The sequence below is a fragment of the Echeneis naucrates genome, chromosome 16 (assembly GCF_900963305.1).
Source record: "Echeneis naucrates chromosome 16, fEcheNa1.1, whole genome shotgun sequence".
Classification (NCBI taxonomy): domain Eukaryota; kingdom Metazoa; phylum Chordata; class Actinopteri; order Carangiformes; family Echeneidae; genus Echeneis; species Echeneis naucrates.
The window spans coordinates 16,724,301-16,966,327 of record NC_042526.1 but is presented as its reverse complement, the minus strand read 5'-3'; the positions used below and the strand labels follow the sequence as shown (position 1 = coordinate 16,966,327).

Genomic DNA, 242,027 nt, shown 5'->3' with positions numbered 1-242,027 from the left:
TAACCATTAAGACGCTGAACGAAACAGAGAGGTGACGCAAAGCTCAATGAGAATCTCAAATGTAGTTCATTTGGTCTGACCTAATCCACAAAGAGAAATGATATCAATCTACTTTTCATCAGCTGGATACCTGATAGGGGTTAAAACTCCAACATCTGTTTCTGCCTTAAAAACCAGATATTGACAGAGCCTGGCCTTATCTGTAATGGAGGACAGATTGAAACACGATCTCCGATATATTAGCTACTGGCCACAATACAGAACAGCTTTCTTCTACAAACAAAGGGGGAGTAAAACCCCTTAAAGTAGGAACTTAGGGCAAATACTTACAATGGAAAGAAGTCATAAATCAGCAGTGATGCTCTAATCTTTCTTGTGTGATATGTCAGAGCTGAAATATTGTTGTGAACATTTCATCTCTAACCAGCCTGAGGTTCAAGTTATGTGAAAGATACTATAATCCCAAATGCACGAGTGGTTCTGATTTAAATCCACTTCAGGAGTGTCGGCACCTCTGAAAGCAGAGCAAAAAGCACCTTAGACCACCAGCTCCACCTCAGTGGAGGATCTGCCTGCATTTGATAACCCTGCTCTCAACTTTTCAGACATTTGCTGTGATCGCTGTTTTTGTCTGGAGGTTTTCAGATTGGACACATATTATCACTTATGGAGTTCTTTCATTCATGATTCAGTTAGCGCTGAACTCACACCTACTCACTGTGGGTTAAAACGTTAAACAAGGATTTTTGCTGATCCTCTGTTTCCAAACATTTGTCCTTTCCTGATGGCAAAGGACAATTATGTACGACAATGATTGTGTGTCACCAGAACCTTCAAAACAACCACTACCAGGCATTGTTGTGAGACAAGTTTCACTGCTTCTGTTTCCAAGCTCAAGAGTTAGCGATGAACTTCAGTTTTTAAAAACGTGGAAAAACAAGCTGCTGGAGAGAAAGGTATATTAACATTTCGTATTTTATGACTCTTCCTGCTGATGAGGAAAAATTTATATAACCAAAAGCTTCAAGCCAGCTACTAAATGGACCTTATGGTGAGGTTGTTTTCCCCTTATGTCAGGGACCAGATTGTCCAGATTCCACTGTCAGCAAAGCTTCATATCTTGGAAATAAAAATTATTCTTAACCATTGGGCAGAATAACATCTAGCCGATGTTTAAAAAACAAAAAAGAGACAGCTGTTGCTTGTAGCCATTCATAGTCTCATTGTCTGGAACAAAAAAAAATCTGTGCTTCAACATAGTCTGTTAGAGGTCGACTGTAGCAACGATCATTTAGTCAAGTACAATTTGAGGTACCACTATATGTTTATTTCAGTTTTACTTTGCTTTTGCTTTGTTTTGCTTTCCTGATACATTTCTGGGGAAAATGCCATACTTTTTCTGTCTAACACGTTTGTCTGACAGTTGAAGTTATTTTGTTTACATTCATTCATTCATCTTCTACCGCCTATCCGTTTCTGGGTCACGGGTTGTACTGGAGGTAATCACCACTTTTATGACTCAATTCGGTACCGATACTTTTGTGTTTGTTTGGTTTTTTTTTCAATCCAAATATTACCCTTAAGGACAAATCACATGGCAGTTCTTACCACACAAACTATATCATGCTATAGCTTTTTCCACAGGTGAAAAGTTTGCCCATATCACACTGTTACGTTACCTCGCGCCACTGTGGGAACGCCTCCCTGGAGGGCAAAAGACGCTACTTCCTACCTGTCCGGCAGCTACTCTTTTTTTGTTTCTAGTTTTGGCTTAACTTTTGCCAAAATGCCGGATAGACAAGCCTGGATTGTGCTTTGACAGAATCCCGTCTGAGGAAGAAACCCCAGAGAGGAGGAGATTGTGGATGTGACTTAAGACGTGCCTCCGTCCCCGGGAAGGGCAAAGAATGGCAACCATCGAAGTACGTACGTCTTCGCAGCGAACATTTCATCAAAGGTAAGGTTTGTTCACAGCTGCTAGCAAAGCGAAGAATATGGCACCTACATGTGAACACACTTCCCCCAAACCTGCCATACAGGTGCAGTGGCCAAATCGCACCAATCCTTCTTTCTCCACAGCGACCCAAGCCGTCAGCTGTGGGTCATTTAAACTGTAGGAACGGTTTACCTGTCATGTTGGAGGGAGAAAGTTTGGATTAGATTTATGTTATAAGGGACCGTGTGAACTTGACCAAAATATTCATGCTTTGTCACTACTGCCCGAGAAGTGAACTGATACTAACTCCCCATATCAGCATTAGCTAACGCTAGCAGTCATCTTTGCTTTGACAATGAAGAATTTCTTGTCCTTCACCTCCCAAACGGCAGCATTATTGACCCATCCAATACTCAAAACTGTCCGTACTTTTGTGTGCTGTCATCCTGGCAGCAGTGTAAGGAGAGGGATTCTCCACAAGATTCATGGAAACATCGCCGGCAGGCACTTCGCTGTTTTTAACATCTGAAGTATGGCGGCGGGTGCCGTGTATGGGTCGCAAGTGCCCCGAACCTGCAGCTGAACCTTATATCTTGTGTTTGCTTCTTTAAAGAGACGATCTAAACATTCGTGGCTTGAAACCATTTAGAAATTGACTGGTTTGCATTGTTGTTCTCTGGCGTCTCCTGTGTTATAGAGACCATCTTGGATCCGGTTTTTTGCCCTCCAGGGGTCAGCGTGAGTCAGGTGACTGAAAACAATGAATTGTATCCTGGGGGTATTTCTGCACAATCCCTGGAGCAAGGTACCCTAAAAGTTTGGGAAGTAACACATGAGCTTTTATTAATTAGTATTGATACTTTAATAGAGAAATCTGCACTCAAATGCGTTGCGTGCAAGTGCCGATATATCGATACCAAGAGCATGTGAACTCCACACAGAAAGGCTCCAGGCCAGGAAATCGAACCCTCTCGCTGTGAGGTAACAGCGCTAACCACTATTCCGCCATGACGCCCTGTTTTGTTTACTATTCTGATATTTTACACCCAAAATATTTAAGGAGCTCACAAGATGGAATTAGTTAGAGAGCCAACTTTCAAACAGTATTTAACAGTTGCCACTCCTCAAGCAGTGTAATTACTGCTTTCATTCCGTTATTCTGGTATTTCCCAACTCTTTTTATTTTTGTTGATGGATTATTCTTAAAACTATCCACAGTTAAAGTACCAAGAAATACATTTGTATGCTTCTGCTTTGCATAATGTGATGAAGAACTTATATTTTCATGCCATTGCTACACTAACTGAGGAATCTGAATACCAGTACGCAGTTCTCTCACGCTCATGCAGTAAGCTGCCCTCCCACACATGCATCCAGTAAACTCAGACTCAGCTTTTCCCAAAGTTGCTGCTAAACAGAGACAAAAACAGCAGTAATTTAATAGTTAACTACACTTTTATTGTTCCTTGACCAGCCAATGAGAGGTTCCAGTTTCAGCCCTGACATTTGCCCCTCCGGTCCAGCACAGCAGTGAAGTGAGCCAGACATATGCTGCCACTGCCAACCAGGGATGCCACCAAATCCCAGCCATCATGTGAATGAGACTGCAGGACCATTTCTGAACTTTAATGAGTGAGATTCCTCTAGTCAGTTTAAGGTTTTTGTTTTTTTTTCTTCTAAAAACTCTCCAACAATTTCATGAGATGACTGGCTTAATGACGCTTATGAACAGCTAATGCACATATTAAGCTTAGTTTCTGACATATAGGTATGGCACGCAGTAATGGAATGTATTTCATATGAAGCACGGAGGTCTGAGAAGTTGCGCTGAAGTAACGTATACTTTGCCTCCAATGTCATGCATGTTAGAATGTAGAGCCACTGCTTTCGGCCGAAATGTCAATGTTCATGGTGTTCATGCATTTGGCAACTCGTTTTATGATTCATCGCATGAAAAGCGAAAGCTGGCAATAGCACTTTGTGGTGGGTGTTGATATAGTCACATAGTAGAAGCATGGCCAGCATCAGTCACACTAGAAGTGAATCAGAGGAATTCAAAACGCAGCATTTGTGTTGAGGGAAATAAACCTTTAAACTGTCCAACCAGAGGTGGATTGAGACAAACAGATATAATAATCATGAACAAAAATGGAAACCGTTGATAATGTTTATATATCTCTGATAACATGTTAATAAAAATAAAATAATGCAGTGGAAACATCATGAACTTTGGATGGTCTCTTACCGCCGACATGGATGGCTTTGCTTATTTTTTGTTAATGGAAGATCATGAAAAATTAAATATACTGTTATGTTACTGTTATGGTTATAGGAGCTAGGCAAGTTGTCTTGTTAGAAAATATAAAGTAGTCACAGATGAATCAGACATTGCAGAGCATGAGTGTTGCCACTGTTCACCGTAACTGTCAAGAATAGTGACTCACACAAAGCCAAAAACAACAAAGATGAAAGAAATGAAAAATGTTTACATGAAATCAAATGCCGACATTCTTTACAAAGCACCGGCTGATACCACTGAGGTCCTAATGATACAGTCAAAACAAAAGTACTTCTCATTTAGGTTCAGGTCACAAGCATGGAGCAGTTTTCAACATTAGTTTCAGTGTTGGCTCAGATGTTGAGACGAAGGCCTGATCTCTGCACAGATGTCTGAACACAACCAGAGGTGTCAAGCAATCAAAACAACTGCAGTTAAATGTTTTGCTGCAGTTCTGCATTTGGAACTGCAGGCATGATATGTTCACATCCTTTTACTCTACATGGCTTTACATTCAGCTTTGCAAATATGGGCCCATGCGCCTTAACTCCCAAACACTTGAACCATTTCAAGCTCACCTATGTAACAATGTCAACATGCACACAATATTTAAGGTGGTTCTCTATAATTCGTAGAGGGCATGTTATGATCAGGGAATAAGCACTGATTGCAGGTGAAATCCGCATTATATTAGATAGCACAAGAGCATCAGTTATTGGTTATATTATTTCAGCATGACATAAATGGCTTTTTTCTCTATGATGCTCGTTATAAAATCAGATATGTAAGAGGTTGAGATTTGCTTTGACTGTATCTCTGTAACAGAGAATGTGCTTTGTTTAGAAAAGAAAACATAAGAAATTCCACTGAACAGCAAGTAAAGAAAGACAAAGACATTTTTATAAACTCATACACTTATCCTTTACAGCTGCTCGTTTACCTTTAACTATGGAATGCACTGTAGGTTAGAATTTTTATTCATTTTTTCATTTTTTCAAAATGTCACAGATAAAATGAAGCCTACATTTTATAAACGGGAAACAGCCAACCTGTGTGAAGCACAATGCTTACACTTTCAGTCATAATCCATTTTAAAACAAGTTACTGTGAAAGATAAGTGCAGTCATTTACATAAGGCATATTTAAAAAGTTGACAGAACTCCTTTGATACTCCTCCAAAGAGGCTTTTTGTGGATAAATAAGGGATGTCTTTGTCCATTTCCAATTGTTTTCCATTTCTGTCTTTTTCCACAGACATATTCCAGAGGGCAAGAGTTGGAATACGACGTCCCGGGTTACAGGGCGGAACCAAAAGATTGTGGTAAGTCCCAAAGTCCTTACAGGCATCAACCATAGGGAGTCTTCTTCACGGGAAGACAAAGATGGTGCTACATTCAGAGGTTCAAGCAGAGGAGAGCCACCAGGAGCAGGGAGAAGATGTTGAGAGACTGGGCAGCCATCAAGCCTCCACCTGACAGACAAACACATACAGATGTCATTTAAAACATTCACTGGAGTGACAGCAATTTTTTTCCCCTCCAATCAGCAGCAAATTTGGCTAAGTCCGATGAATTCCCTGCTCCCATCCATCAAACTAATCACCATATTTGGTGTGCGAAGTTTCATATTACACCCCATCTGTGTGGAAATCACCTTAAATGCTCCTCCATTTGTCAATGCCCAGTATCTGCAATCCTCCACAGTTTAAATTCCAAGGTCTGTGAAATCAAGCTGTCAGGTCTGGACTGAACGATAAGGGATATGGAAAACCACAAGAGAGGTTTCCTCTACTCATGAAGATCAATTACAGAGGCTTAAGGCCTCCTCTATCCATTCAGCCTACCTGTCAGTCCATCAGCCAATGAGAGGATCCAGTCACTGGGCTATCAAGGCTTTAGTCATGAACCGTTAAGTCCCCCATCTTTAGCACTCCAATGTAGGGTATGAAACCTGAACTGACAGCTCTACCCAAGCCCATGGGAACCCCCTAACTGTGACAACTGATTACCTCCTGCCAACTCTGAACCTGGTATAATCCCACTAGCAAAAGGCAGGCCAGGACCAGTCACAGCATGTCACCTGAGCAGTATGGATTTAAAATGTGATTCGATAACTGAAGACTTTCTTTCTATCACACTGATGTGAAACTTAACCCGGGTGAAGGTGGCGTAAGGTTTTTTTATTTTTCACTAGAGATTACGCTCTTTCAGTAAATCTAATTGATGTGCTCATCTAAAAAAATGCTACTTAATACGATTTTCAATACGATCTTTTCTCTGAGCAGCGCGGTGGTGTAGCGTTTAGCGCTGTCGCCCCCACAATAAGAAGGTTGTGAGTTCAGTTCCTGGCTTGGGGCCTTCCTGTGTGGAGTTTGCATGTGGTTGTTGGTGACCTGTCCAGGCTCACCCCACCCTCACCCAATGTGAGATGGGAACCCCGTGAAACAGATAAGCAGTTGAAGATGAATGAATGAAGAACCTTTTCCAACAGCTTTTCTGCCTCCAGCTTTCTTTTTTTTTTATTCAGAACAAGGATACAGTGTTTACTCAAGAGAAGCTAAACCTCTGGTGAAGAGAATTTCATTATTAAACTGTTTGATATATGTATGTAATAACTTTAAAATAGTGCTCAATCGGTAGTACAGAATAAATTCAAATGAAAAATGTATTCATTAAATACAAATAAGATTTAGATCATTCAGAGAGGTGAATGAAGGGGACAAGGTCACAGTGAGGCTTGTGTTTGTTACCCATGATGTGGATTTGTGCCACAGCCCCATCTCCTCCTTCTGAGTGTGCCCGGACCTCCACCACATAGCTCCCTTCAGCAGGCAGTGGAAGGTCTATGTACCGCCTACTTGTTGTGTATAGAGTTCCTGTGGAGTGGCCCTGCTGTCTGTACAGCACCTAGGGGGAAGTACATGTATCAATGTAAGGGCCCCAGCAGAGATTATTAGCTGTGCTAAATTAAAAAATATTGTTCCACTCACTTTGTAACCATCTATCGATGCCTCGTTGGCCAGCGGTTCCACGTGCTCCCAGGCAATATTTACTGACTGGCCCTTTAACTTTTGACCTAATATCCTGGGGGGTCGACTCGGAGCTGGCAAAACAGTAGAAAAAACAATTATTTATAAGTAGATTATAGTTTGGTTCTGTTTCCCGTGCAGATCGCACTGGTTAACACTGCACCGCTTTAAAGCACAACTTACGGGGCTTCTTGGTGTGGATCTGGAGGTGCTCGCTGGGTGGTCCATATCCTGCAGTGTTGCAGCCACGAACCTCAATAAGGTAATGGGAGTCAGGCTTCATCCCCTCCAGCCTGGTGTGGTTCTCCGTGCCAGGAACCACCACCCTCTGAGCCCCACCCTCACTGTCCTCTTGATTCCTCCAGTACTTCACCTGGGACACACAGGGACAGGAGAGATGGGTAGCATCAAAAAAACAGCAACATAAGAATAGTTTTTTTTAGCTTAAGCAAAGGAAACATGCACATACAAAAGTTCTACTAATGGGTGTTGCAGAAATGCTGTTTAATTTCATACGCCATATGATGTGACCCAAAGAGCACCACACACAGTGAGCATTTTTTCTCTCCGTCCCGGCGAGCCTCCATAAAATTTTCTACTGACCTGGTATCCATCAATATTGGTCTGTAGGAGGGGCAGCCACCACACAATGGCCTCTGTGGCAGAGAGAGCTCTGCCGTCGACACTTAGAGGAGCTTCAGACGGAGCTGAGGAGAGACGGAGTAGATTCACTGACAAATAGCTCATAACGCTGTAAGAGAACCATTTGGAGGACATGCCCTTCAGAGGTAATTTCTATATTGCACACACAAAACTCCAACACAGCATTTTTGATGCATGAATATGCATGTACCACACAAACTAATGGATCCATTACCCCAACCATAAACCACCTTGGCTTCTTGATTTGTGTCTATTGGCTTTACTAATGAGATTTTCCACTCAGTGGTGCTTATGCATAATTTTGGTAATGTGAATGAATCATTGTAAGCAACACACAAAGGAAATCCTTCTGTAGGCTGCCATACACTTTTCTGTGACTTATGGGCCAGTTATCTGCTGTTTGTAAACGGTCCCTGCCTGGAAACTACCCTTGAATGTTATATTGTCACACTGGGCCTTAAACCAACAACCCATCAGTTAATGTCACTGTGTGTAACACAGACAAATGCAGCAAAACAAAGCGGCACAATAAGCGAGCACGCAAATACAAATGTTCACACTCACACGCCCGAGGTACAGAGACAGAGTGTTTTGCGGGCTTGGCTAGAAAATCATACACTCATTTGCGAGAGTTTCCCAAAGTAAGTTGCCATGACAACTGTGGGATCTCTGTAACTCATCATGTCTGGGTTGCCAGTGGTTATCTCAACTGTCTGTCAGTGGAAGTTAATAACTAGGCTAAATGCTTTGCATCTTTGAGCGAATTATGAGCTTTATGGTTCATGCTACATAGATCCCGATAATCCCCCCGCAAGGAAGGAGAGAGAGGAGAAGATGGGTTCACTTTCAATGGGTATTAAAATTCCTCACAACTATACATGAGAAAACCTATTAAACGGGTCCTACTTCACTGAAAACATCGTTGGTGATAATTAGCTGACACTGACAGATTGAAATAGCTGGGTGTCTGCATATTGATGGATTCCTCATTCTTAGAGATAGAGAGGAAAAAAGACCTGGGTGATCTATGACACTGTCGTGAGATTTTTTTGGCACATTCACGTATCTGTAGTGCAGTGTTGAGTAATTTCTGTGAATCTCTTCGGTGCTCACCATCCTGAGCAGAGTAAATGGTGGCTGTTATGCTGTAGGGTCCCTCTCCTTCGCTGTTAAACGCTTTGACTTTGACCTGGAACTCCGTCGAGGGAGGGATGGAAGACTCTTTGTGGACATAGCGGTTGGCCTGGGGCTCAGCAACTATCACCCTCCTCCACTGGTTTTCGTCTTGAGGTTTGAACGCCACAATGTAGCCAAAATTTGGACCATAGTAATACTGAGGCTGGACAGGCTGATGACAAAAATGATGAAAAATAATTAATCTAAATAAATAAAAGTAATATTCACCCAACACACATCTGAAATCTGGAATTAAAGCATGCATCATCTATTTATTCTTGTGCTATATAGTGTAGTTAAAATCAATATTGAGAATGAGCTCACTTAGTAATCAGCTGAAATCTAAATACGGTTCAATGCAGCATTCTGTGATTTACACTCAAAGAGTTGGGCCAGTTTGATGGCTTGTCCCTCTTAATCTGTCTTCATGCCTCATTTCCACTGCTGGCACGCTCACTTTATCACCACACCATATGAGGCATGCCTGCATCACTAACCCTTAAACACCTCATCTTCCAGCTGCTCTGAAATTGAACATGGCCATGCACAAGCCAAACAAAAACCAATTTACCCATGAGATTTAATTTATTTAGCTGCAGCAAGGAAATGGTGGATAATAACTTAGTTCAGTCACTGATTTTTGATGATAGCGATTGTTTTGTTGCAAACAATGCTTATTCTTCAGCGCTTCAATACATTCCTTTTAATCTCTAAAAAGCTAGAAAGCGATTTTTTTCTAAAACATTCTGTGTCCTTTAATTAGTTGGACTTATTTGTCCTACTTTTTATTTGAATTGTCAGGATTACGGGAAGTGCAAAGGCTGTCTTAATGAAACATTTCTACAACTTCATAAGGTGAGTCAAGGGAGTGTAGCCATCTGCTCTTTTTTTGATGTCTGCCTCTAAAGCCAGCATCTCACTGGAACAGGTGTGTTTTTTCTCCAGTGTTCTATTGTCAAAATTATGCTTTTTGTTATTCTGGCATATTACTTCCTCTGTGAAGTTTTTTTTTTTATTTTTTTTTTTATATTGTTTCTACCTTAATACAAAGGTGATATTAATTACACAGTTTGAATAATTTTCCTCTTGTAACTTAATTTGGATTTAGCATGTGGAGGAGCCCAGTGCTTTAAAATGAATTTTTCCACCCCCGCACTCTGTGGAAAGTCCAGACCTACCGTCCATGTGATGGTCAGTTCCCTGCTAGTCCCCCCACCCCCACCGACATCCGAGGGCGCCACCACAGGAACTACAATGAGACAGCAAGAGCAAAATTCTGAACCCACATGCTAAAAAACCCACACAAACAATGCCAACCCACACAGGCTGTAACCTCTTCCTGGCAGCACTACTGAAACATCCAAATACAATATCAGTGTCTTCTCCAGAGCCAAATGCAACACCTTAATGTCCATGTGGGAATCTTGCCAATGACGGAGGAAAAGGGGCAAAACTCTGCTTGTTTGGTTTTTAATTTAATAGCTCATTCTCAAATGATGAGGGTTTTTTTTTTTTTTAGAGAGGTTACTGTAGGTCTGTGATTTCCATTTTATAATTGAATTTCAGTATAAAGTTTCAGCAAAGTGCTCATTTGTAGAGGTTTGTGTGGTGAGTTTGGCAGCATGCTTCTGCTGTAGGAAGCACTGCATGATGGGATTTCTGCTGACTCATTCCTACAGCAATACTTGACATAAGTAAATGGTGCTATAACAGAATTATGATGAAGTAATATCAAAATGGAAAGCTAGATTGTAGGACCACATTTCCATGACCTTTCCAGCCTCTCTGACTCTACCCAATAGATATTACTCAGCCCATGTTAGTTAGCCCTGCAGTAAGGACATAGTCTTACCTGCTTCCAGGGTTTTGTCTTTAGGTGAGGGGCTGCTTGGCTCCCCTGTGCCAAGAGTGTTGGTAGCAATCACCCGGAACTCATATTCTGTCCAGGGGAACAAATCCACCACTGTGGCTGTTTCAGCATTGCCCTCTACATCAGCAGGAGCTAGAGAGAAATGCACAGATTCCAACATTACCCAGCGCAGGTTGTGCTGTCCTGCAATTTACCAAAAATATCCTTAAAAAAATAGCAAAGTTCCATTTTGAGGACTTATTCCTATATTTAAGTCCTTGAGCCGTGACTGCATTACAATTTAGCCACTTTTATGAGACATTTAACTACCATGTTGGCCTAAATATCACTATGTGGCATGGCCCAAATTATCATATCTCCAGAGTCAGCACAGCATGAAGGTAACAATGTTTATTTGACCAACTAGTACGGAGTTCTCACACGTTGTGGCATTCTTCCAGACATCCTTTGAGAAGTTGTCCCTGTACTGGATAGTATATTTGGAGATGGGACTGTGGTTGTCTGTTCCACGGCTCCACTGCAACGTCACACTCTTGTCGGTTTTGTTTATCAGTCGCACCCCACCTGGGGCACCGGGGGGACCTGGATTAAAGACAAGAATAAAACAGTTTAAAGTTGTTTGACGGGTGATGAACACAAGTGTGCCTGCTGAGCCGTGTAGAGAGTTCAGTTCACAAGTTTGAATTCTCCACTTTGACTTGTCCCTCAGGCAGGAAGTGAACGGGATCTTTGCTCATGCAGAGGAAACGAATGAGGAAAAGACAGCGTGGCGTTATGGGAAGAGCTTCATCTTTATTCAGGCTCATGGGGAAATTCGCCTCAAAAGGCCTGAGTCAACTTAACTTTTTATGCATTTATTTGATGTATATTAAACAGAGCACATCAAAGGTCTTACGTCTCCTGTTTTTAATGTCTTAAGTAACATCAGGAAAGACTGATGGATTAAGGTATTAGCGCTTAGAGCCCATCGACACATATGAAGTGAAGCTTAAGCAAAATCTTTTGAATCCAGTGTTTCTCTTGGTCCTTTCGCTCGTCTTGATTCTTCCCTTGAAACATAAAAAAGTTCTAATAGAAAACCCAGACTGCGTCAGGGTTTGCCTCCCAACCCACAGCATCAGAAACCAGCCAGGATTTACTTTTTCCAAGTCATGAATATGAGTCGAGACAAGTAAGGCGATTAGGCAGCCGAAGCTGGACAGCCCTTAAGCTTCCTCAAAGAGAGGAAAAGACAAATTACGTTTTTTAAATTCAACGTAAAGGATGAAATATTGCACTTGTTTGTACAAGTTTATCTGTTAAGTTTTATGTCACATGAATAAACACTCACCACAGAGTGCATTTGAACTGATGAGCTTTCAGTGTTAGGTTTTTGCCAAGTGACATATTATATCCTAAGACCAAGTTTATTCCATTTTATGAGTAACTCTCCTAATTCACAGGCACTTAAGTTAACACAGCCGCATTTTAACACTGTTCCAGACTGTAACTTTTAACTACAAAAACACACACATCCATCATTTGAAAACAACTCTTTTCCCAATCTCAAATCCCCACTAATAATAAGCTACAGGTGCAAAGCTGTGTTTTTAGCTTGGACAATCTCCTGAAGCAGATCTGCATCCTCATCTGCTGTGATAAATAGCTGTCTTTCATCTCTCCCTCTGTGCGCCATGGACTGCTGGCATTTGGCACTCCATTAGGAGCGGCCCAGGGCCTCTGTTTTGGTTCCACTCTGGGTAACGTCACAGTCAGCTGCTGTACGTTAACCTGGCCATCTGTCAACACCTGCTCTGAAAGCAGCGGCGGTGGCAGCACGCCTAGAGGACAACAGGGATCACTGGCAGCCAGATCACTGCAAGCGTTCCTGGTTTCATATCTGAAGAGACCCTTTGTCCTCCAACGCTGTGCCTCTTTCAAGACCTGAGGGAGAGGCTGTAGGGCAAGCTCACACTCATCTGGAAGTGGAGGGTGAAAAAAAAGGATGAATCATCCAGGAGGTGAAATACAGTAAATGAAAGAGCACTGCGGAAGCGCGACTGTTTATTTTGGGGATGATTATATCTGTATATGGCTGAAGAACAAGTGCTGAAATCAGCAGCACACCGTATCAAAATACTGTGTTGAGAGAAATAATCTATGCTCTGCACATACCACAACATATTACACAGTTACAAAAACACTAGTTGCTGTGATGCTCTCGCCACTCTACAAAAAAAGTGCTACTTTATTCAGTCATAATGAAGGCAAGTGGGAGCTGACACGGTTCGTAACACTTCTTAATGGAACAGAAGTGTTGATTGTCTTTTCATTTTAATGAAGCTGACTGCTGTGTCGACGCAAGCAAACACAGCAACAGCTTGTTATTAGGAAAAGCCTTCATATAAATATGTGCAGTCAATCTCAAGTCTTTTTTGCCAGTTGCCCCACTAGATGTTTTGGGTAAATACGAGCTATTATAAATGTATGCAGCTATTGGTATCTAAATGCAACATCTTTTTAAAGAGACTGCCTAACGTGTTAGTCCGTCCTCTTCTAGATGGTGGTAAACAGTTTTCTCTGTACGTCTCCGTCTCCTGCATTAGGACATAATTCACTTCCTTCCATCGCCCTTTCACAAGCAGTCCTTGGGTCTGACAGATCATCTGGCAAAACAGGCCTCGGTCTGGTTATTCTGAAGTGATTTACTTCTCTTCAAACAAATTCGTACCATTTCTTCATGTCTGTTTCTCTTTTTTTTCTCTTTCACATAATTAGCCAGCTGTGTATTAATATTCTGAGAATTTAAGTTGAAGAAAATTTCAGTTCATGGATATTTGAAACCAAAAACTTCAAATAACCCAAACTCATAGAATTTTGTCAGAAATAAGTGTGCAGGCTTTTAAGACATTTACATTAATGGCTGCATGATATGTGTAACTCAACCAGTCATGACTCACCCCTGACGACTAGGTGGGCAGAGGCCGTGATGTTGTCAACAGGGGTCTGTGCAGTGCAGTTGTAGCGCCCGGCGTGCTTCAGCTGGACGTTTTTAATCAGCAGCTCACCATTTGAGCTCCCATTCTAAGTAAAACAACAAAGAAGACAGCAGCTCATTTAGGAGTGAACAAAACATGATTCATCATGAGGCAAAGAGCTCCTGGTGTGCGTTAGATATTCCCTCCCTCAGTCTAAAACTCATTGGGAAAGAAGTGAATCATAATTTCAATCACCTGCAAGATCAGAAGGATAGACATATGAACTGGCAATGAGCCTTAGCTGTTGGATTTTCACCTCTTGCCTCCACACAGTGCTTGTTTCAGAAAGCACTCTCACTGAATGAGTGGAAAAATACTACCGAAATGTACTTTCTTTTATATTTATTGCACAACAGCATTTAACTCAAACTGGTTTTATATCATTACCCACAAACATGGTTAAGTTAAACTGGAACCGGTTTTTAGAACGGGGAAAAAATGGGGAGTCATTAATCATAGTAATAATTTGGTGTGTGACCAATAAAAAATGCTAACCAACCAACCAAACTACCAACCAGGGTAGGTCAAAAATAATAGCTGTTTGCAGGAATTTGCATTTAGATGATGTACAATGCTCTATTCCACTCAGGGAATGAATCATATTAAGTTAAGTTAACTTTTCCATTTCAGAGATTCCAAGTGTAAATACTATAAGCACCAACCTGACCTCAAATATGATTTCATGTGGCTAAAGTCCAGACCACAGCTACGATGCGGTTACTGCATTAAACTTAGATTATTTGGGTTCATTTCTCTTCAAAAACACTGACTGACGTCTTACCGGGGTACGTTCATAATGCTGGCTATCCTTGTGTAGGTCAATGACTCTTCCATCCAGAGACCAGATGAAAGTGATGTCCAAAGAGGGGTCATGTGACGCACCACACTGCATCCAGGCATTCTCACCCACTTTAACGTCAGTGTTGGACGGCAACAATGTGATCTTTGTGGACTCTGTGGAAAAAAAAAACAGGAAGAGGTCAGGGTTGATGAGTGAAACGTCAGTGAAGCCTCTGACCAGTCTCATATTTTTGTCTTTCTAGGTTAGAGAAAAATAAAAGCCAAAAAACCTAATGAAACATTGTAGACAGATCTGAGTGTACTCTGTTACTGTATGTATGGGACAGTACACACAAATGTCCAGGAGAGGGCAGAAAAGAGCTGTACGTCCTCAAAAATTTTTTAGCTATGATTACATGTCTGAAAAGATGACCCACTGTTATTATCTGCTATTTAGTCAAACTATGTTGGCGTGTTCATAACCTAACTCCTCTCCTTTTTCATTGAACAGTGGTGAGGAATAACCTCACGTCTCATCACATCTTATCTGAAGCGGTCCCCTCCTGCCTTTGCCCTGAAGGAAAGAATATCTGCCAATAGCGTGTACGCTGTCACTCCACTCACAGGGACATAATTTAACAACCACAGACATTTGGAGGTCAGCAAGGTTCAGTGGGACTGAGTGACAGGAATGATTGCCGGTCAAGGTTGACATCAGTCAGAGCAAAACCAACTGTCCTGGGAGGACCAGGAAAAAAAAAAAGATAGTTGTTCATTAGCTGGAACTTGCCTGTTACTAACAGAGAGCCGGTGCTGTTGGCCTTGCCCCGGTCATTCTCAGCGAAGCAGGTATACCTCCCTTCATCTGCTCGTGTTACATTGAGGATCTCCAGGCTCCCGTCCTCCCAGATGAACACCCTGAGGAGACGCAGAATTAATTTCTTAAACACTGAGGAGACAGAACGACATGGTATAAAATATTCAGCACAATATGAAGGTCAAAAGTCCAGCAAACGTTATTCTGTGAATATGCAGATGATGTAAAGTTATGAAAGAGCTCTGAATGTCTGCCAGGTCCCTAATGGATATATGGTTTTAGGGGTGGGGGGATAAGTGAGCTTGGTATTACTCATTAACATTAACTTAAGCTGAAGGCGAAGGCAACAATGTTTGACAAATTTTTCACTGCATATTTCATATTCATGCATGATAAAAAAGTATCATGCCAAGCTGGCCAATCACTGCTCTTTCCTACACACAGACAGAAAGCAAAAGGAGGCATATGCTGAATAGTAATTTGACTACTGCTCAATCTCGCTGAAGGTCCCAAAGTGGTTAATGGGGGTGTGTGTGTGTGTGGGGGGGGGGAGTTTTGGTCTCTGAAAGCTTCAACATTAGCCTTTTTTTTTTCTCCAGTCAGGAGCACAAGGCAGGAGTTTACACATCCTATCTGGCAAGGATGATGTGCTTGAGAATGAGCTTAATATCAGTGACAAATGAAACCCTTAAGATTGGTATAGAAGATGCATAGCATATTTAGCTCCACTAAATAACTATACTGTATGTATCCCGCTAATTGAGACACATTTCAGCTCCATATATTTGTGTCTAATGTAATCCAGATTTAGCTCACGGTCACAGAAAACAGTTCGATATTAACGCTATTAACAACAACAACAAAAAAAAAAAAAGCATGATTTTCATGATGAAGTTAGCCAATATGTGAAGATCAGAGGACAAAGGGAAGTGTCCCGTCTTATCAAGAGACGGCTCACCTGGTAGAGTTGGAGAGCAGCTCAGTGTCTTTGCTCCAGGAGAAGGTAGGCTTCGGGGCTGCTTTGGGTCGACATTCAATTACCACACGGCCATTTTTAGCTGCCAGGACTCTCTTTACTGGGTTGTATGCAAACGTGGGAGCACAGGCTGAGGAGAGACGGCCCCTGATTATTTATCACAAACCTCGTAGAATGTGTATTAATTGTCGGCATGCATACATTTATGACACATTTAGAATTCATAAACGGGAGTACGTGCATGTGCACAATGTAATTTTTTTTTTTATTACCCCACAATTTAAAAGTTGTTTTTCTCAGCAAGCTCTGAAATAGCACTGCACACGTTCTAATGAGCTCCATCATGTGACCTTTACATCTTCTATAGAACTACTTGAGCTGTAGTTGCTGCCAAAGTTTGACTCACCAAAGACACGTAACTCTGCATTGGCATAGATGACTCCATGGTGATTCTCTGCTATGCACTGATACATCCCTGAATCATCAAATGTCAAGCTGCTGAACTTCATCTCCGTCCTGTCAAGCTGTGGGAAATGTAGCATTAACATATGATTATTCTGCATTTCACCCTTTTGAAAGAATTCACTTCTATTACTAATCACAGAATACAAATGAAGCTGTCCATTGTTGACATGTGCAGAGTCACAGATCAGCTCATTTGAATGAGAGCAGATTTCATGATTTCATTAATTCATAATGAGAACAACCTCCCCCACTCTCCTGTCAGGAGCTGCAACTCTCTTGGGTAATTTCTTTAGACCTGATGACAGTTGTTTCTATGGAGGGTTACACAACCCATGCTGACTGGCACACAGTCAACAACAACACATACTTTCTCCTGACATGGAGTGAACCTGCAGTGCCAGCTTCCTGTCACCACTTCGCTACTGTAACAACCCTGGGATGCACATTGAGCAGTTCTTGGAAACGTGATGGGGCTCTGAGTAATATACAGCTAAATTACTCACTTATAGGACAAAAAGAAAAAGAAAAAAAAATCAGGAATATTACCGGGTCTCCATTTTTCAGCCAGCGGATGCGTGGTTTAGGCTTGCCACTGGCTACGCAGGTCATTGTGTACTCGCTGCCGAGGTCTTTCTCTACACTGCTGATGTGCTGCACCCACTCAGGAAAAGCTGCAAATGAGAAAACTCAGAGTTACAGCGTTTACAGTAAAATGAAAAAATTACAAAGACTGACTGTGTGAATACCTCAAAAGCTCATATGGAGTGATACCACAGGTATTAAACCTAAGAAAGTGTGTTAAGGAATGATAAGAAAATAGGTGGTGACTGTATCCCCCAGAGTGCCTTGCAGAGACTTAATAAAGCTCATAAAGACTATTCAAAACTACAAGGAATGTTTGGAAAGTTTCTCACCCTCTACAGACACACGTGCAGTGTGGTAGTCCTTTCCTTTCGAGTTCACGGCCTCACACCGATAGGTGCCGCCATCTTCAAACTGCACATTGAACAGGTGCAGGTGAGACCCTGCCACCTCGTGATTAGGTGGCATCGGCCCGTCTAACTTCTTCCAGTGGATTTCAGGGACGGGGCTGAGAGGGAGACAAAAATAAGACAAAAGGGAGGCATTACTTGTAACACATACGTATGTGCCACAGCATTCAAGTCATTACCCCTGTGAGACAATCGTTCCAATTTTTTAGTGCTGTGACTTTGTGGTGATTCGAAGTTTAAACTAATGTAAAGGCAATTTTCACACCCATGGAGGGTAAATTAAGATAATTGAGTGATCCCTATTATTTTTAATAATAATAATAATAATATGTGCTGCATAGTTTAAATTGCCTTATTTCATGCCAAAAGAATAACACATTCAAGCTCCTGCTTGGACCTTCATAAAGGTTTGGTTTTACTTACTTCCCCAAAGCGAAACATTCCAAGGTGACATTCTGCCCCACCAGAGTAGTGGTGTCTGGGAACTTGACATTGAGGTCAGCTGGGTATTTTCTGATGGGACCTGAGGAAATAGCAACAGGAGAGAATTGTGATTCAGAGGATAAATTCCCTGCTAGTTGCCAATCCAGAAATAAACAGGGGTTTAAAGTAACACCAAGATTTTAATCTTAACAGGATCCAGGGATATGTTGGGTCTTTTTAACAACTCCATAAAGAGTTTGGTCTAGACCTGCTCTAGGTGTTAAGTGCCTTGATGTAACTTTGTTATGATTTGGCGCTTTATAAATAAACTTAATTTGATTCCATCCAAGTTTTCTATGGTGCCAGCCTTCGATTTGTTGGGCTGATATTAAGACAGGACGTAAAAGTGCATGTAGCAGCTTTGTGAACTTTTTCTATCACAGTCTCAGTGTGAAAGTTTGCTGATTTAACACTTGATTTTGTCTCTTGCCTATTAGACTCCAGAGTTCACATTAGTCTGTGCAGATCAAAGTGGATCTTTGATTTCTTCACGTCTCAGTCAGTCTGTCATGACTGTACCAACTAAGTTACCACAGCAGGTGAAGATGAACATGGTTCAGTTCATTTACCAGAGCGTTTAAATTTTTTTCATGGTTCCAGTTTAAGCAGCAGATGGGAGAAATAATGACATATATGCTTTGTGTTGTGTTGCCTACATGACAGTATTAGATAACTATACAGTATCAGCAGTATCAGTAAGGCTAATCCTGGTCTCTTCAACCAGCTAGTTTTCACATGCTGAAACACATGATCAGCATATCTCATATGTGGGGAATTTTAAAATTTTTGGCAGTATGCAAAGATATTCACTCCCACACACACACAAAAAAAAATAGTTGAATGCAGGCTACATCATACCCAGAAGCCATTTCATAATACAAATAGGCATGAGAAAGCCCAAACAGCTATTAAGCTTAGATCCTAACCTCTGTAGTAGAACGCTACATCCTAGTTGTGCTCTACTATTTAAGATGCATTTGCCACAGGTGAAGTGAGTGCAAAGTTAGATGACTATGAAAGTAAACATGTGATAGATTCCCGGTAGGTCCTGCAGGATATTGATGCAAAAAGCTGCCTAGATTTATCTTATTAACTATTGCATTAGGCTCCACAAATACATAGAACATTAACAGACGTAATCACATTGCTTAAGCTTATGGTCTTTGTCTCTGAGGCTGTTTGTGTTCTAGTTCATCTTTCATAATATGCTCTGTCTTAAAGCAAGTTCAGTTTCCCTGCTAATTTGTTAGTGTAAGTTTCATAGAAGAAACACCAAGCGGCACGATAATATCACATAATTATTATTACTTGATTTTGCAGTGGGTACAGGAGAAAAAAAAAAAAGAGTATTATTGAATGAAAGCAGACAACAACTCTTCCTGGCTACAACCTCCTTAATCTTTAAAACTCATCTCTTTAAGAAACTTCTGCTAGACTAACAATTACAATTACTGGACATCATTTTAGGGACATGTATTCCATCTCTCTATTGTATTTGATTGTTATCCTGAACATAAGACAAATACAGGCAAATCAATACATCATATCAGCTCACTAGTTGTAAGACGAAGAAACCCACAAACCTTAAACAAATGCATCAATAATGATTATCATTTATGCAAAGGTCAGAAAAAAACAACTGGGAATGGGTGATAGGAAACGAAGTACTAACGTTCAGCCTGAGGCATTAGTGGGATGTAGTTGGAGAAAACGCTCTTGGAAATGGACGCGCTGGATGCAATGCAGGAGTAGTTTCCGGTGTCTGAGGAGTCCACTTTGGAGATATAAAGGTTACCATTTGTCTGGGAGACAAAACGCCTCTTGTCCAGCGGGATAAAAGTGGGGAATTCATTGAGGATCCAACGGAATGACAGCTCAGCTGCACAGAAAGAGACGCGACAAAACACCACCCATCAATCAAGGCTCTGGACACATAGCTACAGTGTTGAAAAGAGTCGGGGGGGATTAGATGTGTGAGCTAGCTCACTTTGAATTCTGAATTTATGAAAAATAAAAATAGCACCATCCTTCAGCACTGAGGGAAATGTGTTATTCAAGCATCTGTTGACCTTTCCAATGAAATCTTAATTCTTTTAGCTGAGAGGCATAATAGGGAGCGACTGCAAGCACATTGGCTTGTTGAAGCAATTCTGATGCTGTGCAGGGAGCGTTAAGGATGCTTTTAGAGAAGGTTATTGATGGATTTGCATTTGCATGAACATTAAAAAATATCTGTACAATTTCCTGGGTTGACAGCTTTGGCCAAATAACAACAAAAAAAAGTTTTATTTAATTATCTTCCAAGCCTATGACATAAAAAATGAGATAAATGAAATGAGGCCATTTACAGGCCAGTGTGAGAAGAGAAAACAAAAAACAACCTTCATGAATTAAATTAATTTAATAAATATTATATATTGCATTCCAGTTTTTTTTTTTTTTTTTTTTTTTACATCCATGTGTAAGTACAAATCCGGCTCAGAAAAGGCGGGGGGAGGGTTAGGGTTAATAACGGATAGCGAATGAGACAGTCATTATTTTTGTACCTTGGAGGACATTAAGTAGGGCAATTCAATCTTAAGCTAACACAGGACAAAATGTCTTTGTTTCATTTCGCTATTTGACGAATTTGGTTGATTAGTCTGATAAAAATGTGCATGGAATACTGTTACGGTACAGAACGGTGCAACGGTGCAACAACAATTATTATACTATACAATTATTATACATATGTAGAATCAGAGTTACTTGTGACAGCAACTTGAAAGAAAACCCACATAATGAACCCACGATGATGCTGAATGATGACTGAATATAGGAATACTTCAGCAGATGGACACTCAGTGATCATTTGTTGTACCTGGATAATGTGGTGGCGGAGCGCAGAGCAGCACTGCCCCCTGTCCTTCTTTGACTTTCACCGTCTCCCTCTCCTCTAATGAGAAAAGATCAAGGTCTAAAACAGGCAGAGAACAAAATTAATTGTAAGGCGCTCTCAGACTGACTGAAATCTGCACAGAATCTGCTGTCATTATTCACATTTATGTGGTTAAATTCACCTAAACTTAAGTTTTAGAGAGTGCATAAAGTTTATCTTTTGAAATGAGCTGGGGTTTCTAATAGAAAAGTACATTAGCCACACTGGTATTAAGAAGTTAGACCATTCACAAATTGCACTTTCCACACCACTTATGATTTATCCCAGCTGCCCTTGCAATTTCAGTGCGCTTAATAGGCATGAAAGCACAGCTCTGGGCAGCTGTGTGCCAAGCCTGCACTGTACTGTACAGTAAATGAGTGTAGGCCGAACTGGAGTGCTCGTCTGACCACTTACATCCAAACTGGACCGAGCCCACTCGGCTGATGACTGTGCCGAACTTGTTGGAAGCCATGCAGGAGTAATTTCCTTCATGTGTGTTTTTGATGGGCTTGCTGATGACCAAGTTGCCTCCTACTAGACTGTAGTGGCTGCCCTCTTCCTCCAGATCTATAATAATGTTGTTCAGTTTCCATCTACACAGAAAGCAATGGATACAGTCGGTGTCAATGTATGATACATCACCGCGAGCTTGCTGACAAATAGTTTGTTCTACATGTAGAATCACAGCCAGGTAGAGTGAGTTATTTGATGCACGGACATGCAGTGTTTTGATCGCATGATGGTTTTATTCAACAGGTTAAACAGCTAACATTTGGCCCTAATATACTGCACAAAATACACAGTGTAGTTTAGGTTACAGTTTTGGCTCTGCCTCACTACACACCTCTGAGGCAACAGAAAGAATTTAACATGCTCCACAAACTGGAAACTGTTCTATGTAGAGGCAATAACAAATGTCATGTTTCGAAAGGCGTAACAGACTGGACTGTGGCTGAACCCTCTTTAATACTTAATACCAGCAATGGTCAAAGCTAATTCCTCTCCCTCTGATATCTAATTCTGGGCACTCTGACAGTAAAACTGATTTGGGGGATGCTGAGCAATATCATTTACATACATTTACATCTAAATTGAAATGGATGCAAACTGCTTAAAATTTTGCGCCGCGAAATGAGGTGAAGACATGACAGCAATGCTGTTTATGCTACGGCTGCAGGAGCATCCCATTTGCTATTAGGTTTTTCTGGCATGTCCCTTTCTGGACCTGGTGCAAGGAAAACAAACTTGTTAACCGGATGATGAAAAATTGTCCAGAGTTTTTTCGGTGCTGCTGGAAGGTCACGCACATACACATATATTAAACCTTGGAACTGATTCAAGGTTAAAGTAATCACCCTTGTGACCTTGCCAATGGAAGGCGGACCATAAAACTATGGGGAGTGCAGCTATGAAGGTAGCCTGAAACACACATGTGCACACAGAGCACCAGTGGGTAGTAATGAGACTGGGTTCATGGTGAACATATGTTACTTGTATTTGGCAGGTGGATTGGCTCGAGCCCGGCAGTTCAGACTGATTTTGGCCTCTAGCGACTCCTCGGGGTAGATGGTATCCACCGGCTGCTCTTCAAACACTGGCCCATAACCTGTGGCTTCGTCTGAAATCAAACAAGCAAGCAAACAAACAAACAAGACCATGGTTAGTAACAACAAGCTGGGTCAGACCTACAAAAAACGATTATCAAGGTGTTAGAGCTCAGCATCGGTCTGGCAGCCCTGGGCCAATTTCATCAAAAACATGACAGCTGGGATCAGATGTAACATTAGACAAATACATACGGACGAGAAGGATGCATTCCCCCTATGAGGACCTGTCTTAAAATTTCATTATGTCATGTGGTGTTCACTGACACACACCTCTAATGCTTCGTTGCTGGTTTATCATTAATCTAATCCTTTCATCCACACAAATTCTCTTTCAGGCATCCATGCAGAATAATAAGCCCCTGCTTTATTCCAAATCGAAACATCACAGTAATTATGACAGAGATATGCTCACTCAGGTGCTAAACTGACACATTCATCTGCTGTCAGCATATATAATATTATTACAAGCCAGAACTGGAAATGCTAACTTTGAGTGAGCATAATCCAGCAACCTTTCATCCTGCATTTGCTGTGAATTAGTAGCACAGGAAAATTCCGAGAGAAGAGAATTCTTGCTGAGAATGTCTTTCTCAGTTCAGTCTGCCTTTTACACCATCAACGCAAACGTACAATTAGGCCCAATTACTCATTAAAACAGACAGAGATTATAAGCTGTGGCATGAAAAAGACATGATGACACGATGAATAAGCAATGAGGCAAAAATGCTTCTGAACGCTGATTATTTTCTCCGATCAAGAGGGTGTGTAGGTGACTGCAGGATACAATTGTGAAGTGTGTGTGTGTGTGTGTGTGTGTGTGTGTGTGTGTGTGTGTGCATGTGTGTCATTCCCCTGTGTCTCTGAGTTCTAAGAGAGAGCAGCTGACACCTCAGTGGGGAAAAGCTCACTGTTTCAGACAGTAACATCCTGCTCTTACTGGATCCTTCTGATCAGGCCTGGATTTGGGAGGCTCAGACAAAGTGCAACCTTTAGAAACATCTGCAAAAAGACTTCTGTTGCCAACTGAAAATGCATATTTACTATTGCGACCACCAAGAAAGAAAATGAACCAAGAGTCATATTCCAGCAGTTTAATATGTGAGTGCTTGGCATCAATTACAGTAATCTCTGAAACTGAATACTAAGTTTATCATAGCTGCACCGGTTGCAGTCTCTGCTATCGGGAAGTAAAAGAATTAAGTTTTGTAATCCTTACCAATATGATAGCAGATTTATATTTACATGAACACGTTGGCTTTACCCTGTTTAGCCAACCACGAGGCAGCAGTTAAGATGTTAGGAGACAGGAGCCACACCCACTCACGCTCTCCAGCAGCCTACCGTGTGCCAGTGCTTGACATTGATGCAAATCCCAAGGACTGCTGGCTGAGAGAGAATTACCAAACTATAAAGTGTGGGACTGGTGAAGGGAAAATTAAGTGAGAGACGATGTTCTGGGAGCAAGGGAGAAAGAGAAAAAAAAGAGGAAATGGAAGTGAAAGAAACTGGATATATAGTGACTCCATTCTACTGTTGGACTGCAGTTGTTCTGCATGAGTGTTTAAAGATGCTTTACATGTAGGTATGAAATATGAATATGGGATGGGCTCTAGGAGAAGAGTCACAGAGGTTTTAGAGCGATGCAGGAACAGCGATTGGAGTGTAACTCAGATGAGTGCTGGTCCTGTTCCTACCGTTTCCCTGTACTGTGGGATGCGACAGATGGTGGAGGGGAGTGTTAAAGCAGGCCACATAAGGCCCACTGCCTGGAGACACACACAGGCCTCTTTCTCCTTTCACTTTCTGAGTCTATCTGCCTCTAGCCCTCTCTGGTTTTCCACTGTCCCCTCTACCTCCCTCCAACCTATACACTGCTCCACTTTCGCTAACTTTCCTTTTGCGGCTTCTTCTCCTCCAGTTCTCGTCACTCTATAGTCATGGGAGTGGCTCAGACAATGAAAGTCTGTTCCCCAACTGGATGGACTGCCATCAAATCGTGGATGATTCCCGGTCTTAGCTCTTGTGCTACCATGAGGTGAACATTTTTCATTTTTGGTGAAGCTTGTCAAGGATTGTGATAGTTTTCTTGAAGCGGTAACAGTTCTCAGCTCCTGATATGTACAGTTGGAATCATGCAGTGCTCTGTGATCCCTGAGATGCTGCCAAAATAAATCTGTCTGCATTGGCTGTACTTTGAGGGCTACCTCATGCAAGAGGTTAGCAAACAAGTTCAACATTACACGTGGTAACTCCAAAAACAGCCAGTCAGAGCTGCTAATGATGGCTACATTTCTCTAATATTTGAGCCTTCACTCTCTCACTCACAGCTTCCGACACAGTATATGCTCTGATGAACTTTCTCTCATGCCCACCCCCAACATTTGTGACACATTTGTCCAAAGCAGATAGCCTTTTTCTTCATCACTCTATTGACTCTACTTTACCTCGGATACGCTGAGATGTTCTGTTCAACAGCACAAGTAATTATTTACACCACAGTTAAGGTTAGGTTAACCCCTCCATGCATATTTACAACCAATGGCGAGAAAGAAGGAAAGTTACTCAGGGAGAGATGTTGACACAAAAGGGGGAAATTAATACACACATGTGAACAAAGCCACACACACTGTGGCCATCTGCCTCCAGAGCATGCTGGGAGTCATTTTGTTCAGGACAGACTTCATTACCAAACACTAACTCATCCCCTGTTGTTTGAACGTAACCCGTTATCTAGGGAGCGTGCTATCTCCCACATATTAAATTTCTGTGGCGACACCAGTGATTCACTGTGGTATTAAGTATACATTTGTGTGCATGACAAAACCTACGTTGAAACTGTATCATGACTTTAATATCTGTAATCTCTCACTGCTTGTCATATGCGCTCATATCTTTCCATCTGAAATGTCTTTCTTTTAAATTTCCACCCAGAGTGGTTTCATTTTTGCAAACAACTTTTTGTATGTGTTGTTGTTTCACGTCTAAATACTCACACTGTTAACAACAGTCCCAGAGGAACCAAATCCTCTCAGTGAAAGTCGTTTATCACACAGCTGTGTGTTGCAACTACATGTGCAGCACAGTTTGTTTGGATGATCAGGAGAACGTCCAAGTGGGACTGATAACATATTGTTCCCTTAAGGCGCTGAACACAGTGTCGCAAAAATTACCCACAACCCCCTGAGCCACACAATGAGGCATGATGACAAAGTCCTTGGAGTGAAAATTCTAATGGCGTTAATTTTATGTATTAATTATTCTATTTCACTGCAAGCCCAGTCATTTGCAGAGGTATGGTCTGTTTTAGTCAAGATATGATCCTTGTGCTGCCAGCTGTGCAATCACAAGAGCTAGGAAAGAGAATTACTCTACCAAATGTCAGTTGTAACGGGGCAAAATTATTGGAACAGGATATATGAGGCTTTCACAGTCCATAACATACATAACAAAACTGAGTACACCCCCATGCAGTATCACTAACAGAGGAAATCGATGCTTCAGTGACCACTAAGACAGCGTGAAGGGCATGGCACAGTCAACCTCTATGCACGACAAATCCAGAATTGCCAAAAGAGTAGAAAACTGGAAGATCCACCAAACAATGTGAAAGGGAGTTAAATGTTGACAGTGCATTCTTTGGTCAGATGGAACAAGATCGGGACCAACATATTTGGCCTTGACCTGGCCATGGCTACTGCAGAGACTGAAAAATGGAGGTGTGAGAGAGCCAATGTAGGACTGCATGAGAGCAAAAGGTGTAGGGGACAGGTTATAGGTAGTTGTGTGTACCCAAATACATAAGAGGCTCTGTGGAAGAAGCTGCAAAAATTTAAAGTGTTTAGAAGGAAGAAAAAAGTAGTGACCCAGTCGTGATACTGACCAGGGAGCACATATTGTATATTAATGTGAAGCTCAGCCTGCTATTGGAAGAGATTATGGCTATGGTTTTATTTAGTTTCACTTCAGTTTTCACACCAGTAGTATGGAAAAAGTAAAAATAAAAGTGTGTAGAGCTTTGAAATATCTCTTATTGGATTAAAAGGTGTCTGGTGATTACTGTAGACTCCAGCAGTGACCATGTCTGGGTGCTGAAGTAATGTAGTTCATTTACTGGGGATACTTTGTGGTCATGGAGCTCTCTGGTCACTCTGGAGTTAAAGGAACCTAAATGTGGAACATCTGCCTCTTCACCTGGACAGTGAGACGGTTTAATATGTTCTTCCTGGGGAATCTTGATATTTAGACATTTTTAATACAAATTATATGAGGCCGTTAAAGGCTAAAGGTTCTGACTGACACAAGAGAGTCAAATAGAGATACAGAGACAGGAAGGAGAATAGCTTTAAGAACAGAGTGATATTAACATTTCTATAGGCCGAATGATCCTAAGCTTGTTTCTAAGACAAGAGCGATTCTGCTCTGAGCCCCAGCTGGAAGGCAGCCTACACAACGTTCTGACCTTTGGGGAGTGTAGTTTGTCTTGGCCTTCAAAATTATTTTCTCACACATTTTAGTGTCGTCACCAAAAACCTGTGGAGATGACATCAGTTTGTCCAGGAACTGACAATTTAGACAGGCACCCAGAAACCACAAGTCAGAAAATGAGAAAGATTTGTTTTTGAATGCACACCCTGTAAAGGAATAAAGTCAGACCTGTCTTTGGATATGATGATTTTAATTTGGGAGCTTCTGATCTTCCTTTTCCCATCGCACTTGAACAGCAGGACATTTTGGGAAATACATTTTTTCACTTTTCTGCCAGCGGTGGGATGAAAAGATCAATACGGTCTATTTCTGCACGTTTACTTGGCCTAGCACAGAGACTTCCTTGAGTCTGCGCTGGTTGCCTGGCAACCCAACAGTGATGCCACGCCAAAAAAACATTGGCACATAACTGACTGTAAACCCCTAACTTTCTGTTTAAACACGAGTCTTTGTACAGATACAATTAAAAGAAACAGAGCGGAATTACTGAGCTTTAAAGGTGACGATAAGTGGATCATTTCATCAGTTGACAGAGTCACTGCTGTATCCCCATTTCAGGTCTACACCACTGGATCTATTTACTATACACACATGAGCGTGATCACAATTTTACAATTTTCTCATGAATGAAAAAATAATTTAATGACTACATGCACACACACGCACACACTCTCATCAGTGTATGAATCAATGATTCTCATCCATCACTGCACAATGAGTTATGGTAACCATAATGCAGTTTCTGGCTTTAATGACCATCCTGGATTCCTTTGTCCAGTGCTTTCTCTTGGATCCTTATTAATGCACATTTCCATGTAGGAGAAATCCAGAAATAGCAACAGTGGAAAGAAACATGACCTCCAGATAGAATTCCATTCCTCCTGTCCTATTGTAGACCATGGGAAAAAGAGCCATCACTGCATGTCCCTCGACAAAATCTGACAGGCGGATACTATTGTACTTTTACTACCTCAAGGGTTGGAATAAACAGAGATGGGAGACTGAAGACCAGCTGATATTCTTTTTAGCCTTGGTTTCCTTTGTTGTGCTGATTTTTCATAATTTCACTGGATTGTTCATTTGTTGAATCTGTGAGTAGGTTTTTTTTTTTTTTTTTTGTAAAGACAAATTAAAGGAATAACATGAGTGTAACAAATAGGAAAAGCACATACTCCTCCCCTCGACTGTAATGCTGGCAAAAGTTTCTTTCAGGAAAATCTAGAACCCTACGAGAAGTATATAATAAGTTGAATAATGGAGTGTTTTTTCATAGCAAATCAAATGAAATTCTAAACGACTTAAAGGTCACACGTGAGAAGTATGGCAACAGAATAACAAAAAGTCACTCCTCAAACAGATCTAGTGATGTAGTCTTGACAGTGAATCACAGTTTCCTTCTCTAAAGTCCAAGGCCATAACTTAATTTACCTGCCATTTATCATGTGGAGCATGCTTGTTGTTGGTTTGAACACTATAAATCAAATACAGTCTTGAAATGCTGCCCACCTATTTCTCGGTCTTGAATTGAATGGGAAGCTTGGAGTCCCATGAATTCCTCAAGCTTACATCCACAGAATAGAAAGAAATCACTTGCCAGCCTTGTGACCTTTCTAGGTATTAAACACTGTAACCTTCTGGTCCTTGACACTTTATCACCACTGCTGCAGGATTTTATGAAGGTTTTCTAAACATCAAAACTTTGGATACTCATGAATATAAAAAGGCCACGAACGTGCGGTTCTTACCTCTGTAAAAGTCGGGTGTCTCCCAATCAAATGATGCATCTGAAACAAAAGACATCACGTCAGCAATTTGAACCATAACGCTACAAAAAGATGACTTCAATTACTTTCTGCGTTCTTTGCTACAGGTGTAATTCTCTCATTCACAGAATACAAGGACATGGATCAAAACCCATTATAAAGGATGATGAAAGTTTTTTCAGCGAGGTGCAGGTGTTTGATAGAATCCCCTTTTCGCTGCCGAGCATGGGATGAATTGCTGAAAAATCACAGCTGTGGAATACTAGACTATCTTTGGCTGATGGCCATCTCTGTGAAATCAGCTACATGCTTCTTCACAATAAGAGACAACATTTTTTGTTTGGCCTTGAGGGTTTCACTGCTATTGTTGAATAGAATGGCTGAATCACAAAAAGCGCTAAAACTCCACAGTATGCTATAATAGCAGAGCAGAATGTTTTTGACTTTTCTTCTGCTGTCACAACATTAATGTCATATTAGCCATCAAACTTTATTCTTGTTGGAACTAAACAAAAATGCCAAGCCAATGTTCTCTCCGCACAATAACAACCTGAGTCTGCTGTCTGTTTAGATCCAGGGTCCAGCCCTGCATGACTGTCCAGAAAGCCACATGCAGTCATTGTCGTGGTGATGTATATTTATCTCTATTTACCATTCGTTCTTTTTTTTTTTTTTTTTTTTTTGTGGCTGTATGTGAGGGCAATTTCAACTGGCTAATGAAAGGTTTTGCTGCAGCGCTGCCAAAATGTGCACTCAGCTGCAATGCTACAAGCACCTTCCTTAACAAAAAAAAAAAGAAAAAAAAGAAAAGGGTAGATAAATCTCCTCCATCTAAACGTCCGTTGGAAAAAGAGTAGAGTTGGCAGCCTGAATTTCCAATCCTAGGTCCTGTTTCTTTTTGCCTCATATGAGTGTGAAACAAGTGGAAACAGAACACAGAGGAGGTCGTATCTTTTTTAGACAGGTCATTTTCAACATTGCTGCTTTCTGTCCGCTTTCCTTTGCTTCCAACACAGATGATTGCACAGTGGGATCACAAAAAAAGGAAACGAAAACCCGTGAACTGTTGGACCTCCAAGCGCAGCATTTCCCAGCGTTGATCGTTAGATGTAAGTAAATCTTGTCATCGTTTCCTACAATATGTGCTTCTTTCCATCTGGCCTTCATCGCTTTCCTCTGATTCTGATTTGGTTGTGTTTGCATTTACAGCTGACATTAAAACAGAAGATAGATTTTTACTGTCACTCTTGAAGCACACATCCACCATCATTATATTCGCTATGTTATTGATGGCTAGTTATTAGCAGCCTATTAATGATTTGTCTTTATTCCTGAGTTCATCAGCAACAAAATTTAGATAACCACCTTTTTCATCTTCATGAATTGTAGTTGGAGACACTAAGTGAAATTTTTCTAATTCAGTAGTTGCCTGTTTGTGCTTGAATAATTCTTTGAATGGGATTTTTTAATGTTTACACTTGGTGATGATAAAACAAGTCAAGCTTAGAAGCAAAGCCCCTAATGATGTCTTCATTGCAAATATTTGAAAAGGAAATTCACAGGGAGCAAACTACTACTACTACTGAGTTAATTACAATATTTTTAGTGACATTAATGGCAAATAAGTACAAATTTTTTGATTTACACATGTTTATTTTGAGGGTTGAGCCGAGAAATGTAATGACTTGTAGCATCATAAAAAATTGGACATTTATATTTAAGTGGCAAGAGTGGTTTTTAGAGACGTGATGCTTTTACCCAACTGGAGTGACACAATATCTGAAAATAGCTTTTCGCACATTCTGTGAATTCATTTGTCCATTCCCCTCAGCTGATGTGCTACTGACCTGCAGAGGAGAGTGAGAGGACCAGGAGATGGAGGAGCAGGATGAGGCGCAGCATGATGCTGAAGATAGAACCACCTGGTGGGGTGACAGCTACAAGCTCAGCTGATGGACATTAGCCTGGATTTCCTAAAAAAGACATAATGGAACAGGAAGACAGACACGTACCGTCAAATGAAGGAAAGCAAGTGATTTACATTACTATGACAAAATCCAAGTCAGAGAATTAGTGCAGAAAAAAAAAATCAGGCATGTGAAAACAGGTTGTTCACCAGTATTTTTAATCCAACAACCTGATATTTACTATACAAGACCAAAAAGATTTAATTGCATGTTAAGATCAGCATGGTGAAGCCTGAAATTCCCATTTCCAGAAGATCAGCAACTTGTGTATATGTGTGTCGGGCTGTAAATAATAATTATTCCAATAACTGATAAGTCTGTTGACATTTTTTTTTTTTCAATTAAATGCTAAATTAAGGTCAAAAAATATCAACTTTTTTTAAAAGAATATCTTTTACACTAAATTAATTTTGTACACTTTTGCTTTCTTTGCTTTCTAAGCATTCTTTGAGTGATGTACAATTTCTTGTTTACCAAATTACTTACAATTTATTAGCTTGTTGTGCATTGAGGGGGAACGTTGTTTCCCATTGCTTTGCTGTCTTGAAAGAGGATCAACTTGTTGTAACACATGACAAGCCACACCAAACAATCTCTTCCTCAACAAGCAGGACAAATGCACAGCACTGCAGCATCTTAACCATGTCTCTGCTTCCTGTCAGCCTCTGAGGACATTGATATTTGATTGGTTGTCACCTGATGATTGACATTTTGACAGCTGCCAGAGGGAATCCTGGGCAATGGTTTAGTTGAGCAAAGCAACTTGCCCCTCGTCCACTGTTCCCAAGATGTTAATGGCACACCAGGAATTACCAGCACAACACTGGCCATCAGCCTCACACCCACTAACACAATATGAAAAGCAACAGCTGTCTGAATCAGGACACACACTGCTCCCGACAGAGACGGGAGGAAAAATAGTTGCTCCATCATGGTGAAGAATATCCTCCATATAAATCATTACCTAAACTAAATCAGACTGAAACTGCTCCATGGGTTCAAAATAATCAGTTTTAAATAAACCATGACGCCCTCCCTCACTGAGGCAGAGATCCTCTGAGACATGGCTGGATATAACTAACTGCTGCACCATTTCAGCTTATGTATACTCCAACAATTTATATTTACAAGCTATTTTGCCCCCAAAATAGAAAAAGAATGACATAAAAAAGCCCATTTACTGAGTTGTGCTAAATGTGGCCATATTTAGGTCTCTTAGGTGGACCAAGGACTTCTGAGTGATGCTGAAAGGTAATTTAGACCCCACTTAATCGTTTAAGGAAGTATTATGCCAAACCAAAGAAGCTTAAGGGAAATTACCTGTGAAATATGTCACCTTGCAGCAAACAGAAGGTGATAACCACTGGCAGCACAATATTTTGCCCCTACGGGGGGACAATAAAGTAGAACTGATCTGACAGAACGGCAGCCCAAGTGTGAACATTCTTAACATCAGCATTATGCCTCTTAGTTTCAAAACAAAAAATTATTTATAAAAAAAAATCTTCCATTTGCACCTACGATTATTGTGATAAGTCAAATGTTTCCTTTTTTTTATCATGCTGACCAGCACATTTTCATTCGACAAATATAACACCTAATATCACGAAAGAAAACCTATTTATTCCTAAGTCGTGCTGGCAGGGTGTGTGCCGATTGGAGTGTAATTGAACATGAGGCAGATACTATTGATTCTTTGTGAACAGCCTGGGGTGTCAGCTGGCAGAGGCTCAGAGGTGTGACAGTGGGATTGAGATCTCATGGTCTCCAGACAAATGCAGTCTGAACAGATAAGAGAAGATTCGGTGCAATATTGCAGTTTTCCATGACGCAACCAAAATCGCGCTTATGACTAAACAAAAGTTCAAAAACTGCTCAAAATAAACGAACGAAGAAAAAAATGGTGCACACATGCTGTACAACTAAACCCCTCGCACAATAAGTTGGACATAATGTCCGAGCTGTACAGCTGCAGGGAAGCGGTGCAGAGGAGATTTCATTTTCACGCTGGCCTGTATCCTAGCAACACCTTTCAAAAGGAGCAGTTTGTGCTTCTGCAGGGGGCCTTTTGTGACCGCCAATGAAACTATGCAAACACTCATTTTAATCTGGAACAACACTACTGTTGTGGAACGAAGACTTTGGCTGCTGCGCTCCTCTATTAAAGACATTCATCATTCCTTGTCATCAGTAAAAAGATGAAAGAACAGGTTTATTGAAAATTTCTCTCTCCCTTTTTACTTCACTCCGCAAATATAATTATATTGTAAGTAAAATTTCAAACTCGCCTATGAATTATAAATGATCGTAATAGATGCAATTATGAGACTGAGGATGATGACAAGAATCCTCATTCCAGCATCACAATGCATTGAGCGGAAAAAAAAAAGCAATCCCTTCTATTCCATTAAGAAGTGTCATTGAATTGATATACTGTAAAAAAATGTAAAAAATAAAAAAAAAAACATCAGACCGGCACCACCCAGAAAGGCAGCATGCTCTTATAATCAGTATTAATGGGGCACCCTTCCCCTCATGTGCTGTCTTAGCAGCCTGAATGCACGTGATGAGAGTGCTCCAGTCATCACAGTAAATTACAAGGCCCAGACGTGACAGCCCTCAAACAGGGCCATTTCTTCTCCCCCATAAATCACACCCTGGACGGTGCCAGAGCTATTACTGCTTGTGGTTTGATTTGGGGGTTTTTTTCTTGTCAGGATTTTTTTTCCCCTCTCTTCCAGCTTTGCCTTGCTGACTGAATTTCAATGTCTCTCTCGTTCTCATTTGTCCCCTTAGAATTCTCAACCTCATTACTCTGAAATCAGAAATCATTTTTTCGCCTAGCAGAGGCTGCTAAGGGGCAGGTTTGGGGAATTTACTGCTGCACTCTGATGACCAATACTGTCATCTGTGTATTTATCATGACCCCCTGACCCCCTTAGGCCATGATGGGCTCAGTCAAAGTGAATGAAAAGCCCTTCCTTTCTTGCTTGACCTCCTGCAAGCTGCATAATCAAGTGGGGAACTTTGCAGAGATGTCTTCCCCAATCAACTGCGGCAGAGCCAACGATGTGGGGGAGGAGGTACCGAGGCAGAAGAGGACATGGTGGAGGAGGGGATGAAGAAAGGGCCAGAGCCGTGGTGGGCTTCAAAACAAGATGTTTCTCCACCAACCCCATCCCCCTTCCATCGACATCACCACCCATTGGCGCACACCATGACAAAAACCACCAACACCACAATCAGTGATTAACAACTGATTTGCTGTAATCCTGCGACGGGAAGCCAATGTGGGGTTAACACTGGATTGGTCTTAATCAGTTAGAGCTGGAAAAATCAACACTTCTTAGACGCAGCGCCAGCAGCCTCCACCTGCTGAACGGAATTCCAGCAGGATGCAAAGACATCCAGCGTGCAGACAGTGAGCTGGAATGATAAGTCAATTTTTTGATTAGTTGATTGAAAATGAATCTGCAGCTGTCTTGTATTGTTGCGTGATGTTTCATTTATCGAGTTTAAATCTAATTAATAATTACGTTTTGATTTACCACCTCACAGTTATTTGCCCCTGCAAATCAATAAAGATGTGGAAAAAATTCACCTTAATGAGTTCCATCATTTAACAACAACCAGTGTTTTGGCATCACTGTGACATAAAATGCCATCAATTCATAATTTTAGTCTATGAGACAGTTAAATTGGGCCACAATTAGCACATAATGACTGCATTATGGCTAAATCAGTCAGTCTTAAGTCTTGAAAACAAGTGGATTTTTTATATGGGATGTCATGAAATCTCCTATCATCAAAAAGTGAATTTATTTCAACAATTGAATTCAAAAAGTGAAGCTCATGTATTTAATAGATTCATCACATGCAGGCTGATATATTTAAATTTTTTATTTCTTTCAATTTTGATGATCATACCTTACGGCTAATGGAAACCCAGAATTCAGTATCTCAAATTTTAATATTGTGAAAAAGTTCAATATTAGACACCCGTGTTGTCACATTATATTCAGCAAATTAACTCAAAATATCTGCAAAGGTTTCCTGAGGCTTTGACAAATGTGTTTAAATGGTCAATTGACAATTATTGTCAACCTGCACAAGGAGTAGAAAAGGACTGGATTGCTGCCTGGTCCAAGTTGCTTGAGGACCACGGTAAGGTTTCTGACTGTGAAGGATGCTGACTGGCAGACCATGCCATCTGCTCGTGTTAGTCCTCTGTGTTTCAGCAGGACTGTTTAAGAGCACTTAAAGCTTCCCTCGTCTGACCAGCTTTATGGAGATGTGGATTTCATTTTTCTAGCAGGACTTTGCACCTGTCCACACTGCCAAAAGTACAAATACCTGGTTTAAGGACCACGGCATCTCTGTGCTTGATTAGCCAACATACTCACCTGACCTGAATTGTATTGTTAGGATAGGAGGAAGATGCGAGACACCAGACCAACAACGCAGAAGAGCTGAAGGCTGCTACCAGAGCAACCAGGGTGCCCATAACACCTCAGCAGTGCCACAGGCTGATTGCCTCTTTGTCATGCTGCATTGCTGCAGTAAATCATGCAAAAAGGAGCTCCAGCCGAGTACTGAGCTCTGTTCAGGTTCGTGCTTTTCAGTAGTCCAATATCTTTGTGTTAAAATAATCAAAATTAAAAGAAATAAAAATGTAAAACAAATCTAAGTGTGTGATGAATCTATGAGTTTTTGAATTGACTTTCTAAAACTAATAGATTTTTTGATGAAATTCTATCTTATTGTGATGAACTTTCAGCGTTCAAAAAATTGTCACGTCAATGTGACTTTGACCAACAAAATGTAATCAGTTCAGAGACCAAGTTTGTGTTTTTGCCAAACCTGGAGTCATTCCCTTAAGGACTAACGCTGCCCTTGAGCCTGAGTCCAAGTGAACTTTAAAGAAAAGAAAGCTGTCACTGAGATATTGCATTCATAGGATGGGAACGGAAAAGTCAACCCCAAAGCATAATGCCTCCAGCTATGGCTGCCGTCAACACAAAGTCATAAAAAAATAATCGATAATGACACAGAAAAATCAATAAAGAATATAAATGTCAGTGGCAACCTGGGTGGAATCTTTTAAGTTAAGAATTTAGCTCACAGGGTTAACAATGGGACAGGGCAATCTGTTACTATCAATTTGTGGTAATATCAAATTAATATTAGGAAATGCTTTGTTTTGCGGAATTAACATTAGAAAGAGAGTACATGTAATTTCTCAGGATTTGTGTTCAACTATGTAGTACAGATGCCTCTTAATTTTCTTAGCATCAGTTACTTGAGAAGAGATTGATATCTTTCTGATATCTATACATTACATATATGCAGGCTGAATTTCTTTCCTGTGGAGAACACCAGTCTCTTTATGTTTCCAAGTCTTTACTTCATCATAGCTTCATGTTTAAAAGAGCACAGGCGTGTAACAATTCATCAAATAAGGGAGGAAGTGTTATTTCGTTATTTTTTATTTCATTTATCTCCCCTCACATCTTCTGCCAGGATATGTCATCCAATTTTAATGAGGAATCTGATGACAAGACATAAAACATTTTGTGCCATAGCAGATGAGACTAATAATACTGATGGCTGAAAAACAAGCAGGCCACTGAGAGAAATATTGATCCAGATTAAATCAAGGCGAAAGAGAGAGACACTGGCTCTGACATCATCTAGCAGAGGCAGCACTGACTTTGTCTGGTTTAAGGGGCATCACTGCTCAATCTCTTTAACGTTATTTACCCAGAGCCTGAGGTGCGCTGTCCTTCTGATCCACATTCATGAGACCATAGACAAACACACCTCTCAGTTACCTGGTAAAAATCACTTCCACTGTTTGATCACTTTCTTTAACCCTAACGGGAATTCAGATAGTGAGCGCATTTAAAGCCAGTTTACAAGACATCAGCATATTTCGTGTTCTTTCATGCTACCAAAGTCTATTTTTGGGTGATATCAGCCTTGGTGTCACATATATTTTCACACACATCTTTCTTTATAAAAGATTACATTCAGTGGAAAAAGCCAAAGTGTACAAGGTTTGCTATCAAATACTGACTTCAGAAATGTAGTCTGGCATAGTTTTCTCTTAAATGGAAAGCAAGATATAGAAGCAGCACAAAACCACCTTCGCACCTGCTGAGATCAGACAGCTGATACGGCTGCATATTGTGTTTTTACATAAATCAAAATGACACAACAAGCTGCAAACCACTTCATTTTGGGCTGAATCACTGCTATGTTACCTCAAAGAAACAGTGATTATTCATCTAACTTGTGAATTATTTATGACAAAATCATTGATTATGATTACAAAATGAGCCCCAGACAGCCTGTGTGTGTCTTCAGCCTCAGCAATGGAAGAAACACACCTCGTGCTTTGTATCTGTGTGCAAAATAAGACTGTACAATCAGGTTTATATCTCCCAGAAGACCAACAGAATGATTCACTTTAACAAAGGGATGCAGACAGAGGCACTCCAAGTATATTCGCTCTACAGAGGGTTTCTTTGTGAGGTGTTGCTGTGTGCATCCTGGGGTGCAATTTCACCTGAGCCTTAGAAAGCCTTAGAATACCATTCAGGTGAAATTGGATAATCTTCCATGGCACACCTAATGATTTCTCATGGCACACCTATGTGCCACACTGCGGTTGGGAATCACTGCTCTACACGCTGCACAAGCCTCGCTGTCGTTAAGCAGGAACTGGTTTAGTTCTTGCTAGATTACTGATGAAGTGCGATTTATTCTGTACTGGCAATTCATTTCCCTTTTTGTTTTTCAATTTGGCAAAAAAAAAAAAAAAAAAATCAATAAGCCTGCATGATCTCATGGATTTGAGTCTGCAGACATTTTTCATTGTATCAGTTGTACGCAGCATAGATCGCTTTCAACCAGTTATTTTTATCCTTCTCCGGCAAAACCAGCTCTCCACCTCCTGTACCCAGACAGCAGGCAGACTCGGTATGAAGTGCTACTCATGATGTAATCCAGCAACAGAAGATCCAGTCATGGCTCGTTCACTGTGTCAATCCATCTCCCTCCCACCTCCTATCTGTCTATCGCTCCCTCTCCTTTTCTCTGTCTCTCATCCAATAGATGCCACCATGCTAATGTAAGCCATTTATCCCAACCCCTGCAGTCAACACAATGGCCCCTAGGGCAACACAGGCTCAGCGACCTCAGCTGACCTGCATATCAATGACACCAATCATTCAATCCATGAAAACTGAAGCTGTGCAGTATGAACTCCACTGACCTCGGCCTTTTGTATCTATAAACTATTGCCCAAGTCCACTGTCAAACTTTGTGTCTAATAGATGATTACAACTTGTCAGTTACGCCACACTTTGTCCACTGTCAAGCAGCAAGGATAATGCTCATCCTGGCCAGTGAGTGACAAACCGAGATCATGGATAATTTTGCCATCATGTTTAATTATACGTTTATGCTCTGCGGTGATGCTATATATCTGTGTTTTTCCCATTTCTGTATTGGTTTATTATCGGCAAATACATGCTAAGTAAAGCATAAAGCAATTCTTTTGGTAGAAACTGTGATATACCTGATATTAGATATTACGGACTGGAAGAAAATGACCTTACATGTTTCATATATTAAAGATGATTCAACAAAATTCACATCAAAAATACTTTTAAAGAGTATTTTATCTGTGAATAACAGAAGAGCGACAATGAAGACACATTCTACAGTTGTATAATAAAAAGTACAAGCCCACATGTTTAAGGGGACGTTTCCTCACAAGTATATAAAAAAAATCTGTCACATGATATTTGACAAATTGTGCCATACAGGAAAAGGTCAGAGGAGACTTGAACTTTATAAAGAAAGCACATTTGACTTAATTACTTTGTGCTACATTTCTCCGCTGTAGATACTGCTAATGGCGTCTTTGGCAGAGTAGCGATATGCCCCATTCACTGATGGGTATACCCTCCGCTGTAAATAACTGCAATTATTACATGACAGAGTGCTGCTTCGATACGCTGACAAAGCTCTTCAGATGAGAGATTACCATATTCAGACCTTCATATTGCACAAAGAAAGGACTTCTGGGAGAAAAGCAAATAAAGTGCATTTACTCCACAGTGGCTACCTACAATGCATGGACAACAATGGAAAGATTAATCTATTATTCATCCCATTTTGGATTAGGGGTTGTGAATACAACATTGGTGCACAGATTAACAAAGGGAGTGTTTAAACGTGATCATAAAATACACCACAAATATCCTTTTAATTGCATTGTGTTCGAGAAAAGGACAGAGGGTGGGGGTTTGGAGGGTACCTGGCCTGTCAGAAACAAAAGAAAATAAAAAGACAATCAGGGCATGGAGTGTGTGTGGTGTGACTGCTCATTGCTGACCTTGCAGTGAAGAGCTATCATGCTAGTGGCTATGTGACAAGATGAGCTACTTAGCAGCCCGTGTCCTCATCCTCTCTGACATGCACACACTGCCAAGTGTCCTAAATACTCTGATCCATTGTCTGCCTCAGCAACGAGCAGTGCTGCTGAATGCAAGCACTCTCCAAGGTGGGAAGGAGGAGAGAGGGTTGATGAGAAAAGAAAAGGCTAATTCCCAGAACAGAACAGGGAGCCGTGCAAATGGGACGCCACTTGAGAAGCTTCCCTGCAGAGAGAACGCTCCAATGAGGGGTCTTCTCTCGCCACTGTGGCCAGACTGGGATTTAAACCTTTAAGCGCCCCCTTGCTATTTCAACGCACACACAAATTGAACATACATACACAGACATATACAATCTTACCCCCACTTCCTCCTGCACCCCAACTTCAACACCGCCATCCATCCCCTTTGACTTCAGACTCATTAGCCTGGCAGAGGGCCAGACTTTTCATCAGCACTGTCACATCAGCACTGCCACACAACTGTCGCAGGGAAAGCAGTGAGAGGCGGCTCAATTGCTGAGTAGCAAGAGCAGAAATCACATCCTTTGCAAAAACATTGGGCAGCTCTCTAGCAGACCAAAGAAGTGAGGCTAAGACATGAAGGACTGTTGCCGCGATCTGGATTGCTCACTTAAATCATATAATTCTCCCAGGACTAATCACATCCTGCAGTTCATTGCCTTCATCTTCACATCTCCTTCACTACTTATCTTAAAAAGCTAGCAATGGTCGAGCTCTTCTTTGAAGTTCATTTATCGCCTCTCCTTTAATAGAAGTAGGATTAAGGCCACTTATACTTTTCAAAACTTTATATTAATGAATGTGCACACTACATATCTCCAAGCTCCTGGCTGTGTTCTACCGCTCCCAAACTGATCTTTCAACACACAAGCCAACAAAAACTAAGTTTAAATTCTGTTTTGAAACATTCTCAAAAGTTAGTTTACTGCAAAAACTGTTGCAGGCATAGATGATAAAAAAGGATACTGGGATATTTACATCTATTTAAGTCGTGTTCAGTTAGGAAAAACATTTGTTTTCCAATCTCAAAGACTCATATCACTATATTTCTGAAAATATCTGTAATCTAACCAATAATGCACACAGATTGTGCCCACAGATCAGCCTAAGAGAGCTTTAAGGTATCATATCTCCATTATTTGGCCACTTCCAGAGCATTGGCAACACTCTGGACGAATCTTCTCTCATCTCAATTTTAAATGCAAGTCAACTGTCTTACATTATAATGAAAATATTTGTTACTGACATCATAAGGATCATAAGTGCCACTTTCTGGAGAGGAAAGAAAAGTCAAGCACCAGTGGACAAAGCACTGACCAAACCTCTTCAGTGGAGCAACTCACAGTCAAACAGTAAAAGGAAGACATGTTTTCATGAGGTTTCATTGTCTCCTCGCTGTTCTAGGGAGAGGAGCCAAAACTTCCCATTGTACCTCCAGATTGCTGAGAAAATGCCGATCCAATGTTTGAGGGATTTGGTAAAGGAAAACAAGGAGAGTTTGTAAGGTTTGTAACTTCTTTCCAACAAATGTGTCTGAGTTTCTGGACTTGTGGTTTGTTTTCATCACGTAGCAGCATTTCTAGCATATTTGTGTCCTGCCAAGACTCTGCCCAAACAGATGTGACAAAATGATTAGTTGTTTGATCAGGCAAAAAAAGATAAAGGCTCTGTGCCAAGAATCCACAATATAGTGCAATCTATTGATTAAAATTTTTCTATTAATTCAAACTCCATAGTGTTAAATCATGCCAATGTCAGATATCCAACTACCAGCTATCTTAATGAGCAATTTATATCCAGCTGATGCTTTAACAAAAGGGGACCATGTCTGATATGATCCCGATTTACTCCTAAGGCTTTTATATTTATCAATGACTCAGAATAACACATCAAAGAAAAATTTGAAACTGAAGAGACAACTAGATCCATTGGTATTGTCTACAGATGGGAAAAAAGTAACATCAAGTTGGCTGCTCATTCAATTTGCACAAGTGATTACAGATAATGAAAGGTTGTATGAGGACTGTGGAGAGCGGTGCGGTTGAGTGTGATTGCATTCATACTGAAATGCACTCAGTCGCATCTGGAATTTACAAACATCCTCATTTAACCTTCAAATCATTGAAGCAAATGGTTCAGGCCAAGAGAGAGCAGATGCTTGAAACCAAATCCGATCCAGTGGATTTCACTTAGATCAAACAGACAAAACGTAAAGAGAACTGTGTAAAGAGCTGGAAGAACATTTGCTTCCTTTTAGCAGACACTCGCTTGCTATTCATAAACCATGAGCTCAGTAGCAATCAAAACCAGTACAAATCTCTCGGAGGAATACAGCATGTGGAGCAGGGCATGAGGAGCAGGAGGCTTGTGTCTGGCTGGATTCACTGCTCTGGTTTTCTTTCTTTCCTCCAGTGTGATTTACCCAATACTTCTGACTCAGCACAATCCCACCACAGACAGGAATAAAGAAGGATCATTTCCCTCCTCCTCCGGTCTGTGTTCCCGGAGCTGCAGGACACTGAGAATGGTTGAATTAAGACTTTGTGCTGTTCAGGACATCATTCACACGAACACAGATAAAAACAGCATGAGCGTTTACAGGAAACTTGCTGGTGTTTGTTTCAGTCTGATGCAATTCTTGGATATCAACCAGTATATGCTAGCACATGAGTAAGGTTTGTTTTTTGGTTGAAAATTGGATATTGTCAGTTGCGATACAAATAATTGATTTTATGAGTCCAAGAGTAAAATTACAGACTAAATAAATAATCCAATCAGAAAACATATATTTTAATAAAGCACAAGAGAGGCATAAACTGCTAAATTTTGATTGCACAAGATGCACATGAGAAGTTTTTCCTTGCCACCCCAGTATTTTGTTAAATATATTAAACTGACTAATTTGTAATCATAAGCAGCAAAATTAAAAATCAACCACCCCTCAACAATTATCTATTTAGAGGATCAGTCTGCAAATTATGAACAACAGCCAATCGGTCATGTACGTAATTGTGCAAATAAGGAAAGGAAGGAAAACCCAGATTTTTGCTCTAACTGATTAAAACATATATTAAAAATTAATTACACACACAGCTTTAATCAAATTCTGTGCTAACACAGACCAGAAACTATTTGACAATGATGGAAAGCATGTGAGTCACAATAGTGATAAGTCTTCTAGCTGTCTGAAATCTGTCCTGGTTTCTGCTCCCTATGATCACATTTGAAGCGGCGTTGCATATCAGTGATATAATGAGGAGACTAGATGCATGAAGGGAAGAACAGAAATGCATATTCAGTGACACTGTTTATAGCTCTTATGAATCATTTCATGTTCTCAAGTATACCATCGACAGAGAATTTGGGATCTACCTCGTCATTGACTTCATACATCAGTTGTTCTTTCCTTTGAACGTTGAATTGTTGCGCCTACGTGGCATTTATGTTTTTCATTGAGGCATCCAAGTCCTTTGACAGACTTAAGAAGAAACATGGGTGTTTTCCATTGCATGTTTTAAGATTACAGATTACATTAGGAGTCTTCTTTAATGGGGTAATGTTATGTGTGCACAATTTAGTATAAATTATACCGTACAAAGTGGATTCAGTGTCCTATTTTGTTCAATGGATATAATTTATCAAAATAACTGAGTTGTGATAAGGTTTTGTTGTTGTTGTTTTTTTTGTTGGAAACTGTTATCCATCATCATGTATGCTGATGATCTGATCATCTTTAATCCATTTATTTCTGGGCTAATAGTGTGTTTTCACTACCTACAAGACTATGACATGAAATTAAATGCTAAAAAGTTTTGACACTGTGTTAGAAAGAGAAGTGACACAAAGTTAGTTTTCCTCTCATGTACAAGCAATTTAAACATATCGTTCATTTTCTCACTGCTGAGTTGAACAATAACACATTTGTTGCCAGTAATACAAACTCTCTGATCAGACCAATATGTTGTCTTCTAGGTTGCTTTCAGTGTTAAATATTTATTACTCAGAACTTTTTGTATGCAGCTTATTTTACAAGGATTCAATGAGGATCCTGCCTCAGGTTCCCAGATGGCATAGTCCCAGTCAATTACTTGTGTTTCAAAATGTGAGACACAAATACACGTGATGCAGCATATTATGTGTCAGTTGGATGAGCCAGAGAAAAGCATCACAGCTTTGGTTCCCTGGCCTGGGGCCTTTCTGTGCTGAGTTTACATGTTCACCCCGTGTCTGTGTGGGTTTCTTCCCACCATCCAAAGACATCATGTTTGGGTTAACTGGTGACTCTAAATTGTCTGTAGGTCTGAGTGTGAGTGTGAGTGGTTGTTGGTCTCTGTCTGTCTCTGTGTGTTGGCCCTGGGATGGACTGGTGACCTGTCCAGGGTGTACCCCGCCCTCACCCACTGTGAGCTGGGATTGGCTCCAGCATCCCCTGTGACCCAGAAGTGGATAAGTGGTAGAAGATAAATGAAGGAATGAATTAATTTTATATATAGATATATACAGATATATATATATATAGAGAGAGACTTTATGTCACCACTATGTACATATATATATATATATATACATATATTTATTGTCCTGTTTAATATATAGTGAACTGTCAAGCGCTACGTTCACACACAGGTTCGTAACTCTAAATATATTCATGTGCAAAATGTGAATAATTTAACTAGCATGACGCTAACGAGACCTTATTGCTGCTCTTATGGTTGGTTGATACAAGGACAGGCAGTTACCATCTTTCAAAAACTTGAATTTAACCAAAAATAAATTGCCCCACATTGCTTAGATCTAATCCATTCTCCAAAGTGTTTTATTCCTGCTCAGTGAGTCTGTCAAAGAGAATAGAAACAGGACGAGCCGACTAACTTGTGATGGATGAATAAATTCTATTTTGCGCAAGCAGTGGCGACTTTCACATGGCAGAACACAGAGAGAGGGAGAGTTAACATGTCACACCGCTGCTGATCATAAAAACACTGTGAACATTATGCAAAGAAAGTCATTATATAAAGGTCATAGGGACTTGCATCATACACTGCTACAATTGTGAAGCAGCTTCTCAGCTGGAAAAAAACTCACCACAAGCTAGATTTCTCGCACTGTTTCAGTACTTAAGGCCTACAAACGCAACATAGATGGATGACCAATGCACATATAGGACACAACTTTATCACTGACAATGTGATGATATAAGATTATTTGCCCTAATAGGCTGCACTGGGCATATCGGACAAATACCTCACAGTGGAGGCTCAATATGAATAAATCATCCAGTGGCATGCAAACATAAAAAATAATTTAAATAAGCTATGGTTATTTAATGATGCTGGTTCAAACATACACAAGCAATGCCTCAAGTAAGAAAAAGTGTACAATAAACATGGTGAGATAAACACTTGCATGACAAACTCACACAAAGTGGGTGAGCTACAGAAAGAAAGAGGAATGCTGTAATCCCCAACACTACTTTATTTTACTTTTTGAAGCAAACCATAACAGACTTGTGGAATAATCACATACACACACGCACATTCATGTCGTCGATGTGCAGAACTGCAGCGTCGGGGTAGCATGCTTCATTCTGAGATGTGGATAATGAGCTATTTCCCGTGCAGAGGACAGAATCCTACAGCCAGCAGAGTTGAGCTGTGCTCAAAAACACACACAAACACACATGCACACGTGCTTGCAATAACCCAAGAGAAGAAAACAAAAACTCCCAGCTCACCACTCTGCTCTGGTTTGTGTACTTGTTCAGTGTAGAGGTGCCAAACAGCAAGCCCACTCTGCCTACCTCTGTTCCCAGGCACACACCCTGAGGAGCACTCAGACTCACCCGTGCTCGCCTGAAGCGAAAGTCCTATCAGCATTGGCTGAGCATCAGTCGAGCCCACTGTATATCTCTCTTTAACAGTCTGCCTCGGGATAAACTGTTAGTCTGCAGTTGCTGGCTAGTAACCACTGCCATGGCATCCTGTCCCCCTACTGTCACAGCCACTCCCTCCATCACAAACACACACAAACATTTAGTTGTCAAATCATACGGCTTTCCAGCTGTGACCTCACCTCAGAGTGGAGGAGGAGAGAGAGAGTGAGATGGAGGGAGGGAAGTTGGAAGGAAAGAGGAGGGAGAGAGGGTTTCCTGTGTCTTTTATGGGGAGGTAGAGCCAAGAAGCGAGTCACCCACAGTGGGGACAAGAAAAAGAAATAATGCTGCTGCATGTTGCATGGGTGACAACAAACTGTGGGAGGAAGACAATTTCGTTTTCGGAACTGTGCAGGCGTGTTCCCTCAGCTGGAAATAAACATTAGAACCACACTGGGGGCAATCCGAGGAACCAGCTGAGCTAAAACAACAATAACAACAACAAAAAATAGAGAACATCTGCAGTCTCATTATCCTTCTGCAATCTTCAGCTCCAGTTCCTCATCCTCCTCCTCTCAACCACTCATCTCCTCTGAATCAGTTCCTCCACCCATCCCTTACTTCGTCTTCATCTCATCTCTCCTTCCTGTGATTCCTTCCTCTTATCTTCTCTGTCTCCCTTTCTTTGTCTTTCTCTTATCTGTCCTTTCACTCCTCTCATCCATAATGGATGGTTTGGAGATATCCACTTCCTGTAGTGGGCCCTCTGCCCTTGGAGCCAATCAGACTGTATTGATTCCTCCACCAGAAGAGTCTTCAGGCATAGATAATAAGCTGTGAAGTCATACTGAATTTTCTGGAAACGTCCCTTTAAGCAGAGTGTGTCTTCTCCCGTCCTCGACTGTCTGTCCTGTCCATCATATCAGGTGCACAAATTTAATTAGCCAACAGATTTGTCGCTTGAGAATTGGGAATTACCCAACCTGGAGGTGCATTTGCAAGTATCTGCGTGTGAAAGAATAGAAATTAAGACCAAGACTGAGCAAGGCAAAGTGGGAGAGAGAAAAAGACATATTCCCTGTGGTGTCAGGGAGGATCAAGAGTGTCCATTAAATGTGTGCATGCATGTGTGAAGGGTTTTATGCCTGATGTTTTCATCCAAAAGACATTGAGAAGAAAGTGGTCTGCATTTAACAACAAAAAACACAGCAAAAACACAATCGTTTCAGTTCCAGGAATTCACCAAACTACCACACAAATCCTGTCTTGCTTTTGGCCATATCAGAGAGTGCCATAGTCTACGCATGTTGCCTCACTGGGTGCCACATTAAGACTCATTAGACTCGATATTTGCCCTATGTTTTGGCTAGCCTGCCCCTCCCTTTGACCCAAGCCTCCACATATAGGTCAGTATTGGTATTTGAAGGACTGATAAAGGTCTCATGCACAATGTTGCTCTTTTTAGGGCCAGAGAAACAATCACTCTTGCCCTGCAGGTCTAGCCCAAAACAATGTCCACAGTAGGGACGAACCAGAAATCTCAAGTGAGATCTGTTGTTCACTTAAAGCAGCACCTTCTATAGATTTTCAGTGGATTAAGGGTCAATGAGTTTTTCCTGAGTTCTTCATCCTGAGAAGCATGAAAGTACGCCATTAAATAGGTCAATTTTCATGCTTGCTGAACAAAACACATACAATGCAAAGGGAGCAGCTGAATGCAAAGAGACAAGAGGAAATATGTCAAGAAAACAACTTTACAGGCTGATGTGATCAGCTTTGAATTTGATTTTAAAGTAAAAACAAGAAATAACACAGCTGATTTATTTTATGTTTCTCCAACAGTTAGACAGTTGAGTGGCAAAGAAAGGTAGATGGAAATAGGAAGGGAAAATAGATGAAGAACGTATTTGGTGAATAGAGGAATGATGTTTCATGCTCAAACTTCACAATTTCATGTCACGCCATTAAATCATGCAAAATAACTAAATATTAATGTCATCAGATTTGATGATGGTAATATTGAATCTTATAGCACATTATTTTATTCACATAAGTGAATATATTGCCTGTCTCTATTGTGCGATCAATGGAGCCAAAACTTTTGACAGTGTGATTTTTGCAGTATTATACTGCGTTGTTACATCTATGTTCACAGCTTTATGCAGTATTCATAAGAATGGGATACCCATGCGCTAACATCTCATGATAGTCCTGTCTTTTATTCACACACACCCACACACAAAGACAGCCCTTAGGAGCCAGAGGAGTGGTAGCAAACTGAGTGTTCCCATTGCCTTCTGGCAATCTAAGCCCTAAAATAAAGAGCTTCTTTTTTTTTTTCTGGAGTGGAAAAATAGGTCTGACACATAATTAGCAGACAGGGTCACAGTACAGAACTTGGGTCCAATGTTTGTGTCTCCCACTGTTCTTGACATTTGGCACACTCTTTGATTCTCTATTGCAAAAATAAATAAATAAATAATTACTAAGGCAGACTCGCACAAACAGCAACATGATCTCTTTCCTATAGCGACGGAATGGGGAGCTCAACACAAAATAGCCATCTGTCTGTAAATCAATATTTTTAAAGTATTAATCATAGAAAACAGCCCATCACCAGCAAGCTACTCCCTCTTTCTCTTTCCTCACCACAAGCACTGGATTATTCTGTCATCACAGAAAACTGAACAAACTGCAGGTGAAGAGACTTGAGCGGAGGAGCCTGGGAACTAACAGACATAGATCTGTCTAATGGCTGTAATTTTTACCTGCCCCCACAAACGTTTGATATACAATCAAACCCCAAAAGCCTCTCTTCCACACACTGCTTCATAACAAACAAACCAGGCAATTCGAGTGTGTAAGTGCGTAGGTGGATGAGGGCTAATAGGTAGTACGTGTGCACTACACTGTAAGTGCACGTCAGCTGGAGAGCCCAGAGTTCCCTGGTCTCAACACTTAAGTGGTCTTTTTCTCCAGCAGCTGCAGTGATTACGAAATGGCAGGGGGGGAAAAAAAAGGAAGAACTCTCCAAGCGCACGAAGATGTAATGGCCACTGAAGCACAATGTAAGTCAGTGACAGTCACAGGTCGAACATGGTGCTTTTCACTGCAAGAGATACAGCAACATCTTTGTGGGTGTGGGTGAGATGCCAGTCAGTCTTTGACATTTGTCAATCAATTCGCTCTTGTCTTTGCACATAGAGCGTTGGGATTCACCAGCAGATTAATCGAAGTTTGTTATTATAGCTCAGGCAAACCTGGGCCTGACAGCATGGCTCACTTGCAGAGTACGGATTCATTAATGCATACTGATACCTCGGTATCACAGCAGCAAACAATCGACAGCATAAAATGATAACAGACTTTGCTTTGTTTCCAGAGCTCCAGTTAGTGCTCATGTTTCCCACTGTTTCTTATTAAGACCTCTCCCACAAAAAAAAGAAGTCCTGTGTTCATTTGTATTTTTCCTTTCCTTCCTGGCATCAAAGACCAAAACCAATGTTTTGATGATCTGCGTTTTCTGTTTGTGGCTCTCAAAAGCCAAGTAGCTGGTCCCAAATACATATGTACTTAAAATTAAAATTAGTCAATGTGTCAATGACCCTACCTCTCGCTTCATTTATTTACTCACTCAGCGTTTTCATGATGAGTTCCTCATCCTTCCCTCAAGTTTCAAGTCTTCTTCAAATGAACATGCAGTTAATTTTTTAAAATGACAGTGACTTAAGGGAAAAATAGATGATTAACAAGAACACAGCACCTGTGTGATTGATTAGACTGTACTAGAAACAGTGACGAGCCCAGAGGAGTGAAGAGGATTCACTTCCATTTCTCCTCAGATCTTCTTCTGCTCCAAATATGGTCACAGCTGTTTTTTGTTTTTTATTTACTAAGTTGAGCCTCAAGAAACTAAATTATAAACTCTCTCCCTCAAAACGTCAGTTCACACACCATTGAGTAAGCCCATGACTGGTTGCCGCTTGGTTTCTTGGAAAAATTTATAGCTGGCTTTCTTATAGTATTTACGGATTTGTCTATAATAATACACACATAGTACATCATCACTCATCTTTCCATCTTTTCAGCTTCTATAACAGTGAATTTTTCTATTTTAACTTTCTCTCCTGCCATTGTGCTTTTCTTCCCCCATTTTCCACATCACTGAAAAAGAAATCACCCAGGATGTTTACCATCAGTGCTTTCCTCACCTCATCATTATGAGAAGATCTGTTTGCCGCTTTCATTCGTCTTGTTCGTGCACAGTAATTACACTAAGGTCTCCAAAACACATCAAAGAAACTCCATATGTTTTTGAGAATTCAGGCGAAACAGTTTATACTCTTGTGTCCTGTGTTTCCTCCCCGTCAGCAGTGGGTTGCAGTTTGTTTGTCCTGTTTGTGAATCAAGAGCAATGTGTCTGCTTCAGTCCACGACTGTTTGTTCACATGCTATAAATCCACAGACCTACAACAGAAGAATGGATGAAAACAGGAGCAGAAAGGGGCTGTATAGTCATGCAGGGCTGGGATGCGCTGAAGCCATGAGATTGGTAATTTGATTTGGTGGCTGGCTGTTAGTCGCCCCATGCTGCTGCAGCTTGGATGCAACAGCAGCTCTACCACCAAGGTCAGCATTGTTGCACGATTTGTAGTTTTAACAATTTGACAGCAGACCCTGCATACATTTGCTTACGTCTGATATTTCAAAATTTCTCTCAAAAGCAGATGTGAACGGATGCCGGATAATTCTCAGAAATGAGAGGGAGAGAAACAATTCCCCTGGCACTCATCAGTGGTGAGTAACTAAAATGGTCTGGACCACAAATAGGCTTGAGATAACAGACTAACAAGCCTTTTTTTACTGATCTCTAGTGCACTCCACACGTGCTGAGCTGTTTATATTGGAAATTTATCACTTAATGGTTCAACAGATCAATTCATACCTAATGAATCCCATATTAAATTTAATTCCAAGTTGGGCACGAATTTAAACACCCGGCAACATATCTGACTGATAAGTAATTAAGTCATTAAGTCATTAAGTCATGATGAGAAAATACAATGGACATAAACGTAGACTTCTCATATGATACTACTTTTATACAATTTATAGATCACCCGAGGCAAGACAAGAGATTTCGCCTTCTGACAGTTTGCACTGGCACTTCAGGGTTGAGCAGATGAGCCACAAGGCTAGACACCTCCTCCAAAGTTGAAAGTAGACTGGAGAAATCCTGCTCTGTGAATCCATTGACTGCAATACTGTATTAGCTTGTGCCAGTGCTTTTAAGCAGTGCCATGCATATTCATGCTGTTTGTTTGTGCTAGTGCAAGCTCCACAGACTTTCTCAATGGCCACAATTATGTATAAAGCAATTTTGCCATGTTTTTTGGCATTCAAATACTCCTTCCTTAAAGAGCATTTACTGTTTAAAACACTTGGCATGAGCTTATTACTGATATTGCCTGAAATCTGTATGTATGTATGACAGCCATGATTTGCTGAAATTTGCTGACGTTATCCAATTTACTATTCCTGAGTTATTTGTTCACTTACTAATGATGAAATGATTTTGGATTGGATATTTGCAAATAGAAAAAACACTTGATATGGAGGAGAGCTTCCACCATAATATACAGTCACGTCCGGAACAGGGTGTTCATGTTAGCAGACCCAGTCACCTGTGTTTACAGCCGAGCACATGGCCACAGTCAGATGGCCTGTCAGAAAGCAGTGTGTGTGCCGACTGACAATGAGAACAGCCTGGGCAAAGACCTGAGTCATCTGGTGCCGTTTGGCCAAGTCACACCATGTGATCATGGCTCATAACACAGAACAGGTGCCCACTTAAACAACAGACAATAACAGAGGGAAATGAATTGAAAAGGGTTGCTTAGATTACCATGCCAAGCCATGATCAACTTACTATGTGGATAAATGTGGTAGCCTCATGTTCTGTACTTTCAAAAAACAACATTTCCAATGCAAAGTAGCCTTACAGCTGACTATATATGTATACAGTATATGTGTTAGAAAGAGTCACTTGCTAAATGTTTTCTGATATTGATATTTTGTTAAGATAGCTTTTCTCCCCTCACATAAATGCTTTCCACTTCAAGCCATCATGTCTGTTTTAGACCATGGATGTCAAAACACACTACACTTGGTCATAAGTCTATTTTATTGTATCAGGAGGGCCCGATCAAGGAAAATATTCACATTGCCATTTATTGTTAAGATGATGTTGTAAACGACCTAGTTATATCTTCAGCAATTAAAGTGCTTGTTATTCGACTTAAATCTTGTTAAATATCATCAGGGTGTGCTCCGAGCTTGATAAAACTGCTTTCTCCTTAATGCAACCTGGGTATAATGGTACCTTAGAAGTACTTCCTTCTTTTGATACTTAAATACCTTTTACTAACTTCCCCAAAGGAAACAGGTTGGTTACATAATCCTTAAATGTTGCGGCATCTATGCCGCTCTTCTTTTACTATTTTGTTTATGTTCCGCCATATGCTTTAATGGGAATTTTATTTTTCACATGGAACTGGTTGTGCTGCCATCATGATAACGACTCCCTGGATGATGAGATCTTGTATTTCAAAGGGAACTCCCTGGGTAGGGTTAGGGTTAGGGTTAGGGTTATGTATTTAACCACAGGTTAAATAAATAAATTCAGGTCACATTAAAAGTTTTGGGAAATCACCTCTTCACTGATTTGAGGTTGTTTGCGCACAGCCCAACTGCTGTTCAAGACAGCGGTTACAAAGGTAACATCATTTACAATTAGGCTCACCTTCTCTTCAGCAGCAGCAAGAAAGCCAAACTAGGTTAAGCAGCTTTTTGTTGTTTCAAATGGATGCTTTTGCTCTACTTTCCAAACACCTTCACCGACGTTGTGGTGGGTTTATTCATCTGAAACTTGCAATTGGTCACAAGCAATATACATACCAATGATCTAATGAGCAGATGTAGAGAAAAGGACATAAATAAGACTTCTTTTTTTTTTTGGGTGGTGGTACTTTTTTTGTTAAAAAAAAAAAAAAAAAAAAAGACTGAATCCAATTAATTTTAGTGAGTTTTGTGACACACTTAGAAGATAGAACAGTAAAATCTTTAAAGTCAGGCGTAGAAAATTACTTCCTATATTTCTTAAACCCAAAAAGGTGAAGTCCAAGAATTTCCAAAAGAAACTGGCCTAATACACTAGAAAAAGGAACAACCTTCTCTTTCTCAAAATAAAAACAGAGGTTGTTTGTCAGCATTCTAATAACTCCAAGGAAGACACTGGACCAGGAAGTGAAAGACATCAAACCACATTTGTTTTTTCTAAATTGCATATTTACCAAATTCATTAACATGACAGACATATAGTGCCAATCAAAACATATTGCTGGCTGCAGTGTCATATTTTTTATGACTTTTCTTTCTTTCTTGTAAAAAATGGGATTCATCAATTATTTAGTCTGGTACATAATATACACACTTGTTGCAGCCATGCTTCTTTGCAACCTTTTCACTGAACATGAGTCCGAACCTAATCTGGTAGGTCACGGGTCAATGTGAATAACATTATATACTCCAGCAGTCTCTATAAACACAGAGTAGTCTCCATCCCCCTTCAGTCATATAGAAGAGCAGTGTTTTGCTTTGTGTTGTTGTCCTGTGTTGAAGGGGAATAAAGACAAGTACACACACACCCCTTTTTTTCTATCCATTGTGGATATGAGTGTGGGTTTATGAGTGTGCTTAGGGGGTGGTATGTGTACTTGCCTGACTGTAATGCTGTGCCCTTCACTCCATCTGCCCTGCACACACTATGGCCCTGTGTGTGCAGCATGAGTGGAACTGTGTGTTGCAGATAAGAGTCGGGGTATTGCAAAAAGGGGAGGGGGTGAAAAGAGCACGGGAGGGGGATTCAATGCTCTTTCTCAGTCAGATTCACCTCTGGATGCCCTTTCCTCCAACTTTCTGCCATTACACCTTCCTCATGAATAATCCAACCAGGGACACTGGCTGCTATGCTACTGACACATTTCCCGCCAAGGCCCACACATACGTATGGAAGCTGTCCACCACCATGGCTGACTGAACTGTGAAGAAATATTCTATTAATATGCATGCATGACTTGTTTTTCTCCATGACAGGCTCTAGACAGCCAGTAAAGAGAGTTTTTAGGTTGGTCTCTTTGCTTCCATCTTCATTATCTGCCTGTTTACTCTTTATATGAATTCCTCTATGCTTAGGCGGAAATGTTCAATGATAGAAGAAATATTTCTTTCCCTCTCTCCCCTCAGCATCAAGATTGCTCAAGCGGTACGATGACTCATGATAATTACAACAGCGATGGAGAGCATCAAGCTCATGTGTTATTTTTTATGGGGTAATATTAGTAACTTCTTCTTGGGGGCAATTTGCTGTTGCTAAGTAAAACTGTGAGAGTAATGTCGGCAGCATGAATTAGCAGATTGCAACAGAAGCTCCTGCAGCAACACAATAACCCAAGGAAAGGAATCTGGAGCATAATTAGCGAACAAGTCTCATGAATAAGTCAGCCAGATCCCCCCGAATGCTGGATTCAGATCTTAATAATGATATGCCAACCCGAAAAGAACAACTTTTGTTAAGGGACATTTTAGGTTAGTTTGTCGGAAGCTATTAGTACTGGTTTATTGTCCCACAAGCACTTTCAGAGATCGTGACGCAGGCGGTTACATCACCCTGTGAGTTTGTGGGCCAGATGTGACAGTGTCACACCAGCTAAAAAGTGCTGGCCTGACATGTCAGTTGGCAGGGCGAAGCTTTATGCAAGGAGTAGACTGCTTAGACTGAATAAGGCTACATAAGCATTCTCTGACCTCTTTTATCCACATTCATTAGCTATGCAACAGGAGGGTTGATTTGAGACCCTTTGAGAGAATCCAGAAAGAACAGGTTTGTTGGTGTGAAACAGAAAGCTAACCTGTTTGTCGTGCTCGCCTATATCGAATGCTAATGATGCCCGCATCAATGGGCTCTTCATGTGGAGATACAGCTGAGGGCGCAGGAGCTCAGAGACTGACCGGCAAACAGTAATACACAGGCAGCACAGCAAGCGAGCCAGGAGAGGACAGTGGCGGCCTACAGCCCAGAGCCTGCACCAGCCACAGCTTTTATTTCTGGTTACACTGATCTGAGGAATGAAGGGAGGGCTCCAAATGTTTTGTTCTTCCCTGTTTCTCTTCATACTCCCAAACCGCCTTCATTCTCTTTCTACCTCCTTTCTCTCTCTGCCCTTTACGTAGCCAAAGAGCTGGAATGAATAACACTATGCATTCTCAATAAGTAGTGAATAGATGCAGACAGGCTGCAGGCAGTCCATGTTCATAATAATGTATATGAACTGCATGATTAATATACAATGAGCTGGTCTGTAGGGGAGCACAACACAGCTTTAAATCCTTCAATCAATCCTTTTTGTGAGCATCTCTCAGGGAAAAGGAATGCTTTGGAAATGACAACATCAAATGAGTGGCTTATAGTTAGGTTCCTACAGCATTAAATGGGAACCATTAGATATGCATGCATGCAAAAAAAAAAAAAGGACGAAAATCAAAAATTATTTGATAACGTAAGTGTAATATCACTATAGGTCCTCTGAATGGAAGCATCACAGGTAAACAGGCAGGTTGAATAATGGGCATGGCAACAGCACTTGCTGAGGCCCCAAGTGCTATGCTTCCGATCTCTGCCAAGCATAATGGGATTTCTTGGTCTTAAATGCACTTCACTCACTCTGTGGAGCCAGTAGGAAGCTAAACTATTGATCCACAAACAATTTAGCTGTCCAGCTGTCCTGTGAAAGGGAAAACAGGACGCCCCTAAATGTATAATGAGGCTTCCCAAGGGCTTGGATTGCTCAGTATTCACTCCATGTGCCAGGGGCCCTTCGCTTTTAGGCTCTCTTCGTGATTAGCCCTCAATCCACTATCTACACTTTTCATATATACATCCCCTCCTACAAAAGACTAGGGGTCAGTCAGCTAAAGAACTCGTTCTTCTCACCAAGGACGTCTTTGATTAGTGTAAGAATTCCCCTTTGATCCCGCGCTTGAGTCATCACTAAGAGGCAGCAGGGTGGGTTATCATGAAAAACAAAATATGGCATACAAGAAAGGGAGCATATAAGCAGGGGTCTGCAGACAGGCATGCTGAACTAACATGTAGATAAAGTTGTGCTCTTTTCCTCCAGCACATACTCTCAGCACCATAGCAACAGGCCTTGCTCAAAGGCCCCGAGAGTGGCTCAGTCCCACTGAAGTCACTTTAATACCTAATTGGGTAGTTCCCTGCGCCATTGGGCTTGTTCTTTATTCCCAGCACTGTACGAATACAGCTCCAGCATCTGAAACGACAGTGATCTTTCACACCTCCACAATGAGCACAGATTAAATAGGATTAAATCCAAAACAATGTAGCCCATTGGTGAGAAAGTCGTTGATGAAGAATGCAGAAGTAATACCATCTTCAAAATGTTGCTAAATGCTAGTTTTCATTTGTAAGTATTGTGAAATAAATGACTACGTCAGAGGCCACATGGCTGTATAGGTAAGGTTTTTCTAGCAGCAAAGGGGATTATTTCTGGACCAACCTTTTGATCATCCCAAATATTACTGATATTCAAATTGCACAAAACTGAGAGTGAGGTCTAACTGAACCAAAATAGTGTATAATGCTGTGTGGCCGCGTTTCAGAAGCTCTGTAAATAACGTATCTGACTGCACCACCAAAAGGTGCAAAAACAGATGGCTCAAGACTCCCATGCGAGAAATCAGCTCACTGGGTGCAGCACAATATTTTTGCTCAACAGAATGCAAAACAAATTTGCAAGAGGTAATCTTACACTTTGAGAAGTACTTTAATTAAGGCCCATTCACATTAAGAAATTCAAAAATGACTACTTCATTAGAGAAAATGCCATCTGAACTTGTTAACCTTGCAGTCCTGTCATTTTTACTTCTATATTCGTTAAATACAAGCCTCTTTGGTACTGGCAAACAACAACCAAAATGCAATTAGCTATTTGATGAGCAAATAGCTCTCAATATTATTGCATTCAATGAATGTATCCCTGTCAAGCTTGATAAGGTTTGCCCTTCTAATAAGCAAATAAACTATTTTCTGCGCTGACAATGTAATGAGTGAAGTCAAATATTATCATGAAAAATGTAAATGGCTGATTATGTTGCTAAGTGAAATTAGTAGGCGAAGGGCACACATTTGTATTCTCTTTCTAATTGAGTCCATAAATCCCAAAAGGTTTCCCTAGATTAAGTCTAAAATTATCTCGAAAAACGAATCAGAGGGTAGAGATGAAATCTTGTCAGATGTAACCCAGTTACAGATTTCAAATGTTCCTAAATATAGCCAAAATCATCAACTGGTCTCAAACCAAATTGCTTAAAATTTTGAATCCAAATTAGGATATTGTTTCAAAATATGAGTTGGTGCAGCAATAGTTTGCCTGTGCTGTTCATCAGTGATCTGTCTTGCTTACTCTTCCTTAAAATCATCTCGTGAGGTTTTGAGGGAACTGATCATCAATTGTTCTTATACATATGATACATTCTTGTCACCTCAACCCTCAGCATCCACCAACTGCATGATACAGTAACACTGATCAGAGGCTTTCTTCCTCCCAGGGAGGAAATGACACGGGGAGATACCAGGCAATTTCCCAACACCACTTACTTGTCCAGTCCACATTACCTTAATGGAAATGGGGTCATCAGATTTTGAATGAGACATCACTTGGGCAGATGCTCAACACACCAACAAAATCACACTGATGCAGGAAAGGAAACAGACTAAATGTTCTATCATAAAAGAAGCTTTTAAGCTTTATCTCATGCCAAGCCGTTTCTTCCAATTTTTTTTTTTTGCCTTGTCAGTAAATGAATATCTCTCTTCACAAGCTTTAATGCTATAAATAGAAAAAGGCCAGCAGTAGATATCAAATCTAGTTTTTATCTTCAGCTAACCTATGTGCTGTATTTGTTGAGATCAACAAAAAGACCATATATGCAATGAGACAAACTCATATACTTACATTTGTGTAAAAACACACACAAATACATTCCAGCATGTTTGAATGATGATTCATATGCCATCTGGAATTAAAAGAAACCAACCCACTAAAGTGGTGGGAACAAGTATTCATCATCATGTTCAAATGGAATCCAAACCTATATCTATGTAAAATATACTAAGGTGCAACTAGCTGCTAATATGTGAGCCTTTATTAAGACCACAATTAAAGATTATTTAAAATCATAAATGATTTCCTACATTAATCATCAGGTCTATACATTACTAAACACTATGACTGTTTCCTAATGCGCTGATTAACGTCTCCTCTGTCAAATACCTGACAGACTGGCCTGCATCCCTCTCTCTTCTACCTTTTGGCTTTGCAATGCTAAAATATCTGCGATCTTAGCTTTAATTTTAAGTGTAGCACTGAATAAATCAGTTACATGCTCAACAAGTAATGCGAGCGTGTATCTGAACAAATATGCACTGTTCTTGAAAGTTTTTCCCACTTAGCGCTGTCTCTCCTCATAAGAGCTTTTGGTCATGTGCGTGCAGAGAGCGGGGAGCTCTCCACAGCAGGAGAATCAATGGCAGGGCTGGTGCAAACTGTATTCAGATAGCCAGGGATGGCAGATGGGGACTGAGGCCCTTTCTCCTCCTAAGGCATGAACAGAGGAGTGGTCTGTCTGCAGGCAAACACAGAAAACGTCATGTCTGCCTTGCCGCCGTACCATTAGTGGATCTCGCTATTGATCAACGGTGCACAAATTGCTGAGCAATCTAAAGCAAGGGCATCACATGTTTTGCCAACCAGACAGCTTGTAAGCACAGTAAAGAAAACTGCAGCAATAAACCCTGGTGGTTGTTTGTGTGTGTGTGTGTGTGTGTGTGTGTGTGTCTGTACAGGTTGTATATCCTCTCCTAGTGCATTCACATTACCAACGAAACAGGTCTAGAGGACGTATTCCCTCCGGCTTGATACAGCATTGAGTGACAGAACAGACAGCGTCTAACAAATGAGAACTGTTGACGCCAAATGCCAACACTGTCAATCAGTTTAGAGACTTTTACATTCACACTCAAAATCTGTTTTTTTCTGTTCATCTATTACTTTCTGACTGTTTGTTACAGAATCTGTCACTCAGAGCCTGCAAGGACATCTGGAGCAAATCTATTTTCCTAAAAGAAAGACTTTGGTCGAGACGTACTCTATATGTAAAGTGTCTTGATGTAACTTTTTTATGATTTGGCGCTATATAAATAAATCAGATTTGATTTGATAACAACTCAAAAATGATCTTCATTTGGCAAACAACCAAGATTCTACTTTGAGCAGAACGGTGAAAAAACATGGTGTTTGAATTAAGGCAGTAGCATTTCAAAGAGGAGAAACTGAATGTTCATCGTCTTGCTGAATTTCAAAGAACAATGCTCAGGCTGGACAGATTTGGAGGAAAATCTCATAAATATGTGAAGGATTTATCTCCCTCACCCTTGCACTCATGGCCATAAGTTACAACATCCTCAGACTGAAGTGGGGATGAGGAAGCCAAAGCCTCAGGTGTGGATACTCTCTCCATCCCAGAGCCTTATCATCTGAGCCACTGAAGCTCCAGACCCAGTGAATGGTTATGTTGATTCATGTGAGTGTGACACTGATGAAGGCTGAAGCCGCGGATTGGATCATGGCAAAACTGTGAATGTAAATGGTTCAGCAGATGTGCTGGCAGTGGACTCCTTATTACGAAATTCTGAATTCGATATGCGGCCACATTTCGTTTTCGGAGCAAGTGGATAAAATGCAAGATGCTGATCTGCATGCAGGCAGGTTAGCCTACTTCTAAATTCATTCACCTAGCATGAAGGAGAAGGTCTGTCCTCAGGGCGTACACAGGCCAGCACAGGATGCACTAACAGCAGTGGAGCTTACAAGATTCATAAAGTGCTCCACCCGACAGCCAGCAAAGGAATCCCAATGACAGTTTGTGCCACATCTATGGCTCTGATTCATTCAGGATTAACACAGAAGCATCCCCCTACATAGCACTGAACAGCAAAAGCTATAAAGTGAAAGGTGTAGTCAGAGTGCACTGGGTCCAGGGGCATAATATTTCATGCATGTAGTGACTCATTGCCTTAAAATGCTGATATTTTACAGAGGACGAAAAATAATTGCATGTAAGTAACAGGTGTGGGGGCGCAAGTCCTCGAGTAAGTCCTGAAAAGAACCAAAATCAGTTGATACACCTAAATTATGTGCTAATGTGAGACCAATCATCCAAAACGGTCCCACTGTTCACAAAAGACTTAACTGCAGACAGCAAACAAAGAAGCTCATGAGGTGTAATTTCCTGTCTAGTTGGGCAGCGCAGATAATATCATAAATCACTACATCGAGCTCATCAGGCCAAGTTTTGGTGGCTTCGCTGATACTCTGCTGTCTGTTGCAGGGACCTGTGCTAAGAGTGACAAACTGAGACCACCACCATGATGGAAACTGTTTTCAAAGTGTTCACGTCCACTCTAGCACAGAATAAGTTTAGAGGAGCAAAAAACATAAACAATACTCACTCTTTTACAGTAACCTTAATCTGTGTCTGCATGCAACCCCATGTCCTAATGGGAGTGAACTAATATTCTTCATCATTTCCACACACAATCACGCAGACCCCTGGAGGAGCCCTGAAAGTAACAGTTTCTCCTTCGCTGACGCCTGGTCTGGGTGTCAGGACGCGCCCATGACACCTTCCCCAGCACCTGACACATCCAGAGAGGCTGAGCCATCGCTGAGAGCTGCAGGGAGACAGACAGAGCCGACACACGCCACAAGCAGCCACCGGGACCCGTTTCAGTCGTCGGTCAGACCTCAGTGTTTTCCTGATCACGGCTTCAGGGCAGGCGGCAGTTTGAATGGCCGGGGCGTGCGGCGCTACAAGGCTCTGGCCTCTGGCGTGGTCCGGTTTAACACACGCACACTGGATGATGTTTAGATGTGCGAGGTGCAGCCGAAACACAACACAATCACTGCATTCTTTCTGCGCATCAGTATTTCCCGTTATATTTTATTTTTACTTTGGAGGGGGACGCGAGAGGATGTGAGTGCATGCCAGGGTGTACTATTGCAGATCATGTAACAGCTTCATCCCCAGCACGGCCACGATAAGTCCTGTGCTGCACAACACAGCAGGCGACCCCCCCCCCCCCCTCACCGTGCATCTGTCACTACGACACAAACGTCCAAAAAGATTGTAAAAATAATAATAATAATAATAATACAAAAGGAAATGCATCGGATCCTTCGTATCAAACCGTCAACTATCCTGCAATGCGGAGGGCTGAAGGAGCTGCTCTCCATCCCACTCAGCCTGCCTGTCAGAGCGCAGCGCCCGGCTCCTCTGCAAATTATGTTGGTGGGTTTTTCCTTCTTTTCTTTTTTTAAGGTGACTTTTCGCGGTGTGCGTGCAATGCTTCCCGTGCTCTTACCTTCCGTGTGGAGGGAGGGGCGAGAGGAGGGGGGCAAATCTCGTCCGTCCGTGTGTCCTTCACGATGCTCGCCTCTGCTCAGCACCGCATTGCCGGGCGCTCCGGAGCGGGGGAAGGAACTGACGGAGCCGCGGTCCCGTCCCCGCACACTGGAGCAGGGAGGAAGGGAGGAAGGGAGGAAGGGAGGAAGGGTGAGGGCTGGCGGCTTAGGGGGCGCTAGACCTGCCTGTTCCAGGGAGCAGGGAGCAGTGGGGTTCCCACTGAGGGGTCCGGGTTCCCCCCCGAGCTTCATCACACGTTCCCCTGTGCGTATATCCATCAAACCTGGCAACACAAAGAGGTTCAGGCTTATAAACCTGTAATACAGCTGACTTCATGCTGAATTTCTAACCCCCATATGAGAGTCCAGCTTACACCACTTTACACTAAGTGTTAAAAAAAAAGATATTCTATCATCTAATGAATAATCGGATGAATATAAATAGAAATAAAAATAAACAAAATAAAAATAAAATCTGAATAAGCCTGCTCATTATCATTGTGGGGATATCTGACAGTGTTTTCCTGTATTACCGTCATCACTCCAAAGAAGTTGCCTCTGGCAAAACAAATTGTAAAGTGATGGGGGGGGGGGGGGGCATCTTCTGTTTTGTATTTAGCTTCCCTTTCTCTTTATTCTTTCACTGACCAGATCTAATTTGATGTCTGTCTGTATGCCTATAGGGGCATATGAGTATTCAAACATATATCTCAACATGACCGAAGAACAGCAACATCTCCTGCCTTGTTTTTGATGTTGGAGCAGTGCACCATAATGTGGATTAATCATCTCTGAATTACCCCCCACTGTTCCTAATGGGCTGATTATGTCAGAGGGCGGTTATTTCCATCTTCTTGTGAAAAAGAGAATCCCTCTGTTGTTTCCACGTCTATTTAAAGACTACATGGAAGTGAACGGGAAGTCGCTGCCACTCCCCATCAGCTAATATCAATGATATTACTGGAGCTCACTCACTAATCTCTGCACAGTATTCGAGAAGTCCTATGTAAAAGATTACCCCTATAATGAGTTCAGGGATAAGATGGGGGGGGGCAGTTCAAGTAAAATACATAGAGGTATAGCCTGCTTGCTGACAACTGACGACTACTTTTTTTGATGGTTGGGGGGATCAAGTTACCATCTGGGCAGAGACTACCCCCATTAAAGATGTACATGGTCAACATCACCAGCCTCCTCCAGACAGCAGCATGCACATTAAAACTGCTGAAAGGTTGTCAGCCCAAATGAGGATCAAGCCATCAAACTCATAGAGCCTATCTCTCAGAAGAGGAGTCAGAAATGACAGCACCATCTTTGTCGTTGGGAGAAAATCACACTCTTCTTTGAGCAACCCATCAAAAGCCTGGGGAGGCAGTACACAGCAGAGCTTATGGACAAACAGATGGGGAGAACCGTGATGAAACAGCTCTCAGAAGGCCTGGCAAGGATCGACCGAAGCCAACTCCCTGGGAAGCACAAGGTCTGGTGTTACCGATTTACGCTCTATAGGAGGGTGATGTGGCCGCTGAAAATGGATGAGATCCCCTCAAACCAGCGCAAGCAAAATGGATGGAAAAGCCAACTCATTCATCAAAAAGTGGTCAGGGCTGACATGGTGCCTCTCTGAAAACGGGCCTCTTCGAAAGGACCACCCTCCAGCTGCAATTTCAGACAATCATTTTGGGCTACAAGCAGGAAACCAGGAGACCAGGCTCGTTCCCGAGTTGAGAGAGTCCGCTGACCAGACTGTAAGGAAAGCGAACGCCAAGGTTTTGACAGGCCGAAGTGGAACACCCAAACTGAGGTCAGCCAAGCCATCAGTCGGCTGCAACGTCAAGAGATTGTCAGCAGAGTCCAGGCAGGAAGAGCAGAGCTAGGGTGGGGAGAAGCAGTTCTGGTCCAAGACCAACTGCAAAGAGAGGAAGGAGATGGTGGTGGCAGAGGTGACAAGAATGGAGATAGAGTGGAACAAGCTCAAGGCTGTGTCGCAGGGCTGACAGGGAAGAAGGACAACCTGGGGGAGAGTTGCCAATCAAACATCAGCTGGTCAGACCTGTGGAAGATCCCGAAGGAAGACTCAGCTTCCTCATCCACTCAACATACGACAGGTTTCCCTGTCCTCGGAACCTTCACTAGTGGTTCGGGAGTGAGGAATGCTGCACACTCTGAAATATCCCTAACGCAAGCCTCCAGCACATTTTGTCAAGTTGTAAGATCACGTTCTCCCAGGGACACTACAGATGGCGCTACGACCAGGTCCTGAGAAAGCTAGCTGGGGTGCTAAAGGGGCGTCGACGGGGCTGCAAAGGCTTACCAGCTGCAGAGAAACACAACCAAACCAGCTTTGTTACTGAAGGTGGGGAGAGAAGAAACATCAAGCTACACGTATCAGCTGCAGGGGTGTGGAGTAAGATAGCGATAAAAAAAAATGTGTGCATGATTCTAACCAGTCGTATTCGTAATGTTAAACATTTGAATGTCAATAAAATTGTACGCCAAATTCTGCTGTCATATATGTGAGTCTGAGAAACTGCTTGGGCTAGGATTGTTTTTATGCGAGTATGAAGTTTGTGGGTACATAGAATCATGCACACATCTTTTTGATAGCTATCTTACTCCATACAGGGGGTGGCAGGGAGACGTTCCAGGAGAAAAGGGGCGAAAAGTTAGTGAATGGTGGTTCCTGGCTGACGACCCTGCAGCTGACCTCTGGCCACCAGAGGAGGTGCAAGAGGCAGCAATGCCCAGCAGGTGTTCTGTCTTCCTGTACATTAACTGAAGCATTGTGGCACACAAAGAGTATAATCATATTCACTACATTAAATATATATCGATGTATATGTTAATTTTTTTACTGTATATTCAAATATATCTTAGATACAAACAACTTCAAGCTATGGGCTCAGCAGTAGCATGTATCCATTCGGGTTGCTAGGTAACTACAGTTAGCTGGCATTATTAGTAGTTTTTCATTTTTTAACAATCTTTTGTGTGATTCACACTTGACATTTTGAAATATTTTTAAGCTTCAGAGCAATTTCGTAATAAAAGCTGCGCCGGAATCTCACAACACTGACAAAGGAAATAACACCAGAACAGCTATGTTTCCTTACCAGCAGACCTCTCTCTGGCCCGTCGATGGATTTCAGTCCATCAGAGGGTCTCCTGACTTTGTCTGCTGCTTGTTGTTGTGCAGGGAGTACACACTCACTGAAAATAAAATCATTGATAATTGGTGTAGGATTAACAGAATATAAAATATTTTTTTCCCAATAAATCTCTGTTTTCAGTCATTCCTCACCTGCCCTGCAGTCCTCTGGTGTCTTTGCCCTGGCCCCCTGCTTCCACACCTGCCTCACATTAGTCACCAGCTCCCCACACTGATTACCTTCTCACCAGATTTGAACTTCCTGCCTTCCACTAGCTTACCTGTTAACGCCATGTAAACGCAAGCAGCATTAACTGAAAAGGGACAATGTGCTCTGTGCAGCAAAGCAATAAAAGTTTCTGTCCACTGAAACATGAGCAGGCTTTTAATGTGAAACAATTACCGGAAGATTTGAGTTTGTATTACCATTAGATGTGCCACCTTTAGCATGACAGGGAGCAACACAAACTCAGGCTTCACATATGGACAAAAAACAAAAGGGAAATAGAAACTAAGACATGCGTACCGTAAAGACCTGTTGAATCTTTGTGGCGGTTAAGGAGGACAAGGCTAAATAAAAGCTCTCATCAAAATAACTTTTTGTTGTTGTTCTGTGCACTGAGTTATGCACAAGCGAATGATATTCAGTCGCTTGAAACTTCCCTTCTGAGTGATCATTTTGCATAAAAATGTAGCCAATAAGGTATTTTTTCAGATGACAGTGGTTATACAAACAGGATCTTAGTAGCAGCTTGGAAATGACTTGTCCCATAAACATATAAATGACAACAGTTTTATTGCGGATTCAAGTGAGGCACAGTGTATGGTTATAACACTTTATGCTTCACTGCCTGTAACCTACTGAATTTTTGAGCTACAGCTCTCATACTTTTATACAAAATACCCACATTTGTTTACTACAAATGGCACATATTCAAAACCCCGAAAGAATATCACACCCCTCATGTGTTAATGTCAAAAAGATGGGGTTCTCCTCAGCACCCCAGTAGTGCTGAAGAACGTTGTGTCACATAGACAAGAGAAGCAAAAACACCATACCATGGAATATGCTTCAAAACAGCAGTGAGAAACAGAATAATGTATGTCTCTCTATACCATCACTCAAGCACACTCTCTGTTAGGAGAGTGTATTTGTGTGTGTGTGTATAAATGAGTCTACGAGAACAAAACCTTCATAACAGTTTGAATGCTTAATGAATATTACATTGTAGCTGTATGAAAAGCACCCGTCCTCTGGCTTTGAGCAGTGTGTGCTCAGTGTTACATGGTAGATCTCAAGTTCCTTCTCCACTGATCTGACTGACTTGCCCTTCTTTCAGGTGAGCATGGGTTGGATGAAAGGGGAGTTATCTGTGGGAAGGTGTCCAACCCAGAGCCAGAGTATCACCAAGTCCGAACTGGCACAGGTTCCTCTGCTCCAGGGTTCTACTTCTTCTCTTGGGGCTCCTGGTTTCGCACACTTCCCTTTCAGATTCCTTGGTTAAAGTTAACTTTGATTCCCTTTGTTTTCTGTTTTTTTTTTTTGTTTTGTTTTGTTTTCCTTTTTCCTAATTTCTCAATTCTCACTTCTCTTGTCTGGTGTCCTCCTTCCAGTCTCTTTGTTTGATTTCATTTCCCAGGTGTGCCACATTTATGGTTTCCCTTCCCCCTCTTTATCAGTGAGGTAATTTCCCAAACCTTGCTACAGTTCACGTAGATCTTTGTTTATTTTACACAACATAATCAATGTTATCCATGCACTAAGCAGGCAAAGTTAGAAATTACTTTTTAAATTGCTTAACAATAGCTTTTAGAGTTGTTTTTTTTTTTTTTGAGAATTAAAATTTTCTTCCTTTTTTGGCAACAGATCCCAAACATGAGCAAATAAATGATTCTGTCTGACTAGACGTCACAAGGAGGAAATTAGAAATGAGTATAACTGCATCCTAAATGTTAACTGTTTACAATTTTCCTTCAGTCAGATTTCAGAAGGGCGACTGATTACAACATTGTGACCATGTGTCAGTCCAAACATGAGACCATCTCAATCCCTCGAGATTAGATTTAAATCTTGGATGTAAACACCACACAGCAAATAATAATCTTCTGTGGCAGTGCCCCATAAATAATGCAGGAATCTTCGAGAGAGAGCAGGGAATTAATTGAAGGACTTAGGCCCCTTGGATGAATTTGAGGCAGCATATCAAAGAAATTTTATGTGATCAGAAACTGATTTCACATAAAGGTTATAGCTTTATATCACATTGAGTGTTGCTGCTTTGTTCTCTTACATCAATATTATTATGACTTTTCATCAGAAAAATATTGTTTCCTCTAAAATGGGACATTATCTCCGCCTAAGGGGCATGAATTTTAAAAATATGTCACTCCACAGACACCGGCAAGGCCAAAGGAATTCATAACAGTGGGTCGATTCACGGCACCCTAATGAAGCAGCATGATACAGGACCCTAAAAGAGTATAATTTTGTGCACGGGTTATCTGAGATCTAGCTGTATTCAATCTTCAGACAAACACTGTTGTTCCTCTAAAAAACATGGAAGTGCAAATAGAGATAGATCCCCCTGGTGAATAACATTGTTACAAGGCCAGTCTCTGGGGTGGATAAGAGGAACAGCAAACACCCTGCTGTCTGGAGGGAAGAATAGGTGGCTGTCATCTATCTGCCTAGCAGAGGATGAGGGAGAAGGAGGAGGAGGGGGAGGAGGAGGAGAAGAAGGAGAAGGGTAAATGAGATTTAGCCCCAGTGATCTCTATGGGGTCTCATGCAAACGTAACCCCCCACCCCACACACCACCCATCCAGTTCAAATAGAAATGGGACATCAATGGGAAGGCGTTGATGTGGGTCCGGGGGGACTATATGGGGAATAGGAATTGAGATGTGGAGAGGGTTATAATCATGGTGGTATCATTATAAAAAAAAAAGGGGGCGGAGGTGCTTTGAAAGAGCATCAGATTGATAGAACAAAGCTGCCTCACTTTATGTTGCATCCATCCAACTGGAGAGCAATGATATTGCTCACATCAACTTATAACCCCCCCTCGATAAAAACAGTGGTAAGAAAATGATAGCCTTCTACAGGAAGAGGTGATATTCCAACTAATTGTGAGTTTTTCAATTAAACACAACACCCCATTCAGGCTCAAAACGGCTTGGTATTGACATAAGTATATGTGTGTGTGTGTGTGTGTGTTGCCAAACCATTCGTCAGCCATATGGAAATGTCACAGAATAATCATACACAATTATCCTCCCCAGCTTTCTGAGCACCAGAAAAGGGCAAATTTACATAAAAGCACAAAGGCTCTGCCTCTTAGATCCAAGGAAGCGACACCCTGAAGCTCAGCACACACTTAAGAAATACCAGAAAGTAAATGATGGTGTTTTTATAATATCTGCCTTTGATATTCTTCATTTTGATAAATGTCTCATTGTAAAGCTTTTCGACATCACATCCTTCTCTTGAGCACGCCGGATACGAATGATGTGCTTGAAAGCTACTAGGTTGTTTGGAAACAGCACATCACACCGAGACCACGTAATGATCTTTTTCCCCTCATTGAAGGCAGGCTGGAGGTAGGCATAAAACCAGCCGTAGATCAATTCAAACCAGGCTTCCTGCCCGGCAGTAAATCAAGGAGCTGGTGACAGACGAGCTGGGGATGGATAATAGATGCTACTGCAGACATGAAGCTGACACAGAATGACTCCGCTGGGGATTGGATGAGGAATTAGGGGACGGTGGGAGGGGTCAGAGCCGAGGGACTGAAAAGTGGGTGGGTGGGTGTCACAAGGGTAATGGGGCAGCTGGTTGTTTGGTGGCAATGATCACCAATCAGTGGACAAAAAATGTGATTCTGTTGCCATGAAACTGAATAGCTAAGCCTCTTACAGAGAGCCTTTGTATTCAAGGGCAGGGGATGTCAACAGACAGCCAAATTCATTGGCTCATAAACCATCAAGCTAAAATGTAAAGACATTCAGCATGTTGTCATTTCAATAAAGTATTGTATTGCAACCATTGCAACCATTCCGTTTTCCGTGTTTTGTTTTGTTTTTTTAATATAACATTCAGATTTTATGTCTTTAAGAGCCTGTTGCTGATTTTAACTTAGGTGTAATTGCCTCTTATCACTAGGTGGCAGTAAAGTCAAGAGGTAAATCTATCAAAAACAAATTGATGAATCATCAGTCAGTAGCTGAAAGTCATCAGGTCTTTCAGATCATTGCTGCTGTCATTTGTTTTGTATGATGTAGATATTATTCCACCTGGCTGCAAAACACTCCTCCTTCATAAAACTCTCTTGCTGTCATCATGGGGGGAAAAAAAGGGAAAAATCATAGACCAAAATTCATTAATATGTGAGGAAGCGATCCAGTTTTATAGTTGCTGATGTTGAAGCAAACAATTCTGTGAATTATCCCCAAACAACTTAACGCAGGGAAAAGGAGTGAGTGTACCTGAGGGAGCGGGAGGAAGAGTCCACGCCAGGGGGAGAGACAGCATTTCCAAGACACCAGACAGCAGACCTCCTCACTTCCTGACACCATTGCTGTGTGATATTGCACCAGATGGCGGCACGCTCTGTCGCTATTACGCCGACAATATGACTGTAATGGAAGTGGAAGTGCCACAAGTGTGTGCCAAAAAAAATATGGAGCCCAACTGTTGTGTTCAGTAAGGTCTTTCTATAGCTGCTCAGACTAAGCAGACGAAGGCAGGTGAAGGCGGCTTCTGCTTACTGTATATAGTGGAGATGTGTGTTTGTTGTGCGTGTTTTTGCTCATTTCTCTGTTTGTGTTAGGCTGCCTGTGTAGTTTTCACATGCTGAAATTGTTCCATTCTTCAGGTCCATATAGCCCTGAATATAACTCTGGCCTCAGCAGCAAGCGATTGTCCAGTGCCAACACAAATGCATACACAGAGATGAGGTGGAAAGTGACTTTCTGAATAATAATAATAATAATAATAATAATATTGAATATTTTCAATATATTATATCAAACATTGCTCTGCTTAGCCCAGAACAATTGAGCACATTCATCAACATTAGACCAGTGATTCCCAACCCCTTTGGCTTGTGACCGCTTAGGAAATGGGAGCATCTGCTTTCTGACTGTTTAACAGCTGCACCAAATCTGTTTCACAAAAAAATCTGAAAAGAAATTGTAGCACCGATAATACAAGAGAATTGTATTCTTGCTCCTTTCCCCATTAATCATCTTTAACTCAGCGGTGACAGAATTAGACAGGGTAAAGTGTAGCAAACTGAGACGACCCGTATCTTTATTGCGTTGTGTAATTTCACTTTAATGAATAATTTGCAGCAGTGAGCATATCTGATTGACAGGTTTATGAGTCAATGAACATGACTCCGCCCACAGCCTCACTCACATGTACAGAAAGACGCCGAAAGCTGAAATGAAAGGAGATAATTATTTATTCATTTATTATATTTCCAGTAGCACTAAAAGGATAAACTTAAATAGAGGCAAAGAAAGTATCGGTTAGTAGAAATCTGCTTCATAAATACAAAACCCTTTGCAGGACTGTCTGAAAGAGCATTGTTTTGGCAGTACACTGGGACTGTGTATGACTGATACAAATCAGAACATCATTCTGTGCATCAATTAATATCGTCCCTACACCCTTACAATTGATGTACATTATCAAAGTTATAGATCTCGCTGACAAGCAAATCAGAAAAACAATCAGAACTCAAATCCATATGCATTTTTATGTGCAGTTAGTTACAGTACAATGTACAAGTGCACAGCAAGAAAAAAAAGAAAAAAAGAATATATTTTCTACCAGTGGTCTATATGTAATACAATCCTATCAACAGGTTAAACCATATCATGCAAAACATTGCCTCTCTAGGCTGCCATGTAAGCTGCTTGTCTCTGTACAATCAATTAAGGTATTTACAAATTCAACAAATACTCTACAGGTCTTTAAAAAAAAAAACTTGATGCAAGTTAAGAGAAAAAAAAATCTTGATTCGATCCAAAGGCCCTCAAGTGTAATTAGTACAAGTGACAGTTTTTGTCTAATGGATATTGAACAATGCTGCATCTGTGCGCATGTGCACACACGCTCACAGACTCACACACAGATATCCATACATTACAGAAATACAATCAGTTACTGTACAGAGTGCCTTCAGAGTTTATTGACTAGAAACTGTTTTAATGTTTTAGCCCGATGCAACACGGCAACCATTTAGCTTCTTGGAGAAATCAAAGTGAACCCAATGTATCAAGGCATTGGGAGGATTACAAAAAAAAAAAAGATGACAGGAGTGCATGAATTATTCCTTCTTCCACAGTCTTTTTCTCAAGCTTAACTTATCCATCCATGAATATGACTTCTGCAGTCCTACTACTGTCTCTGTTCCAGTCACTGAGCGCTGGAAAGAGACCTCAGAGTCGTCTTTTTTGAATAAAAGGCACTACCTGCTGAAGGAGCACTGCAGGGACTGAGCCGAGATGCTGTCCCTAAAATGTTTCCCACTGGCCCTCAGATAAAGCTCAATAACAAAAGGTCACATGCAGGCCGAAGGTCATTTGACATGCCATGCAGCATTTCAGCTTCCTCCTTCACAGGTGGTTCATCAACGGAGCGAAGACAGACGAAGATGTGTCAAGGCAGCAATATCACGCATGCTGTGTGCACTGCTCCCAATTTTCAGTTTACAGATAGTTCACGTTATATCTATATTTATGTATATTTATATACACGCTGTACATGATCTGCCCTGTGCACTGTCAATGCATGATGGAATTATATGAATTAATTACATTATTTAATACAGATTCCTGTACAATTTCCTGTATTGGAAAAACTACATGGGGTAGTAGTCATTTACTGTATTACATACACCGATTACTATTTGAACATAGTAGATAATATAACTGATAAAAACAGATGGAGTTCAGACGAGCACTGCATAGTCCATGGGAGATTTCAGGTACACTAGTAATGCAACACTGGTTAATTTAAGTGTTAATTTCTATATGGATGTAGGTGATAACAGGTATACCATGCACTGTTGAAATCATGATTGACTAAGCTAAGTCATATATAATGAACTACGGGTTCCAAAGCCTCTCTGTAAAGATTTCCAGGTGTAAACGTAAATGAGTTGTGTGTATTTACTGCATCATGTGGGACCCTGGGGATGGATGAGTGATCGTAAAGTCATGCAGTGCCGGGGCAGCCCTCTGAAGAGAGATGTGGGGATCAAGCAGTCAGTGCGGCACCTCATTCCGGTCTGTAAGGACTGAGCCCCTACACAAAAGAGTTCAAGGAGTTCATTGCATTAATAGGAGAAGGGGCCTCTGAGCTCTCATGGCCCTCAGCATTGTCCCTGCTGGAACTCTTTCCACTATACTGGCCGATAAACGAGCCATCCTCGTTGAACTGTCCGTCTCCTCCTTCCCCGTAGTCAACTAAACTGTCGTCACTGTCGTCTCTCTTTACCGTCCCATTAGACGGTGTGCGGCTCCCTTTTAACGGTTTATGGTCTTCATTGTCACTGAAGGAGAAAATAACATGCAGGTGTTACAGGTGAGATGATGTGACAGGTGCAACAAGGAGATTAGTGATGACTTTTTTAGATGGAGCATTGGAGAGCCATTGATTATTTTACCACCACCCACTGAGTGTTTGGTAGGTCATGGTAAAGTGTTTTTTCTTGTTGAGAACAAGCTGACGTGTTCTTTTTTTTTTTTTTTTTTTTTAATTAAGCTCAGCAGCTTTCATTAATATAGAACAGTGAACAATTTTGCACACAGCACAAGCTGTGTCTGGCTCCATGACTAAAAAAATGGCAGCTATGGATGATTAGTTGGTTTCCATCAGGCAACAGGGGAATATAGCTCAAGCAATCATACCCTGTTTAAATTCCCCTTGAAACCAAAAATGAAGTGGTAAATGTGTTGTTCGACAAAAGTATTACCGCCCCCCCCCATTCGTGGACAGAGGTTGTGATGGAAAACAGAAAACTCCAAGGCAATGGCATGAGTAAAACTTGGAAAGCAAAGTTTCAGCCAAACACCCTTCAAAGCAAGCATGATAAAAATCACAGAGTGGCAAAATGCATGAAAAATCTGCAAAGAAAGTTTTCTTTGGATATCAGATAGTTGAATACATTCCACATCCATGAGTTGAATATCAATGGGCTAAGATCACAAAGCCATCATAATGCTGGTATTTGTCATCTTACATATTGTGACAATAGATAACAATCTATATGCAAAAGTTTCTTGAGTAAAAAAAGCAGAGTATATTCACAGATGGCCAAAAAGATTTCTTCATTGACGGGACATGATGAAGGCTTTATGACCAAATATTAAACTTGATGACAGCCGTGAAAACCTGAAATGAGAATACGGCGAACATTTTCTCCACAGTGACTCATCTATCCACTTCACCCTCCCTCTCATGCTAGACTTACAGAGCGATGACCCTGAAAGGTCCTCTGACCCCCGCACACTATCATCACCCTTACCTTTCCTGAGACCTACCCCCTTGGGTCAGAATGAGGAGATCCAGCTGAGATCCCGCAACAACACAACCGTCATTCCTAGACACGATTGCACTAGGCTCACACTTTAAAAAAAAAAAAAAAAAAAAAAAAAAAAAAAAGCGTATGCGTGAGTGTGGCACTTGGACAGGCATGTATGCCGTGCACATGTACAGCCTGCACTGACAGTAGGCTCTCCTGCAGTCAAACAAGAACAGCTCGAGTTGAGTTTAGTTATGCCTTTATTGACATAATGTAGGTGCCAGCTGAACCGAATGAAACAGCTTGGATATAAATTATACTCTCACAAAGGCACTATAATATTTGTACACTTTGCCTTGTGATTTATTGTCTACTGTGTTTTCTGATGTGTATTGAATAAGTCTAACAGGTCCCTCATCATATATATATATATATATATATATATATATATATATATATATATATATACATAGGGGAATTATAGGGGATTTGGTCTTTGTATTTAATTGTTTTTTTCTTTGACAATAACAAAAAGTAGAATATCACTTTAAAAATGAGTATTAATAAAGACTGGCTTGTGGCCTGATTTAAGCATTAATTAGCTCTTGTACACTCAATGATGACTGCTTCCCTCAAACATGCTGATAATTTCAAAGTAGATTCATATGCATCTATATACCAAATATCTATATATATGACCACTAATTCCATTCAATACATTATTGCCCAGAGCAGAGAGTCATATATCAGATCTTCATACCATGCATATCACATATTATATAGATTGTATATATTGATATGTATTTATCACAGGAAAAAATCCATAGAATAGATTTATGTATACATAATACAAAAAGGAATATAAAATATAAAAGCAAGACATTGTAGAAATCGACTTATAAAAACAATATTCAAAAATGCTCACTATACAGAAGTAAAGTGCTTGATTTTTCTTTATTCTGCGTGCAATCGGAGAAGCAGCCTAGAAGGAGGGTGCTAACAAGCATAGCTGAATAACTGCTGTCGATTAGCAGGAATGATAGTTTCAGTGATTTTCAATCCTCACGGTTGTGCATGTCAGCAGCAACACACTAGGCAAAGTGTCAATACTATATATACACTACACAGAATGTATGATGAGGAGCTTATCTGTTGGAATGGGATTTGATGATTAGGGTCACTTTAAGATGTTTTCTAAATGAATATAGCTTATTTTTGTCTTTCCTGACTGTTTTATTTGACAGTTTAAAAACACCCAAACCCCTTAATCCCTTGAACCTGAAGAAATCTGCTTCTCAAATGACACCACAATGTCATATTAAGCACATACAATACACAGTCCAAACAAGTAGCATCCAGGATGTCCCAAGCCCAGGTGGAAAAAAAAAGAATCTTGTGCTTTACAGTGGTAGAAGTTCAAATAAATGGTGGGCACTTCTTCTTGTTTAGACTTTTTGTTAGTGGTGATCCTGGGTCATTTTATTGGTCAGCTGTAAGGGTTGGGGGGGCGGGGTGCAGAGCTCCAGCCCCCTGAGAGAGCAGATCTGGGCACAAAGCAGGGATGGGGCAGGGGTTGATGGGTAAAATTGGCTCTGAGGACTCCAGAGGCCAGAGCATTTTCTCTCACCTGTATTCCCCAAAAGTGCAGTCGTCTTCTTTCATCGGCTGGAACTCCGGGTCTGTGTGAGCATCCTCCTTCTCTTTGACTGTGAAATGGAGGAGTAAATTAAATTTCTAAAAACTGCTTACAATGCAGACTAACTAGCCTGTGATGACTATGTGGAGCATTGTATATTATATGGAATAAAGTATGAAGTTGTTAACTCTTCAGATTGAATATTGCTGAAAGACGATGACAAACGAATATTGTTGTTGTTGTTGATTCTGTTCTTAATGCTTTCTGTCCAAAAACAAAACTAAAACTAATCGGAAAATCCTATCAAAAGATAATTAAATGCTAGAAAAGAATGAAGAAGAGAAGCGTGGGTTTTTCTATGACAGGTCTACAATGGTTTTTCAGCAACAACTCACCAGGGTATTTGCCTCCTTTATTCCTCTGGATGAAGCAGATAATCAGGAGGATCAGGATGAGGAGAGCTATTGCACACATGAGGCCAATGAACCATCCCTGAGTGGCGATGTCCACCTGTCTGCTTGCCACAGCTGGCCCAAGAGGATGAAGAACAGTTAGAATTTATGGCTTTCACCAATCGGAGGGAAAATACAGAATCAATAATCCACACTGACGTGTTAAAACAAATATGTGATAAGTATAATAAATCGGTGTTAAACGTCTTTTAGCATTCCTATAGTACTAGTTAGAGATTTAGTTTGTTGAACCACGATTGCTTATTGTTATAAAAAAAAAAAAAAAAGGCCACTTGGATGTTAGAGGAGTTAGAAACCTCCATATTAGGCTAACGGCAATTTAAAGTCATCGAAACCACATTAGTAGTAATTATAGGAAATCAATCTTTGTCTGACTAAGATGCACAAAGACGCCATGGATACACACAGACAGACACACAAACACATAAAGAGGTAGGCTCACTGGGTGAAAAAAAAACAAAACAAAACACAAAACATATATTGAATTTCTATATTAGAATGATATCAACTAATTACCAAGTCTACAGGGCTGACTCTGCTATACTGAACCGAACAATCATGCACACTGATATATACTGTCTATATCACTACAGCACAGAGTTACCACAACACTGTTAACCCATACTTGACTGGGTAATAATTAATCATCAGCACTACTACAACAACTGCTACACAATTTAAACAAAACACAGTGCAAGGCCGGGCCGGGCCAAGGTGGAGGCAACCGCCCAGGAACTGCCTCACCTGGTACTGTGACCAATAGCTCTTCAGAGTGGTGGAGCAGCTGGTCATGGTGACCTTTGGCCACCAAACGCACCTTATAGGCGAGGCCCCCCTTTAAGCTCTTTAGCATAAAGTTCTGAGAGCCATTCACAAGCTCTTTCTGCCATTCCTCTTCCCCTTCACCTGCAGAAGGACGTTCATAAAGAGAGGTGCGTTTGATGGAGCGAACACGTCTACTGCGCCACAAAGGTCATGACATAGTCGGTTGTTGGCTGGTTGAAAAAACACTGGCATCTACTGGCATGGAGTTACGCTACAGACAGTTATATTAAGCTATATTAGATCTATACGGTCCCACTGTTATTTTAGTCCATTTAGTAATTTTTCACAGATGCCCTGAAAGCTCAAACTAATTTCGATCTCACCAACTCGACAGCACATTTGCAGTACACAGAAACAAACACTGAGAACATGGGACAAATTACAAGAACCCAGCCAAATAAAGAAGGGCTCTGTGGAAAACAGTTCAAATCTTTTTATTGACCATCTATGGTCACTGAACAACAGAGGATAGTGACGACCATGTTGCTCAACATCTTGCAATATCTTGATCTTTACTATATGGACAGCCATAGCATATTGCGTTCATGGTCACCAGAGGATGATCCTAGTCTTTTTGGTGATCACCTGATGTTTCCTCTACTGAGGCACCCATGGGGATTTTTAGTGAGGTGTTTTGATTACTGGAGAATGGTGTTTGTTGTGTTTTATTAAATGTTAGCATGCTAACATGCTAAACTAAAATGCTAGCATTTCTGCTTGCACAGTGTCAATAGTTCCTCCTCACAGGGTGCCGCAGATATGCTGTCTAACTGGCGATATAGTTTTCTTCATTCGCTTTAATTTTGTCCGTTTATGTGCATTTTATGCAGCAGCAGCGAGTTGAGCTCTCAGGGCTCCTGTACCTGTGATGTGATGAAGAGCCAAATATGAAATGGGTCTGACTGATACTGACATAGAAGATAATGTTTCTGATTATGGCATTTTCTAAAGGACTAGGATCTATTATGATGAGATTTACCAAATTCAAGCCATTAAGAAGTAGGTGTGAGAGAGCCATACAACAATAAAATGGTGCTTGTCATCCTCACTGCAGGTGGATAAAAACAATGGAGAGCACTACAGTCATACTCATATGGCATAACAAGAATGTTTTTGTTGGTTTTTATGAAATTTGTCTACATGAGCTCCGGTGAGATTATCATGGGAAATGCTCACAACTCCGGTCAATAACAGCAAAGAATAATTAGCAATCCAATCAAAGGCAGCCTGGTTTATCACATCTGGGTCCATGTTGGCAGGAACCAACAGCAACGTGACTGCCAATATTTCTATTCACCTGCTCAAGCCTGTAATGAAGTAGGGATCTCTTGCCACCTATGTGTAGGACTGACACAAATAAAGATGCCATGCTTACGGTTCTGCACTATGTATTCTACATAAACTTTTTTCTCTGGGCCCAAGTACTCCCAACTGATCAGGGCCCCATCCTCTCCAACCGTGTAGCTAACGTTCCCAAAAGGACTCGCAGGCCGCACTAAGCACACAAGGAAAAGAAACAAAACAAAAACAACCATCAAGATTGGTCTGCCGGTCAGAGGATAATTCGATAACTGGCAATTACATGCTTTAATTCTCTCATTGCATGCTATTATCATTACTCAATCCACAATCACATAACCTCGCACAGCACCGTATTCAAATTAGATCACAAACCAAAAGAATACACAAAGCTTATCACAAATCAGACGTGGACTGTACGACAATCACAGCACTACAGTATCTGTGCTCTCATGGGGCCAATGACATGCTATGGGATGCAAGGTCTGTTTCCTATAAAGTACAGTAAAGTGTAAAGACAAGACAAGAGACACACAGGTGGACAAACACTTTCCACAGACGCTGATTATACACATTATACACACAGAACAGGATTCTCTGGCATGCCAAGCAAAGCCTTGCCATAAGGCAGAAAGGATCACCACCAGCCAGCAAGGGAAGGGGGAGGGTCAGTGGAGCCAAAGACGTTGCCAGGCACTTTGTAAGGACTTGTATAGTTCTATCACATGACATTAAAAAGGCAAATGTTACAGAGCACGTTTATCCTTGTGGCTCTCCCAGTTTTGAACTCAGTGGAGAATTTTGATGGTCAGCGGAATTTAAAAGAAAAGGAAGTTTCTCAAATCGTAAAAAAAAAAAAACAACAAAACAAAACAAAACAAATGCATGCTTGTGACGGGTTGTTCAGTTTGGGGTTTCAACATGACAGAGAGACATTCGGGTGTTCATGCTGCGTAATGCCAGATTGAATTAAAGGTAGCTTGCTTGATGTCAAAGCATCACAGGGTTACCTTTATAGCAATTCACTGGCTCACCCAAATATGACACTTGGGTGGACATGGATATTGATGAAGACACTTTGTAGAACATGCTGTGTCAAATACTAAAAATTGCTCAGGAATAATGTGCATTACAATGTACAATGCTCATTTCACATGCACGCAACATAACAATTTTAGAATTATTTTCAACATCAATTAAGTTCAAAATAATTATTCCATTATTCATTTATTTGACATCAGAAAATAGCAAGGGAGTTGAGCAATCCCCAACTTCATTTTGGCCCAGCTTGTTAAATTGCTAGCTCCGTCTAAATGGCAGTTCAACGAAATATGATGAAATAAGACAAATACCACAGCTGTTTATGAAGAAGTTTAGCATTTTTGCTTTAAAACATTTAAATAAATATTTTTCTAAATAATAAGACATGCCATACCAAATGTTTCATTTATGTTTTTGCTTATCTGGCCTACATCAGGTTTTACCATGATCCTTCAAAAGAACAGTAAAAATACAAGAAAAAATATTTTTAATAGAACTATAAATAGCTCATGAAAATCTTTTATTCCAACTCATTTAAAAACTCCTTGATGGTGGTCAGATAGTCAAAAATATTAAAGTATGGTGCACTGAAGAGTTCTGTGATGCGCTTTAATTTTGCTTGAATTCTGTGTAATTAAAACACATGATCTGTGACATTGAGCGTCATAAATATTGTCTAGCTTTCCAGTTGCAGAAATACAATATTATTTATGTCACTGTCTTTGAGTCTTCTAATTTACCTTTATTACCTTACCTTTATCCATGATGGTGGATGCTTCCTGAGAAATGGCTGGGCCTGCTCCCCTGACTGTTTTCGCATTCAAATAAAACTTGTAGCGCGTGCTGTACTTGAGGTTGGGCAAAGTGACTGAGGTCTCATTGGCGAGCAAGGCCAGCTCCTCCACTGGGCCCAGCTCATTGGAGCTATTGACTACAGGGGTGGAGGCAAGGTGCCAAGAATAATGGGATGGAAATTGGGAAGTAGTGAAGGTGAGTTGGATGGAAGAATGAGGAGGATGGGGTCGTAGATGGGGTTGGAGTGTCAATAGTGAAAATAAAAGTGGAAATGCAAGCATTTGGAGCAGAGGTGTAGGGTTCAGGAATAGAAGATGGGAGTGACAAAAGTTGGCTTGTTAATTTGTGCTGTTTAATTGAAGTAATAATAACTTGAAGTAAAACTATTCTAACCCTTTATCTTTACTCCTTTCTGTTTCATAATCTGAATTTTAATGGCAGCTCAAGACATGAAAAAGAATGGCAAAACTACAAACTACATGACAGAAGGTGATATTAAACACGAGGCTCACTGAGGCCCAGAGTTGCAATTCATTACTTTAGAAGCCTCACCTGGTTGATATTTGAGGGTGTAGCCAGTGATGTGTCCATTACGGTCATGAGGGGGGCTCCATTCAAGGGTTAAAGAGTCCGAGTTCGAGTTGGTGACTACTAGGGAGGTTGGAATCCCTGGAACTGTGCAAAAAACATCAACCTTAAAACCTTGCACAAGCTCATCAAAGTCAAGTGAATGAGGGTTACACCCTGATAAACATTTGAATGATTAAGGAGACATAGGTTCTGATACAAGGATGTTATGGTTTTGTGTTGCAAATTGTAAATAGCAGTCCCTCTCTGCCCACAATGTATTTTGTTCCTTCAGTTGGCTGTTTGACCTTCACATATTAGCACATAAACCTGCACACATGAACACTGAACATGGACTATTCAGTGAAGTAGGCGACATCTTGCTTCAAGCAATTAAACTTTTGAAATGAAAATTATTTTTACCTTCATGGAGTCCGGATTTTTAAATCAAGGAGAAAAAGTAGATGTAATGTTTAGAATTCATAACAGATTTTACTGATGATTTTGTGTCAAAATTATGTGAGATACAAATTATTATTCAAAGCAGGGTCTTTTTATACAGCTTCAATCATTTCCACAGGGGGTGTTATTCATAAATTACCATCAGAAGCATTTTAAAACTGAATTTACTTGTTATTAGTTCTCATGATGGTTTTTGAGTTCTAACTCAATTTAACGGTTAAATGTTAAGATTCAATCTAATTCTTGAATTTGTTTTGTCAAACTGCCAGTTTTCTGACTTTCACGCTGTGATTGTCAGTTCTTTCTTTTTTGTTTGTTAACAATTCATAATATGACATTTAGACCAGATGTCTGTTCCAATATTCAGTCATCCATAATCATAAAACAGCCAGTAATGTACAGGATGTTTTCCTTTGGATCACCGGTTGCAGCTTTTATACTAAACGCTGCTGTTGGATCCAGAAAAAATAAACTCTGTTTGAAATGAATAAAAATATGGAAGATTTTAGTAGTTGTTCATAAAGAGAGTGCGTGTCTTCTCTTACCTCCCTCCGGTGTCTCAAACTGCTGAGTGGGGCTCGGAGGGCCTTCGCCTTTCCCGTTATAAACTCTCACATTGAAGGAGTAGAGACTGAAGGAGTGCAGACCAGGCAGCAGGCCATGGCTGCGGTTCCCACTGAAGGTCAGGATCAGCTTCTCCATATGATGGGGGTTGTGTTTGTGGAGGCTGCGCTCTCTCCAGTAGTACACCTATGAGTCAAAGGTGGTATGCGATGGGCATTGAAAGTTTCTGTGTGTGTTGGGGTTGGTGGGATTGGTGTACATGTTACACTGCATGTAAACAGACTTCTCTGCACCTTGTATCCTTTGAGATGTCCCCGTATTAATCTATGAGACACAGGGTCCCAGTGCACCTCTGCCAGAGTGCTGTTCAGCACCACAGCCTGAACGTTTTCCGGAGCTGCTGCTGGCACTGTAAGCACACACAAGGAAGATGAAAACAGCTAAATGCGAAAGTAAACACACAGAGAGGAGTCCAAAGCATCAACTCGGGCTCTTGGGCACTGTATTTTTTTAAGAGTCGGTCTAACTCACAGTCCTCTCCCGAGAAGCCGTGGGCAATAGCAGGCTCAGGTCCATCTCCATGGTCGTTCACAGCCTGAACTTTTAGCTCATATGGAACAAATGTGGGCGTTCCAGAAACAACAAACTTGGTGGTGTTGGCCACGGTCACTTTGGTCCACTGATTCTCTACTGCCTTCTGCCTCCACATTACTCTATATTGAAGCCCTGGACCATTAGACTGGAGGCTTGTCAGTGGCTGCAGAACAGAAAGTTTTAGAAGTGACTTATTTTTCAAAATAATACTTTTTCAGAAAAACGTATGGCTTCATACAATGCAATATATGACTTTTTGTATGATAGTAAAGAAAAGCATTTGAGGAAATCTCATATGTCTCTTGGTGGTCTCTGGGCACCAGTAAGTGCCACAGGACTAGAATGAAAAGTCTTTTACAACATTATTACCTTCCATGAGATTACAAGATTGTCATGTTCTGTTCCAAATCCCTTAACACCTGCTGGGTTCTCGTCTGGAGCTGAAAAAAAAAAATATTAAAGACAAACTGAAACATTATCCAATGGGAATCCTTTCCCCTGAGGCTCACATCAACACAATCCACCTGCTTCTGCAACAAGGAATTCATCTTACTATGTTAATATGTTTGCTCACAAAACAGCAGAAAATAACTGAATATCAAGGTAAAATGTTGTCTATTTAGATAGGGCACAGTGGGTCAGCTGAATTTCTACCTGCAGGTTCTGTTTTGTACATCCTTGAGGGGGCGCTGGGGCGGCTGAATCCAACATCATTGTAGGCCAAAACTCTGAAGGTGTAGTGGACGTAGGGGGACAGTTTGAGGTAGGTTGTTGTCGTGGTTCCAGGGACCTCGGTAAGATTGTGCCAGTGACCTCGGTGGTGCAGTGAGTCTTCATACTGGATCAGAAATTCTGTGCAAAATTACAAAAAGCACAGTTCATAACTGAACACCTTATACATGGTGTAACAGCACGTTTATGAAACGGAAATGTGTGCCCCAAATTCGGATGCTGTTTCTAAAAAAGCTTTTACTAAAACATGCTCAAGTTCAACATGCTGACAACGCTAATACACAATGGAAAAATAACACTTGATATCCTGTGAAATCACAATGAAAAGCACTGAATCACAATTATACTGTATATGGGCTATATTCAATCCCACAGCAGTGACAGCTTTCTCTAGGAGATATAATGGCTTTTTAATGGCTTTGATGACATAAGACAGGAAATCTGTTGCCACATACTGTATTAATTCTACATGTGAAAATCAGTGCAGTGGCCCTTTAAAACTGCTTCACCTAGAAAAGCTTTCAATTTCCACACACAAAGAAAGGCCATACTCTGAATAGGACTGTTATGCTCATCTCCAGGGATCCAAGTGAGCTGAACACTCTTCTTTTTCTTGTCCGTCAGTTCCAGGTCAGTTGGGGGGTCTGGTTTCTCTGGGGGGAGGTTGAAGTAACATGAACACCTCGAACTGGGACAGCATTAAAGTTACAGTATGACGAGTTCATGCAACAACATGATGAAACAAAAAAAGGCTACATTTGTCTTTTTTCCATACTACAATAAAAATGAAAAATTCCCAGTATGTTGATAAAAACAAAGGCGCTTTTCAGTTACTCCTCTTTTTCTTTATTTGCCCCATGATGCACATGCAGACACCACATCACGCATATGAAACGACTGATGCTCAATCTGAGCTTCTTCCATAATCACTCTGCATGAAATCGAGCCTCAGGCTCACTGGAGAGGCTAAATTGATGCTCGTGTTTTGAAATTGCAGTGATAAAGTGAACTACATGCTTTGAGTAAATGAGTGACAAGTAAATGGTGCATTTCAAAAATCTCCCAAGCGGCGAAATGGAGAGATATTTGCTTTGTGAATCATCTTTGCATTGATATGTGAGAGGAAATTGCTCCACCTTTGCATCAGTGGTTTAAAGCATTCAAACTTAGAAATATGAAAAAATGTAAAATGATACAATTACAAAATAGTGGGAAACGGACATTTAGCATGGTCGGTCAAAATTTAAAGCAAAGTTTGAAACATTGTCTTCAGGCCACAACATGCTGCAGTACACAGAACATCCAATAAACAACACAAGGCCACATCAGCAGAGCACGTCTGGGTGCTCATGTGTGTTGCAGGTTTACCGTAGACAACAGCTGGTTTTGGTGTGGCCTCTGCTGGTTAGGAGGGCAGGAGTGAAATAGGGAGTTTAGTGGTCAGTAAACCATAATAAAAGAAAAAAAAAAGAAAAGCAAAGATTATCTGGCTCGCTAAGAAGGCAACAGTTAAATATTCATGCTGATGACTGAATTGCTCCAACTCTCTTCAGTAAACTTTCAGGCAATTAACCTTGAAGGGCTGAATGGAAATCTGTTATGCAAGTTTTTGAAGGGACTGACTTTACCCGGAAGACCTGAGATGGAGAGAGGGTTACACTTTAATCAGTTTGTGTTTATTTTACTAATACAAAGCAGGACATACCAACAACAGTGAGCTCAGCGCTGGCTGAGTCATGGTCCAGACTGGTGTTGGTGATGCAGGTGTACATGCCGGCGTCACTCTCTGTCACATCAGTGATGGTGAGGCTGTCATAGCCTACAATGAATCTGTCAAGAAAGCAGTTCATATAGTGTGATGAGTGCCTGCCAGCAAGGAAGAGGAAAGTTCTCTTTAAAAAGCAAAAACCTGGGGCAGAACCAGCTCAGGATTTGAACTTCATATAAGGTAGCTGGGCTAAACAAGTAATGACTAGTTCCATCACTGCTGACACAGAATGAGTCAAACACAAGGTTAACAGCTTTGCAATTGAAACATCCCTAGTCCTGAAAACTAGCTCTGACCTGTCATCATCAGGCAGCTCTTCATCATCTTTCAGCCACATCGTATTGAGGATGAGCGAGGGGTCGTGTTTCACCTTGCACTGAAACACTACAGACCTGCCCCTCTGGACCATTTTGTACTCGGGCTGCTTAACAATTCGGGTGGGCTCTGATGGGGAGAGAGGAAGGTGGTCAGGCACATTCAAACATGAATGCAACATTTCTGTGTAAAGCATTTTGTTGTGATTATGATATCGTGAAAGAGAAATTTGATGTGTTCTCTCCTTAAGATGACTCCCAACTGAATCTGAAAGAGCTGAAATCCATTTTCATGGATATGCAGTTCAGCCAGTCATTCGAAGTTTTCTCATAGACGCTTTTTGTCTTTACATTTATGTGGGTGTGCTCAGGTCAAACTATACAAGTGCAATGCTTTAAATGATGCTGCTGCAAGCAGTTGCAGGATCAACATAATCTCCTTTCCTATTGTAATAGAAGGTCTAGTTCATCCTATATTATAGGAGATACTATATAAAGCATTGGAGTTCCTTTACTCAGTATTCAGAGAGAAATAGACCAGCTGCCACTTTGATACTTCCAGGTCATTTATCTCAGTTAGGAAGCTTCCTAAGCAAAAAAAAAAACTTTCTGACTGCAGCAAATATACAAAAATGCAGACAGCATCTTGTTGGCTTAGCATAAAGACTGGAAACAGAAGGAATCAGCTTATGTGATAAGGACAGTGATAGTGACAGGGAACTTGGGGGAGAGAAGGAAGATGAAGCCTGATCCAGCTGAATTAGTAGCCAGGCGTTTGTGGTACAGAAAAGGTGGTACGGTCTCTCTAATGGTGTCAAAAAAAAAAAGATTCTCACCTTTGACCTCCAGGTAGACGTGATTCTCATAGATACCAAGGGTGTTTCTGGCCACGCAGGTGTATTTGCCACCGTTTCGGGCCTGAACTATAGGAATCTCTAAAGTCCCATTGTCGTGGAAAATGTACGGCTCTCCATCCAGGGTGCTGGATCGGCTGTCTTTGAACCTGGGGGAAAGAGAGACAGAGTGTGGTCCTTTGAAGAAATACAATACCCTTATTGACGTGCCTCAGTGAAAAGTTCATTAACTCACCATGTAATTTTAGGGATGGGTGACCCAAAGGAGGCGCAGTCTATCAGCGCCCGGCTATTTCTGATGAACTGGTAGACTTTGTTGGCTGGTGTCAGCACTCTTGCAGGCTCAGCTGCAGCACGGCAGTGGCAATTATTGACATGTTATTGCACTCCAGAAATCAATGCAAATGGAAAACAGCATTGAAATACAAATGGATCTGGTGTAATGAACTTACAGAGGACATTGACAAAGGCGTTGGCCAAGAGGTAACCGTACTCATTGGAGACATTACACTGATAGACAGCGCTGGAACCCGTCTGTACATCAGTGAAGATGATGGTGTCGTCCTCCACCTTTCTGCTGACATCTTTAGGGGAATCTGTTTGTGGAAAACACAAGATGCCTGAATGTCTTCAAGGTTAACAAAAATTTCCTTCTAGCAACAACAACAAAAAAAAAAAATTTACTAAAAAAAAAAAAAAAAAAAAAAAAGGGAAAAGTGTCAAAAATGCACTATCCTTCCAGGTGCTGCTAAAGTAACAAATGATTAAGTATAATCCTGTTTCAGATAATTGAATCTAACAATATTCAGATTATAACAAGCAGGAAGAGCTTTGGTCAAAAGGAGCAGGTGGCACTGACTCTCTATGGGGATGCCATTCATTGCCCACATGACCAAGGGCTTGGGCGTGCCACTGGCCCTGCAGGTCAGCACGCCATTCTCTCCTGGAGCTAGGACAAGGTTCCTCGGAGCACCGCTGATCCAATATGGCGCAGCTGAAAATAGAACAGAAGGCTGGAGAATTAATCACTGAACTCACTGCCCGGCTGGCATGTGTGCAGAAATCAATTACGAAACAGAGGGAGAGGGAGAATAAAGTGACGTAAAGAGAAGGAGCGAGTGCGGCCTGCTTGGATAGCGGTGTGTTTCAGCACCTTTGACTGTGACATGGATGGTGTGGTGCACTGTGCCGTGCCGGTTCCTGGCTGTGCAGCGGTAATCTCCTGCGTCTGATTCCGACACATTCACGATACGCAACCACTTCTGGTAGTGCAGGAAGGATGTGCGCTTGGCAGGAAGATCTCCGCTCACTTTGGTCCAGGAAAGTTCAGGGGTGGGCCTGGATTCAAAGGGTGAAGTGAGAGGGTGATGACACTTGAGCAGGTGGGCACTTGAGGCTTTTGGGACTGAAGTAATGGCAGACTCTTTCACTTACAGTCCCTCTGCAATACATTCCATCTCCAGCACCTGTCCTCTCAACACCATCTTGGAGCTGGAGGGGCCAGATGGAATGAGGAAGGTTGGCTTCCTCTCGTCCACTGGGTCTTCTACAGTCACACACAACAGAGACGTACAAAGGAAACTGTCATCATCTCTTCTGTATGAGACAGTGAATCAACCTCACTTTCTTGGCTGTCCTTCGTGATTCCAATATTTCATTGTTAGATACATTTAATTTTATTGTTTGTTTGTTTTTTTTTTGCTATTGCTTCTTGTGGGTTTTTATTACCAGTGAACTGTTCTCTGGGGTAAAAAAAAAAAAAAAAACTAACCTGAGATAAACTTAGTACAAAACTGAAAATGAATAAATAACTGCTACTGCTACTGATTTAGCTAGATCTGCTTCAATGAAAAATACAAAATTCCAGTAAATGTTTATGATAATGTTAGAGTTTGAGAAAATTTAAGGATTTTAAGTGCGATTTATAGTGCGTAAAATACGGTACACACTTTCTTGTATAACCATGCAGCACTTTGTGTGACTTATCTGCTTCCATAAATTTAGGTTCACACATCCCAAGTGCGTACATATGCATTCCTGGTGCGACCTAAAGACCTAACTTTCAACACGTGTATTACATGACAAAAATCCAGTGTTATTATAAAGTTTGGCCTTCTGAAAGTGCATCTCAAGTTGACACGGGGTGCTTTGAGTGGAGTTTAAATTTTTGACAAACACAAAACTCCTGGTGAAAACAACAAAATAAGAAAATAGATAAATAAAAAGTACATATAAAGATTGATGGAAAATGTAAAAGCAGGCCTACTGGGTGTGTGTGGTGGAAGGGTGGGCGTGGTTTTGAACGATACTAAGGACCTCATTTACAGAACAACGGTGAAAAGTTGGGCTGTTCACACTTGAGTTAGGATATTAGTTCCAGACTAATCCAGCCATGTAGCTGCCCTTTGGGCTTTGTGGGTAGAAAAGCCAAATGGCTGGGCTGTGGTAGTTCTAGTTAGCCAAAGTGAGCAAAAACAAAATGAAATGAGATGAAAACAGTTGGTGACAGGTAAATTAACAAGTCACTGCAGAGCAGCAGGGAAAGAGAAATGAAGTCTGCAGCTGTTCTGACAAGCATGATAAAAAAAGGAAAAACTTCAGCACATCTTTAAGGAATTGAGTTAAGACCAATTGCATTGTTTATCACTTCTAACCCTTTGCAAATTATCACCCAACTACTTTAGTTGTAGTTGCTATGTAATCTGGTTTCTCAAAGTGCCGCACAGACTGTACAGATGCTGTCCAAAGTTATTCAATCAGCTCAGGTGGTGCTGGAACCATCATGCAGTGCTTGTTTCAGCAGCTGACAGGAGGAGGTGAAGAGTTATCAGAGGGGTTTTGATTGGATAGAGGGGGAGTGAAGGAAGGATACTGAATTAACCTGGATTCTTGTGTTTTAAGGTTAGTACCGGCAGGCAAATGCTACAGTTTAGAGCTCTACATTGGGGGGTAAACACTAGGAGGTGCCAAATCCCACCAGAAATAAATCAACGTGATGGAACAAAGCTTTGGGGTTGGCATGAGGAAAGGTTAGTATTAGTGGGTAAAAGCCAGAGTTTGGAGCACTAGATTGGGGGAAAAACACTAGGGGGTGCCAAAACTCACCACTAAATAATTCAGTGTCATTGTAAAAAGCTGCCATTGTGTCATTGATTGCATCCACTGTAACACAACAAGTTGAAATGGTCAGAACAAAATAACTGACAGAACAAAACTTGAAATTATCTAAAAATCTGAAATTAGGGACAATCGTCATAAAACTCTGGTGGGAACAGTCAGCCGTCAGGCCAACAAAAAAATGCTACACTGAATGAGAGAGGTCTTTGTTGTTGGTTCAGATGTCTCACAGAACAAATAAAATGAACGACTGCTTGGCACAGTGCGCAGGACGCCATGAGAGCATTGACAATATGTCTTTTCAGTGGGACAACAACCACTGGCGTCTCTTAGGATGGGATTAAAGATAGGAAATGCTGTTTCCCTCCTACACAGTCAGGCTTGCGCAGACTACTGGAATTGAACTGCCTTTCAACGCACAGTCACATATACACACACACACACACACACACACACACACACACACACACACACACCATTAGTCTCAGTCATGGTAGCTCATTACGCGTTCAGTGGATTTAAGCCCTTTCTTCTCCTCACATGGAGTCAGACTTACGGTTAAGGACCCTGACGGTGATGGGTTGTTTCTGCTGGATGGTTTGTGTGTGTGGGAAGCGGGCATAGCAGATGTAGTCATTCCTGGAATCCTCTTGGAGCACATTAGAGAAGTAAAGGTCTCCGTTCAGGGACTGGGACACCCTGCTGCTCTGAGGAAGCCTCTGAAAGTCTGAAACGTGGAGCAAATTAAAATATTCCCAAGTGTGGAGCAGTTTAAATGTGTATTTGGTAAAGCTGTATGGACCAGTTAATCTAAATTATAAAAAGAAAACACCACAGTTTATGTTTTCATGAAAAAAACATTTCCTCAGAAGCCATTTTCCTTGGAGGCAATAGCATTGTGGAAGTGGAAGAAATGCTGTTGACCACACAGTCTGAATAATTTCTATTTCTAATGAAGAGGGAGCTGAAATTTTACAGGTAGAAGAGTGAAAACTTCAAGAAATTAAACCAAACTGACACAAACAATCTCATCAGGTCCGCTCAGTAGCTGCTCCTCAGTCATTCAGTTAAGATGAAAACTGAAGTTTGTGGTGTGACTGTTGTGTGAGAAAAAAGTTTTAATCTCATGAAGACAACTTGGAAAAAGGAAAAGTGAAGATCTGGAGTTTCAAGACAAGTGGGAATCTCCCTCTGCCTAGGTTAGGATCAAAAGCCGTGGTGCAGCTGCTGTGGCAGTTGTGGTGAGATTGTTTTGTCAACTGAAGTCTGACAGACAGTCAGTCTGAATGGCTACATTTAGAAACAAAGTGATTATTGACACAAACAGCATTTTAAAAAATGAATATAAATTGTCATGTGCCAGCTAGAAAAACAAATAATCCATGACTGAAGTGCTCACTGTTGTCCATCCAGAATATTATGGGAGGGGGGAGGCCAGCGGGCGGTCGGCATGGCAGCACCAAGGACACGCCCTCTTGAACAATAATTGGCTTGATTTTCTCCTTCGACCACAAGGGGGACCCTGGATTGTTTGGGAAAAGGAAACACACGTCAGTCATCGGTGGATTGGAGGAGGAACTGTAATATGATGGTTGCTAATGGGCTGTCGCTGACATGATAGAGGTGACGATGTGAGGTAAGAAAAATGGTGGCTGACTGAATAATAATATGCTGGGGGATAATACAAAGGGATGTTCTGTTCTATCTGCAAAATCAGGCATACTGATGTCTGCATGCTCCATTACCTTCCAGGAGTGCTCTTAAGATGGAAAACGCAACTTTATTGTTAAAAAAAGAAAAGAAAAGGAATAGTTTTTACGCGATGTGAGATATACATGATGGTCGGACAATGGAGGTAAAGAAGAATATTATGCTTGGCTGTGCGGCACTCACTGGATTGTCGTACGACTATGTTGTGGGAAATGGCAGTTCCATGCTTGTTCCTTGCTGTGCACTGGTACTCCCCCTCATAATGATCGGCCTTCTCTCTGCTGATGTCCACCACCAGGGTCCCAGAGTGGGGCCTCATGACCACATTAGGGTAGCTGTCGATGTCAAAGTGGATCCCATTTCTTGTCCAAGAGAAACTAAATGAAAACAAAGGAGGGTTGCAAGATTATCTCTTCATAACTAATTGTAAATCACATTGTCACAATTTGCATCCTCCGAGTCCCGATGAAACAGATTAGCTTTCACTGCTTGACAAATGAAACCTGATGAAGCTTTGTCTTCCCTTTCCTTTGTGTAAGAGTGCAAGATTTCAGGGACTTCATATTAGCATTTTAAAGTGTGAAAATTGTTATATATCGATTGGTTTTAGTGAAAATTAATGTTAAAGGCCAAGAAATTTAAGCATTTTTCTGAGAGAATATAAATCAGTTGGTGTGAGCAAATAAATCAGGGTTAGGGTTAGATATCTAAAGGAGTGACTTGGGGTAAAAGATTCGAAAGCATAATCTCATTTCAGCCTCAGCAGTATGCACTGTAGATAAAAATAGGCTTTATCATGACATTTGTATAAATCAGACCTTCACCCATCACACGTTAAATCTGCTGTCAGCTGAGGCCTTTTGCTTAAAATTTGATGGTGGGTGCTGACTCCAGACCTGCAGTATTTTTTTATCTTCTTCTAAGAGCATCATGAATGTGAAATCACACTCCAGCTTCCTACCTGGGATGAGGCTTCCCTTTTGCTTCGCAGTGGATTATGATGTTCTCCCGTGGGTCTACAATGTAATCCTTTGGGGATTGGTGAGTTATGGTCGGTGGCTGCGGCACTGGAGGCGATCAGAAAGAGGGTGATATTAAATCACGACCTTTACTGCTTTGCTAAGCTTTTTTCTGTTGGTGGTAGGCGATGCTGGAATCATCATGCATCATGCTGTATTGACAGCACAAGCAGCCATCACAAATAACATGCAGACTTACCACACGGACTGATACACAGCTGTTTGCTGACAGACAACCTCTGAGAACGCACATGCAGACCGATCAGGTACATTTCACTTCATTGCAATGATCAGATGCTTAATGCATTCCTACTAATGCTGTGGAGAAAACTAATGGACTATGACAACAAATGGCATAAGGCCTCATGCTGTTTGCAATATCACTCTATGAGAAACATTATATTCCTGCAAGAACACAGAACAAAAGCAGCAAACAGAAAAACAAAGGGATCACAGCGTGCAATATACCACCACTATCAGTCCACTGCAAATCACACTGTGCAACTCGTAATTTTCAACATAAACAAGAATTTAACAAAAAAAAAAAAAAAAAAAGCCATGCAGAAGTCAAATATAACCTTTGATGCACAACAAAATAAACTGCAAACACACTGTCCTGTTCACACTGGACACTTACATCCTTCCAGGACTTTAGTGTTTTCGCCAAGAATCAGCAAACAAGAGAGAAAGATCATGACAGTAAAGAGAACCAGGCATTAGTGTGGAAAAATCTCTTCATGCATTATTACTTTGGAATGGGCCAGTCTCCAGATGAGGAATGCCAGCCTCTAGTAGTAAACAGCTCTCACCAGCCATATATATATATATATATATATATATATATGGCATATATATTGGATATGTAAGAGCAGCTGGAGGTCACCCTGGAAAACCTTTTATATATGCATATATAATAATGTAACGTGAAAAAGCATTGGTTAATTGACAAAAAATGAACCTGTTATGACCTTGATTTGCATCAAATTCAACTATAATAAAATACATTTGTCGATTAGTCATACATGAGTACACCGAATGTGTTCAGGTTTTAGATGGAAAAATCATCTTGAGCTATGGAAACTTTTGATTTGATTTTGATTTACAAATGTGTAGGGCACGCTGGTTGTTTGCAACCAAAAATGCTGCGTGAGGCATAAATAAAAATAAGGAAAAACTCAATGTTAGAGCCAAAAAACAAAACAAAACAGAAAAGTCATGATAATGAAATAGGACTGCTAATCTCCTGAGACTTAATTCCTTGGCAATTAACAAATCAATAATCTGCTTAAAGATAAAACCGACAGATAACATCAGTCCATTTACACTCGTTTTGATTTGATCGAGTTATTTGGTGTGTGTTGTGATGCCTTACGGTCTAGTGGGACCTCCAGCGCAGTGACGAGGTGTCCCACTATCAGCGCCAGCAGTGCTGCCTCCATCCTCCTCTCCATCATTGATGTCTGACGTGAAGTTCTGTCCCAAATGCTGTGACGTCCCACCTCTCTGCTCTGCCACACCGTCTGACGACACGTGCACACTCTACTACAAAAGAAATAGAGAGAGAGAGTCAGAGATGGGGGGATAGAAACAGGAGCAGAAAATATCGGCTTGGGTAGCACATCCAGTTACAGCGACTATCAATCATAATACTGAGTTTGTTCCATTTTGTGTCCATCAGCTGCCAAGAGAGAGAGAGGGGGACAAAGGGAGAATGAGCGAGACAGACACATACAGCTTCGGCCACAGATCAATGTTAGTTGCCATGCAGCGCAGTTTGCTGGGAGCTATCTTTTTGATCTAGTGCACTGCAACTGGGACCGACGCGGCCCACATGGGCTCATTTTGCTCGGCTAATCACTGCCGTGGCCATGATGCCATTAGGCTTCTCTGCCAGATCGATCACATCAGCCGGCGGATGACAAGCTGAGGGACAGAGACAGAGGAGGACCACACTTTCCATTCCTCTCTCAGGTTTATCTGATCGACTGACTGCGCTATGGGCAAACTGATCGGCGAAGAGGTCCAATTACAGAAACTCAGCCACCGTGTTTTCAGTAGATGTAACATTGTAGTGAGATACATCCATACAGACACAGAACTCACATCTTTGGCATCTTGGTAGACACTGTTCAGGTGGGAGCAGACAGAAGCTCAACTTGGTTCAAGCCGGTTGTTTAAAGATTTAAACAAACTTATGAAAGGCTAAGTGGCCATTGATTAACTTCTAGTTAAGTCATCATTTTCTTTTGTTACACATTGTCATCTAATTATGCCTCCATCACAAGTCTAGTGCTGCATGATGAATGCATGGGGAAGAGACGAGAAACCAAAACAGGAATGTGCATATAAAACATGCAGCGTTACAATTTTCCCTCTTGTTGCCAGGCAGCTTGGGGTATCAGACCTTCATCCAATCTGAGGCAATTAAACCAATTGTTTAAAATAATAACTGTCATGGTCATCAAAACCAGATTTTCATTCAAGCATCAGAGAATAATATTCACGATTGAGTTTGCTCAATTTAATTGTATTCATCTGCATAATTCAGTTTAATTCATTATTTTTGTACGCTTGTGAGCTCAGCTTCTAAGTGACGGATAACAAGAAAGAGGAAACAGGATTTAAGAGGAGCCATTTTCTGTCTTTAAACAATGGCAGCCTGGCCTGTTTTTATCTCCTTCTCCTGGCTGTCCAACCAAAGGCATCGGCTGGCTCAGTACTAAAATGTCACAGCTTAATTTGGAGCTCAGACAGACTAATTTACAGCGTTATCACTAAACCACACTATCAAGTTTGGGATATTAACGTCGGTTCTTGTATGAGGAAATCAAATTAAGCCCGTTTTGAAAAGGAGGAGCTGGTTGTACCGCTCTCCTGCCTTTAGGTATAGGGTGTGTTAAATGAGGTTGTGGCTGCGTCTGGCACTACAGGCCAGACTGCAGGGCAGACAGACCCTGACCTGGGCCTCCCTGGGGAAGTGATGTATTTGTTAGTGCTGCCCTCTACTCACGATTTACTACCAGCCCCCAAGCTGGTGTCTATTAGCATCGGACCAGACCAAGGCTAATGTCTGCTGCTCCTAGCTTCCATGACACCTCTCAAGGGAAAACCTGTATTATTTGCTTTGGGTGACCAATCACACTGCTGTGTACACCATTGAGCGGCACCATCTTGGATCAGACATCGAGAGATCCAAGAATGGGAGCGGGAGTGCATCTCTTTATTTACATCTTGTTTGGGCTTTTGTGACCAGGTGTCATTCATTCCAATGATTTAAGTATTATGCTGTCCATAAAAATATCTGAGCTTCAAGTACAACCTGAACTTGGCAGTGCACAGTCTCAGGCTTGTGACAGCCAGAGAATAAATATGTTAATTAGAAATTTTATGGTGAATCCCCAAAAGCCTGATGATTCTTATCTGGAAAGGAGCCAGGGCTTCATTCAGGATTCATTTCCCAATTTAATGATGTGCAGCAGCTCAGCTCCAGTCGGTCAGTCCGTGTGTGCATGTGTGTCTTTGTGTGTGCATTTTATGTGTATGACAGGATTTGTTTGTTTGTTTGTGTGTGTGTGCAGTAATTATCCCTGTGATGAGTGGTGACACAGGCAAGCCCCTCACATCCTTCTCAAGTGGAGCTCTGAAGACAATGAGCCAGCCACTGGGGTTTGAAACTACTAACATTCTTACTGAATGGTGAATTTAAAAATGATTGAAAGTAGTCAGACTTCAGCCTATTCGTGTTAAATAGCTGAGCATTCATGATTCAAACGTTCACTTAAGCAATGAGATATAAGGCAAAAGATTGTATAATGAACACAGTCCTGCATCCTAAAGATGAAACTGCAGTGCAAAGCCCTCAACCTATTTAAATATACAATTCTTAGAGGAGACATATAATCAGGAGATATCTATCACTATTGCTGAATCTTCCTATGCATCATGTGCTGAGAGAACGGAAAATGCCAAAGTCAATAAAGCTCATTTCAGTGCAGACTGTTGAGGCTGAGATAACACCACAGTATTGTTTGGATTTCTGTGCCAGCAGCAGTCAGACAGGGAGTTAAAATGGAACAGTCTCTAAGAGAGAAACATGAAAGCCTGGGATGGATGTTTCCAGTGAAATTTTTTAAAAAATTTGGAATTTTTCAAAACAGATTTGCCCAAGACGATAATAAACTGTGCTGTGGTCTCACATTAGAAACTCAATACAATGGTCACTCAAGCCACCTACTCATGAAGACAATCAGCTAACATTTAAATGAACTGAACCAGAGATCTGGTGAGTTTAAGCACTTTAAAGAACCATTAATAGTTGTTTTTTTTTTTTGTTTGTTGGTTTTTTTTACTATATACGGCAGCAGATTCAACCTGTAAAAACTGATACATCAGCACATAAATAAGAGTTGGAGTCATTTCTGATTGTGTAATATGATCAGGAGTCACTCACCTTTACGCTTTGTGTTTGGTCTCTACCATCTGTCTTTTTGTCAGTGTTGAGAACAACCAGAAAGGGTAACACTCGCTTTTGAAGAAAAATAAATAAACAAACAAACAAACAATGAAATAAAAATGCTCCTGCAGCTGGACCCGCAAAGTCTTATGAATTTTCTCATCTCTCTCATCCTTTTTTTAACCCCAAAGATTTCAAGATGTATTGCTCTCGAGTCTGATATTTTTCTTCTCAAATTTTCCAGACAGCCATCAGTTACCATGTATTCCCTTGACATGTGACAGATTCTTTATAACCCTAATTGGACTCTACTGCAGTGAACATAAGTCTGCAAGTTTAAACTGATTTGGTTACTTGGAGAAATTAATGGAAGTCAAAGGGTGCATGAAAGGATTGGAAAAACACAAAAGTATGGTTAGCTATAATGCAAAGTACATGAGTGGTATTATACGAGGATTAAATGTGCAAAATCACTGTGAAGGACCTTTAATGCCAGTACACAACCAAACTAGTTGTATTTTTACCGAGGAAAATAATGTCAGGATAGTCAATGGCTCTAACGTTAATTACAGTCCACAGTTACACGGGACCACCTTCACCCAGGACTCGCTGCTTTTCTTTCTGTTCATTTTGTCCGTGTAGAAAACGTGTAAATGCTGCATTGAGCTGTCAGGCCACTCATTCAGCCAGCCTCTTCAATTACTCCATTGTCATTTTGCCATGGCCAGCTACTTCACCGTCGCAAAACTAATTGGTTTTGTGCACATGTCAGAGACGAAGCACATGGGCAAAGAGACATTCATGTACACTGGCCACAGAATGTGCAAGCCAGGACATGTCTGAGCACACAGACGGAGCTGACAGGGGCACGAGCACTGAGAATTCAAACGCGCCAGCAGCAGCCAGAGTGGAAAGAAGCCCAGCTGAATTTCCCTTTCAGCACTGGATAATACTACATCCATATGCTTTATGCTAGCCACTGAAAAAAAAAGTTGTCTCTGGCAAACGATAGTGATGCAACACTGCGCAGGAACACAATCACTGCTATTGCATCAGTAGTATACAGTCTTAAAATATATGATGAAAGACAAGTCTTCCTCTCATGCCAGGCACCCCAATTAACTCACATAATCAGTGCTATTGATGGCTCAGGCAATCAGGGGTTTGTGAGCCACAGTATGGCGTTAATGGAGCAGCAGGGATCCCCTACAGACAGCTGAAAGTGGGGGCATAATGATCAGAATGGCTCAGCTCTCAGGAAGGAGGTGATGAGAAAACGGATACGGTTGGAAGAGTTTATTCCTTCCACTGCGGCTCAGGATGTCTTCGCCTGCTATTCACATCCAGGGCTGTATACCCATTCCTCTGTGCCACTAAACATCTTTGGGGGAGGAAAAGGATCATTCAAATGCCCTTGACGTTCCTTGAAGCAATGTTTAGAAAGTCAGAATCATGCCGGATATGAATGTAAAACAAAGTTATCACTCTAATGGTCCTCTGCTTAAAACAAAAGCTGAGAGAATCATTCAGCAGCAGACGTTGATTGTTTTACGGATTCACAGCTAATGTAGTGGACAGGCATTAGCGGTGAACTAAAGCTATTATGGATGAGGCTGAATGTTCACTGGCTTTGACTAATACCTCTTAGAGACCTTTTATCTGCAGCTACAGGATCACAATGGAAATTCTGTGCCCCGGAATCAGCGTGTTTCCCATGATCTTCTCATTAGCTTTTATAATTGGGGGATCGTATGCAAATAATTGGTGTGGTTAACATATGAATTGGGGTCCTGTTGTTCTGGCAGACCCTGCAGTTCAAAAACACACCGTGCCCTTTTCATTTGCACTGTACAATACCAGACAACAAAGTAGGGCTCTTCAATTCATCTCCTCCAATCTAAATATGTTGTTGTTTATATCAAACTCTTAATACAGCCCACTCACAATATACTCATTATATGATACACATCATTGAAGAATCTAGTATTGGCCTTTTCAAACTTACTATTCGTAACCATCAGCTTTGATGTAAACATCGTAAACCTAAACTCTAGTTTGGGCTTTGAACTTTTTAGCAGCAAGCTTAATTTACTCACTAGCAGTGTGAACACTTTCTAAGAGCTTAAGGTCAAACAAACAAATCTTATCCAGTTGCTCTCTGGGAAATGTCTCAGTTAAGTCTGCATACTTTACACACTCTATATGAAATCCCTAGCCCCCTCCCCACCAAGCAATCACTCTACCACAACTCGAAAAGCAAATACGCATCAGCTGCTAATGCAACGTGTCCGGCAATTTGTTTGTTCGTCCTCCTTTCAAAGAGCACTGCACATTAACATTCACTAAGCTTCCACCCCATGTGCACCAAAAACACTCTGTGATTTCACTTTCTGTCCCTGCTGCCCAAATGCTAATCACTGCCGGCGCCGGCATTTCTGAGAGGGGGCTCCTTTTTAGCATGCAGATGCAAGCAGCACCTCTAGATGGGACAGCAGTGTTAAGGAGGAAATCGCAGCCTGTTCAACCTGAATGGAACTGAAAGGCGCTTTGCTTTCATCTTATCGCTGCAGACCAGCTAAATATAACGTATTGTCGGTGAGTCACGTCCTCACATTATGCCTACACACCCTCTGAGAGGCTTCTCACGATTGGAAAGGGTGCATGAATTACTCTCCTTTTCTTTAGGATAATTGTTGGCGGCAAACTGGAGATTTTCAATCTTTACACTGCATCACAACGTAACAAAAGCGTTGATTGATTAGTTAATAAAGTAATAATGACAGCAAGGTTTCGGGAAGTTACGTCTCTGATGTGCATTCTTCTGACACCTGACTTGTATAGTAGCTCATTACTGAAGAATTAAGGCAGCAGCTGGGAGGGACACTTTTAAAAAGCATTCATTAAAATTAGATCAGTAGGGGAAGGACAAGGCTGAATGAGCAACTGTAGCTCTGAACTTGACCTTTATTTGATAGCTGATCCCTATACTGTAATTACTGCTTAAGAGAGCTTCAATATCCCCTAGTACACATGGTCATGTGTGTGTGAGTGAATTCATACTACATTAGATCAATTTGCATATACATCTTCCTTGTTTATGGACTTTCACAGTATATGGGTAAGTGTAAGATGTTAGACATTGAGGATGGAGCTTGAGTGCATTTGCCCTGCCACATGAGAGTGCGATGGGTGAAGCCATTCATATGCTGAGCAGAGGTTCATTATCATGAGCAAATGCAGGGGAGTGGGAGGAACGCACGCAGGCTGTCTTTCTGAATAGCGTAAAGGACTCTCAAAACCTTTGGCACACAACATCACAAGACACGTTTTAGTTACAGAAACATAACAGCTTTGAGAAAGTAATCAACATAAAACCAATCTGCTGTGGGAGGACAAGTAAATCCTTTGAGACAGGAGACAGAAGCATCCATGCATAGGTGGAAAAGGAGACAAATGATGTTATTATAGGTCCGATATGACCCACCAGCCTCGCAATTCAGGAAATGAAAAAAATGTTTTATAGTTAAATATAGTCACTCTCCATACACCTTTAAGCAGAGCAGAACCACTCCAAATTTCACTCCAAAAAGGCACTCTGTATCCATGGCAATACCCCCGGTGCTTTCAGATCGCCATGCTCACAAAGAGATGTCAACCCTCTCATCAAACACAGACATATGGAAAAAAAAAGGGACAAAGAGGTCCAAACCCATTTGTCATTTCATAAGTAACCTTGGAGGGAAACTGTACGCTTGACATCTGCTCAGGCCTAAGAAACATCTCAGCCTCCTGCAAGCTGAACAAAAGAGGTACGATTACAATCTCAGTTTGCCACCATGTCTGAACCGGATGGCTTACTTCACACGCCAAGGGTCTCTCAAGATGGGGCCAATATGTGGAGTTTACTTTAAGCTTAGGGGGTGCAGACAGGCCATGCAGGCAATGTTCACCTTAAGTACACAAAAACCAGCAGTCATGACATTTTGTACCAAATGAATCCCAGAGGGCCGTGTATGCCACAGAAACACAGAGAAACAGTGTTTATATGTGACTCCTTCCTGTCAACAGTTAATGAAACCAGGCCCTTCTGGAAAAAGTGCTGCTACATAATAAACACTCTACTGGTGGAATTTGAATAGTGCTGATAGAGTTCAGGCAGGCAGGACATTTAGAGCAGTGTGCTCTTTGTATGGTTACACTCTCGGTCTAGCAAAATCTGCCGACAACATCAGATAACAACCACGTGAACACTGACTGTGCAGTGGAACAATCTGTTACCAGAACATGTTTGCAAGTGAGAACGTAGCAGGTGGATAGGGGAGCTAAACTTTATGGAGGATAAGCTCTGTTCTGAGGCCATGTTTGTACCCCTATTTATGGCATTCACTCAGAGACATTTCATGCAACACATTTAAAAGGCGGGACAGTAGAGACGTAAAAGAAAGGATAAAAGACTCTCTAGGCCAGTGTGAGCTGTTGAGCTAACGGGCTCTGTTAGCATGTCTGAAACTGGAAAAAAAAAAAAAACTTTATTGTCCATTAGATAAGTGGAAATTTGTCTTTGACCAAACAAAATATATTATATAATACAGAAAATACTCAGATGACAATACCATCAAGCTGATGTTTGGCAGGTACAATGATGGTCATTCATTTTGCAGTTATTTGGCCACAAATCAGAGCATTGGTACATTGGACTTGGATTTCTCTTCAACACAACTGTTTGCTGTTCAGATATTTCTGTCTGGACTAACTGCCTGGAATCCACAGACCGATATTTCCAGCCCTAAAGCTAAGCCACTGGCATGGTGCAAAAGGAGCAAACTCCTCCAACAACATCAGACAGGAAGGCATGAAGACTAAGTGTGCACTGGGATAATGTGGAATATGTCATTTATCAGTGAGAAAGCAACAGTGAGAAAATCCCCGGCAGGTGTACCGAGGCAGCAAGATCTAGTGTTATTGAGAGCCACCTCCACATTCACAGAGCATCACAATGGGCCTCTCCTGTTGCGTCGCTCCTCCTTCCCCACAAGCAGCCCCTTCCACTCCACCCCACCTGTGTCTGTGAAAGGTCAGCGCAGAGGAGGGTCCTCACCCCCTCCCTGAACCCACAGCTCCTACTCCACAATCACCCCCAACACTGAAGCCCAGAGCCAGGAAACTCAATCAAAGAGGGGCTTCAGAGGGCTCTAGACCTCTCAAAACCCTCCATTGTCTCCAGGAGGCTTCCCCACACCGTGGCCGGTCTATATGTAACACTGTAAGAGGAGTTGCTCATTACTGCCTGTCCTCGGTCCTACTTTGTCTCTTTTGTGCAGCTGACAGAAGAATCCAGTTGCCAAGCCAGGCCTATAAAAGAGAGTGCGGTTACGTAAATAATAATAATAATAATAATAATTTAAAAGAAGTATGTTCATTCACAGGAGGGAATGGTGTGAAAACACATATGTTACATGTGTTAGTGAAGTCGGTAGTTTGACTTAAAGAGACGAGTAATGCGTTACTGTCACCTGTTGTGTCACTGCGAGATGGTTCTTTAATAGCGCCTGTTTAAAAGTTGTCATTCATCCCACGAGTTGGTGAGTATGGACTGATCGACACACCACAGCACAATTTGTGTGAATGTCAGAGCAATCCATTATCACATAAAGGAAGCACTATGTAGTTGCTTTCTCTCTCTCACTCTCTCTGACAGCCCCTCCTCAGCTCTATTCAGATACGGCAGGTGAATACAAATCATTTCCCCTCCGCTGCTCTCCTAAAGGACTCACCATCCAATTTCAGACATGGAGGACACAAACAATAGTCCTTTCAAAGTGTGAGAAAATGAAATCAAGGCCTGTTTTTAATGGAAGACACAATCGGGAGTTAACCCTTCAAAAATGCTAAACTTGGAAAAATAGACAGTGTTTTTATTTCCTCTCACAAACACGCCAATCGTCTGTTTTTCACTTAAGCGAAAAACACTGGAAGGTCAATTTATTTGAAGGTTGCTTCTGATGATTAATTTCCTTCTTGATTAACAAGTTTTTTCTCGATGTAGTGGAAGATGACATTATATTCTGTGTTATCAGTGCAACAGGTGAAAGTTGAGAAGCTTTTAAAGAGGAATATGTTTCACTATTATAATAATTTGTTGAGGAAAATGTCATACGTCTTGTTTACTTTGATTCAGTAGCTGACTTGTTTGATAGTCTTGTTGACTAATCGTCAAAATTGAAATGACATTTTTTAGGACATTTCCATCACATTATTTTCCTACAAACAGACAGAAGTACTTGAGGAGGCTGTTACAGTGGACAGACACTGCCATCTGGTTTTACTCCTCGTCATGGTTTTAGTTTTCAAAAATGACATTTTGTTTTCGACAATCATCATCTGTGAATGTTGTGTTTTTATCATGGTTTTTGTTGACATATTAAAGAGAGAAAAACCAACACATCTTTAAAAAGCTGGAGCCAGAATAGGATAGCTCATAGGAAACTAGTCATTTGTTTATCAAAATGGTTTTGATTTATGATGTATAATCATTTGTTGATCCACATATTAATGACTTTGAATTTCATTTCTCAATTTTGTCTTTTGAGTACGTCAGGAGCTTTCTTCACTTCTACATTCACTTTATAACCTAAATGTATAGTCAAGGGCAATGTTTCCGTTCTTTAGGAGCAGGAATCTTGATAATGATTATAAAACAATTAATCAGTTATCCAGCTAATATAAATTAATATTCAGAAAATGGACATTGTTTCTGACTCACTTCCATCACTGCCTTTATATATGCCTTGCACCAACAGGGACACAGGTTCCTGAAAAAAAATTACCCAGCCAACCTGATATATATGTATATGCTCAATCCTACGAAATGTAATTAACACACACGAGAAATAGAAATATACAACAACACATTCAGAAAAATGCATAATGTGAAAATAATGTATGTGCCACCCTGACCGATCAAAGACTCTTTTACAGCCAAGTCTGAATGAGCTTTGATTACACTGGCTTGAGCTACGGCCACTCCGTTCCTCGACTCAGGTTTTCATATGCTAAACTCAACAAACAGCTCATGGTGAAGTGAACAATTCATCAAAGTTAGCTCTGAGCAAACTCTGCTGACTGCATTCGAATCGAAGAATAGCACTCAGAATTTTCATTTTGAATCTACCCCATCCCAAGACTTCTGGTGGAATTGGATCTAATTAAGTTCTGACTCTAAAAAACTTGTGATACTTTCCAAAAGAAAAAAAACCCATGTCGGTTAAGTCAGTGGAAATATTCTTTGTAAGGACGTAATTGGATGACCCCTTTTCATTCGAAGCTGCAGAATTTCCAAGATTAAACAGTATAATGAAAAGTCCCTGATGGTGACTGAAGATGTGTTGACACTTCATCTAGTCTTGGTGTGAACATGTTTCTATATGTCTCCTGGGTGCAGATGACTGAAATGCTAGCTAATGATTATTAATGACAAAAACGGAGGACTTAGCTTTCTCATAAATGGCAACCCCTTATGAGCTGTAAAACTCTCTGAATAAGACATGATGTGAAAACACACCAAAGACTGAACATGGGAAAATCAGTTTCCAAGTTCTATAGTTAAAAGATTTTCCATATTTCATCGATAATTTGGAGAGTTTGAGAGTGTTTGGAAAGGTTTTGGTGTTTTTTTTCCCCAAAGGGTTGCTGCAGTCCTCCAGCCACAACAGAAAAAATGTTTGGGACATGAACCGGTCCATCAGCCATCATTTGTCAAACGGTAAGTCCACGGGAAACGTCGCTCCCATTTAACACTAACAGTCTGTATGACTTCCGCTAACACGCTCTGTCCTGTGTCTGTGTTTGACGGGAGGAGACTGGTCACCAATGCAGGAGAAGTGTAGGCTGAGTGCTGGATAATGCCTGGGTGAGGCTGGAGTGGGATATGGTGTTTTCTTCTCCTCGCTGTGTCAGTCTCTCAGTGCAGGTGCAGAAACGGTTGGCACTGCTAGGTTATCAGATGGATGAGGTGTGTGTGTGTGTTTGCGTGTGTCAGACATGCCTCTGGGGAAGCAGGCCAAGGGTGTTTCAGTTTGTTTGTGTCCCCCAGGGCTCAAACAGGACAGAGGAGTGAAACACTGCTTTGACTGATAATGGAACAGTACCTATACAAGCTCCAGCTCCCCCTCCCTTCTGCTGTCCATGAACATTAAACGGTGTGTGCGCTCTGGGTAAAATCTGAACTTCCCTTACATGTACACTAGTATTGATATCTTGCTTTCTGTACAATGTCCTCAGTGTTAAATGTCTTGTTAAATTTGCTTTCTTCTTGAGCTCAATTGAGATTTACCTGATAGATGCTATAAACAACATTAAAAACAAAATAACACTAACCCTAACCCTCTTTCTGTGAGACAACAGTGTTGACCACCTCTTCAAGTTGAGAATTGTAGTAACTTCATTATCTCTGCCTAACATACAAAGATTCAGGTTGAAGATTCATTTACTATATCTACAAAGAGAATCTGATGGTAAGATTTATATGTTTATAGCAGAAGCTTGTATGAATAAGGTTTTGATTCTGTATTGATAATATTTGATAAGTCTAAGTGGTTGTTTCGGTTGTCTGGCACCAGTGTTGGTTAACACTTTCATTCAACTCTAAGTCAGATGTATTGTTTTATATAAAAGGTAAAAGCTTGCACTTAATAGCTGAACCTCGCATTTGGTTGTTTGTGTGCCCTGCATTTACAAGTTGGCGCTCACAACTTAATACATCTTTATAATGCAATTATTTAGGGCTCATTTCTATTTAAACATCCTAACATGCCAATGACAAGGTTCAGGAGTCAACACAGCTAATGGGAGATAAACTATTATTTGTGATATTGGATTCTCCAGCTTACAAGTACAACAGTAGCAAGAGTGATTGAAGATGCCAATAAAGCAGTCAGTACATGCCCACACATTCCTGAGTAAGAGGAAAATTAGCACCTGTGGAGGTGTAACAATGAAGCAGGGCCTTCCAATTACCCAGAGCTTTAAAACGACTAATAGGCAAATCTCTCTTGCATTCGATATGGAAATGGAAAGTATTTAGATTCATGAGGTGTCATCAGGTCTGGATTCTGATTCCTTAAAATACAATCAGATACCAACTATAATCATTATTTCAAAGATGCATTATTGTTGTCATTTGATATAATAACAGTATTGAGTGGTGCAGAAATGAAATCTACATACAGATCAGACATGTTGGATAGAGGGGTGACGAAATTACCAAGCAGTAAATCCACACGCAGAGGCCCGTACACAGCCACTGTGGTATGCTCTCACTTTCAATATTTGGTCATCTCTTTCCTCTCGCTCCCTCTCTTTCTCAGAGGCTACAGAGAGAGAGATTTCTCATTAGAATTGCCTGAGAGGCAGGTGAGCGAGGGGTTACATCTAAATTCAGCCATTTGTATTCCACCATACCACCCAGGGGGCACGCTGTTTATATTGATGAGCAGATAGACTTGGCCTTGGACCAGAACCCACACCTAACAGCCACATAAATCATTTGGTTCCTTAAAAGCCTTTCCAAACAGACAGATCCCACCATCTCATGACAATGCGAGGACAATTTCCTATGTGTCCATCCTCTGAATCAGACTACAGAGACCTTCGGAAACGGTCCACACTGTGAAGGTGATTTTAAGTTTTGTTTTTTTTGTTTGTTTTTTTTTTTTTTATGAAAAGGGCAGCGAGAGAATAATTCAGTACTGAGATCGTATGGAAGGACTGCTGGTTAAAAAAGAAAAAAAAAAAGAAAAAAAGAACACGCGCTTCAAGGTGGTTACATGGTTGGGATATCAACACGTCTGGCCACCATGGACATATCTCCTTAACGTACCTCCTTCCTCACTGTCTAAACAGCCTAAAGTAAAACACCAGTGAGAATGAGCAGACTACATACTATTTTCTTCTCATTTTCTCCTTATATTCTTAAAACAGGAAAGTATTCTGTATCATTTTCCCTCTTTGGTTCAAGTGAGAAACGTAGTTACTTTTCCCGTTTTTTTCTTTCTTCTTCTTTTTTTTTTTTTTTAAGAAAAATGAAGTGACCGATCCATAAAATGAGTAATTTGATATTTTTACAAAAACACTTGTTCTTGTTTGCCTTTTATTGTTAGATCTGAAGATGATTCTACCACCTAACTCTCAGAGAATTCACAGCTGTTTAAACATAATATGAAAAAGTTATGTACTGTAATTATTTATTATAGAACAAGCTCAGCCCTTCCTCCCTGTTTCCACCATTTAGCTTTACTAAGCTAAGATTGTTTAATATTTACTTTGCAGTTCCAGACATGAGATACGGGACTGAATAATCATATCAAAGAACACACACGCGCACACGTGCACACACACACACACACAAAAAAAAAAAAAACAGTCAGATTATTCTCCAGAAAAAAAACCCCACAGAAATGATGAAGAAATTACCATTATTTTTGAATGGTTCATGAATTTCAAGGAATTTAAATTTAAATTTTCTTTACCTTAAGTTTTAACTGCAACTAATAGTATCTTTTATCAAATAAAACTAAAATATCAGCTTCTGGTCTTATCTAAAGAATGTAGTTATAATGATTTGACTCAGTGGGCCAGGACTGAAACGAGCTGAATGCATTATAAACAACAAAATGCATTTTTTATGATAACAAAAATAAACAAACAATAACAATTACTTTTTATATACAGAACTGCATTCAGCAGAGTAAATAAAACTCTAGTCAGGGTCACACAGTGGCACAGACAGAATGAGTGGTGGAGGAAGAATAATGCCTTGAGGAAGGTTGTCCAGGTGAAGGAAAGAGGAAGAAGCTGGGGAAAGATGTAAAGTCTCCTCAGACTCTTCAGGCCGTCTGCTCAGCAGTTAGTGAGTCAGATTTGCATTAAGCCGATTTTTTTCACAACCCTGGGAGATGGAGAAGGAGAGCTGAGAGCCTCAGGAGAAGCCTGCTTTCACATCACTCAGGCTGCGTCTCTCACCCTCATCTATTTGTCTGTTTGTTTGTTCACGTCCTTCCCTCTGACACTTCAGCTGTGTCTCACAGCACCTCGCTGTCTCTGCTTGCCATGAAACCACCAAGAGAGCGAAAAACACACACACACACACACACACAGTCAGTCCCATCCAAACACACATGAAGTCTTTCTCATACATAGCAGCTCTTAAACATAAGGCGCACAGACAGGCTAGTGTTGACACAGAGAACTGTTGGAGGATTGTCAGGCACGTATTAAAGAGAAACCCTTAGAAATATCTTGACACATTCTTCCGAGACCACCTGTACAGCCCAGGGCCACTCTGTGTGAGAATGAATCCTTCTTCTGTCAGATCTCAGAAGTGCTGCTGTGTAATATAACTGCTTTGTAACCACATGCGAGGAAGCCCTGCTCCACTGATGATAGATGATGACACCATTTATGTACACTCCCATTAATAGGAAGAGGCAAGTCACCCGCTAACAGGGCCAGCATTTGGTGTATATTTATATGGAAAGGACTTTGATTAGACACACTAATAATGGAGAAATAATGCTTTCAAAGAACATGCTCACAATTGACGGAATATGGTGATAATGCTATCGAAAGGTCAGGCAGGGCGAGGAACATGAGGAATAGATAATCATCCAGGTTTAAATGAACCACCAGGTTAGCAAAAGGAACAACATAAGAAAAACTGATTGACACAAGTACAATTACAAACACAACATCTATTTTGAGGTATTTTATTTGTTCTTTTTTTTTTTTTTTTTTTTTTTTTTTTTTTTAAATGGTATTGTATGCACATTTCCCTTTTTTCATTGTCTTCTTTAATTCAAAATATTTCATCCTACTAAATATTTGGTAGTATATCATGTTCACTGAGTTGCTGGCTAAAGTAGACAGTTGGCAACTCCCCTGGTCTTGTTCTGCCATGGCTGTGCTTCAACCATCTGCACTTGCGAGTGTTGGGGGTTTTTGCCTTTAGTCAAGTCTTTAGCAAGCGAGACACGTGATTAACTGGTCTGAGGTCAGGTGACTGAACTGGAAGAGTTTGGTCATAAAACATCTTGTTTGGCTCGTCTGGATTGAGGATTGTTTGCACTTTATTGAAAGTGGGTTGTAAAAGGAATCGATTTCTCCCAATAATGTGAGTCAGCACTGAAACCTCATAGCTTTTGGGTATCAGAATAAAGCAATACTTTATTTCACTAATATTTGTGAGTGCAATGTATATGAAAAGATCAGGGTATGTAAATCTCTCAAAGGTTTACAGTCAAATGTCAAACTCAAATACAGATAGAGAGGCAAAGCTCTGATTGGGTGATACTTGATATATTTTCCCACCCTCCCCCACTTGGCATCAAAACACACAAACAATAACACCACACTCCCTAGCAGCCACGTAGGAGAAATCAGTGAAAGACAGCAGTATGGAGGTAAACAGAAACCTCTGTAGAGCCTCTATTGAAGGGCCTAGGACCTGAATGCTGTTGCTCACAATGGGCGCTTCACGCCTCAGTGTGTTTCAAACCGCAAATTCAGTCTGCTGCTCCTAAGTATGGCCCTCTATGACTCGACCATTGAAAACTGTGGACTCAGCCTCTCTGGCAGAGAGCACACATTCACAATAACAACCGACTGTCACGGCGCAATGACAAGAGAGAAACGTAAAGAATGAGAGAAATAGACTGACAGATGGGCAGAGGCCAAGCGAAAGATTGAAACAGGCGCACAAATGTGAGACAGAGAGTGACATAGAGAGGGAGAGAAATCCCCCCTATCGCTAAAAATAAAACAAGCATAGCACCAACAGCAGAGGTAGATGAGCTCAGAGCCATCAGAGTCTCTTAACTCGCCTCTCTGCTGTGAGAGCAGCCTCCTCTGTCTGGCCTGGCACGCAGTAAAGCCGACGTGGGATCCTTTCTTCACACTCCACTGGGCGGTGGACACACATCACACCGTGTCACCTCCACTCACAGAGCATTAGATCAACTCCCCGCTGAATCACAGACGCACTTTGAAGACCACAGAATGAGAGGATGAGCCAAAGGTTACAGAGGGTCGGTTTGAAAAACCCTGTGTGAGCTGTGAGTCAATTCTCTGGTCTCCAATGGCCACAGAGGCCTCGAGCTTCATTGAGACATTCAGCTTGTAATTGTTCAACTGCCATTTGGAAACTTTTCTATCTCTGCGGGCTCCATTACGACACATTACGTGTCAATAAGAGAGTCACAATTTAGGCGCTAAGTGTTATTCTGTGATTTTTGAGTATTGACGCCCACTGTCACAGCGAGAAGAGGGTGTGTTACCTTGACAACCATATGCATCAAACAGACAGTTGGACACCGGAGTACAGCGTTTTGTTTTTATTCCCTGCCAAACCTCACTGCCAAAATGGATGGCAACACAAAAACACACTTTGCCAGTGGGACAAGTGCCAGTCAAGCAAGTGGCGACCTTTGCCTCACAGAAAGAACAAAAGCAGAGACATCACAACGGAGACCGACAGAGAAAAGAGTCGCAGCAGTGAAAAGGTTGGATAGTTGTTTAGGGACTTAGGAGGTCGACAGAGAGTGTTCAGATTAATACATTCACACTCTGGCAGTGTCATAGATGAAGATATTCTGACTGGAGACACTTGCCAGGCATGGCAAACAGACGGACATTTGTGTGTGTTCACATCCTACCGGAAGGGAAAGGCCTTTCGGGACATGTTTGGTTCTAAAAGGCCCGGAAGTTCATATCATTTGAGAAAATGATGTTGCTGGTGGAAATGATTTGATGAGGGGGAAAAAATGGATAGCGACAGAAATCTTTCCAACTTACCAGAGAAACTCTTCTCCTCCTCCTCCCTGACTAGTTGCCTTGTCCCTCTTCCTCTGTGGTTTTCTTCAGTCTAGTTAAACAAAAATGAAAAAGAATATTACATTTTACTATTACTCATTCAGATGTCTTTCCTCTCCCTTTTGTGGAAACAATTAGGACGTTAAAACCATGACAGGGAATATCCAGTGTTTTGTAATACGTTTTGGAAGTTTTGAAAGTTTTGTAAAGCATTGCATGTTTTTATTCATCACACAATGAGCCACAAACTCTTCTGTTTGGTTTTACGATAAGCTGCTAAAATCCTTTTTACACTGGAGAACTCCTCCACACAGGTTCCACACTGAGATGCTCCCACATTCTTCTCAGAAAATGGCTTGTTTCTGGGTTTTTTTTTTTCCTTTAGGCATAATGATCCATGAGCATGCTGACTATTTGGAAATATAGTTACAAATATTCCAACTGTGATACATTTTGGCGGTGAAAAAAGAGCAAACACCCGGGCCGTGTAAACCAGAGCGTGGACAAGGATTTTCAGAAGTTGGAGTGTGTAATCCAAACTGATAGACACTAAAGCCTGTGGCTGAAAGCTGGTGAAGAGCCACATCTCCTGCCATGTCTCTCCTCTCGTATCTTCTTATCTCCTTTATCTCTCCCTCTCTTACCCTCGCCTCCTCTGTCCTCCTTCTCCAATACAAACTCCTATCCTCTGCTCTCACCTTGTCTCTTCTTGTCTATTGTCTTAATAGAGTTTTCATTTTCTGCCTCTCTCGACACTCTTCCTGTTACCTCCTGCTTTCTAACTCACCATGACCAATCCCCTTTTCTCCTCATCTCTTCCTCCATTTCATCTATCTCAGAATTTTTTCCAGACGTGGTTCATGACCTTTAAGAGTGAGACTATTCAGAGTGTTATGGCACATTCATAAGAATCATATAAATTTGTTTGCCTTGACATAATTTGAATATATGCAGCTTCTTTGTCATTCATGTCATCGCTCACGTGAGAACTTCCAATGGGGGAGTGGAAAAGTCTCAGATTCTTACTTATTTTCTTCATTCTCACCTTTACTGCCCCCACCTCCCCTGGAGAGATGAGGAGATTTTCTTTTATTTCCTCATCTCTAAAATCCTCTATGAGGACATAAAGACAAATTCACAGTGACAGTTTCAAAGTGGCATCATGGGCCAGAAAAGGTGCCCTGTGCTAATCTATTCTGTCTTTGTCTTCTCTCACCCACTATTTGACCACCTTACACTCCCTCATGTTCTTCATCCGTATGATGAAAAGCCACTGCAGGCGTGGGCTATGATATTGAACTGTGGCATATAAAATTAAATTCTTTTGCATTTATATTTTGTTCTTTGTTTGAAGTTGTTAACTCTAAACAGCAGCTGTGCTCATTCAATTAAAAAAATGTATACTTTTGCTTTCTGTTTTAAAATATACTTTTTTTTTTTTTTATACAATGACTGTTGGCAACTCTTTGCCCTGATCAAGAAAATGTGTTGGATAGCCACCAAGTTGTGCTCTATCAGACCCTGTTCTTTAATCTCCTCCTCTCAAATCACATCCTCCCCTCTCCCTCCCCCCTCCTCTTCCTCCACCTTCTACTGTCTACTGCTTTAAACTTAAACCATGTCTTTGTTTTCTTAATTTCTTAGTTTTCTTCTTACTCAGTCCTCTTTTCTAATCTCCTCCACACACTTTCATCTCAGAGGTTTTCAGCTTAGGGTGAGGAGTCCCTGTGAAGACAGTCATAGGAGACATTCTACAGATGTGGCTGACTGTTCAGTATTTCCAAATAATCTTTATTTTTTGTTTTACCTCCCACATCTTATGAGAACTGAGTAAAACAATGTTTCATGTGATGACTTCTCTTTGATCACAGAAGAGTCGGATGTTCTGTTTTTTTTTTTCTTCTCTTCTCCTTTAAATTAATTCTGCTGTCCACCTTTCTCCCTCTTCTTTTCTCCTGTCCTTTGTGTAACGCTGAAGCCTCTCACTTCTCCTCAAACACAGTCACAATGAACAGAGACACACCAACCAACACTGATGGGCAAAATGATTGAAGAAGCCAAACCAATTTACTTGTAGTAAAGGCTTATCGACTGCAGTCTGCTGCTGTAAATAATAGTGTGCAAACCCCATTGCACACTGTTTCCATTCTGTTACTTGAGAACACCGTTGTCACAACACAGATACAATTCTGCAGTACAGGTTTCGAATCAATTCAGTTTTACACAATCGCTAATGGCTTGGGTTTTTTTTATATATATATATAGACGTTTCCTTTCAAGGCCGTGAGAGTCCTGTCACCTAAGATTCACTCATTTTAGAGTTGTTTTCATTTTCTTTTGCTAAATCTGTAGCCCTTACTTCAGGCTGTTGTGCAATCCAAAGATCTGGAAAGCCTTCAAAACCTGTGTAGTCAATAGCACATTACTTGTTACACAATGTTACACCAGAAAATCTGATCTTCCCACATCCTTGAATTTCAAAAGGATTCTGACCCACATTTTAAAAACCAATGTAATACAGTATCACATTATATTATTGCTGACAACATTCCTGAGTGCACCATTACAATTGTCATCTTGTTCAGCTCTTACAGTTCCACCTTATAGCTCCTAATTTCTTCCCCCCATGCACTAAATCTAAATGAAACTGCTGTTAGCAGCTGGGATGTATGAATAAAATACAACACAATGACCTTTCCACATCCTGTTTGAGTTACTGAAGGTTGATCCCATCAAACAGGTCCTGCCCCTCATGACACTGAGCTTTTGCCCTTTTGCCCTTAGACACCAAAGAGTCAGGCTGATATCAGTCCAGCTCAGCTGTCATGGTGATAATCGAAGGAACCGAGGCCCCGAGACTGAAAATATACGGACATAGGATGCCAGCAGTGAGTAGGACTACCCCAAAAAAAAAAAAAAAAAAAAAAAACCCAACAATTTCATGGATGCAGCCAACAAAGCAACACTTTGCAACAAACAAAACAATAAGACTAAGAACAAAAGGGAAAGGAAAAGGGAATAAAACAAAATAAAAATCTAACTAAAGTCATAATCATGCAGAAACTTAAAGCTCCTCTAATGCGTCTTTTAGGTTAACAGTGGATTAAATGACTGTGAAATGTGATGATCAATGACAGATAATCATCACCTTACTCTACAGCCATTAGCTCATACAGTAATTTTCTTCTTTTGTTTGACTTTAGGTTAATATCACTGTTTTGGTTCACTGAATATATGTACCATTAGTATCATGTGGAAAAGCACTTATAGATCAATTGTGCACTTCCTTCCAGTCCCCAAACAGCAAACACTTAGATGCAGATAGCTTCAAAGGCGGCTATTCCTACCCGGAGTTGGTGGAGACTCAAACAGAGCTAAAAGAGAGCCCATATTCAACTTAAATTAATAATCTTAACAAATACTGGGCTCAAAATGGCTGTTCCTTCAAGTTCACATGTGTAAATGACACAATGTGCGAAGTTGTGGAGATATTTACAGCTTTTATGTTTCCCTCAAATGCCAGAAAAGTACAAAAACTAATGAAGATGCAAGAAGCAAAATGTTAGCTGTTAAGTTAATATGCTGAGTATCAATATAAAGATGATATGAGAAATATAGTATAAGAAATATAATACAGTATCACACAGTGTGGATATGCTGGAATTAATTGCAATTTCCCAGTCTGGGATAAATAAAGTATCTATCTATCTATCTATCTATCTATCTATGCTGAATCAGACATGAATTCATGCTCTGTCTGTGAGCTAGAGCTATGTGCAAACTATGTGCGGCAGTCTGTTAGTTTTCTCCACCAGGCTGTGTTATGTGTGTGGACACCTGTGTGTGCGTGTGTCCTCATACAGACCAATTAAACCCACAGGCTCAGCCTGTGGGTTTAATTTTAGACTGTTGGCTATTGAGAGGGAAGAGAATGGCTGTAGACAATGCCACTCTTTTGATGAAGCATCATTACCACCAAAGATGGAAGAAACACTTTCCCTTCAATTTCCTCCTACGATGAATATACATAAGGAGACATGGCTCATAGACATAGACATGTTCTGCTAAACTGAAGACACGCTGAGGTTCAGCAGAATAGAAATGATATGTTGATCTTTGATGTTGCAAATATTGGAAAAGCGCTAAGCATCCATGAAAATGTTATAAACATAGCTGGCTGTCAGAGGAAGCTTCAGCAGACTCTTTTCACCACAGCGCAAGAAATAGCCTGACGTTCGCACATCAAGTCTGTCAAAATAAAGTTGGTTCAATATTTAGCACAAATTCTGAGGTTCAAATGAAAATTATATTCTTTGTAAAATCATTTGAATGTTGTCACAAAATGGTTACAAATATTAATAACAATTCCAGAGTCTACACCAAACGATATTTTAAATTGCATTTATTTTATAATATAGTTGCTGACTCTTCTTCTGATCGACTGTTACATGAACATGAGTCATAGTCTAACAAATAACTTGTTCTGCCTGACCAAAAGTAAATAACCCAAAAATATTTCACTTACAATGACACAAAAGGCGGAAGAGTGGCAAATTCTCACATAGCAGCATTAAGTATTTAGCATTTTTTATTTTTTATTTTTCATCCAACTCATTGATGAAATTGCATAAAATTATCCAGGTCTCATGAGTTTAGCAGGCTTAAAGGAACCCCCTGGACTTAACCTGCAGATATTCAAGAGCATCAGAGACTTAACTTTCTAAACAGCAGGTGATTATAGACTTCCAATTAACAATTAACAGATCCCAATTAACAAAAAATTGAGCATACATCACCTGTTAATTTGTACATGCCAGTAACAAAAAGTCCCCTCAATGTCCGTTGCTACAGAGTAAAGTGCAGTTGTGTTAATCCCAGCAGCAGTGTGTTCGTCGATGTGTCTGCTGTGACTGAATGACAGTAAAGAGAGAGGAGCCAATTCCATCACAAAATCACCCCCCCACCCCCACCCGCCCACCGCACCGCCAACACAGCCACAGCCCCTCCTCCCACATCCCTCCCCTGACCCTCCCTCCCCTCTCACAGTGGGATTAAAACAACCTTTTGTCTCTTTTCAATAGGGGTTAAACATTTCCTGGTATCACATGAACAGCGACCAGAATCCACAGTTACTGGGTGGGTTTTGTTTTTTGTTTTCTTTTTAAAGACACGTTAGTACAGGAGTATTAAATATTCAAGAAATTATTTGTTTTGAATCAGATGCAACTTTGAACAGGATGAGTAGGAGACTAAGTGCAACATACGAATCTGGCAGAGCATAAAAGCAAATTTCACACAATTGGGGGTAAAATCAAAAGATGCCCACTGTACACTTCAATAACTCTCAGCTGCACTGATTGTCTTCAAGTCAATCCAGTTTTGTGGATGTTCAAAAGAGGGTGGAGGTACAGCAGAGGCAGCACAGCAAGGCAGAGAATAGGAAAAAGCCTCAAGGCACTTACTCGGGACTTCCTTTCCCATACAGTGAGGAGCCAGTGAAAGTGCTCACCTACACTCAACAGATGTCCCCATGCAATCCAATCTAGTTGACTCGGTGAGGGGAAGCGCATTTATTGCCGACTCTTCAGCGGTATTATTGCAACCCATTTTAAAAGAATAGACAAGAAAAAGGTCCTTTGGTGTCTGTTAGCTATGGTTGCAGGACAACAATGGTTTGAAAGAGTCACTATTCTTTGTGCTCGGCCCTATATAATGCCCCTCTCACTACAAAAGCACAGAAGATGTAATATAATCTGTATCAAAGAGCACTGTTCAGCAAACTTAACAATGCTTTAGACTGCCTTATAAAGTAAAACCAAAACACTATCTAACACCTTTGTCCTTCTCAGTCAGAGTGGTGGAATGTAACTAAGTACACAAACTCTTTAACTGGACAGTTTTGAGTTTTTTGATTCAATTTCATGTTACTTTATAATTATACTTTCACATCAGCATTTTTACAAACAAAAGCATAAGATTGAAATTTAAAACAAACAACTTTTTTTTTTAAAAGCGTAAGACAGTAATTACCCATTTGTGTTGCCTGTTGACTTCTTGCGACAGTATCTATATTGGGCCCAGTGCCATGCACTGAGGACACATTTGTCCTGCTTTTCCAGGGCTTCACATAGAAAGAAAAGTCTTGTGGCCTTCAGACAGGCCCAAGCTTATGGTTGGAAACCACAGAGACGAACAGTATCTGTGCTAGAGTGGTTAAAACTTCCTCCAACTACAGAAGCAAGAATAATGAAATGCTGCTGGCAGACCCACAATATAATAATGTCATCAGTCTTCACATATAAGTCGAAGGAAACCAGTTCTTTTACCTTTTGTGCTAGTACATCAGTTTCACTGATGAAACTTCAGTTCAGTGAAAAAAAAAAAAGAGAAGAAAAGAGAAGTTGAATTTCGAATACAGGACTTTAATCATCATGATTTTTCCTTTGCTTTTATGGCACCTCTGCTTCTTTTGTTAGCATTAGCGTCATGCCTCTTGCAGTCTGAAGAATAACTACTTAATAATCTCACAAAGGCATATGACTTCAGTCTGCACCATGCAGGCATGTCAATGGCTTCACAACATGCTCATTGTGCCACGGTACTGCGACTATATAATGTCCACCCACGTACTGCGATGAAACAATCAAAGCTGCACTGGTGGTCAGGAGAGCTGAAACCTCTCTGCTGAAATTCTAACTTGTATCACAAATGACAATTTTTAAACATACATCAACACTTTAAGCTTTCTCAGCATCTAACGTCACCACATCAGAAGCCATTAATTTAAAAAAATGAACCACAAATCACAGCATTCATCTTGGCAGAAATGCTTCAGAGATGACTGATGGCAGTGAGGTGTATGGATTATGGTATGAAATGAGTGAAAGGGACATAATTCAGTGAGTGAGGGGCGTGATTGACCAAGTTTAATGGACATTATTTCTGCACACTGACTCTGTTGAGCAAAGACACTGGGCGATCCCCGCCGGCCCATTGCTCCTTCAGACTCACACTGAGATAGGAGCGGCGCCCTCCCTGGTCTTTGTCACGACACCAACAGAAGAACAATATTTCAATAGCAACTGCATATTTCAATGGCAACTTTTAGCAGAGCAAAGTTCCCGCTGTGGTCTAGACCAAGCCCTCCTAACTAGAAGTGCACAAAGTCTGCATGTGTGTGTACGTGTGTTTGTGTGTGTGTGTGTGTGTGTGTGTGTGTGTGTGTGTGTGTGTGTGGGTGTTCATGGCGAGGGCTCCTTTCGAGTTTCCTATTCAAAAATGTGAATGGGAGTGAAATATGATTGGCTCGGGAAGAGAATAAGGGGCTGGGTTCACAAGGCTATCAAGGCAGGGTGGGGGGACACTTGTGAAATACTTCAATGCTGTCAGAGACAGAATGAAAGGACAAGTATGGATGATTTAGTCCGCGCAAGTTTGCTGCAAACACATTCCTGAAAGTAATTTTCAACGCCTGTTTGCTTGATTTCTCTAAACAAAATTGTTTCAGAGGTCACGTCACATCAGTAATTCAAGTAATAAATCAAGACAATGCCTTGATAAGAGGGAACAGCGCTGTCCTCTGGCAGTCTCATTGATTTGTCCTCATCCATGTCCTCACTAACTCTGGCTGAACTCATCACAGCACATTAACAGAGAGGAGCTGGAGGTGGCAACATCACCATTATAATCTCAGTTATCTGGTTGAGAGACAAGAAGCGACAAGATGTTTCACACCGAAGAAAGTGAAACATTAATTTTGCGTTAAGCTGCACTGACGACGGCGGCATCCGGGGACAATGGGGAAAACAAAGACGCCGGGGTCTTATGGGAATTTACATGAATTACAGCATGAGCCCTGAAGCCGATGGCCATGACCTCTACTCAGCTTTTTGAAACTAAACAACATCCCAAGCCCGCCCATCAGCACACAAACACAGGCCATCACACACATCCACAAAGACACACCGATAGAGAATGGTGTGACTGGTTTCCATGGTGCCATGAGGCTCACTGACAGGGCTGAGTGTTAACATGCTCACAGACAACAGAGAGGATGATGGAGAGAAAAAGAAAAGGACAGAGGGAGAGAGAGAGAGGCAGAGAGAGCGCAGTAAAAAAAACAAAAAAACAAAGGAGGTGTACAATAGAAGAGATTTACCACACACAGGCAGCAGACCATCCCCAAGGTTAAGGACCTGTAGTGTTGCGCATCGTATTTCTTTTTAACTCAAAGACCTTCACTGACACAGATCGAAGCACACAACAGTTCAGCTTAACAGAAGCCAGAGCAGCAACAGCAGCCTCTTTCTTTCTTTCCCATAACCGTGCAAAGCATTAGTTCCTTTTCTGTGATGCACATTATCAGAGGACCTGTTTTGAATCAATTTGGCTCTCACTTTTGTAGCTTTGGCTATTTGTCCTGTCATCAACACTGCAAAGGCTGAGTCAAAACCTTCAGTGTTGGACTGGAGCATCATCGAAGCGATGACGCCTTACAGGACATGAAACAAGCAGTGAGATGATGAAACCAGTTTTAGGTTTCAAGACATCAATTCTTGATTTTATGTATGAGAGCAATCACTTTTAATAAATCATCTACTCAATATAATGTATATATTTACAATATATTCATATATATTTCCTCAATGGCTAACCCAGCATTTGTCCTGATTGCAGCAGCCTGAGTTCATGTCTGACCTGTGGCCCTTTGCTGGATGTCATCCCCCCCTCTCTGTCTCTAACTCTTCTCTCTCTCTAACATCTATGGCTGTCCTAATAGAGGCCCACAATCCTCCAAAAGTTACTTAAATAATATTTTGGATGATTTCTCTTTCCTATATCAGGCCTTTCTGTGTACGTTACCCAACTCAGTATCGTCACAGGTTTTTCTTCATAAACCTGAGCGGAGGCCTATCAGTTCCCTCATTGGATTTATAGATGAAATCTTGGAAAGTAGACCATCAAACAGCAGCGACAACTAAACATGTCACTAATCATAATCTTCCTTCTGCAGAGGCAAGCTGTGAATGAACCAGACTGTAGCAAGTACAGTAGAGCGCAACCAGGAACGCCATCTGTTGGCAACAAATAGTTTTACTGTTCCCTTTTGTTTTCTCTTCCAAAGAAGTTCATCTGACCTGCTGCTTCTTTGCCACTTCTAAGAAGGTCTGAAGGACAGTTTGAAGCGACGCTGCAGTGCTCCCAGATCTCGGTAGTTACTTTGGTGGGTGCAGTGTATTAACATAGGTGGTGGAGACAGAGCTTCAAAAAACATAGCTATAATGAACCATGGCTTTTCTGCAATCCCATCCGATGGACATCAAATACTTCATGCCTCAGAAGACTAAAAAGGAAACACACTTCAAGACAAGTCAAGTCAAATAATGTATTATCCACTATCCACATTATTTTTGTTTGCGGCACCTCTTTGCCCTTTCTTGCCTTACACAGCCTTTCTGTGCAATATGGAATTGCTAATGATATTTCCACTGTGAGGGAGCTGCAATTGAAACTACTGGCTTGGGCAAAAAATTTGTTTGATCATTTGACTGTGTGATTTTATTGTAGCAATTTTATGTTCCTTTAACTCGGGTCTTAACTCAATGTGTAATCAGACAACCACAGAAATGCAGTTGTAACAAACCATCTGAACCAGGAACCCCTCCTTTGGCTATTGTAAGGCCACCATGTACGATCCCGGGACAGTGAGTGACTTGCCAACAAAAGGCACATACAGTATATGGAAACATGGCAACCATTCATGTGGTAATGAAGCAGGAGAGGAAACTCTACAGCCTCGTCTGATACAGCGTACGTAGGGGTTTGTCTTCAACTGCAGAGAGCACCAGCTGAGGACATGACGGGAGGTGGAAAGGATCCAAGTCATTCTGCAGCAAGGAGAGAGAGGCCCACTGAGCAAGTCTTCTCTTCTATATATGCACCACACTGCCACAAATAAGAAGATCATCCTCAGTCCAGTGAGCATCGACAGACATCAATAAACACACACTGCCACACGCACGTACACATAGATATTCATGGACAAACGCCTGTCTCCTCTCTCAGTATGTACGTGTGCTGATCCCTGCTCCCATATGTGTCCACAGAAGGTGTAGGCATGTGTGCACCTTCTTTGCTTCCCCACCAGGACCAATTTCCATCCATGCGTCCATCTGTGTGTCTGTGTACGCGGTCGATGCTGCAACGGGGCCCGTCACCCAGCCTGTTCATTACTGTGGGCAACACAGCAGCCATAAGCACAAACAACCTGCCCCACTGATGCATTACATGTTGTCCACGGCTGGATGCATGGTGAGCAGTTTTATTTGACGCTCGCAGAAACACTACGAGCGGCACCAGAACAGAGGAAAAAAAAAGGACTTGGCTGTCATTCTCAATTTACATTTCATTACTTTTCATTAGTTTCATTAGCCAACCACAACAACAGCCGAGGGAGCCCAGCGGCTCCAGAAGCCATCTTTGGAGAGCATGTTTGTGGCAGCAGGAGGGGAATGAGATTTTTCCTTCTTCTGCTCTTCTTCATCCTCACCCACGCTGTGTCCAGCTCTCACACCACCTGTCTACTTAACACAACCTCAACCTCAAAAGAGTCACATTCATGTGTCGCATCCACGCTAACACCAACACAGCACAACAGAAGTAACACAGCAGCAATGGCCTGTATTCAGAGAAAAACAAGTCTAAAGGAGCTAACATGCTCAGGTTTTAATGCCGGTATGTGGAGGTTTAGTAGGTATGATGCTAACGATCTCAAGCGTATTACAGTAACAACCTATTTGCATTAAACATAAAACTCAGATGGCGTTCATGAATTTTGCAGGTTTTTACGAAGAAATAGATGAAAAGTCAATCAATACAAGAATGTGCTGCAAATGTTGTGTTCAAGTTAAAGTCAAAGAATATCCAAAGTCGTCAGGATTTATTCTATGGGGACAATAAATGTCGACACAAAATGTATCCACGGTAAAAAAAAAACAGCTGGTGAAATATTTTTGCCTCTAAGTCAAACACCAAAGTATGAGCTCCAACAGGTCATAAAGGAAAAAAAGGGTCTGCTGTCCTGCAGTGTGATGTGCATGCTTATATTTAATGTATCTGAATATAAAATCAACAATACAGAGCCTGCATCTGTACACCAACCTGCTGCTTACTAAATGTGCAGAGGAGGAAATAATAGATGGTCCTTTCCACAAGCTAAATAAAAGCGTCACCTCAAATGCACAGCTTACAAGATTTAACAGACGGCAAAGCAAAAGCTAGGAGAAACACCTTAAAGCATGTGCATAACAGTAAATGTATATCAGGTAGTGCTTTTCTTCTTTCACCTGCTGCTTGTCCCCTGATGCAAAATCCATATGGCTCTGAATGAGTCTGCGGCAAGAAAAATATTTAAAAAGCTGTCTCTAAGCGGTGGCTCAATCCAGATATTCCCATGAAAGCAAATAAGTTTGATACTGGTGAAATGAAGCAGAGACTGCAGGCCAGGTGGGAGTATTGTGTTGAGGTGTGTTGAGCCGCTGGTGAAGGAGCGAGCGCTGAGGGGTTTAATCAGAATGTCTACAACAGACTGATGTGCACACACACACACACACACACCCGTATACAGGCTCACACATGTAAGGTTGCTACAGGTGATGAGGTAGAAATGCAGAGGGAGAGAGACAGAGAGATGTGAAATATGGTAAAGAAAAGGAAGAGAGATGCCAAAGGCAGGTGCAAATGAGCAGCAGTGGAAAAGACAGCAAGATGTCAGGGCATTTGCTCGTTATCTGGTTTTGTGTGTGCGTATAGCTGCCAGTACATCTATTTGTGTGTGTTTTTGCGGAACGGTAGAAGGGCGTGTTCCTGCCTGCAATATGAATCTGAAAGTTTTCGTGCTTTTAAAAGTGCAAGTATGAGCTAGTGCGTCTGTTCACATCACTGAAACACTGGTCCCCTGGGAGTGTTTACTGTGCACTGTATTTGAGATGGAGCTTGGAAAAAAAAAGGCTGGAAAACAGAAAAACAGCTTGACCAGAATGTAATTACCTGTACTTCTAAAGCTTGATCACCACCATGTCGTGTTGTGTCATTTGTTGAATTTGCGTGTAAAGTGGAAACGCTGAGAGAAAAATTGTCATTTTAGCACTGGGCTATTTCTAGGCCGCTATTTGAGAATTTAAAGTGTGTGTGTGTACGAAAGTAAATAACCATTGAGTGCCTCACTGACCCAGTGGAGGGAGACCACATTCTACTCATTCTATCCACCATCTGCCTTTTTTTCCTCTTCCTTTCTCTTTCCACCTCTCTTTTTCCTCCGTTCTCGTCCCAGACTCCATGCTCTTCGGTGCAGGTGACAGCACAGGGACAATGGGATGATATCACTGGTCGGCTCCGAGCAGCTTGCCTGCATCTTGCACAATAACAGACTGCTGCAGGTCTAGCGTGGCACATTGTGAAGTTTGAGAGTGTGAGAGTGAGAGACAGAAAGCAGACTCACATATTGAAAGAGAGAAGGAGGGAGAAAGAAGGAAAGACAATTCATATTGCTCAACTGAGGCTGAAGGAAGACGATGGGTGGGGAGAGTGAGGAGGAGAGATACTGAGTCATCTGTGATGTGTCAGTGGACGTAGTGGTCATGTGTACACTGAGCCTATAGCCTGTAGCCGGCTCTGTGTGGGCAACACTGCAGACAGTGCAGCCTTTTAATTACAGCACTGCTCTGTCCCCCTTTCCATCATCACACACACACACACACACACACACACGGCACACCTGCCATGAGCCGCATTGGATTTACACTGCATCAATAATTCATCCCCCCATACATCCCCCAAAAACACACACACACACACACTCAACACATGTCGTCTTTGAGGAAGCGGCAGAGTTTAGAGGAGGATGTAGTTGCAAACTGCAAGAACACACAGTGATGCAGAGAGAAGGAAGGGATGACTGATTAGAGGGCAAACATTATTATCGCACACATTACCTGAGTTATTAAGACAGCATCCATGAGCTTCCTGTTTTCTCAAATGCATCATTATAGACCTTATCTAAGACAGGCTGAGTACCAGCCACCCTGCTGGAGCCATACTTTCATCTCCTGCCCTGCCCTGCATTTTAGCAGCTTATGCCAATTGGCGTCTGTTCTTGTTGTTTTAGCCTGTTGGTTTACCAAAGTGAAGTCAGCGCGAGTGTTGCTCATAACAAAGTACTGTTAATTTTTAATACTAAAATTGAAAGCATCCTGAGATATCCTGAGACATCCATCAAAGCAGCTTCTTTCAGCCTTGGGTGTCTCCGGTAACAGATGAGTCCCACACTGTGTCAACATGGTGCTCTTTCTGAATAAAAAAAGCAGAAGACAAAGTGTCCACTGTGCTGAGGAGTGGGGGAAACTTGGCCTGGTTCTTTCATTCTGAGGTCTGAAAAATGCCACTCCAACTGTGTTATGTTGTTAACCTGTTGGCAGTTTCTGCTCATTAAGCATCCAAAGTGAGGGAGAGGAGCAGGTTTTCGTTCCAGTGCTCCCAGCACTTGAGGATTCAATGTGTTTTCTATTTGTTAATCTGTTCATACATTAGAAAGTCTGCTTTCTGGTTGGTATTTATTCTTCCTACAGTGAAGAATCTATTATGCTGGTCATGTACAGTGCAGTTGGTGCGGGAGGATTCATTTGTGTTTGTGTTTGTGTACAGACACTCATTTATTCTGTAGACAAGTATAATACAATTCCACCTGTAAACGGATAACAAGAGTCAGCTGGGGGAAAAAAAAAAAAATCCAAATAACCATTCCTGCTGAATACCTTCCACGACTGTGTGACTATATGGAGGTTTTCAGATGCCATCCCTGAAAATGTAACCTGCATTTTAAGTCGGTAATGATTTGCTATCTTTGAATATCAGGGTTGCTCATTATTTTAATTATATATCAGGCAAATATGCAACAAACCTGGCTGTGACTATAAGGAATAGAAAGCATGTGAGGTTCAATGGAAAATGTGTGCTGCTAAATTATAGCTGTCAAAGAAGGCAGAAGACATGGTCACATTGTAACTGTAGGTTTGGTGGGAGGATTATTTTGCTTATTTTGTATTTATTGTTTGTTTGGTTTGTTTTTTTTTTAGCTCTTGTACAAAACTGAATAAGCCCTTCTTGGAAATATCAACCAAAAAAACAAAAAAAACAAAAAAAAAAACTATCTTTCAGAAAATCTAGAGAAAATTGTAATACTGTATTTACATGTTTTTTTTGTATGCGTTATATTTGAATAACATATTTTTTTATGTTTGATATTAGATGGGTCACAATGTAACATCAGATGATATGACAGAAGCCCAAACTACAAGACCCATAAAAATCTAATTGCAGCTCAAATGGTCCATGGATTAAAGTGAATACTTAGAATGCCTATAAACCTATAAATGTGTTCAAGCATCTTTGTTATTTACAGTGGAAAAGCTCATGTATTGATCAAGCCACCCATTAGCACTTTCAACCAGCACTTTATTGGAAATGCTTAAAGTGCATTCCTTTGAAATGCTTTGAGAAAATGGATCCCCTTCTCTGTTGGCATTTGGTAATGCACTCACAGTGGATACAAGCCACCATTAGACTGAGGACTATGTGAAAATATTTGGTAATGCAAACATAAACAAGAACGGTTGACCTTGGAGGATAATTCCTACAGAAATGATGTACTGTTCTGTTTTTCTGAGATGATCAGAGGAGGTATAGTGGAATATTTTCGAGGGTCTAGTAATTTATTCTCTTGGATGTCGAGCGCAGGAGGGGGCAGGAATTTTCAGGAGTGTGTGACAATTGGCCTTTTCTTTCCCTGAATCTGCATAATTATTGAGGTTAATTCAACGCAGAGCTTGTGCGCCATTGTCTTTGAATGTGGCTGCCACGGCTTAAATGAATAAATTAGTGACAACGCGAAGCTGACAGACAAGCTGTGCACTGAATGCTCCATGTCAGAGAAGCTGTTTCTGAGAAGGAGAAGAAGCTGCAGAGGAAAAAAAAAAAAAAAAGCCTTGACTTGATTTGCTGGAGACAAACGTTGTCATTTACAGGCCTGACTTTTCCTAGCATTAGGCTTTCACTGGTATCTCTGCTACATGCTTAGTTATTCACAACCTGCAGGAATTTCACACATCTTCTCCGATATGTGTGTTAGTCTTTGTGCTCTGTGTTCCCCCTGACACACTCTTGATAAGCAAAACTAACATTGCCGAAATTGTGACAAGACACCTTGTACTCTTCAGGGAGATGATACAACAAAATGGGACAGATGCTCACTGCTGGAATAACTTTGATAACAGCATAGAGAGAGGCATATTAAGAAAAGTGATGGAATATTTTTAATTTTATTTATAATTTTTTTGGATTAACAGATCGTTATTTTTGAATGCAAGAATTGGCTGGAGGGGATTTATGGCAAGATGGACATATTGACAATGTGTGTTAAAGTTTTCCTCATCTCACCAACAGCAGATGTATACCAGATTTATAGGAAAGCTGGGCAGGAAAATAGCACACTGGCATGCAAGAAACACTTCAGAGAGACACTTTGTATCATACAGAATAGCATGCTGCAACAGAAAGCTTAATTCTCAAATGGTCTCGGTTTATTTCTAAAATTCTTGTGAAGAAATGTACAGGACTGCTCTGTATGTTTTCAGTTGCGTAGATATAAGGAATTATGCGCATTTTTTTTTTTATGTAGCGTGTCTGTCGGGTCTGCTATGGACAACAATGAGAGTATAATACAACTATTTAACTGTATAACGTAATTTCTGCTGGGTTAAATGTAGGCAGGAAAACTGCTGCTTCTGTGAAACGTTTCACTCAGTGAATACAACATGTGTAGCAAAGTTTTAGCCAAGCTAGTCTACTAGATAGTGAAACTACAATTTCATGTATTGTCAATCATCATCAGCATCCACTTATAGGGGGCCACAGGAGAAGTTGTAATTGCAACAAAAACATCACACGTTATGTCTAAATAGGAGCATTTTAAGTGTTGCCCTACATGCTGTGCAACACAAGAGTCTGTAGCCATGGCAGCAGCACTGAGAAGCTGTTTATATGCAAAATATCGTATTAGCATCAAAGTAAGGAAGGTTCATCCTCTGGGGTCCACGAATGTGCGTTCAAACTCTAATAGCAAACCGTCAGTTTATTTTTGAGATACGACAACAACAAAAGGGCCACAGAGTAGACCAGCTTGGCTGAACAATATGGTACATACCTCACGTTTACTGAAAGAAACCTTTCAAAGAAGCAGCAGTTTCCTCAGCTATAGATTCACACAGCCATAGTGTTAACAGCCCACTGCTCAGGTACAGAAATCCTGTTATACAATTGTTTTATACGCCCACCGTTACTTCTTTCTTTCCCACATGACATCCCTCTCCTGGAAATGAGATTAGAGTTGAGTTAATGTACTTAAATGTGTCCCTGTCTGGGCTTTTATGTGCAGTGCTGCTGCTATTTAGTCAGGCTCTTGACATGATAGATATGTGTTCTTCACAGGACTGATGACCAGTTGAAGACTTCGGAGAGTTCTTGTCAGAGGGGATAAGCCCTCTGAGTGGTGCTGGGGGCCAAGGACACCTAAGTTTCAGGAGGGGGTCTGAGTGCTGTCTGTCTCCAACAAGTCCGTCAAGAGACTGAAGTTAAGTCTCCGGAGTGAGATGTACCAACTAGCCCGCCTGGCCAGGTAACCTTCTGGTCTGTCTTTCAAGGTCCCTCTCTACTTGAGTGCTAAAGTAGTAACGAAGGTTCCTCGCTGTTGGGCTACTAGTCAGACTGTTTTTTTTTTTTGTTGTTGTTGTTTTTTTTCCACACAGAGGGGGCAACACAATGTTCTCCAAGTCCTCAGGGCACACAACTATGAACAAGCTGAAGCCCTTCAACTCAACGACAACAAGCACCAAGACAAGACAGGTACAAGTCACACAAAGGAAGATAATGATTTAACTGTGGGGGTTTTCTGATCCTTGCTTAAGCCTCTACAATCAAGCTGTTTTCAGTTCTCTTTTCTGGTCTTGATTTGTTGACTTTAAGAGAAAGGGATCTGAAGTGATCTGCGCCAAGAAGACACCTGCTACAGCTTTATCAGAGGTCACAGACCACCAGCAAGAAAAATACACAAAAACATTTTTCATACAATTTGGTTTAGACATTTTGAGTATCATCTTCTTTAAAATGAACAAATATTCTAACTGCAAGCTTTCTGCCTCCTCATCTGATGTGGGTGTAGCTGCTGACAAGCGACAGTAATCTCTGTATTCTAGTAAATATAAAACAGTCCCAGCCTCGGAAGAATGGCCTGGATCAGCACTTTATATTGCGTTTCCTCTCTCTATGCACTGATCACAATGCCAGTTAAAGCTGCCTGCTTCATTTGCTTGCGGTGTGTACTCATTATAGAGTGGCAAGTCAAAAAGCCCCACACAGTGGTAGGCATCCTGATCCCGGTGTGCCTTTCACATGTAAAACAGTTTCAGATGGCTCCAGCATTGTGCCACCATAATACAGCATCTGCTTTATGGCATGGAAAAAACGCATTGTAACCAAGTGGCAGTGAAAGAGCCATTGAAGGACAGCCAGGGCTTCACCGAAATACTGAGGCTTTGACCGTGACACAGACTGGTGGGTGATGGTCCAACAACCTGCACACGGCTATAACACTGAAGAAACATAAGTGACTGAGGATCTTTATAGTCTGACCAAGCTAGAGAACAGAAGACCAGACTACCCAAACTTGTCAATATACCGCACAACTTCAGTGGAGCCTCCAATGAGCCCTTGTATCTAGTCTCAATGCAGCAGTGTTGTGGGTCAGAGTGCTGCAGTGAGCACTGGAGCTCAGCCAGGTGGAAATGAGACACTACGCAGACAGAGACAGAAGATGCCCCTCATCCCTTAGCTTTCCATTAAACATTTAGAGCAGCGCACCAGCACTCGGCTCAGATAAGAGCTGCTATTGTGTGATACTATCGGGGAAAATGTCATAGTGTCACAGATGTGTTCATTTAAGCCACATCCACCAAGAGTATCCTCAATCATCCAGCACAATGCCCTTCTTGAGAGTAAGAAAGCTTAGTTCGAAGAAGGAGATTAGGTGAAGTAAGCAAAGAGAAAAAAATAGGACAGTGGCAAGCTATCTAAATTAGTCCATGGGGATTAATAAGATGTTATCTTGTTTTATATTTAATGAATGCACTGCCATTTTTATGGTCAGAACAGTTAGGGCAATCAGAGTGATCCATGTTTAAAGCTTAGAATGACTGATCCATGAGCAGCTGTCTCATTTAAAATCCTCTGTTAAATTCAGAGATACCTTGAGAGCAAAGGAAATAAAGGCTTTTCCATTAGCTCAGGGGGATATTGCAGTGCAACACTGTGTCCGCGGAATACTATCTATATTGAACTGCATCGTGTTCTATAATCATCAGACCAAAACGTGGTCTGTGATTATGATCATGTAAAACTGAAAAAATTAAAATACAATAAATAAATATTTACTGGAACCAGGAAATATTCTGCCAGCAAAATGAAACAACCAATCATCAAAACAGTTTCCAAATAATCAATATGCTCCAGTTCCGCCATTTACAACCTGATATTTTGCACCACTGTTCATGCTATTGTAGTTCCTCTTTACATGTTGCTAGGTGTATTTGGCCACTGGACATTATCATATGATGATGCAAGTAAGCCATTTAATCTACCGAAGGAAATGAGAACGGACATTTGGTGGCCTGGTCATTTTAAACAAAAGAGTCTCTCTGACTGGACTTCAAGCTCAGTGTAGTGCTGATATTTCCAAGGTCAAGAATAGACATGAAAGCATAACTTTGCCTCAGTTCATTTATACAATATCACAATACATATCAATATAAAATTACATGGTTCAATCTCATCCTCTCATATTTCTCTAATCAATTCCAAACAAAAACTGATCTTTTTTCTTTTTTTTTTTTTTTTCATTCAACAAGCTGGTTCTGGCACATTTTCATAGAAAAACACAGAATTAACACTTGAACAGTTTCCCTGCCCTATTACCATATCAAGCACATGCCTCGGATTCTGCTAATTTTAGCATTACAAAACACAGATACGTTGAGGTTGCTCCAGTTCATGGAGGCCCAGCGGTGAGTGAAGAAGGGTCGGCATACCATTGTCCAGTGTTATGTAAAGGAGCCACTTTTATACCATTTCACCATGTCTGATGTGAAAAAAGAAGTAGTATGCCAATCAAATTGAAGCTCTATGACAAGCTGTCTGTGGTTTCTCTGTGGTCACCTACTCCATTATGCCTCAGCACCACACAGCATGAGTGAGAAGAGTAAAAAAGGATGGCTTCACCAGGCATTGTAGTTATCATCATACCAGTGCATGAGATCAGCAGCAGGTTTTGATCAGTCTTTTGTTTTCATTTCTTAAATCAGTAAAAAAATCTGTACAGTAAAACTGTAAAGAATTCACTCAACAGGGCAATAAAGCACAGACTCTGTCTCTGCTACCAGCACTGCTTCCCCTCCAAGTTCATATCCAAAAAGTCCCAATTCAGCTGAATCTCATCTTAGATAAACAGACAGACAAAATAAAAATTCAGGGGCGTTTGTTTTGAGGCCAAAAGAGCATTTTCAGTTCTAGGACTAGAAAGCATAACTTACAAACAAGTGAAGCCCCTGAGAAGGCAAGAAGGCATAATAAACTCCTGCGTCTTTTTTAAACTTCTTAAAGTTGCCGTTGTCCAAGAAAGATGTTAAGTTGGTTGGTAGATAATTGAATACGAGAGGCTTTAACCAAATAGGCACTGGTCAGCAGTATGAAGAAACTGGAAAGGACACATGGGGAGAGGACATGTCCCCAGGCCTCCAGCAGGTGCATTGTTTCCAGGATCAAAAGAGGGGAGCCATGTTTCAGACTCGCTTACATCCTGGAGAAAGGGAGCGCATGTCCTGGTCAATGGCTCTTCCCCGTCTCTCACCTCTTCCTGACCCTCACTTTCCTTACCTCTCACTCCATCTCTACCCCCCTCCTAAGGGCAAACGTCTAACCAATAATGATCTCCTGTTGTGAGATATTCAGCTTACAAACAAACTCTTTCAAGAACTGCTAAAAAGCAATGACCACAGTAAACATGTAATTCCACTTAAACAAAAGAGTGAGTGAAAAGCAAACCCCAAAATTCAGAGCACACATCCAACCCACACCCTAAAGTTGGTACAAAAGGGAAGATACTTTGCTGGGTTTTATTTTGGCTGAAAAGGCAAATTTGAAAAGGGGGGGAGGGGGGACTTCCAAAACTTGTTTTTTGTTCTAATCTGTCGTTTCCACACATACACACACACACACACACACACATCTAATTTGACTTCAAAACACGGGGGGTTGTGACTGATACGGATGAAACTCTGCATGAAATCACTTTTTCTAGCATTATCTCCTCAAAACACACTGACAATAATGCGGCTATATTCGATCGATTCCTTGCTATGGTGTGGAGCAATCACACAGACTCCACTTTGGCAAACCTCAAAATGCAACGTCTGAGATTAACTCAATATACTTGATGTGTTTAACCACTTCCAGGATGACCTGAGCGCCATACCGCCAAACAGTGGTGACATAAGATCCAGTTTGCAGGGGTTTCATCATCAACCCCCTTCCCCCCTCGAGTTCAGATTATGAGAGTCTAGTTATCGCTCTCTCCCAGGGTTGGGTTTTGGGTGCAGGGCCAGGGTAATCCTGGAGAGATTGACTTGCGACGCCCAAGGCTTAATTAAACATTTTTCATTGCTGGTGACTGTGAAAAATCCAATCAGCCCGACCTCCATGTAGCTTCCCCTTTACTTCAGTCTGATTACCCACTATAGCATACATTTAAAATCAGTGCTGGAAATGGGCAAATCCTTAACTGCTTATATAAATAAGCAAATATACACTGAATCATACTAGTTTGCCTGAGGCTTCACCCCTGGGTCAGACAGTATAACATGTACGCTCTCAAAATTATAATAACCTAACTGACTAGGTAATTGACTACTTCAATCACAATTTGGACTATGTAGATAATGGGTTGTGGTCAACAGGGCTGAATTGACACTAAGGGACACTCACAAATTTTACCCTTCGAAGGTTGAAAACTTCACTCATTCGAAGCTGCAACAAGCAAAATCAACTTAGAAAGTAAATAAAAACAATGAACGTAGCAGCAAAGAAAAACACCAGGGCTATGTGAAGTGATAAAGAGTTGTTCCTTAAAAGAAATACTTTCTACATTATCTTTCACAGTTTGAGTGGCACACAAGTTAAATTTTTACATTTTGTTGCAAATCTCTTCCTCTGCAATGGTTCAGTGGCACCTAACTGAAGAATTAGCACTACCATCTGTGAAATATTAATATTCATATAAAACATTTATGAAAAATATTTTTATATTATTTAAATTACACATTTTTCCCCAAAAATGTTGAAAAACATTTGAATGGAAACTCTCTAAATCACAGGTTAGCATAGCCAGATTACTGACTATAAATATTTTGTTAACGGCAAAAAATACATATAGTCCATTTATTAGCATCAATATGAAACATTAACAACTACGCTTACAAAGGACTGGCAGTTGTGTTAATAAAAATCAGAGCTGAAAAACAGTGCATGATGCCACAGCAACTTTTTGTTTACAATTATATTTTTCTTTGCAGCCAACTCACACAGTAAGCCTTTACTAGCTATTTCTTCATTTTTAATAATCATAGTTCATAATTATGGAGAATTTTAGAAGGGCTTAACTCATATTTAGAGATAGATCTAAAAATAGGCACCCACCCAGATCAGGTCCATAGTGCATAGTAGGTTAACAAATATAAGATATTAAACATACTCTGAGAGTGATTACAGGGAGAGTGTCATAAGGAAAAGGAAATAATCAGAGGAGAAGAGAGCCACAGACTAAGACAGAGAAAAGGAAAACACAGTGGTAAATCTGCTCTCAGGGCAGCGACTGCTCCTTCATTTCAAACACATGGCAACTAACTGAGATTATAAAAACAGGTTTTAATAATTCTGTAAGTGCTGTGAACATCACAAAAGCAGAGACTGGCTGTGGAAATGAAATCACAATTTTAAGCATTATCATTCAATCAGAGGAGATTAGGGTTTGTTTGCTAAAATAAGAGATTTCTTTTTTACAATAATCTAAAAGCCTCAGATGTGCATGAAAGTTTAGCTCAGATAACTCAGTAAATGGAAATAAGTCGGAAGCGGGTATGGCAGCTTCTGGGTACATTTAATACTTCCACACACTTGTTCCACACATTTCCTGAAAGCAGTTGTGAGCATTTAAAAAGCGCCCCATGACTCTGAACAGGGCTGTTCACAGACGTGGAAATGTCAACCACAATCAAGATACTGACTTCAAAACCAAGAGCTGTATGAATTCCACCTCAGTGACACATCACAAATGACCAATGAGTGAAAGTGTCCTATGTTTCCCTCACAGGACCTGTGGAGGCGTGCTCCCTGTCACAAACAAGCCCCTTTGAGTAACATGTCCACTAGTGCTCCACTCATGGAGAGAGAGAGTCATTGTGCCTTGAGCCCCGAGAGGCCCAAAACCAGCCAACCTTGAAGACCCATGCATTAGGTCTGCTTCCAACATCTGCCAGGACAATACCAACTAGAGCAAATATAAGGAATGCCATTCATCTTTAATATCCAAATATACAATGGTGCAAATATGCCACAAAAGGAGCTCATGGAAAAGACTTTTTCTATTAATGTACATGTCCGAACCAAAAGATTATTACTGTCGTTTTCTCTCTGAGAGACTTCGTTAACACTAGCGACCTTTCACTATGGCAGCCTAACGGAGACTCATTGATATTTCTACATGGACTTAGAGACAACCGTGGTGCTGAAAAAGCCCAGTGATAGCCCAGACAGCTCTTAGCCATCCTAAACGTTTGACTGGGTTATCAGGCCAGCCAGCCTCAGAGGAAATTCTGATAAATGAAATTGCAATTTGTCCATCCTGCCTCCTCAGAGCTGGGACCCCCTAGTCCACAGCAAGGAATTATCTTAGTCATAACTCCATATCCTCCAGTTCCTAAAGATACCCAGCACTGACAAACCAGTAAAACTGACCATAAGGAGATTATGCTGACTGCTATTTCACTGCTCGCATTTGATCTTACATTTCTCAGGCACAGTACACAGTCAACTGGCCAGCTGGCCAGATGTTTTACTAATACATCAAATTTACAGATAATATTCTTCTCCTAGTGATTTGAAAATGATGTTCTTGATGGAAAGGGAATCCTGAATAATATGCAAAGCTGTCTGGTGAGCTGTATTGCATCAGATCAACAATATATGACCTTGTTCAAGATATCTACAGCTACAAGTAATTATTATTTCTAGGGAGGAATGAGAGGAAAATGTCCAGCACTGAGAATGATTGGTTATCTTTCCACTTACTATGAGCCCACAAAACCAAATGATTTTTTTTCTAAGATAAAACAAGAAAGCAGCAAACCCCTTCATTTCTGGAGCTGGGGCAAAAAAAAAGAAAAAACAATTTGGGATTTAAATTGTGGTCAGATGATACAAAGGCTGATTATCAATACATTTCCCATTTTAGCCTCTTGACACCTGTGACCTAAATGGCTCCTCTGATTGGTGTAAAGGAAGAAAAAGAGATTTGTTTTGACAGTTGTACCAAATTTTATGATTCGAATGGTTTTCTGACCTCAATCTTCCTTAATCATTTTGAAACCCGGACAAAGATTATCCGATTTTAGATTATGTTTTTTACACAACATGCGGCGCCTGGACACACACATATATATATATATATATATACCCTCAACCATATATATATATATAGAGAGAGAGACAATGAGTTTTTTTGTTTTGTTTTTCTAAAGCAGCTAAAATCTGTTTTGTGCTTTTGATATCTCATAGGACATGCACATTTATCTTCTCCTGAACAGAGAAATCCCAGATCTACACTTGAATTTGTTTACCATCCCAATCCTTTGTCTCCCCCAGGAGAATTTTTTTCCCAGGATTCCTGTGGCTGTGTTTGGGGGGTTTAAGGGATGAAAAAGAGGGAAATAAAAGCCCATTGGTCTCAGCGCCACAGAAACAGCATCCAGAGCCAAGCTGTCATCCCACTTGGATTAAGGGCCCTTCACTGGTGGCTGCTGAGCTACTAACATGGTGTCTTACCCTCAACCAGGTTGTGGGAGGGCGTAGAGGGTGGAGCAGAGGGTAAGGGCATTAGAGGGCCTGGCCTAAATAAGATCTCGAGGTCAGCGAGCCTCCTGAACCATGGCAAAGCCACTTTGTGTCTCCATGTCAACTTTATTCATGAGCTGACAGCTAAGTGTCTCCTTCTTTCCTGTTGATTCAGTCCCTGTTGCATCATGTGCTGGGGCACCAGAGATAATCTACGCCTTCATTCTGTTTATCTCTGCAGACCCCCACTAATACAAGTTTATGGGATGTAACATTCAACAGCACACTGAGGAGGCTTGTGGAGGAATTCTTGGCAAGGATCCTTATTTTAAATCTCCATCTCTGTTATAAGGAGAATATAAGCTGGGGTGATATATTTGCAAAGCTATTAGACAGCACAAGTGGGCTGCATTGCTGTGCCAACAGAGTGTGGGATGTGCGGCCGAGAATTTCTTAAGCTCTATGCAAATAGGAGGAAGATGAATGCTTCAGACCAGACTAGAAAGCGTTCAAGTACATACTCATCGAGAATTGTCTGTGAGTTTGGCAAGCATGCACCCTGCTGGTGGAGCAATGCCCACCTCCTGTTGTTTTCAGAACAGTAGAAGGAAGCACTGGTCTATGTCATGTGCTGCCACTGGTCCACCGACTACCTCTCCAGCATCTGCTGCCCATCGAGCCGGCCAGAGCCTCGACAGGCCCGCTTTTAGTGGAGCAAGGACTGGAGAGTCCTCTTCAGCAGGGACAAATATGTGTTCAAACAGCGGCTCCAACACCAGAGTTTCTATTGTGAACCTCTCTGGGCATAACCCTGCATCACCCCCCCCTACACTGCAAGAAAGAGGCTAGAACTGCCACCCCACAAGTACAGACAGAGAAAACAGACCCCCTTTGTTCCCCCTGCCCCTTCACAGCGTCAACTGAGGTACATGATCCACCCCTCCTCCCCCTCCACAATACTGAAAGCCTCAAAACAGTCCCACTTACATTTCCCCTCCCTTCGCTTCTTCTAGTGGGGGGAAAGAGAGCAAAGTATCTTCCGAGAATACAGGAAATTTACTCTGAGCACACATGTCAAATCTCATCATTGCTCATTTAAGGTTGCTAAATTCAAGGTTGACTGGGAGTCAGATGTATGGTGTAAGGTGCTAGTTAACCTGTCATTCAGTCTACTGGGGACCCACAATAAACCCACAATATTGCATTTCATATTCAAATCTCCCAGCTCAAAAGGGGGAATCCATTCCTGTGGACCCTTAGCAGTTCAGAGCAAAAGGAGCATCGCTAAATGCTTTGTTCACAATCAGGGGTGTAATAACCTGACGTGGGCGATAACAGTATTCCCTGGGAAACCTTGAGTAATTGGTCTTGCTGACTGTCTCAGTGTTAGGCTCTGGTGCAATGATTCGTCCACAGCAAACCCACACTGCTACTCATCTGCCATCTGTCCACTCAACCTACTGCCCAAAAACTACAACTTTACACCACTGCGGACAGTGTCTTTTTGCTACTAGTCACTTTTTTCACTCTTCATGAACAAGCTGATTATGTCCTCAGTTCTAATTTTTTATTGTCTGGTTTATACAACTCCTCTGGGACCCAATTAATCATCAATTCATCTGCCCACAATTTCTGGTGAATCAATCTTTACATTGTCACTAAACGTGAAAAATGTCCATCACTTCTTAGAAGCCTAAAATTTGCCAGTTGATTTCAGTATTTAAGAAAGTGAAGTACTTGTTCACAATTTATGTCTTGTTTTGTCCGAAAACCCTTCAAAATCCACTTTATGATTATACAAAGCCAAATATCTTTACACTGCAGAGACAGGAAGCACAGGATCATTTTTGTTTAAAAAATTGTTCCAATAATTAATGAGTTATCCAAACATTTATAATGATTTTGTCCCTATCAGTCAGACTTATCAGTTAATGAAATGATCCCTTCAGTTGGAACCCGAAAGAAGTCACTGAGGCAGGAGATAAAAGGGAAGAGCAAATCAACGCCACAGCTTTGTATCTAATTACTCAGGCAGCTCAGGTCTGAGTCTGCCTGTGAGCAACACATAAATCACCTAATAACAATTTTTCATAGTCATCTGTCACCATCTTCTCCTCTTAATATCATACATGTCTAGAATGTAAACATCAACAGTTGCAGCTGCGTGGAGTGGATTCACAGGAACATGTCAATCCCCATTAGAGCTGTTGCCTAACTGAGTGTGAAACTAATTGCACCCACCAGCTTGCAGCCATACAGACCCTACTCACAGAGAGACACAGAAAAAGTGAAACCTGTGTGTAATGGCCAAGTATGTCTTTCTTTACATGTACTCATCTGCCCCTGCATACATTTGTCCAAATTACCACCAAGCAAAGTGTTCAGACAGCCATGAAGCGGCTGGGGACACCGTTCCCACTGCGGTCCTCCTAATGAGGCGCTCATCAGTCCCAAAATGAGACGAACATGCTTGTGACAAGGAGGTCCAGGCCATGTCAGTGTGCTGCCCTGCTGTATGTGACAGGCTCAGCAGGAAGAATCCCCCAAACCGCAGTGACACTAATGGATAGGCATGGGCCTCTGTCAGTCCCCGGAGACTTAGCCTCATCACAGCTGAGCAGCACAGCCCTTCTATTCATAACTGCTGCCAGGTCGCGTCCACTCAGGGCACAAGTACACGTGTCCCCAGAACGCACTCCACTCAGTCAATCAGCTGGAGTGACCAATAACGGCATGTTATTGCACTTTGCCCTGTGAAACTGTGCATGAAAAAAGGAAATGCCTGTGTCACTTCATTATCTTCAACTAGGACCTCATTTTTATGACTTTAGTCATTATTTCTACCATATTAAAAACTGTATGCCTACTAAGAAAACTACTCAGATCTGGGAAAAAAGCAACACAAGTAAGTCAGATGAGGCAAATGCCACAAACACAAGGTGACACAGTAAACCTTAAAACTTGCTCCGTGGTTGGAAAAGGAAATGTTATGACCCAAAGCGACCATTGTAAACAAACAAACACTAGTTCAACCTTGATCTTTGTAGTTGAACACCTACACAGTTTTCCTTTGCAAACGACTGTCTGATTTAGCTGTGAAACATTTATACGATTGAAATATCACAAAATTAATGTTCCAATTTCACAAAAGTAATACCCATGTCAAACATGAACAAAATCAATTTCTTCTTTCAAAGTTGATCAAAACAGAGGTCTTTATGAGTTTCTTCCTGTAATGTCTGCCACGCTCCTGGCTACTGACCTCAAATGTCTCCTTCACTCACCGCAATTTGTTAAGGAATGTTAAGACTCCCATTTTTGTGTACTTGAATCAGGCATTTCTTCTACACAAGTGGAACGTGTCCTTGGTGAAATCACTGGGTCAAAGTCTCACAGGTTCACATCAGTGCTTCAGAGAAGTGATGTCATAGTTGTCCCCAGCAAGTGACACAGAACAACTCTTTATATCTATGAGACACTTTGTCCCAACCCACGATTGGCAGAGTTCACAATGCCATAGACGGCATCTTACAGAAGGAGCGTTGATCACTTCTCGCAAAATAGTCTGCGTGTTTCCCCAGCCCACGGAGTAAAATTAGTGGCATTTTCCCTCAAACACCCAAGCTTTTCCCATAGCCCCCGGCGGCAGAGCTGCCCGCCACTGGTTTTGGGTCAGGAGTGTGACTGACTGGTGCTCTCACAATAACTCCAGCCAACGTGTGTCATGATAATCTCTTAGTTATGCAAATCTCTGAGCCGAGTGCCGTTTGGGCTGAGGGAGAAAGTAAAGATGGCAGCAAAATGTAGGCCATGATCTTGTCCTGATTTCTCCACATTTGTGAAACGGGCTTGAAAATGTGCTTTCAGTGGCGCTCCGCTGGGAGTGGAGTGGTGTCTCTCTCAACTCAGGCTCCATCCAGACTCACCACGACTCAAACCCGAGACCCAACTGAATGCCAGAAGACTCACAACAAACATGCATCCGTCAAAAGTGGTGTCGCACATTTTGCCGCCTGTTTCTGTGAGTGAATGCAAAGCACACATAAGGCAGGGATAGGGGGACATTGTTATCTTCTTAAACAGATTAACAGTAGTCTGCCTGGGGTGAATAAACATTACTAGAAAGTGTGTCAGCCCTTTCAGAGAGCAATTTGAGCGAGAGCTTCAGACAATGAAGTGGGGAGGTCATTAGCATTGTATTAATATGGATATCTGAGCAGTTAGCGAAAGTGTGCAGCCAAGGCATGTGTGTTTGGGTGTGTTTAGGAGTGAGAGTGTCTGGGGATGAGCTGACGGTAAGGGGGTCGGTGGTGGTGGGGGGGGGTTACCAGCTAGGGGCAGGGTTCACCCTTGACTGAAGCTTTGACTAAGAGAAGGGGGGAGGTTGGGAGGGAGGGGTGGTGGGGGGGGGATTGGGTGAGAATGTGGGGGGTTTTCTTTCCACTAAAGCGATTGTTCGACCATGGGAAATACATGGCAGGAGATGATGAATGAAATGATAAATCTCAGCAGGGCTCTCGCGATCAGATCGTGTATGATGAAGGGAAATTCAGACTCAACAAAGTGACTGTTACGTCAAAACAATACAAGAATATGAAGGGAATTAAACATGCGGGGAGAAAATCAGCATAATGAATGAGGGAGGTGTATTATGAGGACAGCAATGTCATCAACACAGAAAAAAAAAAGAAAAAAAAAAAAAAGCAGAGGTTAACTAAAGCACATCTACATAATATTTCCTGACAGCATGTGAGGTGGCCGTCAAACCAATCCTGTCGAAGGTTCACACAGCAGAAGTGTCAGGTTGGTCGACGCTATGTGTCCAGCTTTGGTTTGACAGCCGTGTGTGTGTGTGTGTGTGTGTGTACACACCTGATCTCTGTAGAACCCGGAGCTAGATGCTAAACGCGTCAGTGTGTTAAGAAGTGCGGTTGTGTATTTTTAGAGATTCGGCGTTTACCGGCCGCTGCGCAGAGAGGACGCAGATTCTGTCGGGTTTTTTTTTTTTTTTTTGTATTGTTTGTTTGTTTTTTTTACCGGACGGGCTCTCACCGTCCAGCTGAGAGGCAGCAGGCTGCAGGCTGCCTCTCCGTCCACAAACTCCTGGCAGTCCGCCGGAAAGCTACACGACACGTGTGGGAAGATGAACGGCATCTCTTTTTGGGGGAACTCACCTAATTTCTTCCGCTCCGGCGGCGCCAAACGCGGAGCACCGGTCTGTCAGATGCACGCAGTCCGCCGTCCGTTAACGTGGAGTCCCGTCCGGGCTCCGAGCAGTCCCGCTTCTGTGTGCTCTGCCTCAGTCACTGGTCCTCTGCTCTCCCACCAGTTCACCGACACACATACACAAACACACACACACGCACACACGCAAACATACACGCGTGCGAGCGAGCGGGCGGGGGCGCGCAGCAGCAGCAGCGCTCCGGGGCTTGCGCACGCCCTTCGCGCGCACTGCAGCGCCGCTGCCGTCGTATGGTGGCCCGAAGGAGGAAAGGCGTCCGGGCGAATCCTCTGTCCAAATAAGTCCCAGCGATAAAGAGCAGAGCCCAGCACAGATGGACAACAGCTGGGCGACTTTCAGGATAAAACAAACCAAAAGTTGCCTTTTAATGCCCACTGATGTCCTCGTCTGTTATTAAACAGCAGGAGGAAGCTGCAATTTAGATGCTGTGTTGTTCATGTTCGATTTAAGTGTAATAAAAAAAAAAATGAAAACGCTGAAATAATTCCAAGCGAGAGGGATTGTAATAATCCAGCACAATTTCATTAACCTGGCAGGAGAAAAAAAAAGCAAAGTGAGGTAAAAGCAAAAATGCATCAAACAATAAAACAGCATTTAGTCAGATATCAGTACTTGCAGCCTTTAGAAACAACTTGATTCCAGCTGTTTTGGACAGTAATTGCTGGGAGCCATTTGCTGCCCTGGTGCATTCTTGCACTCTGCCCTGAGAGCAGGATTGCACTAATAATCATACAATTACCTGTGGGATCAACCAACAGTCTGCAGGACGGGATCATGTGATTTTAAAAGCTACATTTCATCTTCAGCTCTATGTGCTGCTCTGCTGTTCTCTGGGTGCAGTGGTAGCCATCTGCAGCCATACAGCACAGCAAGTGATGCTGACTCTGCAAAGCATCTGAAGCATCACCTCAAAATGCATTGGCAGTTATTGATCATATCGGGAAATGTGCTGAACTGCAGCTCCTCAAAGGATGCCAAAAGAATTTCACTTAATGGCCCGTTGGATGGTTTAAATCCTTGATCCAAACGCTATGTTACTTTCTTCAGCACTTCCTCTTTTTTTTTTTTTTTTTTTTGTGTGTGTTTGGTAAATATTTTCAAAGGTTTTCTGCTTGACAGTTTAACATGTTAGATTGAGTCAAAACGGAGAGAAATGTGGAGCTGACGTGTAGTCAAGGTCATTTGCTGGATGTAATCCCCCCAGAGGCAAAAGTAGCAGTTTCCCTCATCTACCGGAGGGATTCTTGCCCACATCTGCCTTCCAAGTGCCACACTGGAAGTATTGTAATTGGCCTAGCCTCTCATCTTAGACTGCCTCCAGATACGTCTGAATATATCTAGAATCTCATTAAAATATTCCCATGATTTCCCCTATGCATATTATCCATAAAATACTCTGGGGGATTTCATAGAAGTTCATGGGCACACCGCCATGGAAACACAGTTAGTGCTTTGCAGGTTGCCAAGTGGATGTTGTCAGGGCTTTGTGTTTAAATGCAAAAACCCACCAGAGAAGCCGTTGTCTCTGCTTCACTGGTAACTCCAATTATTGTGCCTATTGCGGCATCGCATCTTTGAAGTCTTCTTCTGCTCACTGAGATGCAAACCTTCACACACGCTGGGCTACTGTGCAGGAGAGACAGAGTCATCAGTTGGCTTGTTTTCTTCAGTGTTACTTCTTTAGTCTTTCCAAAAACAAAACAGATAACATATTCAGCCCCAAACCAAGTCAACCATGAAACAGTTCCCATCAGAGGTGATGATTAAGTAATAGATTCAACGCAGATCAGCAGGTTGAGATCACGGCGGTGTCAAACATCCCTGAGAAACCCAGCATTCAGTCTGGTTTCTCTGTTGTAGAAAAGAGCAAACATCTCAGACTTTAGTCCACGTTATTTATTATGATTTCAATCTGTCAGAGTTTATCCGTCATACTTTTTTTAAAGGGAATAACATTTTGAAAATAATCTCTTTGTATCTTTTCTAAACTCCAGCCGCATGCTTCAAAACTAATTAAGTGCTAATGAGCAAGGAGTGTTTGCTTCAGCTACAATGTGAGGTGTAATTGAGTCGCAGCCGCCCTACAGATGGAGTCATTGTTACATAACAGCAGCGGTGGGGGCAGACAGTACCTGTCAAAACCTCCTCCACATACTACACGTTTTTTTTATTGGTAATCTGGAAGTTTGGCCGAAGGTGCACAAGAAGTCTAATTACTGATATAATTATTGCTCGGGGACAAGTTCCTGAGTCTGATCTGTTTACATCAGAGGAGGCCGCATTTCTTCCCTGGGTCTGCTGCTTCATTACATAATGGCTTCTCTGTGTTGAGTGGGAGCAGCCTTTACTGCCTGCCTTACCATGCTAACACACCAGAGGCAAAAGTCTGACAATAATCCGCTAAATACAGCACAGTGACCACATGTGGTGCAGCTGTGCATCAGTGGGGAATATGGCGGATATTAAGAAATAATTTTTCTTGTGAACTGGAATTATTCACAAATTGATGCACTGTGCTAAGTTTTTTTTTTTTTTTTTTTAAAGGTTGTAATGAGGATAATCTTTTCTGTTCAAGGATGGTCACTGCTTCCACTGTTTCTTCTGTGTATAGATGGCACCGCACCATTGACTCTGGGATGTTCTCCATTTAACCCTTCAATGGGTTTTAAGAAAACTTGAAGACTTTAAAGTTTAAGTAAGGAACCTCCTGTACCTGAAGAAAAAAGTAAAGTCGGGGTGTGCGGGGAGACCTTCCTTGCAATTTGAATTTAATAAACTGTCCCTAAGCCTCAAATAAAAGGTAAATGAAAAACTATGATCTTTGTAGTCATTCAAAAACTTTGATGCTCTTAAAACACTTGAAAGCTTTTTGTCAAGTCATCATAATGAGCCCAGGAACAGCCCAGCGTCCGGCACTCAGGGTTAGACCACATTCAACCAGTGATCACAGGATCTACAAGATCTGGTCAGGTCGGTTCAAAATCAAATGGATCAAAAATTATGCCTTGTATTGTAACATGGGTCATTGGTGGACTGAGTGAAAAACAGCCTACAGAAATCTGTCTTCTCATTAAATGTGATGTTAGATAAGAATGACTCTTCAGTGGGACCCCTCTGTTACCGTATATTTATTATGTCTGTGTTGACGTGCCAAATAATCCAAACTAAGGGACATTTTTTTCCTTTCTTCTGTCCTCATTTTACTGTTTCTTTGCTCCTGTCAGTGTACCACAGGACAAAGTGGCAATCGTGTAATCAAAGCTTGATAATAAATGATAATCAAACCTCCTCATCAAGCAATGACAGGTTTTTTTTAGTTGTCTTACTTTTGTAATTGTGCGGCCATCTCCATTTTCATGCGTGTAAGCAGCTGGTAGAGAGCTGTGTCAGAGCAAGGTGTTTACGCTTGAGGGAAATGTGATCCATCACTGGCCGGGGCTGTTTCCCAGGTGCCTGAGCACAGCCTTGCACAGGCATCTCAACTCACCTTCCTCTCTCTTTATGACTGACTGCTCACGGGTGAGCCTTAAAATTACCCTGCTCGGAAAAACACAACCCTACCACAACACAGTGAGAGTAAACAAAAAAAAAAAATCCCAAAACATTTGTGTTTGAAGGGAAAGAGACTGGCTGCTCTAGACGTGCCTGCAGTTGTGATTTTCTACATCAGAATTTGTCAGTACTCAAGTCTTGATCTTTGGAAATTGAGGTGAGGGTGGATATCAGCCCAGATCTCTGTTGGAATAATAATAATGTAGTTATGTAGTCTACCAACTTAATATCTGTCTGTCTTTTCTCCTTGAGATGATTCACAGCTGCTTTCCTGAGATCACAATCAGCTAATCTACATATAATTAGGAGCCAAGATGCTGTGAGGTTTGGTGATGAGTTTTTAATTACATACACTTTCAAACAGTCTTAATACATGACCAACAGGAGAACAGTGGAATCATATAAATCTGGCTAATATCTGCGTCCATTTTACCCCAAGTCCTCTGGGACCAGTTATACAGTACTTGACCATAGAAACAAACATTTGCAGTGCTTTTTAAAGCACAAACATTGCAAACACAGGATCATTTTCAACGATGAGAAATCAATAAGCAGCAGCATCTTTCAGCTTAAACCTGAATGATTTCAACAAATGTTACAGGAAAGTATAGTGGAAAGTGAAAAACAGCACTTCAGGGCAGAAAGGGTAAAAGAGGCTTTTGAAAAGTGGCATCAAAGGGAAAGAGCCGGAGACAACAGAAAATGTGGATAGCCTGTGGGGAATCCATAAAACCAAACAATCAAGCACTAGATGATAAAAGCATTTGAAACAGCTGAACTAAAATACTTTGCGGCTAAAGTAATACATAAAAGTACACCCCTATGGTATGGAACCCCATATTTATTAAAAATTATAATGTGTATATATATATATATATATATACAGGCTTTGTATTAGAAGTAAATATGCAGTTTACACTCATCAAGATGTCAGGTTTCTGTGGAAAATCTGAATATAACATGCATGTATTACAGTAACGCTTGAAGTGCCCCTGATGTGCCAATGTTACTATTATTATTATTATTATTATTATTATTGTTTACAATTACATAGCTTACTAGTCACTGCATTGTTAAATATGCAAATTTTAGTTATTATGACCAAAAAATACCTGATTGACCTTGATTATACTGTTTAGAAAAAAAAATTTCCTGTCTTTTCTTCATATAGTACATGTTACAATGTTATATGTTGGCAGCTCAATTTAACAAATACCTAAATATTTTCAACAACAGGTATTACTCATCCATATTTTTTCCTGTACACACAGTGGTTCATGAGGATATATTGGTTGTCTTAACTAGTTTTTCTACGTGACAGCTGATAGGTTCGTAAGTGCTCATTTTGAAAAAAATGTAAATAAACATCTCTTCTGTTTTTTTTAAGTATTTGTTTGACATATTAGGAAATGCATTTTCCCTAATCATGCTGCTATAGCTCTTGCTATATGTTAGATGAGAGGACTGACATTGGTTTCGCTTCAGGGAAAAAAGCTTGTTACGTTTGGACAGAGGCAGCAAGCTGTTTCTCCTTGTTTCGAGTATCTGTGCTAAGCTGATCTAATAGGCTAGTGATGACACCTTCCTACTCACTGTACAGACCTGAATGTGGTATTGTTCTTATCATCAAACTCTTGGCAAAGAAGTGGACAAGTTCATTGCCCCTAACTGTCAAACTGTTCCTTTAATCACATATGATGTATTTGCTTGCATGGCTGAAAGTGTGTCCCTCAGGGAGTTCTTGTTTCCACATGCTATTTGACACATCTTTGAAACAGTGCTAGGTTAGGAGCTGCCAACCACAGTGGCAAACAGATGCTTTTTCACTGCCAAACATATTAACACTAAAAATACACTCAAAGTCTGAAGTGTGAGTGAAGGGTGAGTTGGATATATGACCTATTTGTGCATTTACACTATATTCTTCAAAGCTAAATTTCAAGAGGTCAACAGATGACATTTTCTAGGTGATTTGGGGATAAATAAGAATTTGGGTTTCCTTGTAAGGTAAAGGAGATTCGTGTTGGCTCTACAGCTTAGAGGAGTAAAAGGACAGACCACTATACATGTCAGCCCGCAGTTTGGCCCACTCTGCCATCCTCTGGACAGAGCTTTTCTCCTGGGTGAGGATGCGGGTGACTTTCTTCAGCTTCTCCTCATTCCTGTCCAGGTAGCGGATGCCCTCGGCTTGCAGCTGGTTGAGCTTCTCGTGTCGGTTTTCATCCATGGAGATGTCCTCACTGATGTAGGGGTTGAAGCGAAAATATGTATTTGGAGGGAGGAAGGCGTCCAGCATGGCGTGAACCTCTGTAGGGGGCAAGGGAGCTGAGCGTGAGGCCACAGATGACACAAAATCATAAACTGAAAATAAACTTGTGAAACTGTACAGACATTTAAGCAGTGTGTTAAGGGCATGTGTTTCAGAGAACGCGCCTCAGGCTGAATGTATTGGGTAACACCGATTGAAAACAGCTGGCCTGTCTCACGGCTGTTTTCATTTGCTTTGCCTGAGAGATTTTAAAATCAACAATGTACACATGCAAACAAACAGGCAGCTGGTAACAATAATGGGTTGAACATTGGGAAATTGGATTTTTTTTTTCTGTACATGTTCCTACAATAGCTCAACAGAGCAAACACTGGCCCAAAAAAAAAAAAAAAAAAAAGACTGTCAAATCTCTTGTTGAGGTTGTCGAACAAAGGCGATGAGGAATTCATCTAACAGTTATCTGCTGTGATTTAAGCTCCAAGCTTCAGGTCGAGGGGGGCAGGACCTACGATATTTGCTCTTTTTTTTTATATGTAATGTGATGAAGATGCAACAATCTAAATCTGTATACACAAATAAGCAATCTGCTGAGATGAGACAATAGTTAATTCTAGCTATTAAATATGTTTTTCTATCCAATTTGAATTTACTCTGTTTCCAACATTTAATGGTCACATGTAGACAGTGCAGTCAAAGAGATTACATTAGAGGATTATTAAGGGAGTGTCTTTGTTGCACATGTACATGACTTCAGCAACATGAGAAGTACACAAGAGATCAAAAACAAGATTTTCAGGAGGTGTTAAGATATGCTTGAACTGGAGTCCTGGTTCAGAATTAGCTGCTACCTCGAGTGCAACTATTCCAGAGACAAATAAACCCGCAAACTAAACAGTGTGTTCACATGTACAGATATAATGTATATATGAATATGTATTTCTGAGGCTGTGTGAGTTGAGCATGTACATTGAATAGCCTGGCTTTTGAATGCTGGGTAGTTGTAGACTGTGGCAATCAGCTTTTCTGCCATTTTGTTCAAAGTTAAGAAGGGTTCCTTTGTGCAGCGGGGCGGGGTAACAAAAACAACTCCAGAATCAAAGTAATTGCAATCGGCTGTCGTTTGACTGTCATTTGCACTGCTTCTCAACTGTCCCCTGTGGAGGAGCTGGGCTCCTTTTGATTCCTTTCAGCCTAATTGGGGGCCAAGGACTCCAAAGACAGGTCTCATTCACAATAAAAGGCAGCTGCTGCTGTCCACGCTTTCTGAATCCAATGCACCACTGCATGTAAGAAAATTGCATTAAGTCTCACTTTCTTTGCCTGTAGGTGCGGATGTAGTTTAAACTGGTGCTGCCATGACTTTCCTCCTCTACAGGTGATGGTCAGACCACTGAACAAACCCAAACAGCTCTATTTCATCTTTGGTTTAGTTAGATTAGTTAGATGTGCAGTTAGATTGTGAGCAGTATTTCTTGCTTGTTCCATTAGAAGCTTTGTTTGCATCTAAATTATTAGATTGGTCTTATATATCCACAACAACAAACAAGCTACTGATAGGCCTAAAACACAGTCGGAGGCTGGGACAGGAAGGCTGCTTTTGAAAAAGAGAAAATTTGGGATAAACATTCCTGCTAATCTGCTGTCTCTAAATAATAAAGCCCGTTTGAATGCTGGGGAGAGCTTAATCCCATACAGGAGGAGCAACTGCAGAGAAGCATCTAGGTCACATATTGCACCACAGCAGCAGCAACAGGGAGGGGACTGAGCCAAATTTAGGCACAGTTGAGGTGGCCATGTCCAGAGGTGATAAAGAAACAGAAGAGGCTGCCACCACAGTGGACACAAGGGGACACATCCAAAGTGAATGCAACCTGCAGTACAGTCATCCCTATGTATACAGTGTGGCTTGTCACCTTTGTTGGTCATGTGATTTTGAAACCATTTCCCCATGTGTAATCAACTGTGTTTAAACACTGTGCTGGTGAACTTGTGATTCTTTGAAAGGTGAACTCCAAAATTGTCCATGTCTTCTGAACTTAAATATAGTTGTTTCTTCGCAGGCGTGTTTATAACTGGAATTAAAAGGGCACTCCAGGACTGCTGAAGGACTCAAAAGGCGCAATGCCTCTGTAAAATGTCAAAACGCGTGCAGGGATTGAGACATGCTGAATTTGGACCCTGAGTCAAGCTGTTCCAAACATTAATGGATCTTACAACTATGAATGCAGCCAATAGCAGTCTGACTGCCTGACCTTTCAAACTCTGTGATTCCAGATGGTAATGCAGGCTTTCTATCATTTGCAGTCTTCAAGCACAGGCCAAGATAACTTTGATGTGATATTGCAGGTTACTCACAAATGTTATAAAGCTCTCTTCAAAACCAGAGGCCTTTATACAAATGTTCTCACAGGCTGGTTTATACTCCATGTGACAGTTAATATGTAATACGCTAATATGTAAAATCAGGAGCGCCCCTTTTGATTGGGTTTTTCTCAAGCTGTTTTTCATTATTTTTGTATATCCACCGTAGAGTTAAACTAGACTAGACCTTGTAATTTTTCAAAAGATATGATCAATGTTTTGAAAAGGCAGAGAACGGAGATAGAATTAGGTCTAATTGAGATGGATGTTTACACTTACCCTCTGTGTTTGTGGCGCTACTAATGACATTGGTGAGTTTGGTTTTGAGGCTTGTGTAGGTGGTACTGTTCTTGCCAGGGTTTTCAAGACGCCCAGTGCCGAGGGAGACCACACACTCCAAGGGCGTGTTGGGCCACAAACACTTACACTCATGGATAGCCAGTGCTGTGGGGTTGTTAATTAGCAGGCCTCCATCCTGTGCACAAAACAGAAGAAGGGCCATGTTAGACACTCCACTTACAGGCTTTGAATGGCATTTGATGTCAAGTCGACAGTCTTGGCAAAACCAATTAATTGGCATTAAAATTCCAAAACCTTTCATGGATTTTAGTAGTCAATAGACATAATTTAAGAACATGTGATGAAACAAAAGGAACAGAACAATGTGCAGTTCCAGTACCTCTTGTAAGTCTACAAAGCCTAGAGCTAAATTGTTGTTGTGTTCCTTCTCTCATAGTTTCAGTTAGACTGGCTTTGATATCAAACAACCACCCAAGAGTGCTTTTGCTTTGGATCCATAGTCTACCCAAGGCAATGGGGGAGTAACTGGAAAGGCTGTGGGGATTGTTGAATAGGCATGAGACTGAGGGGCCATGGAGCTGCAGGCTGGCAGCAGGATCAAACACACAGGGGCTAGTCCTCATTAAAGAGGCCAGGCTGCGGGGTGGGAGCTTCAGGTCCCAAGGGGTCTAGTGACTCTTTGGGGAAAAGAGCGGTTGTTTATGTGACTTAGTGTGCGCGCTTGTTTGATGGAAAGCTTGCATTAAGTCAGTGCATATAATAATTCTTGTAGCATGTGTCATATGGATTCATACGCGCTGAGGATTGGGGGGGTTGGGGTAGTGGGGGCAGTGTAGTGTAATGACCACTCCATACAAATCTGTGAAAGCACACGGTATGCTGCAGAATATGAATGAAGCCTACAAAGGCAAAGGTCTGCTAATCATCAGGGGAGATGAACTGAAAAATTGTCATCAATCCAAAGACCAGGAAAATAAAATTGCCAGAGAAACCTACAGAGGTAGTTTGACTGAGGGCACTGGATCAAGAAAATAGCTCCAATGACAGAAGGCACTTTGTGAATTACTTGTAACCTGTAGAATAGTTCTGAGCAAAAAACTGAGTTACATTGTACAATACAGAAAATTCATGCAGAGAAATTATTCAGCATTAGATATTATTCATACATAATAACAATGCCAACATTATTATGTTCATCAGGTTTGACGTTTACCTCGTTCACCTTCTCAGTAAATATAATTGGAGCTGATGGAAATATTATTAGCTTCCAGAAATGCGGTCATTGACCAAAGCATTAGAATTGCTAAAAATAGTTAACTAATTAACAAAAGAAAATTAATCGGCAACTGTATTGAAAACCAACTCATTATTTTTTGCCCTCATTAAGAAAGAAAGCAACAGTTTCCTTGGTGTTCTCAATATTCTACATTTAACTACACATTTGTCACTTTGGAATTAAAATGTCTACCAAAGAGTAAATTTCAGTGTGAATGGAAATATAACTTTGTGTTTTGACTTTTTTCCGGTTCATTTAGTAGATATTAGGTATTAGTTTCTCTGAATTGATCAACCATCAGTGTCTCGGTAGGCCAATACAGTAGAACTGGGTCAGTGAATCAAACTACATCCTAAAACTGCCATCAATACCACTAGAACGGCTAACCATTAAGATTAAATGTGAAAATCTACAAACTCTTCAGTCTTTCTGTGAAACAAACTGTCTGATCGAAAAACCTCTCTGTAAAAAATATTTGTTATGATAATGTAATCTATGGATCATTTCATGTGTTATATTGGTCTATTAAAGAGAATGTTTTTGAGAGCCAGCCCCTGAGAGAGCACTCATCTCACTGACTGAGATGGATAAAGAGGGTTTCACTGTGCCACAAAGCATGTAAGAACTGCTGAGGTAGCCATTTGTCCACAATATGTCATTATGCGCCAGTAGGGTTTCTGGCAAACCAAAAAATGAATTACAGAAAAAGGAGACAATTCCTGATTTGGAGTTAGCCCTAATGGAGCCTTAGAGAGACTTGCACTGCAGAGAGCACCAGACGAACCCAGCTGGAAACAAAACAACGACGCAGTTCTCTTATCTCTCTCTCTGTGAGAGACTCCATTTTCTAAGCTCAGTGGAAATTATGGCAACAGTCTGGGTCTAGTTATGGGTTCTTTGTGCTGATAGCTGGGGGCAAGTTTCACAGGCACAGTGGCCGGCCTTGCACACAGAGCCAAAGCATGTAACATTAGAAGTCAATTGCACAATGCTCTTGTGAGTTGGGAGTTGAATGCTATAACTTGTCTCCATTTCAGTGCACCTGCTTGAGAGCAATTCACAGTGACTTGTGGTCATAGAGGAAAATCAGATTCCTGGCAGTGCGGGAGGTTTTTATAGTGCCACTGGAAGACTGGTAGGATCTCTTTGTGTGGTGCTCAGAGCTTTTCAAAGAATTGATTATTTTGAAGATTATTTGCATCCGTCGTCTTCTTCCACAGCTGTCAAGACCACACAAGCCTCCTCCACAGAGGAGCCATCATGCTGAAAATACAGTGAGAACAGTCTGGCAGATGCTGAAACTGTACTCTTGGAACCTGGGCTCTTTAAAGCTACTTTTCAGAGTTATCCATACTTGGTTCACTGCCACAATCTCACATAAGGGTTTCTTGAAGCCGGGGCATATTTGTATGAGGGTTTAAGTTAGAAACAATGATCTACTTAGGACTAACTGCAAAGAAGCTTTGCATACAAAACAGCCAAACCGAAGCTGCCTGTCAAACACTCAGTGTGATGCAAGGCAAAGGTCACTTCCATTTATAATGACTGAGAGCTGTAATGCTGCCTTTATTTACAAAGACTCAATCCAACTGTGAGAAAACATGCCATGTGTCAAAGTATAAATGTCCTCAGAGGGTATCACCCTGTCTGTCACGGCCACCTGACAAAAGTTTATCCCCAGAGTCTGAAAGGAAACTGAATTCTGAAATAGGTTTGAGCTTCTCTGACAGTGATTCTGGATTCAGAGGGAGCCAGTTTATTGATACTCCAGAGGATCAGTGCTCCTCTCGCCTCGCCTTTGCCCTTCAGGGTCTAATGACTGATTCACAAATCAGCGCGGTACTTTTCCTATGTGCCAACAAGGCAAGTTTTCAACTAATTAGGTTTCCTGCACCACTGGGAACATGCTTCAGTTTTTCAAGTGCCCAATTACACCAAAATATAGCTCAAAAAGAACAAGTTCTTACAGTGTATTTGAGATGATATGAGCCATGAGGAAAAAACAAAATGAAGACATGCATCATTTATAGATTTCTTGCATCGCTGTTTGAAATGTCTCCGCTGTCATTAACTTTGGGGAGCTTATCTTCATTGGGCTTGTTTAGGCTGTCCTAGAGAGGGAGTGCTGATGTGAATAGGAAAGAGGTGCTATCGCCAGGATCAGTAAAAGTCATTTCACGCCCCAGTGTATGTCAGCTCCCATTAACAGGGACAACAAACTTCATCCTCTTCATTCAGTTTCTGTGTCTCAGTATCACGCTCCCTCTCTCTCTAACCCCGTGGGGTAAGGCTTAGCACTGCCTTGTGCAAGGGTTGTTACCAGCAGCACCAATATAGAGAAAGGAGTCCTTGCTTCAATCTAACTGAGGTGAACCTTCAAGATATAGTACATCTGGTGTAGTTTTCACATCATAGTCTCAGTGAGCAGCTGCAGTCCTTCTTACTGGGCTGGACTATGGGGAGCAAAGCCCTGTCCTGATTTAATATGAGGCGGAGAGTCCCTTCTCTCAAATAATTCATTTGGTAAGCATTACATAAGTCAGACAGATCTGAATGTGCCAGCCACAATAGCCCCTCTGTTTTCCAGAAATGGTCATTCAACCAACAACACTGATAATTAAGCTGCTATAAAAAAAAAAACTCTTGTGTACTTTCGATACTTAGCATAAACCTTCACTGGGCAAAATCAATCGCCTAAATCAGATCCTATCCACTTAACAGCCGCAACTGTCACCAGGGAGGATAAGACAACGGTGATTGTGTAGTGAGTGTTTCTCTCAAGTGGCAGCCAGGTCAAATCAGAGGTCTTCATGCCGTATTATGTGATTACGTCGACCAGTTCTCTTCTTTGCCTTATTTTTTCTTTATAGGCCCCAAAGGTCACATTGAGGTTCAAGTCATCGTCTCGGGCTGTCAAGAGAAAAGGAGCCCATCTGCAACGATGGCCAACTTTGCCCCAGGCAAGGCAAAGCAATTGAGATCTACTGCATATAGTTACCTTTTCCCACGCATTTGGCGAATACATGACCACACATGCACAGCTAGTGTTGAAACAATGAATCATCTCTGTCGGCTGAAGCTATGCTGGTTAAACTGTGAAAATTTCTTGCAGTGCTATAAATGGATGCAGATCTCCCACACTCATATTTACTCAGTGTAGATTCCTTTGAGGCTTCATGTACATTATTTGACAACTTCATATTAGAAAAGATCATTTTGCCATTCTGTCCATCGTTGTAAGTAATCTACTGGACAACTGAAAACTAATTTCCCTGCTGTGCTATTCAGGAGAGGCTACTGAACACACAGTTGCATACCAATACATTGTAATGCAAGGTTTTAAAGTTGAGACTTCAAGAGATTTCATCTGGAGCCACTGCAGTGAGAGGCCTGCTAAGTGTGGCATACTGTGAGAGGGAGAGGAGTTTAGAGACAGGAAGAATCAGGAGGGCTTTCATACACCAGCCAGTCAACATGCACCGGCCTAATCCCCAAACAAGTGTGCCAGTGCAATCAAGTGTTAGTGCATGTCTGGAAACACATCTGTACAAAAGAAGACAAAAAAGAGCAGTCAATTGAGGAAACAAGAGGAAATGTGACAATGAGAGAAAGCATGTGTGTGTGTTTACACTCAGGGGACCAAAGATCCAGAGAGTGTCTCAGAGGAGGAAGCTTGTCTGCAGTAGGGCTCATAAGTCTGAGCTCCATCCTCCAACAGCCTCTAGGTTGAGCTGTCAGGGCTTAGCATAGGAGGAGAGAGTGGGGATGAGGATGAGGAAGTGGCTAAAAGTTAATATTTATCTTCCCTGTTGCTTCTCTGAATCCACCACCTCTCACCTCCTTACTGTGGTACTGAGCATGTAATTTAAGGCCTGTACCTTCACCTGCAGTAGTCTTTACAAGGGGAGAAAGGGATCCAAAAGGGTTATGACTTCTTGAACTGCACTTTTGGAATGGCATGGAGTTTGTCAGTCCCTGGGTCTTTTTCTCAAACAGTCTGAAACAAATCTGTAAAATTTAATGACTACTTGTCTTATTTCTGACTCATTTCCTCCGTCACCCATTAATGACAGAAACATATGGGATGGCTGACGACCTGTTTCTGGCTGTGGCAAGTCCTCTTGCTGACCATGATATGATGCCCTTTTGGGGTTCTCAAGCTGGCAAAGGGTGAGGGGGGGTGTCCTACTGATTCCATTTCTCCCATGAAGTGCTGGCAGAGATGGGCACAAAACATGCCACCATTCTTCCCCATCGCCTCAGGAGACGTCATGGCAACTAGGCAGAAAAAAAACTGGGCTCCCCTCACCATTCCACACATGCCCTGGCATCGTTATGAAACGTCTAAAGTCTCCATCTTCTGTGTTCTTTAGAAGGGAGATAACTGAGAAGTCTTTAATGTGGTACATGTGTCTCCTTCTCTCCCTTCATTTCCTCTATTTTTCGCTCTTTTCTCCTTGTCCCCCTTGCTAGGGCACCCCCTCCACGGCTGTGGGGACAAGTATAAGGCTTTGATAATAACATGGCTGATCTGCTTCAAAGGCCTTGCTCCAAGTTACAATTTCCCCAATGTGCCCAGTGTGAATCAGAAGTTTTGGCTCTGTCAGATATATTTCTGTTCAAGTCTGCAGAATCAAAGAAACATCAACCAACAATCACAACTTTCTTGAAACATTGCTTGAGAATTTGGGCATTCGTGCAACACATGGCGTGGCAACTCTCTTGCGCACACCGTACAAAAGGGTAATTGTTTGGATCCTGAATGAAGTGGAAAACTCTGTGGGTGTTTGTGGAAAGAGCAAGATGACTCTCTCTCTAGGGAATCCTGACATCAGTCAGGCAGCATGTTATGCTCATGACCAGTTTCAAATAAAGTCATCAGACTGGGTGGCACTCTGAATGTGGCCAGAGGTTCACAGGGAAAGTAATGTGGTTGGAAGCTACACAAAGCTGTATCTAAAAAAAAATAAAAAATCATTATAAATTTTACTTTATGTACTATTTCATTTTGTCTTCTTTCTTAAAATGCACAAACTCAGTTGGTCTGCTCTTCATTAGTTTAAGTTGGTTATCAAATTAGAGTTTGCTTTGTCAGAAAAATTAAGCAAATGAAACAAGCTTTAGATTTTGAAATCAGCATTTGATCATAAATGATATTTGCAAGTATCGGTAGCTCTTAGCAGATTGCTAATAAAGGCATAGTTCATGCTTTGCAAATTTTTGCAGTTTGTCTGATTGCTTAGCTTTTATAAAATGTTTGATGAGTCATTCAGTCAAGATGTTTGATATACTTGAGTAAGACAACACTGAGGGAGTTCATGACTTAAACACATAAATGTTTTCCCTGTATGCACATAAAAGTTGCCTTCTGACTCTGAATGCATATATTATTATGAAATATCCCCCCCAGAAATATTCTAAAATGTACACAATACACCTTGATAGTTCACATATTGCTCAGATGTTCAAAAGAAAACTGAGTATTATTTGGAAATGTGAAGGAAAATATGGCCAAAAGGAGTTTCCTCTCACGTTGAAATCACAGGTAAAAAAATCCCCCACAATAAAAAGGTAGAAAGTGAGACAATTGAGCTAAAGCTTGAACTACACAAGTAATGATAGTTGAGGCTCAAGCACAACGTTAAAATACACTCAAAGTATTTTTACCCTGAAAAGAAGATAAGGTGTGGAAGTACAAGTCACAATTGCATATAATACTGTATCTTTCTTTGAAAGAAGAGACATTCAAATCAAATTTCCTGCCAAATGTATTAAATATATTAAAATACTCATGGTGTCTTATCTTCTCACAGTTTGACTTTTCAAGCTGGCTGCTGCGTAACAGCAATTGGAAGAGCAGTTCCATAATAAGATCGTCTGTCTTTTCCTTTCCAACGAGGCAGGTACAGCAGTCAAACAGTAGCGTGTGATGAGGGAAGCACTGCATTGGAGTAATTTATGCAGCTCAGAGTAGGATGAGACCTGCTAGACGCCAAGCTGGGGAAATCTCCCACCACAGGTGGGTTTTCATCAGCCAGTCTCTTTCATTTTCTCTTCCTGCATTTCCCCATTTACCTACACAACTAACACAGCTTCCAATTAACAGTGTGGGAGCTTGTCAACTTGGGATATTGCCTTTGATGCCAACACATGCTCGTTTACATGTATGTGCCAAACTGGTCTACGTTGAGTTCATCAGTCTCTACGCCACATCTGTGTTTTGAATGTCAAGTCAAGGAGATGTTGACATCTGGATGCACCGCATCAAAAGCGGACTATGCCAACAGATACTCAATAGGACATAATAACTTGATGTGTACACATCAACATCGGAATCAGAATCTCAATCAGAATCACCTTTAATGGCCAAGTCTGGGCACACAAACAAGGAATTTGACCCCAGTTCACTATGCAAGCATTTTTAGACTGGAAATAAATACACACAATATGTAAAGAAGATGGAAGTAAAAATATAAATATATAAAAGCCAAAATATAATAAAAGAGGGACAACAGAGTAACTGAAGGATAAAATATAAAAGATATGATCTAAAATAAATTACCTTAAATATGAATTCACAGAAAAAAAAATACTGCTGATGTGCAAATAACCTGAGATTTAAATTAAATAAACTGTGTTATTTACAGTCCTGTACTTGAGTGCTCTGACTGGAGTGTTCATTAGAGTAACATTATGTTATCATGAGCACTTTGAAGATGTTTTTTAAAGCTCTTTGCAAGTACTGCTTGAGGTAAAGAAGTTGCTTGTTTCGGAAGACTGAACAATGGCTCTTAACCCTAATCCTACTCATATGGTTCGTTATCTCCTCTGACTAAGTTCTTACTTAAAATGGTAAAGGGAGGCTATATGTATTGATTGGTAAAAAGGTAGAGTGGACTGGTGGTTTGTTATGTTACTGTTAATGCATATGTATTTAGTGAAGATGGATGTGAGTGTCTCAGTCAGACTCTAGCCCTCATTCTCCTGTCAAAATGTAACTGACTGGAAACAAACACTGACTGGCAGGAGGGAAATGGAGACCCCCCCACAGGATTCTTCTCATTAGGCATCTCAAAATCCTTTAGACTCTCCACCATCAACACAGACTATGCAGCATTTAAATCTGTCAGACACCAATAATAAGACTTGCAAAACTCAGAGAATTGCAGACGTTTATGAATCGACCAGTCCAAACTGCACACACTGACGTAAAAGAATGACATGTTTTTGAGAATTTACTGATGCACTGCAGGAAAACGGCTCACAATGGAAATGATAAAGGAATTTCAGCTTATGCAACAGCTGTGTTAATGAGGAAAATCCTCCTTAAAAGCACCAGCTCAAACTCTTGATGTAGAATGTACATCTGCTACTGTGGCTAACATAATTTGACCTTTTCTGAAACAAATTCTGACAGGAGATGTATGAGATTTAAACAGTATAATTTCATATCAACCTGATCATGATCAAATCCACCCCAAATGCTATCATCTTATCACTCTGAGCGAGACTGACCTGGTGGAGATCGCTCCCCAAGGTGAACTCTTGGAAATACCCAGGGGCTGCAGACGTGGCTCGGATGGCCTGCCAGAGTCTGTGCTGGCAGCCCCCCAGGTAGTGTGAGCGTACCCCTGGAATCAGGTTGTAGTTCCTGAACACATAAGCTTTCAGACCAGGGCCCCGGTTCACAATAGTGCTCACCGCCGCCACCTATAGGTAAAGACCATGACACAAAGTCCAAGAATATTTTTTGGCATGAAACAGCATTTTACATCCAACAGGCATATATCTAATCTCTGTCTGGCAGCGTAAGAAATAGTTGATTTTCGTTTTCCTTGTCTTACAAATCTGAGATCAATGAAGCAGTTTTCTGTGTAATAACCTAATAAATACAAAGGCATGCTGGTCAAAGACAGAGAAGAAGATAGTGGAGAAATGACTCAGACAATTTTCAACAGTTCACCTTGGGGCATTCAGGGTTTCTTGAAGTCTCCACCAGGAGGTGAGAGCCCATTTTCTCTCTGTGGGAAGGAAGATAGGAAAATGTTATTTTCTAGCTTAGTACATCTTTAAAAGCACTATGAATTCTTACAGAAATCTTTCTGCAAAATTCACAAAATCACCCTGCATGTTAGTTAATGAAATTGGAATGATTTTGCATTGAGTTTGATTATTTCAAGAGACTATTCTATTGACCTAAAGGGTTTCAGCTCATTTATAACAATGTCTATAAATGAGCGTTGAGCATATTTAAGCTCAGAGGAGGTTTGTTCTTTTCAAAATGTTACAACTCCAGTTTACAGTCATTTTCATATGTTATAATAATCACCTTAAAATGAATGTGTAATTTGACATCACCATGTTTGGTTTCATACTCTAGTAAAGACACAAAAATATTGGCTTGTACCTTCATAGAAGAATACAGCTACTCAAGAACATCAGGTATTATGGGTTACCATGTCACCATTGAAACATTTTACCTTTACTCTAATAGCTTTAAGCACTATTTTTGACTTTGTCACCAACAATAAAAATAGTACTGACTTAAGAATGGTCTCCCAGGCTTCACTGTCATAGAAAGCATGGCTCCAGCCCATCTTAACGGTACCAACAATGACGTTCTGCTTGAATATATCTGAGCCCAACTTCCGGTAAATATCATCACACTCGTTCAGTGGGATCTGGAACACACCTAACATGAACCCGAGGATAGCACCTAGCAAGAAAAAACAACACAAAATCATTCATACATTTTTTTAAACATGGGCTTCAATTACTCCGGAACCTGAATGTACATGGTAACCCTGGTAACCCTGGTAACAAATGGTGAAGAAATGGTGAAAAACTAATTGCTTAAAAGATTACCATCCTTATCCTGAGATAAGACATTCATATGTGCTTTGCATGGAATTAAGATCACTGTAACACTGTTGGCAAAGACTCCCCAACTACCTTCTCTCAATGATCAAGAATTGTTGACAAGACACAACAGTGCCGTGAGGAGAGAATTGGGGTGTACCTGAATAATGTGGATGATCAAAGCATCCAGATGTGGCCCAGATGGGTTTTATGTCTGAACATAATTTGATCTGGCAATGTCATTACATTATGCTTTGAGGCATTCACTAAATCTGAAAATGAAGCACCTCCAAATGGTGAAGATTAAGACTGAGACAACTGGAAGAAAGCGCAAACATAAACTTCTGCTGCTGATTAACGTGTATTTTGAGCTGCAAATAAAATGCAGTTTTTCAATCTGCTGTGACAAGGAAACACAAAATTGGCACATGGATAGCACAATGGTCCACAGCTCCACCTTGAGGTTACTTTACTTAGAAGGAAAAAATGTATTTGTTGACAATTACTGAGACTAAAAGGAAAAAAATCTTAATATTGTATCTTTATAAATTATATAACAATTAATAGCACCTTTACCATGACCTAAACTGATTTGTTAGCTGCTTTTTTAGTAAGCCATTCAAATTGAGGTTGAAAGAAAAGCAGAGCAAGAAATGGGTCATGATGTGATCAGTGCTGCCAGTCTACTCTGATAATCCATACACATGCAGGCGCACAGATACAGAAATAGGGCAGGAGGACAACATACCTGTGCTGACACCACAAATATAATCAAACAGCTTGTAAATGGGTTTGCCAGTCAGGACTTCCAGCTTTTGTAAAGTCTTAAGTGCAAGAAGTCCCCTGAAAACACAAAGTCAAACATATATATACACATACACACAGACATAAGATGAAAGCCTCTGCAAACATACTGGCTACACAGAGTGGGTGCACATCAATTTTAAACTATATGAATAAAGACAAATTCTCAACATGGAATTTACTTCACTTACTGAAAGTGCAAATACAACCAGTGAATTTATTGCCATATTGGCTGCAGGAAACCCTATTTTTTCCACTTGAGTGGAAGCGACTTGATATTTGCGAATTGCATAGTAAAGAAGTCAAAGAAGAATTAAGCTGTACCTTAAACCTCCTCCATCTATGGAAAGGATCCGTATGCCACGGCCTTTAACAGGTTTATGGTAGCCCACCAGAGCAAGGGCTTCTCTAACTGCTGCCCTCAGGCCTGGGTCATTCGCCTGCTTCAGTCGCAGGAGGCAAGGGATAACCTTCTCCTGAGGAACACATAAACATACCATCAGAGTCAGATAGGTATATAAAGAACACTGTTAATCCATTGCGATGAGGTCGAAGCAGAAGTGGCCTAACAAATTTACTTGTTGATTGGGCTAGATTAACTAAATCATGTAATGTTAGCACTTCCCAAGTAGAAAACAATATGTTTTATATGCAGTTATATTAACATCATTCATCTTTCTTTTCAGGTGGACAAGGAAGGACACAAACAGACAATGAGCTCTGAATAAGAGGACAATCCCACTGCCTCTGGGTGGACAATGGAGAGTCTACTGTTTGGCAAGTCATCCTGTAATCAGACTGACTGGCTAACAGATCAGTTGTGGGATGCTGGTACCATTTGAAAAGGTCACAGTTAATAGACCAGTGCACCAGAATAACAGTTACCTTATGCACTTACCATTTACATTCTGTCATTTCTTAATAAAACCAGTGGACGAGCTTCCCACTCTCCTGAGGACTGAATTATTTGAATTGGAGGTTAAAGGGAAGAGGCAAGAACTAAATGGTGTGTCAATCTTTTTAATGACCTTTTTGACATATAACTCTTTTTATGTTTTCCTGAATGAGTGGAAGATCTCTTCTTCTGCATCAATGGAATGGGAAAAGAGAGCATTCTTTTTTGATGATCTGTTGGGAGGGGAAGCCCTCTATTCCTCTCCAATCATAATGCCATCCTAGATAAAGCTAGGTCATAAATAAATATAGCCATATGGAGTATGGATGTGGTTGCTCTGAACATAAAAGGAGAGTAGCCTGTAAGCAGTTGCCACAGCTGAAAAACTGACATTTTGCCTGGTGTGGGAAAATTTCTGAGCACAAACATTAGGCCATCATCTGCATTTTTTCACATTATACAGCCGTTTACCTATTCATGCCAGATATAAGATCATAATGTATGCACACAAAACTCCTGCTGTAAACTGTCTTTACAGCATGACCTAGTGGCAAACATAAAAGGGGAAGCTTCTGACATGCAAAGCAACATCAGACACTTTGCTGACAAAGTATCAAGATGCTTTCTGGGTAAAAACAATCTGTCCAAACGTCTCACCTTGACAGCAACACCGCGCGTCTCTGGAAACTCCAAGAGATGGTAACTGAGGTCCTCCACCCTATTGATGTAGACCCTTACATCTGAGGCCCTGTGCAGAGCCTGAACCAGAGCTCGAGTCCGATTGTCCACACTCACCCTGGCAATGATCTATAAGAAGAACAAAAGTTAGATCTAATTGTCTGGGAAGTTGTGTGGGGCAGTTAAAAATAACGACTAAAAAAATTATTTCCAAAATGACACAGTAATTTTTCAATTTCTTTCTTCTGAAGACATGCAGAGCAAACTAAAACATTTAATTGTGCACATCTAAATGTTGCACTAAGACACAAAGCATGGTATGTAATATTCTTTCTTTACTTCCTTATTAGGACTGTTGTGAGTTTGTTGTTTGCTTGTTTCCCTTAGTCCATGGGCCAGATAACACAATTTTAAGCACCCATTAAGGTGGAATGATCCATTCAATATTTTGATATAAAATATTACTATATAACTCATTCAATCTTAAAGTAATCTAGTAATGATGAATGATATTTGAGATCCCTTATGTGGGTGACTCTGTTTTAGCATAAGTGTCATAATTCAGTGTGGAGATGATAAAAGAAACAAAAGTGCTACTCGGCAGTTGTTATCATGCTGCCAGCAGACATAGTGTATGCCTGTTCTGTACCAGTAAGGGGTTTTTGTGACCTAGATGCTACACATGTCATGTCTGACCACTGGATTAAATGTAACAACAGCAGTGCATCATCATCTGTCCACTCACTGGTACTGTCGTCAACAGCTAATGGATGTAGGTCATGCAGGGTTTTCGCTATCTGCTAACTCACCTATTAGATCCTGTTTCAAAATACTCAACCCATCCTCTGCATAAACTGAACGCCAAGTGTGTTTGCACAGTATGGGTTGACCTACAAACTACATACCTTCTGTGTCCTCGTTCCCTATATCATCCAGTGGGTTATTTTTAAAAACAGATTCCCAGAACTTTCAGAGCACATCAGTACACTACACTATCGTTAGACATATAGAGTGGCAACCCCTGCCACAGTATAACAGATACTCAGAAACATCTGATGATCCATCATCTGTAGTTAGAGTCAGTGTTTGCACTACAAACAGTAAATGTTTACATAAAGTTTGAAACTGAACTTCATGGCACATAATTCTTAAATTAAAATCTATACAAATAAAGATTATTTATATAAATGAGAGTGCATCATTGCAGAATTACCTTTTCCCTTTGGAGTAGGAGTTTCTTTGCTTTCTCCTCTGCAGCCTTCTGCTCCTTACCAATTGTGGCCTCGACTTGTCTCACTGCCGCTTCTTCCAGCTTCTTCTCTTCCACTTTGGCAGACTTGGAATCCCCTGTCCTGAACTTGGGGACCAGTGGAGCAATGTAGCTCCCAACAAAGGCCTGCACAGTGGGAGTTGAGTAGGACAGGTAGCGTCCTAAACCCTTTTTAGAGGAAGAAGGTGTAACTGGGGCAGTAGAATCCCTTTTATCAGACACTGACTTGAGGTCATTAGTTTGTTTGTTGTTCTGAGAGGAAGCAGGAAAAGAGCCAACATTGTCCTCTCTCTTGTCCTGAGCCTTTGTACTGCTGCCAAAGTATGAGTTGATGTGATGGGCTAGGTAGTTGTAAGTCTCATCCAAACTGACTGAAAATGTGCTGGGATGGAAAAGTGCAGTGGTTTGTTTGTAAGTTGTGCTCTCTGTGTCGTTTGTGGACGATTTCAGCTCCTCTTCTGTCTTTTCACTACTGGATTTGACAGGAACAACACTCTTGAATCTTTTCTCCTTGAGTTCACGCACAGCCAGAACTGTGGCTGTGGCATTCGCTTGCAGAGACTCGTGAAACTGAGTTGAGGGAACTGCAGGGGCATCAAATGTACCAGCTGAACTAGGAACAGGAGGACTGGCAGTTGATGGGTTTATTGTAGGTGTGGGTGCAGTAGATGTAAACGGAGGAGCAGCAGGAGCAGTACCAGGGTTAGATGTGAGTGCACTATCCTCAACTTTTGGTGTTGACTCAACAGTGACCTCTGCCTTATTCAAACCTTTTAAAGCATTAGGTTTAAGCCTGGCAATTTTAGAGAGGAGTTCCATATGTGTCCCACTCACAGCTTTAGAAACTGTGTCCAGTGTGCTCCTGACCCGTGACATGTGTTGGCTCAGACCAGCAGACCAACGAGAGGCTGAAGCGTTCAAATACAGGCTGCTGGTGTGAAGTCCAAGCCTTTGTCTGACCTGGTTAGCTTTAGGGAGCCATCCCTTCCGACCCCTGCTCCTCGGGTGGTGGAGACAGCCAGCCTTGTAGCATCCAAACAGTTGTGCATGAACCCTAAAGTGAGAGGTCCCAGACAAGGGAAGTGATGCTGCCGCCTTGCGAGCATGTGTCTGTCCTAAGAGAAACGCTCTGCTTACTTTCCCCCATATATTTGGAGCCCATCTACGGTTCATTCTTTCAGTTCATGCCGAAAAATATTGGGTCTATGCTCCCCTTTTCCATTAGCCTGGTGATGGACGAACAAAAAAGTGATATTAACATGCAAGAAAGAAAACAGATGAGATGAAAACGAGACGTGAAAGGGTTCACCCCTCCTGACGTTTAAGATCTGTTTGGATCGGAGCAGCCTATCACACTTCTACGGCAGCACCGAGTCAGCTAGCTGCGACAACACGGTGCCGCAGCTAGCTGGCTCGCCAGCGTTCGCACAGGCCACAAGAAAACATAACAAACCTTGTCGGCCTTTTAAATGGCGTCGTTTCGTGAAAGCTAAGAACCGTGTAACTCTCTCAGCGAGTCGTAAAGTCCTCGAAGCTAAAAGGCATGTTTAAGAGAAGAGACAGTTTATTACCACAGTGACTGGACGACGTCAGTCAAAAGAAAAACAATGATCACGTGACCCTTGTTCTCGGCTATTGGCTGTACATCACTTGGCCCTTTCCAGGGAGCCTGTTGATTGGTCGGTGGAATTCTCACCACCGCAGCCCGGGTCAGCTTATTTTATCACCCGAGTTCACCGACTATACGGCGGCCGGGCGGGGTCGACGTTCAAAGGCAAACATTGATTCCCACGCTGGACTCAGAAATAAGCAAATAAAGCGCTATGAATCATCTGCATATATATAATCAACACCTCTCAATTTAAAATAATTTACTATTACAAGCTCCGTGAATGTGCCATTAATGTATTTATTTGATGGCACCAGTTTTAAAGATGTGAACCTAATAAATGCTGTGACACCTTCATCAACATGAGGGGTTACAATCGGTCATTAACGGTGGGCGTGTCAAGTGTATTTACCAACAGAGGGCAGACACGTGCCATGCAGGCTGCTTGTCCTCTTACACCAAATGAGAAGAAGTAAAAGAAAGGATGCTGATGCTAACAGCCATCCCCCGATAATACTCACCGCTGAAGCTGTCATGGTGAACGTTGGTTAAACCGTTTATAGGCAGTGTGAGTGAAACATAACCTGCTCTCCTGTCAGAACAAAAGCAGGTAGGTGCTGTGAATCGTAATGGAGAGATCTTGTGTATCTTGTGTTAGCCGCTGACAGCTAGCCTGAGGGGTGACGTGTCTAATCGCAGAGCAATGTGTGCTGTTAGCATCGACCTCCATGAGATCAGGGCAGATTCATCTACAAACTAGACATACAAAAATCTTCCATGCGCAGAGAAGCGTACGAGTGTGTAAAATACAGGCTGTGTAATTTTTGTAAAAGCCAAGCAAACGCCGATTTCTGTGCTGCTTCACCTATAAACAGCATCAGCTTATATCTAGCTCAGAAACCACTATATGTAAATCTTGTTTCAAATTTGTGAAGCCTTTATTGTGATTGTATTCAAAAATCTAGAGATTATTATTTTATCATGCTCATGTTATTGTAGTATAAGTGTAACATTGGCCTGGTGGAGACTTTTTTTTCTTTCATTAATATGTAAAGGGTTCTCTAATCTGAATCTGGTCTTTAAGCAGCATTGATATTTTAACTCTTTCCACAAAAATAAATGGTGCAATAGATGGACATTCAAAATTGAGCAACTGATTAGGGAGCATGGGTCTTCATGCATATTAACCTTAGCTAACTGTAACGCAAACAGTGTTGTTGCTTTGTTGCATGTAGGAAAATATACACTCTTCTACAAACACATTTTTTTCTCATTAATTCAGAGGACATCAAAGTCATGGCAGCTACACAGTCTGCTGTAACGTTTGCAGTGTGCATCCTCATGATAACTGAGCTGATACTTGCCAAGAAGGACTACTATGACATACTGGGAGTGCCTAAAGATGCCAGTGAGCGACAAATAAAAAAGGCTTTCCACAGGCTTGCCATGAAATATCACCCTGATAAGAACAAGAGTCCAGATGCTGAAGTGAAGTTCAGGGAAATTGCTGAAGGTATACAAGATTCTTACTTATTGGGATTGTCTTGTATGTGTTAAGATTCATTGTTTCTTGATAAATTGAAATATTATTGTTACTTCAAATATAACATTTTGTACAGTATTGGGATTAGAATTTGTTTAGACTGTTTCAAAAATAATATATCGGATGTTCATGTTTGGGCTTGTACTTGTCATCATCATAGTTAATAGTCAATGGCGTTGTCATTGTTACTAAACTTTTTTTAAAAACGCTGACAAAATATCTTGTCGTCTCTTGTCTCATGTGCAGCTTATGAGACTTTGTCCGACGAAACCAGAAGAAGAGAATATAACAAGTTTGGCGACACCTCTGCGTACTCCACTCAAGGCAGACATGTGCACCAACCTTTCAGCTTCAACTTTGATGATATATTCAAAGACTTTGACATCTACAGTCAGAACAGACACGCCCGTCACCGAAGACATTTTGATGAGCATTCCCGGTCCCAAAAGGATTCCCACAGCAGACACAAGAGACACTTTCAAGGAGGTTTTGGAACAGGTATCTTTGATGATATGTTTGAAGATATTGAGAGAATGTTTAGTTTTGATAGACATACCAAACAGACTGAAAACAGGTTTCATGGTACATCAAAACAACACTGCAGAACAGTGACGCAGCGCAGAGGAAATATGGTAACCACATACACAGACTGCACTTCGCCTTAAGATATAATGTACAGTGTCTTAATATGCAAATTTGCCTTAATAAGAGAATACAATACAATTGTATTGATTAGGTAACTGAAAGCCACTTGGTTCAAATGCTGTGAAATTTGAATTGTGACATTGAGAACTGACATTCAGGCAGAAAATGACGAGCACTGACTAAACTGTTTACTTAGCTTAGGTCCACACTCAAATAAGCTACATTTGAGCTATTCCCTGTGTAGACTTGTACATGATTGTAGTAGTTTTTCCACTTCTTGATGAAGTAAGCTGAAAGAAAGTATTTTGTAAGTATTTTTCAAGCACTTTCTTGTGATAGTTGAGTTCAAAAACATTGGTCATGTCACTGTTTTAACAAGTAAAATAGTCCTGACTCACATAGGTATTTGTCAATTCATCACTAGTTCACAGTCTTAGTGCAGTTTTTTTGTGTATGTGGGTTTGGCTATTGTAAACGTCAAATCATAGCTAAAGGTAGAGACAATAGCATCTAGTGGAGTTTTGCCTATGGTTGTCAAATAGGTGGTCAATGTCAACAAAGAGCTTACACATATGTTGGTCTGTTCAGTGTGTACTTTTGGGTTTGTCCTACAACTTGTTGGAATGTGTTTACAGTCCCACTTTTTGAGCAACATATATATCAATGTTTGTAGTTAAATCTCAAAGCAGTCATTGTGCAAGAATTGTAAATTTGCCTAAATTTCAATATAAAATTAGGGAAGATGTACAAATAACAGTAAAAATGTTTATGACTGTTTTTTTTTTTTTTTTTTTTTTTTTTTTTTATGAATCAGATAGGTCTGCAATAAATCCAAGATTGGCTCTTCCAGCAGGTCCTTGATTTAACTTGAATGTAAATTTTTCTAATCTATCATTAATAGGTTGGATTTGATAATGCTGGCAAAGTGTTGAGTACACCTTACAATCAGTCCAAATGATTATAACCACAAACACTCCAACTTAAAAAAAAAAACAAAAACAACCAAGAAAGTTTTACACAAACTCAGATTTTATTTATTGGATTGTATTGTGCTGCAGTTGCATTATTTACTTCAATCCTATATACTATTATTGTCCTTCAAGGCCTCTCTGTTTGACACAATCACCGTTTTGTTGTTTGATAGAATTGGAGTTTGTCGCGGTATTGTGGGTATTTATATTGTGTATTTCAGAGTGTCAAAAAATAGATCGGGGATACCTTCCACAGAATGTAAAGTAATTGATTCATATTCTACATTTAAGTAAGCTCTTCACTTACTATGTTTGACTAACATATGATTTTAACTGACAGTGATCACTACTTTATATATTTTTGGGTAAAGATAAAGTGAAAGAATACTGCAATATAAATCTGAAGACATTTTACTAACATCTAAAAACAACATTTAATGTTTGCATATGAATAGTTGTTGAAACACTCTCTTCCGTATCACGTGTTACCTCATTCTTGTGAACTAGGTACATTCCCTTTGACATTGTGCCGTGCAATATTTATTTTCTACGTTGATATTGTTGTAAAATATCCAGTAGCACTTTCAACTTTGTATAGATTTCTGGATATTTGTGTTGCTTTCAAATGATGTGTCTGGAGAAATAAAACATAGACAACAAATTGGGATATCAACTGTTTTCTTATTTTTTATTTACTTTTTTTTATGTAAGATTGTAAATGTTGTATTCATTTTTGTTTAGGAAAAAAAATTGCCAAAATGTGCAGTATGTCAGAAACAAGTCATGACTCCAAAACACAAAACACGTTGTGTTTTTAACGGATTTTAGTTTGTTCGGTGGTTTTTCTTTTTGTTTGAGTGAAAGCATGGCTCCGTTCTGAGTTAGCCCATTTATTTTGTGTGCTTGTGGAAAGTGTTTTTTTTTATCTACTGATTACAGTTTGTTGATCTGTTCACAAAAAAATAATACTGAAACACAATTACCACCAAACTAATCAGTTAAAAGTCAGTGACATAACACACATTTTGTTCAACTCACAGGGAGAAAAAATCCAGTAGTTAGACCGTGGCCGAAAAAAATAACCTAGCAGCAGTTTCAACATGAAAGCATTTCGATTAATGGGCTTGACATGTAAATATTTTGGTACTCACCTTAGTTACTGTTACGCAGAGGAACATTTGGCATCGTTCTTCTCATTTGTTCGGCTTCACTCTGACGTCACTCGCAGGAAATGTAGTTCGATAGAAGTTCAAACTTCGAACCTTGGTCTGTTGGGCAGAACTCTAGTGGACTCAAACTCCCAAGATGCACCGCCCAGAGAAACCGTTTGCGCAGTTGTCGGCCGAAGCGAAACCCGTAGCTGTAGCAGAGGGACATTGAATGACTTTGTACCCGAGTGTGGCAGGGTAAAGAGAAAGTTGTCTTTCGGCCCGTTTGGGATTTGTATCGACTCTAATGGAGGCTCTTATACCTGTCATTAACAAGCTCCAAGATGTGTTTAACACGGTCGGCGCAGATATTATCCAGCTGCCGCAGATAGTTGTTGTGGGGACTCAGGTGAGAAACGTCACTTTGCTTAAAGGCTAGGATTTAGTTAGCCTGCGTCAACTTCTTGTTTTGACAACTATTCTGTACCGCGGCTTTCTTTCACTATCCTTCAGGTAAACTAGACACTGATGCACAGAGTGCTTTTACATACGTGTTGCCTTTTACGCTTGTGTAGGTCAACGAATTAACTTGTAGCAAAGTTAGCATTAGCCGCATGTGATCTCGCATATAAAGTCAGTGTTTGGATTGACAGAGAATCCAAATAAAGTAGAGCCTTTAGATTTTTACAAAAAAATAACGAGTCGAATAATCTGTCACTTTATTAGATTTAGATTGTTCTACATTATTATGACTGCTAATCGAGATTTCATTATTAATTAAGGCATAATTTCTGAAACACGAACAACTGTACGATCATCTTTAAGACCTGACTGTGGATGTGCTTTGTCTGATCAAGAGTTTAATCCCCCTGAAATCTCAGAGAATTAGTTTAAAATGACACATGTGGCACATCTTTTCTTTTTCGAGGGTTAAGTCTGCAACTATTTGGAATTTCTTCTAAATATTTATTTAAAGGTTTACTTAAATAATTAACGAATCAACAAAATAGTTCATGATGTTTTAGTCATCAACAAATTGCCAAAATAATTTTATCTCTTAACAGATATACATTCCTCTCCATATACCCCTTCTTAATGGAACACTGGGCTGTCATTAAAGAAATTTAACTTAAACTAGAAGATACGAAGAAACACATTTTTACTTACAGCTCTTGATCTAACCAGAACTTCTGAGGACTTGATGAATATAAATGGGCTTCGCAAAACACTTCTCAATTTAATTGAACAACACTGCAAGTTATAAATAACCAGAATTTTGTAGCAACACTTATCTTCTTCAGTACAGTTTCAATGTGACTATCTAACTGCCTTTTGTAAATATCAGCGTCTAATTGGTTTAAAGCTGCAGGTTTTTTTCTTACACGTTCACTTTCACTGGTCGTCTAATAGGATGTGACTGTCTCAGACCTGTTGGCAGGAATCTCAGAGCATTACAGTGGAACAAAACAAGCCAAAGGATGCTTTAAGTGCCTGATTTGTTATGGGTGCCCTTGTCAGGGTTTAATAAAGGCCCAGATCTAGTGAGACCTATAGTTCAGAACAGGTTCAACTACTAGCAAGTGCTGAGTATTTGGTAAGTATTAATGATGGGCTAGTTTTGGCTTGTCATTAGAACAGCCTATACAATTCAGAACAACTTAAGTTTTATAGCTATAGAGGAAGTGACTGATTAATTCTTCTCTACTATGGAAATGAGGACCACTTAATTAAAAGGAATTGGCCAGTCAAATTATCTAAATCAGGTAGTTCAGGTCACCAGATCTCATTAGATCCAGCATATACCCCATGTCAATGAGCAAGAAATGCTGTCTAATGGAATCTAGTACTTGTGTGAATGAATTCGGTACCCATGTTGAAGCAAACATAAGGGTTAGTTAGTCACAGGCTTCATTCACTGTGGTCTTGTACATTATGTTGTTATTGTCCACAGAGCAGTGGGAAGAGTTCTGTTCTAGAGAGCCTGGTTGGCAGGGACATCTTGCCACGTGGCACTGGCATCGTCACACGCCGGCCCCTGATCCTACAGCTTGTGCACATTGACACAGATGACCGCAGAAAGACCAGCGAAGAGAATGGTAATATGACTATGACTGCTTGATCTATACCTTTAGTCTTATACCTTTTGGTTAATTATGTTTCTTGGTGTTTTTTCCAACAAACTAAATTGTTTGATGACTAGTGTTTGCAGTATATTGAACATGCACCTGTCTCATCAGGGAAACTACAGTTTATCTAATCAAGTGAATCAATGTTGATGTGGCAGCTAAGCCATTATTTTATTACATATTTTTATTACTTATTATTTATGAGTTAGTTTCATTCCAAAACTTTATAATTATCATGGCCTTTGTCTACTTTCAGAGAAATAATAAACCAAGGAAATGGCTTATTTTCTGAAAGGAGTAGCACTTAAATTCAGCACTGATTGCTTTAAATTCTGAGTTAAAAGATCAGGAAACCAAAATGTGCCATGATCTGGCACTAATTTAAAGCTGATTTCTGGGAATGGCCTCAAAATTACTGCATCACTGCAGGGTCATGCAGGAGTTAACCAGGCAGATGCAGATAGCAGGCTAACCCTTTTGTCTCCTGTCGTCTCTCTTTAACCACAGAATCCAAGAAAAATGGACGCTTTTACAGAGGTCTTCTTCTCCTTGTTCTATTTATTATTGTGTTTACGCATTACATAACACCACCACCCTTCTATTTTGCTCATTCTGCTTTGTACTTGTGTAGCTCCTTCCAAACTTGCCAAACCATGTGGCTTCACTTCATTCAGTTCATGCCCTCCCCTCCATTTAGGCTGTTCTATCAGTTCAAGATGGACAAAGAAAGTTAACATATGTTTAAAATAACAATTTTGTGCGTACGTTTATTCAACACCCTCAAAGAAGACCACGGGTTAATATCCTCAAATACCAGCTTCCTCTAAGATAACTAACAAACTCCAGTCACATGAGATTGTTTACTTACATTTGTAGCAGGCTGTCATTGCGTTTTAAGTAAATTTGTTTTTAAAGTTACAGTCTTTTGGATTATTCCTCCAAAAATGCACACCTTTTTGGTGCTTCAGGGTATAATTTGCTTAGATTATTTTTTGTGAAAACCACAATTGTACCACTGTTTCGTAAATTCCTCAGATGTGGATCTTTAACTGATGAGTTTTCTGTCCCACCTTTGCCAAAAGAGATATGCTCCCTCGAGACATTTAATAGAACTGTAGTTAACATAGTAACACTGACCAGAAGCCTTATCACTAACCAAAACATCTGTTCTTGACTTTTTACTTCTGCAGGCATCGATGGAGAAGAATGGGGCAAATTCTTACACACCAAAAACAAGGCAAGGTTAAAAAACAATAATCTCAGTAGAGTCCTCCACACTTTCAAATATCTGATTTATATAGGTGTGATTCTCATGTTCTCCATCCTTATTGATTCACTGACATTCATTGAGTTGATCTGTAATTTGACCAGGAACAAGCTCTTAGCTTTATATGGCCATGGGGCAAATGTCCTTCAAGGTTGAATTGTGTCTCCTGATCTCCACACACTTCTATATCTAAACAAAGGAGCTCTTATGATGAGCTGATTGCCTCATGATGCTATCATCCATGTCATATTCTATTTTCACTCTTTGTTGTTATTTGAAATGAAAACTCTTGTTTGTACTGTCCTCTCAGATCTACACAGACTTTGAAGAGATCAGGCAAGAAATAGAAGCCGAAACAGAGAGAATTTCTGGCAATAACAAGGTATGTTATTAAACAGTCGATATCCAAGGAGAAACTGGGAGAAACTTAAATCCCAGCATTAACTTCAGTTTTCCTCTATTAATGTCAGTTTATACAAGTAACTGAAGAGTTGTGTGTTTTCTACTAGGGTATCAGTGATGAACCTATTCACCTTAAAATCTTCTCACCGCATGTCGTCAACCTCACATTGGTGGATCTTCCTGGCATTACAAAGGTGAGAAAGGTTTCAATTTTGCTTTCCAGTGATAAATCCTGTTTGATATGTTTATGAACTCAAACTGATACTATAGATGAATTCTGTACATGACATCTGCAGGTCTCTGAATTTGTTATTTTTACCGTCGTGTCCAATGACAATTCCCTGAGGTGCAGTCAAGGTTTTCTTAGTCATCATAGTGATGGTTTTAGATTGGTTATCACTTTAAATGGTTTTATGGGGCTAATCTGGTAGTGTGTGTGTGTACCACAAAGGCTTTTTCCTAACTACAGCAGCCTAGGTTTGTTTTCAGTCTATGCTGCATGTTACTCCCCTTATCGCTCCCTAACTTCACCGTCTCTCTCACTGTGGCTGTGTCCAAATAAAGTCATAAAATGCCCAAAAAATAACTTTGAAGAATGTTCTTAGATGCCTTTCCTGCTTGTCATAGTAACACTGGTGATAGCATTTGGAACCTGGGTTATCATTATGTTGTCATCAGTGTACATAATTACTGTTGGCTACAGTATCTCGGAAACTTAATTAATTAATCTTAATTTATTTTGATGATATTACAAAGTATTCTTATGATGTACAGCTTTGAAGGCCAGGCGATTGTGCCTCATTGTTATCACTGCTTTTCCATTCATCTTTAAAAGTTAAAGCATATGAAAAGCCTCACTTTTAATTTGGTGCGCTCAGCAGCAACCCTTTCATGCTTTCAAAATCCATGTGTATTTGTACAAAACAGGTGCCTGTGGGAGACCAGCCCAAAGACATTGAGATCCTGATCAGAGAATTGATCGTCAAGTATATCTCAAATCCCAACTCCATCATTCTTGCTGTGACTGCTGCAAACACTGATATGGCAACCTCAGAAGCCCTTAAAGTTGCCCGCGAGGTTGACCCTGATGGTAAACTGTGTACTCATTTTCTTTTCTCTTTGCTCATGGGTTTTACTCTTTTTTTCTTATTTTTTGTACTTTATGCAACATCCTCTTTGCTTTTCTTATATCAGCTGTGTTTTAATAGCCAGGCGTGTATATCTGTGTGTTTAGGTAGGAGGACTCTAGCGGTGGTGACTAAACTGGATCTGATGGATGCCGGTACAGATGCCATGGACATACTGATGGGCAGAGTCATTCCTGTCAAACTGGGAATTATTGGAGTCGTCAACAGGTAACATAACACTGTCAACAACACAACACAATATGTCACTTATATCCCCCTAAATTCAGACACCTGGGCATTGTACATGGCAACAAAAGACAAAAAGATGGACACACTTTCAATGAGAATTGGGTGGTTTTGTATTTTGTATTGTTTAGGAGTCAACTGGACATCAATCAAAAGAAATCAGTGGCAGATGCAATCCGTGATGAATACGCCTTCCTACAAAAGAAGTATCCCTCCCTTGCAAACAGAAATGGAACCAAATATTTGGCCAGGACGTTGAACAGGTAAGGAGTTGCAATAATTGTCTCAATTAAGTTTTTTGTTGAATATCTCTTTTTTTTTTTTAATTCTAATTTACAAATGTATTTTCTGTTTATTTATCTCAAAAACTAACTAAATCTGACACATCAACCTGAATTCTCAATATTAACTTAATTTTGTGGAGACTTAAAATTGACTTTTAAAATGTTTCATTTTTCATATTGTAGATTACTGATGCACCACATCAGAGACTGTCTCCCTGAGCTGAAAACAAGAATCAATGTGCTGGCTGCCCAGTACCAGTCTTTACTTAACAGTTATGGTGAACCTGTTGATGACAAGAGTGCCACATTGCTGCAGCTCATCACTAAGTTTGCGGCAGAATACTGTAACACTATAGAGGGCACAGCCAAGTACATTGAGACGGCTGAATTGTGAGTTCCATGATACTGAGGTCTAGCTCTAGACACCACCCCATGGTACTAGAGTTCTGCTTGTTTAATGCTGTTTTCTGTCTTTTTGTCAGATGTGGTGGAGCAAGGATCTGTTACATATTTCATGAGACATTTGGTCGCACATTGGAGTCAGTAGATCCCCTGGGTGGTCTCACAACCATCGATGTGCTCACAGCAATCAGAAATGCAACGGTGGGTTTACTTTTAATCAATAAACACAGATGTAACCTGAAGTTAGCGTGGCAGAGTAAAAAAATGCGCAAGATAGTAAGTAAGGATATTTTCATTGCACTCGGTAGGGCCCAAGGCCTGCTTTATTCGTCCCTGAGGTATCATTCGAGTTGCTGGTGAAGAGGCAGGTAAAGCGGCTGGAGGAGCCCAGTCTTCGCTGTGTGGAGCTGGTTCATGAAGAGATGCAGAGGATCATCCAACACTGCAGCAACTACAGCACACAGGTTAAAGACAAGCGTACAGGCACATACAAACTAAAGCACAGTGTTTTTTGTAAACACATGCTGTATCCATATAATGGTGACTGTTCGTCTCTGCAGGAGTTGCTGAGGTTTCCCAAGCTCCACGATGCCATAGTAGAGGTGGTCACCTCTTTGCTTAGAAGGAGACTCCCTGTCACCAATGAAATGGTCAGGACCTGCTCTCCATGATCACCTCCAACCGTTTTCAAAGGATGTTTATTCACACTCGACATTCTGATGAATCAATGCTCTGAATTTCTTTCCAGGTTCATAACCTTGTTGCCATCGAGCTGGCCTACATCAACACAAAGCACCCAGACTTCGCTGATGCTTGCGGTGTCATGAACAATAACATTGAAGTAAGAGACTATCCTCTGCTCTCCGGGCGCAGTAACATTTCTGCAACCCTGATGTGAAACATTGAGTAAATGTGTCGTTTTGTATTTTCTCAGCTCAGGCCCATAATGTTATTTGTGAAGATATAGTGAAAATGTTGTCTTTGACTTATCCCGATCCTGGTGCACATTTCAGGAAAATAGTCAACAACGAAAAAAAAAAAAAACACTTAAAACTTGAAGAATTTCTTCTTTTTGACTGTGATCCATGTGCCAAACTTTCCTTCTTATAGGAGCATAGACGTAACAGAATGAGAGACCTGCCCACTGCTGTCCCCAGAGATAAGGTACAGTCCATCATTGTGAAAGCTGCTCATCTTTTCTCATAACAGCCTTCAACAGACTGTCTGCCACTGAGTCACATATGAATTCAGTCTTCTCTCTCTAAAGAACTGACCAACTTCAGAATACTTCCAACTGAATCTAAAAGTTATCGTCCTCCTATAATATGAAGTTCCTGCAAACCTCTGCTTGCAGCTCCTGTCAGTTTTCTGTCCACTCTTTTCCTCTGATGTCTTTCCTTAGTCCCTTAAAGGCCCAGGTGGGCAATCTCTCTCCCCCCCTGAGGCTTCTGTCCCCGAAGGTGACTTTGCCAAGGTTTGTCCCCTTCATTCACTGCCTGCTCACATTCAATCTCTGCCCACCTCAAACCCCTCAGTCCTGTCTTACTGTACTGCGTTTGAAGCAGTGTTAAGCAGTGTTTGAGGGGCTGTTTTTTTTTGTTTGTTTGTTTGTTTTTAACTTTGCACTGTTTTTAGTCTGCACTGTATATTTATCCCCCTTCCTGCATGAGGATGGTTGATGTAAAAGAAGTGTTTTCTGTGTTTTCTTTAAGAACTAAGAAAAACTTATTTACAAGCACGTTTTGTAGTGAGGATGACATGGACAAACTCCTTTATCATGGTGGATGTAAGTTTGTAAGAAGACTGCTTTTCCAGAACACCTTAGGTTTTACCAGCAGTTGAGCAGCAGAGAAAGAGGCATTTGCTTTTCAATTCTTACAGTATATGATTTTCCTAAGAAGGTGCCGTAACACGGTTCATTCCAATACAGCTATTGTACATATATGAATTGTTTGAATGAAAGGCTTTTAAGTCTTCATCTGCTTTCTTGGCTGCAGTAAAGCTGTAATTTACCCAATTTATCTCTGAGAGCAGCCTGTTTTGCTTTCTATGAAATTGGCATGATTCTTCATGTCAATTTCATAAACTTCAATTGCCTGTCATAGTTTCCCACAGTGTCCCTGCTTGTTCAGTTTTAATTTAAAGAAAAGTCTGAATCAACTTCTTCGGCGTACCACAGGCCTTGAAGAAGGCCTAATGTAACGCTAATGTCTAAAAGTGTTTTTAAAATCAACATGTTCTTGTTGATTTAACCTACTGATGTCTGATGTCTCATGACTGTCGTACCTCCAGTTCCGGATCAGGATTCCTCATTCATCCTCACTCCTGTCTCTACTACCTGTAGGCAGCAGCCGGTGTTTCTCAGAGTGGCTCTGTCAGTGAGCAGTTAGACGGCGGGATGGGAAACTGGAGGGGTTTGTTGAAGAAGGGAGACGAGGGCCCGGCTGGTGACAGGGCCATGCCCCCAAATCCAATTCCCGCAAGCCCACAGAGGGGCCATGCTGTCAACCTGCTAGATGTGGTGGGTATCAGAGACCTGGGATGGCTAGCACCGCCAAATCACTGCACAATAGGATTCCTATATTTACAAATATGACTGAAGGCGCCAAATCAATTTTTATGTTGCACTTAAGAAATGTTATCATCCAATATGCCTGTTATATAAAAAACTTTATTTTTCTATGGAAATATTGCTCCATCACACATTAAACAGCTGTGAGATGTAGAGAAAGTTTTCTTTAAGGGGTTAGTATCAGATGATAATAACAATAACAACTGCTTTAATCCCAGAAATGTAACCCCTGACCTTCCCAGAGATCATTCATTCTACTTACTTTGAGTTCTCTGGACAACCAGCCAAAAATTGAGGTCAACCTGTATATTAATTAGTCAATTGTAGGAAAATTGTTGAAAAAATTTTAAATAAATTCAACTGATTGATAAAAATGAAATTTTCTCTTGCAACTAGGCTGCTGGCCACATCACATTTCAGCCATTAAAAAGTGGATGCCTTTTCATTTCCAGCCTGTTCCAGTGTCCAGGAAGTTGTCGGCTCGGGAGCAGAGAGACTGTGAGGTCATCGAGAGACTCATCAAGTCGTATTTCCTCATCGTCCGGAAAAACATCCAAGACAGGTTCCTACTTAATTCTCCATGCTCATTTTTTACCACCTTGATTCCCTTAATGTGGTTTGTACGATTGATTCGTATACATTTCGTTGTAATGTCCTCCGCTGCTGTGGTTTGGCCACAGCGTGCCGAAGGCAGTGATGCACTTCCTGGTGAACCATGTGAAGGACTGCCTGCAGAGTGAGCTGGTGGGTCAGTTATACAAGACAGCCCTACTGGACGACCTGCTGACCGAGTCCGAGGACATGGCTCAGAGACGCACCGAGGCTGCTGACATGCTCAAGGTAACAGATCTGTCAAGTGTCTCTATGGATAGCAACAGCAAGATCCAGTATCAGTTATACAATCATTCCTCAATCAAACATTTATTAAATGTCACTTCTGCTATTTTAAAACTTGAAAACAGTTTGACTGCATCTCTGAGATGTTTACTTTTAGAATAAAGTAAGATAAAATTTCAGTTACAGTGACAAGAAGCTGAGACAGAGGGATTGTTAAAGTTTAATTTAGTCTTTCATTTAGTTTTAAATAAACTTGTGAAAACATTTTTGCGTAGAGTGAAGTGATGGAAATGGTTATTGATTGCAGTCCCTTAAGCTGTGAGCGTATGAAGAGGGGATCATTAAATGACCAGTATGATTACAGCAGTTTGAGTGCTTACAGCGGACACCTGACCATTGTTTTTGTTTTAAGGCTGACTTGAAGAAAGGTGAAGCTGTGCTTCAAGGCATTCCAAGGAAGACACTGCTAATATACAAATATGATGCAAATTATGTGTATGAGTTGAAAGTAGAAACAATATAATAGAAATATGGTACAAGAATAAAGTGAAAGAGTTTGTTTAATTGACTCACTTTTCCATTTCTATTCCCGTGTGCAGGCGCTGCAGAAAGCCAGCCAGGTGATAGCAGAGATCAGAGAAACTCACCTGTGGTGAGGGCCACCTCTCTTCATTCTTCAAGGACTCTCCAACCCCCTCAACCCTACAGCCAAGTCTCCCAGCACTTTCTGACTGCTGAGACAGAACAACATGAAAATACACTGATGTGGATATGTGTATATCTAAACATAGTTTTAATGTACAGTTAGGATTGGGAACTAATGAAGGGTGGTACATATCACCACCTGCATCACCCACACTCCTGTCCTAGATTGTTATATTTTTCTTATGTAATGAAAACAATAAATATATAGACGTGTTATACATCACCACTATGTGGAGCCTTGCTGAGGAATGTCTGCTCTTAATGTAGATGTGAATTAAAGCTATAAATTACAAACATGCTACAACATGTAAGCGCTCTCTATCATGGTAATTTGTTCAGCAGGTCGTGGCAAAATAATGCGCCGCTTGCAAATGTTCTCCAAAGACGTTTCCATGTTTAGTATAGAAGTATGTGACATTTTTTAGCCATATTCTTCTGTTTCCTGTTAACAATATTATTTTTATGTTAATGAACAAAGCTAATTTAGGCCCTTTCTAGTCTCTGTGTTTACGTGTCTTCAAACAGCAAGATCATTTTTATAGTTTCAGTACCTTCTCGGGAAGGTTTGTGTGAGTTTTTGTATAGCTGTGTTCTGTTCCTGACCTGTATGTTGAACAGCATTACACAACAACAGACAATCTGCGTAGTTTTACGGAGTGGATTTAATGACTTATTTATTCTTTTGATATCATGTTAAATCACATGTTACCCAACATAACAGAACAATGAATACACACACAACAGACACATGGGCCAATCACTGGTGTCTCGGTCTGCCTCTGCCTCTGCCTCATCGTCATCTTCGTCCAGTGGCTGCTTTACCTCAGCCGAGCACCCATTTTTCCTTTGCCACGACCTTTAGCACTAAAACACACAGCAGACAGCGAGTTGATGGCAAGTGGATGCTGTTAGACACGACAAAGCTATTGGCAACAAAGTGATTTATGGCTCAGTAATCCAAACCAAGCTGCCACTGTAGATGATGTGGAAATAAAGTCTGATGTTTCAAGTACTTATGTTAACTGCAAAACTTTGACTTTGAATGTCTCACAGATAAACTTTCAAATCAGTCGGCAGCTTCTCTGGTCCTGTTTGATTTATGGTGGTTACTTATATCCAATCATGACGCCGTCTGCTCTGTAGCATCACTGAGCAGAGCTGAAGAAATAAACCTGACAGGTGTCAAAGAACAAAGGCTCCTCCTCTGTAACCCTTAATCTATAATAAGACTGTAGCTAAGACAAGTATGACCTGGCCTAAATAAGCTGTTTATGTTTTTCCCCAAACCAGGCCAGAAACAGGAAGGACAGATTGAGGCAAGATGGAGCTTTAGGCTGAGAAAACAGATAAATCGAGTGTGTCTCTCAGTGAGACTCATTCTTTGCTTACCTCTGGTGATCCTGGACTCGGCAAAGAAGTTGATTAATCTGGAAACAAACAAGAACCTTGTTGAGATTTTAAAAAAACACAATTGGGATACCTGACGTGTCCAGTAGAGGCTGCTAACATTTCTCTGGAAACTCCTGTCTTGTCTGAGAGAAGCTGGCTGAGACAAAGAAAACTGGCTGCAGATTTTCAAACATGATCGAGGTTTTAAAGGGAAACACAAAGAATTTAGACAGTGGTTGTCTCCAAGTGTCTTTTAAATGCTGCAAAATGCATGAGGAGGAAACGCTTGGTATCATTGAAGAGTTAATTAGAAAGACTGAAGAACTTACATCGTACTTCTGCCTCCTGAGTTTCTCACCGAGATCAAACTTCTCGGCCTCCAGACCCATCAGCCACTGCCACAGTTCATTGGCCTTTTCCCTGCACACAAACCACCATCAAAAGTTACATCATCTATGCTCCTGTGCAAAAAAAATAAAATTAAAACTAAAAAGATAGAGACATACTTTAGGATTTCTTTTGTCTTACTTGAGTTTATCTTCATTTAGATGATCGATATTGAGAGGCTTCTTCCGCTCAGCCAGGATCTTCTTCTTCTTCTCCCTCTCAGTTACCTTTTTGCCTCCTTTTCTGCTGTCACTCTAAAAAAGACAAATCAATCTAAATAAAACAACAAAATAACAAAAGCATCCATTTTCCTATAATTGTATTCATCTGCCCAGTGAGAGAAACAAAAAAACTTTTATTTTGAAAACACTTGTTGCTTTAGATTCTCTTAGTAAAATTTATACACCCAAATGTTGTCATTTTCGGATATTTTTCAGTATGTGGGTAAAAAGCCTTTCATTTCTCAGTTGGCAAAGGGGATAAAGCCCTTTCATATTTGGGGGGTGGTAATTGTTTCTGCAAATATACATGTTCAAGTATCTAGTAGTAGTATTCTCCTAAAAGACAGTATTTGAATGAATCCATCCCTGTATATATTTACAGCTATCTCACATGGTTGAGTTTACTTGTATTCATGTTAGTTTGTATTTAGATACCTAAGATTGTTCACAGAGTTTACAGAGGTGCCATACTGAGAGAACGGGCGTGTAACGCCTCATAAGGCAAATACAGTGTGCTTCTGGCTGGAGATCTGCTGTGGTCGTTGTCCCAAGTGATCAACAAGTCAAGTAACATCATCTCTCCTTGAGGATTTATGCCCTGTCTCGTCCCCTTGTCGTGGTGTGTTGTGTTTCACACTGAAATGGCGCAAGTCATCAGAAGCTGAATGACCTTTTGTCCAGTGCCGTACTGCTGGGACATGTTGGAGAGAGCCTTCTTCTTCTTGGCGTCCTCATCCAGCTTCTTACGCTGCTCCTCCAGCTCCCTCCTCTCCTTCTCCTCCTGTGTGTCAGCACAGGTGAGGCAGTTACCGTCAGGTGTTATAAATCCTATCATATCAGCTTTATATGCGCTGAGATCATACCGCAAGTCTGGCCTGCCTCTCCTTCTCTCTCTCTGCCCTGATCCTCTGCTGCTCTGCTCTCTCTGCACGACGCTTCTCCTGCAACAGAGACGAAACGTTGTCCATGCTCACTGAGATTTGGACCAAACACAAATGCCAGGAGCCTTCTGATACACTCACAATCCTGTTCACGAGGGCGATGAGCTCCTCTTCCTCTTTCTTCCTCTGGATGAAATGAGCCTCGATCAGAGACTGCAGCTCAGATAGATCTTTCTCCTGACGCTTCCTGTGGATGTCCTGTCGACCAAGTCAGGACCAGACACTGTTAGAAATGAGTCAGTTGTTTGTCAAATGGACATTTCTGTGAAGAGAGACAGTTAAATGTACTCACATCAAAATCCACTTTCTCCCCATCGGGGATCTTTGGAGCACTTATATTTGTCATAAACCTGCCAATGTGAACAGTATTATTGTATAATCTGCATCATGTCCTGTTTTAATTTTTTAATTTAAGAACAGCTTCAATACTTACTTGGGCTTCGGCTTTGACTCATCTGGGACGAGGAACAGAGGTTAGGGTTAGTAGCAATTATACATAGTCTAGTGGTTATTACCAACTACTTGATTAGGAAAAAAAAAAAAAAAAAAGACATCCAAGGATGGTTTTCTCACCTGTCGCCTCCTCTTGTGCTGTTGATCAGGAACATATACAATAAATGAAATGATTGGAAATGAAATCTGTTAAAGAAAAACACGAGCAGATGGAACTTTCTCACCTTCTTCCTCCCTTCAGCAGCAGCAGAGCGGCAGAATTGACCAAATAGATAACAGAAAAAAACAAATAATGATGCAGATTCATCATCAGTTCAACAAAGACGTGCATGTTGAAATGAATGGACAAATAAAGCCAAACACGTAGAAGCGTGTACATACGGAGCTTCCCCCTCCATGACTTCTTCCGTGTCAGACATTTTGTTAGAGATGAGCTCTGCAAAATGGATCCTGATTATCCTAATTTTTAGTTTGGCAAACATTTCTGATCATTAAACAGCATGGCAGCAGTTCACATAGTTTCTAATGATCTAACAGGAGATGATCTAAGTATGATCTAAGTATGAGTATGCATTTCAAAACGGAGCCGCTAAAAGTACCTCAGAAAAAAATGTAAATTGAGTTGCACACTGTAAAATGTCTTTAAAATTTGCAGTTGATGGTGCTGATACGTTTTTTATTGTAAAGTTTGAATCTAAAAGATAACCCCTGGTAGTGTCTTCAGGTTAAATGCAACTGAAATAAAATGAAGAAGCATTTCCTCTAAAATGTGATGAAGTTAAGATACAAAATGACACAATGTGACACAAAATGGCACAAAGCAACACAACATAAAAGTACTAACATTGCACTAATTGGTGTCCTGAGAGTTCGCGACTACAGCTGTATTTAAAAATGAAGTCCAGTAAAAAGCTAAAGAAAAAACAAAACTCAGCCTCATACAGAATTGGATTACAAAATGTATTCAGTTGCTTCATAAATAATGATTTTTCACCGTGTCAGACTGGTTCACTGAAAGTAACTAAGTAAAAATCAGTGCTCTCATTTCCACTGCCATGACTAAGTAATGAGTAATTCAAATCTTTCCGTTTATTATTCTGGCTCTGTAACGTTGACCGATGGAAACACAGATTAAAGCTTTGAAATATCTGAACACAGGCAGTAAACACAATAACAAAATGACAGTTTTATTGAGTTCTCGCCAACTCAAAGTCATTTTGAGATTGTCAACTGTCAAGGGAGCGTCCTTACCTGTGACCCAGACAGAAGGAGCTCAGGGACCAGTCACAAGGTTCAGCTCCTTGAGCTTCACAAGCAGCTTGAGCATCAAGGATACATAGTCCACCCCTCCTTACTCATGTGACTGTAGCACCCTATGGCTGCACAGTCTATTGTTAGCCAGCTGACAATTACAGCTCTGCCACACACACACACACACACACACACACACACACACACACACTCACGCTGTAGATACACTCATGTGCCAGTAAAGCGCCACATATCCATGTAAGCTTTCAGCAGCCGCCAGGTTTCCACACTACATAAGTGTTTAGGGAGGACAGAAAGCTACGTTTCCTCTCAAAAAGAAAAAGATGAAAATGAAGAAAAACAAAATTGTTTTTTTAATGTTTTTTTTATTATTATTATTATTGCTGAAGCAAGCATTTTCAAACATTCAAACAAAGCAACCCGCCACAACAATACTGAAAGACTCACAATACATTTTGGCAGGATTCAGTTCATGTGCACTGCTGACTGAGAGAAACACAAGGATACAATTCAGAGTTAATTACATCATTATTATTATAACCGTTTTTATGAGAGTGAATATTGAAATTGGTCACTCTGCTTTGCTGCCAATTGCGGCATGTAAACTGGTGACAGAGCTGTAAGACCTTGGATTGTTACATACTCCTTTAACAGCTGCATTTGGTCACTGAATAGTTGCTACAGCGGACACTCGCACGTGCATTTGCCTCACTCTCTCTTGTGCTTATATTGTGCAATTATGGACTTTTTAAACTGCCTCAAGCTGTTGTATTGCTCTGATGTTGTGGTCCTCTGTCCTGGGCAGAATGAACCATTGATATTATCTGCAGATGTACACTATTCTGTGTCAGGAAACCACTAACTTAGTCGTAGTTAACAGGCCACTTATTAATGCTTTATAGAGCAGTTGTAGGTTATCGAGAAGAAAAAGAAAAAGAAAAAGAAGAATGTTTTTGGCCAAATTGTGAATGCAGTTTACATGTTACATGCAGTGTTTCGACATGTTTACATGGGGAAAACTCAGGGGATCACCAGGTCAGCAGGCTTCATCCTCTGGGAACTATGAATGTCTGTGCAACATTTTCCTTGGAATTATAATTAAACTCAGTTTGTAAATTTTTTACCCTTAAAGCGATGGCTGCCTAGTAGCCCTTAAACTCATTTTTACTGCATTAGTGAATGATTCATTATGTAAATCCTGGATGAGGGGTGGCTTTTGAAAAACTGGCGCTAAAATTGGAAAGGCCAGCCAGACTTAACAACTCACAACAGATCTATGAAACAATAGCTAAGGATTTATTAACCACTACAAAAGGCATTATTTACTATTTATCAACCTTCATCATAACAAAGTGTTCCAAACTAACCGAACTAATTTAATATGTACAGGCTAATTCCCCATCATCCTGCTGAGTGGCAGTGTAGTAGACTTTCTATGGCATCAAAACAGTGACTATCATCCCAAAAAGCAGTGAGTGTGTATGACAGTTAAACAAAAATGCTGATGTATTGGGTATATGCTATATGATAATAACATCAAATCCCAAACGCGTCACAGGAAGTGTGGGCATGTCGGCATGTCAGCGTAGCTTCAAAGAACGTGTCCTGGCAGCCATCTAAAATCTGCTAAAGCTGTTGTTTCATCTGTATAATGGAATATAAATGGAAGGCCAACCAGATGGATACTACATAATCCACTCCCCTAAAATCAACCGTTTATCATGTGGTTAAACATTCCTGGGTAGGCAGAATGGAAACGTATGAATATCGCTGTGACTTTTCTGTGCATACAAAAATTCCGAATAAAAATGAAGCTGGAAAAATGGCGATGGTGGAATCAGTTAACGTCACCAATCCTGGTCCCTCGTCTTTTCCTCTTTCTGCTGCAATCGCCTCACAAAAAAACGGGTGTGTTGAAGGGAAGCGGAGCCGTCAGGTGAGGTGTGAGAGGGGATGTCAACAGTTACGGTCTTACGCCTGCTAATAGAGAGAGAAAGAGAGACGCTGAACATCTATGAGTCAATGTGCTGCATTTAAAACTGACAAAGATTTATGAGGCATTTATAAGATTAAATCAAAGCTTTTCCATCCGTGCTTCTATGTATGTGTGTGTGTGTGTGTGTTGGTCCTTTTGCTGCTGACGCTACATAACCTCACTGTGTGATTGAAAGCTGCAACATTGTCATTTGCCCTTTACACCATTGCTCCATGGTCTATTTCTGATGAAGAAGAGGGGAGGATCACTATTTAAGGTCCAAGCTGACGCTCGACAAACGCTTTTCCACTCCAATTGTTCACACTCTGGCTCAAGCCCTGAGAGCTTGTCAAAAGAAATGTAACTTTTGATCATGAGGCGTAAAGTCCGGCTCACTGAGCCAACAATCATGAATGTCAAATGTCTTTTTGTGTCTTTTGTCTTTTCATGATTGATTCACATTGAAACTCCTCCCCCACGATGTGAGGCTAACATGGTAGGTCTTTATGGTTTGCACTGAGTGAATAAGCCCAGAGATTCAGCCCCATTTGCTGCCTAAACTGTTAGTAATCCTCCACAGCACTCAGTTGTAATGTGAAAATCAAGCAGCTGCAGTCTGGTATGCCGAACAGCTTGGCCACACCGGGGCGGCCCAGGTGGCTCCGGGTGAACAGTGTAGCACAAAGATATGACAGCCACGCCAGGAGTATGGACACTTCTTTATACTGGGAAACAAGGTCGGGGTGAGGGTTGTCTTTAAATATAGACCCCAGAGTCACAGAGCCGAGCCAATGCTCCGGCAGTAGATTTGATTTACAGCGAGCAGCTACTCTGGCACAAAGAGAAGTTGGTGTGTTGTTGTGTCCCCTGGGGGCTATAAAACAGCCACGGCATGCCCTCCTCGCCCAGGAAATGGTCTGAAGGACAATCAGCTTCCCCAGGGACTGATCGCGATAAACCCTGGTTTTACGTGAAGTAAACATTTGGAGTCAGTGCTGAGGGAAGTACTTTGTTAGGTATTAAAGTTAATTAATGGCAAGAGCAAGAGGTCTACATCAAAAGCTTTACCCGAACAATACATCAGCACGGTGAAGGCCCTGCATCCAGGGGACCACTTCACACACACTTAGTTACAGTCAACCACTATTTTCAATCACCAAAAAACTTACCATTTGAGACAAACTTGCTCTTTCCTCCAACTGCCACCTGCCATGAAAGAAGGAGGAAAGAAGTAATGAGAATAAGGAGGTAGAAATCAAACACTCAGATTTGTTTGGATGTTTCGACCCTAGAAGGAATGTTTTCTGCTACTAGTGTCAACGCTACTGTGGGGAATGAAATCGTGGGAAAAGCTTCATTTACGGATGCATATAAAGAGAGGCAGGGGTGCGAGGGTTGGACTTTGATTGGTGATTAACATCAGATATGTTATTTATAAAGTGTTGGATAAATTCAGTGAAAGTCTGCATCAAGCCCCCAGGCTAAATAAAAATACATCGGCATTGAAACACAACCACATGCACGCAACTATAATGTCCTCACTGCAATGCAGCTACTATTTTGGCATGAAAAAGCTGTGCACCGTGCAGCCAAAACGTCCCGTAACAACATATTCTGGATATTACATTCTTGTCTGGAAATAATCCGTGTTACAAATAAACAACCACATCAGCGCAAAGGAATACCATCTATGTCCTCCAGGAACAAATGACAGCGTGTAGGTATTATGGGGTTTCTGACACTATGTGGTTGAGAGGGAAACAAAGCCACACATTTTCATCGCATCAAGTTCATTAATTCCATTTCAGTTCAGGCAGCTCAAACAGAGATTTGAAATTTGAAGTAGATTCTGCTTTTAACAAGAGATAATTATAAAGTACGGCTTTACCGGTTTGGGACTGTATGAAATTTATCTTTGGTGTTGAGAAATTGTCATCTCATAATAAAAAGTGTGTTTGATATGTTGCTCCTCCCCTTCAGTTGGACAAAACTGGATGAACCGCCCTCACAATTCTATAACAATACTTTAATAATCAATTACAATAGTTCTGTGTAAAGATATAGCGGAGGAATGGCAGTAGATGTGTCAAACCTCCTCTACGTCTGCAGTAATCCGAGCTTCTCTTTCTTTGTTGTACTGACCCTGCGTGTACAGGTCAGTGCACATTAGTCCCTCCTGTTAACTTCCCTTCATTTCTAAGGACACAGTGACTGGCCACAGGTGAGAAAGTCCAGTACGGTATGCAGCATTCAGGTGGACGGTCCTCACTGTAAACTCCTCTGAAGAAAAGCAGGACTGCTCATGGGCACTACAGGCTGTCAAAAATTTTTTGATTTTCACTGTTTCACTCATGCGACTGCTGTTCAGATGGATAAGTCCAAGGATCTATTCCTTTGCCAGTTCGCCCCTGGAGCCAACACTGGCTAAAACCAAGCCTTGGCTAACAGGAGACGTTTACAGGCTGCTGAAGGAATGCATCTTTTAAGAGGGGAGATGAACAGACCTGAAAACAGCCAGAGCCAACATTTCCCGTGGCATCAGAAAGGCAAAACAGCAGTATACAGCCAGGATAACCCAGAGACAGGGACAGGCATCCAAACCATCACCAACACAGGCCTGTGATCACAGCATCACTCTGCCGAACAGCCTAAATGACTTCTTTGCTCGGTTGGATACACAGAACTATACAAGAACGATGAGGCTAACTACAGGAAGGAGGTGAGCCTCCTGGCTAGCTGGTGCAGAAACAACAACCTTCTGCTCGATGTGGGGAAGACGAAGGCGAGGCCCTCGAGCAGCATCCCCTGCTGACCATCAACGGCTCCATCGTAGAGCGGGTCAACAGCACCAAATTCCTGGGAGTGCACATCTCCAATGACCTCCTTGGACGGCCAACACCACAACACTGGCAAGAAAGGCCCAACAGAGACTCTACTTCCTCCACAAAATGAGGAAACCAAGTGCACTGACCGCCATCATGACCACCTTCTACTGGAGCACCACAGAAAGCATCAGCACCAGCAATAAGAAGACCCTGCAGCGGTTAGTGAATGCAGCCAGCAGGATCATCGGTGTCCCGACCTGTAACCCCCCCAGCTCACCGCTCACCCCTCCCACCCTCTGTTCAGTCTCCTGCCATCAGGAAGAATGTACTCAGTACGGGCCAGCTCTACCAGACTTCATCCATCAGGCTGTTAGGATATATATATGTATATATATGTATTGCTCTTTTTTTATGTATTTTTTATATATTTTTTTTTTATATTTTTTTCCCCCGTTCTCCTATTTTCTCCACCTTATTTTCTTTGGTTCTATGTTACACCGTAGAGGACAAAAGAGCAAACGTCATTTCGATTCCTCTGTGTATCTTGTATGTACAGAAGAATTGACAATAAAGCTGACTTTGACTTTGACTAACCCTAACCACGGATTTTTTTGTCTAACCCTAACTAAACTGTCTCTCTTCTGTAAAATCAACCTATATGAGTTGGTTTACTGTCTCTGGTGTGCTCCTACAGGTCACATGAGGCTTGGGACAAATGACCTTTGTGGTTGTGAGAAATTAACTGATTCTTTGACAAAATCTGCACCCACTCCCAAAAGAGTCACCAAAGGGAGGCTTTAGTACCAGAAAAGTCAAAAAGACAATCATCTGCAACATTCCAATGTTTTGCCTCCAATAATATCCATTCAGTCCCTTAACCGTTATATACATATAGTTACTAATTGAAACATGTTTCCCTTTTGATTTGACTGAACTGAGAAAAGGTGTTGAAAGAACATGGTCAAAACAGTGTAAATATCACAAAACAGTCACCCCATGCCTGGTGCAGCGTGCTGAGTGTTACCTCTTTCACCTGTCTATTAGGTAGACTGAATGAAAGAAACAAACAGGACATGTCACCGCAGATCCCTTAAAAACATGAACCTCACTCTCCCTTGGCACAGTAGAGCAGCTGTATTGTTTGTTACCTTGGCGGGCGCAGAGCCCTTCTTGGTGTCCCACATACCACGTTTGCTGCCAACGTCACCTGGTTTCACATCCTGAACAAAAAGAAGCACCATGAACCTTTTAGTCTGACACAGTGATGGAGGAAGTCTTCAGATTATTTATCATAGCAAAAGTTGAGGTAAAAATAAATGTAAAATCTGTAAGATGTACTTGAAGAATCAAAGTTCTCTGAATGCCTCTGAAATAAAAGGGAGTACAGCTGCAATATAAAATGCCATCAAATGGAAATATTCAAGTAAAGTACCTTAAAACATACTTACATATAATAACTGTATAAATGCACTTTGCACTCCTTTATATATTATGCTTGTGATTATTAGCTGTAGCTATAGTTCTATTTGAAATGCATCCAAAGTGGTACCTTCACCAGTTTGAAGAGTGGATAACGAACAGCAGGAAAAGTTTGAGTGAGGAAAGCTGAAGAAAAGAGAGGCACCTCAACATCAGGGAAAGAAAAGCAGAGTGGATTTAAACAAACAGATGAGAATATAGACAATTAGAGACCCGTACTGCTGTACAGCTTCATCCCATCAGGGGGAAGTGTTGGGGCAGATGTAAAGCCAAGGTTACAAGTACTGCTCAGGCCAAGACATTTGTCACTAAAGATATCTCGCTCGTAAATTTCGTGTCAGGACAATGTGGCACTTCATCCAGCTATGGCACTGCATGGGACAGAGTGTAATGTCTCCAGAGGACCTGCTAGGATTAGCACCTGATGTCCTACTTTAAGAAAAGGACACAATGTCCGCCAAGTACCCAGCCACAAGTGGCCTCATCGATTTAATGCCGCTTCATAAACCAATTTAATAATTCAATGCAAATATTTGTTGTTATGTTAGTGGTGTGATCCGTGTGACCTTTTGTCTTTTCTTCAAGGAGACTTTTATGGAGTCACAGGGTGACAAACACATTTTGTTTTTACCAGACACATAGGCCTAACATTTTTGCAAATCTTGTATGATTAATGGGCTGACAATCTTGAAATACCTGATTGATTCTCAGCTGTCGGCCACAATATGGAGTAAGATCCTACTCAGATTGAATACTTTCTCACTGGCTCATACTTAAATACTGAATTCACAACCATAACACAAAGAGGGCGCGTGTGTGCATTTGCTTTTGGGGGGGGCTTTGTTGAGAGATGCTGTTCAGTAAACTGTCCATGTGATGTCAGCAGACTCCAGTCACTGTCCACGTTGGAGCTCAGACACTGAGGCTGCAGTCAACAAAAGGCTGGCGTGTTGATGTGCAAATGTGCACATTAGCATGTACAGAATGTCCAGGGATTACTCTGCTAAAGAAACACTGCTGTCTAATTTACAATAGCCGGCTTGATCAGGGTGAGGATTTATCGGGCCTTACTGCCGGCTTTGCTGCTGCCGGTGATGCTGCTGCCGCAGCTGCTGGTGCTGGTGTTGTCTTCTCGGGCTCCGCGGGCTTTGCCATCCAACTGTTGACACGTCCGGCCACACCTCCTTTGATACCAGCCACATCCTGGGAAAAGGAGACACATCAAATACTGGACTGCATATCGGTTAACCTGTCTAAACCCTCTCACTTTCTCAATCCTCCACCTTGTTGGCAGGGGCTGGGCTTTCAGAAGAGCTGCTGACGTTGCCCTTCTCCCACATGCTCTTGATGCTGCGCGCACCTCCGGTAGGAATGTCTGCCATTGGAGACTTGGGAGATTTGGTTTCTTTGTTTCCCTGTGGAGACAGAGGATGGATTTAACCACTTCTCAAAGGGCAAATCAGATCAAGGCTGACTGCAGATCATTTGTGGAAAGTTCTTGTGTTCAGTCATTGAGGTTCTTGTTGGGTATATGTAGTTAATGGCATGTCTAACTTCCACATTTCTTTGATAGCTATAGTTCGTCATTCTTTGATCAAGATTAAACACAGTGTGAGTAAGGTGATCACAAGTTCACCAAAGACACGTTTCTCAACCAGATCTTTTACAGTTTTACAATTTTATTAAAATAACAGCTTTAGGCACTAAGCAGTGAAATGATCTCACGCTTCACAAAAACAACACTGATTCAGTCCGAAGTGTAACAGATAAATATAGAATTGTGTGATTACGTAATTAATTATGTTACGTAGCTTTGTTTTTCCTTTGGTCCTAACCCATTAAATCATCTCACTGCCCTTCACATTAATCTTGTAACTTTTAGGAGAACGTTCGATTGTTCACTGAAACACTGGACTGAGCTAACTATGTGCAACTAGACTGGTTAAAGTGGATAAAACTAACTAGCTCTGATCATTTAAAAAGATATAAGATATGTCATTTACAAAGCACCATTTTCTTTGCACAAGTAGACCTTTTTTTTTTCCCATTCTCAGCACACTTACTGATTCTGGACCTCTAACTTTTGCAGGATTTTACATGTGATGGAGTACATTTACATTAGCAGTAATGTCGCATTTGGTTAAGTGAAGGATTTGAGCATCTTGAAGTCTCACCTGGATGGCAGAGGTGTACTGTTCTAGTCTGTTTCCTATCTTGGAGACGATTGGAGTGTGTGACACTCGGGCTGCAGTGCTGCAAGCATGAACAACGCATTGGGCATTAATATGGCTCACTGACGGTTCCATTCATCTGCATTTCTTTGTTTCTGCACTATAGTACGACTAAATAACTTTTCATGTCCCACCTTTTCTGGGCTGATTTGCTCAGGAATTCTGCTTTCTCGCCTATCTGCACAAAACAGAAGCAAAGGGCTAAAGTTACACACCAGAGTATCACATCGATCATTTGGAGATGGTCACGCTGTCCTGATGTTTCTCTTGTCTGCAGGATGACCTCAGTGAGAGGGAGACCGTTGTGCCCCTGGGAGGGTCTCTCTTGAATACTCTTGAGTACTGTTTTGGTTGTTGCTTGAGTGATTGAGCTGGTAGGTTGGGTTTTTTACAGGAGCCAGGATACACACACGTACACACAACTCTCTCAACATTCTTCCAAAAATACCCCAAAAACAAATCTTTCCACTCAGACATGTTCATCTGCTGCCTCATTAGAGAATAGCTCAAAGTATTTTTTTTATCATTCTAGTAAACTTTCAATGTATGGCTAATATTAAAAAGAATTAAAAACATAAATGAAATAAAATAAAATAAATTCAGCAAAACCATCAATTACAATGACAGAACAAAAACGGATTAACTTTTACTGTGTCTCTCAATTTGAGAAAACAAATATACTGCCTAATGGGATTTCCTGCCCATCAGCCAACATTCAATGTCATAGTAGTAAAAACAGACGCTGCTTCTGTTCTATTGCAGATTCAGAAGAGGAGATCAAATCCACTCCCATCTGCTTGTTATATATGAAAGTACTGTTAGTTAAGAACGATTTAGGGTTTGGAGTAAAAACAGAAATAATTGGTTCTGTCTGAAGTCATCTGCCACCAAGCACCTTTAAAACTCACAAATGAATATGTTAGATTTTATTTCCTTACTAAAAAACTGCGGAAAAGACAAAATGTGACTGACAAAACTCGAGGAGCTTTAATGTGTCCTCAGCAACATCAGTGGTCGAGGAGTATAGCAGGGATGAGAGGGTACGACAGGCAGGCATTGTGTTCAGGAGAGGCTGCAAGCGGTCAGCCGACAGAGCTCTGATGGAGGTGGAAAATCGGCTGCAGCATGCCGACATTGTTGGGCAGGTAGCCCATGGCAGGCTTGGAATGAGTTGCTCCACCAAACTGAGCTGGAACAAGGCTGACCCAAGAGAGCATGGTGCAGAGGGAGGTCCACAAGACTGAGGAGAAAACCCACCATGCACTGTAAGGACGCTGATTTGGCAAGACATCTAGGGCACGGAGGGACGCCAGATAAAGTTCTTCTGTGTTCTGTCTATGATGTCCTGCCTACCCCATCCAGCCTCCACACATGGGGGGTGTGGAGGCAGTTGGTGTGGAACAGGCATGGGAAAAAAAAAAAACAAGAGACAACAACAGCCAAACAGACTTTTGTGAGGTCAGGAGAAAGCACCGCAGCAGAAAGACCAAGGAAGAAAGGGATCCTTGCCTCAGCAAACGACTAGGGGATGCAAGTAGACCTAAAAAAGGGGATCTAATTCCCAGAGGCTGTATCCCAGACCAGCCTACCCGTGAAGGTCAGCTGCAGGGGCTTCTGGGGATTGAAGGGATGGTAAGAAAACAGCTGGTAGGCAATGTCATCAAGCAGGCTGAAACAGCATCCTGGTGGATCTGAATGCAGCGGTATGTGCGGTGGCAGAGCCAACCAGCTGAAGGGACGGCTTAGAGTTGTGCGGTGGTCAGCTGGGGCAGAACCAGGACGCTGGAGCTGCTGTTGAGCCCCCCAAGGTGTTGTGAGCTTAGATTGGCAAAACACCAGTAAAGGGGGGTGCCCACCTGAAGAGCTTTTGTAAAATCAAATTCTTAAAGTAAAGTTTTGACCTTACTTTGGTGGAAATATGTAGAACATCTGAAAAAGTCCCAACCTCCTAAACGCACCTTGGAGGAGCCTTTCGGACTGATAGCAAAGGCCGGTTTCGCGGAGTCTTCCTCCTTTTGTTTCTTCTTCTCAGCAGCCTCGGCCCTCCTCTTCTCAATCTCCTCCTTCATCTTCTTCCTCTCCTCCTGTTATGAGAACCATCGTTTACTGTCAGACCCTTTCCATTGGTTCCAGACTGATTCCTGAGCAGACTGAATGTGAAGTCCACCCTCACCTGCTCTTTGGCTTTCTTGTCCTCCAGCTCCTGTTTCTTCTGCTTCTCCTCCTCCTCCAGGATCTTCTTCCTCTCCTCTCTCTTCTTTTTCAGCTCCTCCAGCTCCACCTCAGCATCCTGCTGCTTCAGCTTCATCTTTTCGATCTCTTCACTCTCTGCGTTGTTCCGCCGCAGCTTCAGCTGCTGCAGCTTGCGTTCGGCCTCCTGTCGCTCCACGTCGTCTGCCTTAGTGGAGGGAGCATTGTCCCTGCTCAGATACACAGCAACTCCATTATAAGAGCCAAAATAAAACAAATGATACTTTAAATATTTTCTACACTCTTCTATCCATTCCCTTAATTCCTAAAGCTAATTAGTTATGTGATTGTACGTCTTCATTATATTAAAAGTTTTGATCCCTTGGATATTTATTATCCGTTATGTGCGTGATGGTGGTGTTACATTTTTGTCTGTGTTTTGGAGAGGAAGCGATAAAGTTGTACTGAATTGAAACTAAAGGTTTTTGGGATTTGATTGAAGGCACCACCAATTCCAAGCTGAAGATACATACAAATGCCACTGTCCAGGGGCCCAATAGGTCAGGGGTCTTTGGGCTACAGCCTCTGTGGGCAGGATATTGTTTGAATGTTTGAAGGGTTAAACTTTCTTATTCTAACATTTCTTGCTCTTAGTTAGAAGAAACTGAATGAACTGCAACTCAAACTTGGAACTTGCATCCTTCTTTCTCATGGTCCCTTTATGCCAATGCCAACCTCTTATTAAATTTATTGATATATGAGTATTTAAAAAGCTTTTTTTAAGTCATATATTGAAGCTTCAGGCTAAAAACTTTGTGTCATACAAGATTTACCTGGATGTCTTGTCTGTTTTCTTAAGTTTGCTCTCAATGAAAGCGGCATTCTGTTTTGTTGGTTCATTCTTAAAACAAGAAAAAAAAAAAAAAAAACCATTAGAAAAACTGTCTACTTCATTCAGAACATCAATACTAAAGAGGAATGAACTTGATTTTCTGAGTGACAACAGTGTTTTACCTTTTCCTTAAAACCAAATTTCTTTGGCTTCTCCTCCTTTACAGACAGCAAACAGGAATAGGATCAATAAAAATGAAATGAAAGGACACATCAGTTGATATCACCACCACTTTTATCCCTTTGGCAAATATACTGCTCTGATCTATGACTACAACTATCATACAACGAATACACAAAGTCTGGATGAATCAAACAATCAAACACCCAGAGATTTGGACTTGTTACTAAAGACATCACTACCTCCTCTTTCTTCTTCTTTTCTTCCATCTCTCGTTTTTTACGTTTATCCTCTTCCTTCTTCTCTTCAGCCTCTTTTTTCCTCTTTTCCTCCTCTTCTTTCTTCTTTTCTGCCATCTCCTTTTTCCGTCTCTCTTCCTCTTCTTTCTTTTTCTTTTCCTCTAACTCTTTTTTCATCTTCTTCTCTTCTTCTTCCTTCTTCCTCTTTTCCTCCATCAGCTTTTTCTGTTTTTCCTCCTCTTCTTTCTTCCTCTTCTCCTCCATCTGCTTTTTCTGTTTTTCCTCCTCTTCTTTCTTCTTCTTTTCCTCCATCTGCTTTTTCAGTTTTTCCTCCTCTTCCTTCTTTCTCTTTTCTTCCATCTCCTTTTTCAGTTTTTCCTCCTCTTCCTTCTTTCTCTTTTCCTCCATCTCCTTTCTCTGTTTTTCCTCCTCCTCCTCCTTTCTCTTTTCCTCCATCTCCTTTCTCTGTTTTTCCTCATCCTCTTTCTTTTGTCTCTCCTCTATCTCTCTTTTCTGCTTTTCCTCTTCCTCTTTATTCTGTCTCTCTTCTATCTCTTTTTGTTGCTTTTCTTCTTCTTCTTTTCTCATCCTCTCCTCAGTTTGCTTTTGTTGTTCCTCCCCCTCCCTCTTCTTCCTTTCCTCTTCCTCCTGCAGCTGTCTCTCCTCTTCCTCTCGTTTCAGATTTTCCTCCATTTCTCTTTTTTGCCTCGCTTCCTCTTCTATCCTCTTTCCTTCCATCTCTTTCTGTCTTTTTTCATCTTCTTCCTCTTGCCTCTTCCTTTCTTCTTCCTCCTTGTCAGGAATATCTTCCTCATTGTCTTTCTTTCCAAGATCTTCAGCCTGACTCTCCTCCTATGAGATAAGTTATATTTGTTTCATTTCTATTATTCTGTGTAGGTTCATCAACAAAATTACAAGTATAAAATCTTTTGTCCTGCTGAAGTACAACTTCTGCTTCAGAAATCATTTTTACCTTCTCCTTCTCCTCTTTCATGTAGGAGTTTGTATCAGTCTGCTCCTCGACAAGATTCTCCTCCGTCTTCACCTCCTCCAGTGAGCCATCTGTGTCGTTGCTATTATTGATGGTGGGATCAACCTCCTTCTGCCTCTCAATGGCCTCCTGCATTCTCTTCTGCCTGCGCTCTTCCCTCCTGGCTAGGCGCTCCAGCAAAGCCTGGTCATCGTCTGCACTTCCTGCGTCAGTGGTGGTGGCAATGGTGGAGGGCTCGGACTCTGTCTCTGTGAAACTGAAATGAAATCGAGCCAGCAAGTCAAATCAAATCAAATCTTAATCTCTAGACTCCCCATTTTTTTGATAGACCCACAGTAAGAATCATTCAAAGAACCACACAATTGCTGGAGTCAGATCCAAATGTTGAAGCTGGAAGTGATTTTAAACATCAAGTTTAGAATCTAAACCAGTCTTTTACTACGCTATATTATTTGGAAGGGTTGAAAAATTCTCAAATGATCAAATGTAGCTAAGTTGGAGCTTTCATCTTTCCCCTTTCATCAGCTTTCACTGTTCTGGCCCATAGAGTGTCACAGCCCTCCTGTGAATTCCCATGACCCCCTATGACCCCACGATTCTCCTGCTCAAACCTTAGCTTGGCTTAGAAGCAGAGAAGAGACCATAGCTAATTTTAATTTGGAGATTTGCACATGTGCATTGAGGAAAACCTTTTTTTTTTTTTGTCTGTCCGGTGATTGGCTAAAGCCAAAGAGTCCAGGGCAAGCTGTCACTATCTTTGACTCGGCATCTTGTGAGATCAGTTATGACATTGTTTGTATCATGCATTCCAGCAAATGTGTGTGGAAAGCAAACTTTTGCTTAAGCATTAAGAGGCAACAGTAGAAAGAAAATGAGCTGTTGTATGTCTGAGACAGGATATTGTTACAGGAGTACAGGTGTTCCTTTCGGGAATGGCTCAGTACATATGCTTGGCAGCACAACAGAAAAAGGCTCTGCTTTCCTGTCAGCGAAAGTCACCACACACCGTTGATTTACATCACATGCAAGTCAGGAAAAACCTCCAGTGGGAGGTTTCCTTTCTCTGCCTGAGACTCTTGATTCCAAGTTGCCCCACTATTGTTGTACATATCCGTCATCCTCATTGTACCTGTTCGCATTGATCACATCACAGGTACCAGACTCCTCTGAGTCCCTCATCTTCTTTCTCTCCTCCCTTGCACGTCTCCTTCGCTCCCGTGCCTCTTCCTCCTCATCATCATTGGTGTAACCCCCCCTGAAACATCACACATACACATTCCCAGTAATCCTCAAGTGTTAGTAAATGCTGCAGTATCACTCCAAAATAAGATAGCAACTTCTGAAAAAAAAAAAAAGAAGGAAAGAGCTCAAAATTAGTTTTCTCTGCTGCTGAATGGGTGGCTTCTTGCATGATGCAGATTTGGTAAGTTGGTAAGAGCTTTGTTCATCAATGTGATCAGATGAAAAGAAGTTATAATATAACCTAACTGCTGTGCTACATTCTCGGGGCAGACTGGAGGCCACGGTGAGTTGCTTTTGGAAAGTGTGGTAATCCGATGTAAACTGGTGAGCATGCTAACTTTGGAAGAAGAAAAGACATGGTAGAGATTGCATGTAGGGTGGAGAAAAGATAGTAAGTTTGATCCTAACTCTCAGTGTTTACTCTGGACAGTAAGCTCTTTTTTCCTTTTTGTGGATTACCACACTGATTCCTCCTATAATAATAGATTGCTATGATGTTGGACATCATTGAGGGACATTGGCAGATTTGTTGCCATCCTGTCTCCCCTCTCCACCCTCAAGATCTCTCAACACCCTTCCATTGACTTTCACACAACAATAAAACATTTGTGGGGAGACTCTTGAGCATGCTACACCACCGCTCTGAGCTCTATCAGGTTTTATGGGGCAGGGAGGGTGCTTGAAATACCCATTAATAGTGCACGGGTGTTATTTGACTGTGCTCATGGTGATTCCTCAACACAATGATTTACAGATGTTGTGGGAGGAAGAGTTGGCTGTGAACCACAGGAATCATCTTTGTCTTTGAGAACAGACCCAAATGATGCAGAAAGCAAATTATCAAATTTATCCAGCAAATCATCAGGTGAAGGTTTCTCAAAATGGCTTGTGTGATCACAAGAAATCAGTGAGGAAGCAGTTCCACTAGATATTACTCCCCGCAAAGCCAGAGGCCTGCCGTGAGAGGTTTCCTGTTGCATCTCCAAATGGACAACCTGAGGGGCAAGTTATTAAATAAATGGAGGGAAATGTGAAGAGTGTCTCTTTGACCAACAGGAAAACAGAAAGGCAAATGAACAGACTGAAATCTCGCCTCAAATTGTCAGAGGTTTGGGCTGTTGTGCTTCAATAAAAATGGCAGTCAAAACATTCCAGCGTCTGCAGCGTTTCCTCGGGCTGCAGAGAGGAACTGAGAGGTTGGAGGGTGGTGAGAAGCAGAAAAGGCAAAGCAGGCTGGTTTGGCATGGCGGACAGAGCTGGCTGCAAGACTGTGAGAAAATTCCTTTTTTTTTTCTGAGGCTCTGATAGGACATCTGATGTGACTGCAACTGACTCCCGTGCTGAAAGAAAATGATGCGTGAGATGTATTCATGGCCAGATTTCAGTATCATCCTTAAGTGGATAAAACTGATGTTAAGCATTTTTAACAAATCTTATTTAAAGACCAAAAGATACAAAGCGTACACCTCAAGACCAAACCCTGTCCCACAGAAATGATGTGTATACAGCTACGCTCCAACAGCAAGCTTGTGTTTTAAAGAATTGTGACCAGACTGAGTTTTCTATGAATACAATGTGGATTAAAACGATACAAAAGGACTTAAATTTGTTTTTGTTTCTGCATTCACAGCACTTGGTCAAGGTACGGAAAAGATCATGATTTGGTTTAACACAGAAAAACAGTTTGTTACCCAGATGGACACCAGCCAGTCATCCCCAATCACCTCATCATGGAAACTATATTTCCCAGTAATTACTAAATATATATATTCAAAATATAATAATGAAACTACAAATCTATACTCTAATAAAAACCCCAAACAAACAAACAAATAATAAAAAAAACAACAAAAAAAAAAAAACAACAAATGACTTCCGTAAAGTTTGGTTGGGTTCAGAAGTAAATGCATTAGTTGGGACTATTTTAAGATGCAGAATAATTCACATTTGGTGGTTTAATGAGTTGTTCTTGCAGCAGAATGCTGTTTAAAGTAAGTCTTAAGTGCCTCACTCATTGTAATGGAAATGTAATGAAAGTCTTGATGAGGCACAAATGAACAAGGCAAGGATAAAGTCAATAACAGGACAGTACACATCAAGACCCAACTATCACCAGATTAACCCCTTTTGACCCGGACCATGACTCTACAGTGGAGACTATAGAGCCATAAGAAAATTTTGTTTGATTTTAATGTCATGTTGCTCACCTAAGCAGCAGCAGACTGAGCTAAAGGTGTTTACGCTTTATGATAAACTCAGCTCTCTCCACTTTCCATGGGCATGAGGTGCCCAACATCTCACAGCAGATTACGGCTTCATTCTTTTTTCCCCCAGTGGCTCACTGGGATAACACTCATCATGAATGCAACAATGAGACAATTAATACCTACTGAAATGATTTTCAAGTTCACTTTCCTCCAGCCCCACTACAGCTTATATCTTTGTTGATCATCTAAGGATTTTAACCAGCAGCTTTACACTCATGAGTGTAGATTTTACAACTACAGTGGATGACAGTACTGTAATATTTATGAGAAAACAGAGAGGAGAGTATGACAGAGACAAATCCAAATAGCACTGGGTCAATAATGAGTGAAAAAAGGCAGCTCATTAAGCCATCATCACCTGAACATCATCCAAGTCCTGTCAACTCTGTTCCCCTGCTCCACAAGCAGTCATGCTCACAAATCCCTCATGTAAAAATACGACAACCTGACAGAGTGTGACTTCCTTCTTAGCAGCTGTTGGCTAATAACTGCCAACAGCCACAGATAAGTTTCTTTAATGAGGGAGGTGTTAGCCCCTAATACCCTTGCATGGTCTCCTGAGGTATATTTGGTTTGTTTGTTGTAAACGGCGAGTTAGACAGTCAAACACTGATAAAACTTTGATTCCAGTTTCTTTGGTGTAGGACACCACATGTGCTTTCATAGTGCGTGTATGATTTTCAACTCGATGTACCTCTTTTGGCCTGAATTTCAGTAGTGTAAACAATGGTTCATTTATCTGATTCATCTGTGTCGATGTATTCTTCATGTTTGAAATTGGTTCACTTACTTCTCAGCCTCGAGGCGCATCTGCTCTCTCCTCTGCCTCCTCAGCTCCATGCGACGGTCAAAATCATCATCCATGATGCCAAAACAATTCTCCTCACTTTCCCACTGAAAGACACAAATACAATATCACATCATGGTTCCAAATATCCCCAGTCATTAATCTATCCATCCCTCATCATGCACTTAAATAATCTTTTTTGTCTTTCCTTTCTAACTATCTAGGTAGACGACGATCCTACAAAAACACAAGTACGAGCTGAAGCATAAAAGAGTGCACTGATGGTATAAGGGACCACCCAGGACGGGTTCGTTTATTGGTAAAAAGTAACAAAAACTACGGTGCCTGTTGGTTTACAGTACCTTAACAGTAGATGGAAGTTCAGTCCATGGACAGCACTGTACCCTCTTTTATTCTATATCAACTTCTCCAGTCTGGTTTATATCTCAGCCCCTGTGCAGCATGAAGAATTCCTGCTTGTTCTTTCAGCAGCTTTAACTACCAGAAAAGGCAAAGCCTGCCTCTCTGCTCCCCTCTCCCTCTCTCTCAGCCTCCCTCCTCCTCCTTAACCTGACTCGTGCTCTCTCCCACACTTTCCCCTTCCCTGATCTCTGACTTCAGACTCTCCCAATGTATTAGTTTGTTGCATCCTCTGCCATCTTTACTATCTGTTGTGCTGCAGTCGGTTTTACTTTTCAACATTCGGCACCTATGAAAATCTACTTCCTACTACTTGTATCTCCTATAAGTTTCTTTAAAACCACTTTATTTATAAAACTGCTCAATAGTCATGTAGCTCTGCAAAGCTTTCGCACACAAATGTCACATCCTAGCTCATCAATCTTCAATAAAGTGATTAACCATTAAGCAACCTGTCATTACAGTCTTTGCTCAGCACTAATGGAAGTATTACCAAGCAATCTTTCAGTGCCGTGCTGTATATGAAGTTAACAAAATCTGCATACCTTGACCACACACACATACATTATATTTAATCAGTTTGAAAAGAAAAAAAAACTAAACAAAACAAGACAGCTGAGTCATGACAGTGTGACAGTGTCAACAAGAAGCGAATGGGGGTTACCAGTTTTAAGAAACTTTCTTGAATTTTGGGTGTAATTCTTCTATATAGCTACATTTCTGGCAGCATGGCAGCATGGTGGTTAGCGCTGTTGCCTCACAGCAAGAAGGTCACGGGTTCAGTTCCTGGCCTGGGGCCTTCCTGTGTGGAGTTGTTCTCTCCATGCCTTGTGTGTGGAGTTCCTCCAGGTACTTTAGGTTAACTGGTGACTCTAAATTGTCCATAGGTCTGAGTGTGAGTGGTTGTTTGTCTCTGTGTGTTGGCTCTGCAATAGACTGGCAACCAGTCCAATGAGAGCTGGGATTGGCGCCAGCACCCTTCATGAACCTGAGACAGATAAGACCACTGAAGTTTCTCCACTCAACTAAAGTAAATGTCCTCATTGACAGCACAAGCCAGCTGCAACCATTCACACTGATTCCAACCCACTATCCATGGTATCACCAACACTACTGAGCTGAGTTTGTCTGATGCTGCATCATATTTTTAGCACAAGACTGTTCATGAAGTCAGTCCAACATCGGATCATGTGATCATAGTTGAATAATCAATGTAAACACACCACCATGGGAACAGTGCTTATACAGCCCGTGAAACTACCTGCAACTAGACAGTGTATGAACCTGTCTGACTATCATACATATATGAATTATGTTAAAGCTGTAGGCTTTTCTTTGACTTAATTGTGTGTTTCCCACAAAACATTAATAATCTATAAGCTGAATTCACAATTCAACATACCATACCTTCAGACAACATCCACAGACATCTAAGTGAGTATTCGTGTGACAGCACCTTTTAACAATTTCACCAAAACAGAGAGTGCTGGGAATCCAGATGGTGTGAGCTCACAGAATAAAGTTGACATTACATTTTAGAAGTTAAAAGCCAGTCTAGTAAAGGCATTATAATCATTCTCAGTGTTATGCAGATGGCCACTTCAGCATCACATTTTAGTATCCATATCTTCAGATCTGAAGAGAAGTCCACCAGTAGTGTGCAGTGTGGGTGACATAGTTTAGTTTTTACAATGGCTGATACCATATACAGTCAAAGGTTTACAAACAGAAATGGACCTAAAAAGGACTTAACAAAAACATCCATTATATCTCTAACATGACAGCTCATTGCATTCCTGGAAAAGGATGGCACTCCTTTGCACATTACCTCTCTGCAAAACAGGGAAGCAACTCTTAAATCTTGAATCAAACCATATTTAGAAATGGTTGTTATTAATGTAGAAACTAGGGATGAACGAATACACCACTATCTGTTCAACCATCGACGTTATCTGTATCCGTATTCTTACTTGTAAGGGGGTGGGACTTAAACAGGAAGTGGGTGTGGTTTACACGATATTTGTATTTTTAAGCCTGAAATTATTAATATGGGTTGGTTAGAAGTTGCTATATTTATTTAAGTACGGCTTCATTTGCATCCCACGAAGGTAAGAAGAGTGAGCTGACCGGAAAAAAAGAAACAGCAAGAATGAGAAACGCAACGCAGGCTGCATGCAGGTCTGTCTCATCACACAAGCAAAGCTTCTGTTACAAGTCAAGGTTTTACCCCATAACCCCATAAAGTGGGGCAGATGAAACGTTTGCGTTATAAAAAGCTATATTTAAATGATGATGTAGCTGTGTCGATGTAGCCTAACTTTTTATTGCTATTGGTTAAATGATTATCTTACAATGGGACTCGATGAGGTAGTTGTAAATGTCGATGTATGTCACCTCCGGCCATTCAGTGGGATCATTTCTCCATGAAAATGAAGGCAAACAGAAGGGACAATGAGAAAGACCCACACATGTGAGTTTTTCATTGTGGCGTTTTTTCTCCGGTACAGCTAGCATATCGAAATAATGCGTTAAGCTAACTACCGGACGGTGTTTTTTTTTAATTGTGCCGCCGATGGGTGTGGCTTTCGGAGTATGACGTGTGGCGCTCTGTCCTATCACAGGACGCCCTGAGGAGGATTTTCCTTCAGCCCAGCACGGATATTGTCTCGTATTACTCACGTGCTGCTCGTACTCGTCAGAATTCCTATATCAGTACCGGATACTGGTTTTAGCCAAGTATCAGGCTCAACTCTAGTAGAAAATACAACGACCTATAGAGTTCAGGAATAAAGGGAGTAACAAATTAAAAAATGCATACATTGGTGTTAGTATTGTTCCTTCAGCACATTAAAGGCCTGCAGCTTTTGCCTGCATCTCTGAGTAAGTAAGTGTTAAGCACATCAGAAGTAGCTGGATACAACACCATGCTGATTATTAACTGCTGACCTTGTTATTGTTTTTTATCCCCCGAATCATTTGTACCACTTTGACATTATGCCCTGTCTTTGAAGGTGAATTATCTCACAATCAAAGAACACAAGATGCAATGCACCAACACAGCAGCTCTTAAATGGATATTTGTGGATAACAAAGTCTGGTCTGTGTTTCTGAGGTAGGCGCTGGAGCCTCCTGTATTCTGTAGAGCGGCAGACAGCGTGTCAGAGTCCTGATCACATCCTGTTTGGATTGACCTGGTTCTAGGAGCACCACCATACTCCGATTCCTTTCCATCAAGGTATTGATCTTTGTGTCATTAAATATACCCATATACTTAAAACAATAAAGATTCTTCTATTCTCCTCATTTACATGTGGACATGTTGGCATCCCCCCTTTTAACAATCTCTCTGCTGTAACAAGCAAATCCAACATAATTCCCCCATGATGAGACCTGCAGCAGTTTGTGCTGTAAGTCTGTAACTGATCTGTCCTCAGACACATAGGACATCTTTCTCTATACAACTACACAAGTATAGAGGTGCTTGTAATTACATATTGAATGCAGTAATGCTAGCTGTCCTTATGCTAAGCTAAGATAACTGGTACTTTACTATTTGTTGTTATATATCCCAAAACATTGAACAATTGCTTTGCTCAACCAGATATTGTCAATATTGGCATTAAAGGAAGTGTCATGTAAAAGATTTGCTGGGCCATGCTGAAATCTTAATAATTTAATGTGTGACCAGGAACCGAAGACACAGCTCACACTAAACCTGACAGAGCCAGACATTATTCAGAGCAAGCAAACAAATTTATATTGAAACGCAAAGTCAGATATAAAGAAGGAAATAATATGATAACCTGGCATCCCACCCCATATCAGAAAAATCTACAGCCACTGACATCAGGATCAATAATAAAGTCCTACTGTAGCACGAAAGTACAAATGAAAGTTTGTACTTTGAAATGAAAGGCATCGAGGTCTAGGTCACATGAATGGAGATAAAGCTGAATATATGATGTGCTGAGTGGTGTGATTTCCACACACACACATATATACATATACATGTATATATGTAATAAGAGAGAGTTTAAACGGTTCATTCTCGGGCATTGCCTAATATTGGCTTATGAATAATTCCTTTAATATACTGATTTAATTTAACTGGATAACAGGCTTATTGAAGAAATAAGTTTGCTTTTAAGGAGTTAATCCAATACTAGTGTCGCCACCTATCAAGAGTAGTTACATCACAGTAAGCCCTCATATGAGCCCTTTGTTTCTGAAGCCAAAGGATTTGGCCTGAGAATTCCTCAAGTGGTCCACCAAATGTTATAAGAAATCTTATAAGACATGGTTGGTGTACAACACAAAAGTTAAAAGACTCCCACTAAGAGCCCCATAATTATACAAATTGCATAGCCCTCCTTTGTGTAGCTATGCATCCCAGCATTGTGTCTGTGTCATGTGCTATTTGTGTATTGTTTGGCTCTGTAATGACTGGCTTGCTGATGGCGTCCCTATGGAGAGTCTGCCAATGTATAAATCAGACATCAAAAGAAGGCAGAGGAAAGCATTGTGTTCTATTAAAGACCATAATGGAGGATTTACATTTGCTTACAAAACAAATCTAGTCGACCTCACAACTTAAATCTGGAAATGTGCATAAAAGACATGCAGGCAGCTGGATATCGGTCTCTTTCCAGCTCTGTCTCCATCCATCACAACATGTGGATTGAACAAAAATCAAGCCAGACAATAACAAATATATTTTCTTTTGCATAGCAATAATCTCATTTATTATAATAAAAACCCAGTTGTTTCGTCTCATTGTTCTGTTGCTTGCAACCACTGCAGCTGGAGCACCATCGCAGTTAAACTGACTCTGTGCAGTCATCAACATCTTTTATTATTGAAGCTTCTCAATATTTGTGAGAAGCATTATTTTGTCAGTTTACTGCTAACCAAGCAAGCTATTGTAGCTTGTAGCTGTTTGTGGCTAATGTGTCCAACACAATGTTCAAACTTAATTGATTAGATTTACTCCATCGTATGGTCAGATTAATAATGGTGGATTTCCTTCTGTGGTGAATGTCAACGTTTTGGTAAATATACATTTTTGCTTTCTTGCAGAGAGTTGGCTTGTATATATATATCTCCTTTTTTTCAAATGCATTCATTAACATTGAGTTCTCTATCCAATGCATTGATGTTGTCATAGTTGCTGTCACTAAAGACTTTATTATCTACAACCTTTTTTTAGAAGTGTGTTTAACGAACTGTGTGGTAAGAGCAGCGATACAGTACTTTTGGGATATCCAGAGCTGTAATTCATTTAACTTTTGTACTCTTTAGTTTTCCGGAATGAAAAGGCACATCTATTGGTTTCTGTTATTGTAATTTTGGGTGAGGAAGAACATCAGCTAAATGTACAAAATACTGTATGTAGATTTGCCAGGAGACCCTATAAGTCAAAATTAGATAACATTCTTGTTGAATCTTGAGGATAGCTTTTCAACATGCTTATAGATACAGAGTTGCCAGAGAGGCGTTTGCAATCAATCAAGAAGTTGCAGCTGCTTACACCACATGACCAAACATGGTCACACACGAAAAAGTCCTCGACTAGGACAGAAATTCCCCTCAGTTTGCAAGCCACAATATACTGCAGTGTTGACCTTCTCTACAGCTCATTAAAATGTTTGTTTATAGTTTGGTTAAAATGAAGGGCGTGCTTTTCTGTCTCTGATAACCACAAAGTGGTGAAGTGAAGCTTAGAGAGCATTTTGTCATCTCCTAACAGAGGAACAGGCTCAGCAGGACACTGACTTGGGCTCCTCACCTCTCCACTCAGGGCTCTGTAGTTCAGCTTTGTTTTAACAACCAAAAACCCACAAAGAATCAACCATCAGATGACAGATGAACTTTACACAAGTGAAGATTGTTGCTAGCTGTGTTTTGTCTGTGATTAAAAAAAAATGTTTGAGTGATCAATGAACCTTAAATAAAATATCTCTGGTGACACAAATTCAAAACTGAGTTATAGTTTCCTCCTTAGCCCGGAGCTCAATGGAAATAGATGCAGCTATGTGCACTCCCTGTTCCGCATCCCATCAACTGAGATGGTGTACTTGGCCTCCTTTTAAGGAAGTACACAGGCAGTGTTGGTTGTAGTGTCCCAGCTTGGCAAGGTGCAAGATCATGGACAGCGAGCATGGTTTACTCTAGGAAATACCTTCTGCTATACAAAGTGGGAATCCAAGAATAACATCTTTCCATTGTGATCGGCATGAATCAACTTTCCATAATGCTGCTACGTCATCGACAAACCGGTGGTGTAGCAACGGGTGGACAATTAAACAGACAGATCCTGCATCTACATACTTCTGGTGTGCTATAATAAAAGGTTCTTCCTCCTTACTTGATCTAACTAACCACTAACATTGACCTCAACGTCTTTTCTAATTTCCTCTCCCATTTAAAGCAACACATCTGTACAACTACAGGGAAGTCAGCCTTCCCCTCAGTCAAATCACCACTTTGCTCCAGCAGCGGAATCTCCTTTGTATCAGTGTCAAATGAGTCAAATTTGATTCCTAACTTCTTTTAAATCAATTACTATTATACTCAAGGTGTTTAAAAAGAAATCCTCTTTGCTCATGCTGACCATCTTATGTTACAGGTATGATACTGACTCCCGTGCTTGGAACATACAAATTTGATGTTGGGCAAAATAAATTGTCCACGCGTTGCAAGAACAAATCAGTGAACTCTCTTATTTTTTTTACAGTTTACTTCAAACATAAAGTCAATTTTACTCTTCTTGATGCAAGATTACCTTGACTTCAGTGGTCAAGAAGGGCGAGGATGCTTTACTGTAGAAACCCAAACACATTTCCAGCCCCTCAGGAGAGGAGCCCCTGGTTGTAAACTCACACACTCCAACCCCATGTGATTGTAGCCTTTATCTTCAATACCATCTAAGGAATAGTAGGCTCACTTGGCATGTCCACTATAGCAAACAGCTTTTCCACAGCCAGCCTGCTCAGTGTATCTGTAACAACACTCAAGGCAATTTTAGTATTTCCCCATGTGTTGGACACTGTGGATGCAAATCTTGAGCCTCGCAGAAAGGAACCCTGGGAGTTTGCAGCAATCGATATGTTAAGCACCAATATGCACATTTCAGCTTGCTGTAATAATATTGGAGAATGAAAGTGGCATCCCCTGTCATATCCTTATAGGTCCTGCCTTCCAATTATCATATCACCAATGGATATATAGCTTTCTAATGCAATTTCCTCTATAGATATAATGTATATTTTTTTTTATTTTGGACCCAAGAATCTTTTAAGAAGTTCATATTGCTATTATTGTAATATTTGGATTGGAAAGTATGTAAAGTCCATTTAAAAATGACCAACTTGCCCTTATGTAGCAATATTTTGGATAAATCCTTTCAGCTGTCCACATTTATATATTTTGCTGTCATTGAAAATAAATTCATATTTTCATTCATATTTGGTGCCATCTTTTCAATTTATTTCTCTGGAAGATAGTTTTACATGGGCCTCTTTTCAGATTAATTTGGTTTGCTAGTACATCTAGATTAAATCACTTATAGTCATTACTCTGAGTAGATAAAGAGAAATCTATGTAACAAAAAGCTCATAGCCATTTGAATCTGTTGTACCTCTTTCTGATCTAAGCCTGCCCGTTAAGTTCTATTGTTGTTAATGAGCCATACACCCATCCTGCCATGGCATTTAATGACATACTAAATCTAGCTACAATTTTATCAGTTACATTATGATCAGTCATGATTAGTAAATCAAGCCACTCTGAATTCAAAAAGGTGGAAGATAGAATCATATGAACTTACCAGGTCTGCAGAGCAAACTGACTGTTCCTGCTGGAAATCACCAGCAGGAGAGTGACCAGAGGTTTATAAGTGTGAAGAGCCCCGCCTGCTCCAGATGCAACTCAGTGTACTTCACAAAGGGCTGAGGTGTGTGCGTATGTAAGCAGTTTAACTTTAGGGATGTGCTAAAATCTAGTACCAGTGATTCATAGTTTATACGCAGTTAAGAGGCAATGAGCCAAAGTTTTTCTGAGAAAATAATAAACTTTGTGTCTCTGGTTTCTTAGAATAATTAAGAATAATTTTTCTGAATGACAACAAAAGCTGTACTCCTAAAATTAATATTTCACATATTGCGTTGTATTCTGTGAACAAACTTAAGCCTTCTTGCACTCATTATCTTGTGACAGCGTATCTGGGAAGAATTGTAAAATGGCAGGTAGACTGTAGATGCCTGGATGCTGCACCCCTGCAATGCACTATTTGGTCTATAGCCTACATTTGAACACTACAGGTCATACATCATACGATACTATATTACATAGTATAATTTGTGCTGAAGAGATGGGAGCAAGAATCATAGTGATTATCCTTTCCATTTTCAATCAATTACACAGTTTTTCACTGCCTCAGCCCCTCTGGTTTGTCCAAATTACAGAAATGGTTGAGAAAAGAAGAAGAAGCTATTGTTTCCAGTGGGCTCGATGTAACCAACATCCAAATTGCAAGCATATCTGTACATCCCAAACATATCACTGTGACATCTGAAATGTTGTGCTGCCACGAAACAATGCATTATGTGACAAAATCAAAAAAGAAAATGTTTTTAGGAAAATTAGATTCCCTTTAATACATCACGCTAACTCTCCCATGGTACAGTGCAGACAGCAGGGAAGACATTAAATGATCCTACATGAAATTATAAATCTATCATCAGTGTTTTCTACACTTCAGTATCATCTAATGCCTGTTCTTGACTTATCTCTTCCCCGTGGTAATGTAACAGACCAGTGTACAAAAACAAAAGTGGCAGAGAAACAAAGTGGGAAAACAGCAGACTCAAATGATGCACAAGAGACACAGTACAACATGCAGGAAAGTATCCTGGGCTACATACAGCAGTAACATAATATTACAAGATAGTGCAGACTAATGAGTGGATTTTCCCTCAAGTTATCACAACATAAGCAACATCAAATAACTATTTATGTTTGATGATAAGTTAGAATTTGAAATAAATCATATAATCTTTTTTTTTAATTAAATTATTTTAAATTCTAATAATTATTATTATTATTATTACTATTAAACATCCAGAATAATGACATTTACTACTCATGGTTTTTGCATGTTTGTAACAAGGGGATACAGTTTATCCTTATATCCTCAAAAAGTGCAATGCAAAAACCAGATATCTTCCAAGTAGCCACGGTTTTTACCTTGGCTTATTCTGTGTCGCAATTACAAACCTAATAAAAAAGCAAATTTGGCTGCCAGTAGAGAATTTCAGTTTTTTGCATATTTACAGCATTTCTGTGCCTCACCATTCTTGAAAAGAACCGCTTGGCTGTTCATTTTTCTGAGGTAAGGTTTGTAAATGAAGTGCTTTAAATAAATTAAGCATAGGATCTGTTTGGGCTTTTAAACAGTAACTGAATTGGAGCACAAGGTTAATACTGAAGGCACAATTTCAAAAATAAAGCTAATGAGTGTAAATGAAATGTATCAGTGAGTGAGTGATATTTTCCTTCATGATTTTTCACCCTTACCATGTAACTATTAATCTGCCATGGTAGAAATAATGAGCAAATAAATGACCACTTTAGAAACATCATACAGCATACGGAGGAACAATAGGTTAATAGGATTTGGACCATATTCGTTCCAGTGCCTACACATAATACACAGTGCTGAACCATTTACAGTACATTGCTGCCCTACTTGGACTTGTAACACACATGTCCTGTGGTTGAGTTACACCATTACTGCACACCCGGAACTTCACTGTAAGACTTGCTGCAGTTTTTTCAGTCTTATTAACAAACTCCTGCTGTATTGTCTAATGTTATATTAAAAGTTATTTGAGTAGGTTGAAGAGACCGAGAAGAGGCAGGACCAGAGTTGTTTAAGTCTTACAGTGAGTTTTGTGTATTCATGTTGATGGTTTAGCTTTTCCCTGATCCTCCACCTTTTTAATGGCTGCCTGAATCTTTGCCTGGTCTCCCAAGAGTTGTCGTGGTTTCACAGGTCGCAGGTTTTCATCCAGCTCAAGCAGCACAGGTATCCCTGTAGGTAAAGTCACGTTGGCTATTTCATTATCCGATATACCTGTTGAATAAAACCATAGTTATATTAAAATCATGCTAAGCCATCTAACTACATTCACGCTTGCCACATCAAATATTTTGATTAAGTGTAGTTTGGTGATATCTCTCAACCTTTTATTTTATTACCAGATGTATGACAGCAACATATAGGTCCTGTGCTGTTATGTTATTAACTAACAATAAGTATTAAGTAATAAGTAATAAGTAACTAAGCGGCCTGCGGCACACGGAGCCCCCAGCTTACCAGTGTAGTCAAAGGTCAGCATGGATTTCAGCGCCGTAACATAAACTCATTGGCCTTTTTGTGCAGGTTCAAACTTCTATTTCTGGAACTGAAATATGTCCTTTCCTGACTCTGATATCTTAAATAAAAGCAACTTGTAAGGCCTCAAAGCGGAATTTGGGAGCTGTTGCTGAACTGATCTAAATGCATTCACCCCACAAAAGCAAAAGCTGACAGAGCACTAGGTCAGCACATTGGCTTACCTTCCAGGTGTTTCAGCAGAGCCCTGCAGCTGTTTCCATGAGCAGAAATGAGCACAGTCCTCCCTCTTCTTATCTCCGGCACCACAATGCTGTCCCAGTATGGCAGCAGCCTGTCCAACACCTCTTTCAGGCTCTCTGCTCGGGGAAGGTTGTCCTTTGGCACGTCACAAGTGTTGTATCTGCGGTCATTGTAGATTTCCAGAAAGTAAGGATGAGACTCATCAATAGGAGGTGGGCTGATGTCGTAGCTCCTTCTCCACAACTTCACTTTTTCCTCTCCATGTTGTGAGGCCATCTCTGCCCTGTTTAAACCAATCAGGGCACCATAATGGCGCTCATTAAGTCTCCAGGACTTTACAACAGGGACCCACTCCTGGCCCATAGCCTCCAGCACCAACCAGGCTGTCTGGATGGAGCGGCTGAGTAAGGAGGTGAATACTAAGTCGAATTTATAACCCTGCTCCTTCAAGAGCCTGCCACAGTCCTGGGCTTCCTTCACCCCATTCTCACTCAGCTTCTGGTCAACCCAGCTGCAGAAGCGGTTCTCCTTGTTCCAGGCCCCTTCTCCATGCCTCAGCAAAAAGAGTTTGTACTTAGACATCCGAAGCACCAGCAGCAGAAACCTGAAGCACACGCACAATAAATGAACGTAAGAGTTATGCAGTCAGTGATCGCAGAAGAATTAGTATTTGATGAATTTAAACAGGAGCGCAGCTTGCTGTGTAATGTATGTGAGCTGTGTCTGGGTATCTGATCTGAGTTCAGAAGCAGGACTTGGAGCCAGCAAAAGGTTAAAGGTTGTCTTGCAAAGTTAACAGACTGAAGGCTAGAGCAGCTACCCTTATTTGCAAGCCTTAAGATGACAAACAACGATACCTAAATCTTACAGAGGAAACATTTAAGTGAATGTATTTTGGACGCTTTTAAGGGGTCAAGAGAGGATGAGCGGGCGTGTTGCTCTATAGCAACTTACTGCTCCTATTATGGCCGGAGGTGAAAACCGGACCAGCGTATAGCAACAAGACAGCAGACTCATCCCCCAAAACACCAGAGTAATGATGAAAATTTGGTCTTACCTTGTGTGGGCTTGAAATCCGGCCTAAATGTGGATGGTTCGTGGTGGATCGTCAGTGTTTACGGTTCAGGCCATGTACAGGACAGCGGCGTTCCTGGTCACGTCACCGACTGACACTCCAGTCGTCCTATCAGACGGGCGAATCTCTCGTGTGGGCGGGCTCTTTGAGGCTGCCATGCCCATATTGGGAGCGGCAGTAACGGAAGAGGGAGCAGACGGAGGCGGCAGGCAGCCATGGAGACGGAGAGCTACTGTGTGCTAACCATGTGCTGCGGTTGACAGTTTGGAGGAGAGTGACAGCTGTGTGATACTGTAATTACACTGACAGGAAGAGGAGGAAAGGGCACAGTCTGCGATAAACCTTTTTTATCTAAAACGCCACAGTATGATGGTAGGAAAATGGTTCCTGTGACGATGTAAATATAACGTAAATGAGCCAAAACTGTCGATTTATGAGTCATAATGAAAGAGAATAATCACCGAACCTCATGTTTAGGAAACTGCAAGCACCTTGAGTGCTTAAATCATTGAAATTATTGTAGCACACTTAACAATACATTATCTGTATGATGAAACAAAGTAATTTAATTTCTGTAATTATTTCTTTGTGACTTGCTGGTTTAAATGTGCGCCCTTGAAATTAGAGCCGTGACTATCGATTAGCCAGTTAATGGAAATATAATTTGCTCCGATGAAGATGGTTCATTTTTTAATGATTTTTAGGAAATATGTCCAAATTCTCTGACAACTCCTCTGCTGTGATGTTTTCATCTTTCCCATTGTTCTATGACTGAATGAATGAGTTTGGTGCCTTGTCTGTTTTAAGACATCACCTACAGTAGAGATTGTTAAGAATACTGCTCAAGACTTTCTGCCATTTTGTTGAATGAATAGTCAGTCAAAAAAATAATCAACTGATGCTTGTAATAGGAATCTTTAGAGCAGGCGTGCTTGAGATTTAATGTAACCTTAACCCTAACTGAGAGTAAAAGCTCAGCCTAAAAAGTAAGATCCTGTGGGCAGTAGCTTTGACCCCAAATGGGAGATGACGTCTCTTAATTTGCGTTTAAAAAACACAAATTATTTTGTTAATTTTATTACCTTTAACGTAGGAATAGGTGAGTCCCAGTATATATGATTTCACATCACAATATTGATTTACATGTCATAAAACAGGTTCTTGAAAAAAATAACAACAAAAATTGTTAATGGATAAAATAGACATGTGAGATAGACACCTGACAAATAAAAATGCTTTGTCAGATTGTTGCTAAAATCACTTAATATTGTAACTATTTAACTGATGTTTCTTTATATGATAATGTAACATACAATTATGCAAATATTTAAACACAGTTCAAGGGTTAGTACCTCTTAGTAACTCTTCCAGCCCGAGCTACAGGAGGCCTTGTTCTCCAAGAAATGTCAAAATACCTTTATTTATATGATGCACAATTCGCAATGCTGTCCTCACATCACAATGTCTCAGTTTTAATGACACATTCATTTTCAAGGCTGCCCACCCTGATGTGACCTTGTTGAACAATTGACTGTCAAATTTAGCTGTACCAGGAATGTGTATTCAATCCGTTTCACAACCCCACTGTCATTATTATCTTTTTGGAAAACGCAAGAACAAAACGTTGATCTCAATGTTTTGTGTTGACATGATTCAGAAGATGCTTTTGTGGGCAAGTACAAAGATTTACACTTCTTAGCGTATATAACCAACAACATTTCCTCTGTTTGTTTATGTGGACAACCAATAGTGGTGCTGGATGATTGAATTCATATTGATACTAAAAACTACAAGAAGAGTACACCGCTCAGATACATTTAATGCATATGTCCTTCATTATACAGTCTGCACCATTTACACTTGAAACATAACCTTGTCAGAACCTTCTTGTTAATGTCATAATAAACTTTATTCACTGGTTCCACCTGTAATAGAGCAGTAAACATCTTCACAAAGATATCCACTTCAAATCTACTGTCCAGCGTCAAACAGCTTCTTTCTACCCTCCATACCAGACTTGGCATCCACGTTCTTACGCCAGTCAGTCACCTCCTCTTTCTGTGGGGTGAAAGCATGAAAAGGATTTGCCTCGCTATTTTACGTCCTTAGTGTCTTTAAACAAACACAACCCTTTTCAATCATATTTTCTAGGCTGTGAAAAAGCATTTCAAGTTTCACATCTTTTTTAATGTTAAGGTGTAATGTTAATATCCTGCACTAAGCCTGAAGTTAGATTGTCGGTGTCAGCCATTTTGTCTAGACTGTACATTCCTCAGTATTTGGCCTCAAAAGATACTCAGATGATACTGAGTGGATGAAATTACTAAACACTGAAGTGATACCACATATAGCATATAATAAACTGAAACACTAACCTTTTCCTCTTCTTTCTTCACAGTCTTGAGGTTGGCCTTGAAGTCCACAGACTCTTTGACCTTAGAGCCCAGCAGAGCTCCCAGCATGGCATCAGCAGACACCCTCACCCTCCTCAGGTTTGGCCTCTTCATCTTGCCCTTCATCTCAAAGATCTTTTGAGAGAGGTCCTGTATCTGTATCAAAAGAGACAACATGACTTTAAATGTGTTATGTCACATGGAATATGCGATAAACACACTGCATGCATTCCTTAAGCTTGACACATATTTTTGTGTGAAAAAGGACAAAATTTGAAACGGTTATTTAGAAAATATTTCTCACCTCCCTTTCATTTTTTGTCACTTTAGCGGCAATGTCATACCGCTCTTCATCAACAACATCAATTTTCTGGTGTAACTCTCTGCAAAGAGTCTGTGGACACAAAGTTCATTAGGCTTGATTTGTTTGAATGGCAAGCAATGCAAATCAACAGTATAATGTGTGTGAGCATTTATGCACTACCTTATGCCATAAATATGCCTTTTTATGATCCAATGATTGACCATTTAACTCTGTGTGATGCACAGATGTGTATAGATAAATCCAAGTAATTCTTGCTAGCAAGTAATATGGCTAGTTTAGTTGTTCATGTTTGATTTTCCAGTGCAATGAGTCCATGAGTCAGCTGAACTCTTGAAACCCTTGCAAACAAAGCCAAAACTAATTGCATGTGTCTACATACCATTAGGGGAAATCAGGAAAAGGTGACTTGAGTGAAGTGATAGTGAAGTGTTTAGACAGTTGCATGATTTAATGTTGATTTCACAGCAATTCACATCCATAAGGAGCTTCTGATGTGATTACTTTGCTTCAGTGATAAATGTACCTGTAAATCCTGCATCGACAGGCCTGACAGTTGGAGGGATGGGACTCTCTCGGCTAAGGTTCTCTCTCGTTCATCTTTTCTGACTTGCTTTTCATTATCCAGCATGGTCATGGCCTTCTTGATCAGTTTGGTCTGTCAGAACATAAACACAAATTACACTTTCTACACAATGTATGCATTACTGTATGATCAAAGTTTAATGCACAAACACACATAAAAATACCTTCAAGAACAGTCTGCGAGATGCAGAGATTTTGGGCTTTGGTTTCTGGAAAAGAGGATAGGCAAAGAATTTAAGTTATATTATCACATTGTTTTACTAATGTATGTAAGTGTTGTATTATCTGACACTCAACGCTATAGTGTTTAACCAAACAAACTCAATCTCTTTGTTACTTTATTTCATTCTCACCGAAGGCCTGTCCAGTTATGATGGAAGTGTTCATAAGTAACAGGGAGAGAGAACAAGCTGAGTTAGAAACCTTTCTGTAATATCACATACTGTTACGGTGGCATAAAAGCTAGACAGAAAGACTTGGATACTTACGCTTCAGACATGATTTCAACTCTGTTGCCCCTGGTTGAATCTTTGGGAAAAGAGAAAGTTATTCAATTTTTAGAAGTATACTCACACACATATCTCTTAACCATACGTTTTTTAGGAAAAACACTTTTCATTGGGATTGTGCTGGAAACCCCATTTCACATGCATTGTAGATTAATACTCGGACAAACCAGTTGACATTGTATAAAGGTCAAACCTGAGCCTAAAAGCTACTCTGTGACATAAGGCCAACATAAAGCTTGACACAGTCAAAAATATTCACAAAATCAGTGATTGTTTAATATATACATTGTTAGAGTGAAAGAAATATTACAGTTTCATTAAAAAATCTTGTTTTTAATTCCAGTTAATTACATTACAGCATTATAAGCAATGGGAGTTGGTTTCAGTAACTAGTAAAACATACCAATACAAGTTGCTGAGTTGTGTTATTTTTAACTTTAACATGGGCTTCTCACATTAGAGGATAGCAGCTGTTATTGAACCTTCTCTATCAAAAAGTATGAGATTCTCAAAACAAGACACTGGTCATTAAAAAAAAAACAAAAACAAACTACAAACAACATTAAAAAAATATTATAATTTGTATTAACAGAGTTCTGATGTTAATGAAAATCTACTTTTTGGCATTTAGTACCAGTTAAATTTAAAATATTAAAAGATACATTTTTATTCTTTGACACTTTGTAATATTTTGAAATAATCCTTACCTTTTACAACAGATGACAAAAACTCGCAAGCTTCTTTTCTGACAAGAAAAGAATAGTAAGAGGGTAGATATATAGATTCTTGAGCTCATGTGAGTGGCCCACTAAAATAGACTCTGTGTCCTCACCATTCTCGAACTACGTCTCTCACATCCCATATGTATGAGGTGTGAAAGTTCTTGGTGGGGCCGTCCGCCTCAGATGCTTTCTTACTGCCTCCGAAGAAGCTCCAGATATTACATATGTGTATTATATGTACATGCAATTCAGTTTTACTGTAAGGCCATGGCTTGAACAGAAAGAAAATATGATGGTCACATACTCCTGCAATAATTTCAACAAGGACTCAATTACACTATTTAATTTTAACTTTTAGCAAGATATGGATAATTGGAACAAACAAAAACGAATGGATAAGATACAGCGTTAGTTGCTCAATGTGAGACTTGCATGACTTGCTGAATGAGAGACAGAGAGACAATGAGAGACATACTTCACTGTCCATGTTTAATATACTTTACTGAGTCACAGTGGGAGAGTGAGCAGTGACGTTTCAGAAAGATTTTTACTGCCATCTGGAGGCTTCTACACAAAACTTCTGCAAACACAGCATTTTAAATACACAGTGGTTAATAATAAGGTATATTGAAAGTCTAATATTCAGTGTATAATATAGCTACAATAACATATGCTATTCATATTTCCTATTCTATAAATAAATTAAAAAGAACTTGAGGGCTACAGTCAAAATATTTCTATTTCTATTTTCTATATATTGTTTAAAAAAAAAATCCATGTTTTAAGGATCTTTATGTTTCCTGCAAATAATTATACATCATCATGTTAAAAGATCCTAAAAATCAGTTGTTTGAAACAAAATGTTTTTGTTTATTTTGAATAGCTTGTTAGTTTATTTAGTTTCCGGAGGCATCAAACAGCTTCTTCCTTCCCTCCATACCAGACATGGCCTCCACATTTTTGCGCCAGTCAGTTACCTCCTCCTTCTGTGGGAAGCATGACATACACAGATAATTTAATAAAAATTGTACTACAGCCTGGAGGTTTTTGAGACTTAAAAGTGAAAACCTGGTTTACCTTTTCCTCTTCCTTCTTGACTGTTTTGAGGTTGGCCTTAAAGTCAAAGACCTCTTTGCACCTGGTACCCAACAGGACGCTCAGCATGGCCTCTGCTGAGATCTTCACTCTTCTCAAAGTAGGTTTCTTAAACTTACTCTGAATCTCAGTGATCTTCAGTTTCATGTTTTCAATCTAAGATATCATGGGATGTATAAAGGATTGCTCTGTTACTGTTCTACCACTTTAAGGGAAGTTTACTACATAACACTCCCCACTATCTAATTATTTACTTGAAGAAGGAGATTCTTCCATTTTTATCAATATGTCTGCCTGTAACTTATGCGAAATTTGCCTTGACCATAGATTAAGTGTTAGAGGAAGAGGAGGCTTCATGTATGTATATATACTGTATATTTAACCTGCAAGATTCTGGCAAGTCTTGTTATATTCAGTGCTGCCACTTGGAGGCAGTGATTGTGAATTTTAAGATATTTTATGTCATGAAAAAAGTTGAACTATCAACACATTCTTTTATTGCTTTTTCATTGTTGATTGGCTCACCTCTTTGTCATTTTTGGAAACCTTAAGGCCAATATCGTAGCGCTCTTCATCTACAACATCAATCATGTGGTGCAAGTCTTTGCATACATCCTGGAAAAAAGACAGGATACCTCTACTTGTATGAAATTATGGCATGGAGTCAAATAGAAAGAACTATGGTCACTGGGATAAAAACGTGTTTTAACCAAGTGATATACCTGCAGCTCTTTCAAAGACAGACCAGACAGATTTAGAGGAGGAACCCGTTGTGCCAGAGTAGCTTCTTTTTCCAGTATCTTCTGCTCTGTCTCCTCCTGCAACATTTGAGCAGCAACTGCCAATAATCTGATCTAAGGAAGAAATTAAAATACATGAAACAAATAGATGGCTTTTCATTAATCGAACTGAAATTTCAAGATCAAGAGATCAGGAAAAATATGCCAAAAGTACAAATAAAGAAAAACTTTCCTTCAAGCCCAGCTTTCGAGAGGAGGAGATCTTTGATTTCTTCTATAATACATATGAAGAGCATTTAATATATTATGGCACACAGCGCATATGCAAATATAATTTATTCTGAAAAATACAGAATTGAAAAAAGGAATTTACTATAGATACTTACAGGTCTGTGGGTACATAGCAGCATTCACCAAAGGAGAAAATACATGTAAAGATATTGACATATCATATCAACACATTTTTTTAAACAGTGGTGACACCGAAAGAAGTGATAATACTCACGCATCAGCCATGATTGTCTTAAATTCCTAAATTGAAATATGTAAAATGAGTGCAACTGCAAAATTATATATATTTATGTTTATATACAGATATGTGTGCATGACAAATATTGCCAATGTTTTTAGAAATAATGCAAATACATTGCCTTCATATTAAACGACTGTTCAACTGAGCTGAGGATCTTTCTGACTTCTCAGGCTAAAGTATTTCATCCTCTCCAAATATCAACTCACTCAAGTTATTTATTGTTCACCTCCCTAATTGTCTCCCTTTTGCAAGATAGAGTAGCCTAAAAGTGACATATATTTTTGGATGATAATGTTTTATGTGCCAAGCAAGTTTTTTTTTTTTTTGTAATTCATATTTTGAATGGGAACATCCTCAATTATGTAACCAAAGAGAAATGTTATTGTTAAATATTGATATTGATGAATTGACACAAAACGTTAATTGATTAAAAGATTAAGTATAAATTGCAACTGAAATAAAAATTTCCCACTTTTACCTTTCATACATTGCAAGCATGCATTTGCACAAGATAAAACAAAATATTAATACAAAATCCTACAAACTAAATTCACTGAAGACTTTCATATACAAAGTTTTAAAAGCACTGAATCCTTGAACATTGGATGGATGTTTCTGCATAGGTGATAAACAAGGTGAATAACCAGATCATCCACCAGCACCTACGGTGACAATAATCAGCTTGCTGTTAATATTAAAGCACAAGACACTACTCTGAATTAGAGTTCTTGCAGATTCTACAATCACATTTTTAACTTGCTCAGAAAGACTTCTTCTCAACAGAATTCAGCTCAAAATGTCCTCATGCTCACAGTACATCTACTCAAAAGCACAAGTATCAAAATAGCAGCTTTGTACCTGACAGCGCCTGACAGCTCCTTGAATTTCAAAAGTGAACAAAAGTGTGTTTCAGGAGGGACGCATGGACTTTCTGAGGGACAATGGAGAAAAAAATCTATCCAATTTATAGTGGCTGCGGCAAATGTGAATGGCTCACTAAAATAGACTCCTGTCTGTGCCACTGCTGCTGTGTCCAACAACAAGGGTGACATTCATTGTTGCACATACGCAGGATCACCTCAATATTCAGACAGGAAAGGAGCTAATAAAACTTCATTTATGGTCCTAAACCTTTGGGAATCTTACAGGGGTGAAACATCACCTCTTGGTGGACGTGACGGTGAGCATTTAAAGAAGTTGCCACAGCCATGCTGTGTCAGCCTCACATATTCATATTTGACCATTTGGAGTTCAAGCTGTTAAAGTGTCAAACAAGAGAAATAGGAGAAAGAAATATTTCAACCTGACCTTCCTCTATTCCTTTCTTATGTACCTTTATTTATAGTACAAACAACCCAGACCGAGTGTGAATGTTGAACATCTCAAGATGTCCCTGTATGCACAGCCAAAAGTGCTGCAGACCCATATTAAGGAGTCCACATGAGCTCTCAGTAAAAAAAAAAAAAGATAATTTTCTCATTGCCCTTTTTGTGGCAATTTGAAATTTCTCTTGATAGAAAGTTTAGGAAACAAATTAAAGATTAAAAAAGAAGACTTATCAATCAATGTTATTCTTTGAGTTGTTAAGATTCTACACAACAAAATAAAAAAATCTTGGGTGTGGTGTAGTGACTGTGAAATTTGGAAATGTTTTTGAGTGATATCTCCTTGCAGTAGTTCAGAGGAGCTATTTTCTTACGTTCACCAGATCCTTTTAAAAAAATATGATAATAAATAGGTCCTATCCCCAATCTACCTGATACAACACTATTTCTTTTCAGGTGCATGACAACCAAATGTGGTTGACTGACAGATCAAACATCCACCTTGGAGGACAGAACAAAGCCAAAGGATGGTTAGGTTTTATTTAGAGGAGTAGAAAAACAAGAACAGGTGCTGGTCAGGTTTTGATGGTTTGCAAACCGAGCCAGCCAATCTGCATCATTGTTGTAGCAGAGTCAAATGTTCAAAAGACTCTGACTCACAAAGAGAAGGTGGGCAGTGAACAATTAAACGAGGATACTGAAGTCGTCATTTTGCTGAGAAGCATTTACACAGCGAGTTAATGTTACACTCCCATAAAGATGGGCAACTCTCAGAAAACCATTTAGAAAAAAAAAAGAAAAATCTGATAAATATTTAATCTGTAATATGGACAAATCTCCTATTCCAAAAACGCAGCCTGTGTTTTTTTAACCCTGTCCTGTTAGGCTAGCCTAGCAGGCTAAAGCCCTTTCAGAATTACATCTACATAAAAGAAAATGTTCATCTCCAAAATCACAAAGCAATGTCGCCTTTTTTTACTAAAAGGGATAAGGGTCAACTTTAATGTTCCCAAGGACATTGGTTGCACAGCCAGCAGTGTAACAGGTATACAAGCATACAACAAAACATTAAACACATATACAGTCAATGTACATATATATATATATACAGAATATACATATATATATATATAATATAATATAAATAAAACCTCTCAGCATTTTAGTCAAATAGTCATTATTTAGAAATATTCACGTTCGTAGTAAATGACCCAGAGCTTTTTTTCCCAAAAGCCTGTGCTTTCATGGACTCAAATGCAATCGTTCAAATCGTTCAAAAAAATTCACTAACCAAAAGACACACATGGAGGAGAAAACATAATCTCCCTGATGGAAGTAGATGGATTTCAGTCCAGTCTTTAATTTTGCATTGCTTTTATTTTTAGCACTCACAGTGTTGATTGGTCTTTTGTGTTCTGGCAACTTCTTTGTCATTTTACAAAAGGGCTTATCGCTGCCCACGAACTACGACCTCTCGTTCTTAGATGTTCATACTTCTTTGAATGAATGCTACATCTATTTTGATTTACAAAAATTATTTATGAGCTTTGTTCTCAGCTGCTGTTTACAACTGCCAAGTCCTGAAACTCTTATTATTGTCTGGTTTATTGCGCATACCAGATTTGTGTCAAGCATAAAATGTCAAATGATACATTTCAAGGTAAAGACCAGCATCAGTTTTGGGCGTTTGTCTGTTGTAATGATATAATCACTATCAAGAAACACAGCTCATTTTAATATGCGCTTATCTATGGTGAAAGTTTTGGCACGAACACCATCAAACATGACATTGTACAACAAAATATCCACAATTTCCTTCGTTTAAATGGTAACATTTTTGCATATTTTCATACATGAAATCTGGACACTCAAACATTACGCTCTGTTCTCATCCATTATAAAACAGAATTTGTATTTAAAATGCCCATGAATCCAAATGTTACTGCCCAGCATCAAACAGCTTCTTCCTCCCCTCCATGCCAGACATGGCCTCCACGTTCTTTCGCCAGTCAGTCACTTCCTCTTTCTGTTCATGAGAAAAAAATTCTAAGTGATACAGTTTTTTCACTAAATAAGGTAAGCCATCCAACAGCACTGTTCCATCATTCAAACGCAATTTGAGCCTTAAACCAAAGAGTCAATCAAGCCTGGAAGAAACTTTTATTAGTTTTAGTAATGTTCAGTAAAGTTTTAGTAGTGAAATCAAAAATAAATCAGCCCTGCTGCACTAACCTTTTCCTCTTCTTTCTTCACAGTCTTGAGATTGGCCTTGAAGTCTACAGACTCTTTGACCTTCGTGCCCAGCAGAGCTCCCAGCATGGCATCAGCTGAGATCTTCACCCTCTTGAGAGCCGGTCGGTTAATCTTACCCTTCATCTCAAAGATCTTCTGTGATAGATTCTCAATCTGCAGGAAGCAGGTTCAATGTAAGTAGTCTAATTGCCAATGAAAATAAATAAACAAGTGTTACAGTAGTCCTATTAAATCAATTATTAAACTATCCATAAATTAAAGACAATTATGGCTATGAAAGAACTTTAATAACCTCTTTGGTGTTTTTAGCCACTTTAGCTTCGATGTCATAACGCTCTTCGTCTACCACATCAATCTTATGGTGCAGTTCTCTGCATACAGCCTGTGGATTGACAGAAGAATAAGTCTCATGAGTGTGTATTGAACACGCTCATGAGACTCCTGCAGTCATCTGGTTTACTGCACATTTGAACATCTCAAATTCAAAGGTCATCCAAAATGTATTACCGGCTATGTACAGTTATGCACTATTTTTATATGAGTTATTAACGTAGAGTGCATCTACTGAGCTTGTCATGTGCGTCCATCGGAGGACATTTTTGGTGTGGAGCATTGGTACCATTGTATTTCATTGCTTCATGATCAGTAGCTCATCTAGTGACTTGACCATACCTGAAGGTCCTGTATGGACAAACCAGACAGCTGAGGTGAAGGGACCCTCTCCCTCAAAGTAGTTTCTCTCTCCAGCTTCTTTTTCTCCTTCTCCTTCTCCAACATCACTGATGCCATTTTCAACAGTTTGGTCTGAATATAGGAGAAAAGCACAGTTAAGGGAATCCCTTTTTTGGCATGTGGATTGTATACTGAAGTAAATTGAACATTAAAGGGTTAGTGGTCAGATGGTCAAATAGATTATCTATTGGTGAAGATGGAAAGAGACAATACCTTAAGAGCCAGTCTGCGAGATGCAGAGATCTTTGATTTTTTCTACACAAAACACAGTCAACAAACACTTAATGAAGCAACACCTACATAAAAAGGCAAATAAGATTTCTGATAAAACTTCTTTGTATATAGAGTAGCAATAATAATTTACCGGTCTGTAGTGGAGATAAGGGAATGAGAAAGAAAAATATTTATTTACAGGGTTAATAATTTCACAATCAAGAGCTGAATGAATTTACAAATACTAATCTACACAATGACCAATATATAACTTACGCCTCAGACATGGTTGGATGCTTTCTCTCTGTTAAAAAGTGCAAAAATAAATAAATGCATTATTTAAATACAGTAATACTTACCCCCCTCTAATTATAAGGTTATTTCAGGTAAATGAAAATGAAATTGCCCAATTATCTGACATATTCTTCAATCATCTTACCAAACGTCAACATACCTTTTTTTCTATCTCTGCAGAAAACCTGTTGAGGTAAGGAGCCTCTGTCCTAAAAATGACAAGAGGAAAACTGAAGTCAAATGTAATGACTCCTATAGCCTTCTGTGATTGGCCAACTAAAATAGTCTCATCCATCCTGACAGCCAGTGTACTGTATATCTTCTCCATGGCATCCCATAAAATGCTCAACACAACAGTTAGAGGATAAGCAGCCTCATCTCTAATAACTAATATATGTGCTATATGTAATTTGAACACACCATCATGATTGTAACTGTTACTAAAATAGAGAGATAACCCATAAAAATGAAATATGGATGAACTCAAAGAAACCAAGCAGAGAAGTGACCACGTCATTTAATCAGCGTAAAACGTATTACAGGTAGTGTAACAGTGCCATCATCTGTATGATACAATTATTGCACGTGAAAAGCTTTTAACATTACACCCAGTTATTGTTGTTACATACAGGTTTTTATCAAATGAAGATCAAAGCTGTTCTAAAGCAAAATTATCTAATTAGTGTATTTACTGGTATTTGTAGTTATATATAATATCTGAGATTGGCATAGTTCTCTACAAAACCATTTTTCTTTCATGGTAATGGAACACATTGGACTGTAATTCTGAAATAAAGACGAAGAAAGGGATTTCATTAAAAAAAAAAAAACAAAATAATATAAAATACTCAATTGAAAATTGCAAACTTCTGATTTACTTGAGGAAGTATGATGTACTGCAAACACAGCCCCATCTTATTGTCCGGCATCAAACAGCTTCTTTCTTCCCTCCATACCAGACATGGCCTCCACATTCTTACGCCAGTCAGTCACCTCTTCCCTCTGTAAAATCATGATGCAGGTTGTAATTGCTTTTTTTTCTCCTTGCACTTTATTATGCACTGTGAATATGTGCATCTGCCATCAATTTTACCTTTTCTTCTTCTTTCTTCACTGTTTTCAGGTTGGCCTTGAAGTCAGCCTTCATGAGTTTGGAGGTGTCGGTGTATGCACCCAGCATGTCCTCTGTTGTTTTCTTCACCCTCTTCAGGTTTGGCCGCTTTACACCCTTCAGCTCAATGATCTTCTGATTCAGTGATTGGATCTGTGCAACAAACTCACATCTATCACAGCTACAGACAAACCAATAATCATCCAACTACGACATTGAAATATTTCAGTAAATACATTTTCTTTGTGACCTACTGTACCTCTTTTTCATTCCTGGTTACCTTGACCTCCATGTCATATCTCGCTTCATCTACAACATCAATTTTACGATGTAGTTCTTTACAAAGCTCCTGCAAAGATGAAGAGAGAACCATCAGAAATATATAATAATAGCGATCCAATCAATGTGATTTGTTGAGCCAGTACCTGCAGTTCCTGAACTGACAGACCGGACAACTTCAGTGGGGGGAAACAATCGTTCACGGCTTTTTCTTTCTCATGTTTCTTTGCTTCACTTTCAGCCACCAGCATAGAAGCTGCCTTCTTCAGCAATTTGGACTGTAGGATAGTAAGGCTTTACTGAATGAGGATTTCATATCAAAGCATACTGTTAATAACTGGTAACACTTACCTTCAAGTGCAGTCGGCGTGTTGCTGAATATTTTGGTTTTCTCTGTGACAAAGATATGTAGACTTTAGAAATCAAATGCAGATTGATGAAATGCATGAAACATCTGGCTCAATATCTGTAATTATTTTATCAAATTATGAAATTCTGACTCACCGGCCTTTATCATCACATGTCATGAAAAGTTAAAGAAAAAAAAAAGATTTTTACTGGTTAGATATCACAAAGAGTCAGTGTGAAAAGCTTACAGAGCAGCTCAGTAATAACACAGAAAAAAAAATCTAAATTGAATTTCATACATTTCTCTCATTGTACAGACACAGTTTCATACTCACCCCTCAGACATGTTTGCAGCTTATGTTGCCTTTGGAGCAGAAACAAACATTTTTTAAATAATTTTAAGAGTAACATGTACATTTTAACTATATTATATCACATCCTCACACAAACAGTGTTTTATTTATTCATTTTTATAATATAATTCTGTAACTGTAACTGTATTTATCAAAACCATAACCAATGTGTATTTTCAAAAACCTATATGATGATTATGGTAAATCTAAGTATGTATCTATATATATATTTATTTATTTATTTATTTATTGTCACCAGGGGCTTTCAGATATGTTTCAGTATTCTTCCAGGACCAGACAATCCCTCCTATTGTTATAAAGGACTGACGAGTAGTCCATTGCATGGCTATATTTGGACACATTTCTTCCATACTTTTGGCATGTCCTAGCAGCTGCTATGGCCTTGGTGATGCCAGAGAAAGCCAAGCTGCACAATGATTTGGCAGCCAAGCAGAGAGCAACAGCAAACCTGTGAGGGAGAGATAAACAAACAATCCTGCCTATTTTTTGAAGAGTTATGTTATTACTTACCCACTTTATTTTCTCTTCACATTTGGCGGCTCAAATTAAAATGAGGGTGACATCAAGAATATAATAGCTGACATTTTTTCCCCTCCCCAACCATCATGTTCTCTGACCATGTCTTTTTAGTGTTAGCGTTTCAACAAATTTACTCCCTATTTTTGATTAATTTACCTATGGCATTTGACATCAATACACAGAGTAGCACAGAGGCTACGTACCCCTGACAGAGCACAACAATACATCCAATTTAAATTAAGCATGTCTGACAAGTCAAGGCAAACAAGCAAAGCAGTGGATGATTTTAGGAAGCCCGCAACCTTCCCCTGCATTCAGGAGGTGGCCAGTTTATATGAGCCAGCCATCATCACTTATCATACCAGCTTTTCCGCTACAATGACGAGTCAAGCGTGTTGTTACCAGCCACCAACACTTTGGCATGCGATTTAAGCCTCAGGTTATGTTTCCTGACTTAGAAGATTAGAGAGTGTCAAGAATCTTGAGGTGAGGCAGAAGTCAATGGCAGAGTGACATGTTTGAAAAGTTCTTTCAAGACCTTGTCAAAAGCAGCGACATAGCAGAGATTTCCTCTCATAAATACCAGCCACAGTATCTGTGTCAGGGACATGCTGATTGCAGTCTTCATTGCTCCCTACACAAAAACTGGACAAGAATTGACCAAGACAAACCTATGGCTGAAAAGACAGGTACTCAGATACCTGGGCTGCCGTCACAACAAGAGAAAAGTCTTCTTCATTTTGCAATGTCGGGTGAAAGACACCATTGCAGTCTTTATAATAAATCTAACTTTCTTTTTCTTGGGAAACTAGCTAGCTGATTATTCTGCCAAACTTACCTTGTGTATAGGAGGAAATCAAAGAGGGCAACAACAGTGGTGAGTCCGGAAAAGAAAAAGCACTATGGTTTTTAGTGAAAGATTTACGTACACCAAGTCTCATGTGAATGGCTTGCTAAAATAGGCACCCTGTCCACCTGACAATTACTGCATCACAATGCACAATCCCTTTTTGATTTGCCCTCAACCCATGACCTGTTTACTTCATGTGAGAGCACTGCACAAGGTCACACCTCACACATCCCACAGTCATTTGCTCTGCAGATATCGGGTGCACCGCGAGTTGTTTTAAATTCGTTCCATGACTTGTGCTGGCACAAACTAACATGAACAGCAAGTTGTTTTAAGGTATCTTTCAAAGTTATTGTTGATTTTGTTTTTGTTAAAGTCAAATATTATTAATTTTCAAGTCCTTTGAGATAAAAAGGTAATTTTACTGCTTGTGTCTGAGAACCTACAACCACAGGTCATCATGTGAAGCCATGGTGGATCACTAACATGCTGTGAGCTAAATGCTGTAGCATCAACATGCTAACTTACTCAGATTATAGAACTAAATTAAAGGTCAGATAAAAGTCATATAGTTTGTAGAGTTTGGCCTTTCTTGCCTTTCGAATGCAGATTTTGTCCGCAATAAAATTAAGTACAAGCTTTACCCTTGGTCATTTTAAATTATGCCAGACACCATGTAGAAATCTTTTTTGTTAGCAAATAATACAACAATGTTTCTTTTATTAGCTAGGAATGTTTTGCTTTTAAGCAGCAACGGCTGTCTGCCAGAAAACACTTTGGGTAGTCAGGTGACAAAGTGTAACAAGAATAAAACTCACAGCCAAGATAAGAGAAGCCCACTTCTCAGGTGAAAGTCCCACATGGGATCCATTCTCTCCTCACCTATTGACAAATAGTCATTTTATTTTACATTAAAGCCAACCAAAGGGAAATATGAAGGCTATTAGTCAGAGTCATATATATATATATATATATATATATATATATATAGATAGATAGATAGATAGATAGATCGTAAAATTAATGACTGACTTTAAAGGCTTCTATTAAAGGCAAACAATCCAAACGGGTGACATTGTCACTACTTGAATGCTTGAATACTTAAATGGTTTGTAACATCATCACACACTTTCGTTGTTGTTGTTGCTGTGGTGAAGTAATTAAAGGGCATTAAAGGGCAATTAAAGGGTATTTTGCCAATTTGTTTCTGAAACCCTGCTACAATGCATCCAAAAACATAAACAGTTAATAAATGCCTGAAAATAAGATATATCAAAAGATATCATCATACACAAACAAGCGTTCACAGTGTTTATTTCAGTTAAAAAAATAAATGAATACCTACCTGGATGTGCAACCTGGAGCAAACACATTTTCAAATTTAAATAAATAAAAATAGTTCAACAAGAACACATTATGCCAATTTAACACAAAGCAAACTGATCAGTTGTTGTACTGAGGAGTTCATGATTGTGTTATGGACTGGCAGCGTGTACATTAAATCAGAGATGCTAAGGGACAATAGCACTCTTTTATAAATCAGTCAGTTTTATCCAAAAGACTCATTTGCATGTGCACTGACTTGGCAGGTAGACTTTACTCCTTGAAATTAGCACACAGTGAGAACAATCATCAAGCCATAAATGAGTGCAGGCATCATAAATGAAAGGAAAACAACCAAAACTCATTTTTATATCTGATTGCTGCTCCATGATATTGTCTTGTTATTCATATACATCCAAAAGCTAAATGGGGAGTTTTGCCAAAAGATCTGAACAAAGCACATCGCAAACTGATAACGCTGTATTGAGTTAAATTATATTTTTATATTTTCCTCATGGCGCCTCCCCATTGCTTCTGAATAACAATTGCCACCACTGTCACCACTCAGACTGCAGAGATTAAATACGTCAACAGTCTATTCTCGTCAGATTTTAGTGGCACATGGCTGCTCGTCTGAGTGGATGTGTATGTGTCATGTAACCTGATACACTTGATACATATTGTCTAGCACGGCACACGCTAACACTGAGATAAAGTGACAGGAATTAACACATAGCTTCAGCCACATTTTTGTCCTATAGAATATAACCCTGGTAGCCTAAGAGTGACTCACTCAGGGTTAGGGGTCCAAATCCTGGTTTGTCTGCTGGCTTCACGTATTGATCCTCTGCACTCATATCACCTGTGCTCTGTTCTGTGTATATTTAGGTGATGTTGACTGAAGATAACCGAAGATAAACTGGATGCTTAAAGCAGTCCGTCCTTGCTACAGATGTGTAAGACACTCATTTTGTGACTACAGCATTACAATTGCATGTCTTTTTCTCCACTTTTTTCCTGTCAAATTACTGCTATTTGTTTCTTACATCAAAAAAGCGTTGTTGCCTCAGTTTGAACAGGAAATATACTCCTGTAAAGCGAGTCACTGCTGCCACCTTTTGACTGCTTCATATTTTGATATTTGGTTTGTTGTCAATATCAGTCTGCAATTACATAGTACAACAAATAAAAAGAAACTTTCACACATATTTTTCTAAAATACTGCTCATTTGTATTTTAGAAAAATATGTGAGAAGTCCACTAAGTGGTTTCATTCCGCTTGTTAAATTTAGACTGCTTTTGACAAATGGGTGTGTCCTGTGCATAAAGATGTCAGGCACTGATAAAGAGAAGCGTAATCATGCTGGTTAAAATCTAATTTCAGTGAGTCTCCTCAGCCTTTGTTCAAGCAAACACTTGAACCACTTGTTGTTGTTTTTTTTTTTTTTTCATGCTCTTTGCTTTTTTGTCCTTATTGTTGAGTTACGCCATCTTTACCAGAATGGTCACTGTTCCTTTTTTATATATTTGTTTGAGTGCTGGCCTCTCAGTATCATCTTCTTTGTGGATATTGAACGAGCGTCTGCACTGCAATCAAACGGTGAGGCTAAATACCCATTTTATAAAAACTAATTGAAGTTAATGTGATGTACAGACCAAGCGTAATATAGTCACTGTGTCTGTGCTCTGTCTTGTCTTCTGTTTTTTTCTTTCTTCCAGACTCTGCGCCATTGTGAAATAAGTAAGTCAATTTGTCCCATCATCAGAATGAAGTTCAAACACTTCCTGTTGCATGCAGAAGAGTGCAACCAGTCTGTTGAGATTAGCAAAGTTTTGAGCTAATAATGCAACAGGGCTTTTTTACAGAGTAGTGAGATCTGGAATTTTGAGAGAGTTGGTGTCATTCTTAGTAAGAAATCATTCGAACATTTAAATCTCACTTTTATTTCATATTTACATGATTCAGCTGCCCACGTTCATTGGCAACGATGTGAGATGAATATATTTTGCCTTAATCAGAATCTGAAAAAAAAAAACAACCCAAAAACCTCCAATTAGTACAAAGTAGTATTAAATGGGAACATTTAAGTACTCAAAAACTCTGCCTAGATGCAGTAAATGTATTGTATTGGGGTTTGTGTTCTATTTTCTACTGCTATGCACGTCAGAGAAATGTATTTTTATAACAATACGTAGACCGTTCCTTTAAACCCAGGTGACTGTCCAGGCACAGACATGCTTGTACAACGGGCTCCCACCGGCCCAGAAGGTTGCTCTGAGGATTTTGGAGTCACGATGGTCAAAAATGGAGCAGTCCCTATTATGAAGTTGACATGGATACTAAAGTCAGATGGTAGGTAATAAAAAAATTATCTGTTGCCAAATATGTACTATATTGTATTTAGTAAATATACCAGATATACATATATATATTTTATTTAGTAATTCTAATTTCATAGTAAATCTATCTTATAAATCTATCTATGAAATGCTGCTATTAAGCATGTTTAGCTTTCATCAAATGCGATAAGACTAAAAAAATGGATGGATGATGAATGGAAGAGAAATAAAGTATATAATATCCACTTTTTTATTCACAGCAAGTGTATTACACCTTAAAGGATCGAAGATAAATATTCTGGATGAAAGTACAAATCAAAGTATTTGTCTGCTATTTTCTTACACAATCCATGAGCAGATGAATCCAAGTAGTAAGACGAAGGTAAGACAGAAACAGATGTTGGTTTAACTTTTAACATAACAGTGTCAACCAATACACATTATATTGTGATTTATGTATCTAAATTTGTATTTGTGTAAGTGGAACTTTTCCTTGGATGGAGTTGTGGTTGACCCTGGGCAAACATATATGGTCTCTGTTACTAATTTGCCTGAATCTGAGAGCAGAGACAACTTGATCAGAAAGACGATTTCAGTCCCACGTGAGTTTCTACAAAAACGCTTGGTTTGGTCTGATGTCACTTTTGATGTATTATAAGCCAAAACAGCTTTAGCCTTGAACTGCTTGGTCTGTGGGAAATGTTCCATGGTATAACTGTATTGTTTTGTTTTACAGTTATTTGTCCAATTAGTTACTGTCTGAAATCATTACAATCAGGACATGAGTACACATTATTTGGAAATAAGCACAGTTTGTTGACTGAATTTTTTCTTCTTGTCAACCTAATACATAACGATTCTAATCTTTTCCTTGTAATATTGACTCAGGATGTGATGACAAGAGAATCCAAACCGCCACAGTGTGCCTTGAAAATGGTAACTTGTGCATTATTTACATCTCACAGACACAGGCACATCTACAACCATTTAGACTTTGTAGTACCCAGGATGTTTGGGTTTTTGTTTTGTTTTTTTCATTGCAGGAAGCCTGTGGGAACCTCGCATGACTGCTGATTTGTCTGTTGATAAGGAACAAAAAAAGTTGCTCATTGCTGTGAGTTTTGAAGCAGCACAGCATTCAGAAAGATACCAAGTCTCTGTACTTACATACTTAAAGAATGTCTCAAAGGTAAATACACTAAATGGCTCATTGAATTGGGTTGGTAATTGGTGAGACCTGATATGTGCCACCAGTCATGATTTATTGCTGCAGAGTACAAATGTAGAGTCAGTATTCATTTTGTTATTTTATTAAACAGGAAAATCAAACAAAGCTGAATTTGACGTTTGAGCTTGGTTTGCCGCTGTCACAGTGTGAAATATTGTTAACGGTGAGTTCAATTTTAATAAGTTTTAATATGATGACTTCACCTCTCCCAGTTAATGATGTAAACTTACTGATGGAAATGTTAATGCAACCTTGTTGTTTTAAAGATTCAACCATATTTTCTACGATGCAACGACCACTGTTTCCGCCACCAGGAAACAATCAATTACTGCCCATGTAAGTACAATTTCTTTCACTGACTATATACTGCACAGCATAAATCACTGGTTCCCAGTATTTTTGTCTCATGGCATTAAAATAAAGAACTGTTGTGATCTCTTTGCATTGAAGAAGTCTTTGAATTTTGACTCCCAAAATTCACTTATTGTCTGATTTGAATATTATTTGACACCCGAAGATGTAAAATAATCCATTGTTTTACTAAAATTCAAAGAAGAAAAAAAGCAACAAACAAAATTATGAAACTTTGCAGAATTCTTTCCTTTCCTATTAATGATCTTAATCTGTAACCCACTGCAAGGGCCCTGAGCCACAGGATGGGAATCACAGCGCCAATAATATTTTAGCTCATCTTTTGTGTTTGTATTTAACTAATTATGTGTATGTTTGTGTTTTTAGATTATCCACCACGGACTTTAATTATAAAAGTGGTCGTGGGGTTGCTTTTCATTGATGTTTATCTTTTTCTTCTCCTGTGGAGAGCATTTCATAAAGGTGTGTCTTCAAAATAAACTGCTAAACAAAAAGATAGAAAGTATACTGAATAGAAAATTGATCAATAGTTTTGTCTCTCAGATTCTGTAAACACACCCTCATCCTCTGCCAAACACCAACCGGAGGGTTTCCAGCTGCACAAGAGAAAAAGAGTCCTCATCATCTACTCCCTCGACCATCCGTTATACAAAAACATAGTTCTCAAGCTCTGTAGTTTCCTGGCAACCAAATGTGGTACTGAAGTGGTCTTGGATCTGCTTGACTCTGCCAGGGTAGGAGTGTTGGGAGGCATTCAGTGGTTGGACTGGCACAGAGAGCAAATAGAAAGCTCCTCAGATAAGATACTAATCCTGTGCTCGCCAGGAGTACAAGCCAAATGGAGGGCCATGTGCGGTGCCGAACAGGTTTTTCTGAGAGAGGACGTCTACTCACCTGTAGGTGACATGCTCACTCCAGCACTCAGTCTCATAGTCCCACATTTTATGAGATGTGCTTCCTTTGAAAAATACATAGTGGCTTATTTTGATTATGTTTGTTCTGAAGAGGATGTTCCTTCACCTTTCAACATAACAGTGCGCTATAAGCTAATGAAGCAGTTTGAGGAGCTCTTTTTCCGAATTCTGGATACAGAGAAGCACGAACCCGGCAGAGTGAATCACATTGAAGGGCTTTCAGAGGACGAATACCATCAGTGCCCCTCAGGTAGAGCCCTCTGGGAAGCTATAGAGGCCTTCCATGTGTACCAGCAGCTGCATCCACATTGGTTTGAAGATCAGTTATTGGAGAGCTCAGACTTGGAGGTTGAGGCAACCTTAACTGAGATCTATGCTGATCCAACCCCACAAGTCTCATCGCACCTTTTGGACCTGAATTCAGCCGAGTCATTAGCCATGTAAAGACACAATGGAATGATTTCACTATGGACAAAACAGGCCTCTACGTAGCTGTTAGTTAAATTCACTCATCTTATTCTTCAGGACATTCGATTTGATAGGTCTTGAGACGCCTATGAAGAAGCTTGTGCCAGTTGCTCTGTGGAAAAGTCAGTACAGTTCATTAGTCTCGCAGTGTGATGACAGCTTTGTCTTGTTTAGGAAATCTAATGTGGATTATAAAATACATGAAACTTGCCATAAACCAATGAAGACAAGAAGTTAGCTGTTATATGGTATGTTGAAAACCTTCCCAAAACATTAGCACTTCTTTGGAATCTTTAGCAAGAATATTGACATGAATTTACATTTACATTTGTAAGTTGCATATTGAAAATCATCAAGAATCCACCCTAGAGTACTTAAAACCACAGAGAACTGTGGTTAATGCTTTGAAGTTGCGTAAACAGTGTTCAGGTTAAAGTTCAGCTTGGCAATTTTTTTAGCATTTTTGTAGCCCTGGAGAAGGTGAGCACAACTCCCTTTGTGGACAGTATTTGCTTTTTATAATTATCTGACTGAAAGTAATGGGTAATGGACTTTTTGTATCTTAAAGGGTGGATGTTTTGATTAAGTACTTAATATTTCCAGCTTAGATAAATGAGTTCATGTTACTGATTTCTTTACTGTATAATGGTAAAGCTTTCCACATGGTTTCAAATCTAATCTAGGTATTTATTGGTGTATTTGCAATACTTTTGTCATTTATGAGGTAATAGATTTAAAACTAGAGCTGTTAGGTGTATTATATTGACACATAAATACAGACCATTTATTTTAGTTTATTTATTTTTGCTTTTTTCTGAAATAATATACTGACAGTGTAACACATCTCAGCTTTCAGTCTTTAGTGTGAATGCATCAAAGCAGAGGAAAAAGCTGACAATAAAATCCCAGCTCTGGAGTGTGGCTGAGTTTTTTGGAGTGCGCTCAAAAGCAGGGTGGGCGGTAAATCAAATCAATTCAAAGGACTTTGAAAACTTTACCAAAGTGGCAGCCTCCATAGCAGTCCATAGTGCTATTCACAATGTCATCAACCTGTGTGGGGGAGAAGAATGTAGGTATGGCACTGTAGGTAACAATTACGAGAATAGAATATTCTCCTTAAAATGAAGCATTTTCAGATAAACATCTGCTATCTGATTTTATTGCTAGATGCTGTCCGGCCAATTATTATAAACTCAAATGTGACTATTTATATTGTTTGTTTGTTTCTATTGTTATAGATAGAAGATTAATTGGCTAATTTCAATGACATGTTAAAACAAGGGTGTGGTTCAAACAGTGAGTTGGTTCGTGCTGGGAAAAGCCAATTGAGTGTAATTACGACTTAAATGCCAAACTAAGGTTGTCACTGGCAGCACCTAAATGAATACTGAAATCTTCCTCTTCCGCTATAGTAGCTGCACTAACTGATGGAAAACTGAGTAAGGATGATATACTATAACTAGCAGAACATGTTTTTTCTGTTTTCGAGTGTGAATGGCAGAGATGGAGAATGAGTCTTCCGAAAGATCTAAAGCCAGATTTTGGTCTAGGATTGATGAATAAGCTGCAATGAAATATCGCAGCCACCCCTCCTCCTCGACCGACGAGGACAATGAAAGTTAATATGAGTGGGGGGTGTAGATTCGTTTATGCTTTATTCTGCCGAAGTCAGATTTCAGAATTCAGAATACATCCATCATGTGATCAGTGATCAGCTCATTAACTTGCAGCGATATGGATGATGGTGATCTATAATGACTGAAGCGCAGAGAAGAGTGTTAAACTGCAGCTTTGCCTCCCGATCTGGACTCGCGAATGTCACGGTTTTGATTTTCTAGTAAATTCAGTCCAACTCCTGATATGAGAGCTGCTCCCTCCACAATCAGACCAGGTATCCCCCAGAAACTCCCCCCTGTTATCTGTGTAGCCCACTCGGTTTTCTGGACGCCACCGAGACGACCAGCGGTGGAATGACGTCATGCTGCTGCACACGCCCTCGCGGGTCAGTTTGGGCAGGTGTCCAGAGAAAACTACGGTGTCCGACAAATACTTTTGCGAAGTTAAACACAGACTCCACATTAATTTTGATCTCTGACTGACGTAGTCGGGTGTCGTTACTTGCGACGTGAAAAGCCAACTTCCCGTATTTACGATTTTCCTTAGCCAGCAGTTTCTGGAGGAATGAACTGTGGCCCCTGTGACCCGGGATAACCGAGGTCCGTTCCTCGGCGGGTGTGGAGCTGAGTGGGGTGAACCTGTTGGAAACCTGGGCTGGTCGCTGCTGCCTAAGGCTATGGCTCCTCTCTCTGACAGCCATCCAGCCGCACTGACTAGATCCCGACTGCGTGGGAGTTTCTGCGGGGGAAAGAAGCTGTCTGAGCCGCTCTATGGACCGCTGTAGGTCGGCCCGCATCGACTACAGCGGACCGGCTAACTACATTAGCATAAGTTGGACTTGCTAAGGTGGGAGCTGCGCCTCCAACTTATTAATACTCTCCTCCATATCTATAAGCAAACTACTATGGGCTGTTTTCACTAAAAGAGGCTGAGCAGTGACTAAATATGAACACACAGAGAGGGAGAGAGAGAAGCCACCGCTCATTTCTAAAATAGCAGTCAAAGAATCGTAGTAAATAAGGAAGTAGTGAAAAACGGTGCTGAACTTTGGTAACGTGGAGCTAAGACAGTCCTGACGACGGCCTCAGTAAATGAGAACAACCTGAAGTCTGGGATCAAACTTTGGGAGTTTCTTTTATATTATCTGAACTAAAGTAAAGTTGGTTATTGTTTGAGTTTTGCTGCCGGACCAAATCTGTTTTTCTTAAAATCTTGTCTACAAGGGATTTATTCGCCTTGTTTGTATTTTTTAAACCAAATATACGATTCGGGGCATGAATGTGATATTCCCCTTAGAGCAGAAGTGTATTTTATTTTGAGGGTGTCATTTGACTCATTGCAATGTCCTTTTTGTATTATGGGATGGAATTTTAGAATGGGCGTTGGAAAGGACACTTGCAGAGATCACAAACATTTTGTTTAAGACTAAATGCTTAATCAAATGATGAATAACTTTAATTTGAAATTCTCTTGACACTGTTTTGCCCAGCCAGCATGCTCTGTGAACGTTTCATTTCAACAGAGGTCTTATTTATACAAATTACTTCAAATACTTGGAGGAAGAATGCCAGAAAGGGAGGCTGCGATCACAGATGCATACGTGCTTGATTAACTTGAGTAATGAGGACCAGTTCGAACTTATTTTCTTTTAAACAGTAAACTTTCACACTTGCTCTTTTTTCAGTGTTTCTCTCAACTGAGTGAGGATGTTTAAGCGAGCCTGTACACTCATCCTGAGAAGAGGAATTACAACTCTTCAGAGTAAATGGAACAAAAATGGTAAATTTATACTCTTACAGGATAATGCATTTTGTGCCCTGCTCAGAGCATAATGATAATAATGACTATTTTAATTTAACTGTAAATGCACCCTGATCTCCTCCGTAGACAGCCTCTTCAGAGTTCACCCATCTGTATCACAGGCGTTGGCAGAGAACAAACCAGTGGTTGCCCTTGAAAGCACTATTATCACACATGGCATGCCCTATCCATACAACCTGAGGTACCCAGAAGGACTGTCAACTGCCAGAAAATCTGACTATATGATATAGTTTAATCCTTGATAATGAATGTTAATAATTTGCTCATCCAGCACAGCTAAAGATGTGGAGGCTATTGTACGAGCTGAAGGGGCCACTCCAGCCACGGTTGGAGTGATCGAAGGCAAAGTCCATGTTGGCCTGTCATCAGATGATCTTGAACATCTCGCTCGCTGCAAGACGTCCCTGAAAGTGTCCCGCCGGGATCTTCCATTTGTCATCAGCAAAGTGAGACTGCAGTACGACTCAGAAAGCTTCACAGAGTTTATCAGACATTTATGCTTGAGTAGAAGCAGAAACACATGGGGCTAAAAAAAATCTGCCTGTTAAGTAAAACCTCCTCCTGGATTGAAACAATCAAAATAATCGCAGAGTAAAAAGTACAGCATTTCCCTATGAAATTTATGGAGTAGAAATACAATATGAAAATCGAATCTTAATTTCTCGATATTTCTCCAACTAACATACACAAAGGCGACCTGATTGCGGAGTGTCATCCACATTGATTTCCTGGCTTTCTTATTTATTGTGGTGTCGTCCACACAGTTTTGCATGCCTATGTTATTTTCTTAGGGGCTCTCTGGAGGAACAACTGTATCGGCCACTATGATAGCTGCTCATCAAGCTGGCATCCCTGTGTTTGTCACAGGAGGCATTGGAGGGGTTCATAGGGATGGAGAAAAAAGTAAGATGAAGTAAATTGTGTTTGAAAATGGAGTTCTGAAACCTTATAATAGCATTGGTCTTTTAATAAACCATGAAAACATACAGACAGGGGTTGTATTGTTTTGGTTTCCCGTCACACAAACATCTTCTTGAGCAAACAATGCCTTCATCAAATGCACCCGCTATTTTGTATCAATCTCAATTTGATGTCAGACCAAATTAGGCTACTAAAGGGCCAGCCCACCTGTTCACTCTGAGACCTTCATATGGAAAAGGATGGGCTGTTAAAGCTTTATTCAGAGTTAATGGAAAGGCTTACATTTAGTCACTACTGACTAAAAGATTCTTCCTCCAGGTCTGGACATCAGTGCAGACCTGACAGAGCTAGGCCGGACTCCTATTGCTGTGGTTTCTGCTGGGGTCAAATCAATTCTGGACATCGGTCGCACCCTTGAATTCCTAGTGAGAATACTGAATTTTTTTCAGAAAATATGATTTTGTGGTTTCCATTTGAGTCTTAAGACAACCAAATGTATATCAGCAATATGTTTGTGTCCCATTGGGAGATAAGTGACATAAACTAAAGTTGTCATACTGCTAAATGTGTTGTCTGCCGTGTCTCTGTACTCAGGAGACACATGGTGTCTGTGTAGCCACCTATGGAAGTTCAAAGGATTTTCCAGCTTTCTTTTCTCCAAAAAGTGGATTCTCTTCCCCGTGCCAAGTCACCAATCCAGTTGAGGCAGCCAAAATCATTGGTATATCCATACTTGTATCCAATTTCCTTGAGCCTGAACAGATTCAATGGCCACTATTTCTGAATGTTGTCTGGCTCAGAATTAAATAAGTAGCATGTTTCACACAATATTTCACTGTCAGAGTAACCATTGCACTGGTGGTTTGTCTCATTGCTTTTTTGATTGCGTCTGTCTATTATCAATGTCTTTCAGCAAGCACTCTCTCCTTGGGTCTTCAAAGTGGTGTCCTGTTAGCGGTGCCCATCCCAGAGGAGCATGCAGCTGAAGGCCAGCAGATTGAAGAAGCCATACAGGCTGCCGTGATAGAGGCAAGGTACAGAGGGTCTGTGGTTTAATCTACTGCTGTGTTCCTTAAACTGCAGCCACTTCTCTTTCATTTCTTGAGAAAGCAATGGAAAATTTGTCTGGATTTGTGGTGATCGAGAAAGCTGAAAACCTTCTATTGTCTTTTTGATTCACTCACTTCAGTGCGAAAGGTATCACAGGAAGAGATGTGACACCATTCATTCTTCAGAAGGTCAATGAGATAACTGAAGGAAAGTCCCTTCAGGCCAGTATCCTTCAGAAAATCTCAATGGTTGGAAAGTCAGAGCGAACACCTGATCATATCAAATTCTTTGAAAAGAGGCACAGACAAGATTTGTAAAGGGAAAAATAGATTTGTCTCTGAGGCTGACAGACCTTTAACCTATGATAAACTGACCTTAACCAGATTTGTTTCAAGACATTGCTCTCATTCATAACAATGCTCGGGTTGGAAGTCAGATAGCTTGTGCACTGTCACAAGAAATTAATGAGAGAAAGCTGAGGAGCAAAACTAATCGTTCATCAGAGACAGATATTGTGAGTATAAACAAATTATGTAGCCGTTTTCTGTGTAGCCAAATGTTGGTCCAAGACAGTACCTACTATGCTGCTGTTTTACAGGTTGTCATTGGAGGAATAAACGTGGATTTCATTGCCAAAGCAAAAACAAAAACACTCTGTGTAAGTTTAGCTTGCAGTGTGTCCATTGCTCCTCCGACATAGCATTTAAAATCATGTTATGCTTGTTAGAAACCATCTTTTGACATTTGCTATTTCAGTCAGGACAAACAAACCCAGGAAGTGTCTTTCAGTCATTTGGTGGTGTAGGACGAAATATTGCTGGTGAGCGTTTTTTTTTTTTTTTTTTTTATCTGATTATTTCTATGCACACTCCTATCTGTCATTGAAACCTGCTTATCTCACACTCATTTCTTTGGTGTTTTAAGACTCTCTGAGCAGATTAGGCCACAGACCGCTGTTCATCTCAGCTACTGGAGCCGATTCTCACAGTGATACAGTGTTCAACTACTGTAAACATATGGTACGTGAACATCAACAGCTAAGCACAAAAAAATCCCTTTTACTTAAATATGTAGATGTTTAGCTCTTGTCATTTTTCTCATTTTTGAAAGAACACAAGTGGTGTGGTCAGACTGGAAGAGCAATGCACAGCCACATACTGCGCTGTTATCACTGAGAGTGGAGAACTGAGTCTTGGATTAGGAGATATGGACATTCACAATCAAATAACAGAGCAATATGTAAGTTTTACTGACAAAGGCATTTGTTTTAAATCATCCAGCTTCAGTGCCCAATCCTTAAAGTTTTCATCATATCAATCCCACATATTGATACATTCATTCATAGTCTTGTACTGCAGTCAGTAAATTATACTCCCTCAGTTAACTCTGTTTGTAGTAAGTTGTATTGTCAGTGAACATGCACAAAATATTTACAGGTTATGGTCACACTGCAAGTTAAGTAAAATAAATAGCTTTGATTATTTATTTTTGAGCAAAATAATATGTTTTGGTGTCATCTTGGGTTTAAAGAAAGTGGGATGTGTATTTTGTATATTATATATAGACCAAAATTATAGTTCATTTATGACAATAATTAGTTATAACTATATTTCATTTTAGAACCTTTTAACTGTGTTTCACAAATTACTGATGTGTTTTTACTTGTACTACAATTACTTAAATCTGTCTTTGGTTATCCTCCGATAGGTGTCACAGTTTGAGAAGCAGCTTTCATCAGCCACTCTTGTGTGTCTCGATGGAAATATCCCTGCCTCTACCATCGACTATGTTTGTTGTCTTGCCAAAAAGCACAACGTCAGTGGTAAGCACAGGGAAGACTAACTAAATGATAATAAAAGACATGATTTCATTGATTTTGATGCACTGCCATCATTGTGTCTTACAGTTTGGTATGAACCAACAAATCCAGACAAGGCTGGTAAGCCTTTCCTGTCAGATACTTGGAAGTCTCTGTCCTATACATCCCCAAACCTGGACGAGTTGTGCACCATGAACAAAACTCTGGGTTTCCCAACACCTGAAGGTACACAGAGGTCAAACAACAGGCAGTTGAAAGTACAGCTGTCGTATATTTCCTGCCACAGTTTTTGATGTTAGTTTTCTTCTGAAAATGCAAATAGTTTAATAGCAGCTGCGGATGTGGTTTTGTCTTGTGCATGAGCAGTGCTGCCGACCTCTCTTGAGGAGGTGCTGAATGTTACCGTGGCTCTCTCACGCCCCCTCCTGGATTATCTTCACTGTCTGGTGGTGACCCTGGGGCATCATGGTGTGATGGTGTGTGGAGAGTCCAGTGCAGGCTCAGTCAACCTGCAGCCAAGAAAACAGAAAGCTGTAAGGGTGGTCTGGATTTAAGATGGCATTGAAGATAACAATGATTAGTATGATTCCTAATTATTTATTGCACGTGGGTTTGTAGAGAGGACGATTTTGTGCTGTGCACTACCCAGCGCTGATGATGACCACAGGAGAGACAGTGAATGTTTCAGGAGCAGGAGATAGGTGCTAAAAATTTTGCTGACTCACTTCCTCTTTTATCCTTTTTGCTACAGTTTCAACTGATTTACATTTCCCGCGATCTTTATGCACTCTTATACAAAGTCAAACATAAACAATTAAAACAAGCTCATTCATGTTCTATCTCCAGTCTTGCAGGTGCTTTGATGGTGGGGATTGTCCAGCAGAAAGACACAGACAGCTGTGTTCGAATGGGCCTCCTGGCTGCATGGCTGTCCCTGGCATCACCGCACCCCATAACCCCCACACTCACCTTAGATGCAGTGGATCCCAACAAAATCGAGAACTGGCCCAAACCGAGCTACAGATGGATAGATTAGAAATACTTTCTGTTTGGGAAAAGCATTTCTCTCTGTTGCAAGATGGCTTTGGTCCATTTATCATTTTTATTTCACATAATTTTCAGTATTTTATCATTTTCAGCCTTAAAATGTGATATTGGATTCATATGAAATCTGATACATTAATTTTAAAAAATTACACATAAAAAAAAAATTATATGATTGTATGTTCAAAGTGATATCTTGCAAAACTACAGAAAATAAACACTTTTTACTAACAATGTTTGTGATGACAAATCCTTGTAGATAAATGGCATCATCTTGTATATTGTAAATATTATGGAAACCATAATATAAAAAAAAAGTGATGAAGGAAGCATTCTGAATCTTTTTTTTTCATGTTGTAAGACCATTTTTAAGGGTTTAAAAATTTATTTACAAAGAGTTTTGGATATTTTTCTAGTCTGATGAAGGTTGTAATTCTTAAAAAAAAAAACATTGTTTCAATTCAACAGCATTAGCAAAAACTGAAAATGTTACTTTTTCCAAACTTTTGCTATTTTCGAAAATGTATGTTCTCAATATCTCGGTGTCCCTCAAAAAAGGGCCAAAAAACCCCAGAAAGACTTCGTTAATCTCTCCATTCATTAAATATTTGCCCAGCGTAGGTAACTCATTAGTAATGGATAGGAGTGACATCATGAAATTAAATGAATTAATAAAAAATAATTGTGGTTAATTCACAGTTTCAGTATAACGAGAACAGTATAAAACTACACTGTCTGGCATGAAAACAGCACAGAATACTCGTCGTAACACTGAAAGCACAAAATGTCAATATCCAAGCAGAGAAGCTGACATGTCCCTAAGTGCTTTTTATTCCCACGGAAAACTCAATGTCCCACAAAGAATCTGTCCGTCTGCGCAGACTCAGTGGCACAGAATACTTGCCCCATTCCCTCCTCCCAACTTTAATGCTAGCTAAGATGGTGGTTTGAGCGTAAATTGTCTCCACAATACCAAGAAAAGAAAGGGGCAAAAACATCTTAATAGCCTTTTGATTACAGCAGACCAACACATCTACGGTTTCTTGAGTGGCCGTTTATAGAAATTTTGACATTTCTGATACATTGGCTCGCAGTCTCCGCCCAATCTGGTGTGACTCCCTTGGAGTGGAATCTAAGCTAAATACGGACAGGGTAAGTGACGCTAGCATTAGCCGGGCTGCTAGCTGGGCTAGACCTCCTCTATTCTCCCCCATTTATTAGAGGACAGCTGTGTCCGATAGGACTCCGGAGAATTACACCAGACAGCGCCCCAGCTCGCCACGACACTGC

At 40.6% G+C, this 242,027-nt stretch overlaps 15 protein-coding genes across 25 annotated transcripts in view; 5 read left to right on the top strand and 10 right to left on the bottom strand.

The window, feature by feature from the left end:
* Window positions 1–3,390: 3,390 nt before the first annotated feature.
* Window positions 3,391–61,257, bottom strand: LOC115056024 (contactin-1a-like). Of its 2 annotated transcripts, none has more exons than XM_029522242.1 (24): window positions 61,125–61,257; window positions 31,104–31,229; window positions 29,239–29,277; window positions 22,893–23,019; window positions 21,816–21,994; window positions 21,342–21,437; window positions 20,154–20,360; window positions 18,422–18,521; window positions 17,921–18,096; window positions 17,553–17,677; window positions 16,948–17,065; window positions 16,524–16,671; window positions 15,539–15,666; window positions 14,750–14,922; window positions 13,891–14,014; window positions 11,372–11,533; window positions 10,934–11,083; window positions 10,260–10,330; window positions 9,019–9,253; window positions 7,846–7,949; window positions 7,426–7,615; window positions 7,204–7,316; window positions 6,964–7,120; window positions 3,391–5,685 (listed from the first exon to the last, which is right to left on the bottom strand). In XM_029522242.1, the coding sequence occupies exons 2-24, from the start codon at window positions 31,156–31,158 to the stop codon at window positions 5,609–5,611; spliced, it is 3,054 nt and encodes a 1,017-aa protein (XP_029378102.1). In that variant the 5' UTR covers window positions 31,159–31,229; window positions 61,125–61,257; the 3' UTR covers window positions 3,391–5,608. The 2 variants fall into 2 exon arrangements, with proteins under 2 accessions (XP_029378102.1, XP_029378103.1); XM_029522243.1 differs by lacking the exon at window positions 61,125–61,257 and adding an exon at window positions 45,533–45,669.
* Window positions 61,258–69,766: 8,509 nt separating this feature from the next.
* On the bottom strand, window positions 69,767–138,512 carry nrcamb (neuronal cell adhesion molecule b). 7 transcript variants are annotated; one of them, XM_029522215.1, is made up of 29 exons: window positions 138,374–138,512; window positions 108,915–108,984; window positions 91,989–92,158; window positions 90,559–90,664; window positions 89,781–89,974; window positions 89,287–89,409; window positions 88,444–88,614; window positions 87,876–87,932; window positions 86,205–86,316; window positions 85,924–86,108; window positions 85,630–85,764; window positions 85,223–85,366; window positions 85,006–85,117; window positions 84,753–84,919; window positions 83,899–84,046; window positions 83,540–83,664; window positions 83,203–83,232; window positions 82,386–82,487; window positions 81,757–81,954; window positions 81,472–81,542; window positions 81,040–81,265; window positions 80,802–80,917; window positions 80,490–80,694; window positions 79,468–79,590; window positions 77,156–77,275; window positions 75,700–75,861; window positions 74,878–75,009; window positions 74,474–74,552; window positions 69,767–71,874 (listed from the first exon to the last, which is right to left on the bottom strand). In XM_029522215.1, the coding sequence occupies exons 3-29, from the start codon at window positions 92,068–92,070 to the stop codon at window positions 71,628–71,630; spliced, it is 3,672 nt and encodes a 1,223-aa protein (XP_029378075.1). In that variant the 5' UTR covers window positions 92,071–92,158; window positions 108,915–108,984; window positions 138,374–138,512; the 3' UTR covers window positions 69,767–71,627. The 7 variants fall into 7 exon arrangements, with proteins under 7 accessions (XP_029378075.1, XP_029378079.1, XP_029378076.1 ...); XM_029522219.1 differs by lacking the exons at window positions 75,700–75,861; window positions 77,156–77,275 and adding an exon at window positions 78,875–79,051; XM_029522216.1 differs by lacking the exon at window positions 83,203–83,232.
* A 3,816-nt stretch (window positions 138,513–142,328) lies between these two features.
* Window positions 142,329–162,286, bottom strand: LOC115056385 (calcium-independent phospholipase A2-gamma-like). The gene is made up of 10 exons (XM_029522769.1): window positions 162,162–162,286; window positions 160,652–161,934; window positions 159,418–159,567; window positions 158,190–158,341; window positions 157,810–157,904; window positions 156,747–156,918; window positions 156,166–156,223; window positions 155,718–155,912; window positions 146,906–147,101; window positions 142,329–144,303 (listed from the first exon to the last, which is right to left on the bottom strand). The coding sequence occupies exons 2-10, from the start codon at window positions 161,879–161,881 to the stop codon at window positions 144,026–144,028; spliced, it is 2,526 nt and encodes an 841-aa protein (XP_029378629.1). The 5' UTR covers window positions 161,882–161,934; window positions 162,162–162,286; the 3' UTR covers window positions 142,329–144,025.
* Window positions 162,287–162,791: 505 nt separating this feature from the next.
* dnajb9a (DnaJ heat shock protein family (Hsp40) member B9a) lies at window positions 162,792–165,214 on the top strand. The gene is made up of 3 exons (XM_029523531.1): window positions 162,792–162,927; window positions 163,600–163,830; window positions 164,107–165,214. Exons 2-3 carry the CDS (start codon window positions 163,614–163,616, stop codon window positions 164,523–164,525), a joined length of 636 nt encoding a protein of 211 aa, XP_029379391.1. The 5' UTR covers window positions 162,792–162,927; window positions 163,600–163,613; the 3' UTR covers window positions 164,526–165,214.
* Window positions 165,215–166,818: 1,604 nt separating this feature from the next.
* Window positions 166,819–177,708, top strand: dnm1l (dynamin 1-like). 3 transcript variants are annotated; one of them, XM_029522100.1, is made up of 18 exons: window positions 166,819–167,033; window positions 168,576–168,720; window positions 169,941–169,987; window positions 170,328–170,399; window positions 170,527–170,613; window positions 171,347–171,509; window positions 171,654–171,774; window positions 171,924–172,055; window positions 172,260–172,466; window positions 172,559–172,679; window positions 172,787–172,942; window positions 173,039–173,128; window positions 173,227–173,319; window positions 173,589–173,647; window positions 174,846–174,999; window positions 175,503–175,612; window positions 175,731–175,890; window positions 176,487–177,708. In XM_029522100.1, exons 1-18 carry the CDS (start codon window positions 166,932–166,934, stop codon window positions 176,541–176,543), a joined length of 2,076 nt encoding a protein of 691 aa, XP_029377960.1. In that variant the 5' UTR covers window positions 166,819–166,931; the 3' UTR covers window positions 176,544–177,708. The 3 variants fall into 3 exon arrangements, with proteins under 3 accessions (XP_029377960.1, XP_029377961.1, XP_029377959.1); XM_029522101.1 differs by having other exon boundaries at window positions 173,589–173,657; window positions 174,865–174,999; XM_029522099.1 differs by having other exon boundaries at window positions 173,589–173,642; window positions 174,823–174,999; window positions 176,487–177,707.
* tnnt2d (troponin T2d, cardiac) lies at window positions 177,247–181,331 on the bottom strand. The gene is made up of 13 exons (XM_029522102.1): window positions 181,235–181,331; window positions 180,365–180,419; window positions 180,208–180,218; window positions 180,104–180,121; window positions 179,964–179,985; window positions 179,823–179,880; window positions 179,612–179,728; window positions 179,453–179,530; window positions 179,260–179,370; window positions 178,510–178,622; window positions 178,311–178,401; window positions 177,982–178,019; window positions 177,247–177,456 (listed from the first exon to the last, which is right to left on the bottom strand). The coding sequence occupies exons 2-13, from the start codon at window positions 180,400–180,402 to the stop codon at window positions 177,411–177,413; spliced, it is 741 nt and encodes a 246-aa protein (XP_029377962.1). The 5' UTR covers window positions 180,403–180,419; window positions 181,235–181,331; the 3' UTR covers window positions 177,247–177,410.
* Window positions 181,332–181,614: 283 nt separating this feature from the next.
* cald1b (caldesmon 1b) lies at window positions 181,615–198,988 on the bottom strand. The gene is made up of 17 exons (XM_029522537.1): window positions 198,856–198,988; window positions 198,497–198,600; window positions 195,327–195,452; window positions 194,180–194,453; window positions 193,792–194,058; window positions 193,210–193,278; window positions 192,970–193,005; window positions 192,789–192,856; window positions 191,939–192,188; window positions 191,724–191,849; window positions 189,900–189,943; window positions 189,709–189,787; window positions 188,818–188,949; window positions 188,606–188,737; window positions 187,204–187,275; window positions 184,400–184,436; window positions 181,615–183,235 (listed from the first exon to the last, which is right to left on the bottom strand). Exons 2-17 carry the CDS (start codon window positions 198,568–198,570, stop codon window positions 183,219–183,221), a joined length of 1,803 nt encoding a protein of 600 aa, XP_029378397.1. The 5' UTR covers window positions 198,571–198,600; window positions 198,856–198,988; the 3' UTR covers window positions 181,615–183,218.
* Window positions 198,989–207,566: 8,578 nt separating this feature from the next.
* Window positions 207,567–210,702, bottom strand: bpgm (2,3-bisphosphoglycerate mutase). 2 transcript variants are annotated; one of them, XM_029523095.1, is made up of 3 exons: window positions 210,607–210,702; window positions 209,531–210,153; window positions 207,567–209,045 (listed from the first exon to the last, which is right to left on the bottom strand). In XM_029523095.1, exons 2-3 carry the CDS (start codon window positions 210,129–210,131, stop codon window positions 208,870–208,872), a joined length of 777 nt encoding a protein of 258 aa, XP_029378955.1. In that variant the 5' UTR covers window positions 210,132–210,153; window positions 210,607–210,702; the 3' UTR covers window positions 207,567–208,869. The 2 variants fall into 2 exon arrangements, with proteins under 2 accessions (XP_029378955.1, XP_029378956.1); XM_029523096.1 differs by having other exon boundaries at window positions 207,567–209,003.
* A 1,893-nt stretch (window positions 210,703–212,595) lies between these two features.
* On the bottom strand, window positions 212,596–214,154 carry LOC115056245 (troponin I, slow skeletal muscle-like; the record flags this gene model as incomplete). Its single annotated transcript, XM_029522536.1, has 5 exons — window positions 212,596–212,682; window positions 213,000–213,173; window positions 213,322–213,411; window positions 213,866–213,997; window positions 214,089–214,154. Coding segments are annotated over 5 exons (549 nt in total), but the record flags the coding sequence as incomplete, so codon positions are not given.
* Window positions 214,155–216,051: 1,897 nt separating this feature from the next.
* Window positions 216,052–217,506, bottom strand: LOC115056244 (troponin I, slow skeletal muscle-like). The gene is made up of 7 exons (XM_029522535.1): window positions 217,496–217,506; window positions 217,377–217,380; window positions 217,205–217,264; window positions 216,973–217,104; window positions 216,776–216,865; window positions 216,233–216,406; window positions 216,052–216,141 (listed from the first exon to the last, which is right to left on the bottom strand). The coding sequence occupies exons 1-7, from the start codon at window positions 217,504–217,506 to the stop codon at window positions 216,052–216,054; spliced, it is 561 nt and encodes a 186-aa protein (XP_029378395.1).
* A 3,280-nt stretch (window positions 217,507–220,786) lies between these two features.
* Window positions 220,787–222,332, bottom strand: LOC115056920 (troponin I, slow skeletal muscle-like). The gene is given in 6 exon segments (XM_029523717.1): window positions 220,787–220,873; window positions 221,080–221,253; window positions 221,393–221,482; window positions 221,773–221,904; window positions 222,046–222,087; window positions 222,318–222,332. Coding segments are annotated over 6 exon segments (540 nt in total).
* A 522-nt stretch (window positions 222,333–222,854) lies between these two features.
* Window positions 222,855–225,997, bottom strand: LOC115056919 (troponin I, slow skeletal muscle-like). The gene is made up of 9 exons (XM_029523716.1): window positions 225,809–225,997; window positions 224,413–224,441; window positions 224,234–224,237; window positions 224,081–224,122; window positions 223,876–224,007; window positions 223,710–223,799; window positions 223,433–223,603; window positions 223,218–223,341; window positions 222,855–223,125 (listed from the first exon to the last, which is right to left on the bottom strand). Exons 2-8 carry the CDS (start codon window positions 224,421–224,423, stop codon window positions 223,255–223,257), a joined length of 537 nt encoding a protein of 178 aa, XP_029379576.1. The 5' UTR covers window positions 224,424–224,441; window positions 225,809–225,997; the 3' UTR covers window positions 222,855–223,125; window positions 223,218–223,254.
* Window positions 225,998–228,586: 2,589 nt separating this feature from the next.
* On the top strand, window positions 228,587–233,381 carry LOC115056918 (interleukin-17 receptor A). Its single transcript, XM_029523715.1, has 11 exons — window positions 228,587–228,743; window positions 228,863–228,884; window positions 229,359–229,496; window positions 229,744–229,865; window positions 229,965–230,085; window positions 230,372–230,419; window positions 230,527–230,672; window positions 230,803–230,874; window positions 230,978–231,047; window positions 231,450–231,545; window positions 231,627–233,381. Exons 1-11 carry the CDS (start codon window positions 228,594–228,596, stop codon window positions 232,439–232,441), a joined length of 1,800 nt encoding a protein of 599 aa, XP_029379575.1. The 5' UTR covers window positions 228,587–228,593; the 3' UTR covers window positions 232,442–233,381.
* Window positions 233,382–234,467: 1,086 nt separating this feature from the next.
* On the top strand, window positions 234,468–241,000 carry LOC115056917 (pseudouridine-metabolizing bifunctional protein C1861.05). Its single transcript, XM_029523714.1, has 19 exons — window positions 234,468–234,928; window positions 235,767–235,861; window positions 235,970–236,084; window positions 236,175–236,349; window positions 236,695–236,806; window positions 237,143–237,249; window positions 237,419–237,545; window positions 237,738–237,858; window positions 238,014–238,099; window positions 238,270–238,388; window positions 238,473–238,532; window positions 238,631–238,694; window positions 238,799–238,893; window positions 238,985–239,113; window positions 239,582–239,696; window positions 239,781–239,918; window positions 240,060–240,226; window positions 240,312–240,394; window positions 240,540–241,000. The coding sequence occupies exons 2-19, from the start codon at window positions 235,789–235,791 to the stop codon at window positions 240,727–240,729; spliced, it is 2,076 nt and encodes a 691-aa protein (XP_029379574.1). The 5' UTR covers window positions 234,468–234,928; window positions 235,767–235,788; the 3' UTR covers window positions 240,730–241,000.
* Window positions 241,001–241,677: 677 nt separating this feature from the next.
* cnot4a (CCR4-NOT transcription complex, subunit 4a) overlaps window positions 241,678–242,027 on the top strand; it is a 10,055-nt gene continuing 9,705 nt past the window's right edge. Inside the window, exon 1 of the mRNA XM_029522544.1 lies at window positions 241,678–241,889. The gene's annotated coding sequence lies outside the window, so the exon portion shown is untranslated. The remainder of the gene's footprint in view (window positions 241,890–242,027) is intronic.

Excerpts from the sequence above, each read along its gene's own strand:
- LOC115056024 (XM_029522242.1), bottom strand. The coding sequence starts at position 31,158 with ATGCTGCGCCTCATCCTGCTCCTCCATCTCCTGGTCCTCTCACTCTCC. Across the intron at positions 18,097-18,421 it reads GAATGTTTCGCTTTGGGGAA|CCCCGTCCCTGAAATCCACT; the intron begins GTAAGTAAAACC and ends TCTCCCTCTCAG. Across the intron at positions 15,667-16,523 it reads CTGCTCTCCAACTCTACCAG|GGTGTTCATCTGGGAGGACG; the intron begins GTGAGCCGTCTC and ends GCGTCTCCTCAG.
- nrcamb (XM_029522215.1), bottom strand. The coding sequence starts at position 92,070 with ATGATGGAGAGGAGGATGGAGGCAGCACTGCTGGCGCTGATAGTGGGA. Across the intron at positions 81,955-82,385 it reads GCATAACAGTCCTATTCAGA|AATTTCTGATCCAGTATGAA; the intron begins GTATGGCCTTTC and ends AATTTTGCACAG. Across the intron at positions 75,010-75,699 it reads GCTATTGGTCACAGTACCAG|CTGTGGCAAGCAGACAGGTG; the intron begins GTGAGGCAGTTC and ends CTCTTGGGCCAG.
- LOC115056385 (XM_029522769.1), bottom strand. The coding sequence starts at position 161,881 with ATGAACCGTAGATGGGCTCCAAATATATGGGGGAAAGTAAGCAGAGCG. Across the intron at positions 159,568-160,651 it reads TCCTACTCCAAAGGGAAAAG|ATCATTGCCAGGGTGAGTGT; the intron begins GTAATTCTGCAA and ends TTCTTCTTATAG. Across the intron at positions 156,224-156,746 it reads GCCTGGGAGACCATTCTTAA|AGAGAAAATGGGCTCTCACC; the intron begins GTCAGTACTATT and ends TCCTTCCCACAG.
- dnajb9a (XM_029523531.1), top strand. The coding sequence starts at position 163,614 with ATGGCAGCTACACAGTCTGCTGTAACGTTTGCAGTGTGCATCCTCATG. Across the intron at positions 163,831-164,106 it reads GTTCAGGGAAATTGCTGAAG|CTTATGAGACTTTGTCCGAC; the intron begins GTATACAAGATT and ends TCTCATGTGCAG.
- dnm1l (XM_029522099.1), top strand. The coding sequence starts at position 166,932 with ATGGAGGCTCTTATACCTGTCATTAACAAGCTCCAAGATGTGTTTAAC. Across the intron at positions 171,775-171,923 it reads ATTATTGGAGTCGTCAACAG|GAGTCAACTGGACATCAATC; the intron begins GTAACATAACAC and ends TGTATTGTTTAG. Across the intron at positions 175,891-176,486 it reads AGGCTGCTGACATGCTCAAG|GCGCTGCAGAAAGCCAGCCA; the intron begins GTAACAGATCTG and ends TCCCGTGTGCAG.
- tnnt2d (XM_029522102.1), bottom strand. The coding sequence starts at position 180,402 with ATGTCTGACACGGAAGAAGTCATGGAGGGGGAAGCTCC. Across the intron at positions 179,881-179,963 it reads GAGTCAAAGCCGAAGCCCAA|GTTTATGACAAATATAAGTG; the intron begins GTAAGTATTGAA and ends TCACATTGGCAG. Across the intron at positions 179,531-179,611 it reads TCGCCCTCGTGAACAGGATT|GAGAAGCGTCGTGCAGAGAG; the intron begins GTGAGTGTATCA and ends TCTCTGTTGCAG.
- cald1b (XM_029522537.1), bottom strand. The coding sequence starts at position 198,570 with ATGGATGATGATTTTGACCGTCGCATGGAGCTGAGGAGGCAGAGGAGA. Across the intron at positions 194,454-195,326 it reads GATGTGATCAATGCGAACAG|TTTCACAGAGACAGAGTCCG; the intron begins GTACAATGAGGA and ends ATTTCATTTCAG. Across the intron at positions 188,738-188,817 it reads GCCCAGCCCCTGCCAACAAG|GATGTGGCTGGTATCAAAGG; the intron begins GTGGAGGATTGA and ends TCCTTTTCCCAG.
- bpgm (XM_029523095.1), bottom strand. The coding sequence starts at position 210,131 with ATGTCTAAGTACAAACTCTTTTTGCTGAGGCATGGAGAAGGGGCCTGG. Across the intron at positions 209,046-209,530 it reads TCTGCTGAAACACCTGGAAG|GTATATCGGATAATGAAATA; the intron begins GTAAGCCAATGT and ends TTTATTCAACAG.
- LOC115056244 (XM_029522535.1), bottom strand. Across the intron at positions 217,105-217,204 it reads AGGAAAGTTTTTCTTTATTT|ATCAGATTATTGGCAGTTGC; the intron begins GTACTTTTGGCA and ends TTTCTTCCTTAG. Across the intron at positions 216,407-216,775 it reads TTTCCAAAAATGACAAAGAG|ATTGAAAACATGAAACTGAA; the intron begins GTGAGCCAATCA and ends ATGATATCTTAG.
- LOC115056919 (XM_029523716.1), bottom strand. Across the intron at positions 223,604-223,709 it reads TAACCAGGAATGAAAAAGAG|ATCCAATCACTGAATCAGAA; the intron begins GTACAGTAGGTC and ends TTTGTTGCACAG. Across the intron at positions 223,342-223,432 it reads TGAAGAAAGAAGAAGAAAAG|AGGGAAGAGGTGACTGACTG; the intron begins GTAAAATTGATG and ends ATGATTTTACAG.
- LOC115056918 (XM_029523715.1), top strand. The coding sequence starts at position 228,594 with ATGCTCTTTGCTTTTTTGTCCTTATTGTTGAGTTACGCCATCTTTACC. Across the intron at positions 229,497-229,743 it reads ATGGATACTAAAGTCAGATG|CAAGTGTATTACACCTTAAA; the intron begins GTAGGTAATAAA and ends TTTTATTCACAG. Across the intron at positions 230,420-230,526 it reads CACAGTGTGCCTTGAAAATG|GAAGCCTGTGGGAACCTCGC; the intron begins GTAACTTGTGCA and ends TTTTCATTGCAG.
- LOC115056917 (XM_029523714.1), top strand. The coding sequence starts at position 235,789 with ATGTTTAAGCGAGCCTGTACACTCATCCTGAGAAGAGGAATTACAACT. Across the intron at positions 238,695-238,798 it reads TGTAGGACGAAATATTGCTG|ACTCTCTGAGCAGATTAGGC; the intron begins GTGAGCGTTTTT and ends TGGTGTTTTAAG. Across the intron at positions 240,227-240,311 it reads AGCCAAGAAAACAGAAAGCT|AGAGGACGATTTTGTGCTGT; the intron begins GTAAGGGTGGTC and ends GTGGGTTTGTAG.